This window comes from Lontra canadensis, unplaced genomic scaffold (assembly GCF_010015895.1).
Source record: "Lontra canadensis isolate GAN:19392208 unplaced genomic scaffold, GSC_riverotter_1.0 scaffold33, whole genome shotgun sequence".
Lineage (NCBI taxonomy): Eukaryota > Metazoa > Chordata > Mammalia > Carnivora > Mustelidae > Lontra > Lontra canadensis.
Window position 1 is genome coordinate 6,808,842 of NW_022631027.1, and position 255,911 is coordinate 7,064,752.

The 255,911-nt window shown below is 36.6% G+C and overlaps 3 protein-coding genes, 1 non-coding gene and 1 pseudogene across 10 annotated transcripts; 3 read left to right on the top strand and 2 right to left on the bottom strand.

Annotated features, from left to right (window-relative positions):
* Nucleotides 1–2,876: 2,876 nt before the first annotated feature.
* On the top strand, nucleotides 2,877–63,880 carry MTF2 (metal response element binding transcription factor 2). 5 transcript variants are annotated; one of them, XR_004383797.1, is made up of 16 exons: nucleotides 2,877–3,172; nucleotides 36,954–37,152; nucleotides 37,273–37,354; nucleotides 42,230–42,325; nucleotides 42,562–42,662; nucleotides 43,053–43,201; nucleotides 45,027–45,122; nucleotides 46,031–46,099; nucleotides 47,175–47,298; nucleotides 53,846–53,913; nucleotides 55,425–55,595; nucleotides 59,401–59,506; nucleotides 59,627–59,679; nucleotides 59,791–59,895; nucleotides 61,196–61,268; nucleotides 61,446–61,555. XR_004383797.1 is itself a non-coding variant. In XM_032867148.1 (15 exons), exons 1-15 carry the CDS (start codon nucleotides 3,168–3,170, stop codon nucleotides 61,801–61,803), a joined length of 1,782 nt encoding a protein of 593 aa, XP_032723039.1. In that variant the 5' UTR covers nucleotides 2,882–3,167; the 3' UTR covers nucleotides 61,804–63,880. The 5 variants fall into 5 exon arrangements, 4 of the variants coding, with proteins under 4 accessions (XP_032723040.1, XP_032723039.1, XP_032723042.1 ...); XM_032867148.1 differs by lacking the exon at nucleotides 61,196–61,268 and having other exon boundaries at nucleotides 2,882–3,172; nucleotides 61,446–63,880; XM_032867151.1 differs by lacking the exons at nucleotides 2,877–3,172; nucleotides 61,196–61,268 and having other exon boundaries at nucleotides 36,954–36,970; nucleotides 37,051–37,152; nucleotides 61,446–63,880.
* Nucleotides 63,881–79,508: 15,628 nt separating this feature from the next.
* Nucleotides 79,509–92,635, bottom strand: TMED5 (transmembrane p24 trafficking protein 5). Of its 2 annotated transcripts, XM_032867156.1 has the most exons (5): nucleotides 92,244–92,635; nucleotides 86,557–86,654; nucleotides 82,444–82,627; nucleotides 80,344–80,396; nucleotides 79,704–79,767 (listed from the first exon to the last, which is right to left on the bottom strand). In XM_032867156.1, exons 1-5 carry the CDS (start codon nucleotides 92,430–92,432, stop codon nucleotides 79,704–79,706), a joined length of 588 nt encoding a protein of 195 aa, XP_032723047.1. In that variant the 5' UTR covers nucleotides 92,433–92,635. The 2 variants fall into 2 exon arrangements, with proteins under 2 accessions (XP_032723046.1, XP_032723047.1); XM_032867155.1 differs by lacking the exon at nucleotides 80,344–80,396 and having other exon boundaries at nucleotides 79,509–79,765; nucleotides 92,244–92,626.
* A 49-nt stretch (nucleotides 92,636–92,684) lies between these two features.
* On the top strand, nucleotides 92,685–210,047 carry CCDC18 (coiled-coil domain containing 18). Of its 2 annotated transcripts, XM_032867154.1 has the most exons (30): nucleotides 92,685–93,042; nucleotides 93,968–94,141; nucleotides 95,244–95,422; nucleotides 95,910–96,084; nucleotides 98,721–98,879; nucleotides 103,599–103,705; nucleotides 105,312–105,440; nucleotides 113,904–114,000; nucleotides 116,656–116,777; nucleotides 118,349–118,640; nucleotides 121,286–121,410; nucleotides 122,237–122,397; nucleotides 129,801–130,024; nucleotides 130,873–130,983; nucleotides 131,477–131,608; nucleotides 139,161–139,295; nucleotides 139,676–139,753; nucleotides 145,240–145,356; nucleotides 151,077–151,244; nucleotides 154,388–154,530; nucleotides 158,970–159,133; nucleotides 159,564–159,777; nucleotides 168,168–168,267; nucleotides 172,668–172,784; nucleotides 173,783–173,926; nucleotides 175,708–175,911; nucleotides 179,878–180,015; nucleotides 183,691–183,891; nucleotides 199,888–200,355; nucleotides 209,932–210,047. In XM_032867154.1, the coding sequence occupies exons 3-30, from the start codon at nucleotides 95,289–95,291 to the stop codon at nucleotides 209,944–209,946; spliced, it is 4,374 nt and encodes a 1,457-aa protein (XP_032723045.1). In that variant the 5' UTR covers nucleotides 92,685–93,042; nucleotides 93,968–94,141; nucleotides 95,244–95,288; the 3' UTR covers nucleotides 209,947–210,047. The 2 variants fall into 2 exon arrangements, with proteins under 2 accessions (XP_032723045.1, XP_032723043.1); XM_032867152.1 differs by lacking the exon at nucleotides 209,932–210,047 and having other exon boundaries at nucleotides 129,804–130,024; nucleotides 199,888–200,572.
* LOC116873489 lies at nucleotides 199,298–199,447 on the top strand (annotated as a pseudogene).
* Nucleotides 210,048–222,196: 12,149 nt separating the features above from the next.
* On the bottom strand, nucleotides 222,197–222,299 carry LOC116873492. The gene has a single exon (XR_004383822.1). It is a non-coding gene; the product is annotated as a U6 spliceosomal RNA (small nuclear RNA).
* Nucleotides 222,300–255,911: the final 33,612 nt, after the last annotated feature.

Sequence of the window (255,911 nt, forward strand, 5' to 3'; positions counted from 1 at the left end):
TAAATAAGACAGACAATACCAAGTATTGATGAGGATATGGAGAAGTTGAAACCCTCATGCATTGCTTACATGTTATCTCAAAAAGTTAAACATAATATATCATACAACATAACAATTCCATTTCTAGGAGACTATCCAAGAAAAATAAAAACAAGTATCTACACAAAGACTTGTACACAAATTTTCACAGCAGCATTACTGATAATAGCCAAAAATTGGAAATAATTGAAATGTGCATCAACTGGTGAAAGGATAAAGCAAGATATATTACATTCATGCAATGGAATATTATTCAGCAATACAAAAGGAAGAACTACAGACATGTGGTATAGCAGTGATGGACCTCAAAACGTTGTGATGAGTAAAACAAGGCAGATCAATAGACTACATATTGTAGGAGTCCATTTATATAAAAAGACTAGAAAGACAAACCTGCGGAGATACATAACATTGTCTGGGATTGGGAATAAGAACAGTGATTGATTACAAGTGGGAAAAATGGATATTTTTTGGATGGTAGAAATGTTTTAAAACTTACTGTGCTGGTGGTTGCACAACTCTAGTTTCTGCTTATTGTCATCATTTAGGGACCTGAAGTACCAGATGTTCTATTTTAATACATGGTTCCATTATCACCACACAGAGGGAAAGGGAATGTGCCTCTGCCCCTTAAAGCTTTTCCTGGGAAATGATACACATCCCTCTCCTCCCATTTTATTGGTAAAAACGAGATACATGGCCATGACTACCTTCAAGGATGCAAGAAGTGTAATTGTACTGTGTCTGGAAGAGAGGAGAACCAGAACAGTCCTAACGAATATGATATAAATAAATAACAAGAGTAAATTGTACCATTTACTCTGACTGGAGTTATTTTGCTTTTATTTCTGAGACACTTGACACATTTCTTTTTGAAGTCCTACTCCAAGACTTTTGGCAGAAGTCTGGAAGATGGCAGAAGAGGATCCTAGGTTCACTTGTCCCACTGATACACCTAGATAATACCCACATCTATGTAAAGTCCTAATCTATTGCCTGTTGCTTAGTTGAAATTTCTAAGTCCCCAATTATGGGTACTCTTTATATTATACCGTGACTCCTTCAGTGACTTCGATACCCTGAGCACCTGGTTTCCTTAAATTAAATTGATGCTCTTTAGAAAAACGACAAGCTTTTTCTTTTTCTTTTTTTTTAAATAGGCATCATTGCTTCTGTAATGTATAAGGGATTAGAATACTTTCCTGTGGCTAAAGAGGCCAAAATTTAGACCAGTAAATGGGAAACACAAGAAAGCAGATTAATAGGGGCACCTGGGTGGCTCAGTGGGTTAAAGCCTCTGCCTTCGGCTCAGGTCATGATCCCAGGGTCCTGGGATCCAGCTCCGCATGGCGGGTGGGGGGGTGGGGGTGGGGGTTGTGTCTCTTCTCAGTGGGGAGTCTGCTTCCCTTCCTTTCTCTCTGACAGCCTCTCTGCCTACTTGTGATCTCTGTCAAATAAATAAATAAAAATCTTAAAAAAAAGGCAGATTATACATTTATAGATGGAAGAATTTTCTAATTACTAGGATTGATGAAATTGAAATGACTGTCTCTGAGCAACTGAACTACTGAAGACGTTTAAGTTGTGGCTTGATGACCCCTTGAGAGAAACACTGAGAACTTAGACCAAATGTTCTCCAGAACTTATGTTCTATGATTAGGCTTTGCTGCACAGCAAATATATCCATTTGTGTAATATCTTTATTCATTTGTGAACTGTATCTACTTTTTTTAAGTCAAAACTCTTCTCAACCAAAAGTGTTAAGGGGATGGAAGAGGAATTTATGAGAAACTACTTTATAATAGAATTCAGAGAAAGTGAAACTTGAAAGGTAGCAGATAGAGGCTGTATTAAGACAGATTTAAATTTGATTAGAATTATGAGAAGCAAAGGAGTGAAAAGTATGACTAAAATATTTAAAATGTTGAATGGTTTGGATAGAACAAATATTTATTTGCCAAATCCTGAGATTATGGGATGGAGAATCGTTTTTGAAATGTGAGTAAAGTGAGTTTAGGCCCAAGACGTACTTCTTCTGAGAGAAAAGAAACCTGTATTAACTTATCCTTGTATTAATTATCCCTGTTATATAATGAGACAAAAACATAATTTTAAAATTAAAAAAAATATTTTGACAAAATTATAAACAAAGGTGCTACTAGGAGGAGTTGGGTTGTAACTAAGCATGCCCTTCCAGCTTGTCACATGGACTTCCGGTCGGCAGCAGAATATTGGCAGGCTAAGGGTTTGCCCTAATATGAGAAAAGTTCTGTATTCCTAAAATAAATCACTTTGCACGGTATTATTCTCAGATTTCATCACAATTAGGAATGATTGCAAAGCAGGTACACAGAAGAACTTTCACTGTCAAGGAAAAAAAAAATTCCGAAAATCTTCTACGCAAGGCGCTCCTGATAAGGAATTTGGGACTGGACAATAATCGCAGAGCAAAATTTAATTCTGACATCCAGGGTCTCTTCGGTGAAGGAAATTCGAACAGCAGGCCTCCAGGTAAAGATAGAAGAAACGTGCTTTATCTAAGATAATGAAAGTAAGTCGGCAAGACCAGATATAGAGAGTACTGTCGCATTTTTCCGGAAATAAAAAATGCACAACGCAGACTGGACACGACACTTTCCTTTATAAGAGAAACAGCAGTAACACAGCATACGGACAGGAACGCAGCGATCACTATTGTGTTAGCACCGGCGGCGGAAGGACTTAGTCTCATCGCTACGTGAAAGAGTCCTTCTTTGTTCAGCCTCGGCCAGGGACGCAGAGCGCGGTGTTCTTCCGCGCTTGCTGCACAGTCCCCGCCCACTCGCTGCCCTGGAGAGCTGCCATTCGGCACCGGAGTCGCTCCGCGCTCCCAGAATGCACCGGCGGTCCGCGGGAAACCAAAATGGCGAAGGGCTGTAAAGAAGTGGGCTGTGTTTGAGGCCGGTGTAAGAAGGCTCACTCTACTCTCAACCCTCGTCCCCAGGACCTCGGTTTGCGCGTGTGCATGTGCGGGGTGCCCGGTGGGGCGGGTGCGCAGTAAGTGCTTGGACTCGCAGGGGAAGCGCCCAAGGGGACGTGATTGGTTGTTTTTTCCTGTATGAAGCGGTTGGCACCACTGAAGTGACCGAATGAGGTGAGAGACCTTGGCCTGGGAACCACGCTCTTCCGGAGGAGGTGGGGGCGGGGGGGGGGAGAAGGAAGAAAGGAAGCAAGTATAAAAGGGAAAGATGGAGGATCGAAGTGGGGGTGGGATCTCCAGTGTGTGTATGCGGGTTCCTTGCATTTATGTATATGTTGAAAAGGATGGATAGAATGGTGTGGTCATTTAGGTGTTGGATAAAATAGGGAGCGAGCAAGGCATTGGGGAAGTCGGTTGGAGGACCATGATGAAACGTTGAGACGGGGAAGCTATGTTTGGAGGGGCAGGAAGGAACCTGGGGGCGGGAGACGGTTGGAGGGGCAGGATGAACCTGGTGATGAGGGGGTGGGGAACCGAGGGGAGGAGCCGTTAGGAAATGCGGACTGAGGGAGACGTGGGGAGCTGAATGAAGGTGCTGCCTGGGACCTTAGGGGGCGCAAAGGGAAGTAGCAGCTTGGAACCGGAGGGTGGTGGAATTGTATGGAATTGGAGTAAGGGGCTGAGTAGAAGGGCAGGATGGGGTACGTGGGTAAGGGAAACACTAAGTTGAGCCTGGAAGCAAACCCTGAAAGCTTTAAAGGGGAGAAAGGGGAGGGAAAATGTGAGATGGGAGCGAGACACCTAGTATTTGGAGCGGACAATGAAATCTAACTCATCCCTCCTCGGATGTAGATATGTATTATTCATTTTTACAACTGAGGTAATTACGGTTCAAGGGATTTTAACTGATTTGCCAAGATTTTTTTAACATATTTTGGTAGTGCCAGAACTCAACTCTGTGTGTTTTACAATCTGGTGTCTTTGGTTGCTAGAATTTTTTTTTTTTTGGAAGCAACTAGAGGGAACAGATGGATTTATCGGGGTGATTTGACGAACAGAGAGGGTTCGTGAACAATGGAAAAGGGATATGGAATGTTATTCTATTCTTTAAAACATTTAACTTACGTTAAAGTTAGACCCATTTACAAATAAAAATATGCAGACCTAGGTAGGCCTGTGTATAACGTCAGAAAGTACCGTATGAGGTCAGTACAGAACTAGAAATATGTAAATAGTGCCTGATTTAATTTGACTTCAGATGCTGCTGTAGTAGTAACTTTCTTCTTAAGCATTGATTCCATGTGACCCTTCTGTATAGGTTGCTTACACGCTGGTTTCAATTTCCATGTTTTCATTTTCTCTTGAGAATTCCTTTTTTGTGTTTTGTTTTGGGCAGTAGATTGCAAAGACTGAATCTGAAGTATTTTATAAGGGTAAAGTAAAATGTACTTATATTCTTAAGTGACCTTTTCAAAGGCTTGAAAATGCTTTACATGGAGCCATTTTGACTAACAGCTTTAGGTGCCCAGTAATTTTGGCAGGGGAAGAGTTGATTTTAAATTTCTTAACATAGAACATTTCATTCTTGATATTTAGAATGTTATTGACACTCCAACCATTTGCAGTTATAGCTTGAGAGGGAATACAAGGTGAAATTGTTTTTGTTTTTTTAGGTTCCTAAATATAAAAGCATATTCGAAATCACATTTTAAGTTTGCTCACCTTCAGGTTTTTTTTAAGTGCTAAAAATATTCTAAAATATTTGAATTAAGAGTGCACCTGTTTCCTGATGCTGCATATTCATGTTAATGGCATTAACGGAAATCTATACCTACCTATCAGGATGAAATACACAATTTTAGAACTAGAAGTATAGAAATCATCCAGTTAAACTTTTTCCTGGATGAAACAAAATATATTTAGTGATGTTTTTAATTATGCTGGTTGCTGCAAAGCTCAGTTTGGAAAGGGATTTTATTCTGTGTATTTTGGCGTGGGTCATAAATTTTTTGATGTCATTGATTTATAAATACACCTTTCATTAGATCTTGACTGAAAAGGTAATTTGCTTTATTCTTATTTCAGCATAATCTTTATATCTGGCTTTAGGAAACTGGTGATATAGTAATAATCTATTTTAACAGATAGGGAAATTTGCCCCTGAAATGTTGTCATGGCCAATATCTGTAGCTGGGTGGTTCTGGAAGTAAAATTGAACTGCTGTTTTAGTCTGGACTTCCATGAATAATATTCTTTGGTTGATATTTTTATGCTTTGTTTTCCTTGTTTTTCAGGATTTGTTTATTGCAGTAAAATGCACTATAACAACCCTAAATTAGAATGTATAAATTTCTGTGTGGGTATTTTTTATGTATTGGTGTAGTGCTGTTCAGTAGAATTTTCTGCATTGATGGCAGTGTACTGTATCTCCTCTATCCACTCTGGTAGCCAAAGCCGCATGTGGATGTTGAATACTAGACATATAGCTGGTGTGACTGAGAACTGGATTTATAATTCAACTAATTAGAACTAAATTTTAAATGACCATATGTAGCTAGTGGCTGCTGTATTAGACAGCATAGTATTAGGGGTTATTGCATTTATTTATTAAGAATTGTCACATCTAGGGGTGCCTGTTTGGCTCAGTAGGTTACTCCTCTGCCTTTGGCTCAGGTCATGATCTCAGGGACCTGGGATCAAACACCACCCCCCCCCCCCACGGCCCCTGCCTGCATCTCTGTGTACTTGGTTATCTTTCTCTCTTTGTCATATTAATAAAAAAAAAAAAAAGTTGTCACATCTAATAATCATGGAAACCACAGCAACCCAAGGGTAAGGAACTATCTTGGAACTAAGGATTGAAATTCTCTTTGTACATTTTTAAGTAAAGTGTTCTTCATTTTTGCCTCACACCTAGTTTTCTGTCATATCTCTACAAAAGAATGAAGAAGGTAGCAACTTCTCTGATCTTTTATTTTTTTTTTTAAGATTTTATTTATTTACTTGCAAGTGAGCATGGTGGGGGGAAGATGTGATGGGGGGATGAGGGGGGAGATGTGACAGAGAGAGAGGGAGAAGCAGAGTCCCCACTGAGCGCAGAGCCCAACTCAGGGCTCCCTACCAGGACCCTGATCATGACCTAAGCCGAGTCAGAGGCTTAAATGACTGAGCCCTCCAGGTGCCCCTTCTCTGATCTTTTAATATATGATTCTGTTTCCTTTGTCAAACAACAACAGAAATCGATGTTAAGAAAGTTAGTTTACATTTTTTTTTTTTTAAGATTTTATTTGCTTATTTGACAGAGATCGCAAGTAGGCAAAGAGGCAGACAGAGAGAGAGAGGGGGAAGCAGGCTCCTTGCCAAGCAGAGAGCCCGATGTGGGGCTCAGTCCCAGGACCCTGAGATCATGACCTGAGCCAAAGGCAGAGGCTTAACCCACTGAGCCTACCCAGGCGCCCCTACATTGTTATTTTTAAAAAATTACTTGTTTTTTAAGTATATCAGTTAAACTTTTTATTAAGGAAAATTTAGAAGTCATGTACTAAGGGAACAGAATAGTATAAACATTTTTGTATCCATGCTTGTTTCATCTATATCTCTATGCACTCTCCACTCCTCTCTGTTGTTTTTGTTATTTTAAAAAGCTTTTTAAGGTAAAATTTACATATATTAACTGTATACTTTGTAAATAACTTTATTGAGGTAATTCATCTATCATTTATATATATATAACTCACTTGTTTGTACCCTTTTAAGGTACAATTTACTGATTTTTTTTTTTATATATTCACAGTTGTGCAACCAGCACCATTATCTAATTTCAGGACATTTTCATCAGCCCAAAATGAAAATCTAACCATTAGCAGTCACTTTTCCATTATTCCCTCCCACTACCCCTGGCAACCTCTAACCAATCTTCTGTGTTTATATTTTGCCTATCCTGGACATTTCATGTAAATGGAACCATATAATATGTGGCCTTTTGTGTCTGGCTTCTTTCACCTAGCATAATGTTTTCAGGTACATCCATGTTATAGCATGTATCATTCCTTTTTAAGGCCAAAATATGTTTCTTTGTATGGAATATATTTCATTTTGTTAATCTATTTATCAGTTGTTGGGCATTTGGTTGTTTCCACTTTTTGCAGTTAATAGTTTTTTATTTGCAGCGAATGTTCATTTACAGGATTTGTGTGGACATGTGGTTCATTTCTCTTGGGTACATACCTAGGAGTGGAATTGCTGGGTCAGGTGACACCTCTGTATTTAACATTTCAAGAAACTGCTGAACTGTTTTCCAAAGAGCCTACACCTTTTTGCAGTCTCACCAGCAGCTCTGAGGGTTCCAGTTTCTCTACATCCTTACCAGTACTTGTCTATCTTTTGGTTATAAGCATTCTAGTGGGTGTGCAGTTGTATCTCATTGTGGTTTTGGTTTGCATTATCCTGATGACTAATGATGCTGAGCACCTTTTCCATGTAGTTATTGGCCTTTTTTATACCTTTGGAGAATGGTCTATTCAGGTCCTTTGCCCATTTAAAAAATTGGATTATTTATGTTTTCATTGTTGAGTTGTAAGCATTGTTTATGTGGTTTGGATAGAAGTCCTTTATCAGATGTGTGGTTTGCAACTTTTTTTCTCCTGTTCTTCAAGTTCTTTCATTTGATGATGTCTTGTGATGCGCAGAAGGCTTTAATTTTGATGAAGTCTAATTTATCCTTTTTTTGGTTATGCTTTGCCTTTTTTTTTTTTTAAGGTTTTATTTTTTATTTGACAGAGAGAGCAAAAGCTGGGGGAGCACCAGGCAGAGGGGGAAGGAGAGGCAGGCTCCCTGCTGAGCAGGGAGCTGGATGTGGATGTGGGGCTTATGCTTTTGATGTTATATCTAAGAAAATGTTGCCTAACACAGGGTAACACAGATTTACTCCTATGTTTTTTTCTAAGAATTACATAATTTTAGGGGTGCCTGGGTGGCTCAGTTGGTTGAGTGTCTGCCTATGGCTGGGGTCATGATCCTGCCAGGATCTTGGGATTGAGCCCTGCATTGGGATCCCTGCTTAGTGGGGAGCCTGCTTTTCCCTCTGTTCTCTGCCTCTCCCTCCAATTTGTGTGCTCTCTCGCTCACTCTGTCTCTCAAATAAATAAAATATTTAAAAAAAGAATTATATAATTTTAGCTCTTAAATTTAATCTGTGCCCCATTTTTAGTTAATTTTTTTATTTTTTATTTTATTTATTTTTTTATAGATTTTATTTATTTATTTGACAGAGATCACAAGTAGGCAGAGAGGCAGGCAGAGAGAGAGGAAGGGAAGCAGGCTCCCTGCTGAGCAGAGATCTCGCCCGATGCGGAACTCGATCCCAGGACCCTGGGATCATGACCCGAGCCGAAGGCAGCGGCTCAACCCACTGAGCCACCCAGGCGCCCCTTTAGTTAATTTTTTAAAAAATATTTTATTTATTTATTTTATAGACAGATTACAAGCAGTCCGAGAGGCAGGCAGGGAGAGAGGAGGAAGCAGGCTCCCTGCTGAGCAGAGAGCCTGATGCGGGGCTCCATCCCAGGACCCTGAAACCATGACCTGAGCGGAAGGCAGAGGCTTTAACCCACTGAGCTACCCAGGCACCCCTTGAGTTAATTTTTATATGTGGTGTGAAGTAGGTGTCCAGCTTTCTTTTTTTTTTTTTTTAGGTGCAAATGCCAATTTCCCTGAACCATTTGTTAAAAAAGACTCTTCTTTCCCATTGTATTGTTTTGACAGTCTTTTCAAAGACCAGTTGAACATAAATGTAAGGATTTGTTTTCAGATTATGAATTTTATTCCACTTATATGTCCTTATGCTTGCATAATAATGTCTTGATTACTGTTACTTTGTATTAACTTTGAAATGGGAAAGTACAAGTCCTTTGATTTTCTTCTTTTTCAGTGTTATTTGGGTATTCTGGGTTTCTTGTTCTTCTATATGAATATTAGGAGCATTCTGTCAATTTTTGCAGAACAGGCGCAGCTGGGGTTTTGATAGATATTGTAATGAATCTGTAGATCGACTTGGGAAATAATTGCCATCTTAAGAATGTTAATATCCAGAAACATGGGATAATTTCTTTCCAATTATGTAGGTTTTATTTAATTGCTTTCTCTTTGTTGTGTAGTTTTCATTGTACAAACCTTTTTTTTTTTTTAAATTATTATTTATTTACAGACAGAGATCACAGTAGGCAGAGAGGCAGGTGGGGGGCGGGAGGGGGCTGAGAGGCAGGCTCCCCGCTGAGCAGAGAGCCCAATATGGAGCTCTATCCCAGGAGCCCCAAGCCTTACATTTTTTTGTCGTCAGATTTATTCCTAAGTATTTTGGGTTTTTTTGGTGCTATTGCAAATGAAACTTTTTCCTTAATTTCATTCAGATTATTCATTGGTAGCATGTAGAAATGCATTTGATTGTTGTATATTAATCTTGTATTCTGCAACTTTGCTGATCTGGTATCTAATAGGGTTTATGGTGTGTGTGGATTCTGAATCATTTTTTCAATTTTGTAGCGTAGCTTCCTCACAGTGTCAATTTGGTGTCGTCTTGAGTATTGGTGGCAGTATTTCTTAAGCAAATCTATATGAGAATTAAAGTAATTATATAAAAATTGGTGCTGGGCTGTACTGCAGATTTTTCATTAACTCAAACAGGTCTATTCTTGATTCTCAGTTTGGGAAACCAGCTGAACATGTCTGATTTACTGTGTACCGCACCTTCTCCCAAAACCATTTGGTGTCTGTATGGATAAAAGATGCCTCAGTATTTTCTTTAGTATTTCCTCCCCATTGGCTGTGAACACGAATTCTCTGTTTTGATGCTGATGCTCTTAGTGTATTCGTATGTATTGGCAATGAGGAGTACTTTACTCATGCTCCCTGGCTAGTTGGTGATTATTTCACCAGTTATAACACAGATCTACATTGCATAGAGTTAAAATGTGAAAATTATCCTTTAGTTAATGACTTCTCTGGGCAGTAGGACCAATAGTTGGAGTGGTTTAGATGAAGGAGTAATTAAAGCAGGTTTTCTATACTGAAGATTGAAAGTGCATGGGTTGGTAGCAGAAAGATCAGTTAGGGAAGTATATGGTAATAGTGCAGGCAAGAGCTGAGCTGATAATGACCTGAAATCCTGAAATAAGGTAGTGGTTGTAGGGATTTTTGAGAGGTGATCTTTAAGGAATACTTAGGACTTGGTGAATATTTGGAGGGTCAGGAAGAGGGAAGAATCAAATAATAGTTTTTAGATTAAGAACTCGTGAGACAGTAATGGCATTAACTTAGTAGAGGCATTAACTGGAGAAAGAGGAGGAATTTGAAGAAGAAGAAGAAGTCAGTTTTGTTAAGGTAAAGGTTCTGGGAGAATCCAGGTTGAGATGTCTGGTGGGAAATTGGCAGTAAGAGTCTGAAGCTTGTGAGACAGGATGGGGCTGGAGATGTAGAAGTTGTTAACAGATAAAAATTAAGTGAAGTAGGGTAGCATCCCCGGATTGAGTCCTAAATAGGCTCCCTGCTCATTGGGGAGTCTGCTTCTCCCTCTTCCCTGCTCATGGTCTGTCTCACTCTTATGCTCTCTCCCCGCCAAAAATAAATAATGTCTTTTTTAAAAAATTAAGTGAGGCATTAGGAGAACATTAAGACAAGCAGAACATGTAGGACAAAAGAAGGGAACCCTAGACCACTCCCAATGTTAAAGGGTTGGCAGGGGTGGAAGAGTCAGTATGGAGACATCAGAAAGGAGGCAGAAGAGTCACTTAATATAGGTAAAAAAATTCTTAGAAACCAAAGAAAGTGAATTTCAAGAAAAAGGTCATGACCATCAGTTATTACACAAAGATGGAGTATGGTGAGAACTGAAATTAGAGCATTGTCTGGTATTTGGTCATTTAGAGGTCTTTGATGTAATAGTTAAAAGTAATCAGGATAGTCAATTTGTAATGGATTAAGTGGAATGTATTTTTTTTAAATTTTTCAGCATAACAGTATTCATTATTTTTGCACCACACCCAGTGCTCCATGCAATCTGTGCCCTCTCCAATACCCACCACCTGGATCCCCCGACCTCCCACCCCCTGCCCCTTCAAAACCCTCAGATTGTTTTTCAGAGTCCATAGTGCCTCATGGTTCACCTCCCCTTCCAATTTCCCTCAACTCCCTTCTCCTCTCCATCTCCCTTTGTCCTCCATGCTATTTGTTATGCTCCACAAATAAGTGAAACCATATGATAATTGACTTTCTCTGCTTGACTTATTTCACTCAGCATAATCTCTTCCAGTCCTCGTCCATGTTGCTACAAAAATTGGGTATTCATCCTTTCTGATGGAGGCATAATACTCCATAGTGTATATGGACCACATCTTCCTTATCCATTCGTCCGTTGAAGGGCATCTTGGTTCTTTCCATAAACATTGGGGTACAGATGGCCCTTCTTTTCACTACATCTGTATCTTTGGGGTAAATACCCAGTAGTGCAATGGCAGGGTCACTGGGAAGCTCTATTTTTAATTTCTTGAGGAATCTTCACACTCTTCTCCAAAGTGGCTGCACCAACTTGCATTCCCACCAACAGTGTAAGAGGGTTCCCCTTTCTCCACATCCCCTCCAACACACGTTGTTTCCTGTCTTGCTAATTTGGGCCATTCTAACTGGTGTAAGGTGATATCTCAATGTGGTTTTAATTTGAATCTCCCTGATGGCTAGTGATGATGAACATTTTTTCAGGTGTCTGATAGCCATTTGTATGTCTTCGTTGGAGAAGTGTCTGTTCATATCTTCTGCCCATTTTTTGATATGATTGTCTGTTTTGTGTGTGTTGAGTTTCAGGAGTTCTTTATAGATCCTGGATACTGTACTGTCATTTGCAAATATTTCTCCCATTCCGTGGTTTGCCTCTTTGTTTTTTTGACTGTTTCCTTTGCTGTGCAGAAGCTTTTGATCTTGATGAAGTCCCAAAAGTTCATCTTCGCTTTTGTTTCCTTTGCCTTTGGAGACATATCTTGAAAGAAGTTGCTGTGGCTGATATCGAAGAGGTTACTGCCTATGTTCTCCTCCAGGATTCTGATGGATTCCTGTCTCACGTTGAGATCTTTTATCCATTTTGAGTTTATCTTTGTGTACAGTGTAAGAGAATGGTCGAGTTTCATTCTTCTGCATATAGCTGTCCAGTTTTCCCAGCACCATTTATTGAAGAGACTGTCTTTTTTCCAGTGTATATTTTTTCCTGTTTTGTCGAAGATTATTTGACCATAGAGTTGAGGGTCCATATCTGGGTTCTCTACTCTGCTCCACTGGTCTATGTGTCTGTTTTTATGCCAGTACCACGCTGTCTTGGTGATCACGGCTTTGTAGTAAAGCTTGAAATCAGGTAATGTGATGCCTCCAGTTTTATTTTTGTTTTTCAACATTTCCTTAGCGATTCGGGGTCTCTTCTGATTCAAGTGGAATGTATTTTTTAAATTTTATTGGTGAAAGAATGAGAAAAATGTAGGAATAATTTATAAGAACTGTTTTTGTTTTTAACTTGACTTTGGTTATGGCATATTTACATCATGCAAAATTAAGATTTAAAATAAAGCAGGTAATTGATAAAGTGAGATTACTCTCTAATACTGGAGAAAAGAGGTATGTCTTCTTTACAGAAGTGAATTAGGTATGTGCTTTTTTGGATAGGTTTAGGGGAAGAATAAGTTGAGGAATTTCATGTTTGTAGCTCTGTTTTCTCTGAAATAAACCTCTACCTTTGAGTGCAGAAGTTGCATGACCAATAGACTTTCCACCAAGTTCCTGTTCTTGAAGGTTTGTACGTAACAAAAGTGATTTTTTTTTAAAAGAAAATAATTTTTGTTGTGCATTAATAACTTTGCATGTATGTCTCAGTATAGCACCTAAGCTTTTTAAAAATACGTGTCAACTTTCTCCTGATTTCAAGTTCCCAGAGGCCAGGAGACCAGATCTTAATAATTTTGAACTTTCAGTTCTCTGAGGAGTGGCCAGCACATGTACCACTTAACTATTCCTGGGAGAGATTTTTCTTTTTTTTCCTTTAGAATTAGTTTTCTAATACCAAGGTGCTCTAAATATACAGGAACTAAATCAATTTTCATTGAGAAGAGAGTGTCATTCCCTCCTGTCCTCAACATTAATCTTTTATGAGTGCTTGAACCCCTCTGTTGACTTTCTGAGGACTTTTTGATAGTAATCCGTACAAATTCTCCATTCGTAGGTAGATAGCATTTTATGCACCTCTGGTTAAGAGCACTAACCTACTGGAAAACGGTCAGCAAAATTAAAGGGCAACCTTCGGAATGGAACAAGGTATTTGCAAATGACATATCTAATGAAGGGTTAGTATTCAAAATCTATAGAGAACTTACCGAACTCAATACCTAAAGAACAAATAATCCAGTTAAGAAATGGGCAGGAGACATAAATAGACATTTTTCCAAAGAAGGACTATGGATGGCTTACAGACACATGAAAAGATGCTCAACATCATTCATCATCTGGGAAATACAAATCAAAACTACAATGAAATACCACCTCACACCTGTCAGAATGGCTAAAATTAACACTGTAGGAAAAAACAGATGTTGGCAAGAGTGGAGAGAAAGGGGAACCCTCTTACACTCCTGGTGGGGATTCAAACTGATGCAGCCACTCTGGAATAGTATGGAGGTTCCTCAAAAAGCTAAAAATAGAACTACTTGAAGATCCAGCAAGTGCACTACTAGGTATTTACCCAGAGGATACAAAAACACTGATTTGAAGGGACACATGGACCCTGATGTTTATAGTAGCATCAATAATAGCCAAATTATGGAAAGAGCCCAAATGTCCATCAGCTGATGAATGGATAAAGAAGAGGTGGTGTTGTGTGTGTTTGTACACATATACACACGGACAATGGAATATTACTTAGCCATAAGGAAGAATGAAATCTTGCCATATGAAATGATGTGAATGGAGCTAGAGTGTTTTTTGTTAAGCAAAATAAGTCAGTCAGTGAAAGACAAATACCACATGATTTCACTCGTATGAGGAATTTAGGAAACAAAACAGATGAACATAGGAGAAAAAGAAATGAAAGAGGTGAACCATAAAACAGATTCTTAGCTATAGAGAACAAACTGAGGGTTGCTGGAGGGGAGGAAGATGGGGGGCACTTGCTGTGATGAGCACTCGGTGTTACTTGTACGTGATTAATCACTAAATTCTAGAAACTAATATACTGTTATGTTAACTAACTATAATTTAAATAAAAACTTGAAACAAAACAAACAAAAAAAGAGCATTTACCTGTTGCTGAAAATAGACTTATACTAAATTTCAAAACATTCTCATAATATAGTTTTGGATCCTAACAGCATTACCTGTTAAACATAAATTAACATCAACAAATATCTGTTGGTTTCCACTCTTGAATACTTGGTACTATATGCTATGGAGAATTCGTTTTCTTATTTGTTCAGCAAATATTATTGAGGACTTTCTATGTGGGACATTGTCTTAGATGCTAGAAATACATTGTTGAACAACATAGCCATTTACTCTGCCTTTGTGGGGTAAGCAGTATTTTGAAGGGGTCACACAAACCCACACACAGAACAAGTAAACACACAGCATCATCAGTTTCTTGTTTTTGCTAAAACTGTTTAACCTGACTTTAATCATGAGGAAGCAGTAAGACAAATCCAGAATGTGTACCATGTTACCATTCAGCTTAGAAGTCAGAAGACAGTTGGTTTAAAAAAATACCCTGTTAAAATGAAACAAGGATACAGTTTAGATTAAAGGAAAGAGAAGAGACATGACAAAATACATGTGTGAATTTTGACTGGATCCTAGATTTTGAAAAAAGCTTTAAAGAACATTTTTGTGTCAAATGGAGTATTTGGACTGTACATTAGGCAGTAATATTAATGTTAAATTTTCTGGGTTTGATAATAGTCTTGGGGCTGTATGGGACAAAGTTCATTCAGGGGTACATGCTGGTATTTATAGGTGAAGTGTCATGATGTCTGCAACTTTCAGATGAATCAGCAAAAAATGTGTGTGTGTATGGGATTGAGAGAATTGTGTAATATTAATTGGTGAATCTAGGTGAGTATATTGATGGTTACTTTTTTCTGATTATATTTGGCAATTTTCAAAATAAAGAGTGGAGAAAAATGTATTACAGGTTATAGTAAGGACTTTAAAGAACAAGAGTTCTCTCAACTATACAGAGAATACTGTAGAGTTCAGCTACTTTAAAAGAGTACTTAGAAGAATCAGCTATGCAAAGAATGCAGGAGTGGGGAAGGAAGTTTTGATAGTAGGCACGGTATCTTTGGATGTCTTGGGTGGGAAAGATCTTGGTTTTTTGAAGAATTGAAAAAAGTCCTGTATGGCTAGATCTTAAGATGCCAAGATATATTTCACATTAGCTACAAAACTTGTAATGCTGTATTTGTAGCCTTTTTAGCCTAGTAAATATCTTTTAAAAAATTCATTATGGAAAATTTATTTTTAATTAAAAATTTTAATTAAGTTTTTGTTTTAATTCCAGGATTGTTAACATACAGTATTATATTAGTTTCAGCTGTACAATAGAGTGAGTCAGTAATTTCATGTATCACCTAGTGCTCATCATGACAAGTGCACTCTTTAATCCCCATCACTTTTTTAATCCCCATCACCTATTTAACCTATCCTCCTACCCACCTCCCCTCTGGTAACCATCAGTTCTCTATAATTAAGAGTCTCTTTTCTTGGTTTGTCTCTCTTTCTCTCTTTTTTCCTTTGCTCATTTGTTTGTTTCTTAAATTTCACAATTGAGTGAAATCATATGGTATTTGTCTTTCTCTGACTGACTGACTTTGCTTAGTATTATACTTTCTAGCTCCATCCATGTCCAGCATAGTAAATATTTCAGAACGTTTTAGTTTTGTTGTTTGAACTATTTATAAAGTCCTTTTGTATTTATCTGCATGCGACTCTTACGTGCAGAGCTTTGGAAAAATAAACTGCAGACAGATGTCCTTGAGTTTTTGTGTCAAAATCAGGGGCAGCCAGCTATTTCTATCCTAGGAAACTTAACCGAGTTGAATCATCTCTAGAAATGACTTTCATTACTGGTAGACTTAAATTAGGCCAGTAAAAGCCTTGTGGCTAAATATACTATGGACAAGAGTCTTGATAATGGCAACGAATCTCATTTCACCAGTTGCTAAGTCTGACAATATTTTTGGCTTTGCCGTTGTTTTTTTATGACCAGTTCATAATTGGGATCCCAAATGACAAATACTGAGAATAGCTTTGTCTAAGAGACAGTGTGGCTTGCTAGAGTTTACCATATATTGAGTCAAGAGTTTGGGGTTGTAATCAGGCATTATCTGACATTTTTAGAACTTCAAGAGAGTGATTCTACTTCCGAGTTACATGTTTTGTTTTGGTTAAGGGGAATAATCTTCTCTCTTCCTATCTTCTGACTTTGTTATTAGGAGAAAATGAGATGTGAACACTCTTGAGAAAGTTAAACACTATGTTGTAAGGTGATGTTATTTTCAAGCACTTTTAATCTGTCTGCTCTGCTACCCAAGATCCAGTTCATACTTCTAGGAATTGGAACGTTAAACTCGGGCAGAGTTAGTGACCTGAAGTAAGGATACCTCAGTTTTATTATTTCTTCCTCCCTGATCTGAGGACCAAATTCTGCAGGATTATAATGAAAATTTTGCACTTTCCATTCAGTTCATTTTCTCCTAAATTGTTAATGTAGTTTCATACATGTATTTTAATCAACCTGACCGGTTGTAGATTTGAATATTAGCAGTTATCTGTGTTTTTATGTATATTATTGGCATTGTTGGTTTTGGTGTTTTAAATCTGTAGTTACCTGCTATCCATCACATATACAAGATAACTGGTCATCTCACAACTAATATATCATCAAGAATCTGCAAACTGATATCATTAGCTAGTTTTAAATTCTTATTGGGGAGACGTTTTGTTTTCTATTTGCACAAATAGTTCAAATGACTGTGGATTTTGTGTTGAATAGGCTTAACCAGTTATCTTTTTAATCCAGTACATTCCTGAAATCTGATACTGTCTCTGAGTGGTATTTCTGTGCCATTCTGATAATACTTGATATGTTATATCTAACAGTATCATTTGTAATTTTTTACAAGTTAAAATATTTTCTGAGATGCCTGGGTGGCTCGGTTGGTTAAGTGTATGCCTTTGGCTCAGGTCATGACCAAGGTCCTGGGATGGAGACCCATGGTGGGCTCCCTGCTCAGTGCGGAGTCTGTTTCTCTTTCCCCCTTTTCCCCTGACCCCTGCTCATGCTCTCTTGATCTCTCAAATAAATAAATAAAATCTTTTTAAAAAGTTACAGTCTTATATATTAAAAATTTTTGTGATCACAAAAATACTGTTTACTTGGTGCAAAAGTCTAAATATACAGAAGTGTTCTCTAAAGCTGAAATTTTATCATAGACTTTAAGGTATTTAGATATATTTTCTATAATTTCATGAAGAGAGCTAAAGCCACACTCATTGAAAGTGTAAACATCTTTGTCATTGCCTGACCTGTTAGGTGGCTAAACTGTTTTTAATTCTAGAGGTCTCAGGCTGAACTTGAGGTCTAAGTGGAGACTGCTGGATTGCCTCTACTTTTAGTTTCAATTTTCAAGTGAGATGAAATTAAGTACAATTTTTAAAAGACTTTTTGGCTTTTGATTTCTACATTTAAGTACATGAACAAATCTGGAGCTGTGTTTAGTAGAATATATGCATTCATAGGATTCATAGTAGAATATGTGCATTCATATTTGCTTGATGGATGGAGGACTTATTGACTGGTATATATATTGTTAAGTATAGGCTTTCACTGATTTATTCAAGAGATAATTATTAAGTACCTATTTTGTGGCAGACACTAAGAAAAGTTTTAGAGATCTAGTGATAAGCAAAATATTTTCTTTCAGTTGTAATTTGAAATGCAATCAAATGTACATGAAGTCATTTAAGTTATACATTTCTAAAATATTGTTTGATTCAGCTTTTAATATACTTGTTACACAGAAGATTCTGAACTAATCATCAGTGTATAGAAGGAAGAGAGTAGGTTTCTTAGATTATGAATGTTTATGGTTAGGTTATTTTTCCTTTAGTTTCAAAGATTTCTTTGTTTTTGTAGCAACAGCTTGTATTAATGTTCACATATTTCCCACCCCAAAACCTCCTTTGACATCCTTAATGAGCCAAAATTTTAGAAAATGTAAGCTAACTCATCCTATTAGTCTTTGCTTCTAAACCCTGTGGTCATAGGTGACTTTGGAATTGTTAACTTTGTTAAGCAGTTTATATTATTTATTTTACTTAACCGCTTAGGTACGTACTACTGCCTCCTTTTTTTTTTTTTTTTTAAAAGATTTTATTTATTTATTTGACAGAGATACAGCGAGAGAGGGAACACAAGCACGAGGAGTGGGAGAGGGAGAAGCAGCCTTCCTACCGAACTGGGAGCCTCATGCAGGGCTGGATCCCAGAATCCCAAGACCCTGGGATCATGACCTGAGCCGAAGGCAGATGCTTACCTGACTGAGCCACCCAGGCGCCCTTACTACTTCCTTTTTCTTAGTTTTCTTAGTGGTCGTTCCTTGTTTTGTTTTGTTTTTGAAATGATACTCTTTTCTCTGAATTATCTTGTATATTTCTGTGGTGACTTTTATCAGAGGATTTTTTTTGCCTGTTGTTCCAATAAGAGTTTTCCACAGATTCTCTGATTTGACTTTCATGAACCAAAACTGTCTTTGGCAGAGTGGAGATGTGTACTGACATAGGGTTACCAGCTTTTTATTTTGGAAAGTAAGAATGTTTTTAAAAACTACCATTTAACTACCTTTGTTTCACTAAAGAAAAGGTATTAAGAGTGTAAGAGGGATGTGCTCTCAAAATGCTGAACAGCTTAAGTGGATTAATTTAACTCAGTATATTGTCTTTGTTTTTCCTTATGTTGCTGTAGATTGACACAGATTTATGGACTTGATTAAATTTGAAAACCACTGCCATAAAACTGTAGTTTCTTGAGCTGATTGAGGGGGAGGTAGTGGGGAGTTCTTGTGGCCTAATGTTAGGGAAAAACTATAGTTTGTCTTAACATATCAAAGCTTCCCAGGTAGATATGTGAAAAAGCCCCCTAGTTTACTCAGTATTAGAGCGCCATTTCACTTAATAAGTAAATTTTTTTAAATTAAAATATTACTTTCTAAGAGTGTGAAACATCAAGCTCTAGTTATAAAATTCTAAAAAGATATGGGTTTTTTAATATGTTCCCTCTACATTTCTCAGAGGCACCAGCTTTTTAACTCTCAGCTGTTTCTTTGTATTTTTTGAGTTTTTTTTTTTTTAAGATTTTTGTTTATTTATTTGACAGAGAGATCACAAGAGATCACAGAGAGGCAGGCAGAGAGAGGGGGAAGCAGGCTCCCCACTGAGCTGAGAGCCCGATGCTCTATCCTAGGGCCCTGGGATCATGACCCAAGCTGAATGCAGAGGCTTAACCCACTGAGCCACCCAGGCACCCCTGTTTCTTTGTATTTTTAAGTAAGCATTGCATTGTTTGATTCATCAATTTTGGACTTTTTTTCAGTAATATTAGATGAGGAGTTTCTCTGATAGCCTCTTCAAGTCTTTTAATATGCTTATATAAAAAATTTCCTTTGTGTGATTATATAAACATTGATAAATTGATAGAATATTGATACGGCAAAATAATGGGTTAGGGTTAAATGAATTATTGCATGCAGAATTCTTAGAACAGTGCTAAACATTTCTTAGCTGTTTTTAGCTATTATTTCTGGGATTACATTTCTTCCACAACTGGATTTAAAATTTGCCTCATTAAAAAATAGAATGTGCTTAGTTTTCTTTGAACACTGAAATCTTCACACATCTTTCCACTGTTCTGTAAAATGTCTTGAGTGTGCTTTTCCACACTGTATATCTGTCCTGTAATTTATCAGTTACATTTATTTTTCTTAGAGATACTCTCTTGGAGCTCTTCTGGAATTCTTCTCTAATCTGGACTTGCTTTCTGGACTTAACTGCATAATTTAGTCTTGGGGTTTGACTTCACCCTGGGAATTCCTTTGTATCTCCCCTGTGTTGATTCCTTTGCATCTCATGTCTGCCTTTTTTTTTTTTTTTCTTTTAAGAGATTTTATTTATTTGGTGGGGGTGACGGAGAGCACAGAGGGAGAAGCAGACTCCCCACTGAGCAGAGAGCTCAACACAGGGCTCCATCCCAGGACCCCAAGATCATGACCTGAGCCGAAGGCAAATGTTTAACCAGCTGAGCCACCCAGGTGCCTCTCACGTCTGCCTTTTTGGTTTACTGCCTCTCTTTGATATCTTCTGTTAAGGCCCAAAGAGAGTGTGTTTGGGTGATAAATTTTCATAGACTTGTGATTCCGTAAGTTTGTACATTATGGTATATTTACCACAAGTGTAGCTACTGTCTGTCCCAATATATTGCAGTTACAATATCATTGACCGTAGTCCTTATGCTGTGCCTTTTATTCCCATGACTTATTTATTCCATAACTGGAAGCCTGTATCTCCTACTTCCCTTCACCCATTTTGCCCAGCCCCCACCCTTCCCCTCTGGCAACTATCAGTTTTTTCTCTGTATCAATAGGTCTGATTCTTTTTTTTTTTTTTTTCCCCCTTTTGGGGAGTAGGGAGAGGGAGAGAATCTTTAGCAGACTCCTTCTGAGCACAGAGCCAGATGTAGGGCTCAGTCTCAGGATCCTGAGATCATGAACTGAGCCAAAACCAAGAGTCAGATGTTTAACCAACTGAGCCACCCAGGTATCCTGGGAGAGAGAGAATTTTAAGCAGGCTTCACACCCAGCATGGAGCTGGAGGTGGGACTCAATCTCACACTGCTGAGATTATGACCTGAGCCCAAAATCAAGAGTCATAGGCTTAACCAACTGAGTCCCTTCCCTACTTTCTTCCATCCTTTTGTCCTCTTCCTCCTTCCCCTCTCCTCCACGTCCTTCCTCTCTTATGAGTAAAATCATACGGTATTTGTCTATTTCTGTCTGACTTATTTCATTTAGCAAAATGCCTGGAGATCCATGCATGTTGTCTCAGATGGCACAGTATTGACCTTTTTATGGCTGTGTAATATTCCTGTGTGTGTTTCACATTTTTATTGATTCATTTATTGATGGACATGGGTTGCTTCTGTACCTTGCTATTATAAATGATGCTGCAATGAACATAGGGACACATAAATCTTCGAATTAGTGTTTTCTTTGAGTAAATACTCAGTAGTGGAATTACTGGAGCATATGGTATTTCTATTTTTAATTTTTTGAGGAACAGCCATACTGTTTCCACAGTGGTGTACCAGTTTATGTTCCTACCAGTAGCTCATGGGGGCTCCTTTTCTCCACATTCTCCCCAGCAGTTGTTATTTCTTGTGTTGTTGGGTTTTTTTGTAAATAATTTTAGCCATTTTTAACAGATGTTAAGGTTGTATCTCATTGTGGTTTTGATTTGCATTTCCCTGATTAGGGATGTTGAGCATCCTTTAAAAATACATGTTTTAAATCTTTGTTACTCCCCCCCCCACATTTTTGGGGGGAGATTATTTGTGGAAGAAACCAGTCATTTTTTTTTTTTTTTAAGATTTTATCTATTTATTTGACAGACAGAGATCTACAAGTAGGCAGAGAGGCAGGGAGAGAGAGAGAGGAGGAAGCAGGCTCCCGCTGAGCAGAGATCCCGATGCAGGGCTCGATCCCAGAACCCTGAGATCATGACCTGAGCCGAAGGCAGAGGCTTTATTTAACCCACTGAGCCACCCAGGCTCCCCGAAACCAGTCATTTGACATATACATTTCCCAGCTTGGATTTTGCTGATTACATCCCCATTGTGCAATTGAATATCATTTCTCGCATTTTCTATAAATTGGTGGCTAGATGTAGAAGCTTATTCCAGATTGCTTGCTTTTTTTTTTTTTTTTTGGCACGACTACTTCATAGATGTGGTATGTTCTCCCAAGAAGCATTCAGTAGTTCTTCCTCTTGTGCTTTTAGAAGCCACTGGTACTCAATACCTAGATCCATTTATTCATTAGGTGTTGAAAAATGATTTTTTTAAAAGATTTCATTTATTTGACAGAGATCACAAGTAGGCAGAGAGGCAGGCAGAGAGAGAGAGAGAGAGAAGGAAGCAGGCTCTCCACTGCGAGCTCAATCCCAGGACCCTGGGATCATGACCTGAGCCAAAGGCAGAGGCTTTAACCCACTGAACCACCCAGGCGCCCCTGAAAAATGATTTTTAAAACTTGAATATATTTATAAAGAAAACTTTCCCCATTTTCAGTGGGCACTTCACCTATTCTCCTCTCTGTACTTTGTGTTTGTTTCCCTTGATTTGTCTTTTTTTTTTTTTTTAAGATTTTATTTATTTGTCAGAGAGAGAGGGAAAGAGAGCGAGCACAGGCAGACAGAATGGCAGGCAGAGGCAGAGAGAGAAGCAGGCTCCCCGCCGAGCAAGGAGCCCGATGTGGGACTCGATCCCAGGACGCTGGGATCATGACCTGAGCTGAAGGCAGCCGCTTAACCAACTGAGCCACCCAGGCGTCCCCCTTGATTTGTCTTTGAATGAATAAACTTTCCATCTCCTGATATGATATACAGATAGTACAAATAGAAGATATGACTAGGGATCCAACAGTCCTTTTATATAGACTTCCGCGTATTTCTCTATTCTTCGAGCTCACCTGACCTCTGTCTTTTCAGTCTGGTGCTGCCAATTCTTCAGTCTTTTGGGGTTCTGTGGGACAAATGGGTTGCTTCTTAACATTCTTTTCTGCTGGGTGCTTAAGTTTAATCTTCCCCATTTTACCAGTGTTTATTATTCTTTCAGCTGCATTCCATTTTCCTATATTGTGGTTTGGAGTTTCGTGTATACTTTAGTATGATTGAAGATGGAGTGTGTTTTTGTTTTTTTTTGTTTTGTTTTGTTTTGAGTATGTTTTTGTTTTAAGTTTTTCTTTTCTGTTTGTTTTAGCATGAGAAGGAACAGAGAATCTTCACTTTGCTCTTTTATTATAGTAAAGTTCTCATCCTGTTTCTCTTCTCATTTCTATCCAGGGCTTCAAATACCTTCACTATTTTCCTGACTTCAAGTCTTTACTTCCAAACCTGATTTTCTTTCTGAGCTGTGCATCTTTTTATCCAGCTACTTCCTAGATTTCCTGATTAGTCTCCCCCAGATATTTGCCAGTTTTATCAGTCTTTTCAGTAGACCAAGTTTTAGTGCCATTGGTTTTCTCTGTTGTATGCTTTTCTTTCATTGATGTTTTTTCCTTTTACTTCTCTCCTCCTGCCCCCTTCAACATGAGATGGATACTTAATTTATTAACTTTAATTCTTTTTTTTTTTCCTTTTCTTTCTTTTCCCCCTGGGATCTGTGCTCCAGGTTTTATATCCAACTGATGAGATAAAAATGACATCTAGGATTTTTCTTATTTCAATCCCTGGTGTGACCCTGTATTTATTACTACAGTGCCCCTTCCCCTTTTTTTTCATTTTTAAAATTGAGTTATAATTGACACATAACATTATTTAGTTTCAGGTATACAATATCGTGATTAGATATTTGTATAAATTGCAAAGTAATCACCACCATGAGTTTAGTTACCATCTTTCACCATACATAGTTAAAATATTTTTTCCCTTGTGATAGAGAACTTTTATGATTTATTCTTAGCAACTTTCAAGTATGCAGTACAGTATTACTAACTATAGTCACTATGGTGTACATTATATCCCTGTGACTTACTTATTTTATAAGTGTGTATTTTTTCTTTCACCCATTTAACCCATTCCTGTTCCTTGCCTCTGGCAACCACTACTCTGTTTTCTTTATGAGCTTTGGTTTTTTTATTGTAGTTTTATTAGATTCCACATATAGTTGAGATTATGTGGTATTTGTCTTTTTCTGTCTGACTTATTTTACCTGGTGTAATGCCCTCAAAGTCTATCCATGTAGTCACAGGTAGCAAGAATGTTGTTTTTTAATGGCTAAATAATATTCCAGTGTGTGTGTGTGTGTGTGTGTGTGTGTGTCTGCACACACACAAACACATTAAATTGTCTTTATCCATTTATCCATTGATGGACACCTAGGTTGTTTCTATGTCTTGGTTATTGTAAATAATGCTGCAGTGAACGTGGGGATATATGTATCTGTAGTTAGTGTTTCTGTTTTCTTTAGATGAATATTCAGAAGTGGAATTGCTGGATTGTATGGTATCTTTTTTTTTTTTTTAAGACTTTATTTATTTGGCAACAAAAGAATATCAGCAGTGGGGGAGTGCCAGCGGGAGAGGGAGAAGCAGCAGCATCCATCACCACCCCCCCGCCCCCGGCCCAGGTAGTCCAACAAGGGGCTTGATCCCAGGACCGTGGGATCATGACCTGAAGGCAGACGCTTAACCAACTGAGCCACCCAGGCGCTCCGTATGGTAGTTCTATTTTTAATTTTTTGAGGAACCTCCATACTGTTTTCCATAGTGGCTGCACCAATTTAAATTCCCAGCAGCAGTACACAAAATTTGCCTTTCTCCACATCCTTGCCAGTGCTTGTTACTTCTTGTCTTTTTGATAATAGCCATTTTGACAGGTGTAAGGTGGTATCTCATTGTGGTTTTGATTTGCATTTCTGATTATTAGCGATATCGAGCATCTTTTTATCTACCTGTTGGCTGTCTGTATATTGTTGGAGAAATGTCAGTTCAGATCTTCTCATTTCCTTTTTCTTGTTGTTTTGTTTTTATTTTTAAAGATCTTATTTATGTATTTTGAGAGAGAGAGAATGAGAGAGAGAGTGAGTGAGATGGGGGAAGGTCAGAGGAAGAAGCAGACTCTGCTGAGCAGGGAGCCTGATGTGGGACTCATTCCTGGACTCCAGGATCATGACCCGAGCCAAAGGCAGTTGCTTAATCAACTGAGCCACCCAGGCGCCCCTTTCTCCTCATTTCTTAATCAAGATCTTGTTTTTGTTGTTATTGAGTTGTATGAATTTTTAACATTTTTAAAAAAGATTTTATTTATTTGAGAGAGCAGAGCAAGAGAGAGGATGAGCTGGGGAGAAGGGCAGAGAGACAGTGAGAAGTCGGCTCCCTGCTGAGCAGAGAGCCCGAGGCGGGAGGCGGGCTCGATCCAGGATCCTAGGATCTTGGGAATCATGAATCTGCTGTTGTTTAACCTACTGAGCCATCCAGGCACCCCCATATTTTGGTTATTAACCCCTTATCAAGTACGTGATTTGAAAATATTTTCTCCCATTCAGTAGTTGCCTTTTCTTTTTGTTGATGGTTTCTTTTGCTGTGCAGAGCTTAGTTTTGATATAGTTCTACTTGTTTATTTTTGCTTTTGTTGCCTTTGCTTTTGGTGTCAAATCCAAAAAAATTGTCACTAAGAGTGATATCAAAGAGCTTACTTCCTATTTTTTCTTCTGGAAGTTTCATAGTTTCAGGTGTTATGTTCATATATTTAACCCATTTTTAAGTTAATTTTTGTGAATGGTAAAAGATAGTGGTCCAAATCCATTTTTTTTATGGGGCTCTCCAGTTTTTCCAGTACCATTTATTGAAGAGACTGTCTTTCCCCCATGATATATTCTTGATTCCTTTGTCTTAAATTAGTTGACCAAATATGTGTGGGTTTATTTCTGAGCTCTGTTCTGTTCATTGACATATGTGTCTCTTTTTTATACTAGTACTATACTGTTTTGATTACTATGGTTTTGTAATACAGTTTGAAGTCAGAAAGTGTAATGTCTCAAACTTTCTTCTTCTTTTTCTTTTCTTTTTATTTTTTTAAACTTTTTTTTTTTTTAAGATTTTATTCATCTGTTTGACAGAGATCACAAGTAGGCAGAGAGGCAGGTGGTGGGGGGTGGGGGGGTGGGAAGGAAGCAGGCTCCCTGCTGAGCAGAGAGCCGGATGTGGGGCTTGATCCCAGAACCCTGGGATCGAGACCTGAGCCAAAAGGCAGAGGCTTTAACCCACTGAGCCACCCAGGAGTTCCTGTTCTTTTTCTTAAGATTGCTTTGGCTGCTTGGGCTTTTTGTGGTTCCAAACATGTTTTAGGATTGTTCTTTTTATGTGAAAAATGCTATTGGAATTTTGGTAGGGGTTGTATTGAATGTGTATGTAGATTGCTTTGGGTAGTATGGATATTCTAACAGTATTCTTCTGGTCTATGTGTATGAACTGTCTTTATTTATTTCTGTCTTTTTCACTTGCCTTCATTGATGCCTTACAGTTTTTATAGTGTACAGGTATTTCACCTCTTTGATTAAATTTATTCCTGGGATTTTTTTTTGGGGGGGTGCAGTTGTAAAGAATTGTTAATTTTTCTTTCTGATAGTTTGTTGTTAGTGTATAGAAATACAGCAGATTTTCATATATTAACTTTGTATCCTGCACCTTTCCTGAATTCATTTATTAGTCCTAACAGTTTTTTGGTGGAGTCCTAGGGATTTTCTGTGTATAATATGTCATCTGCAAATGGTGCCATGTTTACTTCTTCCTTTCTAATTTTGATGCCATTTCTTTCTTTGGCCTAATTGCTGCAGTTATTGCTTCCAATACTGTGTTGAAGAAGATAGGTGAAAGACGGCATCCTTGTCTTGTTCCTGATCTCAGAGGAAAAGTTTTCTCTCTTTCATAGTGCTGAGTATGATGTTTGTCATATATGGTCTTTATTATGTTAAGGTAGGTGTGTTCCTTCTGTACTCACTTTGTGAGAGTTTTATTATAAATGTTGACTTTTGTCAAATGCTTTTTCTGCATCTGTTGTATTATATGATTTTGTCCCCTTTTTGTTACTGTGGTGTATCACATTGATTTTTGTGGCTGTTGAAGCATCCTGTATCTGTGGAATAAATCCCACATAATCTTGGTGTATGATTCTTTTAATGTATTATTGAATTCAGTTTACTAGTATTTTGTTAAGGAATGTTTTATCAGTGTTCATCAAGAATATTATCGTGTAATTTTCTTTGTTGTGACATCCCTGTCTGGTTTTAGTATCAGGGTAATACTGACCTTGTAAATGAGTTGGAAGTGTTGTCTTTTCTCTGTTTTTTTGGAAAAGTTTGAGATTTTTCTTTGAATGTAGGATTAACCAGTGAAGATGTCTGGTTTTGGACTTTTGTTTTTTGGCACTTTTTGGATTACTGATTTAATCTCCTTACTGGTTATTCGTATGTTTAGATTTTCTGTTTCTTCAGGATTCAGTTTTGGTAGGTTGTATATTTCTAGGCATTTATTTCTTTTAGGTTGTCCAGTTTATTGGTTTATAATTGTTTATAGTAATCCTCTGTATTTCTGTGGTGTCAGTTTTAATGTCTTCTTTTTTTGTTTCTGATTTTATTTTATGATTTTTATGGTGTTTTTTATTGACCTATAGTTGACACACAGTATAATAGTTTTGGGTATACAGCAGTGATTCCACAACTCTACATTATACTCTGCTCACCACAAGTGTAGCTGTCACTCACTGTATACTCCTATTATAATATCACTGACTGTATTCCCTATTCTGTACCTTTTATCTTTGTGGCTTATTCATTTCTTAGTAAATACCTCTACTCAAGTACCAGATTTTTCATCATCAATGCTGAGTGTTAGATGGGATAAATGGGAATATCATCAAACTACTTAGGGAAAGTATTTTCAACATCAAATTCTGTATCCAGGAAACAGTCCATTGTGAGTTTAGGACTAAGATAAGTTTAGATACATAAAGGCTCAGAATAAGCAATTCCAGGAAAAATAAAAAGTGAATAAGAAATGTTTGTTTAATGAGAGTGTGCCATTTAGTTTTGCAGTGATTAATATTTACAGTTTGGATTATTTAAAGCACATTATTGATTTGATGAAATTAGTTCAGTAAGATTGTAGAGGTGGGAGTTGTTATGATTATGATTTTTATAATAAGTCAGATGTGAAATAGATCAGTTAAAAAGAGAAATATAAGCACATGCACATTATTTAGAACTATGGAGGTGCCTCCCAGAATAAATAGCTGAAAAGAGTTGAGAAAGCATCAGCCTCTGGAGAGCAGTATTGAAATGTGGGAAGGGTTGGGTGGGCAGCGACTGCATTTTGTTTTTTAAACCTATCTATCTACTTGAAATTTTTTAAAAGTATGCATTGTTATGTTTTTATAATTTCTAAAACTAAGGATTAGAGTAGAGCCAGTCATTAAGCTGCCTACTTTATGATGTCTGTTCTCTTGGTCTGACCCTGGTCCCCTTTGATGTTCTACTTTCAAGGAACCCTCAACCAGAAAGAATTCTGCCAGCCCCAAGTTTCATTTTACTTGTACTTTCCTTAAGAGATAGAAGAGAGGGGCGCCTGGGTGGCTCAGTGGTTAAAGCCTCTGCCTTCGGCTCAGGTCATGATCTCAGTGTCCTGGGATCGAGTCCGCATCGGGCTCTCTGCTCAGCAGGGAGCCTGCCTCCTCCTCCTGTCTCTCTCTGCCTGCCTCTCTGCCTACTTGTGATCTGTCTGTCAAATAAATTAAAAAAAATCTTTAAAAAAAAAAAGGTTAAAATAGCAGCAGAATAGGTATTTTCTTCTCTATCATAGCAGTGCCTGTCATTTCCTGCGATTGCATACTCATTTGATTTTTTGGATTGGGGTGAGTTAGAGTGAGAGGAGTGCTCCTGTTGGGGAGGTGGGGTGGCAGTGCAAAGTGAGACTAGGTTTTCCTCCTTTTAGTTCCTTTGCTGCCAAGTGGAACTTCATGGGTTGAAGTGGCAGGGGTACTAGAGACATGGTTGTGGTGGATCAGTCATGGCTGATTGGGGAGGGAAACTCAGCAGCAGAGGGATGAAAGTTCCTACTGGGGTGATGAGTCCTATGTTGGGGAGTGGCATTTGGCTCTTTAGAGATTGCCTTTAATTAAATTACCAGAGCTACTACTGGTAATTTACTGATTAGTTATTGTGTTACCAATACATTCTGGGCACTATGCTAGGTTCTGGGGAAGGAGTGGTCCTATAAAATGGGACAGTCATTTCCCCCTCAGAATACAAAGTATTTGGGGAGTGGGGAGTAGATGAAGATAAGTAAGTAGGCAAATGGAACAGAGTGTTGGAAGTATGTTAGTGGGAGAACTAGCATATACCAAGAGAGCATCTAACCTCAAGTTGGTGGATGGGGTTGAATCAGGAAAGGAGCCTTAAGAAGGAAGGTCTAGCTGAGTCTTTCCTGTCAAAATCTTGGGCCCTGAAGATAGGGACCTTGACTCTCTTATTCACCAGGCCTAGAACAGATACTCATTAAATATTTATTGAAAGAAAAATAATTAACCTGAAAGTGAGTTGAATTTCTTCCTATTTCCTCTGCTACTTATTGAGAAATTAAACTATATCAAGTCCTTAACCCATGTTTTTTAATATTGGTCTCATAATAGTTCTCAGAGATTGTTGCAGACATGAAGTTAACAGTCTGTGGTCTCCCATATAATATTCAGATAGTTTTCTTGTTAGCTGGGGGATTAAATTGGGGAAGAAAAAAGACCACATACTATTTGAATTATGCATCTAATTCCCAAGTTCTTGAATTAGGGTCTTATTTATTGTGGGAGTAGTAAACTGAGAAAGTAGCTAGTTGAACTCCTGGTCTTCCATTTGGTTTCGAGGGAGGAAACTTTTTCCAGGCAATCTCTCTCAAGATGGACATCAGTAGCAGTGAAGAAAAAAGTTCTCTAAGTAGTAGTATTATGGATAGAATTGTATATAGATCAATAGATAGATAGAAGTATTCTTTATGTGTATGTTGTCGAATAGTTAAAGCGTTGTGACCATTCTGGAAATACGATTTGACTTCTGCTACTTTGTTAATCTGTATTGTATGGTATGAGGAGCTGATATAATTGAGTCAGATCTTATTAACAGAAAGAAGTACACTACAGCATCACAATTCTCTGGTCAGGACATGTCCAGTTTCCCCAGTTCTCAGTCAGATCTCCTACTCTCACTTACCAGTTGTCTTAATATACCCACTTGAAAATATTTAATATATGTCATGGTAAAATATTTGGTATTATATATGCATGTTTTCAGTTTGCATAAATGATAATTGTGTGATAAATTTCATTTTGCTTTCAACAACACATTTGCAGCATTTTTCCATGTTGTATGTATGTTCTGCTTCCAAGATCATAACAATATTCTTTTTTTTTCTGTTTAAAAAGCATCTTCCTTTTTTTAAAATTCAATTACCCAACATAGAGTATATCACTAGTTTCAGATGTAGAGTTCAATAGTTCATCAGCTGTCATAACAATATTCTGTATTTTCTAGTTATGCTTAAAGTTTTACATTTATTTTTGTCTTTAATCCATCTGTAATGCAGCTTTTTGTGAATTGTGAATTAAGAGTATAGCTTCTCCTCCATTTAAGTGAATCATTTTCCCCAATACTGTTTACTAAATAATAATGTCCTTTCTGTACTGATTTGTGGTGTTACTTTTATCATATATCTACTTCCCTTAAATGAAACTTTTGGAGATACCTATTCTGTTGTAATAATCTTATTGTCTGTTCCTTACCTGTACAGAACAGTTTTTCTCTGGAATATGTCACAGTATTTGGTAGGTTGAATCTTCCTCTCTTTGTTCTTTCTTTTAGAAGTAGACTTAACTATATGGATTTTTAGTTTAGTTTAGTTTTGTTTTATAAATTTAATAAAACGTTTGACCTCAAAAAATCCTGCTTCAATTAATTGGAACCGCCCTGTATTTATACACTAAAGATTATCTGCCAAATAGAGTGAAATTTAACTTTAACTCCATTTGGGAGAAGACACTGTTAACATCATGTAAAATGAAAAGGTATGGACTGGAGATTTAATGGGCGTTGGGAAGACCACGAGCACCCTACATAACCTAACAATGGCGATTAGGAGTACACAGTTTAAGAAAAGGGCATGCAAACCAACTCCTTTATTTGTTTTGGTTTTCCGTTTAAATTTTTTCTAGTATGGCTTCTTAAATAGGCAAGGCAGCCTGGATGCAAGATGAGAGATACTGAACACCAAGTACTAATCCCCCTATCAAAAAGTCTTTGTCATGGCACTTTTATAGTGTATGAGCTGGGAAAATTATTTCTAACGTGTAACAAAGTATTCTTATTCATAATATGTAAAGTGCTCTTAAGTCATTATGAAAAAGATGAACATTTTTTAAAAAAAAAGGCAGAGAATATCTTCTGTTTCCAGAAGACATACAAATTAACAAAGGAAAAAAACCTCTAATAATAATAGAACTGTAGATAGAAATGTACTGTGTGTGTGTATGTGTGTGTGTGTGTGTGTTGTCTGTCAAATAATAAAAGGGTAAATACTGCTGGTGAAGTATTGGGCCTTCAGGTGCTGTTCTGGTAGTGTCAGTGAAACTACTTTTTTAGAGATTCACTTGACATTGTCAGTTAAAATATATACATAATGTAGGTTGGGGAATGGGGTGTTGAAATAGTATTAGCTATGAAATGGTAATTGAAACTGGATGGTGAATACCTGATGGTTTTTTTATACTTGTTTAGTTTGCTTTTGCATGTTTTAATTTTCTACAGCAAAAAGGAAAAATGTATATATTTTTTGTTATAGTAATTATTCTTTATGAATTTATCTCATGTAGTACCAGGAATACTTAAAAAAAAATTAAATGGAAAAGGATGAGCTTTTTTTGGTTGTAATAGTAAAAGAATGGAAACATACTAAATGTTCCTCAGTTGGGTAGTAGTTGGAAAGTAGCTTTGCATTTGAAGAAAGGATTATCTTACATACTTTTGTTTTATACTTGTGTAGATGGATATTACATTGTCCAAGATACATTATTATATGAAGAAGTTAGAGAACAGTATATGTAATATTCCACTCTTTAAATTAAAACATTTTATGTGAATTATGTCTGTGTATGTGGTATATACAAAAGAAAAGTCAGGAGATTAACAGTTCTTTTGTGGAAGAAAGTATGATGGGGAATTTTCACTTTTCACTCTTTCTGTATTATTTTACTATCTTATGTTTACCTTTAATCAGAAGGGAAATAATAAATTCTAAAATTAGAAAAACTAATTTGGCTTCTAATAAAGGTCACATTCTAGAGAGGAGGGAAGTAATCAGTGACAGTAATGGGAGAAATTACCTTGGAAGGGGATAAATATACAGTGTTTATCTTGGTTATGTTTGAGTTATGCTATTACGGGTCATTTGCTTTATTTTTTGGTAAAGTTTCTTTGGACGGAAATTTTTAAAAGGATAATACTGTTTATAAATACCCATTAATGCAGTTTTATATATGATTTATATTCTTCATGTTTATGTGAATAAAGATTGGTATGTATTTGTTGTAGGTGAATTAGAGTCTATTGTTTATTCGGAACAAAACAGACTATTTGTACATGCAGTCATTTTTAGAATTAATTTCACTCTTTAAATATAGATTTTTCTTGAATTGAGCTTGAAGTTTATAAGTTCCATATAACCTTTCTGCCTTTTATGTATCATGCCCTATGCAGAGCATTGAGGATACAGCTGTGAATAAGAGTAAGACAGATGTCTGGGAGGTTGGGGGGAGGGATAGGATGGCTGGGTTATGGACATTGGGGAGGGTATGTGCTATGGTAAGTGCTGTGAATTGTGTAAGACCGATGATTCACAGACCTATACCCCTGAGGCAAATAATACATTGTATGTTAATTAAAAAAGAAAAAAGAGTAAGACAGACAATCCTGTTTTGGGTGAAGTGTTTGGGTGAGGGAATGGTATGTGTGTTGCTATGGGCTGAAGAGTAAATGGGAAAGACTATAGTAATAGAGTTAAGAGTGTATAAATTTCCTCCAAAGGTTTGGCTGTGAATGGGAGGAAAGAAATAGGAGTGGTGAAAGGGAGCAGGGAGCACGGAATTTTAGTTTTCTCTTTTTTCTCAAAGATCCTTACAACATTTTAAGAGAGTAAGATGGGAGGCTGTCATGAAAAAGAGAATTTGTTGAAGCAATAGCATAGCATACAAAACCAATCTAGGAATGTTTTCAGTTTTGATTTTTGTACATTTTCCAGTCTAGATTTGGAAGGTTCTAGTCAGTAGCCACCTTGGCATTCTGTTGAAGTCATTTTTCACCTATAATTAATTATGTTGCTTAGGTTTTGGTTAGTTTCTTTAAGGAACGCAAAATCCCTCAAGTGAAATTTATAGTTTTCCAGAAAGTGCTTGCTGATAGAATCATTTTAATGTTGTGATGAAGGCATTCTAAGAATGCATTCTAACCTTCTAAGAAGATTCTTAGAAAGAAGGTCCTTAGCCTGGCATTGAACACTCCTGTTGGTAAAGTTAATGGTAGATTCATTCTCCATTTTTACTTCTCTCTAGCACTCATCTTGTCAGACTTTTTTTTAAAAGATTTTATTTATTTATTTGACAGACAGAGATCATAAGCAGGCAGAGAGGCAGGCAGAGAGAGATAGAGAGGGGGAAGCAGGCTCCCCGCCGAGCAGAGGGCCGGACATGGGGCTCGATCCCAGGACCCTGGGACCATGACCTGAGCGGAAGGCAGAGGCTTTAACCCACTGAGCCACCCAGGCGCCCCTCTTGTCAGACTTTTAACCCCTGATCCTACTAAATGCCTTTTCATTACAGCTGTCCATGGCAGACACATTCCCTTTATTTAGATATATGGCAACATATGTTCTCCTAGAGCATGGTTCCCACAGTGTGATCCATGAATCCTTGTAGGAGTCTGAAAGGTCAGAATTATTTTCATAATACTTAGATGTTATTTGTCTTTCTCATTGTGTCGATGTCTGTACAGAGTGCATGAAAATGATGTTTGGTCAAACTGCTGTGCACCTTAGCATGAAACAAGGCAGTATTCTTCATTGTTGAGCACTCATAGTAAAAAAACAAACCAACCCAAACCCCACCAAAATGCATGCATATACAGAAAACCCTCTTTCATGTAAGAACATTCCTGATGAAACACTGAAAATTGTTTTTACCTAATTTTGAGTTCATATATTTTTAAAAATTTTTATTTTTTTATTTGAGGGAGAGAGCATGAGCAGGGGAGGGACAGAGGAAGACACAGCCTCCTGGGCAGGGAGCCTGGACAGTTGCTTAACTGACTGAGCCATCCAGGCGCCCCTGAGTTTTAATAATGTCATGTGTGATGAAATATTAAGTATAGATAGGATATTTGTCATTGTTTTTAGTAACAGCTTTTTCATGGAATACCTTTTTATTTTTAAGATTTTATTTATTTGACAGAGATCACAAGTAGAGAGAGAGGCAGGCAGAGAGAGAGAGAGGGAAGCAGGCTCCCCGCTGAGCAGAGAGCCCGATGCAGGACTCGATCCCAGGACCCTGAGATCACGACCTGAGCCGAAGGCAGCAGCTTAACCCACTGAGCCACCCAGGCGCCCAGAATACCATTTTTACTTGAAACAGTGACTAAGATGGGTGTTTGCCAGATCCTTGAAGTGACATACTTCACTTGCATTTACTTTCTTACTTACCATTTTTGGTTTTCTTCATTTGTTCCTATGGGTTGATGTAACTATCTGGTATCATTTCTTTACGTGAATACAATTTTGTTCCCACCACCTCCTTTGTGCTGTTATTACCAGATATGTTATAGGCCTTATAATTCAGTTATACACATATTGTTCCATATATTTGAGTTAGAAGAAGTATGCATTTATACTGTTTTTTTATAATTACTTAATTACCTTTATCACGGTGTGTGTGTGTGTGTGTGTGTGTTGATTTATATTTCTGTTGGCTTACTGGCTTTCAACCTTATTAAGAACTTCCTTTAGTATTTCTTGTAAGGTGGCTGTGCTAGCAACAAATTCTCTCAGTTTTGTTTATCCTAGATTAATTATTTTGCTTTCATTTTTGAATGGCAGTTTTGCTGGATAATAAGATTGACAGTTTTGCTGGGTATAACGTTGATAGTTTTTTCTTTTAGCACTTTGAGTGTAGGATCTTGCTGCCTTTTGGCCTTCATTGTTTCTGATGAGAAGTTAATCTTATTGGGGTTTCCTTGTACATAATGAGTTATTTTTCTTTCTTTCAGCATTTTTACTGTGGTATTTCTGGGTATAAGTCACTTTGACATTTGTCCTACTTGGAGTTTGTTGAGCTTCTTGGATGTGTAATTAATGGTTTTCAGCAACTTCGGAAAGATAATCAATCATTATTCCTTTGGATATCTTTAAAATGTAGTATGTCTTTCATTACTAGAGAGGAGGTGGGTGGGGGGATGGGTTAAATAGATGATAGGCATTAAGGAGGGCACTTTTTGTGAAGTGGTTATTATATGTATGTGATGAAGCACTAAATTCCACACCTGAACGTAACATTATACTGTATGTTAACTAACTAAAATTGGAATGTAAATAAAAACTTGAAGAGAAAAAAATGTAGTGTGTCTTTCAAACTGAAACTCTACTACCCCTTAAACACTAACTCTGCATACTGACCTCCTCCTGGCCCTAGGCAGCCACCATTCTGCCCTGTGTGTCTATGAGTTTGATACTCTGGTTATGTCATGTAAGTGGGATTATACAATATTTATTCTTTTATTGGTCTGGTTTCTTTTGCTTAGCCTAGTATCTTCAAGGTTTATTTATGTTGAAGCTCATGTTAGAATTTCCTAGAATTTGTGTATTCTTAGGTATTGAAATTAGGTAGTCCCAATTCCTAGGTATTGAAACAATTTTTTTTCTCCCCCACTTATTTTATTTTTACTTAACTTTTATACTATCTACTTTTGAATTATTGTCTGTCTAGTTTTATACATTCCTGTGTGTTTAATTAGTAAAGCATCTTAAGTTAAGAAAATGAAACCAAACAGTGCTTTGTTACCTTTGAGAAAAAGTTGGTGGTAGTTATGCTATGCTGTTTATGGAATTACTAATATATGAATAATAATATAATTTTGGAATACATAATTTTGGGGTCTTTTGCTTAAAAAATATAAATGTTGGGGCGCCTGGGTAGCTCAGTGGGTTAAGCCGCTGCCTTTGGCTCAGGTCATGATCTCAGGGTCCTGGGATCGAGTCCTGCATCGGGCTCTCTGCTCAGCGGGGAGCCTGCTTCCCTTTCTCTCTCTGCCTGCCTCTCTGTCTACTTGTGATCTCTCTGTGTCAAATAAGTAAATAAAATCTTTAAAAATATATATATAAATGTTGTTATACCTCTCATTTGAGTATGATTTTGTACAAATGGTGTTTCTAAATTTTATTAAACTCCTAGTCTTTATATTTTAGGGACTTGAGACACATTCCCATCAGTAAACGACTTAATTCAGTGGTGGTTCACTTAAGGAGGTCATGACTACTCTTCCAATGAGTTGAATATACTCAACTACCCCAAAGTCACTGGTTAGTGTGTTTTCACTATGTGTGGCATAATTATTTTTATTCTTTTTCATGTGCTTATGAAATTGTGCCATGTAACTTCTTTTTAGTTTATCTAAACCCAGTCATGAGATTTAAGGCATCCTTTGCTGATGACCATGGCTTACCCACTTCAGCTTAGAGCTGTTATTTTGATACTAGGTGCTGTGAATGTGTGATCTTAGAGTGGTTGCTGAATCCTTGTCTCAGTAAGGGTAGGCATTGAATGAATTTTGAGAACAACTATCATTTTCTTTAAAGTTACTTATTCCATAGAGTATTTGTGTTTTGAGGTACCTATTAAATTTTCTCCCAATTTAAGGTTTTTTTTTAATAAATCAAAATTTTTTATTAATATATAAAACATATCATTGGTGTATAAATAAGCTCTTTAAGTAAGTTAATCTTATATATTGTCTTTTATTCCTAATCAGAGACTCTACAGGGGCAGGTAATTCACTGGTCCACAAGCGGTCTCCTTTACGTCGAAACCAAAAGACCCCAACATCCTTGACCAAGCTGTCTTTACAGGATGGACATAAAGTCAAAAAGCCAGCATGTAAATTTGAAGAGGGTCAGGATGTCCTAGCTAGATGGTCAGATGGCTTGTTTTATCTTGGAACTATCAAAAAGGCAAGTTTTACCTTTATATGTCTTTTTTTTTTTTTTGCAGTAAATTTTTAATAATTCTGAGTTTAACTTAATGTTTTTAACTTACAAAAAAATCACCATAAATATTCCTCTATATTTCAGATAAACATATTGAAACAGAGCTGCTTCATCATATTTGAAGACAGTTCTAAATCCTGGGTTCTCTGGAAGGACATTCAAACAGGCAGGTGCTACTATTTCTCTTGAACATGATTTACACTAAAATTTGATTTTCTTTTTAGGCTGTCACTTTCTAGTGTTTTTTGTTGAGTACAGCATATTAAGGTAACTCAGAATCACTTTTGAGGATATGTGTTCTTCATAGTCCTCAAGGAGTTATAATCTGTTATAAACCCTAGAAGAACAGGAATTATTCTCAGTTAGAATAGAGGTAGACTAAAGAACAGATATGTCAGTGGTGTATATCTATGAACTATTTTTAGGGCCCATCTAATAATTTTGAAGAAAAATTTTTAACCACTAATATGAGTAACACTTTGGGCTTCAACTTAACTGTTACTTGCTTATATTAGTAAAAGTAATGTAGAGACCTAGTATTTATTGAGAACATACTATTTGCTGGATGATTTGGGGGATATTAGGACATATTAAACAGGTTTAGGATACTAGAAGTATTCATCAATAAGAATGATTTGAAATGACCATCTAATTAGGGGTTTTAAATTTGGATGGGAAAATGAGGCTTATTTGTGTGCAAGTAAAAGTGAATACAGGTATGCCTTGGTTTGGTTATAGGTATGTTTTTTATAATGCTTTCTCTTTTATTACTGTAATAATTTCTATGATTACTGTATACCCTTTGAATCTGCTAAATAAGGATGTTGTTCCCAGGTATTTTTCTTGTGAAAAGTGATTTATTAATTACGAGTACTAAAAATTTGAGTATTTTAGCTGCACACCAAAGCCCAACTTTTTTTTTTTTTAATTGAGTTAAGAGACCTGTGCTAAGACCTGTGTTTCATATCAAGGAGATACAAATTTTCTTTCTCTAAAGGGTGGATACTTTTCTAAAGTATTTGGTGATTGGGTTTTTAATTTGAATCCCCAGTGGAACTCTATGGTAGGTTACTACTGTGTTCTGTTTCTTGATTTCATTCTTAATTTTTTATTTCATTCTTAAATTTTTTTTATTTCTTGATTTCATTCTTAAATTTTTTAAAGAATAAGGAAGTTTTGGTTAAAGAATTAGAATGATCTAATTACCATGTGCATAGTTGGTAATTGGGGCTTAAGTGGGGAAGTTGATAGCTCTTACTTGATAGTAATATGTCTTTCAAGAGAAACTTCATAGTTCTTGGGATTGATCACTTTAAAGTTCTGAAATTATGTTTTAAATCTGAAATTGAGGAATCCGTGAGAAGAGGGATAGGAGAAAGATTAGGAGATCTCTAACAGTAGTTGTATTGAGCAGATCTTGTTACCCTGCATACAGAATTAATGTATGAATTATTATTAGTTTGTAAACATGGATCTTTCTTTGTGGTAGGACTGAAACATGTTACACTGCTTCTGTTCCCCTATTAGTTATGAGTCTCTTTCAACTTTTCAGGGTTCTTGCAGGTTATAGATATATTTGTTTCCTTCCCTCCCTCCTCCCTCTATCCATTTCTTCCTTTCAGACAGGAAGAAGAAAGCCTGTAGTACATATAGAAAGTTGTGGAAGTGTGGGCACTTGGGTGGCTCAGTTGGTTAAGCAACGCCTTTGGCTCAGGTCATGATCCTGGAGTCCTGGGATCGAGTCCCGGGATCGAGTCCCGGGATCGAGTCCCGCATCAGGCTCCCAGCCCCGAGGGTAGTCTGCTTCTCCCTCTGACCTTCTCCCCTCTCATGCTCTCTTTCACTTTATCTTTCTCTCTTTCTCTCTCTCTCAAATAAATAAATAAATTTTTTTTTTAAAGTTGTGAAAGTGAAGGGTACTGTCCAATGAGTGTTCTACCCAGTATATCAGTTTAGAGCTCTGTGATTGTTTTGGCTCACTGTCGTTTTTTATTGTCCTAGAACTGAAAAGAAAAAAGAATTGCTCCTTGGCTATTTAACTCTTTTTTTTCCCCCTTAAGATTTATTTATTTATTTATTTGAGAGAAAGAGTGAGTGTCGCATGCATGGGGGAAAGGGGCAGAGGAAAAGTGAGAGAGAAGCTCAAGTGGAGTCTGTACTGAGCACAGAGCCCTGTGCAGAACTCAGTTCCACTATCCTGAGATTATGACCTGAGTCAAAACCAAGAGTCCTAAACTTAACTGACTGCACCACTGTTTAACTCTTTCTAGCACCCAGAAAATAGCGCACATGTAGTTGGAGTTGCTTTAGAATGAGGAAGTGAAACTGAATACTGCATTATGGCAGATTTCAGTGTGGAGTGTAGCTTTAGTAATTTTCTTCCTATAAGAAGCCTGCTAATAATAGATATGTATCGTAATGACTTAATAAATTGGACTAATTTCGTCCATCTAATAAGATAATTTTTTAAAAAAGATTTTGTCAGAGAGAGCACAAAGAAGGGGGAGTGGCAGGCAGACGGAAAAGCAGGCTCTCCACTGAGCAGGAGCCCAATGTGGGACTTGATCCCAGGACTCTGAGTTCATGACCTGAGCCAAAGGCAGACGCTTAACTGACTGAGCTACCTAGGCGTCCCTAATAAGATTATTTTTAAAAGTTTATGTAAATAAGGAAAAATATAGAGAGAGTTATATTAGTAGTCAAAGAAATGTGCATCACAAAAGGGAGATAGGTTAAAACAAATACATTTAAAAGGATTTAAAAAAAATTTTTTTAAAGATTTTATTTATTTATTTGACAGAGATCACAAGTAGGTAGAGAAGCAGGTGGTGGGGGGGGGTGGGAAGCAGGCTCCCTGCTGAGCAGAGAGCCCTATGCGGGGCTTGATCTCAGGACCCTGAGATCATGACCTGAGCTGAGGGCAGAGGCTTTAACCCACTGAGCCACCCAGGCACCCCAAGGATTTTAAATTTTAACACCTAATATGGTTTCTGTGAAAATAGTTTTATTTTGGGTATTACTTTAACGGTTGCATTAATGTTTTATATTCTTTAATTGATACTGCACAGTCAGTTCTAGCAGTTTATTCAGAAGAAATAATTCAAAAGTGAAAATGCTAGTGGAAAACATTTACTGTAGTTTTATTTTAACAACAACAAAAACCTGATATGTATAAGATAAAACCTGGGGCCATTGGTCCTTTTTCAGGGAAATGCTGATTTGAAGTGAGAGGTGTCAGGCTCAGTGGGGTTTCTCTCCTGAACAGAGCCATAAACTCAGAACCTATGGAGGCTGTTTCCTTCCAAGGGTACAAGGAAGTAAACAAAGCCTGGGAGAGGTAGGGAGAGAGCAAGAGATCACAATAAACAAGGAAAGATGCAAAAAGTGAACAAACAGGGATGCCTGGGCGGCTCATGGTTAAGCCGATGCTTTTGACTCAGGTCATGATCCCAGGGTTCTGGGATTGAGTCCCGCCAGCATTGGGCTCCTTACTGGGCAGGGAGCCTGCTTCTCTCTTCTCCTCTGCCTGCCCACTCTGCCTGCTTGTATTCTCTCTCTCTCTCTGACAGATAAATATTTTTTTAAAAAGTGAACAAACAAAAAATTTGGTAACTTACATAAGAGTAGAGGTGTAATAAAGTAAATTTGGTTATTTCTACTGGATAGAATATTATGTAGCTGTTAGAAATTATAATTTTGGGGGCGCCTGGGTGGCTCAGTGGGTTAAGCCTCTGCCTTCAGCTCCTGGGAGTGAGCCCCACATCAGGCTCTCTGCTCAGCGGGGAACCTGCTTCCTCCTCTCTCTGCCTGCTGCTCTATCTACTTGTGATATTCTCTCTGTCAAATAAATAAATAAATAAATAAAACTAAAAAAAGGAAATTATAATTTTGAAAATAGCAGTGTGAGCGGTACTTTTGGTAGAAAAAATATTCTAAAATATTGATGAAAGGAAGGATCTCAGATTGGAGAGAATATGGACTCTGGCATATCTGGATTTGAATCCTAGCCTTGATACTTTCTGAGGATCCTTGGGTTAGTTACTTTATCTTTCTGAGCCACAGTTCCTCTATCTAATAATAAGATACCTATAGAACTAAGCAAAGTAATATATGTCAAGAGCTTAATGATACTTGGCTAACAGCACAGAATGGTATATTTTGATTGTTATTGGCATATGAATACACCATGTAGTTTAACTATGAAATTGAGGAGAAGAGAATATTGGAAATAATGATGTTAGAGTATTAAAATCATATTCTAAATTTTGTGGAATAAAATTGTTATTAGAATAAAAATGCCTAAAGAAGAAACAATTTACCTATTAAGGTAAAAATATAATTTTAATTTACCTATTAAGATAAAATTATTTTACCTATTATAATTAAGTATTATTATTAATTAATAAGTATTGATTTACCTATTAAGGTAAAAAAAAAAACTTTTGTGGCCTGAGATTTTGTTAGGATCCTTTATTAGACACCATATTTCCAGATTTCTGAAGCTTGAGATTAAATAATTGGAGTTCAGCTTCTTTCATGTCAGTCAGTAAATAAAAAGAAATGTGCTGAATCCAGAGAGAAAGAAGTCATTGACATATCTTCTTGGCCCTTTTTCTTTAGTCTCATGATGGTAGATGGTGTAGGGTGAGTGAATACATGTATATAGGTAGGTAGATGTGTATTCTGGAGAGTAATTCTAGTGTTTACAAAACATCGCATTTCCTTGTCCCCCAGGGGAGTATAAGTGTTAGAAGTGAATAAAGGATCTTGCCTGAGAGCAGGTAAAATTATGCCATCTGCTGTAAAAACAGGTTAAATTATCAATGTAGGTAGTTAGGTATGTTAAGTTAAAGGTGGGAGGGAAACATGTTGCATAGAGATAGCATTTTGTGGATAGTAATTTTGCCTTGAGAAGAAATCATTATGATTCAGTGAATAAACATTGCCAATACAGGCTACCCGCAGAGTCAAAAAGTAGTTTTGTTATATGAAATACTTCTTTATTATGACTGTCTTTTAATGTATATTTTAAATATTTTAGGAGCCACTGGAAGTGGGGAAATGGTCTGTACAATATGTCAAGAAGAGTATTCAGAAGCTCCCAATGAAATGGTTATATGTGATAAGTGTGGCCAAGGTAAACATTGATTTCTTTTAATCTTGTGGAAAAGTTTATTACATACTTAATGCTCCTGTTGAAGATTAATGATTAAAAGTATTTTATATCGATAACTTGAAGCTTTTATCATAAATTTATTCATCAATTGTAAATATATTAATGTAGGAGAAGAGTACTAAAAATGCCTTCTTGAAATTGTGTTGCCGTATTTATTAATAAAATAGAATTTGCTTTATGCTTTTTTTGATATTAAGGATATCATCAGTTGTGTCACACACCTCATATTGATTCCAGTGTGATTGATTCAGATGAAAAATGGCTCTGTCGACAGTGTGTTTTTGCAACAACAACAAAGGTATCTTTTAAGTGTTTTGGGCTAAAGCCCTAAATGGAGTTTGTAAGGCACTCTCAACGTAATGATTGTGTACATTGAAAGTTTATGTGACTGAAATGAGCAGTCAATGCTGGGTAGAAAGAGGTGAGGCTTATTGTTTGACTAATGGTGCTTAAGTGACTTACAGCTATCCTTGCACTTATTTTCTGATAGTGAGTGGTCTTGAAATTGGGGCAATAATTTGAAAGACAACAAAATAAATAAAGATTATTATTAGTCAAACAGTTTGTGTTGTGGTAAGAAATTTAGAATGGAAGTTTCTTCAGAAGTTTCAGAAGCATTTTATGTTAAGGAACTGTATTTAAGATTTTATTCTTCATTCGTTCAAATAACTTTTTACCTCTAATATAGAGGGGTGGTGCGCTTAAGAAAGGACCAAATGCCAAAGCATTGCAAGTCATGAAGCAGACATTGCCCTATAGTGTGGCAGACCTTGAATGGGATGCAGGTCATAAAACCAATGTCCAGCAATGTTATTGCTATTGTGGAGGCCCTGGAGAGTAAGTAAATAGTTATTTCATGCCCTTTACGTGATTTTTGTTTATATTATCTTTTTTATTTTTGTTATTGATTGTGATGTGGAAATGATAATGAATTGTAAATGCATGAAAGTGTCAATAAAGAAAATAAGTGAAAAAAAAAAAAGAAAATAAGTGGTGGTCAACTTATACCTCTAATTCCTCCTTTTTTTTTTTTTGTATAAGCTCATATTAAGCCAAGTTGTGCATCATGTATTTGTACTACATTTAAAAAAATGGTAGTGAATCATATTTTACTCTTTAATTGTAATTATTGGTTTCTTTTGTCCTTCTTCCTCTCAGACTCTGCTTCTCTTAAGACAAGTGCTATTTATTTTTTAAAGATTTTATTTATTTGAGAGAGAAAAAGTGAGAGCATGAGCTGGGGGAGGGGCAAAAGGAGAGGGACAAACGAGTGGGGAGCCAGACTCCAGGCTCAATCCAAGGACCCCGAGATCATGAACTGAGCCAAAATCAGACACTTAACCAACTGAGCCACTCAGGCATCCCAGCAAGTGTGCTGTTTAGGAGAATCCTGGGTTAGTCATTGTCATTAAATGTCATTAAGGGGCAGTCATTATCATTAACATAGTATCTGTTCAAATGCATTACAGGAAATGTCTGTAAAACTTTACCATGACTGGGACATAAGTTCTTGATGAAACATAAATAAATGAATGTATAGATGAATGAGTTTTTAGCTCTTCATTCTTCCTAATCTCTAATTCTTAATGGAATTTTTTATTTGTGACTTAACCTTTTTATAACAATTCTTAGTTTTTGGTCACCTGCAGATTTAAGAAACATTTGTCTAGTTTCTTTAATCACTTATAAAAAAGAGATACAGTGAATAAACATAGAGAATGATCTTTTCCTTTACTCATTTATACCTAGCATTTGGTTTAAAGTATTACTCAAAATAGGTGGAAGCCATCATAGACATTTTATGAAGTGGATCATTCATTATTCTTGAAGTCCCATGACCATGTGAACTGTGTTTGATACTGTTAGCCACTCTGACTTTAGTAGAGGACCTAGCTACGTATCTGGAACATAATTAGCATTTTTTAGTCTTTTGATGAATGACTAATAACCTTACTTAATATCAGTCTTCATTCCTTTGACTGTATATGGCTTATAGTGAATGGGGGACTGACTTTTTGAGCAAAATAATTATTGGAAGAAAAGGCATTATTTGGGTGGCCAGTAAGGATATTACATCAAAACCACATACCAGCTGAAAAGAGAGGATATCCCTAGATAGAGATTCAGTTTTAGCTTCTTCAGCTATCTGAAAAATAACAAAACCTGTCACAAAGCCTTTATATCTGGTAGAGTCTTTGATTAGATTTATAATTATGTTAACCAAATTTATATATAAAGGTGTTATTTTACATTGCTTTTCATTATACTGGAAAGGAATAATGGAAACACTGTGAAGATACAAAGCTGCCTGTGACTATTGGGTATATTGGGCAAACAGCTGTGCATGTCAGTAACCTCTGAACTAATCTCCCTTAGGAGATGTGGAGAGTCAGTGTGAAAAAAAAAAATCCTGGGTTTGTTCTTTGGCACAGATTCTTCACTAGTCTAGGAACCAGTCTTTATAAATTCTTGTGGATTAGAAAGGAGGGGTGGAATCACCAGTAGCCTTTTGGGAAAGAAAAATTTTCGTGTTAAATATAGCAGAAATGTTACGGTTAATCATGACTATATTTTGTATAATGCCACTAGATTTTGTTTTGCTTTGTTTTTAAAACTTTACCTGGAAAAGTAGTAATTTTAATCTTAACTTTTTTTCTTATAGCTGGTATTTAAAGATGTTACAATGCTGCAAATGTAAGCAGTGGTTTCATGAGGCTTGTGTGCAATGCCTGCAAAAGCCAATGCTATTTGGAGATAGGTAAGAAGGCCACTTGAACTTTACCAATTGATACTTTTTTTTTTTTTAGCTTTTATACTGTAGTTATGTTTACAGTTTCAGATTTCTAAATGTAATTACAAATAATTTGTGAAGGAGTCACTTTAGAGGGAAAATACTGAATGATAGACTTAAATTATGCACAGTTTTAAAATACACATAATTTTTGTGGTTTTAGGTGTTAATCCAGAATAGTTTTAAGTATTTGATCAGTGATTGTATTTGCCCCTATTGCCCCACAATACTCTAAACTATTCCCATTGGTACCTTCCTTTTAAAAACCTCAAAGGGATCCTGTGACAGAAAATTGGAAAAGGCTACAGAACCTTGATACAAAATTTACACCCTCCTCGATCTAAAGAATTAACAAAAGCAGACCCTAATCTGCTTTCTGGATTGGGAGAATTTGGAATAGCAGAGAGCTCTAGGAAGAAAAATAAAATAGCACTGAACTTGGCATAAAAAACCTGGGTTTAAATGTTGGCTTATGCTGCTTACTGTCTTTCAGAATTTAGGAAGAGCAGCTTATCTTCTTTTATGTTACCAGATTGTTTAAAGCATTGAGTATAACACTGTATATGGGGGCTGCCATCACAGTTCATGGTACACACAAGACATTAGTAAACTGTACCTGTGTATGAACCTATGTGTGAACTCTGAATGTCTAATGGGTTAAAGAAAAAATTGCTTTTGCCCCCCATATATGAACTATTTCATTATTTGTCGTTACTGAAAAACTTTAAATCACAGTGTCATAATTCAGATTATATTTTGCTTTGTGTATCGCTTATCTTTTGTAGGATATGTACTTGCTGAATATTAGCTTTAATTGTTGAATAATTTATGTATACCTTTGATTATTCAGTATGCAACTTCTCTTTTTTCCTTAGGTTTTATACATTTATTTGCTCTGTCTGCAGTTCTGGACCAGAATACCTCAAACGTCTACCATTACAGTGGTAAGTATGGACATTTCTGTTAAGGAATAATAAAGGGCCATATTCTTAAACCTACAGGATGAAATGTTTCTGAATATGTTAACTTGGTTTAAATAAAAATTTGCTTTTCTTTATGCCTGGCTTTCTTTTATTTATCCTTAAACCTGATGTCATTTCAGTAAAGATTATCTAGTTTTATTGCTGAAATAATAAGGCCATTTATTTTCTAATGCATAGAACGTAGCTTCACATACCTCTTAGATTTTCAAAATTCTTATTCATGTTTTTAATTCTTTTGGCCTTCAGAATAGCATACGGCAGAAGAGAGAGGTCTTATACGAAATATGCTGGTTTCTGCTTTAGTGTAATTCTTGGGTATGGGAAGTGTGATGAATTTTGGGAGATTTCTGATAAAATGCTTATAGTAAGTACTTAGAAATTTTTTTTAATTTTGTGTTTTTTTTTTTTTTAAAGATTTTATTTATTTATTTATTTGATAGAGAGGGAGAGAGACAGCAAGAGAAGGAATATAAGCAAGGGGAGTGGGAGAGGAAGAATTAGACTCCCTGCTGAGCAGGGGTCCTGATGTGAGGCTCCATCCCAAGACCCTGGGATCATGACCTGAGCCGAAAGCAGATGCTTAACTACTGAGCCACCCAGGTGCCCCAGTACTTAGAAATTTTTATTAAATGTTTTATGTATTTTAGGAAAAGATAAGATTTAACTCATGACTCAGATAAAGTCTGTTAAAATATGAGCTGTTCTATGGCTTATATATAAGTGAAATGTAGATATTTTTATTATGAGTTATTTTTTCTAATATAGTTACTTCCTCTTTGAATGCATCTTAAGAAATTACTCAAATTCCTTTTAGTTTATGTTTACTACTCAGTATAAGCAAGTATTTAATTAATGTTTTCCAATTATTTTCATATGTAATTTATTAACATTGTGATTATAACTTATGCTATTGACCCTCTGCTTACCTATATACTTCAGTTTGGATTTTTTAATTGCTGTTTTTATTTTTTAAAATGTGATTTCTTAATAACCAAAAACATTGCTTTTGTATATTGTGATTATTTTTGGATTCCAGGGTAGATATAGCACACCTATGCCTTTACAACCTAAGTGTTATTCACAAGAAGAAATACTTTGATTCTGAACTTGAGCTTATGACATACATTAATGAAAACTGGGATAGATTGCATCCTGGAGAGGTAGGTGGTCTTAGAGCTAACTTTATTAGCTACTTGATGTCAATTTTTGTTTTGTTTCTGTTAAAAAACAACTAAGATAAATGTATAAGTTATACATCTAAAATAAAATTTTAATTTTAGTTCAGGGAGAAGTAACTCTAATGATATCAGGGCCAGCCCTCTCTTCCTGTTTATTGCCTGTTGACTCAGGGAAAAATGTAGAAGGAGGAAGTAAATTATTTGATTTTCACATTTTCTGAAGTGAGAATCATTATAGTTAAGGATAGAAGGGAGGGAGAAATCCTTATTGAAATTCTTATTATTGTGTATCTTACTTATGTTTCCTCCTCCTGTTTTTCTAAGTTTCTATAGATTTAAGAGATACAACCAACACTCTTCCTTCCTCTCTTGTTGGTACTCCCTTGTATATAATCTTTGACTTCCAGGAATGGGGGGCACCCAGTAATAGTGTTAGAGCAATGTGTTAGGGAGTAAAGCTATTCTAGTTGGAGATTATCCCCCTCATGACATCTCATTTTGCTTTTCATTTGCAAAGTCTAACCACTTATGCTGGTTTACAGAGTCTTTAAAAAAAAAGCAATGTAAAAGTTAATGCATGTTCTTTGAAGATTTTGAAACCATAGACAAGCACAAAGAAGATACAAAGAAGAAAATAACTAAAGTAACTTTAGTAGTTAACCTGTTTTAAGGATTTATTTTGAATTATTAAAATCTAGATATTAACTACTCTTAGCTTAATGTTTTATTTTTTGTTTTGTTTTGTTTTTCGTTTAGAGAGGGTGGGAGTGCTGGGGTGGGGCAAAGGGAGAGGGAGAATCGTAAGCATGCTCCACACCCAGCATGGAGCCTGACCCTGGGGCTCTGTCTCACAAACCTGAGATCATAACCTGAAGAGTCAGATGCTTAAGGGGCTGAGCCACCCAGGCACCCCTAACTACTCTTAGCTTAAATAAAAAAATTTTTTTTTTTTAAAGATTTTATTTATTTGACAGAGAGATCACAAGTAGGCAGAGAGGCAGGCAAAGAGAGAGGAAGGGAAGCAGGCTCCCTGCTGAGCAGAGAGCCCGATGCGGGGCTCGATCCCAGGACCCTGAGATCATGACCTGAGCCGAAGGCAGCGGCCCAATCCACTGAGCCACCCAGGCGCCCCAAAAATTTTGTTTTATAATATGTGGAATCAGATGTGTGAATTTTAGTCGCACATTACTTTTGGAAGAGGTAAAAGTTGTGTAAACTAAAGTTTAGGAAGAATTTTTACTTTTGTAGCTTTTAGACATGGGGCAGTTTATAAATGGTTCATGTCAAATAAGACATCAGGGTGTTTTGAGTTGTTTTGGGGGTTTTATGGGGCATCGGGGAGAACATAATGCACATTTAAAAGCTAGTTTGTGGTAGGTCAGTTGTGCGAATTATAAAACAAACACTTGCAGGATACTTTGATTTTTTTAAGTAAAAGATATTATTAAAATTAATTGAGCTAAGATGTTTTGAGTGTTAGAAGTTGGAACACAACATTCTTTTCTGTTACATGTTTTTTCCAGATGAAATTTGAGAGAAAACCAGTGTCTTACAGAGTTGATAAATTTTAATAGTAAATGATTAGTAATAATAGTAATAGTAATGGTAATAGTAATAGTAATGATTAGTAATGAAAGAAAAAAGTAAGTATAAGGCACTAGTGGCTATATGGTTCATTATAGTCATCTTTAATATTTAATACTTTAATATATTCTTTTTAAAATGCTTTGTTTCTAACCATGGTTCCTTCAGCACTTCATATGCAGATACATCTCTATTCTTAGTACATTTTATGTTTCACATGATTAAATTCTGTAGTAATTACTTCGTGTAGACAGTGGGCACACATATAAAAACTCATGTTACTTTATTTCAAATGCTTTCTTTTATTAAAATGAAAAATGATACCTAGATTTTATTTAAGATGCTGAAAATAGAAAACAAAAATCACAATTAGACTATTAGTCTAGACAGTTAGTCTAAGTAATTAATTCAGTTTATGAATCTCAGGTATTTTAGTTCTAGCTATACTTCTGATACATATCAAAAAATTTATTAGTAGATACATGTTTTCATTTTCTGTAGCTTATGTGATGATGTCTTAGAAATAAGACATTCATTCAATTCAATTTCTTATTCTTTGCCAATATGGAAATTTTTTAAATTTAAAAAAGAACATTATACTCTAATAAAACTTTACAATGGAAAAGCTTACTTTTCTGGGGAGTGTTTCCATTTTTTGGAGCCATCAAGTATATTTTCAGAACAAGTGACTTTCTAATCATTTCCCTTTGCCTTTTCTCTGCATTAAAAAAAAAAAACAAACCAAAATATTCAGACTTAGTCATTCCATCCTCATACATTTAGAGATGAAAGTTCAGCTTTTAACTCTCTGTATTAATCTTTTATATCTTTATAATGTTATGATTGATTTTGAGAGTACGATTTTAATAATAAAAAGACCATAAAATTTATGCCTGCCTCAACATTTATTTGTAACATTATATGTAACTAATTTTCACTTAGTTTACTTTTAAATGTTTGCGATAATAGAAACGAAAATAATACAAATAGTGGATTATTCCAGATTATTAAAGTAGTGTATCTTTGGTTAATTGAAATTGAATTGCAAATTGAGTTTTGTCACTAATCCAGATTTAGTTTTACGAAACTTTCTTTTTGTTTATAAATACTTTTGTGTTAAAAAAATCTTTTTATAAGATAGGTTTAATTACTTAAAAAAATACGGGAAATACTGCATGTTAAGTGTATTGTCTTTTGAACACTGGTTCTTACTATAAATACTATCGATTATATGACATAGGCACTTGGTCTAGAAGGTTCTCCTCAGAATGAAACAAACAAACAAAAAAATGGTTGTGATTTAACTCTCTCTTAAATGTGGAGTTTTTTTCCTCCATGTGGGTAAAGGAAAAAAATCTTGTGATGACTTGAGAAGTTGATTGAGAGTTTTATGGCTTTTTGTTTAGGAATATATATGGACCCATTAGTCACAGGGAGGTACTTACATTTATTTTCTGAGCTGAATTAGGACTTAATTTAATATATGATAACACTGGCCAAAATTTCGTAGTATTTCTATATTATTTTGGAAGTCCTGTAAATACTTATTTCAATTTCTAATTACTTCGAGCAATCTTAATTGAATCAGTGGTATCCTTTTAGTGTTTTGTGCTTTTGTTTTTTGATATAGAGGAAATGTTATGACTTCTTTTATAACAAGAAGTTTCAAAAATATTTGAAGGCAAATTTACCATTTATGTATATTTCTTTTCTTTGTTGGTTATTTCAGGATTGAAGAGCAGCTGAAACTTTTAGAACATATTGGAACATAGTGATAGTTCTATATCCTGTTTTCTTATGTGATTTTTGTTTTCTTTTACATCTTTGAGACTTTGTGCCTTATATAGACTGAATGAGCTATTTGAGAAACTGTTGTTTTGTAATTTTTTTTTGAGATTGTAAAAATATATAATGCAACATTTGAGATCCAAATAAAGGTTGCTTAAGGGTTTTTGTTTAGAATGAGGAAATAACTGTTGTACCAGGTTGGTTTTGAGAGTTAAAAAGAAATATTCATACTTCAGAATCTACTTATTATTATTTGTCCTTAATTCCTAATGTGATCTGAAATCCTAGTTTTATAAGGGCAGCCTACTTTTCTGTTAATGGTAATCTTAAATTTCAGCCCCCAAAGATTCATAGCAGAGTAGTATATTGAGTGCTACCTTTTGAAGGATGTAGGGAGAAAGTCATAAACTTAAATGAAATACTATAGCAGATATGATGTTTTGGCTAGAGAAAAAAATGTATAATTGAGGTGGTATAATATTTTTAAATGAAAATTATAAGAAATATGATTAACAACAATACTTGAGGCTCTGAGTGTTTTGTATTAACATATAGCTGTATAGGTTGGCAAACAAATTACTTAACCCTGTTTTGCATACTTAAGCCTAGGCGGCATGGAATTCAATATTGGTAATTCAAAGGTATATTTTATTGAAAGGAAGAGCTATAACTATACCTGATAGCATTTACATCTATACAGAAATATACAACCCTGAGAGTCAAAGTATAATGTGAGATTAGTGTCTGTGGTGGGAGGAACGAAAATGGTTATTATGTTAGCAGTATTACAAACCTCATGATCAGATGGTAGATTTAGAATATGGTGCTGTTTTAATACAGATTATTTGATTTGAACTATAATGTCTGTACTTTGGGTCTTCAAAATGCACAAAGAGATTCCTTGGCCCCATAATGCAAGTTGAAATATATATAGTTCTATGGAAAGTAGTTTTGGAGTGCTGAAGGAACTTACAGATAAAATTTCTGAGAAACCATAGAGAGCAAGTACCAAAAGAAAGAGAGAGTTCATTGTGCTTTTTAAAAAGTAAGAGAGGAATAGATTTGAGAAATAGTTTTGTTGTTGATTGTCAGCAAGATTGTAGAGTACATTTTTCAAATGTGTGGTTTGTGAAGATTTAAAAAGCTACAAGGAAAAACACTATTTTATTAGAATAAATCATATTAAATACCCCCCCCCTTTTTATATGGTTAGCCACACTGGTAAGTCAAATGCTATAGGTATAGTATAAACATAGTGTAACTGAATTCCATATTAGATACTAAAATTCGAACTGGTTAAAATTAAAAGTAAAAAATGGATATGTAACCAGTTGGAATTATAGAAACAGAAGCTTTCAGTGGCTTGGAAATACTCTTGAGGGAGATTGTAATGAAGAGCCACAGGATTCTGTCTTTGTGTCTGTCTTTGTGTCTACCTCTAATTTTAAGAAGGATGACAGAATCAAGAGAAAAGGTTATCTCAAACACTGACCTGAAAACAAAACAAATTAACAATAGTTACAAATAAGTTCTGCTCTTAGGCTTAAATACACATCCAGCCAGTTCAGAAGAAGTAGTGGTTGATAGCGAATACTTGATTTGATCAGTTTATCTGATAAGATTTTAGAGTTCAGGTGAGGAGGTGGGGATGAGGAAGAGATGAAATTAGCCAATGTGGTTGCTAAAAACTTTCAACCTACTCTTAAACTTAGGCATCTTATACTTAGACATGATAGCTACTATCAAATATTTGAAGAACTGTCTTGTAAGAGAGGACTGGAAGAGTTCCAGGAGGGAAGATTTGTCCACCTGTGAAATGGGCTTCCTTAGTGGGTGCCTCATCAGCTTTCATCATTGCTAGTATTTAAACCAAGGTTGAATACCTATCAGTACTATAAAAGGGACTGCAGTGTTGATGGAACTTTGAATTACATGGACACTGAAAGTGTCCTTCAGGCTTTAATGTCTGTTGTGTTATTTCTTTTTTAATAGAAATTCTCTTTCATTGAACACTGCAGAAATTACAGTAGGAGGAAGTAATAGGGTATAGAGGCATGACCACGAGACTGTCCCATTTCTTTTCTTAATTCCTAAAATCACCCAGTGCATTAGCACAGTTTGGGCTGTTAGTGAATGTTGAATGAATGGACTTCTTGTCATTTGGGTTCAGAATTTTAGCTCTTTCACTAACCAGCCATTGAATTTGAGCATTTCATTTAACCTTTATAACTGTTAACTAATCTATAAAATAAAGAGAGTTGGAGTAGATGACTCTGTAAATCTCTTCTGCCTCTAACATTCTATCTGACAGATTTATTTACTCTTCTTACTTGAAGCAATTCTGAGCTTTGATAAATTGATAAAGACATACTGGTGGTACTCTTGGAAGTCAGCTATGATATTCTAGATTTATTTATTTTTTTAAGTTTTTGTGGTTTTAACTGAGAATGGTCCTTTTTTAAGAATTTAGAATTTTTTGCTATTGGGCCCTAGTCTTTAAACTTGGAAGAAGAGGCAGAAATGACTCTTGAGGAAACCCTTTTGAAACCAAAAAATACTTTCTAGAATTGAATAGATTTTAAAATGATTTTTGATGATAAAAAATTACTGAGACACTTTGAGTTTTAGGGCTGGCTAATGTCTGTAACTTTTCTGAAAACAACCCCTCCCCGCCAGTTTCACAGAATTTTTCAAAGTTATGGAGATTATTGGTAAATAAAATTTTGTTTTTATTACTTTTTATACTCCTCCCTAATAATATCTATTAGATCCAATATATGGTTGATATTAAAGTCATTCTAATGTATTATTTCCTCAGATTATGGAATTAAATTTAATAACTAACAAAATTCCATTCTTGTAACATTTTCCAGTTTATAGTTCTTTCAGCCATATCATTTGATTCACATAATTACTAGTGAAGTAATTAGGGGAGGATTTTTACTCCCCTTTTTATAGATAAGAAACAAACCTTAAGAGGTTAAATGGCTTTAGATCATGCAGCTAGTCAGTGAGGACCTGGAATTAGAATTTAGATCTTCTGACAGTATACTAGTCAGTACACTTTTCTTCTGCATCACATTGCCTCTGTCTAGCACCTGTATATTACTAATTGATGAAATTATAGTGCGTTAAATTGTTTCTTGATACTTCACAGCTGGCAGACACACCAAAATCTGAAAGATATGAGCATGTTCTGGAGGCATTAAATGATTACAAGACCATGTAAGTTGATTTATTTTGTGTATCCCTATGAGGGAGACATTTAGTAAGTATAAGGAATAATGGCATTGTTTAAGGTTTGTGGGATTGGTGTTTAGAACTAGTACAAACATTTTAAGCTTTTTAATGTCCTATTTTTTAGTCCGAGTAAACAGTGATTCTCAAGGGTTGGAGAAGGGAAAAGTAATCCTCTGGGAATGGTGATTGAGAGGCAGACATACCAATATCTTAGGAATTTGGCCTATTCAGTTGAAAAACATATTTAGTAATGACTTGTTTTTATAATGCAGTCTCCTGAAAATAAAATATTAGCTGGTGGGAAAATGTAAACGATAGTGGAAAATACTGTAGAGAATATTGGTTTTAAAATGATTATGAGATCTTCTATTTTAAGATTAGTTATTGTCAACAGTTACAGAAAAGTAGTACTAGTACTGAATTTTTGATAATTGGTTATTGTTTGATATATTCTTGTATGGGCTTTCCTTTTTTTTAAAAAAAATCTGCATTTTAAAAAACTTAAAAATTGCAATAGAAAAAAAATTTTTAAGTGTTCGTGCTGGCTGTAACCAACCATTGAGTTATTTTATAAAATTTTTGTTTCTAACAAGTTGCTTCTTTTGAACTGGACAGCATTCCCTCCTTAAAAATGTTGTAATACTAGTGCCTAGCTAGATATTTAGGCCAGTTAAAAAAGCCATAAAGTGCCTGAGCAGTTACTGTACTGGTAAAAAGTACTTTATGGGATGTGAATTCTGTAATCCAATTTAGGGTACCAGAAATACATCTATTCCTATTATGATAGAAATATTAGCTCCCATTTCTCAAACCTGCCTAACAGTGGAAGAATATTCCAAGCAATTTGGTGTGTGGTTCCTCAGGTTAGGCAGGGTCTAGTAGAACTAAGGTAGGTGAGGTGTTTTGGAGTAAGGAGCCTGAGGACTTTGGGAAACAGTTATGGAACACATTTTTCAGAGACCTAAACCCAGACGGAAATAACTTTTCCCTGCTCCATGTTATTTCCAATTCTGGATCTGACACACTGAAGACTCCTTTTATTTTTTGGACCTCATACTGGGTCCCCTTTTCCACTGCTAACAGCTGTTACTTTCTGACCGGCTTTCTCCCCTCACAGATCCACTCTGAAATAGAATTCTTTTCCTAAACCTTTCTTGAGATCTTTTAAACAGATGACACTGAAATACGGAAAAACACATTTTAGGACTAAAAAGACCATGCTTTATTCTTCTTCCTTTAAAAAGTTAGAAGTGGACATGTGCTCTTCTCCCTTCTGATCCTTTCCCTCCCTCCTTACTCCTCCATTGTATCCTACTGTGGAGTGGCTCTGGAGCAGATAAGAATCAAGGAAAGGAAAGCAAAGAGAAAGAACGAGTTTTGTAGTATTGGGTGGTCTTTCATGTATAAAGGCTTTACATCTGAAAGTTATGAGTTAGGGTCTGCCATGTATATGTGTTCAGTTTTTAAATTTTTAGTTAATTTTTTTAAAAATTTAGGTTTATGTCTGGGAAAGAAATAAAGAAGAAGAAGCATTTGTTTGGGTTGCGAATTCGTGTTCCTCCTGTGCCACCAAATGTGGCTTTCAAAGCAGAGAAAGAACCTGAAGGAACATCCCATGAATTTAAAATTAAAGGCAGAAAGGCATCCAAACCTATATCTGATTCAAGGTAAAAGTTGATCTGTGGCTTAGTTTTTCTCTTTAGCTTATTTGTAACTAAAAATGTGTTATTTAGTCTCATTAGTATATTTGAAAGTACAAGTGGTAGTTACCTTGATTTGTTTTCCTGTTTATAATTTCTTGCTTAGACAAGGTACAAAGAGTTAATTTAATTTAGATGTTTATTTATTTATTTTAGATCTTGGGCTTTCCAGGAATAAGTCCTGTTGATTTTGTTAGCAGACAGCTTAAGTACTGGCCTGTTTATTTGTTTGTTCATTTCTCATTCATCCATCCATCCATCCATCCATCCATTCATTCCATTTATCAAGCATCTTATTATGTAAGTGCTGGGGATATAATAACAAGACTGACTTTCTTTTTGCCCTGATGGTATTAATAGTATAGTGGGAAGGAAAGGTGATAAACAAAACAATTACAGGTCATGTTAGGCCATCTCGGACATAGCATATGGGTTTAGATTGTTCTGGGATGGATATAGGTAAAGCAGTCTACTTTTAAAGAAGGAAGCTTAAGGAGGGCTTATTTAAGATTATATTTAAGCTGAAATTCAAAGAATGAGACTAACCAAACAATGTGCAGAACAAAGGGAAGAGTACTGCAGGTGGTGGAAATAAAAAGTATGAAGGCTGTGAGGCATGTTCTAGGAACTCACAGACTAGTAGGGGATGAATGAGGGCTAGAGAGCAGCATCAGGTGTTGGAAAGTTTGGGTGGGGCTTGATCTTGTAGAGTCATGTAGGTCTCCTAAGGAGTTCAGGTTGTTTTTAATGATGGGGAGCTATTTAAAGATGTAAGCAGACTGAATTATCCTTTAAAAAGACATCTTTGTATGCTCTTTGGAGAATGGATAGGTATAAAGGTAAGAATAGAAGCAAAGGAAACAAAGACTGCTGCAGTTGTCTAGGTGAGAGATTGTCTGAGTAGTGCTATCAGTCAAATGGGGAGAAAATAGATTCACGATCTCTGTTGGAGGCAGAATTTATTGACTTTACTAATGAATTAAATTTATGAAAAAAATGGAGGAGTGAAGAAGTTATATAATGCTCAGATTTCTGGCTTGAGTAACTGGTGGGTGGTGAGGTCTGTTATCAAGCCCTGCAAGAGCAGATTTGGCAAGGTGAGTGAAGCATTCTTCTGTCTCATACTAATTGAATTTGAGATTTTTACAAGGGATATCTAAGTGATGATGATGTTAGATAGAGACCTCTGAGTCTGTAAGTCTCCTGACCTCAGGAGAGGTCAGGGCACATGATACAAATTTGGAAGCTGATTTATAAGGCCATGAAAATGATGAAATTACCTAGGAAACAATAGCTGGGATGGGGAGGGAGTTACTGTGGCCCAGAATAATACCCTGTTATCATCTGGAGATTTGGAAGAGGTGAAATAAACAAGAGAGACTAAAAAGAATGATCAATGAGATAGGAGGAAGCTGAGAAAATTTGGTGTCTTGAAAATCAAGAGAAAGGGAAGTGTTTCAAGAAAGATGAATGTATTAAACAGTATTGAATGCTGCTGTGAAGTGGATTTAAGACGAGAGAAAAATATTTATTGCCAAAGATAGTATTCTGTTATTAGTGACCTTAACAAAAACAGGGGTTTTTGTTTTGTTTTGTTTTGTTTTGGAGAGGTAAAAATAGAAGTCAGATTGAAGTGGGTTAAAGTATGATTGAATCCAGCACTGCTCAATTAACATGTCAAAACTGGGCTTTTTCTACTAATAAGGGGCATAGGCAGATTCAAAATAATGATGATAATAAAGGAAAAGTGGAAAATAGGAAATAACCTTTAAGAAATCTGAATGAGAAGGGAGAAAGTAGAAAGGGAGGGCATGTGTCAACAGCACTCCAAAGTAGTTTTATTGTGAAGAGAGGTAGACAAATGGAAGCTGAAGAGGGGAAGGAAGTACTCAAGTGATGGCTTTTTCATAGATGGAAAATTAATTGGAAGCTATCTTTATGTACTAGTAGGAATGATCCAGTGGAGAAGAGAGAGGGAAGGTAATTGAAGATATCATAAAGTCCTTGAGAAACTAAAAGGGAAGGAATTTAGAACATAAATGTGGTAATGGCTTTTGATAGGACTTACACCCTTTTGTTGAAATTGGGTGAAAATGGCTACAGATGCTAGTTCTGTTAGAGATTTAGAAGATGACTGAAGTTATTGCTTAGTAACTTCTATTTTCTCAAAGAAATACTGAGGTGTAAAGAATGGCTGAGAGGATTGTGCAGAGAGGGAAATTTAATGAGCAAATAAAAGGTATGAGACAGTCATCTTGGAGAGTAAGAAAAGGTAAATTACACAGTGTTTCATATCCATTTGAGTTTGTAATAAAGTAGATACTGCTTTCAAGTTTTTTTCCCCTAAAGGAAAGCATACTTATTCTTAGCACTTTCAGATTTTTATCATTAACCCTTTGCTATCAGTTGCCCATTTTATGAATTAGAAAAAAGGTTTACACAAATTTTCTCATTCCTATCATGATATTAATAAGATACTCCATCTATGTTAGCTATCAGGTTTTCATTTGATGCCACCAGGAAATGGTTCAGCTTTCTTTAAAGGCATTGTCTGTTCCTTCTGGGTCCTATGTATGCATTGCTACTTTTAATCTGAGAGCACTTTCTTTAGTCCAAGAGTCCTCTATAAATGTTATCTTTCAAAAAAAAAAACAATGTATACCCCCATCTACCTTATCCTTGAGAGTTTTGATTATAGTGCTAGTTAAGCTTTTTTCCTCTAGTTCCCCAACTTTCTCCTTCCTTTTACTTTCCCAGCTTTAGTTTGGTGTCCGGAGTAGTTGTTTTCTAGTTTTCTCCATTCACCTCTTTCTAGCCTATTATATAGTAGTATTCCTCCTTTTCCATGTTTTTTAATTAAATTTTCCTGGGTGACTTTCTTATAGCACTGAATTATTATTAGCCTGCTTGTATACACCTTCGTCAACTTCTAACTATGCTGCGAACCCCTTAGCACAGGGAAGGTCTTTGTATTCCTATTATCTGATACCCCTTTTCTATGGTAGATAATGTTTGTTGAATAAATGAAATAGATGTTCTGTATGTTGATATTTGTCCTTTCTTTTTTTCCCTTCTGTTAATTAGAGATGTCCTTGGCTATTGCTTTTTCCCCCTTCCTGTTGCTTGACATTTACTTTTATGTCTCAAAAATGGTTTTCTAGAGCTTTCTGATTGTGTCTTTTGAATGACTCCCTGCCTGATAGGATGAATTCCTTCCTCTATACTCTGCCACCCTGGGCTTCATTCTCTTTCTGACAAACATCATTCAAGGAGATAGATAGATAGATACTCATTTCTAAAGGCAACCTGTGTTTATAACTAAAATATTTTAATATAGATACTTCCTGGCTCCACGTGGGTAACTATTAAATTCATAATCACTTTTAGTAATAAATTCTTGAAAGATCTCCGAAATACCCACATAGTAACAACCTAAACTAAAAAATCTTCCATCCAGTATAGTAGTCTGCTTTTGTTTTTGCTTTTTAACTTTAAGATGCTATATATTTTTCAGAATTGTAGTAAAGAGAACACTTTTTCTTAAACCTTTCATACGTAAATATTTCTTAAGTCAAGAAATATATATTTAAATTGAAATGTATTATCTATGCTCTTGACTAAACTTGTAGATTCAACTTTAATTTTTTATATTACCATTAATAGAAAAATATATAAGTATAACCTAATTATTATGTAAGTAGGGTGTATATTATCCATTGTCTTTTTATTTTCTTTATGCAGAGATTAAATACATAATGGTTTTATGTTTCAGGGAAGTAAGCAATGGCATAGAAAAAAAAGGAAAGAAAAAATCTGTAGGTCGTCCACCTGGTCCATATACAAGAAAAATGATTCAGAAAACTGCTGAGCCACCTTTGGTAAGAGGATGTGTTAATATATGTTCTCAGAGAGGAAAGATGCTTGAAATTAACTGAAAAATGAGTATCTTTTCCAATTTCTTTAGAACCATGCTTTAAATGTTATTTTTTATTTTCCAGGATAAGGAATCAATTTCAGAGAATCCTACCTTGGATTTACCTTCTCCTATAGGGTAAATAGAAAGTTATTTTTTCCTATCCTAGGAATTTTCTTTTGGGGGAAAATGAGTATTTCTATTGTTATGTAATATAGTCGTTATACCATTTAAATTTTTTTGTCTCAGGAGAACTGAGGGAACTGCACATACATCCAATACCTCAGATGTGGATTTCACGGGTGCTTCCAGTGCAAAAGAAACTACCTCGTCTAGCATTTCCAGGCATTATGGGTAGATATTTTATATTCTTATTCCTTACTAATTTTCTTCTAGATAATCTTTTCTTTTTAATGATTAAATACATTCTTAGCATTCGAAAGTGATACAAGTATGCCTTTGAGTGTTTAAGAAGCAATCTATATGTAGATTCCTTAGGTTGTTAATATTTATCAGGTCATTTTCTGTGTACACAGAAAAGAGGTATACTGGTGTTTATAGGTTATGTTCTTTTCCCTGAGACCTTTTATACTTAAAATATTTAGGTATGCCTTGCTTTAGGAAGACTTTCCCTTTTTTTAATATCTGAATCAGACATGCAAATCCTTTTGTTACTAAAAAGATCTTAAACTCAGGATTTCTATCAGTAGCAGACTTCTCAAATATTTTAGTTAACCTGATTTTTTAGAAGGATACCTCTACTAAAGCATGATATGTCAGTTATGAGAAGATAGTTTACTTGGGGTCAGAACTATGAGCTTGCAAGTTTTTATACTTCCCTTAGTTTAATTTTTGTCCACAATTTAGAAATTGCTCATGTAAATCATACAAAATTCAGAGTATTAAAGAGCTTAAAATGTAACTTATTTTTTAATGAATTGTGTAGAATAATGTGAACTGTTTTGGCCTTTTACCCAAGCATTTTGCTAATCTTCCTTTGTACATTGTCTTATTTAATTCTTAAAACAATCTTTTGAGTTGTAAGTCCTGTTACTCCCATTTTAAAGATGAAGAAACTGAAACTTGAGAGAGTTTTAAGAAACAAGCCCAGACTAACATGTTTATTAACAAGCATAACAGAGCTGGGATGTTGAGTTGAGCAGTGTGATTGTAAAATATTTGAATTTAGCTTTTAGGCTATATTCTCCCCTTGTTACAAGGTTATAAAATCATTGAATTTCTGAGCCGAAAAAGACCTCAGAGATGATCTAGTTCTACCCCTTCACTTGATCTCTTCACAGAAGAGAAGACAGAGGATATGAGATTTGAATTTGGCCAATATCATAGAGCTAGATTCAGGGTACCCTGATTTCTAGTTTATGTTTATTCCAGTTCATTACATTACTTAACTAGCCCTAGAACTGGTAATAAGAGAACATTTATTCTAGTTCTACCATCTTTTTAAGCACATGGAACAATGTTGTATATAAAGTAGGTGCTTATTAAGTATTTACTGCATTGAATGAGTGAATGAACTGTCTTCTTTTTAATGATAAGACTGTTGACGATATCTGACTAATATGAATAGGCCTCTTCTTGGTAGGAATATGTCTCATTGGCCTCGTAATTAAAAACTTCCTCTGATTCTTTTAAGCTTAATAGTACATTGTTAAGGAAGAAAAGCTCTTCAAAGGTCAGCCCCAAGAAGGTGATGGAATCTAACGAAGGCGAGTGATAATCCATTTATAAAAATAGCATGTATTGTTTTGGTTTGGCTGATTTTTATGTCAGCAAGGGCATATACTTACAGTAGAGTGATAGAAAAAAATTCTGAGAATATATTGTTTGGGCAAGGTATGCTTTATAAACTCAGTAGACAGTTAATGACCTTTCTTGTTCCATAGATTATCTGACTCCAGAAAAAGAACTCGTACAGGAAGATCTTGGCCTGCTGCAATACCACATTTACGGAGGAGAAGGGGTCGTCTTCCAAGAAGAGCACTCCAGACTCAGAACTCAGAAATTGTAAAAGATGATGAAGGCAAAGAAGATTATCAATTTGATGAACTCAACACAGAGATTTTGAATAACTTAGCAGATCAGGAGTTGCAACTCAATCATCTAAAAAACTCCATTACCAGTTATTTTGGTGCTGCAGGTAGAATAGCATGTGGTGAAAAATACCGAGTATTGGCTCGTCGGGTGACACTTGATGGAAAGGTGCAGTATCTTGTGGAATGGGAAGGAGCAACTGCATCCTGACTGTAGGACTGAACATTATGTTCACTGCACTCTCATTTTCTGTAGGTACAGTTCAAAGCCCTAAAGGATAAAGGAGTCTGGCTTTTACTATCTTTCTTAAAAAAAAAAAAAAAAAAAGTCAAAAAAATTCACAAAAGGAGATGATACTAGCCTTAACATGTACCTGTCAATGTTATGGATATTGTCATAAAAAGATATCTTTTAAAAATCAGAACAGAGACTTAATTTTTTAAATCTTAAGATTTGTAGAATGTTTCTAGGATAGGATATTAAAAATGATTCAAATCCATGCATGGTGTTAGATAATTTTTCTAATTATTCCATTGAGTCAGTTTTTGTGATTAGTGGTTATCAGATCAAACAGATCATGTAGATAGATAGCACAAGTATTTGGAGAAACGTTGTCTGTTTTGTTGCCAAAATGTTGGAAAAAATTTATTTCAATACCTTTCAGATTTCATAAAGTGCAGTGTATATAATGCCTACTAAAAGACTGTAAAATATTGAAATTTTCTTTCAAGCAAAGTGTAAAAAATATATTGAGCCTGTAAATTGCTCTGTGACTAGACTTCATTGTCGTCTTAATATATTCTTTGCATGTGCATATATATACACAGGTGTGTATATATATGTGTGTGATTATGTGACCTATGCAATACAAATTATGGGAATGGGCAGCTTTGGAGTATATATCCCATAATTCTTTTTTCAGGAATAGTTGCAGTATTTACACAGCAGCATTTCTTCTCAGGCTTTTATTGGGTGCTGTTGCTTGCTATGTATGAAGAGAAATGTGTCAGACAAGTTTAAAGTTTAGTGTGTTCTGAAGAAGGGTGTGAACAACAGTGTTCATGGGCTTTTAGAATGCTTTTCACTTTCAGTCCTTGTAACTCAGCTGTTCAGTACCTAAAACCAATTCAAATAATATGAACATTATCTCCTACTAGAAGTAACGTATTCAAGTTTTCATGGCACATTTGATTGTAAATGTCTCTCAGTTTTAACAGTAAGTCTGTAGGAGTCCCGTGAAGATTCCTGAAATGTCTGTAGTAACTGTTAGTCTTGTTGAATAAGTGTAGTATGAACAAAGTATTTTATTGCACAGGGTTAACAAACAGTATGGTGCCTGACAAGGCTACTACTGTTTTATTACAACATTACCTCTTGTTTTTATAAAATGTACCAAGATTTAAATTGATAACTTTATTTTACATGTAAAAAACCAGTTTTTTTATCACCAGTGTTAGAGTTGTCTTCTGTTTCTTTTTGTTTTGTTTTGTTTGTTTGTTTTCTTTTTTAGCCAAAGAGTAAACAGAAGAATATTCTTATTTTGGTGGCTATTCATTTTACTCTTAAAAGTGATTGGTGGATTTTGCCTAAAAATTGGGGAATTTGCCGCCAAAATGAAAAATATGTAAAGTGTAGTGGTTACAGAGCGGTAAAAATGTGGGTTAGTACTTATTTATTCCATTGATTGATTATTTGACTGTTTATAAAGAAAGTTGCTTTATTTCTTTAAACATCTTCAAAAGATGACCTTTCCTTGTCACATTATAGCCAAAAGAAGCAGAGAACTTCGTTGTCCTGCATTTGGTTCCTGGTTGGCCAGGTATAAATGAGCTTTACAAAAGTGCAAATTAAAAACTGTCACTTCTGTTTACCTCCACCAAAACTTGATTTTCCCCTAGCTATTAATTTAAAGTTGCCTTTCCTGCAGCTGCAATATTTTGAATAACACACAGAGTTTGTGTTGATTTTGAATGTTTGTTTATATCTAGGGGTAATGGAAAATGTAAATCCCGTGTAACCTTATTCACTCCACCTGTATCATATTATTTCATTTTCCCCAAAGTCCTTTAATTCTAACTGAACACCAGCAGTATTTTAGTAACTCTTTCTTTAGTATACCTGGAAGATGATTTATTAAGCTGAACTGTCTTTAGACGTAATTATTGTGAATGTCTGTTTTATTTTATCATGGTGGTTCCACATGGCTCTGATGTTCAGTTTGTATTTTTGGAATTGCTTTACTTAGAATTAAAACAGACCAACATTAAATGTGTGTATTTTTTAAAGAGCTAATGAGTTTTGCTTCTGTATTTGCTTGAAAATACACACTGATGCAGTAGATGACTGCTTTAATTTAGCCAAGGAGCTGAGGATTTTCCAATTCCATTGTAAATATGTTCACATGAATTAATCTTTATAAAACTTGGCTCTCATTTTCCACTTGTCCCTCAAATCTTAATAATTATTGTATGTTCATCTAAAATGATCCTCTAAAAAATAATGTTTAGTCAGCTTGTACACTTCCTACGTGGAAGATAGTATATCTCCCTCTATCTTGTCCCCCAAATTCAAAAAAATTTGGACTTTTCAACTATTTTTTTCCTTTTTGCTTATATAGAAGGTGTCAGGTTCACATAAAAGGATTTTGGGTTTTTTTCCTTAAGAGCTTTGCCCCTAGACTATAGAAGGAAAAGATGTAAAAATAGTATGCCTTACTCTTTTTAATTACATTTTTATTCAAAACAAATACATTTTTATAAATATCCTGATAATAAATGATAAGTAAGGATTCTTATATGATCTGACTAGATCAGAATATGAGATTATCAGAGTTATTTTATAAATTCTCATGTAGGAGTGATGAAGTCCGATCTTGCCTAGTCATCTTTTGTTACTAAATATTTAACAAATGAGTGCTCACTGATGTGTGATTTGAGGGTACCTCTCCCCTTATATTGCAAGTTATGTCCAACTGTAAAAGTTTGGTTTCTATTGTGTATATATTCAGAAGATTTCTTTTACCAGCTTGGAGGTAAAACTAATTCTTCTGAACTACTTGGTTCAGTTTCTGCCAGGTACTATTAAGTTTTGGTTGGAGCATTCTCTGACTTGCATAGTTATAGCAGACCGTTTGTTATATAATGTGGTTCTAGAGTTGTTCGAATGAGGATATGATGGCAAAGGAAGACGGAACTTTGGGAAATAGTTTAAAAAAAAATGCCCTGTGTAATGTGGGTAAGTTTTCCTCTTTAAATTATTATATTTGAGTACTTCTACAAATATCCACTCCCAAAAGTCTCCTTTGGTTTCTTCTGTGGTAGTCATCTTCTTTCCTCAGGAAAATAAAAACTTGACGGTTAAGTGTAAAGTAAGAATTTTATCTGGCCATGGATTCTTTTCTGATTAGTAGCAGTTAAGAAACCAGATGTCAGACTGATAAAAGTTTAGATACAGGAGAATGAAAGCAAACTGATTGGCTCTCTGAATATCAACAAAGAGAATGGGAGTAAGTACAATATTTGTAATTTTTAAGTTACATCAGAATGTCTTGGAGCAATATCTAGATCAAAATATTATACTGTCTTTATGTTTAAAATCAGATTTATGACTTATGACTGCAAATAAACTAGCTCACTCTATTTTTCTCCCCTCACTTCTCCACAATAAAATCCCTCTTTGCTTGCTCCCCTTGCATTTTCTCTTTGTTAGAGATGATGAGTATTGAAACTGTATGCTTAGTAATAGTAATTCCTCACTTTTGCAGCATCTTCAAGGAATGTGATATCTTGTTCAAGAAAATTCCACTGGATTTAAACAAACAAATGAACAAAACCTACATAGATGATAAAATGTACTTACTGGAAAAAACAAAGACGTATCTTATTCAAAATCATTAGTCTAATATTTGTTCCTTGTATTTACCAAAAGATACAGTCTTTTATCTTTTTTCTTTCCATGCTTTCACAGTGAGGGTGATACAGTCTCAGAACAGACACAGATTGGTTCATGGGGGGCAGAAGGCAGAAAAAGTCTTAGATAATGGTTTGTGGCCCTCCGAAACTCAACTCTATGCAATGAAAATCTTATTCTTAGTATTTGATTACTTTCATTGAGTTTTCTTATATATCACAGGAGTAGCACTGACATTGAGTTCATGGAACAAAGTATATGCAAGATCTGAACTACAAAACTATGGAGATAACTTTTAAAATTTGGAGGGCTCTGTTCAATCTTGAAGTCACAGTGTGAGTGTAGTCTGCAATGCCTGTTAGCTTCTGCTCTCTCCCTTGTGGATGTTTATGTTTGATCCTTAGTGCTTTTGTGTGTGACCTAGGCTTGGGAATTTAAAAAAAACCTTACATTTGTTGCTGAGTTCTACCATGTTTATTCAACCCATCATTATGTTGAGTGCTGAAAAGAAATGTTGACAATATCTGAATGAATAATATCTAGCAGCTAATTAAAAGTAAGTTTGTCGTATTAAGCGGAAGTTAAAAGTAAGCTGACCTAAAACAGTTCTTTTAAAAATTTAATTTTTTTATGTTCTAAAATTCATTGTTTATGCACTAAAAACAGTTCTTTTAAGAAATCAAGTTTTTCAGATGTTTTGAAAGTCTTTTTAAAATTACATAATTATAGTGTTTCTATAAATTAGTAATTTGCATATGTACTTTTAGATCCATAACAATTTAAGTAAATAAATTACATTAAATTAAATAAATTATTCAAAATGGGGTTGTAAATTTAAGTTAATAGCATCTAGTATAAATTAGTGAAGGCTTATGATCAATATTGTTTTGGTCGTTAATTGACCTCGTACATATTTTATCTTTAATACTATTAGTGGAATGTAAGGGAATTTTGCCTATACAGAATTTGAGACGAAAACAAGATTTTATGGGGTGCCTAGGTGGCTCAGTTGCTTAAGCATCTGATTCAATTTCAGCTCAGGTCAGGATTTCAGGGTTATGACATCAAGCTTGAGATCGAGCCCTGTGTCGGGCTCTGCACTAAGTGTGGAGTCTCCTTGAGATTCTCTCTCCCTCTCTGCCTGCCCCCCGCCCCCGTGCTCACTTACACTCTCTCTCTCTCTCAAATAAGTTAAAATCTTTTTTTTTTTTTTTTAAAGATTTTATTTATTTATTTGACAGAGAGAGATCACAAGTAGATGGAGAGGCAGGCAGAAAGAGAGAGAGAGAGAGAGAGAGGGAAGCAGGCTCCCTGCTGAGCAGAGAGCCTGATGTGGGACTCAATCCCAGGACCCTGAGATCATGACCTGAGCCGAAGGCAACGGCTTAACCCACTGAGCCACCCAGGCGCCCCATAAGTTAAAATCTTAAAAACAAGATTTTGTGAGAATTTGGGTCGCCTTTGCAAAATATATAAAGCTGGCTTAGATATCTGTGAAGTTAAACTTTTCCTTGAGGATGAAGCATATTGAGGAGGGTTTTGGAAAAGAAGGTCTATTAGCTCATTTTAGATTTGTGGAGGCAGTTTGGTTCCTGTATTCTTTTATTACCAAATCTCCTCCAGAGTCCAAGAGCAGATCTAGAAGAGGTCTGCTTTTTCCTTTGTATTATAAATTTGCATAACCTGGCATTTTAGACTATGTTATTTTTATCTTTGGATTTAAGTTTCCAATGAAGAATTTTGTCATCAGAAACTAATTCTTGATACCTCTTTATAAGCTATAGTTCTTTAAGCAACTTTTTTTCTTTTTTAAGATATTTCTTTATTTGACACAGAGAGAGCACAAACGGGGAGAGGCAGGGAGAGCTGGCTGGATCCCAGGACCCTTGGGATCATGACCTGAGCCGAAGGCAGATGCTTAAACAAATGAGCCACCCAGGTGCCCCCTTTAAGCAATTTTAAGCCATTAAATGAGACCAGAAATATTTAAAATGCCATTTTATTGAAGATTCTTCTAGAAGTATTAAGTACTTCATGTGTTTAAAACACTGTCTTTAGCATGTTAACCTTTTCCTAATTACTGAGAGATTGTGAACATTTATTTTTTTTATGTTGCTATAGTATGGTGGTACTCTCAGTGGTCTGGATGTGGGTAGGGGAATCAGTCTTAGGCTAGGTGGTGCTTTTATATTATGCTTGTCTGCTTTACATCTATCTTCTGTGGCAGTGCCTGTATTAATAAACCACATTTATTCACAGTGCATTGAGTGGCTTTCTCCCACCTAGCTTCTAAACATTAATTTGCTGTAGAATGGAAAAAAAAATTAAGCAGGGTTTTCTGGAACAAAAAGATAACCCCATAAATAGAATTTTAAACTTCACTTTTACCCAAGTTCTGTTTTTTTTTTTTTTTCTTTAAATGAGTCTTCAAGAATGATTTCCTTTGAAAAATTAGCTGGCTTTTTTTTTTTTTTTTAAGATTTTATTCATTTATTTGACAGAGATCACAAGTAGGCAGAGAGGCAGGCAGAGAGAGGAGGAAGCAGGCTCCCTGCTGAGCAGAGAGCCCGATGTGGGGCTTGATTCCAGAACCCTGGGATCGAGACCTGAGCCAAAGGCAGAGGCTTTAACCCACTGAGCCACCCAGGTGTCCCAGTAGCTGGCTTTTTAAATAGTCATTACTCAAAAGAATTTCTCATTTTGTTTTACTTGCTTCCTATTTTATAATGTGCAAGTGGTTGAGATTTTTAGAAATCTGAAAGCTGAGTAGGTGAAATAAGACTGTAATGTAGTCTAGAGTAGGTTGATTCTTTTGTGCCTCTCTAATCGGTTTTCAGATTACCTTAAGATAGCAAAAACTTCTTGGAAAACATAGCACCATTGTTTTCTATTAACTAGTAAGTAGAATAAGATAAAAGCAAAATTGTAATACCAAAAAATATCATTATATGGGATGCCTGGGTGGATTAAGCCTCTGCCTTCGGCTCAGGTCATGGTCTCAGAATCATGGGATCAAGCCCCGTGTTGGGCTCTCTGCTTAGCAGGGAGTCTGCATCCCCCTTTCCCTCTGCCTGCTGCTTTGCCTACTTGTGATCTCTCTTTGTCAAATAAATAAAATCTTTAAAAAAAAAATCATTGGACCAGTTATAAATCCTCTCTTGGATTCTGGAAGAGATTTGGTGATAAACAGGAACATAGTAACCAAAACTGTACCTCCATGGCTCATAGTTGAGCCAGGTGGCTTTTCTTCTCCAGTAAGGTGTTAGATTCAATGGCTTATGCCATCTCTGCATTATGGAAAAGAACATAGTATCTTGTCTAATGTGGACTTGGCATATAGTAGCAAAATGACATGGGTTTATTACATGCACATACTTAATAGTCATAAGGTAGTTTTTAAAGCAAGAGAGAAGAGATGGCATTTCAATCAGCAATAATTAACTACTAATTTCCATGGCTTTATAGGTTAAATGAGTGCAAGAATTGATACTAGTAATTTAACTTTAGTACTTCACATGCTGAAATTGACTGCAGTTAAATGCCAAGCTTCAGAGGATTGTAATGTCTCAGAAAATAGTTGCTTTACCAAATTCATGTAAACTAATGTTTACCATATTTATTTTTTGTTTGTTTTTGGTGCAAAAAAGCATTTTTATTAAAGCATGAGGACAGGATCTGTGGACACAAAGACTAAATTTGGTTTGTTTTATAAACTTGGCTAAAGTCAGGAAAATGGGCAGAATTTTAAGTTACCTGTGCTTGTTTCTTTTTTTATGTTGAAGGTATAATTTAAAATGTTTCACTAGAACAAAACTCTTGATTTTTTAAAAAAATTATTTTTGAAATGATTTTCAAAAGTTTGAAAATATTTTAAAACTAAGTTTGTACTTAGAAAGTAGTACTTAATATAAAGGCTCATGCTCTTTAAAATAAAATTTACATTTATTTCAGGGCCCTTCCTAGACAAAATATATATATGCTGTCAACCATGTTGTTATAATAGATTTTATCTACTAATGGAAGATGCCAGTGTCTTAGATAAGCAAAATTAGCAAAATACACAGTCATACATATATTTGGAATCTGAGGGCTTTAGAGTTGGTTTAGGCTTGTAAAATTAATTTTGTATTCCTTAAGCACACTGACTTAAAAAAAGCAAAAGTAGGATAACTTAGAAACATGGCATAAGGGTTAAAAGGGAAGGGTTAAATTATTTTAATCGAGAATAAACAAAATATTGATCCATACTTAATACTAAATTAGGTCGAAAATATGAACCTTCACTACTAAGAACATTAAGATTTATATTGCAGTGAAAATACAATGATAAAATAGAACTTCATCTATTCGTCATGATTATTTGCTTTAGAAATAGCATGATTTTTTTTTTATTATAGCATTTATAACTTTCATTTTACAACTTTTAAAACTGTATCCTTAACACAGGACATTTTATATTGAGAGGTTGCACTGAACTCAGTTTAAGATAAGCCACTAATTTAGAAATAAAATTGATTTCATAAATTTAGGTAAAATACAGTTTTAGTAAAATAAAACTCGAATCTATTTCCTAAGACCCTTATTATTATTATCTTTGAAAATAAAAGCAAAGTTTATTTTTCTGAATGTTTAAAATGCTGTTCTACTCAGGTGTTACCAGTTTCCTAGGGCTTCCTTAACAATTTACCACAAACTTAGTAGCATAAAACAACAGCAGTTTATCTCTCACAGTTCTAGAGGCTAGAAGTCTGAAGTCAAGGTGGTGTCAAGGTTGATTCCTTCTGGTAGCAGCCAGCAATCCTAGGCTCTAGACACATCACTCCATTTCCTGCCTCCAATTTTATAGCTTTACCCTCTGTCAAATCTCTCTCTTCTTTATAAAGATAGCAGTCAATGAATTAAGGGCCCACCCTAAAGCCAGGATGATATCTCAAGATCCGTAACTTAATTATATCTGCAAAGATCCTATTTCTAAGGTCCATTCACAGGTATTTGAGTTAGGACTTGGACATTGGTTGGGGAAGGTGGAGGCCAAGTTCAACCCACTTCAGTATTATTACAGGATTTTTTTTTTTTTTTGGTATGTTTCAGTTCTGAAAAGTGTTTCAAACCATTTTTTTGCTGTTATTTATTCAAATGCAACAGTCATTCTTGGAATACCTTTAAGTTGCTGTGAAGACAGATGAAATATTAGGAGTCCTGGTCTGAATTCTTAAGGGGGCACAGACATAAATACAGCTAAATTTAAGTTGAAATGTGATAAGTACTATATTTGTCAAAGTTCCATAGGAACCTGGAGAGACATTAGAGAAAGACTGAACAGGATGTCATTTGGATTTGGCTTTGAAGGAGGATCAGCTTTTGAGTGGCAAAAATAGGATAGGATAAGAAACGGTATAAATAAGTTCAGAGATGGATGTTGGTTAAGGGGGAGTTTAAGAGGTGTAGAGAATGGCACAATTTGGGGAGGTCATAAACATGAGAATTAAACAACATTGGAAAACATTACTACAGGTATCCAAATAGGTGCTATATATATATCACCAGAGAAATGAGATTGTTTTGGACTGCAATATTTGTTAGGTTGTACCTTGAAGGGTGGGTTTACACGCTAAGGGAGAGAAAAGCTCGGTTCAAAAAGAAGGAGCAGAGTAAGAATAGGCCTGGAGTTGAGACTGAACATCTCACTTGGTATTTTGGTGTCTGCTGTATTCTGAGAGACTACTAGGAGGAAAATGCGAAAGAGTATCCGTTGGTGTTCTCTGCTGGGAAGATAAGAACGTGTATGTTCAGCTATTTTAAGGGGTCAGAGTGGAAAGAGGATTGAAGAAGGGAGAGGTTACTCTTTTCTGGGGGGCCTGGCTGTGGAGAACATTTGAGAGAAAGGAATTATTAGGGAAGACTTAATGAAGAAGTTTAAATTGGAACACAAATGATACAAACCTGTGGAGCGGAGGGGAACATAATAGGGCATTACAGAGTGCCTGAGGAGGAAGCCAGGTGATTAAGTCTACACAAAGGGGTTGGGATGTGATGTGGGCGAGTCTGGAAAAGATCAGGATTCTGATGGGCCTGCTGTGATGGGACTGCCATGCTATATAGTGTGTTGAGATTACTTTGGCACTGGTATGTAGGATCAGTTAGAGGGAAATGGTGAGTGCCAAACCTAGATTTACATGTAGCTAAATTTGAAGTAATAGAAGCAGAGGGAATGCTAGAAAAGAAGAATGATTAGGGAGCTAAGTTAACAGTACTTGATGACTGAGCAGGTAAGGGGTCTTCAAGTTTTGAGAACCTGGGAAGCTGGTGATACTAAATGGAACAGAAAAGGAGCAGCCCCACTTAGAGAACAGTAAAGAAGGAAGATAGCCTTGGTTGGAATAAAAAGTTCATGCTTGAAAGTAATACAAGCAGTAAAGAAGTGGATGGACTTAGGACCATGTTACTGGGCATTTCCCAGAAGCCTGTGTTCTTTATTATTAAAATTTTGCTCATCACCATTCATTAAACAAAGACCTAACACTTGAGTAAGTTTCTTCATGGTCGTGCTGTGGCAGGTCTGTAGAAAATTTTCAATAAAAAATAAGATTTCTGTCTTAGGGGCTATCATAGAGAAATAATTGGAGCAGATTTATGGTGTTAGCTCAACAAAAGCAAGTAATGCCTGTATTCATCATAGGAAACTTGTGATTTATTCTGAAGCAAAAGCACTTGGAGGCATTTCCAAGAAAATACTTTGTGGGGCTTTCTAGGTGGACACTGTTGTGGATTCAGAAGTCCATTTTGTGCTCCAAAGTGGTGTTTCATAAAAAGGTTGTAATAAAAATCATAATTGGAAATAATTTCTGAAAAGAATACTGAAAATAATGTGCAAATAGTTTGATTTTTAAAATGAATGAGGAAAAGACTGACCTGGAAAGAAAAAATGGTAATACTTAAAATATTTATAAACTTTCATAGTGATAGTAAAGTGTCAGGTGGTTTTCTTGGCTAACACTAAAAAACATTAAAATATTTCAAATAATTACTGAATCTGACTTCACTGAAAAATTACAGTATTTTGTCTTTGGTATTGAGAAGTATAAATTTAGGTTTAGAAAATGACAAGCATTTTGCTATAGCCCAGTAATAGGGAACCTTGAAAACTAAATAAATATTATAATTTACAAGTAATTCATCCCTTTTATAAGTAATTTGCAATAGTGTCCAATTCTGAATTTTCCTGTTACAGAAATTATTCTCACCTGGGGTGAAAAGTACTCCTTTTCCATATCTAAGCCTGACTTGGAGGAAATTGTGCTGATGTTTCTAACATACTGCTTTTCTGCCTAACTCCAAACTGTTTCTCAGCTGAGGCACCAAAAGGGAGAATTAGTGAAGCAATCCTAAAAGGATGAAGGTATGGTTTAGGAGAAAGGGTCATTGGATGTGGTAGATGAGAAAAACAAGGGAGGAAATCTTCTATCAACTTTTTTTTCCCCCTAAAAGGAAAAGCTTTAGTATTTTCTAACTATGATATAAAAATATTTTAGTAAAAAGTTCGTACAACACAAAACTCTGAAAATCTTCCATTCTGCAGTCCAGAGATAATGGTATAAAAATATACCCTTAGACTTGTAGATTTATTTATTTTTATTAAAGATCATGTTTTGAAACTTCACATTTCACTTAATAAACGGTGGGCCTTATCTTTGCACTAACAAGTAGTGTGTTTTAGGCCTTGTGCTGGGTGTGGTGGATAGAATAGACATAGAATCTCTACCTTCATAGTCTTGGAGAGGGTTTGTATACATTAACTTTGATACATTGTGGTCAGTGCTTTGAAACAGGTGTAGAGAGAGCACCTAAGAAGGATACAACCTGGGTTTGAGGGATCTGGCTAAATTCCTAGAGCCATGAATGACAAAGCTGACTTCGAAAAATGAGTGATGAGTTCTGAACACTAGTCTTTCTCCCCAGTTTCTGTTAAATCTTGAAGGGGAGAGTCTTTGCTTTTGTGTTCAAAGTACTAGACATAGTAATTTTTCTTCTAAAATATTAAATTTTGCCCTAGAATGTTGTGATAATTGCAACTTTTACTAGATGCTTTGAGGTTATAAAAGTATTGCATCTTGATCGTCCCTTGGGTGCCAAAAAGGAAATATTCTCCTTTGATAATATATGGGCCATTTGCATGTTATCTAAACTTTTCTTGGTTCCCTGTCTAAACAAACTGGTCTTTGTTCATCTTTTTTTTCCTTTGCTGTATGTCCAAGGGATAATGGAGTAGTATTTGCTAGCACATGTTTTTAAATTTATGTCCTTTGGGCATTTTTTACAGTGGCTTGTATTATATTTAATAAGTACTTCTCAGTCGTATCTGCCGTACTTCCATGATCCTTTACAGCAAAAAGAATGTTACTTTTATGGGTGAAGGAATCAATCATTCTGTGTTCAAGGTTCAAGATTTTCATTATATACCTATATACCCGGATTGTCCACTGAAAAGTCATTTAAAAAAAGTAAAGGATAGCTTCTCTCTTGAGATTCACTGAATGCTGGTTCTGCATCATTGGAAATAGATGTGGTTTTGCCATGACAGTGTTCTGATAACCATTTCATTTTAGTATAACCTCTGGACACTACCCATTTGGGTAGTGATACTTCATTATGATTTTATTTTTATTTTTTAAAAAAGATTTTATTTATTTGAGAGAGTGCATGAGTGTGCAGAGTGCACGGGAGCAAGGTGAAGGGCAGAGGGAGAAGCAGACTCCCAGCTGAGGGGTGCCCCGACAGGGGACTAGATCCCAGGCCTCTGGGATTATGACCTGAGCTGAAGGCAGACGTTTAACTGACTGAGCCACCCAGGCGCCCTTCTTTATGGTTTTAACTTGAATTTCCTTAATAGCTAATAATGTTGAACATCTTTTCACATGCTCCACATATTTATGTTTACCCATTTTATAAATGATTTTTCTGCTTTGAGAATTCTTTATGCAGTTCACCTGTGAACGACATGAGTTTGAACTGTACATGGTCAATTTTATAATCTAGTCCTTTTTTCAGATAGGTAGTTTGCATATATTTTCTCCTTTTTTTTTTAAGCTTGCTCTTTCCAAGCCCATAACAGCATGTTTGGTGGTGCAAAGGTTTTTTACTTCTGATGAGTTCTAGTTTATCAGTTTTTCTTTTTATGCATCAGGCATTTATTGTCAAGTGTGAAGATTTTGTCTAGCCCTAGTCCTCCTAGGTCCTGAAGATTTTTAATTTTTTAAAAGCTTTGCAGTTTTCTTATATTTAATTTTTAAACCTGTTTATTCCAATTGCTATAACACTATTTAAAAGATTGCCTTTTTTTTTCCCCTTTTCTTTTCAACGTTTTATTTGAGAGAGAAATGAGCAGTGGGGAGGGGCACAGGGAGAGAGGGAGGGAGAAGCAGATTCCCCACTGATCAGGGAGTCCAATGTGGGGGCTCGAGCCCAGAATCCCCAGAGATGACCTGAGCCAAAGGCAGACACTTAACGGACTTCACCACCCAGATGTCCCTAAGATGCTATCTTTTCTCTATTGCTTTTGCACTTAGGTAAAAAATCAGTTGGACTTGTTCAGTGTATTTCTGGAATCCCTGTTCCATTATATGTCTTTTCTTCCACCAGTATCACACAGTGTTGATTACTGTAAATTTTATTCTTTTTAAAAAGTGTCTTAGTCCTTTTGTCCTGTTCTTTGTCTTTTGCCTTTCCATACACATTTTAGAGTATGCTTGTATCAGTCTATAAGAAAATCTTGCTGGGGGTGCCTGGGTAGCTCAGTCATTTAAGCGTCCCACTCTGATTTTTGACTCAGGTCATGATCTCTCAGAGTCCTGAGATCAAGCCCTGCAGCAGCCTCTGTGCTCAGTGGGGAGTCTGCTTGGGATTCTCTCCCTCTCCTTCTGCCCTCTTTCTTTAAAATAAATCAGTCTTAGGGCGCCTGGATGGCTCAGTTGGTTAAGCGACTGCCTTCAGCTCAGGATATGATCCTGGAGTCTGGGGATCAAGTCCCACATGGAGGATCAAGTCCCACATCGGGCTCCCTGCTCAGGAGGGAGTCTGCTTCTCCCTCTGACCCCTCCCCCTTCTCATGCTCTCTCATTCTCTCTTTCTCTCAAATAAAATCTTTAAAATAAATCTTTTAAAAAATCTTTCTGGATTTTGGTAGGAATTATGTTAAATTTATAGATTTAGGAAGATTTGGCCTTCCATCCATGTTACATTAGTGGTACATTTCTCTACTTATTTGGATATTTAATCATTCACCAAATTTTATAATTTTCAGCATATAGATCTTATACATGTTTTGTTAGATTTACACCTAAGTATATCATTTTTGTTGGAGTGATTGTCAATGGTATTTTGGTTTTTGTTTCCAATTTGGTTTTGAGTATCAAGAACCCAGAAAAATGGAACTCTTAAATGTGTCTTTTTAAGCGTGGCCTTTTCTTTCAGCTTTCTCCTACAAATAGCATTACTAGTCCTTTTAGAATTGAAGGGTAGAAAGGTTAGGTTTATTAGTCCCTCCTCCCACCGGATATCCAATATAAAAATAAACCATCTGACATTTGATAATTATCACCACTTAAAAACTTCCAGGACTGGGGAGTAGTCTCTTTTTATATAGAAGGGAGTTCATCTCAATGATGGATAACTGATTCTCTGTTCATTTTGCTGTTGACTTATGGTCATTGAAGACCTCCAGATTTTTCCCTGCTTGCCATTTTCTTTCAGATAAAAGAGAGAAATTAAGTATAACATAGCTCTAGTTTTTAATGACACAAACCTTTCAGAAACCCAGACACCTGGAAGTGATTGGGAGTGCAGAAGCAGAAAGGTGCCTAAGGAATTCTGTCAGCTTATAGGGGAAGAGTGTGTTGTCTGGATGGTATGAAGGAAACAACCAATAACCAACCTCCACCAAGCATTGGACTCTCTTAAATGTGATTTTGACCAAATTTTAAGATGCTATCTAAAAATGTTTCTATAGACAAAGAAATAGGCTCAAAGGAATATTGATTTGCCAGTATTCCAAACTTTTGGAGGTGACCTTTGCCCTTTTTTTTCTTTCCTGCTTCTTTATTTTGCGCACCTAATAGTTACAATGCATGTTTGGGCAGCAGACGATTAAAACACATGTTAACAGAACTCCAGTGCAGGGTAGAAAGACAAACAGAAGTACAGAGAACTATGGGTTTTCAAATGTAGGGGAGAGCCACATATGGCTAAAATGAGATCAATGAAGGTTTTAAGGATTAGACAACATTTACAATAACTGGTTCATAAGATTTTCTTTGTAATTTTTATTATATTCAGAACGGTATTCACTGCTCTTTTAATATGGCTATTCACAACCATAAATCAATTTTAGAAACGTTGATTGTGTATTAAGATGAAGTTATTACATGCTGAATCTTTTAAAAGTTTAAGGTAAAGAATTACTTGGGGAGGCTTACAATTCTAGGTACTCAATTTTTGTTAATTTTAAGACATAATAACAATACTGAAGAAGAGTAAACATACTTAACATACAATTACATTTCAATTTATAATTTATTTCCATGCTACTTCAACCACTTAATTACCTTCTATACCTTGACATTCACTTACCTTCTAACCTTGACATTCACATGAAAGCATGGCACATCATTAATGACCCAAATGCAAATAAGAATAAACTCTAGGCTTTAAATATTGTATTTTTAAGAGTTTAACTAAAAACTGAAGAGAAACTCAGACATTAAGTGGTAAGTTGCTTAATTTTAATTTCAAAACTCAATATTGACATTTAAAAAACCATAAAGCAGATAAGCTATATGCCTTTAGAAATATTTAATTCTTTGCTAATTATACTTTTTTGGTTAATACAAGTAAAATCCTTCTTAAACCCACTCTTCATTTTGTGCCTATAAAAATAAAATTGTCCTCAATATTCCTAAGTTCTTTGTTTCCAGATAAGGCCATTATAAGATAAGACATTACACTGAATCATAGGTTTAAATCAGTGGCACAAATCATCATAGATAATTTAACAAATTCATTGTTAGACAAGGAATCAGTACAGTACAGTAACCAGCCAGAGGTAGAATTCTTAATCACAGTATTATAGAAAAGATGCAGTAGTTTCTATCTGTACTGTTTTATTAATTATAGTATGATAAGGTTGCTTCTCATTATAAGTTTAACAGAAGGGGGACAGGGAGGTTTCTTCATAAGTGATTGTTGGCCCTTATTTTGCATGTATTGTAGGCACTGCTCCTGGACACTTAAAACATTTTCTTTGCCAATTAAGGTAATCAATTATATATGGCATTTACCTCATTTTTAAAAAGCTTCATAGTAGGGATAGTTAACCTTTTTGTCCTCCCAAGGGTGTAAGAAGGAGGGAAATAAATCTCTTTTGTACCACTCTGACTGTAAATTAATAACCGAAACCATTCTCTCAAGATCATTGCTTATTAAGAATTCCAGCAGTAGTAATGTACAGAGATGTTCTATACTCAAATTTTTAAGTTGATTGTTTCTAACGCCTATTTGTCTTAATATTACAAATGGGTATAACCTAAAAATTCTATTTAATTAATGATGTATTTAAATTACTAGTATTTGAGTAATGCTCCACAGATTGCAATAAGCAAGGATGGCAGAGATTTACATAGTTATTCACATACTTACTTTAAATTTGGGATTCTGTGGGCTTTCAAATCCTTACTTGAATGTCAATAAATAAAGTGATCAGAAAGGTCATTTAATGAAAGTTATAACAATTGTATGTACCCAGTGCTAAACCTTACAGTAGAGTTTGTTTCATAAAATGTACCTGAATACTTATAAAAGACAATTCAAAACAGAATAAAACTGTAGAAAAATAAAACCCTAGCCAAGTATAGTTTCTTCAGTTATCTGGGATTTAGTCTCATGATTGATACTAGGATTGGGTCTTTATGATTAATCAATCAGATTCCAGATACTTAGAGTTTATTTAAGTGAACTTTTTTTAAAAAATATGTAAGTAAGGATTAGAAAAACAAATATTGAATAATTTATGATCTAAAATGGTTTGAATAAAGTGAACTTAATTTGATGAGATGTTCTCAAGCTTACCTAAATTCTTCTTGATTGTTGTTGATTTTGAGAACTCAGAAAAGGAGATATTTATTTAAGGCCTAGATTTTCAAGCAATATTTCCTTCACAACTGTTGATAATAATGTATTATCCAAGTCAGTAGTCATGTTAAAACTAACATAACACTGTTGATAGATAATATAAAAATAAAATTATTTTCCCTCACATTTAATTTCAAAATTCTAGATCTTAGTTAAGGACTAGACAAAATGTGTCCTTATGGAGACTGAGCAGCCTTTAGCTACTTCATTTCAAAGAGAAAATCTGTTCCAATTTTCATAATGACTGAGCATTTTTAAGAATTATCAAGATGTTGGCCTTTGGGGAATATAAGCTAAGTATATAATACTTTTGCTAATATTTAAATTCAAATATATTTGGTTATAAAAAAATCTCACAAATCTGTTTTTCACAGCTATGCTTCTGTTTACATTATAGGAGAGATAACACATTTAATTTTTAATTGCTACATTTACAAAGAAACTTCAATATACTGAAAACTTCTAATTTGTAATTGCCACATGTACAAAGAAACTTCTAGATAAGATAGTCTTTTAAAAACAATGTTTGGTGTTGCATTTAGCCCAAAAGTTCATTTATTTAAGTCACCTATGACATTTGCAAAATTTTTTCAAACTCAGGAAAATGCTGATTAATATGGCTTCATTCAATTACACCTACACTCTGAAATATTTCTGCTATACACTTAAGTACAAGTGAAGCAATAAGATTACTTGCACAGATGGAAGTGAAGACTCCTTTCACCTTAAAATTGTACTCGTTTCACACTTGTGGTAATGCCTGAAAACATTTTTTAAAGACTATTAATGGTCTTGATTAGAACAGTGTATTGCATTTCTCCGTCTTTTTTTTTTTTTTTTCAGTATTAAGTACTCTAAAGTTTTAAGTTCTACTTTTCCTCTTATCTTCAAATAGACTCTTTAGCATGTAAACTTGAATGGCTGACACTACCACCATTACCACTAAGTTAACCATAGACCAGAAATTGACTCTATCAAAGTTGCTTTCTTGTATGTTTCGATCACGAGCTTCAAATGCTCTAAGCAGAGTCTGGATATGACCACTTTTGCTTAGTCTGGCCTTGATACTGTTGATGGATTCCTGGAGATAAATAAAATAATTTTACTATAAAGGAATGCTCAGTAATTTTAAGTTATTTTAAACACGTGAGTCACAGTACCCTGACACTCATAGTAGTTTTAGATCCAAACAATTTTAATTAAGGGACAGGTACTACCTTAGCTTACCTAAAGATCTGTAAGTTTATGTAACAGTTCTCCTGATATCTTTAAATTATTGTTTACAGATAGTTACTTAACAGAGGAGCAAAGCTAATGCAAATTGAAAATAATATGAAAATATATTTCAGTAGCAAAGTGCCAAGAATTTTATATATATTATTTCTTAGCCCTCACAACCATAAGAAAAAGACTAGTTTAAAAAAAAACAAAAAGCCAGCTTTTAGATATCTTTATATAATACACAGTGTTTATAGTAGTTTCTTCGAATGTTAGTCTTGTCCAATTTAGCGTCTAGCAAAATACCCAATGTTTTCATCTCAGAAAATAATAGTGAAATTAGAAAACCTTCCAATTTTTTATATACGTATTATACATCCCAAAGTATTACTTTTTAATACAAAAATGTTCCAAGATTACATTTGTAAAACAAGCTTATCAAGATGCACTCTAAGTTGCACATCTTCTGAAAAACCTATTTTTATAGTAGGGTCCTGGTGAGGGAAGTGATTTAAAAACTATAAAAGGGCTTTATGAATGTAAGTTAAAATTAAGTTGAGATTTGAAATGATGTCAAAGTACAGCTGACCCTTGAACAACATGAGGGTTACAGAGACCACTGCCCTGCAGAGTTAAAAATCCACATAAAACCTTTGATTCCCGAAAACCTTTACCAATAGCATACTGTTGACCAGAAGCCTTACATAAACAGTCGACACATTTCCTGTTATATATATTATATACATTACATACTGTATTCCTACAATAAAGTAAGCTAGTGAAATGAAAATGTTACTAAGAGAATCATAAGAGAAAATACATTTGCTGAAAAAAATCTGTGCATAAGTAGACCTGCACAGTTCAACTGTGCATTGTGCAGGGCTCAATATACTTAGGGGAAAAATTAGAAAATACTATAACAGATTTTCCTGGATAGTCCTCTTGCTTAAAATCCTTATTTAAGCAAAAACTATACTCAAAATTTCAGACTTTCTGCTAAACCTACAAAATTACAAATGTAGTATTTATCATTTGTGCATTTCTGTAAAGCAAATTACCTAGTAATATAAATATTTTCTAGGAAAATAAGGAATTCAGATCCCCAAATAAAAAGATCATGCATAGTTCTTTTCAATATTACAGCAATGATAACCAAATACAAAATTATTTATCAAAGTTTGCTGTTATGATACAAATTTTTGGGAAATAAAGCTCCTGAAAGACATTTTTCTTTAAAAAAAAAAAAAAAAGGCCTGTTAGTATTTAATCCATATTTGAGTCTGAACTTGTCATTTTGTTTAACCATGTGAATGAATTAAATCTCTTGGGAATCCAGTGAAGTACTAATAAGATTTATAAGTACTAGTGTTTTAGTTTTGTTGGCAAAATAAATTTAAAATGGAAGAGTAAGTTAATATGATTGAAATTTAAAAGATCTATACATGGGAAATTATGTTGAGATAAAAAACTATCGTTGTAAAAATTTATACCTATCAAACTTAATCCTTTCAGTTTGCATTCATAGTAACACCAGTGGAAAAGGTAAGAAAATTAATATTCATTATGCGATACACTGTTTAAAAGCACTTAGACACACATCATTTCTTATTTCATCCTCACAACCCTATCCCCATTTTGCAGGGGAGGAAACCAAGGCTCTGAGGGCTCAATCACTAAGCAATCACACATACACGACCGGCTAATTTTCTGACTTCTTAAGCTAACTGATCTACACACAAGCATGTCTCTTCTGCTATTTGACAGCTGCTTTCCTAAAAAACCTCAAGTGATCAAAATATGTTATTTTTAAAAATCCAGGTTATAAGACTATTAGGGTTTACACAGTTTTAATTTGCAATGACCATGTTATTTCTCTTGCAGGAATTTCTACAATACAGCTATATAAGCTATTTATAAATATCACTCAGTAAATTCTATCATTTGATTATATCTACCTGTGGCTGAAGGGTAGTGACCTTTTCCCCCATCACCAGTACTATTAACAAATAGATTCTTACACATGCACATTTCATTATGCATGTAAATGGTAGAGAAATTCAAACAAAAAGGCCATATTCTAAAAGGTTTTACTCTTGAATGTAGTCCTAGTTTCCGGTAACTGCAGGGTCTGGTCTGAGTGATATAAACAGTGTTGCCAAATTAATCAATTAATAAGAAATTCCATGTTATAAAAATTATGCTGTGGGAAAAATGCCTATAACACCTTAAGTGTTTACAAATTGCTCAACTTTTTTCTCTGTGCAAGTATGCTATAGATCATTACATTTTTCTGTTTGTGAACACTAAGGGTGTTTATAGTTAAGAAGAGTCTGTTCAAATTCTAGTTTCCCCCTCTCTGGTTATGTGACAAACATTACTTCATCTCCCCTAAACCACAATTTCCTTTTTGGAAAGATGAAGATAAATAATCCTCATAGAGTTAAGTAAAGATTACATGAGATAATGCAGAGAAAATGCTTATTTCAGTGCCTATCACACAGATCTCTGGATAATTTTTATTTATTAAGAGACCATACTGACCAGGATGTCTTCCAGTTTCATGTCCAACATGTCTGTACCAGTAATATATTTCTTCCAGTCCTCTTGTTCTTGCTCCTGTTCTCCCATATTATCCAGGATTAATTCAAAGAAAATCACCTTCTCAGAAATGGTGCTGAATGTATTATCAAAGCAGAACATGTAGTCACCATCTTCAGTCTCTACCCTGTATTAAAAAAAGTACATGTGTTCAGTTATCTGTACTTCCTATTTGGGATCAAAGGAAAAACTACTATAGGTAAGAAATAACATAGTTTATAGTAGTAATTGGATAGTTTGCTGATAAAAAGACTTCCTTAGTATTGAAAGATTATTTAAAATATCTTGGGAAAGAGGCAACCTGGAAATATATATGGAAATATATATTTATTTTATATATATGGTTGTAACTTAGATGTGCTTGGCATTTACTCAGGAAGTTATGGTAAAAGATCTTGACCTAATTTTTGGAAAAGGATAGGATTAAAAACATAGATACATGATACCTCACAATGATCTTTAATATTTATATATTAGGAGTAATTTATCATGAGTTCAAGTCATATGCAAATATGACCACAAACCTCCCCTTTAATTGAGATTACTTTCTAAACTGACTTTTGTTTTCAAAAGTGATGGACTGTTCTAAATGCTTTCTTCCAGGCCTCCTACAGATTAAGAACATCTTTATAATAACATAGGTTCACAAAGATTAAGGATCAGTGGCCAACAAACGGAGATCTACTCCTAGTGGTATTAGCTTTCAGAATAAATACCACTCACAGCTAAGTTAAACTTGTACCTTGGTCTCATTAGCTTCACATTCAAAATAACTGGCCTACAACATCTGATGCTTTATCTCAATCTCCACTTCTTTTCTACCCCTATATCCAACTTAGTTAATTTAATCATAAGAGAGAAGTACTCAGCAATTTGACTGGATCTTAACATATATACTATAAATAAAAAATAGCCAATACTTATATACCCCTTTATAATTTATATACTATTTTAGTTCTTTTAATCCTTACCATCATATTTGCAAGTAGGCATAACTGACCTTTTCAAGGTAAGTAAAATAAGGTTCACATAAATTAAAATACTTGCCTATGATCACACAGCCTGTCATAGGCATAGATGAAGCTTGGTTTTCTGACTCTCATGTTAATTGATCTTTCTTTTCTATAGTACTGCTCAGAGCCTGTCTGCATTCCTTGCAATCTCCTCAGTCATGACAAACCTTTGTCTTGAGGATGTATTTACCTTTGGAAGAAGCTTGAAGAATATACTGGCGAATACAGTGGGGAACAATTTTAAAAGGAAAAAAAATGTTATGACTTTTGTGTAAAGTTCAATTTTAATCACTTTTAAATTTAACTCTTAATTTTGTTTAATTTTATTTAACTGAACTTTATTTAGCCATTCTTAACCCTGCACTGGATAAAAAGGAGAAGCTTTGTACTTACTCTTTTTACATGTAAAGTACAGATAAACAAACAGTACAAAAACTGGTTTTAAAATTTCATGGCTGGGTTATGAGACAGAAAAGTCTAGAAAGGTTGCATGGGGAGAAGAGTAAAAAAGAAGAAAGTTTGAGAAGCACTGACACATGGATGAACTTCAGCATGTGTATGGAAAAAAAACAGATGTTTTACTACTTCATAGTCCTTCCTATACTAATCTCTTTCTAAATCTGTGTTGACTTTTAGTAGGAAGGAACTTTAATACTATAAATGATACAAAATTTTATCCAAATAAAAACAGCAGAGTTAATTTTCCCTTTAAGTAGAAGCAGTAGTCCAGAACGGATAAATTCTCTTTAAGAGTTATAGTAATGTTAATTCAGTTGTCTAGAAAAATATAAACACACAAACACACAAACAGACTTCTCATTCCTGGAAGTGCCAGCCAATAGGTATTACTTAAGCTGTTTATAGTTCTGTTTGGAGACATTTTTACTAACCCTGCCTTCTGAAAAGACAGTATTTGTTTTAAGGATTTAAAAAAAAAATTTCAGTACCATAACAGAGATACTTTATAACCGGCCTTTAAAAAGTTAATATAGCTAAAGATAAAATTTTATTTATTTACTTATTTATTTTTAAGATTTTATTTATTTATTTGAAAGACAGAGATCACAAGTAGGCAGAGAGGCAGGCAGAGGGAGAGGAAGGGAAGCAGCTCCCTGCTGAGCAGAGAGCCCCGATGCGGTGCTTGATCCCAGGACCCTGGGATCATGACCTGAGCCAAAGGCAGAAGCTTTAACCCACTGAGCCACCCAGGTGCCCCGATAAAATTTTATTTAAATCTGATTTTTTAGAAAGTAGATTTGTAAATTGGGTGTAGTGATTAAGAGTGAGTTGGACAGCCTGGTTTTAAATCCTGGCTCTGCTGTTCACTAGCTGTGTAACTTTCATTAACCTAACTTTAGGGCTCTATGCCTCAATTTCTTTATTGATAACATGATAAATCATGTACCTCATAGGACTACGGAGAGAATAAAAAAATTAAAGTGCTTAGAACAGTAGCTTGGCACATTGAAAGAACTCAATAAATGTTAATGTTAACATTTACTCTTACAAACTAATTCTTTTATCCCCCACTGGTTTAATGAGAGGTAATTCTATGCAGGAAAGTAATAAGGTACCTTTTTCTGCTAACAGTTAATCTTAATTTATCTCTAAAGGAAAAGAGAAAATTGGAGGAAAAAAAATGACAAATTCTACAGATTTTCTAGATTCTGAAATTTAAAAATGAACTACATTTTTAGTTTCTGTTCATATAACTATCAAAGAGAAAGCAAAGTTCAAAATATATCAATCGAAACTGACTTTAAATCTGTTTCTCTATTTTACTTATTAATAATTTATACAAGTATTTTTTTCTGACCTGGCATGACATGGCAGAGGTAAAATGCCATTTTAAAAAGCACTTTAATAAAAGATAAGAAATTTAAAAACGTTTTAAATAGAAAAACCTTTAAAAATTAAAAAATATAAAAAATTTAAAAATTAAATAAAAATAAAGCACTCTGAAAAGAGTATCATAGTTGGGATATTTTCCTCCTTATTCATTCATACATGTATTTAGTATTTACTATCAATTACATGCCAAGTATGCTGGTTAACAAAGACCAGTAACTATAATAGCTAGTACTTACACAGTGCTATGTGCCAGAGATGTTCTAAGCATCATATGGTAGAAAGCAAAAATTCTGATCCATCCTGCTTCCTCCTCTTAATAAATGTGTATCCCTTCAAACTTACTTAACTTCTCTGAGCCTCCTTGTCTGTAAAATGGGAATTGAGGAATCAAATAATCTCTCTTGGTGGGTTGGAATGATTAATTTGAAGCATATAAAATGCAAAGCCTAGTTTATGGCAAATATTAGATTGTATTTGCTTTTCTTCTTCCTGTAAACTCACAGTTTAGTTTTAATGCAATAAGTAAACAAAGTGCTACAGTAAAATCATAGAATGAACAGGGAAACACACCACTGAGATACAAAAAAGAGAAGTGAGATTAAGAGAGTATATGTAGCCTTTTTTCAAACTCTAAACTTACAACAAGTTATTTTCTTTCTTTCTGGTTTCCTATGGTCATACCTTTTACTATCACATCTAATTATCTAAAAAGAATGAGGTTTGAGTGAGAAAAACCCCAATTTTTACATGCATACACATATAAAACATACACACAAAGATGTACTGTACTTATTTTTTTAAGAAAGGAAATAGTGGGCAAAGATGATATAGCCAGCAGCTCAAACTATAGGATACATACCTGGAATAGTAACTTAAGATGGAAATGTTGTGCTAGTCAGAAAGACAGGCTTTAAAATGCCCCAACAGACTGAATGTAATACCTAGTGCATACTCATGTTATTTAATCAAAGCAAAGAAAAAATTGGGGATCAATACAAAATGTCTAAAAAAAGAGAAAAAAGTCAATGAAAGACATTTTAGTTTATGATAGACCACTATCTAGGACTGTTTAAAATGTTCATATGGAATCATTTAATACTGATGTATGGATTAAAAGTGCTAAATTTCCCTGCCCTGCAGATAGTCCACTGGCATTACTTAGCCCAAGGAACTCAACTAAGAGATCACTTACGTGTGAACTCCATCTGATTTTCTTTGTTCGAAAACTAAGGTTCTTCCTTCTGGAGAGGCAAGATGGAAATCAATATCTAATCCTGCTCCATCTAAAACCTGTAAAAAAGCACAAAAGAACACACATTACAAATTCTGAAAATAAAAAATATATAAAGTAAATCACATGATGAAAGATTTTTTTTTTTAATGAAAAGATTTTCTTTCTAAACTTAGGTAAAGAAAGTCAACGATGCATGTAAGGCCTAGAAAGGAACACAAAGATCATCCAATGCAATTCCATTAATTTGGAGCTTTCTTACCAATTCTGTTGCCATCACCTAACTTTAGGCCTTATAACTATTACTGTAATAATCTTCCTAAAATGGTGCCTTGATTGAGAAGCCCTGTAGAGTGGAAGGAAACACAGAAGGGAGTTCAAATGGTAAACCTTTTTACTTAGGCAATTTAGAGCAAGCTATGTAACTTTCCTGAGTTTGTTTCCTCTTCAATAAAATAATAATTAGCTATTTCTTAACCCAGAACTCAAACCTTCCATGATCTGACTCCAGCTGACTTCTTCAGTGCATTCACTTATTATTCCCCCAATATGAACTGAATACTTCAAGTAGGCTATATGCTTACTAGTCAGTGAACAGAGTCTGTTCCTTTACAATCCCAAAATGATGATAATAGCTAACAATTACAGTGTATGCCACACACTGTTTTAAGTGCTTTATCTGGGTTAATTTCCTCACAGCAACTCTAAGAGATAGATCTTAACGTTCTCAGTAAAACAAAAGAACCAACAGCAGAACAAACGGGGGAAAAAAGAGGCAGAGAGAAACACTTTTCTCAAGGTAGATACAGTCAATGAAGGCAAGGTCAAAACTTGAACTCAGCAGTTTTTTTTCTGATAACTACTCTTTTTCTTATTTAACACTCCATTTTCTTTTTCTTGGTGGCTTTTTTTTTTTTTTAACATATAATGTATTATTTGCTTCAGGGATACAGGTCTGTGAATCATCAGTCTTACACAACTCACAGCACTCACCATAGCACATACCCTCCCCAATGTCCATCACCCAGCCACCCATCCCTCCCACTCCTCTCCCCTCCAGCAACCCTCAGTTTGTTTCCTGAGATTAAGAGTTGCTTATGGTTTGTCTCCCTCCAATGGAATGATATAAAAAAAAAATTACCTGTTCTTGTGCTCTACTTACTTATCAATAGAAGTAGTTTCAAATAGCTAGCTAAATACATAATTCTCTTTCATCTTCAAATCCCAATAAAATGAAGAAAATATATGATATAAATAACAACACTGGAAATCTAGGAAGACTGTTAACAGACATTAAGAGTAAGGAATTTCTGGAAGATAGTCCACTGAGCAAAGGATATGTACAGCTACCAATAGTTATCAATCTCAAAATTCTCACTGAAACAGACTAGGGAAACACATTTGTTGAAATCAATGCCCTCTTTTTCATGTTACTGGTTTTACTGCAAGGATTAAATTCTGAAAAAATAGTTAATATAAACAGAATTCAAATGTTTCTTCATATATATATATCCTCAGAGAAATTTAAGAATATGTAATCCATAAAAATGAGGTTACTGGTATGAAACAAGATAAAAAACGCTGTTGCCAAAATAAAGCCTTAACCAATGTAATGACAGCAGAATGAATATGGACAGAGACTAAACATCAGAGAACTGGAAGGAACCAAGGAATTCTCAGAACAAGGTTAAAAAAGTACAGGTGAAAAGTATGAGAAAAATGGTAAAACCCTTTGTGAAGGACCGAGCTAAAGATTTCAGATATCTAACAAGCATTTCAAAGAAGAGACTCAAGAGAAATGAGGAAATCATCAAATAAGAGAACAAAAATTCTTACTTCAAAAGATAAAAATCTTTAGACTGGAAGGTGCTAATAGATGTGAAAGATAAAATCCTACTGACTTTCCCAAAAGATTTAAAAAGAACAACCTAGAAACTTCTAGTGATAAGTAGTAGAGAATTGCAAAACAAGAATTGGGATTGGCATCAGAATTCTTACATATAATACTAGATGCAAAAAAACAATACAGCCATGCCTTCAATGATCCCAAGTAAAAGAAAATTATATTAAAGTGAAAGCAAAAAGTTTGTCCAAGGACTCAAAGCATTTTAAAAGAATTACTCAAAGGTATCCTCTAAAAAAAACAAAAAAGATATGTATTACATCAGAATGTAAGAGATCTAACAAAGGGGCTCCTGGGTGGCTCAGTCGTTAAGCGTCTGCCTTCAACTCAGGTCATGATCCCAGGGTCCTGGGATTGAGCCCCACATTGGGCTCCCGGCTCAGCAGAGCCTGCTTCTCCCTCCCACACTCCCCCTGCTTGTGTTCCCTCTCTTTCTGTGTCTCTCTCTGTCAAATAAATAAATAAAATCTTAAAATAAAAAAAAAAAAAGATCTAACAAAAAGATTTCAGTAAAACAGCGTTTAAAAGATACTATTGGTAGTGGCTGTCAGGCTTAATGAAATTGTTAAAAATAATAAGAACACAGAAGATAACTTAAAAATATATAAAACACAATTTTTAAAAAAGATTTTATTTATTTATTTGAGAAAGAGAAACAAAACACAAACAGGTGGAGGGGCAGAGGAAGGAAGAGAAGCAGGCTCTCTGCTGAGCTGGGAACCTGACGTGGGACTCGATCCCAGGACCCTGGGATCATGACCTGAGCTGAAGGCAGACACTTAACTGACTGAGCCACCCACGTGTCCCTATAAAACACAATTTTAAAACATAAAAATATTTATTTAAAAAACACCATAATCTGAAACTAAACTTCCCTATAATTTCACTAGAAGATGATGAGTGCCACTCTCCCTAGTCTATACTGTTATTGTAACAGTCTTTCAGCTCCTCAAAGTCTTTTTTCTGTCTTCTTCATCAACGCCAATTTAAATCACCCCCTTGTCCCTAATAAGACTGATTTTTCTACAGTTCTGAACTCTACTTCTGGAATGTCTTCTCTCAATTCCCAGATGCAATTAAGTCCACCTGTTAAACCTTCACATAACCTACCTTCATAGCACTTATTAGAGTTATAATTTTACATTTATTTGTAAAGTCTGATTACAGTCTTCTTCCATACTAGATTGTATGAGAACTTGGACTATATTTTTACTCACCATTATATCTGCAGCACTTGGCATAGTGCTCCAACAAATTAAGCACTTAGGAATGATTTTTAAAAAGTTGAATGATCTAGTTTATTCATAAGATTTATGTATTGACATTTAAAATTTTCAAGAACTTAATATAATGTGGGGCTTGTCAATTATTCTAAAAGTGTCCTAAATCTGAAAAGTAACAAATGTTAAACATTTTCAGTATGTCACAGTAACCCAAGGGCAATGTCTGGAATGTCTGTTCCCTGACATTTTAAAAACTAAGACAAAAAAGCAGTAGCTTGTTATTGGAAAATTAATCATGCAATTGGAAAATGCAAACAAAAAGTTGAAGATTATCTCTTACCCTACAAACCCCTCAACCTTGTCTAGGACTACAGACATTAAATCATTTTACTTCTTTCTTCGATCAAAACAATTAAGTTGTTTAGGGGGATTACTTCGGGGTATCAGTCCCTTTAAGAGTGACTAAAGATGCAGAGCATAAAGTTAAACCAAGCCAGCTGTATAACTCTAGAAACATAAATGTATTAAAATCAACATTCACTGCCTATTTACTAGTGTCAGGGATGGTCTATGAACACTTACTAATTCATTTTTTCAAATCAACTCTATGAGGTAATTACTATTATCTTTATTCTACAAGCAAGAGGTTAAGTGACTTGTTCCAATTACATAGGTAGTAAGTGACAGAGTTAGGATTTCAACCCACGCATTTTATCTCTACAGGTCTTATAATGCTAAGAGGTCAGTAGTTCATATACAATTCCCCCCTAATACTAACACCTGGATAAATATTAAGGACTTTTCAAATAATACAAATTGTTTCTTACATGGATTATTTCACAAACCCCCAGTTGGGTTTCCTTGCCTCAAATTTTGCTCTCTTTTTCCACATTGTACCCAGTGATGTATCTGGAAAACATTTCTGTTACCATGCTGCTTATATCTTCAATGGCCCTTGTAGAGAACAAGGGCAAAGCCACTCAGCATGGCACACGAGGCTAAGATTCATGATCCATGATCCAGCCTCCTGACCTCTCTAGTCTATTTTATTTCTACTCTCACCTTAGATTTTACAGTCTTTAGGTCTAATAAAAACTCAGTACTTGTAGTGTCCACATACTGCCCACCAACAAAACACACTATGCATTTTTGTAACTATTTGTGTTTTATTCCTTTTCCTGAAATGCCCCTCCTTCCTTGCATTCTTGTCTCACTTAAGCATCTTTCAGGATTCAAATTTATTTTCTCCAGGAATCCTTTTCTGAAACACCTGAGAAGTGGCTGTCCTCTAAGAGCACTTAACGATACTTTATTGAAATTAGCTGTTTATTAGCACAGTATCCCTTAAATAATTAGATCCTTAAAAAACAGATGCTTTTTTTTGTCCGTGTAATAGTTGGTCATCTTATCCACACTCCTCCCATCCTGGCCTCCCACCTGCCAATTACTGGCACATAGTAAATGAACTTTTGAACTACACTGGAAATCAATAAATGTTGCGTTCTAGCCCCAATTTTGCCTATTTATGACTTCAGACACTGCGCTATTGCTTTCCTTAAGTATCTATAAATAATTTAATTCTAAGTTTCCTTCCGATGAAAATTCTACATAACTCTATACACGACAGTAATTGTTGAAAAAATTCTTTGCATCAACTTAAAAAATCTTATTATAAATTAAGTAATCTGTGAAAAAATTAAAGGGGGAACCACACCAATGCATCCTGTTTTTTTTCTTAGTGCTACCCAGAAACATCAAAATTAGCTGTGTGGAACTAACAAGATTTCTTCTAAGAAATTACCCACTATCACAATGACTACATAAATTAAGGCAAATCCCTACATAATATTATGAAGACACTAAAAAGAAAACAATGATATGGGGGAAATGCCTACAATGATGAATTAAAAGTCATAAAGTTTTAATATACAATTAAATATTGCTTGATTTAAAAATATGTAACTGAGAAGGAAGGGTACCCCATTAAATACATCAAGAGCTCCTTTCAAAATATTCCAAAAGCGGATTTAGTGATAATCACAAGTTCACAATTCAAAAATCCTTAAATGAAGCAATGACAGGGAATATTTATAATGCCGGAATTGGGTGAGCGTGGTGGGGATAGCAAACCAAGTGTCATCATCTCCTCCAATGATGAAGGAGAACGTGTTATCAGTCCTGTATTGCGAAATTCCCAATACCGGAGCCTGTGCCGGTTAGCAAGGCGATGGGCGAATTATGAAACAAAAGGGAACATCACCAAGATCACCAGCGCTGGCCTCTTTCCAACTGGAGGAAAGGGGAGAGGGAGGATAGTCAATTCCAGGTCCCGCCTAACTTCTAGGTCCCCGGCCCCCGGAGAGCCAAGCCTCGCGCGCCTGCGCGGAGCGGGCCGGCTACCCCGGCGGCCCTCGCCTCTTCACCACCCCCGGGAGTCCACAAGAAGTTTCCAGGCGGGTGCGAGGCGAAAACGCGGTGTAGCTGGGATAAAGGAAGGAGGCTGGCTCACCCTCTGCACTTACTTGGTACTCAATCTCCAGCGAGGCCTTCAGGGGCATGGGCTGGTAGAAACACTCCTTCTGGCCGGCCGGAAGGGTAAACGTGAAGTCGCTGTCTAAGGAAGGCGTGAAGCCGGCCGCCCCCGGCAGCCGCACTGAGAAGAGAGTGGCCAGGAGGAGCACCGGGCAGGGTAGCCAGATCTTGTCGCCCATCCCTGCCGGGGCGATCTCGGGCGGAAGAGACGCAGGAGGTATGGGTTATTGGCACCTAGGCTCCGCTTTTCCTCCCTGGACTCCTTGGGCTGGCAGGGAAACCCCGCGCCGGAAGAAACCCCAGGTGGCTGCCGCGGCGGCGGCACAAGATCCCTCAGAGCGGGAAACGCCGGCCTCCGAAGGGTAGGGACCGAGGGGCGGGGCCACCAGTCCTTTTCCGCACCCTTCTGGGTGTCGGCCCCCTCAGGCCAGGCGTGAGCGCGCTCCGCCTCACACGCGGGCGGCAGGTTCCCCTGGCCTCCCCCACACCAATGGGAGTCTTTGGGGTAATTGTGGGAAATGTAGTTCCGGGCGAGCGGGCTTGGACGCGCTCGCAGACCACGAGTCCCGACAGGCCCCACCCCTTTGCGTCCCCACACGCAGAGCCTGCGCGGGGGGCGGGGCTGCGGCCGGGTAGGCGCATCCCCAACGGCTCCCGCGGCGGTTCGAAATCGGTGCAGTGGTGTTCCCTTGTTCCCCGCGTGGAGTGTTTGATGCTTACACGCCCCGAGCTCGGGAGAGGGTACGAGGCTTCCGAACGCGGACTAGAGCGCGGCGCGCGCGTTGTCAGGTGGGTCTATCTCCCAACTACGACTTGGGTGGTGAGTGACTGCTCCTTGGAGGGTGAAAACAGGCCTACCTGGGGGAGTTTTGTTCCTTTCCTCCCAGCACCCTCGGACGCGCTTCGCGTCTTCACCCTTGCTGCGGACGCTGCTCTGCAGGCTTTTATTTTACATGAGAAATCGGAGGAAGATGTCCTGTTTTAATCCGCTTCTTTCAGATGAACGTAGGATCAGTGCTGTCAAATTGAGAGTTCTTGGTAACTGGACCATACGCCATAAATCTATAACCCCCTTCCCAAATGAGGAATCTTTTTTCGACTACAGCCCATCCTTTACGTACAAGGTTTATAAAAAACACCTGTTTTTCAGTGTTGACAGGTGTGCGTGAGCATAGAGCTACCGACGCGTTATTAGGACCAGCAGAGGATCTGGTCAGGGCCTGTAGGTAGCATGATGCCCTTTTCCACGTATGTAAAGGCAGTTAAAATAGACTTTTATAACCTACTATAAGTTGAAGGGAAGAAAAGTCTTCATTTGAAAATAAATGGCTCAGAAGGAAAAAAAATTAAAAGCAAATTATTCATTGGTACTTAAGAAGTTTTAGGGAATTGTTACATTAAGATACATAGAAGAGGGGCGCCTGGGTGGTTCAGTGGGTTAAGCCTCTGCCTTGGGCTCAGGTCATGATCCCAGGGTCCTGGAATAGAGCCCCACATCGGGCTCTCTGCTCAGCAGGGAGCCTGCTTCCCCCTCTCTCTGCCTGCTGCTCTGCCTACTTGTGATCTCTGTCAAATAAATAAAATCTTAAAAAAAAAAAGATACATAGAAGACGTTGGATGTAAAACCTGATTTAGTTTAAACTTAATATCGAATGACATTTTGGAATTTATCCAGCTTGTCTGTACTACCCTTTTTTCCTTCACCATCCTATAGATGATGTTGAAAAGATAAAGCAGTATGGGGACCTGACCCATTGACTTTTGTATGGGAGAGTCTTCTCACTTAGGCAGAAGCAAATTTGTGCAAACGAAAGGGGAAAAAAGAAACATTTTCTCTGCTCTTACATAGCATCTCATTTAATTTCCTGACACAGTTTCTTCCAAAAAGGTGAGGGTTTTCTCTTTAATCTTCCTTCTTAACATCTGAGAAATTTTGTGTGGGGAATAAATTTGCTATTCTATTTTAGCTGGGTGAGGGGAGGGAAGAGCAATTCAGCAATCTTCATTTATTCACCGAACATACTGACCTTCTGTAAGTGCCTTACAGTCCTCAACATAATACATAAGACTCCTAACCTTTTGGAGCTTGAGATGTGGTCAGAATTCTAGAAGGGTGGTGAAAGAGAGGTGCTACAATGACAAAGGTAAATGGGATCTGAAAGAAGAATGTAATTTTAAGATGCAGAAAGATCTACAGTAGTAGAAATTTTAAAGCCTTAGTTTTTATTATATTAATATGTATTTTAATACATAATGATTGTATGTGTTAATTGTTAATAATAAAATGTGGCCTTTATCACGATTTTTATGGGTAAAGGTTATTTAGTAGAGAATTTCACAACTCTAGAGATACCAGTTGAAGAAAGAAAAACTTTTCTTCATGTATTTCTGAGTTAACTTGCCAAATGCGATTTTGATCTCTATGATTGTGATGCGAATGTGTGTGTTTTTTTAATTTCATAACCATTGTGAATGGGAGAAGGAGATAACCTTTATTTTGTAATAAATTGCCATTAAGAAAATATGAATGACTATAATGATGCCAATTTTGTCAGATTTCCAGGGATTGTAACTTGATTTTATAGGTTCAAACAGCTCATCTTGAAATTGATCTATGAGTTAGAAATTACAGTGTGATATAATTAAAAGGTCTTTGGATCCTGATGATTTAGGTTCAGATCTTGTTCCCACCATTTACAGTTTATGTGACCTTAAGCAAATTATTTTATTTACCTTATTTTTAGTTTGTTTTAACTTTAACATGGAATAATAACAGTGTTTAATGTGCACTATTGTTAGAAAGATTAAATGTGCTTAGGAAAGGGGAACTATTGAACTTTCTATTTCCTTGGCTTTACATTGCAGAGAAATTCATTGTTACTGGGTTTTTGTTTTGTTTTAAATTGCCATGAAAGATTGCACAACATTTGAGATAAATAGAAAAATAATGAGTTAAATTCTATTAATGTGAGAGTATTTTGACACCACAGATTCTTTCTGGCAAGGTACAAGAAATACACTTCTTTTTTTAAGAAATGGAATCTAGTTCATCAGAGTACTGTAATAAAGACAATGAAGAAGAAAGTTTGCTTGCAAATGTTGCTTCCTTAAGACATGAACTGAAGATAACAGAATGGAGTTTACAGAGTTTAGGGGAAGAGTTATCCAGGTATGTAAGTAAAATCACATATGCACTTCAGAATATGACTTTAATTTATGAATGTAAAATGTATGAAGTTCATTATTATATATTGTTTTAATAGAATAGGAAATAATCTATAATTTTTAATGTAATTCTTGGTTTAGGAAAGAGAATAGTGTTAGAGAAGTGTTTATACATTAAGTAAACACCTTTACTATATTAGGACTCAGAGTATAAAATATATGTTTTGGGCTTAATTAATCTTTTATTATTATGACTACTTTTTGAATCTTAAGTAATTCTAGCATAGAGTCTCTAAACTACACAGATTGTTTGTTAAAACTCATTACAATTTATTAAGAATTTTAGTTGAGACATTGCTCTAAGTTCATAACTGAATGTGATTTCCAGCACAATTTCAGGTGCTTTTCTTTCTGTTTTCTTATTTAATGTATAGAAATTTGGAGTGAATACTTAAATTAGGAACTAAAATGGATTTTTCTTTTTTCTCTAGTGTTAGTCCAAGTGAAAATTCCGATTATGCTTCTAATCTCTTAAGACCTGAAAAACTCATTCTGGAAGATCTTTCTCAGCCTAATCAGCTTGGACTTTTGAATCACATACCTTATAAAAAAGTTTGTAAAATGCCCACTGGCAGTACTGATTTTCCAAAAAAACCAAGAGATAAGGTTATTGTTTTTAGACCTGCCTACTTAAAAGTAACTTTAGTTTCAGACCTGTTTACTTAAAATACTTTTCCTTTGAGTTTTTTCTTTAAATGTCTGTTTATGTTTTCCATAGTCTTTTACCATTGTGCTTAAGACTCTTGAATTTAAATATTATGGTTCTTGTTGTGTCCTAACAAGAAAGTAGTTGCTTTGGTGTATTACTGTATTTTTAGACTTCTATATTTATTACCTTTTTGCAATTAAATCTTTTGTTTTCCCAAGTAAATGGTAACCCCTGTGATTTTTGGCACTATACATAATAGGAAATCAGTTATTTAGTAAGTGGTTAAAATGTATTTAGTATATTTAGCCTGGGTCATGTGCTATATGATAGCGTAGCTATCCCTTTAGCTATCCCTAAATTTTGTGGATGATCTTAGACATCTTTACTTGTCTGGAACTTTTTCCTTCTGTCTTTTTTTTTCAGTCCTATTACCTACCTCCTTGTGTTTACCTTTCTTCCTTACTCAACCCTTCAATCTCCCTTTCCAATCTCTTTTTCCTGTTCTCTATTATCTCACTGCCAGCACACACGCATACATATGGTTGCATATGCTATCATAATCTTCTTTCATAAAAATGTGCTCTTCCCACTTCAGAAAGCTAACAGTTGAGAGGTTTTCTTTTTGTAAGAAAGCTGCTTATGAAGCTTTGTGAGCCTGCAAGTTAGAAAATAAAGTCAAATTCCAAGTCTTCAAAGACTGTGTAATTCTGGGAAATTTGACCTATATTCTCAATAAAATTGCTGATCATTTTTGCTACATATATGCTTTAATTGAAATCATTGTGTTTTACCCTAAACAAAATAAAAAAACTAATGACAAATTGGAGGGGAAAATATTGGTAATGCCTATTAAAGACAGAGAGCTAATCTCTTTAACATGGAAAGAGCTTCTAGGAAGAAGATGAATAACCCAGTAGAAAAAGGAACAAAAGACATGTATGAAACAGGAAATTAAAATGATCTTCAAACAAATAAAAAGGTGTTCAGTCTCATTCATAATAAGAGAAATTCATAGTGAAACTATACTTAGGTACCAGTTCATACCTATCAGATATTTGACACTATATTTTGCTGGTAATATTAAGAGGAGATAGGCATTCTCATACATTGCTGGTAGCAGTGCGGAATGATACAGCCCTTTATGGAGGGGTATTTGGTAATGTTTCCCCAAATCACAAATGCTCTTACCCTTGACTTGAGAATCCCACTTGTAGAAAGGTACATGACAGGTATGCCTGCATAAGTACAAAAGGAGACTTTGTCATAACAGATTAGAAATACCTCAAGTGCCTATCACAGGGGATTGGTTGAATAAACATGCAGTGGAAACTGCAGCTCAGGTGGGGAGATGAAAGGAGTTTCTAACTATCTTGATTATGGAGAGATTGGCAGGATATATTAAAAAAATGCAAGGTACAGAATGACGTATATAGAATGCTAATTTTTGCATAACTCACTGTGAAGGTGGGTAATTTGTATTGCTTGCAGATGAAGGTGGAAACATGAGAAGACTGTTTAAGACCATAACTTAGCTTTCCTATATAGGCAGTTCCCCATTATTATTATTTTTTTTAGGATTTTATTTTTTACTTGAGATAGAGAAAGCACGAGTAGGGGGAGGGCAGACTCCCTGCTAATCAGGGAGCCCAGTGCAGGTCTCAATCCCAAGACCCTGAGATCGTGACCTGAGCCATAGGTAGACACTCAGTCACCCAAGCCACCTAGGTGCCTCAGTTCTCTAATGTTTTTTCTGTATGATTGGTGTTATACAAAATTTATAAATAAGAAACTTAAAGGGGTGTTTGGGTGGCTCTGTTAGTTAAGCATCTGACTTCCACTCAGGTCATGATCTCAGAGTCTTGGGATGGAGCCTCATGAGCCTCACGTTGAGCTCTGCTTCTCCCCCATCCCTCATTCTCTTCTTCTCCCACTGCTTGTGCTTGCTCTCTCCCCCTCTCTCACACTCAAATAATTAAAATCCTAAAAAAAAAAAAAAAACCCACTTGTTAAATGGTTACTTACCTACTAAAAATAGGAATGAGGCTTCTGTGTATACTTTTTATATAGTTTTGACTTTTGAAATGCATATTTTTTAAGAATTAAATCATGTCTTAAAAACCTCAACCCTCATGAAAATAAAAATTTATTATAAAATATATATTCAGATGTATAACAAAAATGTGTATAAAGAATTTATTATCCATTTTGTTGTTGGTCATTTGGATTCTTTCCATTTATTATCTCTTATGGACAAGGTAGGTATGAATAATTCTTATATTTTCAGGTGTAAAAGTTTTAGATTTATACCCAGGACTAATATTGCTGAGTGTTAGTGTCTTCAACTTTATTGGATAATACCAAGAACTTTCCCAAATTGTACCATTGTTTTTTAAGCTGTGCTTATTTATGTCCATATCCACCAGCCGTGGAGGAGAGAGCTGATTGTCCCACATAGCCTCACCAGCACTCACTAAACATCTGAACTCATTTTCTGAGTTACTTAGTCATTTTACTGACAGTTATTCATCATTTTCCATTACCTAAAAGGCTTAATGAAAGAATCCAAAATAGCTTGCTCTTTTTAATTTTTCAGATGTCTTTTTCATCTGCCCCCATGGACCAGGAGATCAGAAATCTTCGAGAGAAACTTAACAAACTCAGGCAACAGAATGCTTGTTTGGTCTCACAGAATCATTCTTTAATGACTAAAATGGAATCTGTCCACTTTGAATTAACACAGTCAAGAGCAAAAGTATGTTTTTTGAAGTGGTGACTATGGCAATGGAAAGTACTTTGAATCATTTTGATTTCGAATTGGAAAAATAGTCCATGTATTGCCTTAATGTGTTACATATAACAAATTTTATAATGATAATATAGGATCAACATGTTATGGAATCTAATTTACATGAGTTTAATATCTGCAAATGATTTAGGAGAAATTGTATACTGTGTGTATATAAGTCAGAGCTTCTTAAAATCTTAAGATTACCAATTTATGTGGTTTTCTTTTTATAGAGAAAATATAGCTTATTTATCTTCCTTTTTAGACTAATACATTCCCATTGTTGAAACTTTGAAAATAGAAAAGGGGAGAAAGATCACCCAGTTTCCACCAATGAGAAACTACTTTATTGGCTTATTACATAGTTGAATCGAGACTGTTCGAACAGTTTTCTTTTTTCCTGTGTTTTTTAACTTCGTGCATAGTCTGAGCATTTTCTTTTTTTAAGATTTTATTTATTTATTTGACATAGTGAGAGAGATCACAAGTCAGCAGAGAGAGAGGGGGAAGCAGGCTCCCTGCTGAGCAGAGAGCCCGATGCAAGTCTCAGTCCCATGACCCTGAGATCATGAACTGAGCCAAAGGCAGAGGCTTAAACTTCTGAGCCACCCAGGCAACCCTGAGCATTTTCTGATGGATAGTCCAAGCATTTTCTGATATATTTACTCGGCTTCTCCACTGACCATTTTTTTAATCGTAGCATTGTTTCCTTATGTGATTATGCCATAATTTAATTAATAACTCTCCTTTTACGTGGCTAATTTTTTTTTTTTAAGTAATCTCTACACCCAAAGTGGGACTTGACCTCATGACTCCAAGTTGAAGAGTTAGTTGCATGCTCTACAGACAGCCAGCCAGGCGCCCCGAATGGTTTCCTATTTTTGCTGTATGATTGTAATTATACAAAAAATTAGAAACCAAAATGTCCAATAATAGAGGGATGGTAAATTACAATATATCCATGTAAGGGATTGCTACAAAGCTTTTTTTTTTTTTTGAGGTTAAATAAATCAATTCTAAGATCCAAAGTTAATAATATATGAAAAGGCACCTAGAACCTGCATAAAGCATTCAAAAACCGTTACCTAAAATATTGAGTGGTAGAGGAACATTACAGAGCAACACACATAGGCAGGGTGATCCCAGTTTTGCTTTTTATTAAAAAGAGCAAATGTGTCTATATATGTTTGTATCTATGTATATAGGTATATATAACATATATAAGAATAGAAAGACTGCACTCCATATTGTTGATAATTTTGAGAGGGATTGGAATGTCTTGTCTCCGGTGAGGCTTTCACTATTTACTTTTATATTTGTATTGTTTTAAGTAGTAGGATTATGGGAGATCCTTATTTTTCTATTGTGTGTTTTATTTTTTCAATTTTTCAATTTAATTTTATTTTTACTTTTCAAAGATTTTTATTTATTTATTTGACAGAGAGATAGAGAGCACTGGTAGGCAGAGTGGCAGGCAGAGGGAGAGGGAAAAGCAGGCTGTCTGCCTAGCAGGGAGCCCAATGCGGGGTTCGATTCCAGGATCCTGGGATCAGGACCTGACCCCAAGGTAGACACTTACCTGACTGAGCCAGCCAGCTCTTCTGTATATTTTAAACAAAAAGTGCTATTGGAGATAATTCCAGCCTAAGAAGAAAAAAAAAATACTCCAATGAACAGGAAACATTTTCGTATTTGGGATTATTTCTAGGATAGAATTTTAGAATAACCAAATTACAGGGGAAATTTTTTTTCAAGATTTATTGTACTCTGCATTCAGTATTATACTGAGGTTGTTTTTTGTTTTTTTAACATTTTATTTTTTTGAGGGAAAGTATTTTGTTTTTCTTGATTTCTCACAAGGTTACCTTTCACTGTTTGTTTGCTATGTAATTTGTTCACCTTTTTTTTTTTTTTTAAAGATTTTATTTATTTATTTGACAGACAGAGATTACAAGTAGGCAGAGAGGCAGGCAGAGAGAGAGAGGCGGAAGCAGGCTGCCTGCTGAGCAGAGAGCCCAATGCTGGGCTTGATCCCAGAACCCTGGGATCATGACCTGAGCTGAAGGCAGAGGCTTTAACCCACTGAGCCACCCAGGCTCCCCTTGTTCACCTTTTTGGTTTATTAATTGTTTTAACTTTTCTACCAACTATAGATTTTTGCTTAAGTCATAGAAGCTTAATTATTTAAAGGCAAAGAGATATTAAGAGAATTTTACTAATAACTACCAAACCAAAACATAGCATTTTGTTCCTTTCTTTTAGTATGTAGACACACCAGTGGTTATTTATTGTATGTAGTAGTATAATTATTTATAATTGTAAATAATTTATAATTATTTATATTTTATTTTAAATATATAAATATATTTTATATTTTATATTTTATTTTATATTTTACTTACCATGTCAGCATTTTCTACATTGCCTAACAAAATATTTTTTAAGGAGACTCCCTTTCCTAGGGCAGGTCTAGGCTTTTGCTATTGCATATATACCACTTTTGGAAATCTTGGGCTGAAATTCCTCATTGTGTCAACCAGTATATTCATAATTTATCTTTCCCAATGTTTGTTACACTTTTGGAGCCAGGCATCCTGCTCCTCCAAGCTTATTGCCCCTCAGGCCTGCTGTCCGACTGCTCTCCTGAGACTTGCCTTTGATATTCTAGGTTGGATCTACTGTCCCTGGATCCTGGGTCGTCTTCTTTTCTTGGTTTAGTCTTTCTTTAAGTGGAACATATTTTTCTAGTAACCTCCCCTTGCATGTCTGAAATGTCCTAATTTCTCCCCTACATTTGATTTTAGGTTGGAAAATTATTTTGCCTCAGGATTTCTAGGACATTGCTTACTTGTATTCTATCTTCTGCTACTTCTCTGAAAAGTCCACTGCCATTGTGAATCAGTTTTCTTAGCATGTAATATTTTTCCATTTGTTTTTCCTCTTATGGTAGTTTTAAGTATATGTGCTGCTGAAGCGAGCACATTATGGTAGTTTTAAGGATCTTCCCTCTTTCCTTGGTGTTTCAAAATTTCAGAATGACATGTCTTTGAGTAGACCTTTTGTTTAGTGAGGACCCTTTCAGGCTAAAATCTTGTGTTCTTTTGTCCTGGAAATTTTTCTTAGGCAATCTCCTCAGTAATATTCTTCCCTCTGTTTTCTTCTGTTTTTCCTATTAGGTGATCACCTCTACTGGCCCTCTAACTCTTTCAACCTTATAATTCATTAAGTTTTTTTTTTCCTCATGTTTTCTATCTCCTTGTCTTCCTGTGATACATTTTTAAAAAAATATTTTATTTTTTTATTTGACAGACAGAGATCACAAGTAGGCAGAGAAGCAGGCAGAGAGAGAGGAGGAAGCAGGCTCCCCACTGAGCAGAGAGCCCAACGCGGGGCTCCATCCCAGGACCCTGGGATTATGACCTGAGCTGAAGGCAGAGGCTTTAACCCACTGAGCCCCCCAGGCGCCCCCTGTGATACTTCTTAAGACATTTCTCAAAACTATCATCCACCTGTGTTGAATCATATTTTAGCTGTCATATTTTTTCATTTTCCAGAGCTTTCCAATATTCTCTAATTCTTTGCTTTGTATTGAATAATATCCTGATGCATCCTCACTTAGCTTTCTGCAGATTTAATGGGGTGTGTGTGTGTGTGTGTGTGTGTGCACGCGCGCGCGCATACTTACCTTGCTTGCTGCCAGTTGCCTCTTTGTTTTGGCCTCTGACTTATATGTTAGAAATGTTTTTGCAGATGTTAGTGTTTTAGCTATTTATATTTAAGAGAAAGGCACTTAAATTCTGTTTAGAAGCTCTGTGTATGAAGGTGAATATATGTTGGTGATACCTGGGGAGATGGCTCTTTTGTAGGGAGATACCTTAGCTCTTTCATCCAGTGTCAGTATGTGAAGTCTTTTAGTTGGAGCTGTTGAATTTCTCCAGTAAAGAATCCTTTAATTTCCCACCTGTGGGATAGCCCTAAATCAGATGAAGTAAGTAGTTGGAAACTGACCATTTTATATTAATCAATTTGTTTATTTATAAATACTTCATCCCTGCTCATCATTCTACATAGTTTCCCAGAGTTCTAAACCTTTCCTGTTCAGTTTCTCCAGATAATAAATTTTCTCTCTCTTCCTGATAGGCCATCATTTGATTGTTGGTGTTTTAAGAATGGGAAAAGGAGTGTTGACTTACCGACAGAGATTTTGAGCTGTACTCCAGGTTTTCTTTCCTGGACCTATGCTTTTCTGTATTTTCTAGGTTTTCTCTAGTAAGCGTGTATTCTAAAATTACATCTTAAAATGTAAAAAGATTCAATAGGTATTTTTTTGTTTACTTTTTTATGACTTGATCTTTTTTATTTAATTTTCTGATTTATGTGAAATTTATCTTCTTGGATGTTGTTAGTAGAGATTCTCCACCCCCACCCCCCAAATAGCTAATCAGTTATCTTGGAATATTAAGTTGAAGATAATGGCAGGAACTTACATGCTGACACTGATTTGTGATGGTGATATGCTCATGTAAATGTTGATCACAAGAATAGATAGGGTGAGCTTCACATTGACCAATGATTAGGGAGTTATATTGGACACCCTCATCACACAGAAAAAGAAACAAAGGACCAATTAGATTAATTTATCTTCTGACATGAAGTGCTCTAAAAGTTATTTTGTTGTTGTTTTAGGTTTCTATGCTTGAATCTGTTCAACAACAGGCAGCTAATGTGCCAATCTTAGAAGAACAGATTATAAATTTAGAAGCAGAAGTTTCAGCCCAAGATAAAGTTTTGAGGTAAGTATACTTTTTATGGCTTTAAAATTTTTATTTCTTCTGCTTTTTGGTATATCTTGTGGAATCTGAACCCCAATAAATCTGTAGTGTCCTGTAGACTGTCTTAGAACTTAAGGAATCTGTTCTACAATCCATCATACCTCCTCTTGCCTCCAGGATGCGTGATGTTTAAGGGGACTAAAAAAAGACTAAATCTTAGCTGAGATGCTTACTTACATGCTTTTATTGAAAATGAACTCGTTCATTTCTTGCCTCACATAGTAGTACATACTGGTGCTTCAGTGGGAGGTCAAGAAATAAAATAGAAGGAATCAGGCACCTTATAATTTATCCCCTTCTTCTGCTTTGAATAAAATGAGAACTGTATGTGTACTAAATAGCCCATTACGTCATTTTGATGATTCTCAAAGTGTAGTTCTGGGACCAGCAATATTAGCATCTTCTAGGAACTTATTAAAATTGTAGGTCTCAGGGGCACCTGGCTGGTATAGTCAGTTGAGCATCCGACTCTTGGTTTGGCTCAAGGTCGTGATCTTGGTTGTTAGAGCCTTGTGTCAGAATTTCTGCTTGAGATTCTCTCTCCCTTTCCCCCATCTCCCTCTCTCTAGAATAAATAAATAAATTAATTAATTAATCTTTCTAAAAAATTGTGGATTTCAGGTTCTGTCTCAGATTTACTGAATTACAAATTCTAGGAGATGAGACCCAGCAATCTGTATTTGAATAAATCCTGCAGGTCATTCTCATGTACCCTAAAGTAATTTTTCATTACCATCAGAGTCTTGTAATTTCTTTGTATTACATGTTATTTTCATTTTATTCCTAGGTATTTTATATTTTTGGTTGTTGTGAGTTTGTTCATGTTCTGTTCATTGATGGTATATAGGAAGGCTGTTTCTTTTTGTATAATATAATTATTTTGTAATTAGAACTTTTTGTCATAATCTTTTATTCTAATAATTTATCATTTTGAGTCTCCTGGATTTTCCAGGCAGCTAATGATAGTTTCAGCAAAAGAAAGAAAATATTGTCTTTTCAAAATTTATACTTACTACTTTTCATTATTCTTTTTGTAACTGTTCGAGAAATCATTGGATATAATGGTGATAATAGTCATTCTTATCTAGTTTCTGAACTATATGGTTATGCTTCTAGTGTCTGACTATGAAATAGGATATAAGCTGTTATTTCAGATATATGTATTATTTCATTCCTTATAAAGATTCTTAGTAGACAGATGATGAATTTTGTCTATCTCTTATTAAATAATGGTTTCTCTTACCTCAGTGATTTAAAATGATAGAATTCCTAGTATTGAGCTATTCTTGCATACGTGGAATAATCTCTTTAATAGCCTTTAAAAATATCCTTTATTGGTACGTCTCGGTGGCTCAGTTAGTTGAGCATTGGGCTCTTGGTTTCTTCTCAGGTCATGACCTCATGGGTCGTGAGATGAACACCACCTCCACCCCATGTCTGGCTCTGCAGGGAGTCTGTGTGAAGGTTCTCTCCCTCTGCCCATCCCCCCACTTGCCCACACATGCATGCACACACTGTCTCTCAGTAAATAAATCTTTAAAAAATATATCTATCCTTTATTTAATAGGGAGGCTGAAGATAAATTAGAGCAGAGCCAGAAAATGGTGATTGAAAAGGAGCAGAGTTTGCAGAAGTCCCAAGAAGAATGTATAAAGTTAAAGGTGGACTTACTTGAACAAAGTAAACAAGGAAAGAGGTATGTGTTTTCAAAGCAAATTTTAAAACAAATTGTTTTTGTAGAAGGAAAAAGAATATATTACCTATTTAAAATCATAGCTAATTTTTTTTTTTTTTTTTAAGATTTTATCTATCTATTTGACACACAGAGAGAGATCACAAGTAGTCAGAGAAGCAGGCAGAGAGGGGGCGGGGGGTGGGAAGCAGGCTACCCTGCTGAGCAGAGAGCCTAGTTCGGGGCTCGATCCTAGCACCCTGAGATCATGACCTGAGCCGAAGGCAGAAGCTTAACCCACTGAGCCACCCAGGCGCCCCATAAAATCATAGCTAATTTTTAAAGTGAAAAAGTTTAAGTAACCTGGTGGTAGGATAATTTAATGTTCTTTTTGTCTATTAATTTTTTTTTTCATTTTCTATTAAAAATTTCATATTACTGGCATTCTGGATTGGGATTAGAAACCTGATAATGATAGTCAGTGTATTGATATTTACTTATTTCTGAAATTAAGTTTTATGACCTACATAAAATTCATGAGGAAGTGTAGTTGGGTCTTCCTTTAGGAATACATAAGTAATGCAGAAGTATTTATTTTATATAAAACACATTTTAAGATAAAGTTTTGTAAGTAGCCTTGACTAAGGAACCGTTAACTCTTAATGTCAATTAACTTGTAAACGAATAAAGATTTAAATTTTTTTAGTTTAATAATATTTTCTAATATCATTATATAATTTATAGCAGTTTTACACAGGGTAAAGTGATAATCTGCATTTTGATCTTCAAAAAAATTTTTATTTTCTTGGGGGCTCCTGGGTGGCTTAGCCACTTAGGCATCTGACTCTTGGTTTCAGGTCAGGTCATGATCTCAGGGTCATAAGATCAAGCCCTTTGTTCAGTTGCATGCTCAGGAGGGGCCTGCTTGAGATTCTCTCTATCCCTCTCCCTCTCTCCCTTCCCCACTCACATGCTTGCACACTCACTTTCTCTCAAATAAAAAACAATAATAAAATCTTTAAAAAGCTTTTTTTTCTTTTTTGAGTTTTTATTTAAATTCCGGTTAGTTAACATACAGTGTAATATTAGCTTCAGGTGTAGAATTTAGTGATTCATGACTTAAATACAATACCTATTGCTCATCACAAGTGCCCCACTAAATACCCATCACCTATTTAACCCATCACCTACCCACCTCCCCTCCATCAACCCTCAGTATGTTCTCTGTAGTTAAGAGTCTGTTTTATGGTTTGTCCCCCACCCATCCATGTTCACCTGTTTTGTTGCTTAAGTTCCACATATGAATGAAATCATATGGTATTTGTCTTTTTGTGACTGACTTATTTCGTCTGGAGTAATACTGTCTAACTCTGTCCACGTCATTGCAAGTGGCAAGATTTCATTCTTTTTGATGACTGAAGAATATTCCATTGTATATACATTCTGCATCTTCTTTATCCATTTATCAGTTGACGGACATTTGGGCTTTTCCCATTATTTGACTATTGTCGATAGTCAAAACATTGGGGTGCACGTATCTCTTCAAATCAGTATTTTTGTATCCTTTGGGTAAATAGTAGTGCAATTGCTGGATCATAGGAAAGTTCTATTTTTTAACTTCTTTTTTTATTTAAAGTAGACTCCATGCCTAGTGTGGAGCCCAGCATGGAGCTTGAATTCACAACCCTGAGATCAAGACTTGAGGTGAGATCATGACTCAGACGCTTAACTGACTGAGCCACCCAGGTGCCTCTATTTTTAACTTTTTGAGGTACCTGCATACTGTTTCCAGAGTGACTGCATCAGTTGGCAGGGTTGTGGAGAAAGGGGAACCCTCTAACACTGTTGGTGGGAATGCAAAAAATTTTTTATTTTCAAAAAAGGTATACCATGATAAAATAAGGTTTTGAAGAAAGTTTTTTTTTAAGAAAGTATTTTTTGAAAAGTTGTCATAAATAAGTTAAATATTTGTTTGCATGTGCATTTAAACTTCTAAAAACTACTTGAAATCTTTAAGTCATTTTTCATTAAAGTAAGCTTGGCAGAATATTTTCCTGCAGTATTTGGTTAGTATAGTTCAAGTTTCAGTATATATTTGGATGGCACTATTACTTTATGGAAATATTTAGGTTTTGGAGTCAACCAGATTTTATTTCTCAGTGGCTCTGTTATCTTGGGCAAACTGTCTGACCTTCTTGAGCTTTAGTTTGTTCATCTGTTAAATCAAGATGATAGTATATCTATGTGAGGATTAAATGAGAAAAAGAAATGTAAGGTGCCTCTTAATAAACACTAACAAATGTGGCTATTTTAAGTGTAAACTGTGGGTTAAACATTCTGAAATTAAGACATATTCAGATAAATTTTTACTTACTCAGATAAACATTTTGTATATGATTATTTGAAATAGTGAAATGATAATACACAAAGACTAGCTTCATAGTATAGCTAAGAAAAAGTACAGAGGAAGAATGACTGGTTATCTCTGTAAAACTTAAATAAGAGATAATTTTTACGGAAGGGTGTTGACTTTGTTTTCATACATTCTGGACAAGGCATGGAAGTATGAAAGCATCACTGCTGAGAACAGTAGGGAGTTTTTTGTACTTATAAATGGATAGATGTAGTAGGAAATGAGGCAAGGAATTGTTAGGCCAAAGTATTTATATTTTAATCTGGAGAGCACATATAGGCAATTGAGATTTTTAGGTAGAGATATGACATCTAAATTTTTGAGAGCTTTTTGAAACTCCATCCATCTAGAATGGATGTTGGCATTCTAAAATTGGAACCTTTGCAAAGATGGGAAGATTAATCATAATCATAATGGGTTAGAAAACTAGTGTAAAGGAAAAGATTGTTTAGCTTTATGCTGTTTATAAGAGACATACCCAAAATATAAGGACACAGAAAAATTGAAAGCAAAAGAATTAGAAGAAATATTTTAGGCAAATAGTCACTAAAACAAAGTAGATATAGCTATATTAATATCACACAAAATAGGTTTAAGTGCAACAAGCATTACTAGAGTTAAAATTACTCTTATAGGGGTGCCTGGGTGGCTCATTTGGTTAACTGTCTGACTCCTGATTTCTGTTCAGGTCATGATCTCATGGTTGTGAGATCCAGGCCTGTGTCAGGCTCTGTGCTGGGTGTGGAGCCTGCTTAAGATTCCCTCTCTCCCTCTGCTCCTCTCCCCGCCCCAGACCTCTCTCCTCCTCTCAAAAAACAAACAAACAAACAAACAAACAAAAAAGGCTCTTATATAATGTTTAAATAACCCTTAAGCAGAAGCCCTAAAGATTCTGAACTTGTGTGAATCTAATAGTAAAATTTCAAATAAAATGAACAAATCTGTAATCATACAGGGAACATTTTTACACATTTACTAGGAATTGTTGTTAGGTGAATAACAAGAAAGCTAGCAGTTGAAGAGTTCAATGACAATTAACAATCTTGATCTCATGTGTATATATGGAAACCTATACCCAACAGTTTGAAAATTCACATTCTTTTAAGCACTTCTAGAACATTTATAATCTCTCACCTCACTGTGCCAAAAGTATGAGTTTCGACAAACACCAGATTGAGTTTCGACAAACAGATTGATATGTTTTATGTATTGCCTTCTCAGACTGTTGTACAATGAAATTAGTATATAATCCCCCCAAATCATGTATGTTTGGAAATTTAAAGCCGGCCTTCTTGATACTTATGGAGCATTGAAGAAATTAGATAAAGATTAGAAAGCTCTTGATGAGGAGTGATATAAAAAAAAAAAATAATCACAGCTCTTGGGCTGCAGCCAAAGATACCCTTTTATTATTATTATTATTATTATTATTATTATTATTATTATTACGTTCAGTTAGCTAGCATATAGTACATTTGATGTAGTGGTCAATGTTTCATTAGTTGTGTATAACACACACACACCCAGTGCTCATCATCATACATGCCCTCCTTAATACCCATACTTTCCCTTCTATAACCCTCAGTTTGGTTCCTGGACCCAGAGTCTCTCATGGTTTGTCTCCCTCTCTGATTTCTTTCCATTCACTTTTCCCTCCCTTCCCTTATGATCCCCTGCACTATCCCTTATGTTCCACATATGAGTGAAATCATATGATAATTGTCTTTCTCTGCTTAACTTATTTCACTCAGCGTAATCCCCTCCAGTTCTATCCTTGTCGATGCAAATGATGGGTATTCAGCCTTTCTAATGGCTGAGTAATAGTCCGTTGTATATGTGAACCACATCTTCTTTATCCATTCGTCTGTTGAAGGGCATCTTGGCTCCCTCCACAGTTTGTCTATCGTGGACATTGCTGCTATGAACACTGGAGGTGCATGTACCCCTTCTTTTCACTATGTCCGTATAGCCAAATAAATTCTTAGAGGAAAATTTTTAGCCTCCTATGTGTATGTTAAATTAATATATGAGTGAGAATGAATGAGTTAAAACATCGAATTTATATAGTCAAAAAAAGGCAGTAGAAGAAAAAGCATCACAAGAAAAATAAAAATAAAAGTATTGAAATAATAAAAGATGAAATGGTGGAATAGAAAACAAGAAAACAATAGAATCACAAAAACCTAAATCTGGTTCTTTTCATAATGACCAAACCAATGGGTACCAGATAAGATTAATCAAGGAGACAAGGCACAAAAGCAATACTGGGGAGGTGAACTATGAGAGACTATGGACTCTGAAAAACAATCTGAGGGTTTTAAGGGGGTGGGGGGTGGGAGGTTGGGGGAACCAGGTGGTGGGTATTAGAGAGGGCATGGATTACATGGAGCACTGGGTGTGGTGCAAAAACAATGAATACTGTTACACTGAAAAGAAATTAAAAAAAGTAAAAAAGCAATACTGGGGTTGAAAAGGAACTTCTAAATTACAGATTTAGCTATGATTTAAGAAATAAGACCAAATACTATGAACCATTGTAGTATGATAAATATGAAAACTTAGACTGAATAAATGACTTTTTAATAAAATATAATTTAACAGAATTTAAGAATAAATTGAAAACGTGAATAGATATATAGCCATTACAGATATTGAATCAATAGTTAAAAATTTGCCTACAGGAAAGTAAACCAAAGAAAACAATGGTGATGACAAAAGGAAACAGGCCCATTATGGCCCACAATATCAAGTTTTGGCAAAGTTGTGGAGCACTTGGAATTCTGATATGCAGGTTATGCAGGGGGCCGTGGAGGGGAAGCATCAGGGTTTGTCAGGAGGCAGAGAGAGTTGGGAGAAAAATATGAGCAGGAGATGTTATTGTGGTGTCTGTGAGAAGGAGCAGTTAAGGCAGGGTCAGCAGGTTTAGGTTTGGTAGTATAAATAATCTCAATGGACTGAGTTTAAGACTGTCCTGAGTTGTCTAGTACCTGGTCCTGAGGTAATTAGGACAGAGGATTATTGGCCCTGAGTATAAGAGCCGAAGACTGGAGTGAGGAACCGGCTCTGGGTTGATTAGTTCGTTTATGAAAGGTAAACTTCCAGGTGAGTAATTTACTATCTTTAAGAATTGGCTAACCCTGGGAGGGCCAGTCTTCCTAGGATCTGTAAGGCCCCACGTATCAAAATGTCAGAATAGAAGGACATACTTAATCTGATAGAAAAAGTTATAAAATGTTACTGAAAATCTTAAGAAAGACCTAACTAATGAAGTATATATCAGAGATTGCTTTGGTAGCACATACTAAAATAAAACTATATATACTATTTTTTCTGGAAGGGAGCCTAATATAAAATTGTCAGTTTTTCCCAAAACAATTGATACATTCAATACAATTTCAATCAGTATCCCAAAAGATTTTTGGTAAACTGTATTGAACTGACCCTGAATATCATATGTAAGAACAAAGGTCTAAGAATAAGGGAGGCAATTTTGAAGCTCTAGACCAAAGTGGAGGACATGCCTGTAGATACCAGGACTTCTGAAGTTATATGAATTAAATTAATGTGTTGTTGGTATAGGAATACCCCTCCCCCCCCAAAAAAATTGATTGTATAGAACAGATCCTCTTTAGCAAACATACACACAAGGGAAACTTGCTATGTAACAGGTGGCATTACAAATCAGGGGAAAGATTCGAAGAATCAGTAAGTTAAGGTGCTGGACAGACTGACATTGTGTGTTTCATATGTGGTAGAGTGGAAAGAGTATAATGTCCCTTATGTAGTGTGCTCCCAAGAATGAACAGCCGGCATCTACTACTCATGAGGAGACAGGCAAGGCTAAGCAGATGTTTCGCAGCATGCATTCAATGATTACTGGATTTCTCACTTGGGACACATCAGCTGTCTTGAGAATGTGAGAGAACCCTGGTTTGATGTGTTTCTCCTCATGGTGAAGCACAAAGCTTGAGAAATAGTAGGTAGTTGTGAAAAGAGAGGGAAGTAGGATGAGAAAAACATGTAGTGATAATCTACTTCCAGATAGCTTGAGTGGCTGCTGCACATTTATGCCAGCTTTGGTCATAGGTCATTTTTAACTTTATACTTGGTCACATTAGGAAGTAAAAGAAGGTAGAATCATTGAATCCAGGGCTTCACAGTAAATACAGAATTGACCACCAGCTTCTGGCAGTTGAAGATCTCATCTTGTGTGACTCTTCAACGGTGTTGTCATTATAGACCTTTGAGTAACCTCTGTGTGTATGTGTGTGTGTGTGTGTGTTTGTGTGTGTGTGAAAGGTTTTTTTCTACTTATTAAACAGAGAATGCTCATATTTCTCTATATAAGAAAATATAAAATACTCGCATAGCATGAGTCTAAAATCATGTGGTTTTTTTGTGCACCTTATTTGACATTTAATTTTGTGTCAGTAGTCCGTGTACCCTGGTGGTTGAGAGCAAGGGCCCACCTGCTTCTTAGATTCATACATTGTGTTTACTACTTAATATGTGTGAGGGCGTGCCTTGAGCATACTGTTTAGTTTTTTTAGATACTAGTTACAGATAAAATAAGGATAATGTCCGATTGACAGAGTTGTGACCATTTGATTAGGTATATAAAGCAGCTAAAGCTCTCTGTGGCACATAATATATGTTCAATAAATTCAAACTATTATTGTAAAAAAATTGTCGGTGTCATGAAAGACTTAAAAAAATGCTGAGCTATTCTAGATTAAAGAAACTAAAGATAGAAAATAACTAAAAGCGGTATGTGATCCTAGATCAGAAGAAAAAAAAAGATCTATAAAGAACATTAGAATAACTGATAAAACTTACACATGAATTATATGTTAGATAATAGTATTGTAACAATTTTAAATTTTTTGAATTTGATAGTTGTGGTTATATGAGGCAATGTGTGTTTTCTTAGGATACATACTAAAGTATTTAAGGGTGAAGGTTACTTATTTCTCTAGAATGCAATTCACTACAAAAACATCTCAGGTGAGAGACAAAAGCGGTTGTGGCCAAATATCAAAAATTGGTTAATCTGCATTAAGGGGTACCTGTTTGAAATTTAAAAAACAAAAAGTTCATCAAATGTTGCTGGGAAAATTCTTTATTGATTTTTAATAATTAAATAAGATCCCTGCTTTGTGCCTGTAGGAGTGCTGTCATCCTGACTCTGTTTTAGGCCCTCCACCTTGTTCATGTTCACTGGATTACCTCTCTTGGGGCTACGTGTTCTGGGCCCCTTGAGATTAATATACATACCTTAGAAATGCCAGTCAAGGTAGGGATGGGGGCGGCTTGCTTTGGCCTCCCAGGAATCTGTTAGAAATAACATAGTCTTTCCCCTTTCGATGCACAGGTAGGCCACAAGACCTAATTAAAGGTTAGTTCTCAGGTACAAGCAAACCCTCTGATCTCACTGTGGTGACCCATTTCCTCCCCGCCATGCATCCCCTTGCTTTGTAAAATCTTTAGGCTAAGGCCTGGACTTTACAGAGAAGAGGTTTAGAAAATAGAAAAACTTTTGGGCGTGGGTATGATACTGACTATTTCAGCCCAGTAGTCTCAGTTCGATGTGAAAGGTATGAGGAAAGATCAGGGTTAACTAAGGCAGGGCTTTGTAGTGGTTGGATGTTGTTCAGATTTTTATATCTTTTAGATATGTCTTTTGAAAATACCTTTTTGAAAATTTACTTGCCCTTTGCAAAGGTCATAGGATTTATTGAGTATTTTTAATATACTAGACAGTGGACTGATTCTGTAATAACTGATCTTTGAGAATTTGTACAGCCTAAGCCACTTCCTGTAATCTTTTCCAGATAAAAAAAATTGCCAACACATAGGAATGTATGTATGTTTCAAAGTTAATGTATTTTATTTTTCATATTGATAATAGGAAACTTTTTAGTCTCTATTCATTTTGCGGTTTAAGCCTACTATTCTTTTTTAGTACTGCTCATTTCTAATTTTTCCTTACAATAAAATATAGGTTACTTTGGAGTTTCACTAGTCAAATGTATAACATTCTTTACTTTTATTAATCATCCCTTTTTAAATTTTAGAGCTGAACGACAAAGGAATGAAGCACTATATAATGCTGAAGAGTTAAGTAAAGCTTTCCAACATTATAAAGAAAAAGTGGCAGAAAAACTGGAAAAGGTAAGAAGCAGATGTGCCAATTCAGTGTTTTGTGTTACTGTCTATATCTAAATATAAAAGCAGACATAAATAGAATATGTTTACTTAGAATTAAAGCAGGGAATAATTTTTATGACCTCATAATAAAATTGTTGGAATAAAGAATTTAAAAATACTGGTTAAGGCTGGTGTTCATAATCTTCTTTTAATGAGCAAAAATCTTTTTTTATCCAAAGTGGGAAAAGAATGGAGACAAGGGGAAAAACAATACATAGAGAAAGGAAAAAAAAAAAATGCAGAGAAGGATGAGGTGAGTGAGCAGAAGTTGGAGCCGTAGATGTAGAAACAGAAAATTTGTTCCCATCCCCTTGATGGAAATGAAGGCAGAGTAGATTGTAGAGCCTTTAATTGGTCTCCCTGGACCTGCCACCCTGGGAGGGTCTGTCTTCTGCTTCTCAGAGGGAACATTCCTTGAACAGATTCTGCATAGTAGTATAGTGACTTTATTATATTCATTTAATATTTTCAAGTAATGCCACATGGATTATAAAACCTGTTTGGAGGAAGGCCACATGCTGAATATTCAGATGTTGAGCTCAGAAGGGAGGTCTGGTCAATAGATACTAATGTGAGAGACTTTCATTTTGATTTAATAATTGAAACAGAGGAAGTTAATGATTCTGTTCAAAGAAAGGTAGACAGAAGAAATATTAAAATTTTAATAAGGGGGTGTTTGGGTGGCTCAGTTGGTTAAGCATCTGCCTTCGGCTCAGGTCACGATCCCAGGATCTTGGCATCAAGCCCCACATCAGGCTCCTTGCTCAGTGGGGGGCCTGCTTCTCCCACTCCCTCTGACTGCTGTTCTGCCTACTTGTGCTTGCTCTCTCTCTCTCTCTGTCAAATAAATAAATAAAATCTTTAAAAAATAATTTAATAAGAGGGGTGCCCGGGTGGCTCAGTTGGTTAGCTCAGGTCATGATCTCAGGGTCCTGGGATGGAGCCCAGCATCAGGCTCCCCACTCTGCAGGGGGTCTGCTTCTTCCTCTACCCCCACCCTGCTTTTGTGCTCTCTCTTTACTCTCTTTCTTTCTCTTAAATGAATAAATAAAATCTTTTTAAAAAATAAAAATTTAATAAGGACAAATACCATATGATTTCACTTATATGTGGAATCTAAAAAAAATGAACAAAAAGCAATATCAGACCTATAAATAAAGAAAACAAACTGATGGTTCACAGAAAGGGAAGGAGGATGGGGGAGGGCAAAATGGCTATACCTGTAGAAGGTACAGGCTTCCAGTTAGGGAATGCATAAGTCACAGGGATGAAAGGTACAGTATAGGAAATAGAGTCAATGGTATTATAATAGTGTTGTGTGGTGTCAGATGGGAACTACACTTGTGGTGAGCATAGCATAATGCATAGAGTTGCAGAATCACTCTGTTGTACATCTGAAACTAATGTAACATTGTGTGTCAACTATATTTCTTTCTCTTTTTTTTTAAGATTTTATTTATTTATTTGACAGAGAGAAATCACAAGTAGGCAGAGAGACGGGGCGGGGGGCAGGCTCCCCACTGAGCAGAGACCCCGATGTGGGACTCGATCCCAGGACCCTGGGATCATGACCTGAGCCAAAGGCAGAGACCCAACCCACTGAGCCACCCAGGTGCCCAACTATATTTCAATGAAAAAAAATTTAAAAATCAGGATCTTATTAGGTACTGGTCTGAAGTGTAAATTAATCTGGTCACTGTTTTGAAAGCCTTGGAGAAGATCCCCATGGGAATGCAATAGCATAGAAGGGATTTTTTATAAGGTAATATGAAGGAGGTAGAATACTCACTGCTGGGGGAATATCCTCAGGGAGAGGGAGGACTTTATACAGGAAAGAGAGGAAAAACATAAGATGCTTTTTTACACTTCTCCTTAGGATTCTCAGTTTCAAACTCTGGTCAGCAGAGCCCTATAGTAACGTAGATGTAACAGAAAGTGGAGGCAGATCTCTTGAGTCCTCTTCTCCCACCACTCCAACCTGGGTGCTTGACTTTTTTTTTTTTTTTAAGATTTTATTTATGTCTTTGAGAGAGAGAGAGAAAGAGATTGAGAGAATGAGCAGTGGGGAAGGGCAAATGGAGAAGCAGATTCCCGCTGAGCAGGCAGCTGGATGTGGGGCTGGATCTCAGGATCCTGGGATCATGACCTGAACTAAAGGCAGATGCTTAACTGAGGCCACCCAGGCACCCCCTGGGCGCTTTACTTTTACCTGTTTTAGATTTGATTTCAGTGGGGGTATTCAGTGGCTAAAATTTCAAGAATTATTTCTCCGGAACATTTGCAGTATAGTTTGCCTTTACTAACTCGATGTAGCATCCCTACATGAGTTGCTTGCCTGTGGCCTGTGAGGCCAGAACACCTACTTTCAGATGGTAGTACCATTGCCCCTCTGTCACAGGCCTTAACCATTTCTGGACAGATGGTCGAGTCCCCCTCCCTGCCCTTTGTTATTGCTGAGGAAGTTTACTTTGCTCCTTTCACTACAAGACCAGGGCCTTAAACATGTGGAATATGAACTGTACTCTCATGTTTATTTCTGAAATCACTATTTTTTATTTTGGAACACCTAAAATTTATGACCACAGTAGTATGTCCACTTAAAATGAATTATTGTTTTAGGTTCAAGTTGAAGAAGAAATATTAGAGAAAAATCTAATTAGCTGTGAAAAAGAAAATAAAAGGCTACAGGAAAAGTGTGGTCTATATAAAAGTGACCTTGAAATTCTAAAAGAGAAATTAAGGTACAGTATCCTGTTGTGGAAAAAGGATTTTTGTGTGGAAATGAAAAAAGAACTGAAACATTATAGAACATTTGTATATTGTAATTATGGCCTTAAATTGCATAGAAAGATAGGTTCCGTGACTGAAATTGTTTTCTAGGTAACGTTAGGATTCCTTTTTTTTACTAAATAATTTTTTTAATATTTTTTTATAAACATACAATGTATTACTAGCCCCAAGGGTGCAGGTCTATGAATCACCAGGTTTACACACTTCACAGCACTCTCCATAGCACATACCCTCCCCAATGTCCATAACCCCACCACCTTCTCCCCCTCCCCGCCGCCCTGCAACCCTCAGTTTGTTTTGTGAGATTAAGAGTCTCTTATGGTTTGTCTCCCTCCTGATCCCATCTTGTTTCATTTATTCTTTTCCTACCCCCCAAACCCCCCACGTTACATCTCCACTTCCTCATATAAGGAAATCATATGATAGTTGTCTTTCTCCGATTGACTTATTTCGCTAAGCATAATACCCTCTAGTTCCACACACGTTGTCGCAAATGGCAAGATTTCATTTATTTTGATGGCTGTATAATATTCCATTGTATATATATATACCACATCTTCTTTATCCATTCATCTGTTGATGGACATCTAGGTTCTTTTCATAGTTTGTGTATTGTGGACATTGCTGCTATAAACATTCGGGTGCTAACGTTAGGATTCTTAACCGATAAAATATATTTATATTAATATACTTGTAAATACAGCGTAATATGATCAAGATATTTGTTTTGCATATATTTAGAGAAAATGAACACACACATACTGTCCTTGTGGTGTGATATTAGCTTGTTAGTAAAATATGTGTTCTTCAAATCATGATGAATTACTTAGTCCAGACTTCTCATTTCAGAGACATTAAAAATGTGAAATAGGAAACTATGAATGCATTGTGATGTATTTCAGTATTTAATTTTTTATTGTAGAATATTATTCTGCTGTATGGATGTACCACATTTTTATATCCATTAATCCATTCACCAACAGTTCTAAAGATTAGATTGTTCTAATGTTTGACATGTTTTTATAGGTGTATGTGGGTGTGTGTGGGTATATATATTTGAAAATAATACTGTTTAGTATTCAGTTAATGGTTGATTACTTTTCTTAGAGTTATGGCTAAGTTCATGATTTTTCCTTATATAATTTAAAACTTTCTTGATGTTGCAATATGTTGAATTAGGATTTTGGAGTTAGATCTCCTGTCTTACACTTTTCAAAAGGGAGCAGAAATGCTTTGAAGATAATGGAATTATCCTGCCCTCCTATTTACTGTGAGATACTGGCAAAGTTTCATAACCTTTCAATAGCTTGGTTTCCTTCTCTGTAAACAGAGAATGATAATAGTGCTGCCCACATAAAGTTGTGGGTGCCTGGCATGCAGAAAGTAGGCACTCAGTAAAGTGAGCTGGTGTTACTGTTCTAGAATTAAAGCTTTAAAATATTTTAAAAGTGAGATTAACTAAATATGACTACTGAAAATAGATGTATATTTTATTCTCATTTTTATGCTTGTTTCTTCATAGGCAGTTAAAAGAAGAAAATAACAATGGAAAAGAAAAATTAAGGCTCATGGCAGTGAAAAATTCAGAAGTTATGGCACAACTGACTGAGTCTAGGCAAAGTATTCTGAAGCTAGAGAGTGAATTAGAGGACAAAGAAGAAGTACTTAGAGAAAAATTTTCTCTAATGAATGAAAACCGAGAATTAAAGGTCCGTGTTGTAGCACAGAATGAGCGACTGGATTTGTGTCAACAAGAAATAGAAAGTTCAAGGGTGGAACTGAGAAGTTTGGAAAAAGTTATGTCCCAGTTGCCAGTAAGTATGGGTGAAAAAGAAAATTTTACTGAACTGCTTTATGAGAGGTCATCTTGTGGTTGCTTTATTAGTATAAATATATGTATGTCTGTATGTCTGTACGTATTTTTACATATCTGTACTTTCAATCATGAATTTCTTTTCTGTCTAATCCCTTTTCTTTTTCTGCACTTAACCTTTCTACTCTTCCACCCTGTCTTAGTCTCTGAGGTGCCATATGTAAGAGTGACACAGGATTTTTTTTTTTTTTTTGACAGAGAGCACAAGTAGGCATAGCAGCAGGCAGAGGGAGAGGGAGAAGCAGGCTCTCCACCGAGCAGGGAGCCTGACGTGGGGCTTCATCCCAGGACCCTGGGATTATGACCTGAGCTGAAGGCAGCGACTTAACTGATTGAGCCACCCAGGCATCCTGACACAGGATTTTTAAAAAATAGCTTCATTTAAGTAACATTGACATAGCATAGAATTCACTAATTTTAATTGTACCGTTCAGTTATTTTTAGTAACCTTGCAAGTTTTGGAACAATACCACGATCTAGTTTTCAAACATTTTTATCATCCCCAAAAGATCTTTGTGCTTATTTGTAATTAGTCCCTGTACCCACACCCACACCTAGGGAACCACTAATCTACTTTCTTGTCTCTAGAGATTTGTCTTTTCTGAGCATTTCATATAAATAAAATTATACAATATATGCTTTCTTGCATTCTAAAAATTTGGGGGGATCATCCATTGTGACACATATCAGTACTTCATTTCCTTTTATTGTTGAATATTAGTCCATTGTATGGATATACCACATTTTATTTATCTATTCACCATTAGATGGACATTTGGATTGCTTCCACTTTTGGACTATTAAGAACAATGCTACTGTGAACATTTGCATACAACTGGTTTTGTGGACATACTTTTCATTTCTTTTGAGTAGATAGTTACCTAGGAGTGGACTTTCTGTGTCATATGGTAAAGTTATGTTAAACTATTTTCCAGAGTAGCTGTACCATTTTAGGTTCTCACCAGGAATGTATGATTGTTCCTGTTTTTCTGCATCCTAGCCAACATCTTTTATTATCTGTCTTTTAGATTATAGCCATCTTAGTGGGTATAAAGTGGTATCACATTGTAGTTTTAATTTGCATTTTTCTAATGACTAATGATGTTGTGTGACTTTTCATGTACTTATTAGAATGCACAGAGCATTAAAATGTTTTTATGATAGCAGCTGACCACCATTTCTCTTTCAGTTATATATATGACCATATATATAAGTGAGATTAGGAAGAAAGTAAATATAACTGTATCAGAAACCCATTATTGTTACATGTATGATAAGGGTGAGATCAGGAAAAGAGCATAGATAAATATCTCATGGATGGTTTCAAATATATTTGAAGGGGTGGTAGACTCTTACCAGTTTTAAACTACCATGGAATTAATAAGCTGAAAGGGGCCTTAGAAATCGTTTGATTCAACACCTTCATTTTATTGCTGAAGAAATGTAGCACCAAGGAAGTAAGTAACTTTTACAACTAGCTGGTAGCAGAATTAAAACTAGAATGCATGATTCTTGGTTCCCAGACCTTTGCTATATCTGCTTTTCTAGGATCCTGATTTTTTGCTTAGGTTTTTAATGTACTGTTTACTTTTGAAATTTGACAGTAATTAGATGCAGATTGTATTCATTTTTAAAATTTTTAAAAAGATTTTATTTAAAAGGGAGAGAGAGAGAATAAATGGTGATAGGAGCAGAGGGGGAAGGAGAAGCAGGCTCCCTGCTAAGCAGGGAGCCCGATGCAAGTCTCCACCCCAGAACCCTGGGTTCATGACATGAGCTGAAGACAGATGCTTAACTGACTGAGCCACCCAGGAGCCCAATAGCATTCATTTTAAACTGATATTCTCATTTGACTCAATATCAAGAATTACTTTCTATGTGATTCTGAAGTTGGTGTGGTAATATATGTTTGATTCTGTGTTTCATGCAATGCTAGGAATAACATGGTTTGGAAATGTGAATTTTTTTCATTTCTAGGAAGCTTGGTTTGGTTATAATTTGAAGGTAGTAGTCATTAAGTGCTTATCTTACCCCCTTTCACAACTAATTAAAAAAATTCTCTATTGTTCAAACATACAGAAAAGCACATACCACTTGTTATATCTGAGTAATATATTGTGATATCCACTTCAGATTTTTTTAGAATAAAATTTTACAGATAAATAAAGCCTCTTTATGTACTGTGTTAGATCCCAGTCCTTTCAATCTGTCCTCAGAGGTAGGCACTATTCTGAGACTCATGTGTATCCTTCTTGTCTATATTTTAAATGTTGCCACATATGAATGCTCTAGAAAAACATATATTACTAATATATTTTTGGAAAATACTACATGTGCCTCTGTTGTTTTTCACTTAATGTTGTGTTATATGATGTCTCCAAATGATTTATATAACGCAGGTTTATTTTAACTCTTGTGGTTTTCCTGCTGTCTTAACATTTCATAATGTTATTTATACATTTATCCTGTTGATGGACCTTAGGTTATTTCTGTTAATTCACATAATTTTTAAAAATTGGAGTTCTGAATAATAAAACAATTACATCATCGATGTAAGTTTACATGTGTTTGTTTTTAAATTTGCAGTTAAAAAGAGAGATGTTTGGTTTTAAGTCATCTCTTTCTAAACACCAGATGAGTAGTTTCTCAAACAAGGAAGACAGTTACATTGGCTGCTGTGAGGCAAATAAAATGGTGATTTCAGAATTGAGGTATGGTTTTCAGATGCTGAAGTTGCAGCAAATACTGTGTTTTTTAAAAATTGGTAATTAATTTAATCTTTGAGAAGATGAAAAATGTACAGAAAAGTTCTGCAAGTATTATAACAAATATCTATGTTTCCACAACTAATAATTGATTCTTCCTAACATTCTGTGATTTTTTTTCCAAATGTGTTTAAGTAAAAAGTAAAAACATTATGGGATGTTCCTTCTCACTAGTCTCATTCTCCTCCTAAGTGTCCACCATCCTGAATTGTGTGTATATTCTTCAGTCCATTTTGTATATGTTTACATCCATACATGGAAAATATACTATGTGCTTATATTGTTTGTAATTTTGCTTTTTCACTCAGCATTATTTTTTAAATTCATAAATGTTGAGGTAGGTAGTTAGAGTGACTAATCAATGGGTGGATTAGTATGGTTAGTTTTAGTAGCTAACTATATAGGAGTCTATCCTATAACTGTATCACTATTTATTGATAGCTACCTTGTTTCTACTTTTCTTCCATTATAAACAGTGCTCCAAATTACATACATTTACATGTTTCCTTTTACAATATACCAGAGTTTCTCCAAAAGGGAAATTGCTGGGTCATGGTGTGTGTATATTTTTAGTTTTACTGGGTACTATCAAGTTTTTAAAATAGCTGAACCAGTTTAGATTCCAATCAATGGTATGTAAGAATTTCTACATCCTGCCCAATAGTTAACAAATACCAGAGTTTTAAAATTTTGCTAACTTGAGGTAAAAATAATATGAGATATTTATATAGGATCTTTCTAATAATTTTTGGTGTATTTTATTTTGTTCCAGGATTAAGCTTGCAATAAAGGAGGCAGAAATTCAAAAGCTTCAGGCAAACCTGGCTGCAAATCAGTTATCTAAGAGTCTTATTGCTTGTAATGACAAACAAGAAAGTGGCAAATTAAATAGTTTAGAGACAGAACCGGTAAAACTAGGAGGTAGTCAATTAGGTGAGTATATTAAATTGAATTTTTAAATTCTAGGTCTTTTTTTTTTTTAAGATTTTATTTATTTTGGGGGAGGGGGAAGCATAAGCATGAGCAGGGGGAGGGGCAGAGGGAGAATCAGGCTCCCCACTGAGCAGGGACCCTGGGATCATTACCTGAGGCAGACATTTAACTGACTGAACCACCGAGGTGCCCCTTAATTCTAAGTCTTTTATGATAATTTTTTAGAGAAATGGATTATCAAAAGTTTAGTTTCTATTATCGATAATCTATTAGTACTAGTTTGGGTTGGTCTGATCTCTCCTCATTCATGATTTTATCTATCTGAGGCCTTTCTCTCTCTCTTTTTTTTTTTTTTTTTTAAAGATTTTTTTATTTATTAATTTGAGAGAGACAGAGTGAGTGAAAGCATGAGCAGGGTAGGGGCAGAGGGAGAGCATGAAGCAGACTCCCCGCTAAGCAGGGAGCCTAACGCAGGGCTCAGCCCTAGGACCCCAACATCATGATCTGAGCCAAAGGCAGATGCTTAACTGACAGAACCACCCAGGTCCCCTTCTCTTTTCGTTTTGATAAATCTGACTCAGGGTTTATCAGTTTTATTCTTTCAAAGAACCAGTTCCTGGTTTCATTGATCTATTCTGGGTTTCTTTTTTTGTTTGTTTCTATATCATTTATTTCTGCTCTAATCTTTATTTCCCTTCTCCTGGCTGTAGGCTTTGTTTGTTGTTCTTTTTCTAGCTCCTTCCAGTGGCATTTAAAAAAAAATTTTTTTTAATTTCCATTATTTTTTTTAAGATTTTATTTATTTGAGAGAGAGAGATCACAAGTAGGCAGAGAGGCATGTAGAGAGGGGGAAGCAGGCTCCCCGCTGAGCAGAGAGCCCAGTTTGGGGCTCGATCTCAGGACCCTGAGATCATGACCTGAGCCGAAGACAGAGGCTTAACCCTCTGAGTCACACAGGTGCCCTGCCCTTTTTTTTTTTTTTTTAAATACAAAGATATATATATATATATATATTTTTTTTTTTTTTTTTTTTTATAAACATATATTTTTTTTTCCCCAGGGGTACAGGTCTGTGAATCGCCAGGTTTACACACTTCCCCACACTCATCATAGCACATACCCTCCCCAATGTCCATAATAACCCCATTATATATATATTTTTTTAAAGAGTTATTTATCTGAGCAATAAAGAGAGAGCACACACAAGCAGAGGGGAGGGGCAAAGAGAGAGGGAGAAGCAGATTCCCCACTGAGTAGGGATCCCCATGCAGGACTCAATCCCAGGACCCTGGGATCATGACCTGGGCTGAAGGCAGATGCTTTACTGACTGACCCACTCAGGCGCCCTCCAATGACATTTTTTATAGAACAGGAGAACGATCCTAAAATTTGTAGGGGACCACAAAAGACCCAATAGCCAAAGTAATTTTGAAAAAGTAAAACAAAGCTGGAGGCATCACATTTCCTAATTTCAAACTATATTACAAAGCTATAATATTTAAAACAGTGTGGTATTGACATTAAAAACAGACATAGATCAATGGAACAGCATAGAGACCACAAAACCTGTGCATAAGGAGTCAATTAATTTACAACAAAGGAGATAAGAACATTCGATAGGATAAGGATAACCTTTTCAATAAACACTGTCAGGAAAACTGAATAGCCAAATGCAAAAGAATGAAAGTAGATTACTATCTTACAGACAAAAATCAACTCAAAATGGATTATGGATGAATATAAAACCTGAAGCCGTAAAACTAGAAGAAAATGTAAGAAAAAAGCTCCCAGATACCAGTCTTGATGATGATTTTCTTTTGGACTTGAGACCAAAATCAAAAACAAGAAAGTAAAAATAAGTGGGACTATATCAAACTAAAAAGCTTCTCTCCAGCAAAAGAAAAGACAACCTATAAAGTGGGAGAAAGCATTTGTAAATCATATCTGATAAGGCGTTAATGTCCATACATAAAAATTCCTGCAACTCAATACAAAAAAAATTTGATTTAAAAAAATGGGCAGAGGCGGGGTACCTGGCTCAGTCATTTGAGTATCTGACTCTTGATTTCAACTCAGTCTTGATCTCAGGGTCGTGTAATTAAGCCCCGAGTTGGGTTCGGCACTCAGTGTAAAGTCCGCTTGTCCTCACCCTCTGCTCCTCCCCTAGCTCTCTCTCTCTCTCAGATAAATAAAATATTTTTTTTAACCAACTGAGCCACCCAGGCGTCCCTAAAATATTTTTTTTAAATGGGCAGAGGATCTACATAGACATTCTTCCAAAGAAGACATCCACATGGTAAACAAACACATGAAAAGATGCTCAACAGCACTAATCATCAGGGAAATGCAATCAAAGCCACAATGACATATCACCCCACATCTGTCAGAATGGCTATCATCAAAAAGGCAAGAAATAAACATTGGTGAGGATGTGAAAAAAAGGGAACCCTTGTGCCCTGTTGGTGATCACATAAATTGTACAGTTGCTTTGGAAAACAGTATGGAAGTTCCTCAAAAAATTAAAAATAGGACTACCATATGTTACAGTAATTCCAGTTCGGAGTATTTATCTGACATCTGAAATCACTATCTTTTTTTTATTATGTTCAGTTAGCCATCATACAATACATCATTAGTTTTTGATGTAGTGTTCAATGATTCATTAGTTGCATACAACATACAGTGCTCATCACAACACGTGCCCTCCTTAATACCCATCATCTGGTTACTCCATCCTGCCAACCCCCTGAAATCACTATCTTGAAAAGATGTCTGCACTCCTATACTATATATATGTATATAATGTACGCATACATGCTGAAATATTATTCAGCCATAAAAAAGACACCCTGCCACTTGTGACAACATGGATGAACCTTGAGGACATTAGGTTAAACAAGAAGTCAGGCAGAGAAAGACAAATACTGCATGATCTTGCTTATGTATGAAATGTCAAAACAACAAAACAAACTCATAGAGGACAAACTGGTGTTTGCCAGAGGCAGGACTTAGGGGTGGGGAAAATGGGTAAATGTGGTCAAAAGGTACAAACTTTCAGTTATAATATAAACAAGTCCTGGAGATGTAATATATAGCATGATGACTATAGTTACTAATACTGTATTAGATGTATAAAAATTGTTGGGAGAGAATATCTTTCTTTTTCTTTATTGTGTTAGGTTAGTCATTCGTTTTTGATGCAGTGTTCCAGGATTCATTGTTTATGTGGGAGAGAAGATCTTAAAAGCTGTCATCCCTCCCTAAAATTTGTAACTATATGTGATGATGTATATTAAATAGACTTATTGTAGTAATCATTTCAAAATACATACACATACCAAGTCATTATGTCATACACCTGAAACGAATATAGTGTTATATGTCAATTATATATCAATAAAAAATAGCTGGGATAATTATATTAATTTTGGACAGAGTTGAGGCTGACAGAATTAGAAGGATAAATTAACAAACCCACATATATATCTGAAGATTTCAAAAGTACTTTCTCAGTAATTGATAGAACAAGTACACAGAAAATCATTAAGAGGGGGCGCCTGGGTCCCTCGGTGGGTTGGGCCACTGCCTTCCGCTCAGGTCTTGATCTCAGGGTCCTGGGATCAAGTCCCGCATCAGGCTCTCTGCTCGGCAAGGAGACTGCTTCCCCCTCTCTCTGCCTGCTGCTCTGCCTACTTGTGATCTTTCTCTGTCAAATAAATAAATAAAATCTTAAAAAAAAAATCATTAAGAGGAAAGAAGACTTAAGTACTATAAAGAAGTTTAATATGATTGACATTCACTCTATACAGTAATCACCAGAATATACAATTTTCTCAAATGTATTTAAAATATGCATTAAGATACTCCATATGCTGGCTAATAAGTGAAGTCTCAAAACATTTTAAAAAACTGAAATTAAAAAAAAAAACTGAAATCAGTTTCATTCATACAACCTAGTGTCCACTACTAATAACAAAAAAATAGCCAGAAAATTCTAAATATTTGGAAATAAACACACACAAAAGATATTATAGGATATTTTGAAGTAAATAAAATGAAAATACAACATATAAAAATTAGTGTCAGCTATAGCATTGCCTAAAGATAATTTTATACCTTAAAACACTTAGATTAGAAAAGAAGAAATGTTTAAAATCAATAATCTAAGCTTTCACTGTAAGAAAAATTAAAGACAATTAAACCCGAAGGAAACTGAGAAAGGAGTACAAGGGATCCTGTGGGAATGTTTTTCTGGTTTTGGGGTTTTTTAAAAAATTAAAGTATAATTAACATAGCATGTTATGTTAGCTTCAGGTATACAATATAGTAATTCAACATTTGTATACATTACTCAGCATTCATCATGATAAGTGTACTCTTAATCCTTTTTATCTGTTTAACTCTTTCTCCACCCTCTGGCAACAACCAATTTGTTCTCCATATATGAGTGTATTTTTGTGTTTTTTTTCTTTGTTCATTTGTTTCTTAAATTCCACATGTGAGTGAAATCAAACAGTATTTGTCTTTCTCTGACTTATTTCAGTTAGCATTATATCCTCTAGGTCCATTTATGTAGCAAATGGCAAAATCTCATTTTTTATTTTTTGTGGCTGATACTACTTTTAAGGTTGATATTACTGAATGTAATGTTCCATTTTATACACGCCCACACCCTGTCTTCTTTATTCATTCATTTATCGGTGGACACTTAGGTTGCTTCCATATCTTGGCTATTGTAAATAATAATGGAATAAATATAGGGGTGCATATATCTTTTTGAGTTAGTGTTTTCATTTTCTTTGGGTATACACCCAGTAGTAAAATTACTAAATCATATAATAATTCTGCTTGTTTTTCTTTTAAATAATTTATTTATTTATTTGACAGACAGAGATCACAAGTAGGCAGAGAGGAAGCAGTAGGGGGCAGGCAGGCTCCCCGCTGAGCAGAGAGCCCACGATCCCAGGGCCCTGGGATCATGACCTGAGCCAAAGGCAGAGGCTTTAACCCACTGAGCCACCCAGGCACACCTCTGTTTTTGTTTTTTTAAGGAACTTCCATTTTGTTTTCCAAATGTGTTTTTTATTTTAGCTGTTCTGGCAGGTATGAGGTGATATCTTACTGAGGTTTTGATTTGCATTTCCCTGATACTTAGTGATGTTGAACACTTTCTCATATGTCTGTCTGTTGGCCATTTGTTTCTGATGGAAATGTTAGATGTCTTGATTGTGGTGATAGTTACAAAGATATAAGCCTATGAAAAAAACAAACATTTGACCAAGTCTATCGAACTTTTTATTTTAAATGGGTGCACTTTATTGTAAGTAAAATTTACATCAAATACCTTTTTATTTATTTAAATAATAATACTTTTGCCCCCTTGTCGGGGGGCAAAGGGAGAGGGAGAGAAAAACTGTCATCTTGGTGCTTGTTTGGTATTTATTTTAATGACCTTTATTCATCTTTCCTGCTTTCTTTTGGATCAGTTATATTTTAGTATTCCATTCTTGTCTCCACTATTGATTAGCTAACTATACCTCTTTATTTTCTTAATGGTTGCCCTAGTGGTTAACTTATGTATCTTTAACTTATCATGGTCTATCTTCAAGTATAATTGACTGGTGGCAGAAAAAATGACAGCAGAGAAAATTAGATAGCTAAGTGATTAGAGAGAATAGGGATGAGTAATGAGATTATTAGCAGAGTGCATGCTAGTTATTAGCGGTGTTAACAAATATGTTATAAATTTTCTTACATCAAAGAGTATAGAGCTAATGATAGATAGATAGCCTAAATTGTGAACTATTAGGAACACGGAGAATTGGTAGGAGGTGGCTGCTTAAGCAACCCTTGAAAGCATAATACATCTCTACACATTTCCATACCTATGTGTGTTTTCATGCCATATAGATTATGCATCTTTTTTTTTTTTTTAAGATTTTATTTATTTATTTATTCAACAGAGAGAAATCACAAGTAGGCAGAGAGGCAGGCAGATAGAGAGAGGAGGAAGCAGGCTCCCTACCAAGGAAAGAGCCCGATGCGGGGCTCGATCCCAGGACCCTGGGATCATGACCTGAGCTGAAGGCAGAGGCTTTAACCCTCTGAGCCACCCAGGCGCCCCTAGATTATGCATCTTTAAGGCACTCCTGAAAACTCAGTCACTTTTGGGTGGGAGTAGGTTTATATGTGTGTAGTGGAGAAAGGATGTGTTCGAACAACTATTTTTGCTAACCCTCAGTAGTTTCAGAAAGCATCACTGAATTCTTGTGAGCTAGTTTAGACTAGGAAGAATTCCGTTCTTCAGTTTTTGAACTTCCATCTGTATATAGTACATGAAAATACTCTTTTTTTTTTTTTTAAGATTTTATTTATTTATTTGACAGAGATCACAGGTAGGCAGAGAGGCAGACAGAGAGAGAGGAGGAAGCAGGCTCCCTGAGCAGGGAGCCTGATGCGGGGCTTGATCCCAGGACCTGGGATCATGATCTGAGCTGAAGGCAGAGGCTTTAACCCACTGAGCCACCCAGGCGCCCCCAAAATACTCTTTTTTTGAAAAAGATTATTTATTTATTTGAGAGTGAGAGAGAACATGAGAGAGAGAGAAAAAGCACAAGTAGGGGGAAGGGCAGAAGGGAAAGGGAGAAGCAGATTCCCTTGCTGAGCAGGGAGCCTGATTCAGGGCTCTGTCCCAGGACCCTGAGATCATGACCCGAGCAGGAGGCAGATGCTTAACCAACTGTGCCATCCAGGTGCCACTATATCAAAATATTCTTAATGATTCCAGGTTATCCAGAGAAATTTTATGGTCAACTTCAGTTTAAGGAAACAGCACAGCTTTTTTTTAAAATAATGATTTTTTAAAAACAATGTTTTCTATCAAAAAAGGGGGGGGGTACTTTTAGAGTGAGAGAAGGACTCTTTCTGTTATAAAGGAATAGTCTAGGAAAGTGAGTGATTCAGAAGAATTTATTCCTACTTTGTTATGTACTTAAATATAGAAAGTACCTTACTTACTATGTTCCTTCATTATATTTTCCTTAATGTATGTCTCATTCTCCATTCCCTTTAGTATTTTTTAGATGAGAAATTAAACTTTGTTTATGACTAAATCTTTCAACATTTAATAGGTTTTTATTTAAGCTTGTTTTTAAAAGATTTTTAAGATTTTTTTTTTAAAAGACTTTATTTGGGATAGAGCAAGAGCGAATGAGTGAGAGCACGCAAGGAGGGGTGGAGGGAGAAGCAGGCTATCCACCAAGCAGGGAGCCTGACACAGGGCTTGATCCCAGGACCTTGGAATCATGACCCAAGCCAAAGGCAGATGCTTAACAGACTGAGACACTCAGGCACCCCTATTCTTTAAGTTTTATACAGAACAATTTTCCTTCTATGTTTGTTAGCAGAAAGAATAAAAGACCAAAATCAATATACTGTGAATAAGCAGTATGAAAGAGAAAGACAAAGACTTGCTTCTGGAATAGAAGAACTACGTGCTAAGTTGACGCAAATAGAAGCTGAGAATTCTGATTTGAAGGTTAACATGGCCCACAGAACTAGTCAGTTTCAGCTGATACAAGAGGAGCTGCTGGAGAAAGCTTCAAACTCTAGCAAACTGGAAAGTGAAGTAAGCTTGAATTAGCTGTTTGTATGTACTAACTGTGGAGACAAGATAAAAGGTCCTGTAGAGTTGTGTCAAAGTTGGATGTGTAAGTCCAGATTTATACATCAGTTATAAAATCTTTTAAAATCATATTTGGAAACCTTTGGGTTTTAACCTATGTTAAAAGTAAGAAATTACTCTCTAGTGGCTAGCAGGTCTCAAATATGGTGGAACTTCTAATGTATGGCAGTCTATCATTTCTTCCAAGTATAAGTTAATATGGCTAATAAACATTCAACAAGTCAAGAATTTGGATTATGTAATTAGAGAAAAAGAGTGATAATAGATGATTTTGAATGTTAGCTAACAGCAGAATGAGCTGGGATGCCTGTTAAATGTGCAGATTTGGGATACTGTTCTAATGATTCTGGTTCAGTAGGTGTGGAATCATGCTCAGAAATCTCCATTTGTGAACAAGTGCATATGATTCTGATGCAGATATGTTTGGATTACATTTTGAAAATTGCATAATGCGTGTTTTGTGAGTATTTGATCTTCATTTCTATTGAGGACAGAGTAAGGATGCCTTCTTAGGTAATTATAGACCAGAACTACATGTGTATATGTTATATTCACACGTTAGACTGAAGCTGATGCTGTCTGTAGGAATACTTTTTTTGATAGGAGTACTTTTAAAATGTCTGATTTCTCATTTTAAAATCTTTACCCCACACTTAGGAAAAAGATGGAACAATCTCTTATATATCTGGTCTTCCCTTCACTATTTTTCTTCTAAATTGTCACTTACCTTTAAAAGTAATTTTTAAGAAATACTTATTTATTTATTTATTTTTATTTCAATATGTTTTCAGATGACAAAGAAATGTTCTCAACTTTTAACTCTCGAGAAACAGCTGGAAGAAAAAATAGTTGCTTATTCCTCTATTGCTGCAAAAAATGCAGAATTAGAACAGGAACTTATGGTAAAAATTACTGTTTGGCTACAAATTCACTGTGACTTTAAGGCACTTGATTTGTGACAGCATGCTTGTTTTAGTATCATTGTTGTACAGTATACCGAATAGGAAAGTATAAACTAGTAAATTTTTCTGATGATTCATTTTTTTGCTTCGTTATTTTTAAGTTTATAGGTTTATATGGCAAGTTGCTATCTGTAATTTCTCATTTTTATTATAGTAGAATTTTGAAGGAAATGGTATACTTCTTTGATACGCTTTTCAGTACTTTGAAATAGTTAAATCTTTTTATTTTGATAGTTTTTTTAAATAACTATTTTGTCTTTTCAGTAACTGTTTAAATATTTTTGAAGTTTTACATATTAACTGCTGTGATTCTTCAAAGAATAGAGTATGACAAATTTAATGCTTTACTTATGTACTTTTTTTTTTTACTTATGTACTTTTATGTAAAACTAGTTGTCAGTTATATTCTTTTAAAATGTATTTATATGTCTAGGAAAGGAATGAAAAGATAAGAAGTCTAGAAACCAATATCAATACAGAACATGAGAAAATTTGTTTAGCTTTTGAAAAGGCCAAGAAAATTCATCTTGAACAGCATAAAGAAATGGAAAAGCAGATTGAAAGAGTAAGATACTATGTTTTTCTTTTTTGTGGCTGGATAATACTCCATTGGGGTGGTTGTGTGTGTGTGTGTGTGTGTGTGTGTGTGTAAAAATCTGAGCTTGAAATATAGAGCAATAACATTACCCAGTCTGAGCAACAGAGAGAAAAAAAGATTTGGAAAAAGAACAGAGCCTAAGGGACATGTGGGATAGTATCAGAACGGCAACTCTATACTTATTAAATAATACCTCCCATTATCCCCTCCTCTATCGCCTAGCTACCATCATTCTACTTTCTTCTGTCCCCAGGATTTTGACTACCCTAAGTACCTCATGTAAGTGGAATCATACATTATTTGTCTTTTTGTGACTGGCTTAATTCACTTAGCATAACGTCCTCGAGGCTCATCCATGTTGTGGCATATTGCAGAATTTACTTCTTTTATAAGAATGAATAATATTCTGTTGTCTGTATATACCACATTTTGCTTATCAATTTATCTACCAATGGACACTGACTGCTCTGGCCAGAACTTTTAATATTATGGTGAATAGAAGTGAAAGGGGGCATCCTTGTTTTGTTCTTGATCTTAGAGGAAAAGCTTTTAGTTTTTCACCATTTTCAGTACAGTGTTAGCTGTAGGTTTTCCATATATGGCTTTTATTAGGTTAAGGTAGTTGTTTTTTATTCCCAGTTTGTTGAGTGTTTTTATCATGAAAGGGTGTTGAGTTTTGTCAACTTTTCTGCATCAGTTGAGATGATCATGTGTTTTTTCCTTCATTCTGTTTATATGGTGTATTACATTGATTTTTACAAGTGGAACCGCCCTTGCATTTCAGGAATAAATCCCACTTGATCATAGTGTATAATCCTTTTACCAGGCTGCTGAATTTGGATTATTAGTATTATATTGATTTTGGCATTAATGTTCATAAGGGATATTGATCTGTAGTTTTCCATTTGTGTCTGTGTCTGGTTTTAGTATCAGGTTAAATCTGGTCTCAGAATTAGTTAAAAAGTGTTCTCACTTTCTTAACTTTTTGGAAAAGTTTGAGAAAGATTGGTATTTTATATTTTTTTGACAGAGGGAGAAAGAGAGTGTGGAGGGATGTGGAGCAAGGGGCAGAGGGGCAGAGGGAGTGAATCTCAAGCAGACTCCATACTGAGCATAGAACCCAATGTGTTGCTTGATCCCATGAGATCATGACCTCAGCAGAAATCATTAGTCAGATGCTCAACTGGCCAAGTCACCCAGGTACCCCTGAACATTGGTATTTTTTTAAAATTTGTATTTATTTTTTAAAATTTCTTTGTTCCAGAATTCATTGTTTATGCACCACACACCCAATGCTCCATGCAATACGTGCCCTCCATAACACCCACCACCAGGCTCACCCTCCTCCCATCCCCTTCCCCTCCAAAACTCTCAGTTTGTCAGAGTCCAGCCTCTCATGGCTCATATGGTTCATCTCCCCCAAGTCACTTCTCCTCCCCATCTCCCCATGTCCTCCATGTTATTCCTTATGCTCCACAAATAAGCAAAACCATGTGATAGTTGACTCTCTCTGCTTGACTTATTTCACTCAGCATAATCTCTTCCAGTCCCATCCATGTTGATACAAAAGTTGGGTATTCATCCTTTCTGTTGGAGACATAATACTCCATTGTGTATATGGACCATATCTTCTTTGTCCATTCATCTGTTGAAGGGCATCTTGGTTCTTTCCACAGTTTGGTGACTGTGGCCATTGCTGCTATAAACAGTGGGATACAAATGGCTCTTCTTTTCACTACATCTGTATCTTTGGGGTAAATACCCAATAGTGCAATTGCAGGGTCATAGGGTAGCTCTATATTTAATTTCTTAAGGAATCTCCACACTGTTTTCCAAAGTAGCTGCACCAAATTGCATTCCCACCAGCAGTGGAAGAGGGTTCCCCTTTCTCCACATCCTCTCCAACACTTGTTGTTTACTGTCTTGTTAATTTTGGCCATTATAACTGGTGTAAGGTGGTATCTCAATGTAGTTTTGATTTGAATCTCGCTGGGCTAGTGATGATGAACGTTTTTTCATGTGTCTGTTAGGCATTTGTATTTCTTCTTTGGAGAAGTGTCTGTTAATGTCTTCTGCCCATTTTTTGATGTGATTATCTGTTTTGTGTATGTTGAGTTTGAGGACTTCTTTATAGACATTGGATATCAGCCCTTTGTCTGTACTGTGATTTGTGTATATCTTCTCCCATTCCATGGGTTGCCGCTTTGTTTTGTTGACTGTTTCCTTTGCTGTGCAGAAGCTTTTGATCATGATGAAGTCCCAAAAGTTCATTTTCGCTTTTGTTTTCTTTGCCTTGAGACATATCTTGAAAGAAGTTGTCATGTGGCTGAAGTTGAACATTGGTATTCTTTAAATGTTTGGTAGAATTCACTAGTGAATCTATCAGGTTCAAGGCTTTTCTTTGTTGGGAGATTTTGATTACTGATTGAACCTTTTATTAGTTTTATGTCATTATTCAGATGATCTATTTCTTCATTATATAGTCTTTGTAGGTTTTGATTTATAGGAATGTGTCCATTTCATTTAGATTATTCAGTTTGTGGGCATACAGTTATTCATAGTACTCCCTTATGACCTTTTTTGTTTCTGTGTAATTGGCAGTACTATTCCCACTTTCAATTCTGATTTTGATAATTTGCCTTCTCTGTTTTTTTAATCTACTCAGCTAAAGATTTATCAATTTTGTTTTGTTTTTTCTAAGAGCTAACTTTTCATTTCATTGATATACTTTGTTTTCTGTCCTCCATTTTGTTGATTTTTACTGTAATCTTTATTCTTTCCTTCCCTCAGCTGGCTTTGGGTTTGGTTTATTCTTCTTTTTCTAGTTCCTTATGTTTTGAAGTTAAATTATTGACTTGAGATCTTTTTTGTTTTTGAATGTAAGCATTTATAGCTGTAAATTACCCCTTAGCTCCACTTGGCTGTGTCTCTTAAGTTTTGGTAAGTGGTGTTTTTGTTTTCATTTGTCTCCTGATTATCTTCTAATTTCCCTTGTGAATTCTTTGATTCATTGGTTGTTTAAAAATCTTTTGTTTAATTAATGTCCCAATCTTGTGAATTTTTAAATTTTCCTTTCATTATTCATTTCTAATTTCATCTGGTTGTTGTTGGAGAAGATACTTTGAATGATATCTGTACTTCTAAATTTGTTGAAATTTCAATTTGTGGCCTAACGTGGTCTATCCTGCAAAATGTCCCCTTCACACTTGAGAAGAATGTGTATTCTGTTGTTGGGTAGAGTGTTCTGTATATGTCTGTTAGATCTAGTTGATTTATTATGTTAAGTCCTCTGTTTCCGTATTTATATTCTGTCTGGTCTTCTAATTATTATGAGTGGGGTATTGAAGTTTCCAACTATTTTTGTAGAACTGTCTATTTTTCCCTTCAGTTCTGTCAGTTTTTGCCTCATATATTTTGATGATCTGTCATTACATGAGTAAACTTTATAATTATTAAATCTTACTACTATTTTGAGCCTTCTAGTAAATAATGTCCTTCTTTGTCTTTTAAAACCTTTTTTGATATAAAGTGTCTTATCTGATATTTGTGTAGGTACTCCTGCTCTCTTTTGGTTACTTATTTGCATGGAATACACCCAATACTTTCACTTTCAACATGTTTGTGTCTTTGGATCTCAAGTGAATCTCTTATAGACAGCATATACAGTTGACCCTTGAACAACAAGAGTTTGAACTACATGGGTCCACTTATTTGTGGATTTTTTAAAGCAGTATTTTCTCTTATGATTTTATTGATATTTTTCCTCTGCTTATTTTATTCTAAGAATAGGATACATGTAAGATACAAAATATGTGTTAATCTGTTTATGTTATTGGTAAGGCTTTGGTCAACAGTAGGCTATTAAGTTTCTGTGGAGACAAAAGTTATACACTTACTTTCAACTGCACATGCAGTCAACCACCCTAACCTCTGCATTGTTCAAGGGACAACTATAGTTGAATCATGTGTTTTATCTTCTGTCAGTCTCTATCTTTTGATTGGAGAGTTTAATCCATTTATATTTAAGGTAAATACTGATAGAGACTGACTGACTTTTGTCATCATGCTGTTTGTTTTCTATAGGCCTTATAGCTCTTTGTCCCTCCTTTCCTACATTACTATCTCCTTTTGAATTTAGTTTGTTTTTTGTAGTGAAATTTTAAAATTATTTTCTCATTTCCATTCTCTTTTGTGAATATTGTATTGCTATCTGTGTGGTTGTCATGGGTATTACATTTATTTTATTTTATTTTATTTTTTGAAAGATTTTATTTATTTATTTTACCAGAGATCACCAATAGGCAGTGAGGCAGGCAGAGAGAGAGAGAGAGAGAGAGGCGGAACAGGCTCCCTACTAAGCAGAGAGCCCGATGCAGGGCTTGATCCCAGGACCCTGGGACCATGACCTGAGCCGAAGGCAGAGGCTTTAACCCACTGAGCCACCCAGGCGCCCCCCCACTTTTTTTTTTTAAAGAATGGGTATTACATTTAATATTCTAAAGTTTTATTATTCTAATTTGAATTTGTACCACACTAACTTCAGTAATATACAAAAATTGTTCCTTTTACAGCTCCATTTTCACTCCTTTCTAATGTTAATGTCACAAAATTATCTCTTTATACATTGTGTGCCCTAAAACATAAGCTAATAATTCATTCAAATGTATTAGTCTCTCAAATTATGTAGAAAAGAAGACTTGGAATTGAAACCAAATTTATACTAATAAATTACACTAACTGTTTTTTTCTTCATTAAATATATTAGGCTCTTAAGTCCTATAGAAAACAAAAAATGTAATTACAACCATTGTTAGAATAATACTAGATTTGTAATTATCCTTGCAGTTATCTTTATTGAGAGTTTTATTTCTCCATATGGCTTTGAGTTATTGTCTGGTGTCCTTTCATTTCACTTTGTAGATCTCCTTTGAGCATTTCTGGTAGGGCATATCTAGTGGCCAAAACCCCCTCAGCATTTATTTATCTGGGAATGTCTTAATTGCTGTCTCACTTTGGAAGGACAGTTTTGCCAGATAGTAGGATTCTTGGTGGACATTTCAACACATTGTCTTTTGGCTTCCAAAGTATCTGATGAGAATCTGCTTGTAATGTTATTGTGGATCCTTGTATGTGATTATTCACTTAACTCTTGATGATTTCAAGATTCTTTCTCTGTCTTTTGAAAGTTTTTTTTTTTAAAGATTTTATTTATTTATTTGACAGACAGAGAGCACAAGTAGGCAGAGAGGCAGGCACAGAGAGAGGAGGAAGCAGGCTCCCTGCTGAGCAGAGAGCCCAATGCGGGGCTCAATCCCAGTACCCTGGGATCATGACCTGAGCTGAAGGCAGAGGCTTAACCCACTGAGCCACCCAGGCGCCCCTGTCTTTAGAAAGTTTTCATTATAGTATGTCTTCATGCAGTTCCCTTTTGAGTTCATCTTTCTTGGAGTTGAGATTCTTGGATGTTTTTATCTGTGTCTTTCATTAAATTCAGAAATTTTCTTTCTTTCTTTTTTTTTTTTAAGTTTTTATTCAAGTAATTTCTACACCCAACATGAGACTCAAACTCATGATCCTGAGATCAAGAATTGCATGCTTTTCCAAATGAGCCAGCCAGGTGCCCCAAATTTAGACATTTTCAATCATTATTTCTTCAGATATTTTCAGTGTCCCTTTTTCCCTCTCCTCTCCTCCCATGATCTGCATTTTGGTCTACTAGATGGTGTCCAGGAGGTCCTTTAGGCTCTGTTCACTTTTCTTCCATTTTTATTGTTCTGTTCCTCTAATTTGTTATTTGATTATTTTTGTTTGACTGTTTTCAGAGTTCCTTAGTTTTGTTTGTTTGTTTTTTTAAAGATTTTATTTATTTATTTGACAGAGAGAGGTCACAAATAGGCAGAGAGGCAGGCAGAGAGAGAGGGGGAAGCAGGCTCCCTCCTGAGCAGAGAGCCAGATGTGGGGCTCGATCCCAGGACCCTGAGATCATGACCTGAGCCAAAGGCAGAGACTTAACCCACTGAGCCACCCAGGTGCCCATCAGAGTTCCTTAGTTTTAATACTTTCTAGTTAACCTTGTTCTTCCATATTTGTATTATATACTTATGTGAGTGTTATATATATCACATAATTTTTGCACTTTTGTATATAATATGCACACAAATGCATATACACATATCAGTAATTTCCTATTTTGTCTTCACAAAGGTATTTTGAAATTTTTTTTTTAGAGATTTTTATTTATTTGTCAGAAAGAGAGAGAGAAAGCACACACGTAGGCAGAGAGGCAGGCAGAGGTGGAGAGAGAGGCAGGCTCCCCGCCGAGCAAGGAGCCCCATGTGGGACTCGATCCCAGGAGCCCGGGATCATGACCTGAGCCGAAGGCAGAGGCTTAACCCACTGAGCCACCCAGGTGTCCCGGTATTTTGAAATTTTGATAACACCAGTTATTGTTGAAGTTGTGGGAGTGAGAATCTTATACATTTCTAATACAAGCATAAATTTTGATGCACTTTGAAGAGAAATACCTAAAGTAATTGGAAATGTGCTTATCCTACAGAAAGTCCACTTCTAGGTGATCTATTCTAAAGAAACTCTAATACATAAAGGGACATGCACACAGGATGTATTTAACATTGTTGTGATGGTGAAAAATAGAATATTAAACTGTTCTTGAGTAGAAGGGAAGACAAACTGTAGTTTGTTGTTACAATGGAATACTGTACTGTTAGAAAAAGCAATGAACTAGATCCACATATGGATACATGGATAACTATCCAGGGATGAATATCTAAAATAATATTGAGTAAAAAAATCAACTCACTAAAACTTGCATGTGTTTTGATATTGTCTGTGCAAAATTTCGAAATAGAAATATATTAACATATCATTCATAGACCTACATATATAGCAAACACAAAAAACATGTGTGAGAGACATGCCAGAGAATAATACAGACCATATCAGGATAGTACATTTGACCTTTGAACAACTTAAGGGTTAGGGGCACGGTCCTCCTACACAGTTGAAAATTCACATCTAACTTTTGACTCCCCGAAACTTAACAGCCTACTCATGACCAGAAGCCTTGGTGATAATAAGAGAGTTAGCTAATACATATTTCGTATTTTACATGTATTATATAGTGTATTCTTACCATAAAGTAAGTCAGAGAAAAGAAAATGTGATTTAAAAAATTGTAAGCAAGAGAAAAAATACATTTACAGCACTATACTGTAAAAAATCCTCATATAAGTGGACCTGTACGATTCAAACCTGTGCTGGTCAAGGGTCAGATCTATCGATGAGGGAGGAAGTCAGCTGTATTGATGAGAGATAAGACCTGGCTATGTGATTTCATTTCTTCTCTCAAGGGAGAGAAACTGAAGGAAATTTGGCACAATGCCAAAGTCTATTTAATTTCAGTTGTACTTAACTTAGGAGTATTCTTTTCTGTATATAACATGTTTCATGATTTTTAAAAAATTATATGAAAGTTAATAAATCGTGTTTTTATGTTTAGCTTGAATCTCAACTAGAGAAAAAAGACCAACAGTTTAAAGAACAAGAAAAGACTATGTCCATTTTGCAGCAAGATATAATATGTAAACAACATCATCTGGAATCGCTAGACAGACTCCTGACGGAAAGCAAAGGGGTAAAATCGTCTTTGTAAAAGTGCTGTTTATTGTATTTATTTATTCATTTTTTAATTTAGTCATTTGAAAGAGACAGAGATGGCAACAGAGAGCACAAGTAGGGAGAGAGTGGGAGAAGCAGACTCCCATTGAGCAGGGAGCCCAAGGCAGGGCTCGATCCAAGGACCCCAGGATCATCACCCAAGCCAAAGGCAGACATTTAATTGACTGAGCCAGCCAGGTGCCCCTGAAAATGCTGTTTAAACGCTGAAAATACTTATGTTTCTATAACCTACCTTTAATTCTAATTAAATCAGTTACTTAACAGCCCATTAGTAATGCTAAAATTAAAATATTTATACATGTACTCTATTTTTGCTACTAATCTGTGTGTTTTTAGGAGATGGAAAAGGAAAACATGAAGAAAGATGAAGCTTTGCGAACATTACAGAACCAAGTATCTGAAGAAACAATCAAGGCCAGTATGCTAAGTTTTTAAAACTTTTTTTTAATAGAGACATTCTGTAGCTTTTACACTTTTCTCTATAAGTTGCAAAAATTACTTGGATAAAAACTCACAAGTAAAGATTTTACCTGAGTCAGTGAACTTAGTTTCTGTGAGTATATTTTCTTCATTGTGAATTATAATCTTAATTATTTGATTGTTGATAATCTGTTTTGTGGATTATCTAACCTCTTTTTTTTTTTTTTTTTTTTTTACCTAAAGTAAGGCTTTTTTTTTAATAAAAAATTTTTTTTTTTTTTTAACTGTAGCTACTTATTAACATTACCAGTAAAGAATTAACAGAAGAAGTGAGGGGAGATGAATCTACAAGCAGTTGAGTTTTGCTTCTTTATACCAGTTCTGCTATAAGATTAATTAAGGGTAAAATCAGAATTTCCAGATAAAATACAGTTTCATGGCTACTCTGTCTTTATGGTTAAAAGAATGGGTTTGGGAGCTGAGTTGACTTGAGTTTCAGTTCTGATTTCAGAGTGCTTACTAGTTAACTTTAACCCTGGCTAGTTCATTTAAGTCTCTGAACTTTAAGTTTTTCATCAGTAAAATAGAGACAGTAATACTCTGGAGGAAGGTCAGTATGAGGAGGAGATGAAATGAGGTACCTATAATAGTTTAGCACATACTCAGTTACTCAAAGTTTAATTAGTACTTATTATATATTTGGTATTTCTCCTTTGCATTTTTAATGTTAAAAATAGGTCCGAACATGCTGTTATCAGCATGTTTATTCTGTCATATATGGCTTGAATATAAAGAATATTTTAAAAATCCAGTGTTATTTTTGCCTAGTACTCTGTTTTTAATCCATTTTGTTACCAAGTATGCCATTGTAAACACAATTATATGTTTATCCATAGCTTTCATATAATATTCTTCAAAACGTTTAACATTTAATGCCATGTCAGTTAATTTCCTCATGTAAAAATAACATCTAACATCATTAACATGAAAAAAATCATTATAAAAGTTATAGGCATGAAATAATTTCATTAAATAAATCTATATTGCCACTTACCTCCTGTTTTTTATTAAGCTGCCTAACACATCTAGTAGCTTATTTCCATATGTTAGTAACCAAATATTAAAATCGGTAAGAGAAGAAATTATGTTATTGGGTTTTATTCCCTTAATAGGAAGGTCTGATATTATTGGGGCAAATACCAAAATGAAGAAGAAACATAGAAACAACATTCCTATGACTCAAGCTATACCAAACTTAACATATAGGGTATTTGTACTAACAAAACTGAAGTTTGAAATCGAGTTTCTTCCTGATTATGTTATTACCACCTTTCTTTCTTGACTTTGGCTGTGCTCTCTACATACCTTTATTTGTTCTTTGCATAAAAAATTATGACTTTAAAAAATGAATTTTTAAAAAATAACCAGTCAAAGAATATATTCTTACAATTGGTAAGTTCTTAAAAAAATGCAGTCAATTTGGGGCGCCTGGGTGGCTCAGTGGGTTAAGCTGCTGCCTTCGGCTCAGGTCATGATCTCAGAGTCCTGGGATCGAGTCCCACATCGGGCTCTCTGCTTAGCGGGGAGCCTGCTTCCCTCTCTCTCTCTCTCTCTCTCTGCCTGCCTCTCTGTCTACTTGTGATCTCTCTCTGTCAAATAAATAAATAAAATCTTTAAAAAAAAATGCAGTCAATCCAACCATTAACAAAGGAAATACAAATATAATTAATGAAATCATAAAAATTCTGAATTTTCTATCTGCAGGAGAGTTGTAAGAATCAGTTTAAAGTTATATCACTTATGAAAGTATGACTAATGAAAACTAGAAGATTGATGAAAAATTTTGAACAGGAATAAGAAACCAGTAAATTAAAGCAATTACATTACGTGTGGTTAAATAGAATATTGAGAAGGTGCCTGTTAGATTTAGAGGTTTTTTTTACTTACTTTCTTTGGTTTTGTTTTGCTTTTATATTCCACTCTGGATTTTTTTCTTTTCCCAAAGAAAGTCATAAGTGGAAAACAACACCACCACCATAAAAGAACTTAGCTGCTTTTGTTGAAGATAGGTAGACTAGAGCCCATACCTGGTTACCCCCAGACTATACTCCTGAGGAAGTTCTTTGCTTCAAGAAGCAGTGTCTTTGTTTTAATTTCATTCACTTTTTGTCCATATATATACACATGTGTATTTATAGTTGGTTTGTATGAGGTGAATAATGCTTATCCATATGAGATTTAGACTCTCAAACTCCTTGTTCAAATAATAAATCCAACAGAGTAATGAGTGTTCTGGGTTTTATTATTTTTAAAATTGATTTATTAATTTTAATTAAATTTTATTTTTGAAAAATTCCAAACCTACAAAAAATTGGAAAGGATAGGACAGAGAACATTTGTGAGCCCTCTGCCTAGATTTACTGTCTGTTAAGCTCTAGCTACATTCATTTCATCTCTCCCCACACACGCCTACACACACGTACTCACTTGTGCACGCACCCACCCAATCTCATACTTATACATTTCCTTTTTGCCAGACCACCTGAGAGAAGATTGCAGATGTCATAAGACTTTACATCTTTAATATTTAAACCTGCATCTCCTGTGAACAGAAACTTCTCCTACATGACTATACCACTCTACACACCAGAGAAAGTAAAAATTAATTCAGTGACATCATTCAACATGCAGTACATACTGAAATTTTTCCAGTTATTTAAAATTGTTCTTTATAGCGTTACTACTTAAAAGTATGGTCTGTGGACTAGCAATATCAGCATCACCTAGAAACTTGTTTGGCTTGCAGAATTTTGGCTATACCCCAGACCTACCGAACAGAATTGGGATTAAGGTGAAGGAAGTGGGGGGCGCCTGGGTGGCTCAGTTGTTAAGCGTCTGCCTTCGGCTCAGGTCATGATTACCGGGATCCTGGGATCGAGCCTGCTCAGTGGGAAGTGTGCTTTTCCTTCTCCCACTCCCCCTGCTTGTCTTCCTTCTCTCTGTGTGTCTCTCTCTGTCAAATAATAAATAAAATCTTAAAAAAAAAAAAAAAGAGGTGAAGGAAGTAAATTGCTTCTGGTGTAAAATTTAGGGAGATGCTTACTGTTGGGGTTGTATAAGTGTAGCATTGTCATTTGGCATGGCCCTGAGAGTGAGTGCCTCCTTAAATTTTGAGCCCATATCTCCTGTCTTACCTCACCCTAATCCTTGCCCTTCTACTGAATTATTTCCATAGGGTGTCCAGCTGATTTGTATGCCCATTAAAACCTTGAGAAACACTACTTCAGCTTGTTCTTGTTCTTTTTCCAGAATGTTGCATTTGGCACTTTAGGTTTCCCTGAACTTACTCTTTCCTTCTGTTCTTCTTGATACTGAATCTTCTGAAAAGTCTGGGTCAACTAGAATACCACAATCTGCATCCCATCAGGAAGCACATGTCAGACTACCCCATTACTGGTATTGCCAATATTGGCACTTTATTTAAATCGATTACTGCCAGATCTCACCATGTGAATGGCACACTTTTTTCCTTTATAATTAATAAAATGTGTAGTGATTCTTTCAGGCCATGTGAATGTACTGCTCCTCCACAACCTATAACCTGTGGTTTTAACATCTAGTAATAAAGCTTGCCTGAATTAGTTTTTACCTTATTAATTATCAGGTGTGATATTCTGACCGTCACAGATTTTATTTTTTCCCTGTGTGTGGGAGATGATACAAGTACCAGTGCTCATTCTCATGGCTAAGAAAGAAAACTAAAGAATAAACCCCTCAGGGGGGCGCCTGGGTGGCTCAGTGGGTTAAAGCCTCTGTCTTTGGCTCAGGTCATGATCCCAGGGTCCTGGGATCGAGCCCCCCACTGGGTTCTCTGCTCAGTGGGGAGCCTGCTTCCCCTCACCCCTCTGCCTGCCTCTCTGCCTACTTGTGATCTCTGTCTGTCAAATAAATAAATAAAATCTTAAAAAATTAAAAAAAAAAAGAATAAACCCCTCAGGAATGAAAGAAATAAAGAAAACTCATAAGTATTTATACCTTTATAAAACAAATGTTAATTTAAAAATGATTACTAGGGTAACTATTAATAAGGATAATAATTAAAAATTACCAACTTTTTAGCTCTGGATGATTATATTCACAGGCTTATAGGGACAGGCTTCAAAAACTGTCTTTCAAGATTCTCTGTTTAGAAATAAGAGTCGTAAATATAATTTCATGATATAGAATGAATAGTGTCTGCAAGAGGGAGCATTTTTCTCTTTCTCTCATCTTGAGATTTCTTTTACACCTTCAAGATGACTTACGAGAATGCTACTGGATTAAGGGGGGAAAACCACCCCCGAGAAGTTCAGAATTACACTAAGAAAGAAGCAAGACAAACATCTTTTTGAGAGATAGGATATGGAACATGTGTGCAAATTGTGGCCCTTGAACTAATTTTTGTGAAAAAAAATTTGCTGAATGTGTGTTGCTCTTTGCTTATTTCCTATTTAATAGTAAGTTGGCATTAAGCATTTGCAGCTATGTGAACTCTTGAACCAGGTTAAAGTGCTGCGCTTTTCTGAAAATGTTTTCACTGATTCAAAGCAAATGCTGCCTCCTCAGTTTCTTTTTTTCCTAGCTACAAAAACATTTTCATTTTCTTTGTGACTTTAGCACATTCAGAATATTCACACCATAGCATTATTAGGACAGTACACTAGTTTGTACTCATTTTACTATTTTCTTGATCAAGGGAACTTAAGAAATTGGCTTAAATGTTGCTTACTATTTTAGGTAATTGTCTTAGGGCGTTTGGTCTACAGGTTCTTGTCAATTGGTCCCAGTCTGTCTTTCCAAACTAATCTCCCAAATACCCATCTCCTATAAATTAATACTCTTTGGGGTCCCTGGGTGGCTCAGTGGGTTAAAGCCTCTGCTTTGAGCTCAGGTCATGATCTCAGGGTCCTGGGATCAAGCCCCGCATCGGGCTCTCTGCTCAGCAGGGAGCCTGCTTCCTCCTCTCTCTCTGCCTGCCTCTTTGCCTATTTGTGATCTCTGTCTGTCAAATAAATAAATAAAATCTTTAAAATAAATAATTAATATTTTAAAAAAATTAATTAATATTCTTTGTACCCTAAACTGCCAACTTCACACCATTCCTTTTCACATTGTTTTGTCTCTGGACATACTCCCTCTTCCTGGAATGCCCTTCTTCGCTTGTTCATGTTCTGTTTATTCTTCAGGACTCCAGCCTCTGATTTCCAATAAAATTATAAAAATAAAAAATTAGTTTTCTAAGTTAGTTTTAGACTAATTAGTCTAAATTAGTTTTCTAAATAAATCTTTTCTGTAATAGCATTTCATATCCTGAGTTGGGCTGTGTATTCACTTTGAAGCAGTTAGGTAACATTAGGAGATAAACCTGTAAAATATTGAACATATAATAAGCACTCATTAGTATTAGTTGATTTTTCTTTTTTTGTTTTTCTCCTGCTTAGGTCAGACAACTAGATTCAGCACTGGAAATTTGTAAGGAAGAACTTGCCTTGCATTTGAATCAATTAGAAGGAAATAAGGAAAAGTTTGAAAAACAGCTGAAGAAGAAATCTGAAGAGGTAAATTAGTATTTTTGTGAAAAAAGCATATTTTCCACATGATTTCTTTTTGAGATATTATTTTTAAGATTCTTTAAAAGTATATCTCTTATCAGTAGCTAATAAAAAAAACCTTTCCATTAAAGGGAGCGTGGGTGGCTCAGTGGGTTAAATCTACTGCATTGGGCTCAGGTATTGATTCCACGGTCCTGGGATCAAGCCCTCCATTGGGCTCCCCGCTGAGCAGGGAGACTGCTTCTCCCTCTGTATAACCTCCATGAAGAATTCCTTTATTTTTTTGTAAGAATTTATAATATAAATTTTAAATAAATTGTGTTTTTAAAATTAAATATAAGCCTTAAACCTTAAATTCTTGTTTAGAAATAGTCCCCCAGGGGCGCCTGGGTGGCTCAGTGGGTTAAGCCTCTGCCTTCGGCTCAGGTCATGATCTCAGGGTCCTGGGATCGAGCCCCGCATCGGGCTCTCTGCTCAGCGGGGAGCCTGCTTCCCCCTCTTTCTCTGCCTGCCTCTCTGCCTACTTGTGATCTCTCTCTCTTTCAAATAAATACATAAAAAATTAAAAAAAAAAATAGTCCCCCCAAAATGTCCAGCAAAATTGACTTGAATGTATCAGAAAGTTCCAACCAGAAAAATAGAATCCTTTCTATTATCTTTAAAGTGGAGAGAATTTTATGCAGAGAATTAGATACACAGGTGCTTGAAGAGGGGAGAAGCAAACAAATCATGGTAAGATGACTCATATTATCATAAGCAAGGACCTACTACCATCATCAGGGATAGAGAAATATCAGGAAGAGATGCTATGATTATAGTACAGAAGCAGGATTGCCTAGTGGAGCGAGGTCCACAAAGGAATCTGTCTAACTGAAACTGAGGCTATCGAGGAGGAGAACTGCTCCCGGTCCCTCCCATTGGCTAAATCTTTCTATTACACTAAAGGGAATACCTGGAGCAGAGCAAATACCTGGAGCAGAGCAAAAGGAAGGCATGCATAGATCTAAAAGCAGATATGTAGTTGACTAACATTCCAGTCTTAGGTATATCACGTAATTATATAAGCTTAGAGATTCAAAAAGAAAAATCTTCATATTTTATTGGTTCTGTCTTCTTCCTTCCATGTCTCTCCATGAAGGCTATTATAGCATCTTTGTTTCTCTATTACAGTATATGGAATTTAAGTTACCTCAACTATGGATACTTTGACTTTTTAAGATAAAAATATTATTTTTATTTTACCTTGAACTTCTTCAAACATTACTTAAACATTTCTTTGCTAGCCTTCGCTATACTTGAGTGTAATGGACTTGGCAGAGATGGAATTTGGAGACAAGCAGTGTTTGTAACAAGATAGTTTGTTGAGCTTTAACACTTTGTGTTCTCAGAAACTGCCTCAGAGACTAGGGTGGATAGTAAGCATTAACCTAAAATAGAACTTAAAATTATTTCCAAAACAACTGGAAGTATAAACCTAGGCTCCAGGGGCACCTGGGTGGCTCAGTGGGTTAAGGCCTCTGCCTTCAACTCCGGTCTTGATCCCAGAGTTCTGGGATCCAGCCCCACATCAGGCTTTCTGCTCAGCAGGGAGCCTGCTTCCCCCCACCTCTCTCTCTGCCTGCCTCTCTGCTTACTTGTGATCTCTGTCCAAATAAATAAATAAATACATACATACACACACACACACACACACACACACACACCAACCAACCAACCAACCAACCTAGGCCCCAAACTGAATTAGAAATCAGAAGTAGTAGTCAGGTATGTACAACTATACTAAGGAATAAGTAAGTAAATTAGGAAGATTCGTACTTTTTATTGCTGCTGAATTATTATCTCAATGCATGTGTATTTGGCTTACTTAACAGGTTATCTTTCACTCTTGCACATATGTTGATAAGATACAGAGAAAAATCCAATTACTATTTATTTTGTTTTCTTAAGTACCACCCCCATACATTTATTTACTTTTGAGTTATTTGTCTTTAGAGCAAATTTTAATATCAGTGCTGGTAAATATAATTACAGTTGACCCTTGAACAACCCAGAGGTTAGGGTTGACCACCCCCTCCCCACCATGTACTTGAAAATCCCTATATAACCTTGGATTTCCCAAAAACTTAACTACGAATAGCCTACTGGTGATTAGACGTCTTAACATAACACAGATAATTAACACATATTTTCTATGTTATATGTATTATATACTGTTTTCTTACAATGAAGTGAGCTAGGGAAAAGAAAATGTGATTAAGAAAATCATAAGGGAGAGAAAATACATTTACAGTTCTGTACTATAAAAAATCTGCATGAGTAGACCTGTGTAGTTCAAACCCATATTGTTCAAGAGTCAGCTGTATTATCTTGGATCAGATGAGGTTTTCATCATTTATAGCTAGGTTTTAGAAAATTGGATTTGATTCATAGTGCATCCATTCTTTTAGTAATAGGTGATGTTATAAAGATGTTTTAAAATCTTTTAAATCAGTAAATATTTCCAAATTACGTACTAACTGAATAATTAGGTGACCCTAGAGCATACCGGTAAGACGTTATCCCGTTGTAAAAACTAAATGTTGATTATCTACAACAAAAAGCTAATAAATATTCCTCTGAAATTTTGCCTCAGGTAAATATTATTTTCCACATGTTGAAGTAAGTACATTTATGATTAAAATAATAGTAACTTTAGAGTTCTGAATCATTTTGAAAATATTTTAATTCCATATTAGAAAGCTTAAAAAAGTGATAAAAGTATGATGCAGAATTACATTGTTAACATGATAGGAGAAAATAAACACAAAATAGATGTAAATAACCCTAAACACTTTTTGCATAAAATCAATCATTTTATTGGTATTTTTATTCAAATTGATAGACTTAAATTTCAAGAAGTTGGCATCATATCAGTAACTTTTCTGGATTATATTTTACTTAATTTATTTATTTTAAAGATTTTATTTTTTATTGGAGAGAAAGAGAGCATACGAGCAGAGGGAAGGGCAGGTGGAGAGGGAAGGGTAGACTCCTCACTGAGCACGGAGCCTAACTCCGGGCTCAATCTTACGATCCACCTAAGCCAAAACCAAGAGTCGGACGCTCCACTGACTGGGGTACCCAGGCATCCCTGGGTTATATTTTATTTTTTGTAATAATTGTGAGAGTATTTTTCCTTTAGATATAATCTGGATAAAATTAATTGTCAAGTAGATTTTATAGTATAATTTCTAATTTCTTCTTAACCCTAATTATAAAATGATAAATCCCTTAGGAAATTATTCTCTGAACATAATAACTTAGTAGAGAATATAATGTAAAATCTATTTCTTATATTTTAAAGTCAAGTGGAAGTTAAAGGGTAGTACAATTAAATACCACTTTGAATATATGCAGGTTGATATTTTTAATTGAAAATATTTTTAATTGAAATTATTTTGCCAGTGACCAGGTTGCTGAAATAAATTTTTTATTGTTATTATGTGGTATGGTTTCCTGGTGTTTTGGCTAAGGCTTATCTTTTTTTTCTTCTGTTTCATCTTATCTTAATATTTTGACCATCTTTTTCTCTGACTATATAAATTATAAGACAGGATGTTCCAATAAAGAAAAAATAGTACTTGAACTTATCTTGCAGGCAAGTCAGTTCTGTATAAAATAAACTATTGTACTAAGTGTTATCTGCAGTTTTCTTGGGGGCTAGCAAGTAAAACAGAGAAAACAGGTGATACTGATACATGTTGGCACTAAACAAATTATTTTCATGTAGACAAAATTAAATAGATTGGCATTAAAAAAAGAACTATAATAATAGAATTAGAAATTGGTTAGTTGCCTAAGGTTCTCCAAGTATACAGTGTCAGCATATAATGAAAAAATGCAAAACTTAAGAGCTTCTCATCATGAGCAAAGAATATTTTGCTACTGGCTGTTCTTTTGCTACTTTCTCTTTACTGCTGACAGTGGTACTGACTGTTCAACTGCTGGATAATTAGAAAAAAGGACCAAATCAGAGTTATCTTCCACTATTTCTTAGCAGTTTAAAATTCCTTCCTTCTGGAATACTTATTGGGAAGGTATTTTTTGCTTTAAAGGAGTGGCTTTTATTTTCCTTCATATTAAAAATAGTTATTATGTAAGCAACAATAACATATTTTTTAAAGATTTACCTACAATCCACTTTCTTATACATAACTTTTCAGTTTTCTATTTGCCTGTATATTTTTATTTTATTTTATTTTATTTTTTTTAAAGATTTTATTTATTTGTCAGAGAGAGAGGGAGAGAGAGCGAGCACAGGCAGACAGAATGGCAGGCAGAGGCAGAGGGAGAAGCAGGCTCCCCACTGAGCAAGGAGCCCAATGTGGGACCCGATCCCAGGATGCCGGGATCATGACCCGAGCTGAAGGCAGCTGCTTAACCAACTGAGCCACCCAGGCGTCCCAAGCCTGTATATTTTTAATAATTATGTTAGTGAAATGTAATTCTGGGGGGCTTTTTCCACTTAATTTCATTTTGTAAAATGTTATATTTCCTACTGTCTTTTAAATTATGATTTTAGGGAACCTGGTTGGCTCATTTGGTTAAGCAACTGCCTTTGGCTCAGGTCACAATCCTGGAGTCCCGGGATCAAGTACCGCATCGGGCTCCCTGCTTGGTGGGGAGTCCGCTTCTCCCTCTGACCCTTCCCCCTCTTATGCTCTCTCTCTCTCATTCTCTCTCAAACAAATACATAAAATCTTTAAAAATAAATAAATAATTATTTTAAATGGTTGCATCATTTTAAATCAGATTGATGTATCATCATTTATTAAGCTTTCCCCTTTCTTTTGGGAGCACATAAAGAATATTATAAAATATATATTATATTATGCTGCATTATTACTATGATTTTTAAAATAATTTCTTTGGGCAGTTTTATTGGATTTGGATTACTAGGACAAAGGGAATTTTTTTCCTTCTTAATAGGTACTTCCAAATAATTGTAAAGGTATCTTAATAAAGCTGCTTTGGAGGCCAGCATATTCAAGTCCTAAATATTTGGCAAGAATGAATACACTTTCTTAGTTGATACTGTCATTCCTTTATATGTTTTTTGGAGGATGAATAATTACACACCTTACTGAGATTATTTTACAAACAGCAGTAGTAGCAATGATAATATAATAAATAGCACCTAACATGTGTGCAGTTTTTCGGCTATAGTGTATTCTCAGTAAGGAGAAAAGAGTCTTTATATAGAGTGTGGAGAAATCCATGGCTTCCTGGGGTCTCTCCCTTTTCTGGGTGGGGTTCAGATAAAAAATGTTCATTTCTATAGCAGTGAAATATGGCAATATGTGTGCGGTGTTTCTGCCCATAGAAGTCTGTTTATGACTCAAAGTTCAGGTTTTTTATTGTGGGTTGGTCCCCTAGGACAAGGATCAAAATTACAGACTCCCAGAAGGAAAGCATGATTCAGTGCCATAGCGAGGCAAGACAATCTCATCACTTAGGCAATGTTTCAAAAGCCACATTCCCAGACACCAGCCAGGAGTCAGCCTTATAAGCAGACCCTTCTAACATATACTCCCATCAGAAAAGTGAACCTGACCTTCCGTATAACAAACAATAGCCGTAAAAACAATCATTCAACGTGACAAGTGAAGATAATAAGGAAGACAGCTTTGACGTTATGACTTCTTATTTGAAATGTCATTTTAATGAGAAATGTATATATTTATTAGGTATACTGTTTACAGAAAGAACTAAAGATAAAAAATCACAGTCTTCAAGAGACTGCTGAGCAGAATGTTATTCTACAGCACACTCTTCAGCAACAGCAGCAAATGTTACAACAAGAGACAATTAGAAACGAAGAGCTAGAAGACATTCAAACTAAACTTGAAAAACAGGTATATCTTATTGGTCAAAATAGTTTCACTTGTATGAAATAGAAATTTTAATAATCAATAATAAATATTTTGTTATATTGCTGTTTACCTCACAGATTTCATGTTGTAAGAAATATTCTGTGTTAACATTGAAAAATGGGTGAAGTTGTATTTGTGTATATTCTAACCGGCACCTTGAATACCATGGGCACATTTTTGTCATCCGTAGAACTTAGTTATAATTTAGACTTCTTCATTCAACCATGTTTTTTGGATCAGGACTTGTGATAATCCCTAAACAAATGCTAAAGCAGTGCACTACAAGAAAAATCCCAGAGGAAACTACTGACTTCTAAAAATAACTTCTCACTCCAGTGAAATTAATTAAACTCTAGGAATTTAATACTAGAATTGAATCTTTTCTTTCATTCATTGCCAGTTCATATGAATTCTTCAGACAGATATTTCATATTTTTTGTGGTTTCTCTTTTTCAAACTTCACAAAAATGTGTGAATTAGAAAATGATAGTTCCCTGTAATCTCACAACACCTCACTCACCTTTTTGTCATTTGGATTGCTTTTTATTTACGTATTTTGAATTCATCCTCAGCCTCTCTAGTGGAACTAAAGAATCCCTCAATACATTCAAACATATCAAGTTTTCTTTTTTTTAGAGACAGCTGTTCTGCAGCTCTCCATCCCTTTTGTAAAAGTCTTCATCCAGAAGCATTTCTTCATCTCATCTGTGTTTGATTACCACTTCCTAAGTCCCCTGTTGTTGACTCTGGCTTATAGAATTGATTAAAATTCTTATTCCTTCTGAAGTTGTTTTCATTTCCATAATGATTTTATGGTTTCCATCCCTCTCTCTCTCTTTTTTTTTTTTCTCTCAAATCTACCAGTTCGTTTGTATTTTTCATTTGGTAAACTTTTTTTCTTCTTGATCTTTGTTTTAAGAGATTTTTGTATGTTCTTTAACTTCTTTGAGGGTCTAAAGAATTTTTTTTTAAATTTTTATTTATTTATTTGACAGAGATCACAAGTAGGCAGAGAGGCAGGCAGAGAGAGGGGAGGAAGCAGGCTCCCTGCGGAGCAGAGAGCCTGTTGCGGGGTTGATCCCAGGACCCTGGGATCATGACCTGAGCCGAAGGCAGAGGCTTTAACCCACTGAGCCACCCAGGCGCCCGAGGGTCTAAAGAATTTTATATCTAAACATTTCTGTAGTATTTGGAGTAAATTTTCCAGTATATACAATATTCTCTTTCTGCCTTTCATTCATGTTTCTCTATGTATAGATTCCATGTTAGATCCTTTTGGATTATTACTCTTTAGATTCTTTCTGCTTATGAGTGTGCTATTTAATAAAATGCAAAGTGGGTGGGTTTTGATGATTCCCTTTAGTTTTTACCTGGGTACTATTTTAATTTTATTCTTGGAATTTGAGTTAGAGGTGTGGATATTAATAACTTACAATCTGTATTCAGTTATTTAGTGAGAGGTCTTAGAAGAGCAGAAAGGAGGGACGCCTGGGTTGCTCAGTTGGTTAAGTGGCTGTCTTTGGCTCAGGTCATGATTCCAGCGTCCTGGGGTCAAGTCCCACATCAGGCTCCTTGCTCGGCAGGGAGCCTGCTTCTCCCTCTGCCTCTGCCTACCACTCTGCCTGCCTGTGCTCGTGCTCTCTCTCTCTATAACAAAAAATAAAATCTTTAAAAAAGCGGGGGGGCACCTGGTGGCTCAGTGGGTTGAGCCTCTGCCTTCGGCTCAGGTCATGATCTCAGGGTCCTGGGATCGAGCCCCGCGTCGGGCTCTCTGCTCGGCAGGGAGACTGCTTCCCCCTCTCTCTCTGCCTGCCTCTCTGTCTACTTGTGATTTCTCTCTCTGTCAAATAAATAAATAAAAATCTTAAAAAAAAAGAAAAGAAGAGCAGAAAGGATAACCAGAGTCATATAAATGTTCACTGAAAACATGGAGTGGCTGAGATTAACTAGGAAGAAAATACAGAGTGAGAGGTGGGAAGATTGACTTGGGCAGATGTCTGTGAGATGTGGTACATAGAAGCCAAAGTAACTATTTCATGAAATTAGGAATGATAATTGGTGTCTTGGGTTGCTGAAATCAATATCAAGTAAAATGAAGGTTGAGAAATGTCCACTAGGATGATCAACATAGAGGTCGTTAGTGACCTTGCTCAGTTTCTGTAGAATGGCTAACTTGCTTTGGGTGGAGGAATGAGTGAGAAGTGAGAAGATGATACAACAAGCATAGAAAACTGATAAACTGGGCTTTGACGAGGAGGAAAGAAAGGGTGGTGGTGGTAGTTGGAGACAGGTAGAGGTATGGGTAATTTTTTATGATGGGAATATCTTGAACATGTTTAAATGATAATATAAAGAAGCCAGAAGGAGAGAGGAGTGATTCAATAGTATGAATTCCTGAGAAAGTGGATAAGTTCCTCAGAAAATGAATTCAGAACACCAGTGAAGCAATTTGACTTATATAGGAGGAAAATACTTCTATCAATAGGAGCAAGTGAAAGTGGTAACCTTTGAGGGGCAGTTGGGAATTTAAAAATCCTTCACCTAATGAGCCAATTTGTGAAGAAGGAAAGCAACATAGTTTGCAAGCGAAGAAAACATTTCAAATGAAAAGGGGAACATTACCAGGGCACCTAGGTGGCTCAGTGGGTTAAAGCCTCTGCCTTCGGCTTGGGTCATGATCTCAGGGTCCTGGGATCGAGTTCCACATCAGGCTCTCTGCTCAGCGGGAGCCTGCTTCCCTTCCTCTCTCTCTTTCTCTGCCTGCCACTCTGCCTACTTGTGATCTCTGTCTGTCAAATAAATAAATAAATCTTTAAAAAAAAAAGAAGAAGAAGAAGAAAAGGGGAACATTACCATTATTTTGTTCAATTCTTATAAATCCTACTTTGGTGTTATGATGTGGCTACTTCTATAAATATGTATATGAATGAAATATCCTACACGAAGTTAAGTTTTGCTTTTTTTTTTTACTGAAACATTTGCTTCCTCGTCTGTACTTTGAGTTTTATAATACATCTTGAAATTGAATGATAGCCTAGACTACATAGTTATGTAAATATTTTTCTTCCAAAGAATATTATGATGTGACTGAACTTAAAATACCTAAAGAAAATTATATTTTCAAGGTGTCAAAACTGGAACAAGAACTTCAAAAACAAAGGGAAAGTTCAGCTGAAAAGTTGAGAAAAATGGAGGAGAAATGTGAAGCAGCTTCGCATGAAGCCGATTTAAAAAGGCAAAAAGTTATTGAGCTTACTGGTACTGCCAGGTAAAATGGATATGTTACTTTTTTTTTTTCTTCCTATTTTATTATCAGTAGTTACCTGAATTTCAATATCAGATAATGTTAAGTGAAGTATTTGCTTAAGGATCGAATTTCTTTACAGCCTGTGTTCTTAACATTTTGTTTGTACCTTTATATTTTTCTTTATGCCTTTTTTGTATTGTATTTTAATATTCTTTATCCTCCTATTATATTATAAGTTCCTTAAGGCCAAAATAATTTCTGGTTTATTTTTGGGTCCTCCCACAACAGTTAGCATAGTTCCCTATACCTCATAGGCACTAAGCAAGTGCTGTGTTATATTAAATTGTGAATAGTATTAAAAGTTTTAGGTAAAGATGTACTCATTGAAAACTTTCATGGTGTCTAATTGTTTATGGGAAAGAATAACTTAACAGAATACAGCAGTGGTTCTGAACCTTAACTGAACATTAAAATTACCTGAGAAGCTTTAAAAAGTACTGATGCCTTGGTCTCACCTCTAAGGATTCTGATTTAATTTTGCTAAGCCGGGCCCAGGAATCAATAGTTAATTGGTTAAGAAAGGGACCCATAGCTGAAAGCATGTCTCAGCTTCCCCAGACCCCTTATGCTTTGTCAGTAAGAGTTTACATAATTAATAATACACTCATATTCAAACCACCATGCTATCAACAGGAATCAAGAGTTAACTTGAACTAGGACCCTATGTCCCCAGGTTCCTTCTCTCCCACTGGCAGGAGTAAAGATCAGGCCTTGTGCATTGAGTAGCAACTTTCTTTTCTAGATATCAACTCTCTCAACTGGGTCAAGAAGATTGCCCTGTGTTTAAGACTTAAGATCACAGTTCTTCAGACCTTCTTTCTTCCACTGATTGGTGTCTCCCACACAACAGCCTCACCACCAGGGTCTGCTTGAATAGTTACATAATAACTTTATCCTTGCTAATGCTAGATGCCACAAGAAGCTGTGTATTTCCAGGTCAACAGTCATCTCTCATACTAATTCCCCAAACCTTACCACATACACTGTTTCCTTCTCAGCTTATCCCAACTTCTGGAGACCTCTACTTGTCCTCTGAAATTCACAGTCCATCCTGAAAGGCATTCTCTATATTCCCTACTTTTTTTCCCCTCTTGCTTTAACAGAAATTTTACTTTTCCCTAAGGACCTTGCTTCATGTCCTGCAGCCCTCTAAAGTTAAAACTTTTTTCTCTGGTCTTCAGACCATATCATTCCTCACTGTTGGTGACACCTACAGGCCACCTGATGTACTGTTGATTCCTCCAACACCACTCCAACACCATTATTCTTGAGGATTTCAATATGTTAGCTGATCCATCTGAGATGCTAGCTTCTCATTTAAAGATCCCTCTCCTGTAATGAACTTGAGCTCTATCATACCTCAGCCACTCACTCACATGATTTACTCTAGATCCTATCATTTTCAGTATCTCTGGTTTTTCTGTAATCTGAATATTTGGCATCTATACCTCTATTATCTCTTGATTTCCTTTAATACCCCCAAACTCAACAGTTCTTTGATCTCACCAGGACTTAATTCATCAGTTCCATCACTGTTTCATTCCCTGATGTCTTCTCCTTTCTTTACCCAGCTTAAATTCTAATCAGTCATTAAAATTAATGATTTGCATCTACTTGAAATTCTCTTATCTCTTTCTTTTTTCTACACAGCACTAAAAATCCAACTCACACTACTCTGTGCTTGCATCTTTAGAGAAGCTGGAGGAAAATATAAGCACACTGATCAGTCTTACCTTAAATTCATAATTTCATCCTTAAGGTCCCTTAAGGGACCTGCTGTCTGTCAATCACAACATTACTAACTTCTGTAGAGGACTCTTTTATAGTCATTTTCTTTCAAAACTCCTAACAACCACTCCCCAGTCTTTGCTGTCATTGATGATCTTGCTTTCTGTTTCAATGGGAAAATTGAAGCAATGCTTGTTACTTTTCTTATTCTCACTCTTTGACTTCTAGACAAAACCTTTCCTTGATTATAGCTAATAGGCACATTTAGGAGGAAAAGTAAGTCCCAAATACTAATAAGAAGCTTATGAGCAAAATGATTAAACTTCATAAGAAAGAAATGTCCTAGTTCCATGCTATCTTTTCCTCATGAAGCAGGGTTTTTTCATTTTCTCTGGTCCCACTATTGCTTCTTTCCCTTCTGGAACTACAATTTATAAAACTCTGTTTTTCTCTCTCAAAAGTTATAACAGTTAAAATATCTCCTTGGATCTGTTTTAGAACTAAAATATCTTCAGATAGAAAGAAAGGAAACTAACTTTTTGAAGCAGGTATTAAAAGGTGCTTCTGGTGCTACATGTAAATGTCACTTCATGTAAATGATCCTGACCCTGGTTTCTCAGTGCTGAGGCTCGTATAGCACTTTTATTTTACATTGGAAGAGGCCAGAGAGTCTGGACAGAGAGCCAGCCATCATATTCTTAAAGTTTAGTATTATGTTTGCATAACCCTTCCTTTGGCTTTATTTCCAATCTCAGAGTTGATTGCTCTCAATAACTCTGCAGTAAGACAGTGAAATATTTCTGGAAAAACTGGGTGTGTTTAAAGCCTGTTGTAAAATTTTGAAAGGGAAAAATTTTTGGTATTGGATTATTTATATAATAATTAAAATTTTCAAATCCATAAATATTTATTATACTAATGCCTCATTTACCTAGCATCAAGAAATAATGAGTAGGAGTGCCTGGGTGGCTCAGTGAGTTAAAGCCTCTGCCTTCGGCTCAGGTCGTGGTTCCAGGATCCTGGGATCGAGCCCCGCATCGGGCTCTCTGCTCAGCGGGGAGCCTGCTTCCTCCTCGCTCTCTCTGCCTGACTCTCCGCCTACTTGTGATCTCTCTCTGTCAAGTGAATAAATCTTAAAAAAAAAAATAATGAGTAGTTGCTGATAAATAAGAGTGGAATTTACCTTTACCAAGTACTGAAACTTTAAAACAAAACAAAAAACTCCTCTTGGCAGAAATTTTCTAAAATATATATTTTCTTGTTATTTTAAATTTTTCTGGTTGTCTGAGGATTATCATTACATACATCAGTTATTGTACCGTGCCGAAAAATACAGTAGCACCTCAACAAAATCTTGAAGAGTACAGAGCTCTGGTTTTTTACTAAATGTCTGTAGATTACTGTCCTTTTCAAGTTCTTCTATTTTTTTAATGTAATTTTCTCCCAATTCTTTTGCTGACAAGCTGTCATCTTTTGGTACTATATGCCAACCTCTTGCATTTATTATTTTCTAATTATGTTTTATATCTACTGTAATATAAGAAATTAATTAATCAAGCTAAAAAATCACTTACATGGAATTTTAGAAATGTAAAAGGGTAATTGGCACTTACCTAATAAGCTTCTTAGCTTTTTGGACTATGGACATATTTGAGGGTGTGATAAAAAGCTGTGGATTATTTTCTATACCTAGAACATATGTATACATAATTTTGCATATTGTTTCAGGAGTTTTATAGTTCTCCTCAAGTTCACTCATGGACATCAGATTAAAAACCTCTTGAACAAATCCACATTTGTCTAAATTGCATTTACAAAAGAAATGTTCCTACTTGGAAACTCAATTTACAAAATATCCAAGACATAAAGAACAACAACAAAAAAATGTTGATTCAAAGAGCGTCACTTCTACCCACCATTGAGGCTGACATTAGCACTTGTTTACTTAGTGAATATCACTTTGGAATTACCAACAAATGGGCTTAAAACTGTCTCTCACTATGTTGATTTGTCAATAGGTAGAAAATCTTCCATGTTGGAATAAGCTCAGGACTGACTGAAAGTTAGTAAACCTGATTCTCTCACTGTTAATAATTATTTGTCTTTTCCCAGACAACTCACTGACCTTCCAGTTTCCTCATCTCTAAAGCAAGAAAGTCGCACTAGTTGGGGAACCCCACTAGTCCCTTGTAAAGCTAAAAAGGATAACATAAATAATAAAGGTCTGAATAAAAATAACTCACTTGATTCTCCTATGAGTAGTATGGTCATTATGGTGAATATTTTGATTGGTTGGCTTCCTTTTCTGTGTTGCAGATAACAGAAATTCCAGATGAATGAGACACCTATCTATATATGGATACATACATACTCAGTATACAAAGCTTTTCGCAAGCTAACTGTAGTTAGATTGAAAAGAAGGCTAGCCTTGCTAAATATTACCAGGTAGTACAGTCATATTTAGTGGTACATAGTTGGTACAGAATTACAATCTTTCAGTTGGAGCATTTTTAATAATATGACTTAAGGATGACCCAAGATTCTGACTAGATGTTTTGCTGATATTTGCTCTTAAATAACTTACAGATTTTGTTTAGTCAGAGAAAAGTCAGTTGGCTTTTAGGTTTCCGAATTATCGTTTACTACTTGTTTTATTTTTTGCTTTTAACCAGGCAAGTAAAACTTGAGATGGATCAGTATAAAGAAGAACTCTCTAAAATGGAAAAAGAAATAATGTACCTAAAACGAGATGGAGAAAATAAAGCAATGCATCTCTCTCAGTTAGATATGATCTTAGAACAGACAAAGACAGAACTAGATAAGAAGACAAATTCTGGTAAGCAACAGGTTAGCTGAGCTTAGCTGCCTGTATATTTATATTTGAAAAGTGGAATAATGTGAGCATTTGTGTTAGTAGGGCCAGAAGGGACAATGAGTGGTCAGTATTTTGCCTCTTGTTGATGAATAAAATTGGATATTCTTAGTTATAATTTTTTTAAAATTTTATTTATTTATTTGACACACACACACAGAGAAATCACAAGTAGGCAGAGAGGCAGGCAGAGAGAGAGGGGGAAGCAAGCTCTCTGCTGAGCAAAGAACCCGATGCGGGACTCGATCCCAGGACCCTGAGATCATGACCTGAGCTGAAGGCAGAGGCTTAACCCACTGAGCCACCCAGGCGCCCTCTTAATTATAATTTTTTTACAAATTTTTAATAAAAATAGTTTTTATATAATTCTAAAATTATTGTTTCCTTTTAACAGTGAAGGAATTAGAAAAATTACAGCATAACACTGAAACTGAACTAACAGAAGCTTTGCAGAAACGGGAAGCATTAGAGTCTGAACTCCAAAATGCTCATGGAGAATTAAAAAGTACTTTAAGACAACTTCAGGAATTGAAAGATGTACTACAGAAGGCTCAATTATCATTAGAGGAAAAATATACTACTATAAAGGATCTCACAGCTGAACTTAGGTATGTTAAACAGTAAGAAATGATACCACAATTCTAGGTATTTCACTTTATTACTCTGACTCTTTGGGTCATACAATAAAGTTTGCTGTTTAATTCTAGATGTCTAAATTTCTCAGCTGCGTTTGGCTCACTGTTATTCATCCCAGGCAGCCTGTCCCATGCTCCTTCTAACTAATTCAGCCTTTCCTCATGACTAATATTTCCATCCTTGGTCTTTGGACCATTTTATTTTGACCCTCCCCTATATTATATCTTCAACAAAAAGGCCAGGAGAAAAGGGAACAGTATAAAATGAGGCCAGAGAAACAGGCAGGAACCCTGTCATGTAGGGCTTTGTATTCCCTGATAAGGAGCTTGGATTTTTTTTTTTTTAAGATTTTATTTATTTATTTGACAAAGAGAGATCACAAGTAGGCAGAGAGGCAGGCAGAGAGAGGGGGGGAGAAGCAGGCTCCCTGCTGAACAGAAAGCCCAGTGCAGGGCTTGATCCCAGGATCCTGAGATCATGAGATCATGACCTGAGCCAAAGGCAGAGGCTTAACCGACTGAGCCACCCAGGCACCCTGAAGCTTGGATTTTTTTGTTGATACTTAAAATTTAGTAAATTTTTCCTACTTTTTGACTTTGCTGTAACTGTCTTTTTGGCCTGAAATAATGATTGAATGGCTGACCTCTTGCCCTTCATATTACCTCTAAGGGCCCTTTTCTAACCACCTACTCGCAAGTAGCCACCCAGGCATTATCTCATCACTTTAAGACAACTTCAGGAATTGAGAGATGTACTAACATATTTAATGCTCTAACAGAGCACTTTATGTTTTTCCTTTTGTTTATTATTTATAGTCTGTCTCCTCTACTGGACCTATTAGTATGTATTCTCCATATGATGAAGAACATCTATCTTGTTGTGAGCCTAAATCAAGAGTTAGTCACTGAACTGTCTGAGCCACGCAGGCACCCCTAACTGTTGAGACTTTTAACAGAATAGTAAACGGTTCATTAAAGAAGTTCACAATCTGCTTTTTAAAATCAGTACCTTTGTTCAATATTGTTTATATTTAAGTCTGGAAAACCATATGAAGATTTTCAAGATGAACATTTTTAGCTTTTGTCGTATTGGAACATAGAGTTCCAAATTAAAATTCTTTGATTGCACTCTCTGATCTAAGTGGTAGTAGTCTTAAAGTTGTGTCATTTTTAGAATATAAAATAATAAATAAGGTTTTAGGAGAGATACAGCTTATAAAAAATGTTAGGCTTCAATACTTTGCTATATATGTAAGGCGTCATTTGAGTAAAATTCCCATGAGAAACACAGTGGTCATTTACTGAGCTGAGGATATCGAAGATACCAATTGTGAGATAAATGCCTCATTCAACTGTAATAAACTTAGAGCTGTTATACAGAAAAATTCTTACACTGATTCATTTTTTTTTAAACTTTTATTTTTGTTTGTTTTTTAAATTTTTTTTTTTTATAAACACATAATATATTTTTATCCCCAGGGGTACAGGTCTGTGAATCACCAGGTTTACACACTTCACAGCACTCACCATAGCATATACCCTCCCCAATGTCCATAACCCCACCTTCCCTCTCCCAACCCCCTCCCCCCATCAACCCTCAGTTTGTTTTGTGAGATTAAGAGTCATTTATGGTTTGTCTCCCTCCCAATCCCATCTTGTTTCATCTACTCTTCTCCTACCCCCTTATCCCCCCATGTTGCATCTCCTCTCCCTCATATCAGGGAGATCATATGATAGTTGTCTTTCTCCGCTTGACTTATTTCGCTAAGCATGATACCCTCTAGTTCCATCCACGTCGTCGCAAATGGCAAGATTTCATTTCTTTTGATGGCTGCATAGTATTCCATTGTGTATATATACCACATCTTCTTTATCCATTCGTCTGATGATGGACATCTAGGTTCTTTCCATAGTTTGGCTATTGTAGACATTGCTGCTATAAACATTCGGGTGCATGTGCCCCTTCTGATCACTAAGCTTGTATCTCTAGGGTAAATACCCAGCACTGCAATTGCTGGGTCATAGGGTAGTTCTATTTTCAACATTTTGAGGAACCTCCCTGCTGTTTTCCAGAGTGGTTGCACCAGCTTGCATTCCCACCAACCGTGTAGGAGGGTTCCCCTTTTTCTGCATCCTTGCCAGCATCTGTCATTTGCTGACTGGTTAATTTTAGCCATTCTGACTGGTGTGAGGTGATATCTCATTGTGGTTTTGATTTGTACTTCCCTGATGCCGAGTGATATGGAGCCCTTTTTCATGTGTCTGTTGGCCATCTGGATGTTTTCTTTGCAGAAATGTCTGTTCATGTCTTCTGCCATTTCTTGATTGGATTATTTGTTCTTTGGGTGTTGAGTTTGCTAAGTTCTTTATAGATTTTGGACACTAGCCCTTTATCTGATATGTCATTTGCAAATATTTTCTCCCGTTCTGTCAGTTGTCTTTTGGTTTTGCTAACTGTTTCCTTTGCTGTGCAAAAGCTTTTGATCTTGATAAAATCCCAATAGTTCATTTTTGCCCTTGCTTCCCTTGCCTTTGGCGATGTTCCTAGGAAGATGTTGCTGCGGCTGAGGTCGAAGAGGTTGCTGCCTGTGTTCTCCTCAAGGATTTTGATGGATTCCTTTCTCACATTGAAGTCCTTCATCCATTTTGAGTCTATTTTCGTGTGTGGTGTAAGGAAATGATCCAATTTCATTTTTCTGCATGTGGCTGTCCAATTTTCCCAACACCATTTGTTGAAGAGGCTGTCTTTTTTCCATTGGGCATTCTTTCCTGCTTTGTCAAAGATTAGTTGACCATAGAGTTGAGGGTCTATTTCTGGGCTCTCTATTCTGTTCCATTGATCTATGTGTCTGTTTTTGTGCCAGTACCATGCTGTCTCGATGATGACAGCTTTGTAATAGAGCTTGAAGTCTGGAATTGTGATGCCACCCACTTTGGCTTTCTTTTTCAATATTCCTTTGGCTATTCGAGGTCTTTTCTGGTTCCATATAAATTTTAGGATTATTTGTTCCATTTCTTTGAAAAAAAAAAATGGATGGTACTTTGATAGGAATTGCATTAAATGTGTAGATTGCTTTAGGTAGCATAGACATTTTCACAATATTTATTCTTCCAATCCAGGAGCATGGAACATTTTTCCATTTCTTTGTGCCTTCCTCAATTTCTTTCATGAGTACTTTATAGTTTTCTGTGTATAGATTCTTAGTCTCTTTGGTTAGGTTTATTCCTAGGTATCTTATAGTTTTGGGTGCAATTGTAAATGGGATGGACTCCTTAATTGCTCTTTCTTCTGTCTTGTTGTTGGTGTAGAGAAATGCAACTGATTTCTGTGCATTGATTTTATATCCTGACACTTTACTGAATTCCTGTACAAGTTCTAGCAGTTATGGAGTGGAGTCTTTTGGGTTTTCCACATATAGTATCATATCATCTGCGAAGAGTGATAGTTTGACTTCTTTGCCGATTTGAATTCCTTTAATTTCCTTTTGTTGTCTGATTGCTGAGGCTAGGACTTCTAGTACTATGTTGAATAGCAGTGGTGATAACGGACATCCCTGCCGTGTTCCTGACCTTAGCGGAAAAGCTTTCAGTTTTTCTCCATTCAGAATGATATTTGCGGTGGGTTTTTCATAGATGGCTTTGATAATATTGAGGTATGTGCCCTCTATCCCTACACTTTGAAGAGTTTTGATCAGGAAGGGATGCTGTACTTTGTCAAATGTTTTTTCAGCATCTATTGAGAGTATCATATGGTTCTTGTTCTTTCTTTTATTAATGTGTTGTATCACATTGATTGATTTGCAGATGTTGAACCAACCTTGCAGCCCTGGAATAAATTCCACTTGGTCGTGGTGAATAATCCTTTTAATGTACTGTTGAATCCTATTGGCTAGTATTTTGGTGAGAATTTTTGCATCTGTGTTCATCAAGGATATTGGTCTGTAGTTCTCTTTTTTGATGGGATCCTTGTCTGGTTTGGGGATCAAGGTGATGCTGGCCTCATAAAATGAGTTTGGAAGTTTTCCTTCCATTTCTATTTTTTGGAACAGTTTCAGGAGAATAGGAATTAGTTCTTCCTTAAATGTTTGGTATAATTCCCCCGGGAAGCCGTCTGGCCCTAAGCTTTTGTTTGTTTGGAGATTTTTGATGACTGTATCAATCTCCTTACTGGTTATGGGTCTGTTCAGGCTTTCTATTTCTTCCTGGTTCAGTTGTGGTACTTTATATGTCTCTAGGAATGCATCCATTTCTTCCAGATTGTCAAATTAGTTGGGGTAGAGTTGCTCATAGTATGTTCTTATAATTGTCTGTATTTCTTTGGTGTTCGTTGTGATCTCTCCTCTTTCATTCATGATTTTATTTATTTGGGTCCTTTCTCTTTTCTTTTTGATAAGTCTGGCCAGGGGGTTATCAATCTTATTAATTCTTTTGAAGTACCAGCTCCTAGTTTCATTGATTTGTTCTATTGTTTTTTTGGTTTCTATTTCATTGATTTCTGCTCTGATCTTTATGATTTCTCTTCTCCTGCTGGGTTTAGGTTTCTTTCTTGTTCTTTCTCCAGCTCCTTTAGGTGTAGGGTTAGGTTGTGTACCTGAGACCTTTCTTGTTTCTTGAGAAAGGCTTGTACTGCTATCTATTTTCCTCTCAGGACTGCCTTTGTTGTGTCCCACAGATTTTGAACCGTTGTGTTTTCATTATCATTTGTTTCCATGAATTTTTTCAATTCTTCTTTAATTTCCTGGTTGACCCATTCATTCTTTAGAAGGATGTTGTTTAGTCTCCATGTATTTGGGTTCTTTCCAAATTTTCTCTTGTGATTGAGTTCTAGCTTCAGAATATTGTGGTCTGAAAATATGCAGGGAATGATTCCAATCTTTTGATAATGGTTGAGACCTGATTTAGGACCGAGGATGTGATCTATTCTGGAGAATGTTCCAGGTGCATTAGAGAAGAATGTGTATTCTGTTGCTTTGGGATGAAATGTTCTGAATATAGCTGTGATGTCCATCTGGTCCAGTGTGTCATTTAAGGCCTTTATTTCCTTGTTGATCTTTTGCTTGGATGATCTGTTCATTTCCGTGAGGGGAGTGTTAAAGTCCCCTACTATTATTGTATTATTGTTGATGTGTTTCTTTGATTTTGTTATTAATTGGTTTATATAGTTGGCTGCTCGCACGTTAGGGGCATAGATATTTAAAATTGTTAGATCTTCTTGTTGGACAGATCCTTTGAGTATGATATAGTGTCCTTCCTCATCTCTTATTATAGTCTTTGGCTTAAAATCTAATTGATCTGATATAAGGATTGACACTCTTGCTTTCTTCTGATGTCCATTAGCATGGTAAATTCTTTTCCACCCTCTCAGTTTAAATCTGGAGGTGTCTTCGGGTTTAAAATGAGTTGCTTGTAGGCAACATATAGATGGGTTTTGTTTTTTTATCCATTCTGATACCCTTTGTTTTTTGATTGGGGCATTTAGCCCATTAACATTCAGGGTAACTATTGAGAGATATGAATTTAGTGCCATTGTATTGCCTGTAAGGTGACTGTTATTGTATATTGTCTCTGTTCCTTTCTGATCTACTACTTTTAGGGTCTCTCTTTGCTTAGAGGACCCCTTTCAATATTTCCTGTAGAGCTGGTTTGGTGTTTGCAAATTCTTTCAGTTTTTGTTTGTCCTGGAAGCTTTTAATCTCTCCTTCTATTTTCAATGATAGCCTAGCTGGATATAGTATTCTTGGCTGCATGTTTTTCTCGTTTAGTGCTCTGAATATATCATGCCAGCTCTTTCTGGCCTGCCAGGTCTCTGTGGATAAATCTGCTGCCAATCTAATATTTTTACCATTGTATGTTACAGGCTTCTTTTCCCGGGCTGCTTTCAGGATTTTCTCTTTGTCACTAAGACTTGTAGATTTTACTATTAGGTGACAGGGTGTGGACCTATTCTTATTGATTTTGAGGGGGGGAGGTTCTCTGAACGTCCTGGATTTTGATGCTTGTTCCCTTTGCCATATTGGGGAAATTCTCTCCAATAATTCTCTCCAATATACCTTCTGCTCCCCTTCTCTTTCTTCTTCTTCTGGAATCCCAATTATTCTAATGTTGTTTCGTCGTATGGTGTCACTTATCTCTCGAATTCTCCCCTCGTGGTCCAGTAGCTGTTTGTCCCTCTTTTGCTCAGCTTCTTTATTCTCTGTCATTTGGTCTTCTATATCGCTAATTCTTTCTTCTGCCTCATTTATCCTAGCAGTGAGCGCCTCCATTTTTGATTGCTTTTTTGATTTCAACTTGGTTAGATTTTAGTTCTTTTATTTCTCCAGAAAGGGCTTTTATATCTCCCGAGAGGGTTTCTCTAATATCTTCCATGCCTTTTTCGAGCCTGGCTAGAACCTTGAGAATCGTCATTCTGAACTCTAGATCTGACATATTACCAATGTCTGTATTGATTAGGTCCCTAGCCTTTGGTACTGCCTCTTGTTCTTTTTTTTGTGGTGAATTTTTCTGCCTTGTCATTTTGTCCAGATAAGAGTATATGAAGGAGCAAGTAAAATACTAAAAGGGTGGCAACAACCCCAGGAAAATATGCTTTAGCCAAATCAGAAGAGATCCCAAATCGTGAGGTGGGGAGAAAGGGGATAAAAAGAGGTTCAGAAAGAAAAAAGAAAGAAAGAAACAATTAAAAAAAGAAAACCAATAAAGAAAAAATATAAAAAAGAAAAAAAATATATATATATTAGATAAACTAGTTAAAAAACGTTAAAAAAGAAAAGGGTAAAAGTTTAAAAAATTTAGCAGAAGAAGAGAAAAAAAAATTGAAAAAGAAAAAAAAATTAACTGCAAGGGTAAAGAATCATGGGGAGAAAGCCATGAGTTCCGTGTTTTGCTTTTTCCTCTTCTGGAATTCCGCTGCTCTCCTTGGTATTGAAACTGCTCTCATTGGTAGGTGAACTTGGTCCTGGCTGGGTTTCTTGTTGATCTTCTGGCAGAGGGGCCTGTTGTAGTGATTCTCAAGTATCTTTGCCCCAGGCGGAGTTGCACCGCCCTTACCTGGGGCTGGGGTGAGTAATCAGCTCGGGTTTGCTTTTGGGAGCTTTTGTTCCCAGAGCGCTTTCCGTAGAGTTCCGGAGGACGGGAATGAAGATGGCGGCCTCCCAGTCTCCGGCCCGGAGGAGCCGAGAGCTCGGGGCCCCACTCCTAAGTGCGCCCTCAGAGAACAGCGCCCAATTACTCCCGTCTGCCTGGCCTCCCGCCGCGCTCCGAGCTGACCGAGCCTGCGACCGGTTCAAGGTAACCCCGAGCTTAGAGCTCACTGCTCGGCTCTGTCTCTGTAGCCGGCTTCCCCGTTCTAATACCTGTAAGCTCTGCGACACTCAGACACCCCCGATCCTTCTGTGACCCTGCAGGACCTGAGGCCACGCTGTCCCCGCGTGGGCTTCACCCCGGTTAAAACTCTGGAGCGATGTCCCTCAGTGGAACAGACTTTTAAAAGTCCTGATTTTGTGCTCCGTTTCTCCGCCGCTTGCCGGGAGCCGGCCCCTTCCCCCGAGGTCTATCTTCCCATCGCTTTGGATTCACTTCTCCGCCAGTCCTACCTTTCAGAAAGTGGTTGATTTTCTGTTTCTAGAATTGCTGTTCTTCTTCTCTTCGATCTCCCGTTGGATTTGTAGGTGTTTGCAATCTTTAGATAAGCTATCTAGCTGATCTCCCGCTACCTGAAGTAGTCTCAGCCTGCTACTTCTCCACCATCTTGACTCCTCCCCCCTAAACTTTTTTTTTAATTGGGTTATGTTAGTCATCATACAGTAGTACATCATTAGTTCTTGATGTAGTGTTCCATGATTGATTGTTTGCATATAATACACAGTGCTCCCTGGAGTGTCCTTCTTAATACCCATCACCAGGCTCACCCTCCCAGGACCCCCTCCCTTCTAAAACCCTCAGTTTGTTCCCAGAGTCCGCAGTTCATCTCCCACTCTGATTTCTCCCCCTTCATTTTTCCCTTACTTCTCCTAATATCTTCCATGCTATTCCTTATGTTCCACAAATAAGTGAAACAATATGATAATTGACTTTCTCTGATTCAGTTTTCTGTCTTAGGAGTACTTTAACATTTAGTTTAAATTGTCTACAGTAATAGTGTTTGAGTTAACTTTTACCTTTTGAGAATACTCTATTAAAATAACTATTGATACCAGTCATTTTCTTCATACAGTATTTCTTTAATTTGAGCCCTTTCAATCAGAAATAATTGCATATATTTTAATTACTTTTAACTTACAGGATGTTAACCCAATTGACTTAATTTTTTAAAACTATAATATTCCTACTATTTGCTTTGACCATTTTCCTTTGATAAATTGCAGAGAATGCAAGATGGAGAATGAAGATAAAAAGCAAGAACTCCTTGAAATGGATCAGGCACTTAAGGAGAGAAATTGGGAACTAAAGCAAAGAGCAGCCCAAGTTGGTTTTCTTAATTAAATTTAATGAAATTTTTGGTTACAGTACAATCACACAGGGTTTCAGAGGTCACCACTTTTTGGTAAAATGGACCTTTTTAAAACATATGTTTGTGTTCATTAATATTTTAAAAGTTAGTAGTATGTCATCTTTCTTCATCTTGCTATTTTTATAGCAAGTTGATTTTTGAGAATGAAGGTTAGCTTAGTATTTGAATCTTTTGATCTCTTACATTATTGCATATCATAAGACAATGGAATTAAAGGAGTTGTAACTCCTTTAATATTGTGTTTGTTGGAGGAGCAAAACTATTCAAAAGACATCTTTTTTAAAGACTTTATTTCTTTAGGTTTTAGGTTCACAGTGAAAGTGAGTAGAAGGTACAGAGATTTCCCAAATACACCTTGCTACCATAAATGCACAGCCTTCCCTATTATCAACATTCCCCACCCAAGTGGTACATTTGATAATAGTTGATGAACCTACACGTTATAATTATCCAGACTCCATAGTTTACATTACAGTTCACTCTTGGTGTGTACATTCTCTGGGTTTGGACAAATGTTTAATCACCCATATCCATCATTATGTTATAGTATCCAGGGTATTTTCACTGCCGTAAAATTTTTCTGTGCGCCACATAGCATCCTTCTTCCACTTCCCCCAGCCCTAGCAACCACTGATCTTTTTATTTTCTCCATCATTTTGCCTTTTCCAGAATGTCATATAGTTGAAATCATATAGTACATAGTCTTTTCATATTGGCTTCTTTCACTTAGTAATACTCATTTAAGTTTTCTCCACATCTTTTCATTGCTTCATAGCTCATTTCTTTTAGCACTGAATAATATTCCATTGTCTCAGTGTACTACGGTTTACTTAATCATTCACCTACCGAAGGGCATCTTGGTTGCTTCCAGGTTTTGACAATTAAGTGAATAAAGCTGCTATAAACATCCGTGTGCAGGTTTTTATGTGGATATAATTTTTTAAAATTTAATTTTTTTTCAGTGTTCCAAAATTCATTGTTTATGCACCACACCCAGTGCTCCACGCAATATGTGCCCTCCATAATACCCACCACCTCCATAATACTCACCCAACCTCCCATCCCCCTCCCCTCCCAAACCCTCAGTTTGTTTCTCAGTGTCCACAGTCTCCCGTGGTTTGTCTCCCCCTCCGATTTCCCCCCACTCACTTCTCCTCTCCATCTCCCCATGTCCTCCATGTTATTTATTCCTTATGCTCCACAAATAAGCAAAACCATATAATTGATTCTCTCTGCTTGGCTTATTTCACTCAGCATAATCTCTTCCAGTCCCATCCATGTTGATACAAAAGTTGGGTATTCATCCTTTCTGATGGAGACATAATACTCCATTGTGTATATAGACCATATCTTCTTTATCCATTCATCTGTTGAAGGGCATCTTGGTTCTTTCCAAAGTTTGGCAATTGTGGCCATTGTTGCTATGAACATTGGGGTACAAATGGCCCTTCTTTTCACTACATCTGTATCTTTGGGGTAAATACCCAATAGTGCAATTGCAGGGTCATAGGGAAGCTCTATTTTTAATTTCTTAAGGAATCTCCACACTGGTTTCCAAAGTGGCTGCACCAACTTGCATTCCCACCAACAGTGAAAGAGAGTTCCCGTTCCTTCACATCCTCTCCAACACATGTTATTTACTGTCTTGTTAATTTTGACCATTCTAACTGGTGTAAGGTGGTATCTAAATGTGGTTTTCAACTTCTTTTGGTAATTATCAAGGGGCGTGATTACTGGATCATATGGTAAGAGTATGTTTAATTTTGTAAGACTTTCCAAACTATGTTCCCAAGTGGCTTGTACCAATTTGCAATGAATGTGAATTCCTGTTGCTCCACATCTTGGCGAGCATTTGCTATTGTCAATGTTTTGGATTTTGGCCATTCTAATTAGTGTGTGGTGGTATCTCCTGGTTAATTTGAACTTCTCAGATGACATATGGGATGGAGGATATTTTCCAGTGCTTATTTTCTATCTGCACATCTTTTTTGGTGAGGTTCTGTTATAGTCTTTGGCTCATTTTTTAATTGAGTAATTTGTTTTCTTGTTGAATTTTAAGAGTTCTTTGTATATTTTGGATACAAGTCCTTTTTCAGGTGTGTCTTTTACATATATTTTCTTCTAGTTTGTGGCTTTTATTCACAATCTTTTGACATTGACTTTCACGGAAGTTTTTCATCTTAATGATGTCGAGCTTATTATTTATTTCATGAATTATGCCTTTGGCTTTGTATCTAAAAAGTCACCCAGAGTCATCCAAAGTTTATGTTATCTTCTATAAGTTTTATAGTTCGGCAAATTATATCTAGGTCTGTGATCCATTTTGAGTTAAGTTTTGTGAAGGGTGTGGTGTAGATTAGTTTTTTTTGCATGTTGTTGTCCACTTATTCCAGCATCATTTGTTGAAAAGACTATCTTTTCTGCATTGTATTGCCTTTGCTCCTTTGTCAAAGGTTAATTGACATATTTAGTTTCTGGATTCTCTTCTGTACAATTATCTGTTCATCTCTGTTTTTGCCAGTACCGCAGTCTGTTTACTGTAGCTCTTTTGTGTCTTTAAGTCAGGTAATGTCACTCTTCCAACTTTGTTCTTTAGTATCATGTTGGATAAGAATATCCAGTGTTTTGCCTCTCTATGTAAGCTTTAGAATCAGTTTGTCAATATCCACAAATTAACTTCCTGGAATTTTGATTGAATTGCCTTGAATATACGTATAGATTTAGTTGCAACTAACTAACTGACATCTTGAATCTTGACAATATTGAGTCTTCCTATCCATGAGCATGGACTAGCTCTCTATTTATTTAATTCTTTGATTTCTTTCACTGGAGTTTCGTAGTTTCTCTTTATAGATCTTGTATATATTTAGCTAGGTTTATACCTAAGTATTTGTTTTGGGGGGTGCTAATATAAATCATATTGTGTTTTTAATTTCAAATTCCTCTTACTTATTGCTGGTATATAGGAAGGTGACTAAATTTTGTGTACTTCTTGTATCCTGCAGTTATTGGTTCTAGGAATTATTATGTCAAATTTTTCGGATTTTCCACCTAGATGATTATGTTATCTATAAACAAATATAGTTTTGTATTCTTTCCTAAGATGTGTATCTTTTATTTCTTTTTCTTGTCTTACTGCTTTAGTGAGGACTGCTAGAACAGTGTTGAAAAGCAGCAGTAAGAGAGTATCCTTGCCTTGTATCCGATCATAGTGGGAACATTTGATTTTCTCACCATTAAGTATGATACTAGCTGTTGTTTTTCTATAGATATTCTTTATTAAGTTGAGCAAGTCCCCCCCTATTCCTTGTTTACTGAGAGTTTTTATTGTGAATGTGTGTTGAAATGTCTGTCTGGTTTGGTATTAGGTTAGTACTGGCCTCATAGAGTGAGTTAGAAAATATTTCCTCTGCTTCTGTCTTCAGAATCGGATTACAAGAATTGGTATAATTTCTTTCTTAGATGTTTGGTAGAATTTACCAGAGAGCCCATCTGGACCTGCTGCTTTCTCTTTGGGAAAGTATTACTAATTCCTTTAATAAATATAAGCTTATTTAGATTGTCTTTTCCTGTGTGAGTTTTGGAAGATTCTGTCTTGTAAGTAATTGGTCTCTTTCATCAGTTTTATTAAATTTGTGGTCAGAGAGTTGTTATAGTATTCCTTATTATCCTTTTAGCATCTTTGAGAGTTATAGTAATGTCTTCTCTTTCATTTCTGGTATTAGTAATTTGTGTCCTCTCTCTTTTTTTCTTAGTCTGGCTAGAGGCATACTGATTTTATTGATCTTTTCAAGAATCAGCCTTTGATTTTGTTGGTTTTCTCTGTTGATTTCCTAATTTTTTTAATTTCCTAATTTTAATTTTACTGATTTCTGCTTTAATTTTTATTATTTCTTTTCTTCTGCTTACTTTGGATTTAATTTCTTCTTCTTTCTCTAGTTTACCAAAGTGGAAGCTTTAATGATTGATTTCAGATCTTTCTTCTTTTCTAATATTTGCATTCAGTGCTGTACATTTTCTTCCAAACACTGCTTTTGCTGCATTCCACAATTTTTATTATGTTGCATTGTGTTTAGCAGCTTTTATTTAGCATGAATGAAGTCTAAATCATTTATTTGATATTTATGAATATAGTTGCATCTTTTCTTCAAGTTTCTATAATATATATGAGGCTTAAGATGCAGTATCAATAAGCAATGGATATTTTTTCTCATTTTGTAAAATAATCTGAGATGAGTTTATGTCTCAGTTATAGTTACTGTAGTTACTGTAAACAATTTTAAAACACATTCCAAGAACACAATTTTTAACATTAGAATTAAGTTGAGTAGTTTAATGTTACTTTGGTATTTAGGTTACACATTTGGATATGACTATTCGTGAACACAGGGGAGAAATGGAACAGAAAATAATTAAATTAGAAGGTACTCTGCAGAAATCAGAATTGGAACTTAAAGAATGCAACAAACAGGTAAATTATTTAAAATTACATGCTTTATATTGTTTTTAAAAATAACTCCTTAACTGTAAGCATCTACTTATTAACATAATATGGCTTTTTTATAGAACACATATAATAAAAATACTACATAATTTTAACCACCTTGTACATGTTACTTTAAATTCACTTTTCTCCTCTTAATTTTTCCCCAGTTTTATTGACATATAAGTGACAGAAATTGCATATATTTGAGGTATACAACATATTTTGATATACACTGTGAAGTAATTAACACAATCAAGCTAAATAGCATAGCCATCACCTCAGTTTTAATTATTTATTTTTGCTGAGAATGCTTAAGGTCTGTTCTCTCAGCAGATTTCAAGTATACAACACAGTATTACTAATTATAACCATACACTGTACATTAGATTTCCAGAATTTACTCATCCTATACAACAAAAACCTTATATGTTTTGACCAACATTTCCTCATTTTCCTCACTCCCTACCCCCTGATAATTACCCTCTTAACATTACTTTGAATGTAGTTTTTCTTGTCTCAGTGTGTCCACATGTTTATCATCATGTGTGCATGTTTGAATATGTATAAAACATCTCTGGAAGGATTTGTAAGTCTCTTAACTGTGGTTGCCTCTAAGGAAGGAACACAGTGGAAAGAGGACTTTGTTTTCACTAACTATATTTTTTACCTCTTGCACATATTACCTATAAAACTACTTGTGAGGTCGTGTAACATCTGTTGTTTTAATGTACTCTAATTATCCTTATACAAACGTGATTGAGACTTGATTTCTTATAGTATATTTTAGGTATATAGATAAGCATCTTATTAAGCATAAGAATTCTGATGTTAATGTCTAAGTTATGGTGATCTTAAGAAAAATATATTTTTATATTTTGCTGTTGTATATAAATATGTTTAAAGTTTGACTTATTTGGGTTGCAGTTATGATTAAAGAACTGTTTTTCCTTAGTTAAATTAATATTGCTCTGTTTAAAATTCAGATAGAAAGTTTGAATGAAAAATTACAAAATTCCAAAGAACAGCTTCGAGAAAAAGAGTTTATAATGCTACAAAATGAACAGGAGATAAGTCAACTGAAAAAAGAAAATGAACGAACACAACAAAAGATGAAAGAAATGGAAAGTGTAAGCAAAGTATTTTCTAAGGAACAGAATAATATTATCTGAAAAGTGGCATAAATCTTTGTTTTAAACTAGTTAGTTTTAAAATACAGAAACTGTGCCCTAATATTTTTAGGCTAATTATTTGTGTCAGATAATTATTGGGTTTCTTTGACCTTTCTAAATATTTTACTCTGATATTCCAGTTATCTTTATATTGCCTACAGACATTGGCATGGTATCTGTCATATAGTAAACCCACAATATGTGCTTACTTGGTCAGCAAATATTTATTGAGAGCCTGCTATGAAACAGAGCTGGAGATACAGATATTAATAACATATACTCATTTGTCTTGAGGAACTCCCTCCAGAGAATGAATGAACAGATATTGAAACCAAGTATATTGAGTTAGTTGCCAGATGAAATGTGATGTCTTTGTATTAACAGTTTACATGTGTGTTGACTGGTGAACCCATTCTACCCACCTGCCTTTTTAAAAAGTGAATTTGCTTCTGAGAGCTCTCATATATGTAACTTTTTTTGTTTTTAAATACTATACTCAACTTTAAAACTTCACATATAGCTCTTTATAATCAACTTTAAAACTTCGCATATAGCTCTTTATTGTTTGTCTGCTTCAGTAGGATTAAAATCCATAGAGGTAGCCACTTTGTCTCCTTTGTTCACTCTTAAGTCCTCAATACCTAAAACAGCACATATCACATAGTAAGCATGAATAAATATTCATTGAATTTATACATAAATTAAGCAGGGCCTTTGAGAACAAGTTTGGGCCCCAGGGAAAAGAAAATCATTATTGGTCCACTCATTTCATGTTCCCTAACAAAGGCTGACTAAAAATATTTACCTGAGATTTGTACTGATATGTAATACAGTTGGACCCAAGGTCCCCATTCCAGACGTCAGGGTCCTAATGATTTATAGTCATTTCTTTCCTTCTTATCAGCCCTAAAGTCAATTACCTACCTTCTAATCTCCCTCACCAAGCTAATTTAGAACTAACTTACTTTTCACTGATATTTTTTTCTCTAAGAAAACAATACTAGGGATTTAACTGAGTAGTAATGCAGAAATGTTTCAGAAGGAGTAGCAGTCCCAGTGGCAAATTTTACTTTGACAGAAAATAAGGTCATGACCTTAACCCAAACATGTGGATTAATGGTGGCTTTTGGTTATCCATGCCAGTGTATTCTCTATCTGTGAAATGGATAATCAGATATTAGCTTCTTTTGTCTCTTTATATTATTATATATTCTGCCATGTTATAGTCATAATGATAAAGGATTATACAGCTTGCATATTAGTTATGCAAAATACAGTTAGTCCCAGATTGATTACGGTACATTTTCTTATCATTTAAAAAGGAAGAAACATTGGCCATTCACAGACCTGTACCCCTGGGGCTAATAATACATTATATGTTAATAAAAAATTAAAAATTTTTTAAAAAGAGAAAACATTTTAACAGTTTCACAGTGGATGATGTATGTTAAATTTTTCTTTGAAGGTTTTATTTATTTGAGAGAAAGACAGATAGTGACAGAGATAGTGAGGGAGAGCACAAGCAGGGAGGAGAGGAAGAAGCAGGTTCCTACTGGGAGCCCGATAGAGGGCTCAACCCAGGATTGTGACCTGAGCCACCCAGGTGCTCCTTGTGTGTTAAAGTTTATAGAGATTGAGTTGGGTTGGGGAAATCACTTATTAAAAGAAAAATCAAAATAAGAAATAGGTTAATCTATATAACTTCATTTTGAAACCTACAAATATCTTGTATTTTTCAGGTTATGAAAGAACAGGAACAGTACATTGCAACTCAGTATAAGGAGGCCATAGATATGGAGCAAGAATTGAGGCTAACTCGGGAGCAGATGCAGAACTCCCATGCAGAATTGTTGGAGGCTCATCGTCAACAAGTCCAAGCACAGAGAGAGGTAGAAAGGCTCTCAAGTGAACTGGAGGAAATAAAGCAACTCTCTAAAGAAAAAGTAATCCCTATTTTAAATAATTTTACCTTACTAAAAAATCTTTTTAAAATTTTAGCATTTACTTTTTTAGATTATAGATTATATTAACTTTTACACACACTGACTGTACTTCATGCTACTGAATTTTACACTTAGAACTGGTTAAAATTGTAAATTTTATGTTATGTATATTTTGCTAAAGTTTTAAGAAGAAAAGTGTTATATTTAGTGTAGCCTAGTAATATAAATAAGAAGACCTTTGGAACTGAGTTTTGGCCAAACTCATTAGTTTTCAATAAATTGAGTTACAGAGTACTTTTGGATTTTCAAGTGAGTTAAGCTATCTTTTGGAAGAAAAAAAGCTAATCTTTCTTGAGTAAAATGTTTACATTTGTAGCTACTAAATTTATAACTGTTATGAAACCCGTAGTCCAGAACCCTTACTGAGAGAAAGTACTTTTAATAACAAGAACAATAATATAAATTCTATTTCCCCAAGATTTGGTAGAAGGTTAACAACTTTGCTTAAAAATACTAGATTGGGGGCGCCTGCGTGGCTCAGTGGTTAAAGCCTCTGCCTTCGGCTCAGGTCATGATCTCAGGGTCCTGGGATCGAGTCCCGCGTGGGGCTCTCTGCTCAGCGAGGAGCCTGCCTCCTCCTCCTCTCTCTCTGCCTGCCTCTCTGCCTACTTGTGATCTGTCTGTCAAATAAAAAAAAAAAAATCTTAAAAAAAAATACTAGATTGATATGCTTGGGTTAATTACTTAGACTTCTAGAAAAATGTATTTATTGGTGTTTCAGAAAAGTGCCTGTGAGTCCTCTGATTTTTATTATGGTTACTAATACATTATAGGAATTGCATTGAAGTATCTTTACATTTAATTTTGGTAAATTTAGTGCTTTTATTCACATACCTGGTTGGTTAGACTAATAAAGAATATATAAGGGGACATGCCTGGGTGGCTCAATTGGTTAAGTGTCTACCCTGGGCTCAGGTTGTGATCCCAGGGTCTTGGGATGGGGTCTTGGGATGGAGTCCTGTGTTGGGCTCCCTGCTCAGTGGGGAGTCATCTTCTCTCTCTGCCTCTGCTCCTCCCCCCACTCATCCTTGTGCACTCTCTCTAATATTTTTTTCTATTTTTTTTTTTAAAAGAATATATAAGGAATTTTTATTAGACTATGTTGGGCATTTGCAAGTCTCCTAGGGAAAGCTCCTAGGAAGCTGTCTATTTTTATCTCATCTCTATCCTTATCAGTAGTATCTAAGTATAGTATAATTGATTTTCTGTGGACACAATAAGCTCAATTAATCGAAAAAGTGAAAGTGAGGAATTATTTAAAGTGACAGTTTAACATGAAAAAACGCTCAACAGCACTCAGCATCAGGGAAATACAAATCAAAACCATAATGAGATACCACCTCACACCAGTCAGAATGGCTAAATTTAACAAGTCAGGAAATGACAGATACTGGCGAGGATGTGGAGAAAGGGGAACCTTTCTCATATACGGTTGGTGGGAATGTGAACTGGTGCAGCCATTCTGGAAAACAGTATGAAGATACCTCAAAAATTTGAAAATAGAGCTACCCTATGACCCAGCAATTACATTACTGAGTATTTACCCCAAAGATACAAATATAGTGATCCAGAGGGGCACCTACACCCCAATGTTTATAGCAGCAATGTCCACAATTTCCAAACTATGGAAAGAGCCCAGATGTTCATCAACAGATGAAAGGATAAAGAAGATGTATTTATATACAGTGGAATTCCACTCAACATCAAAAAAAATGAAATCTTGCCATTTGCAACAATATGGATGGAACTACAGGGTATTATGCTAACTAAGTGAAATAAATCAATCAGAGAAAGACAATTACCCTATGATCTCACTGATAAGTGGAATTTAAGAAACAAAACAGTGGATCTTAGCAAGAGAGAGGAAAAAATAAAACAAGAGGAAACCAGAGAGGGAGACAAACCATAAAAGACTCTTTATCATAGAAAACAAACTGAGGATTGCTGAAGGGGGTAGAGTTGAGGGGATGGGGTAACTGGGTGATAGACATTAAGGAAAGCATATGATGTAATGAGCACTGGATATTACATAAGACTGATGAATCACTGACCTCTACCTCTGAAACCAGTAATACATTATATGTCAATTAATTGAACTTAAATTAAAAATGGGGGGGAAAAGTACTTTATTTTCTAAGTTTCATTTAAATTCAAGCTAGTTTCAGATGTAGAATTTAGTGATTCAGCACTTACATACAACACCCAGTGCTCATCACAAGTGCCCTCCTTAATCCCCACCACCTCTTTACCCCATCCTTCCATCTATCCCTTCTCTGGTAACCATCAGTGGTCTATAGTTAAGCTTATATTTCTCGGGTTTCCTCTCTTTCCACGCAACCCAGGTTTGTTTATTTTGTTTCTTAAATTACACGTAAGTGAAGTCATATGGTATTTGTCTTTCTCTTTCTTATTTCACTTAGCATAATTCTCTCTAGCTCTATCCACATCATTGCAAATGGCAAGATTTGATTCTTTTTATGACTGCATAATATTCCATTATATCTTTATACTACATCTTTATCCATTATCAGTTGATGGACATTTGGGCTCTTTCCATAATTTGGCTATTGCAGATAATACTGATATAAACATCAGGGTGCATGTATCCCTTTGAATTAGTATTTTTATATCCTTTGGGTAAATATCAAGTAGTGCATTACTGGATCCTCAGGTAGTTCTATTTTTACCTTTTTGAGGAACCTCCACACTGTTTTCCAGAGTGGCTGCACCAGTTTGCATTCCCACCAATAGTGTAAGAGGATTCCCCTTTCTCTGCATCCTCACCGACACCTTTCTCTGGATCCTTGTTTCTTGTGTTATTTTTGGCCATTTTGAGGTAGTATCTCATTGTAGTTTTGATTTGTTAAAATGATAGTTTAAAATATTTCAGCTCAAAACTCTAAATATGTATTCATGGGTAAATCTTTTAATTTAGGACCAAATCTTGTTTTTGTGTGTGTGTGTGGGGGTAGGTTCTTTGATTAGAATTCCACCTAATATCTTTGCATTAACCATACTACTAGTCCCTCATCTATTGCAATTCTGGTTTCTTTAAAGTAGAGTAAAAATTAAAAGACATTTTAAAATCAGAGTATAACATCTCTTATATTTTACATGGGGTTTCCCACAGTATTTTACAACTATTTTGATTGCTTCTAATTGAGTAAAAAATGTTTGACTCATTCAGTAAGCTGTCTCAAGGCACATAACTAATTTTTCATATAAAAAATTTCTTTTTGCATGTATATTTCCTCAATGTTCATAAATAATGTATATTAGAATTGCATAATTATAATAACAAGCACAACTAGCATAAATAGGTTTGGATAAACACAACTGACTCTTTTTCTTTTTAAAGATTTTATTTATATATTTGAGAGAGAGAGTGAGAGAGAGAGCGCGAGCGCACACACACTCATTAGTGGGGGGGAAGGGCACAGTGGGAAGCAGACTCCCTGCTGAGTGGGAAGCCTGACCATGCAGAGCTCAATCCCAGGACCCTGGGATCACAGCCTGAGCCAAAGGCAGATGCTTAACTGATTGAGCCACGCAGGCACCCCACAACTGACTCTTGATAAGCAAACAGTGCATTTGGTGAATAAATAATGCACAGGCAAACCTTACAGTAGACTTATCTACTGAAGTTCAACATACCGTGGTTATTAGTTTGTTTTACAGAATGCATTTGTTAGTGAATTATTACATTGTGATAAACAGTATACTAATACAGTCCCATTTGTAGTCTCTTAAGTGTCTAGATTTTAAACTATACCATTTCATAAACTAATTTTGTGTATGAGCACTTACATAGTATTATAAAAGATTAAAATACTTCCATAAATCCACATGAGTGGTTTAGCTATAATAACCAAATAAACAAACTTTCCTTAATGTGTCATTTTTAAGGAAGCTCATGGACACCATTTAGCTGAAGAACTGGGGGCTTCTCAAGTACGTGAAGCTCATTTAGAAGCAAGAATGCAAGCAGAAATCAAGAAATTGTCAGCAGAAGTAGAATCTCTCAAAGAAGCTTATCATCTGGAGGTAAAGAAAAATGTAATTTGTTCCATAACTCCCTGCTACAGAAGTGGATTGAACTATCTAAACAAAACTATAAGTCTAGTTTCTAAGTGTTCATTATAGAATAATTCATTATGGTCTTCATTTCTGGTAGCTTAATATAATTCCACTTCATATCCAGTGAGTTCATGCACTGTGGGGTTAAGAGCTTAAAGTCTTGAGGTAGGTAGTCTAGTTCCAAATCTCAGCTTATCACCTGGCACTTATGTGACCTCGAGCAATTAACATCTCTGTCTAAAATGGGCAAAATAGTCATATGTACCTCATAGAACTGGATTAAATGAATTAAATGGATTCAATGAATATAGTTAAAGGTCTTAGGCCAGAGGCCGGCTCATCATCATCAGTTATAAATAGCACTTGCCAAAAGTAACGAGATATTTAATAAACAACATAAGTAGTTTCATGTGCCTATGAATCTACAATGCTTTGCACTTTCCAACATTTGTTCTGATAGTAAGTTAGAGAGGCAAAATTAGAACCTGATACTTTTTATCTACCTACTATGTCCTGAGCCTTTATAGAAATGAACAGTGTTATCAATTAGAATAGCACTTCTTGTCTTTTTAAAAACTATATCTAACAATATCTAAAATGTATTAGAACTAAATAAATTACTTATAGAGTTCTAATAAAGGCATTTTTCTATATGAAAAGGATTACAACTACATTCACAACTACTCCTTTCAAAGGAGTTTGGGACTATATTTGTGAGAGATTGGTAAGGATTGTAGTCACTGGTCACTATGTCTTGCTTCAATGTGTTTAGATTCAGATCTCTTTGAAAACATTGTGTCTGCCAAACAAAACATATTTGCAAGCTGAATCCAGTTAACAGGCTAAGAGATTTCAGTCTTTGGTCTTTAAAGACAAATGGAATGCTCTTGGATTCAACATAATTATTTAATAAGTAAATATTAGCTACTCAACCAAGTGACCATCAGTAATAACTAGTCCAGCTAGAGTGTTTACCAGCAAGTATCCTTTGCATTTTTATTATGTAATCTTTACTTTTATTTCTTTTTTTTTAAATCATTTTTAATTTATTTTCAGCATGACAGTATTCATTGTTTTTGCACCACACCCAGTGCTCCATGCAATCCGTGCCCTCTCTAATACCCACCACCTGGTTCCCCAACCTCCCACCCCCCCACCTCTTCAAACCCTTCAGATTGTTTTTCAGAGTCCATAGTCTCTCATTGTTCACCTTCCCTTCCAATTTCCCCCAACTCCCTTCTCCTAACTCCCCATGTCCTCCATGCTATTTGTTATGCTCCACAAATAAGTGAAACCATATGATAATTGACTCTCTCTGCTTGACTTATTTCACTCAGCATAATCTCTTCCAGTCCCGTCCATGTTGCTACAAAAGTTGGGTGTTCATCCTTTCTGATGGAGGCATAATACTCCATAGTGTATATGGACCACATCTTCCTTATCCATTCGTCCGTTGAAGGGCATCTTGGTTCTTTCCACAGTTTGGCAACCATGGCCATTGCTGCTATAAACATTGGGGTACAGATGGCCCTTCTTTTCACTACATCTGTATCTTTGGGGTAAATACCCAGTAGTGCAATGGCAGGGTCATAGGGAAGTTCTATTTTTAATTTCTTGAGGAATCTCCACACTGTTCTCCAAAGAGGCTGCACCAACTTGCATTCCCACCAACAGTATAAGAGGGTTCCCCTTTCTCCACATCCCCTCCAACACATGTTGTTTCCTGTCTTGCTAATTTTGGCCATTCTAAGTGGTGTAAGGTGATATCTCAATGTGGTTTTAATTTGAATCTCCCTGATGGCTAGTGATGATGAACATTTTTTCATGTGTCTGATAGCCATTTGTATGTCTACTTTTCTTATTATTCAATTTTTTTTTTGTTTTTTGCACTGTATTTATTTATTTATTTATTTTAAACATTTTTTATTTTTTCAGCGTAGCAGTATTCATTATTTTTGCACCAATTTTTTACTTTAAGTTTTTTAAGCGCTCTGAAATCATTTATAAGCAGGTAGTACATAAAATGAATTGTAAAAATAGGTTTTAATGTTGCTGTTTAATATTTGATAGTTTTATATGTATAATATAAAAATTTGTAATATGTTTTTATCCTCTTTGGTACTTGACAAAAATTTATTTTTAAAGCATGTATGTTGTTTGAATATAAAAATGAAGGAATAAATCATTAAAGTAACAGTAAAAAGGATTAATAATTTTTAACAGCATTTTAAAAATTATAGGCTTCAGAATTGTCAGAAAAGTCAATAATAATTGCAAAAGTCCTAATACTTTTTTCAAAGATTTTATTTATTTATTTTTATGAGAGAAAGAGCGTGAGCACACAAGCACAGGGAGGTGGCAGTCAGAGGGAGGGGGAGAGCAGACTCCCTGCTGAGCAGGGAGCATGATGCAGGACTTAATCCCAGGACCCTAGGATCATGACCTGAGCAGAAGGCAGAAGCTGAACCCATTGAGCCACCCAAGTGCCCCCCTATATTTTTGATAAGAAATAGATTTTTTTTTAAAGATTTTATTTATTTATTTGACAGAGAGAGATCACAAGTAGGCAGAGATGCAGGCAGAGAGAGCGAGGAGGAAGCAGGCCCCCCGCTGAGCAGACAGCCCGATGTGGGGCTCGATCCCAGGACCCTGAGATCACGACCCGAGCCGAAGGCAGAGGCTTTAACCCACTGAGCCACCCAGGCACCCCAAGAAATAGATTTTTTTTTAAAGTTTTTATTATGGAAAATTTTGAAAGAATGGTATAAATCCTCCTATATTTATTATTCAACTTTAATAATTGCCAACCTATTGGCCAATGTGATTTCATCTATAAGTATGCTGACAATTTCTTTTTAAAAGGGAATACTTTTGGGCGCCTGGGTGGCTCAGTTGGTTAAGTGGCTGCCTTAGGCTCAGGTCATGATCCCAGGGTCCTGGGATCAAGTCCCACATTGGGCTCCCTGCTCACTGGAAGGCCTACTTCTCCCTCTCCCTCTGCCTCCTGCTCTGCCTACTTGTACTCTCTCCCTGTCAAATAAATAAATCTTTAAAAAAGGGAGGGGGTGGAGAATACTTTTGAGAATGAAAAAGGATGTTGTTCTTAACTACACCAGAATGCCAAGCATAAAACCTGGTGAGTCTCAAGCAAACTGGGATGTATGATCACCACATCTCACTCACTTCCCTTCCCCCACATATCTATCTCTATTTGAAGCAAATCTCACACATCATTATTTCATCAGTAAACATTTCGGTAACTCTAAAAGATAAGTGCTATTTTAAAAACAACCACAATACTATCATCACACCTAAAAATTGAGAATAACTTGTGAATATTATCAAATACCCATCATTTGTTCACATTTTCCCAATTGTCACAAAAATGTCTATATAGGTAAAGTGGTTCAAATCAGAAACAAAAACAGCCCATTGTATGTGGCTAACTGTTCTTAGGTAAATTTAAGACCATAGGTTTCTTCTTCCCCTTTTTTCCTCTAATCAGTTATTTGTTGAGAAATCAGATGTTTGTACCTATAAACAGAATTTACTTTAATACAAATGGAAGTGAAAAGTATTAGAATATTTTCGAAACCAACTCCTATTTTTTTCCTTTTCTTTTTCAATTTTGGGGCTGTGTAGATGATGTCACATCAAGAGAACCATGCAAAGTGGAAGATATCTGCTGACTCTCAAAAGACTTCTGTTCAGCAACTAAATGAACAGTTAGAGAAGGCAAAACTGGAATTAGAAGAAGCACAGGACACTGTAAGCAATTTGCATCAACAAGTCCAAGATAGGAATGAAGTAATTGAAGCTACAAATGAAGCATTACTTATTAAAGTAAGTAAACATATAGAAGTACATAAAATACAAGTACATTTATGACTTGTTTTCCCTGTCCTTATAGTTTATAAAGGAAAATATGATCAAATGTTGACCAGTTTGAATAAAAAGCATTTTATTTAGAAGACATTGGGTGTGGGAATTATGAGTATGATGTATATCATATTACCCCAGGAGAAATAATTTTTAAGTTCAAACATAAAAAGTTTTAAATATATTTTTTTGGTAAGAAAATTTATCTGCTCTCTTAGCAAATTTCAGTTATATAATACCTGAATTACCAACTGTAGTCACCATGTTATACATTAGATCCTCAGACCTTATTCATCTTTTAGTTAAAAGGTTATACTGTTTCACTAACCTCTCACTATTTCCACCACTGCCTAGCAACCCCTGCTGTTTCATTATTATGTTATGTCACCATATAGTACATCATTAGTTTTTGATGTAGTGTTCAATGATTCATTGTTGTTTTTTTTTAAGTTATTTATTTATTTATTTGTTTGTTTATTTATTTATTTATTTATTTGACACACAGAGATCACAAGTAGGCAGAGAAGCAGGCAGAGAGAGAGGAGGAAGCAGGCTCCCTGCTGAGCAGAGAGCCCGATGCGGGGCTCAATCCCAGGACCCTGGGATCGTGACCTAAGCCAAAGGCAAAGGCTTTAACCCACTGAGCCACCCAGGCACCCCTATGATTCATTGTTTATGTATAACATCCAGTGCTCCGTGCAATATGTCCCCTGTTTAATACCCATCACCATAATCATCTGCTGTTTCTGAGTTTGATTCTCTCTCTCTCTTTTTTTGTAGACTCCACGTACAAGTGATACCATGAACTGTTTTTCTCTGTTTTATTTAATTTAGCATAATGCCCTCAAGGTCCATCCGTGTTGTCGCAAATAAGGTGTCCTTTCTCATAGCTGAATAATAGTCCACTGTGTGTATCTACATACCACATCTGTATCCATTCATCTGTTGATGAACACTTTGGTTGTTTGCTTAACTTGGCTGTGATGCTGCCATGAATGAACTTGGAAATACATGTCTCTTTGATATCCTGTATTAATTCCCTTTGTGTATGTACCCAAAACTGGTATTGTAGCATCATATGGTAGTTATAATTTTAATTTTTTCCAGAACCTTCATACTGTTTTTCACAGTGGCTGTCCCAATTTACATTCCCACCAACAGTGCACAAAGGTTCCCTTGTCTCCACACCCACACCAACACTTGTTATCTCTGGGTTTTTGGTGGTTGTTGGGTTTGTTTGTTTTTTTAATACTAGCCATTCTCACAAGTATGAGGTAGTATCTCATTATGGTTCTGATTTGCATTTCCCTGATGATGAGTGACATTGAGCACCTTTTCATGTACCTGTTGCCCGTCTATATGTCTTCTTCAGAAAAATATCTGTTCAGTTCCTCTGCCAACTTTTAATTGTATTTGGGTTTTGAGTTGTATGAATTCTTAATATATTTCAGATATTCACCCTTTATCAGATAGATGATTTGCAGATATTTTCTCCCTTTATGTAGGTTGTCTTTTCATTTTGATAGTTTACACTACGTTGCAGAGCTTTTTAGTTGAATATAGTCCCATTTGTTTATATCTGCTTTCATTGCCCTTGTTTTTGTGTCAGATCCAAAAAATTATTGCCAAACTTGATATCAAGTAGCTTCACCCATACTTTTTCTCCTAGGAAATTTATGGTTTAAGTGTTTCATCCATTTGGAGTTGATTTTTGTGTATGGTGTAAGATGGTGATGCAGTTTTTTCTTTTTGCATCTGACTGCAGTTTTCCCAGCACAACTTGTAGAGAAACTATACTTTTCCCATTGTGTATTCTTGGCTCCTTTGTCATAAGTTAATTTGCTGTATATGCATGGGCTTATTCCTGCACTCTCTGTTTTGTTCCATTGATCCGTGTATCCATTTAAATACCATTACCATACTTTTTTATTACTATAGCTTTGTAATATGGATTGAAATGAAGAAGTGTGATGCCTCCAGCTTTCTTCTTTTTTCTTAAGATTACTTTAGATATTTAGGTCTTTTCTGGTTCCATACAGATTTTAGGATTGTTCTGTTTCTTTGAAAAATGCCACTGGAATTTGGATGGGGATTGAACTGAATCTGTGAATTGCTTTGGGTAATACAGTGATTTCGTATCCTACAACTTTACTGAATTCATTTATTGTAACAAATTTTTGATGGATTTTTTAGTGTTTTCTATATATAATATCATGTTATCTGCAAATACAGCTGCTTTCCAATTTGAATACTTATTTCTTTTTTCTTTCCTTTTTTTCTTCCTCCCCCTTCGTTCCTTCCTTTTTTTCTGGAGGGAGAGAAAAGGGAGTGGGAAGGGCAGAAGGAAGGAGAGAAAATCCTAAGCAGGCTTCAGGCCCAGCATGGAGCCTGACACAGAGCTGTCTCACAACTCTGAGGTCATAACCTAAGCCAAAATCAACAGTCAGATGCTTAACCCTCTGAGCAACCCAGCCACCCCTTTTATTTCTTTTTCTTGACTAATTGCTCTGGGTAGAACTTCCAGTACTATGTTGAATAAAAGTGGCAAGAGTGTTCCTGGTCTTACAGGATGTTGAAATTTTTCACATGTTTTTTCTGCATTTGTTGAGATGATCATAAAATTTTTATCCTTTATTTTATTAATGTGGTGTATCACGCTGATTTTTTTTGCAGATGGTAAACCTAATCATCCTTATACATCTATGGAATTAATCCAACTTGATCATTATGTATTATCCTTCTAATGTATTACTGAATTCAGCTTTTCTTCAATTTTGTTGAGGAATTTTGCATCTATTTTCATTAAGGATACTGGCCTCTACTTTTCTTGAGGCTTCCCTGTCTAGTTAGGTATCAGGGTGACAGGCTCCTAAAATGAGTTTGGAAGGGTTTCCTTCTCTTCTGTTTTTTTTGGGAAAGCTTGAGGAGGGCTGGTATTAATTCTTCCTTAAAGTTTGGTAGAATTTGTAATGAAGTCATCTGGTCCTGGACTTTTGTTTCTTTGGAAGTTTTTGATTACTGATCTAATTTCCTTACTATTAATTGTTTTGTTCAGATATTCTGTTTTTTCATGATTGTCTTGGTAGATTTTGTGTTTCTAGTAATTTATCTGTTTCTTCTAGATTGTCCAGTTTGTTGGCATATAAGTCTTCATATCAATCTGAAATGATTCTTTGTATTTCTTTGGTAGCAGTTGAAATGTCTTCTCCTTCATTTCTGATTTTATTTATTTGGGCCCTTTTTCCCCTTGGTAAATCTGGCTAAATATTTGTGTATTTTTTTTTTTTAAGATTTTATTTTTTTGTTTGACGGAAAGATCACAAGTAGGCAGAGAGGCAGGCGGTAGGGTGGGGAAGCAGGTTCCCCGCTGAGCAGAGAGCCCGACGTGGGGCTTGATCCCACAACCCTCAGATCATGACCTGAGCTGAAGGCAGAGGCTTAACCCGCTGAGCCACCCAGGTGCCCCTTTATTTTATCTTTTTAAAAGAATATTATGCAGGGGCACCTGGGTGGCTCAGAGTTAAGCCTCTGCCTTCAGCTCAGGTCATGATCCCAGGGTCCTGGGATCGAGCCCCACATCAGGCTCTCTGCTCAGCAGGGAGCCTGCTTCCCCCTCTCTATGCCTACTTCTCTGCCTACCTGTGATCTCTTTCTCTCTGTCAAATAAGTAAATAAAATCTTAAAAAAAAAAAAAAAAGAATATTATGCAGCCATCAAAAAACCCTGAAATCTGGCAATTTGGAACTTGGATGGAACTAGAGAATACTAGGTTAAGCAAAGTAAGTCAATCAGAGAGGGACAATTATCATATGATCTCACTGATTTGAGGAATTTGAGAAATAAGACACAAGATCACAGGGGAAGGGAGGGGAAAATGAAACAAGACGAAACCAGAGTAGGAAATAAACCTTAAGAGACTCTTGGTCTCAGGAAACATACTGAGGGTTTCTGGAGTGGAAGGGAGTGGGAGGGATCGGGTGGCTGGGTGATGGACATTGGGGAGGGTATGTGCTATGGTGAGTGCTGTGAGTTGTGTAAGACTGATGATTCACAGACCTGTACCCCTGAAACAAATAATACATTATATGTTAATTAAAAAAAAAAAGCCCTCTGCTCAGTTTCACTGACCTTTTCTGTTGTCTTTTTAGTCTCTATTTCTGCTCTTATCTTTGTTATTTCCGCTTCTCCTAACTTTGGGTTTAGTTTGTTCTTTTTCTAGTTCCTTAAAGTGTGAAGTTAGGTTATTTGCAATCTTTCTTCTTTTCTAATGTAGGTGTTATCACTATGAACTTCCCTCTTAAAAATGTTTTTGCTATATCTCATAATTTTTGGTATTTTGTATTTCCATTCTCATTTGCCTTGAGATAATTTTTTTAAATTTCTTTAGCCTATTGGCTGTTCTTTAGCGTATTTTTTAATGCCCACATAATTGAGAACTGCCAGTTTTCTTCTAATTTATTTTTGGTTTTATACCATTGTGGTTGGAATATATTAATATTTCAGTCTCCTAAAATTTATTAAGACTTGTTCTGTGGCCTAACACTTGGTTTACCTTGGAGAATGTTCCTTGTATATTTGAGAAGAATGTGTACAGGCCTTATGCTATATGGAATGTTCTGCAAATGTCTGTTAAGTGCATTTGATCTGATGTGTGGTTCAAGTCCAATTTTTCCTTATTGATTTTTCTGCCTTGATCTACCCATTGATGAAAATGGGGTATTTAAGTCCCCTACCATTATCATATTTCTGTCTTTTTCTTCCCTCATGTCTGTTAATATTTGCTTTATATATTTATATATATTTATATATGTTTTTTGGCTCATAAATATTTATATAATGTACTCTTATTATTAGTTTGATCCCTTTGTCATTATATAATGACATTCTTTGTCTTAGAGTTTTGGCTTAAAGATTGTTTTTTCTGATGTAGGTATAGCTATACCAGTATTCATTTGATTTCCATTTATATGGAATATATTTTTTTATCTATATATATTATTTAAATGTTATTTTATTTTAAATTCCAATATAGTTAACATACAGTGTTTTGCTAGTTTTCCGTGTACGACATAGTGATTAGGCACTTCTGTACATCACCCCGTGCTCATTATGACAAGTGGTCTCCTTAATCCCCATCACCTATTTTCCCCATCCTCCCACCCACCTCCCATCTGGTAACCATCAGTTTGTTCTCTGTAGTTAAGGGTCTGTTTGTTGGTTTATCTATCTCTTTTTTTTTCCTTTGCTTGTTTAATATGTTTCTTAAATTCCACATATGAGTGAAATCATATAGGGTATTTGTCTTTGTCTAACTGACTTAATTCACTTAGCATTATACTCTCTAGCTCCATCTATGTCATTGCAAATGGTAAGATTTCACTTTTAATGGGTGAATAATATTCCATTGTATGTATATGCCATATCTTCTTTATTCAGTCATCTTTCAGTGGACACAGGCTGCTTCCATATCTTGGCTCTTATAAATAATGTTGCAATAAACATAAGGGTGCATGTATCCCTTTTAATTAGTGTTTTTATATTTTGGGGGTAAATGTCCACTAGTGCAGTTTATGGGTCATATAGTAACTCTATTTTTAGTTTTGTTTTGTTTTTTTTTTAATTTATTTATTTGAGAGAGAGAGAATGCATGAGAGGGGAGTGGTCAGAGGGACAAACAGACTCCCTGCTGAGCAGGGAGCCTGATGTGGGACTCGATTCCTGAACTCCAGGATCATGACCCAAGCCAAAGGCAGTTGCTTAACCAACTGTGCTACCCAGGCGCCCTATTTTTAGTTTTTTGAGGAACCTCCATACTGGTTTCCACAGTGGCTGCACCAGTTTTCATTCCTACCGACAATGCGAGAGGGTTCCTTTTTCTTTACATCTTTGCCAACACTTTGTGTTTCTTGAGTTGTTGATTTTTAGCCATTTACACAAGTGTGATATGATCTCATTGTGGTTTTGATTTGCATTTCCCTAAGGATTACTTACATTGAGCATCTTTCATTTTGTCTATTGGCCATCTATATGTCGTACTTGGAGAAATGTATGTTCATGTCTTCCTCCCATTTTTAAATTGGATTATTTGGTTTTTTGAAGTTGAGTTGTATAAGTTCTTTATATATTTTGGATACTAACCCTTTGTCAGATATGTCATTTATAATTATCTTCTCCCATTCCATTAGTTTTGTTGATTGTTTACTTTGCCATGCAGAAGTTTTTTTGTTTGTTTGTTTGTTAAGATTTTATTTACTTGAGAGAGAGACAGATTGAAAGAGAGACCAAGCTCGAGTCAGGGGGAAGGGAAGAGAGAGAGGGAGATGCAGGCTCCCTCTCAGGAGGGACATGGGGCTCCATCCCAGGACCCCCTGGGATCATGACCTGAACTGAAGGCAGATACTTAACTGACTGAGCCACCCATGCACCCGTGCAGAAGCTTTTTATTTTGATGAAGCCCCAATAGTTTATTTTTTCTTTTGTTTCCCTTACCTTAGAAGGCATATTTTAGAAAAATGTTGCTACAGCTGATGTCAGAGAAATTACTGCCTGTGCTCTGCTCTAGGGTTTTTATGGTTTCAGGTCTCATATTTAGGTCTTTAATCCATTTTGAGTTTATATTTGTGTATGGTGTAAAAAGTGGCCCAAATTCATTTTTTTGCATGCAGCTATCCAATTTTCCCAACAACATTTATTGAAGAGATGGTCTTTTTCCCATTGCATATTCTTTCCTCCTGTGTCAAAGATTAATTGATCATATAATTGTGGGTATATTTCTGGGCTCTCTGTTCTGTTCTCTGGATCTATGGGTCTGTTTTTGTGCCAGTACCATACTCTTTTGATTACTACGGCTTTGTTGGACATCTTGAAATCTGGGATTATGATACCTCCAGTTTTGTTCTTCTTTTTCAAGATTTCTTTGGCTATTCAGGGTCATTCATGGTTCCATACAAATTTTAGGATTATTTGTTATAGTTCAGTGAAAAATGCTGTTGGTACTTTGACAGGGATTGCATAAAATCTGTAGATGGCTTTGGGTAGTGTGGATATTTTTACAATATTTGTTCTTCCAATCCATGAGCATGGAATATATTTCCATTTCTTTGTGTAATTTTCAGTTTTTTTCATCAGTGTTTATAGTTTTCGGAGTATAGGTCTTTTACCTCCTTGGTTAAGTTTATTCCTAGGTATTTTATTACTTTTGGTACAATTGTAAATGGCACTGTTAATTTCTTCTTCTTAATTTCTCTTTCTGCTACTTCATTAGTAGTATATGGAAATGCAATGTATTTCTGAATATTGATTTTTGTATTGTGCAACCTTACTGAATTCATTTATCAATTCTAGTAGTTTTTTGGTGAAGTCTTTAGAGTTCTATGTATAGTATTGTGTCATCTACAAATAGTGATTATTCTTAATTTGGATGCATCTTATTCCTTGTCTGATTACTGTGGCTAGGACTTCTAATACTGTGTTGAATAAAAGTAGTGAGAGTGGACATTCTTGTCTTATTCCTGGTCTTAGGGGAAAAGCTCTGAGTTTTTCCCCATTGAGTATGGTGTTAGCTATAGATTTTTGACATATGGCCTTTATTATGTTGAGGTATGTTCCCTCTAAAAGTTTGTTGAGCGTTTCTGTCATGAATGGATGTTGTACTTTGTCAAATGCTTTTTCTGTGTCTAATGAAATGATCATATGGTTCTTATCCTTTCTAGTGTTGATGTGATGTATCACATTGACTGATTTATGAATAGCAAACCACATTTGCATCTCCAGAATGAATCCCACTTGATTGTGGTGAATGATTTTTTTAATGTATTGTTAGATTCAATTTACTAATATTTTATTGACAATTTTTAAAATTTAAATTCAGTTAGCCAACATATAGTACATCATTAGTTTCATACGTAGAGTTCAGTAATTCATCAGTTGCATTTAACACACAGTGCTTAACACATCACATGCCCTCCTTAATGCCCATCAATTACCCCAACCCCCGTCCACCTCCCCTCCAGCAACCTCGGTTTGTTTCTTATAGTTAAGAGCCTCTCATGGATTTTCTCCCTCTCTGATGACTTCCTATTCAGTTTTCCCTCCCTTCCTCTATAATTCTCTGCACTGTTTCTTAAATTCCACATATGAGTGCATCTGTGTTCATCAGTGATACTGGCCTGTAGTTCTTTTTTTTTATAGTGTCTTTGATTTTGGTATCAAGGTAATGCTGGACTCATAAGAGTTTGGAAGTTCTCCTTCCTCTTGTATCTCTTGGAATAGTTTGAGAAGAATAGGTATTAACTCTTTTTTAAATGTTTGGTAGAATTCACCAATCTGGTCCTGAACTTTTGCTTCTTGGGAGTTATTTGATTACTGAATCAATTTGATTGTTGGTAATTAGCATGTTCAAATTTTCTATTACTGAATGGGAAGAAATCAGAGAGGGAGACAAACCAGGAGACTCTTGACTTCAGGATGCAAACGAGGGTTACAGATAGGGAGGTGGATGGGGGAATGGGGTAACTGGATGATGGGCATTAAGGAGGGCACATGATGTGATGAGCATAGGGTGTTAAAACCCAACTAATGAATCATCGAACACTTTATCAAAAACTAATGAGGTACTATACGTTGGCTAATTGAATTTGAAAAAGATAAAATGAAAATTTTCTTTTTCTTGATTGTGTGTTTTTTTCTTTTAGTAGTTTGACTATATCATGCTATTATCTTCTGCCCTGCAAAGTTCCTGCTGAAAAATCAGCTAATAGCCTTATAGGGTCCCTTGTATGTACCTATTTTATTTTGCTGCTTTTTAAAATTCTCTCTTTAGCACTACTTTTTGCCATTTTAATTACTATTGTCTTGGTTTGGACCAATGGGGGTTGATTTTGGTGGGGATGGGGTCTGTGTGCCTCCTGGATCTAGGTATCTGTTTCCCTCCCCAGATTTAGGAAGTTTTAAGCCATTACTTCTTTATTTATTTTTTTTATTTTTTAAAAAATATTTTATTTGACAGAGAGAGATCACAAGTAGGCAGAGAGGCAGGCAGAGAGAGAGAGAGAGGGAAGCAGGCTCCCTGCTGAGCAGAGAACCCAATGCGGGACTCGATCCCAGGACCCTGAGATCATCACCTGAGCTGAAGGCAGAGGCTTTAACCCACTGAGCCACCCGGGTGTCCACCGTTACTACTTTAAATAAATTTTCTGCCCCCTCTTCTCTCTTCCTGGGATCCCTATAATGTGACTGTTACTACTCTTGATGGTGTTGTAGAGTTTCCTTAATCAATGGTTTTTTATTGTTCTTTTTTCTCTCCCTGTTAAGCTTGTTTTCCATTACTTTGTCTTACAGGTCCTTGATCTATTTCCTTTGGTCTACTATTTATTCCCTTTAATATATTTTTAATTTCAGTTATTCAGTTCTTCATCTCTGACTGGTTCTTTTTAATGTATTCTGTCTCTATTGAGGGTGTCAATGTGAGGTCCTCCACTCCTAAGTCTAGTGAGTATGTTGTTTAAGATTTTATTTATTTGTGGGTGGGGAGAGGCAGAGGGAGAAGCAGGCTCCCTGCTGAGCAAAGAGCCTGATGTGAGACTTGATCCCAGGACCCTGGGATCATGACCCAAGCCGAAGGTCAACGGAGCCACCCAGGCGTCCCCCAGTAAGTATCTTTATGTATGACTATTACTTTAAATTCTCCATCAGGCATATTATCTCTGTTTCATTAAGCTTTCTTGCTGTGATTTTGTCCTGTTCTTTCATTTGAGATAAATTCCTCTACCACTTCAGTTTGTCTTTCTGTATCTATTTCTATGTTAGGAAAGTCAGCTATGTCTTTTGATCTTGAAAGTCACAGCCTAATGAAGATGATGTTCTGTAGAGCCCTGCACTGCAATATCCCCTGTTCACCAGAACCTCGTGCTTCAGGGGTGTCTCTTAAGTGTGTCATATGTGCCCTACTATTGTGGCTAAGCTGCATTTACCTTCAGTCCAGTAGTCTCCAATGGCTTTCTTTGCCTGTTGTGGGCAGGATTTGGTCCCTGTTTTGGTAGTCAGCCAGTCTGGGGCTGCCTTGGGCTTGAGTTGAGTCAGACCAGGCATTTGCCAGATCTGCAGGGTGTTTTCTGTGTTGTTCCCCTGAGAAGCGTTTGTTAGTGGGCGAGGCCTGCAGTCAGACCAGATGTCTGCCTCCACCCCACTGTTGGGGCCAGAGTTGTACTGGTGTGTGTGGTTATCTTCCTTTCTTCCTGGTCAAGCAGTCCCTTTGGAGTGGTGTTGACCCTTGTCAGGGCTGCTTTTGCACTGCTAACTTGTGCTACCACTTTGGATGGACTCCTGTCAAGGGCAGGTCTGCAGGAGAACACAGCAGTGGGGTACACGGTGTTAGCAAGGTGTTTGCTAGTCTGCTTTGGGAAGGGACTTGGAGCCACTTTTGAATACTCTTGCCCAGGCTAGGTTGGATAGGGCGAGTCTGCAGGTGGACACGGGGCCAGGACACACTGTTAGCAAGCTAGGTGGAGAGTGTTTGTGCTGCACTGGTTCCTACAGGTGTCTGTTTTTCTAGGCTGGGAGGCAGGGGAGGGAAATGTGGAGCTCTTATGTTGGAGAAATCTCCCAAAGATCCCTGTCCCTCAAAACACACACACACACACACCACACACACACCCCACCCCACCCCCCTCCTTCCTTTTTACCCCAGGCAGTTTTTCAAACTGCTGCTTCTATGCTATACCTCCATGGCACTATTTGTCTCTCTTTCAGCATGGGGACTCTACCCTTCCAGCCCTCCCAGACCCCAGCCTGCTGATATTTAAAGTTTCAGGTGGTAAGCCCCACTGATTGTAAGAACTCATGGAGTTGGGTCCCTTGGGTTTTCAAAGCCTAATGTTAAAGGGATTTATCTTCCCATGGCAGGTCCCCAAGCCTAGAGTTCTGGCATGGAGTGTGCTCTTCTCCCTTCTCCATGCCCACAGTGCCCTTCACTCCTGCAGACAATCCCACTAGTCACTGTGGCTCCCAACTGCATCTCTCTCTTTCCTACCCTCTTCTATGGGGCCTCTTCTCTACACTTAGCAGTGGAGAGCCTGTTCTGCTAGTCTTCAGGTCATTTTCTGGATTAGTTACACTGATGTGTGTGTTATCTAATTGTATCCATAGGACAAAGTGAGCTTAGAATCCTCCTCCTTCATCTTCCTGGGAACTACCCCCATGTCTTTTAACTCTTTGTATTAGAGTTTTAGTGATTTACCCACCATAATTGGAACATTAGAGTGTTCTGAATTTAACTATATGTTTACCTTTACCAATGAGCTTGAAACTTTCATATGTTTTCCTGTTACTATTTAGCATTTAAAAAAATCAGCTTAAAGAATTCCTTTTAAAATTTAGTGTAAGGCCAGTCTAGTGGAGATGAATTCCTTCAGCTTTTCCTTGTCTGGAAAACTCTTTATCCTTTAATTCTGAAGGACAACTTTGCCAGGAAGAGTATTCTTGGTTGGCAGGCTTTTTTTTTTTCCATTCAGTATTTTTAATATGTCATGCCATTCTCTTCTTACCTACAGATTTTCTGTTGATTTTCTCATAAGGGTTTCCTTATACACAAGTAGTTTTTCTCTTGCTGCTTTTAAGACTCTCTGTCTTTGGTTTTTAACAATTATAAAGTGTTTCAGTTTAGATCTCTGGATTCATCATATCTGGAATTCACTAGACTTCCTGGATCTGGATGTCTGTTTCTTTTCTCAAGTTAAAAAAGCTTTGGGCCATTATTACTTTAAATAAACTTTGTGCTCCTGTCTCTCTTCTCCTTCTGGGACCCCTATAATGTGTATGTTGGTCCTCTTGATGGTGTCCCATTAGTCCCTTAAGCTGGTTTCACCCTTTTAAATTTTTTTTCTTTCTGCTCCTTTAATAGAATTCCACTACCCTTTGGGTCCTCTGATCCTTTCTTCTCTTGGATCTAGTCTGTTGTTGAACCTCTTTGTTGAATTCTCCAGTTCAGTTACTGTATTTTCACTCTGTGACTTCTTATGCTCTGTGATTTTTGGTACCTTCTTATATTTTCTGTCTCAATTGAAATTCTTACTTTGTTCATGCATTGTTCTCCTGACTTGGTAAACATCTTTATGATGTTATTTTGAATTCTTTATGAGGTAAATCACCTGTTATTGTCTCATGAAGGTCTGTTTTTTAGAGTTTCAGCTTATTTTTTTGCATGGAATATATTCCCCTGTTTCTTCATTTTTCTCAATTCTGTGTTGGTTTCAGCCACCTTTCCCAGTCTTGACAGAGTGGTATTGTGTAGGAGATATACCTTATTGATCATCCGGTTCTGAATTCCTTATTGTTTTTCAAACCTTTGTGATTGTTCAGCCTTCTTTGTTCTCGGTGGATCCCGGTAGTTGAGGGTGTGCCACGATTTGTCAGTATTCCAAAGGGGATGATGATCTCAGTCAGCACCTAGGTGCAGACTGTCTGAAGTCTAGACCCTTGGGTAACAGCCAGGAAAGGGTGTAGTTGGGATCCTTACAGGGAGAAACTGAGAGATGGGCTTTATTATTTGTTCCCTCAGTGCTGGGCTTACGTTTGTAGGCATGAGGGTGTGCTCCTCTGCCTACTAAAAACTGCTTAGTTTGCCACAGTCCTGCTGGACATATGAATGTAAACCCTGTTGGCTACAGAGTCATGTAGTCCAGAGGCCAGTCCCTTCGGCAACAGCTTCAAAAGCTTGAGTGCTAGATGAGTACAAGCTCCTTTCAAGAAGATACTGGAATTTTTTTTTTTTTTTTATACTGGAAATTTGAAGCAGACTCTAGGGAAAAAGGTGGAGGAGGTATCTGGTGCTCTAGAGGATCATAATCTCCTAGACATGTGCTAAATTAGAAAACTGACCCTCAGGCAGAAGCTTTTAAAGTACATAAATAAGACTCTTTCAGGGAAAGACAAAGAGGTGGACTATTTTTGCCAGCTGCTTCTGTGCTGACTCCTGGTAGATAGCCATACCACATTGTTGTGAGCCCGTTAAGAACTGTTTTTCTATTTGCTCTAGTCTTGTAGGTCTCATGAATAGATTTTTAGAGCTAGGTGTTTTAGTACACATCCCTGAAGTGGTAGTTTTAAAAGTTGGGGTGTTAGAGGTGGGGTCCATACACTTCACTCCTCAGGGAGAATCTGGGAGTGAAGTGTTTCACCCACAGAATGGCCCTTTTGTAGGTATTTTCTCATTAACCCAGTGTGTGGCTGTTGCTCAGCTGGCTTCTTTGAGAGGGAATTGCTCCATGACTAGGTGTAGATTCAGTGTGTCTTGGGAGGAATCACTTATGTCATCATCTTGGACTAGAACTTATTCAAATACAGACTTAATTATGTTTACGTTAGAAAGTTCCACCCTTGATGTACCTACAAGTAGGAGCATTTTTCATTAAACAAAATTCCTTTATATTAAAAAAAAATTTACTATACACTATTTTCCAAATAGCTCATTGCTGCTGAGTCAGCCCTATTGATTAAGGCAGTTTAGTGTAGAATTTGGAATTAATATCACTACTGCTGCATAGAGATAAAAAGTTTTAATATTAGTTCAAAACTGCCACTATGTATGAGATTTACATTGCTAGCTAAGACCTTACAAAAAATGTTCACTAACAGCTCTGAAGCAATAAATAATTTTATTACAAAATGGAAGTTATTAAAAAGCAAAAAAATTCAAATATTTTAGAAATATTTCTAGTTACTAAGCTGAGCACGCAAATTCCTTTTGTAACATACTTGTTATTCACAGTACTAAGGAAAGCTGAATATACATATTCTTTTTTTTTTAAGATTTTATTTTTAAGTAATCTCTCCAACCAACATGGGGCTCGAATTCACAACCCTGAGATCAATAATCACGTGCTCCACTGAGCCAGCCAGGCGCCCCTAGACATAATCTAAAATTATGTTTAGATTGAACAGTCTGGTTTTTTAGAGACATGAATATATCTAGTGTTCTGGAGATTTACAACAATTATATAAAATTATGTAACTTCACTATAAAAAATCGACTCAAAATTTAAAGATTCTGCATTGTATATCCTTTGTTATAGTTATCTCTGCTCACTTGTTAATTACTACTACTGAGATAAATAGAATTGGATTGCACTTAATTATTCAGAAGTTTTTGACAGTAATTCTCAAAGTCAATATTAACTGGCTCTAAAGTCTGAACCAAAGAATAGTTAAGGAGGATAGAAGGAAAAAAAAGCTAACAAGAGCAGAAGCTGGCATAACTATAACAATTAGAAGTAGCTATAAATAATGGACAACAATTCCATTGACAGCAGCAGTAAATGACAGAGAACAGAAACAGAAGTGAGGGAGAAGAAAGAACAGTGTTTGAGACAACTGATCTTTCCAGCTCACTTCCTGTAATACCCTCACAAATACCCTATCATTTGAGGTTAACCAGAGTAAAGGCAAAGCTTAGACCATTTTCTGAGAGCCCTAAGGATATTACTTTATTATATAATAGTGACCACAACAGTGGAATTCTCCAAGTCTTAATAAGTTGAATTATGTTTAACGTATTCAGTTATACTATATTTCATTATAAAAGCCAAGTGTTAAACTGAAAGTTACATGGACTCGATTTAGCTAAGATAGCACAATTCTCAATTATGGCTAGATAACTGTGGCTAGAGTTAAAAATTATTTCAACTGCACAGAACCCTGTATGTGTTAACTCTATAGCTACTTTATTGTGATTATCAGAATGTAAATACAAGATTTACTACAAAAGTTGGCACTCTAGCCACTTGTAAATAATGTTTACCTAGAGAAAGTAGTACTGAAATAAGCACGTTAAACTTTCATTTTGTAATGTATTCTGTGGTTATGACAGTTTTAGTAAGCAGAATATTTTTAGAAAGAATAGATACTATCAGATTAAAAGTGACCAATTTAGAAATGTATATTTTATGGATACCTATAAGAAACAGAAAATGTATTTGAACAGAAGACTACTAAACATTATTTAACTTAGGTCTCCTCTTCATTTTTTTAGGCTTTATGGTTTTTCAGTATACGCAGTCTCATTCTTGGATTCTCAAGTTGGGTCAGAGGATCCAAATGAAGGACATGGAAAAAATAGTAGAAATGAAAAGTTTAGGGGCACCCGGGTGGCTCAGTGGGCTGGGCCTCTGACTTGGGCTCAAGTCATGATCTCAGGGTCCTGGAATCGAGCCCTGCGTCAGGCTCTCTGCTCAGCAGAGAGCCTTCTGCCTGCCTCTCTGCCTTCTTGTGATCTCTCTGTCAAATAAATAAAACCTAAAAAAAAAAAAAGAAATGATAAGTTTAATATTTCATAAATCAATCCTTACTAAATCACTTTTTGAAAGGTTTTTCTTTGAGCTTTGCGCAGTGGCAGTATCGCAGCCAATGAGGTTTATCCGAGGTGCAATTATTGCTAATTGAAAGGTTTTTCTTTGAAAAATTTCTGGTATAATGAAGCTTTCTTGTAATGAAGACATGTGAAGCATAATAGTTAACATAAATTTATTTCCTATTAGAAATTTTAAAGGGAGTAGTTTTTTTAATGTATTTGTGTGTGTGTGTGTGTGTGTGTGTGTAAGATTAGCAAAATATAGTGTACCATTATACTTTTGAAGAGAAATTTTTAGATGTAAGATTTCAGTCTTAAATAGAAATTGATACTATTATCATTAGCACTTAAAATCGAAAAACCTTGGTATAAGGAAAATCGAGTTTTCATGGAATTCCTTAGCATAGTTTTAACATATTTCAAGTGAACATATGTAATTGTCTCAAAATGAAGGGTTTAAACAGAGCTTGGAAAAGTCTCATGGGTTGTTATAAAAGGAATATGTGTTCTGGGCAGAAGGTTGACTTAGAAAATCATGGACTCCCAGAAGACATCTAAGTAACTTTTTCATTTAACAAAAATGTCTAAACACCTACTATGTGCCTATTTTTCTATAGGAATCAGAATTAACCAGATTACAAGCCAAAATTTCTGGACGTGAAAGGGCAGAAGACCTCAAGTTTCTACCAGCCCTGCTTACATCTGCAGCAGAAATTATGCCGGACATTCAAGATCCAAAACTTGCTAAACATTCTCACACAGCTTTTATCAAGTATAGAAAGCTACGTCGCTCTATTAGTGCCAGCGACCTTAGTTTCAAGACACGTAGTGATGAAGATCTTTCTGAAGAATTACTACAGGACTTAAAAAAAATGCAGTTCGAACAGCCTGCAACATTAGAAGAAAGCCAGAAGGATCTGACTTATACCCAGTCAGACTCATTTAAACCTCTCACGTATGACCCAGAAGATGATAGTTCTGAGAGTAATGACTTCAGTACTCTCAGTGGAATGCTAAGATACATAAACAAGGAAGTGAGATTATTAAAAAAATCTTCTATGCAAACAGGTGCTGGTTTACCTCAGGTATGTAATGTCATACACTCGAAGTTATAATAATTTGTCTCCAGTGAATATCATTTTGTTATTTGTAGGAAAATCCATATATTTCAATGAAGCATGCTATTAAGTGATATACAAATATTGAAAGTTCAAAAAAATCCATTGTAAGTAGGTTTGAAAATTTAGCCTTGACTCTGCTCAGCGGGGAGCCTGCTTCCCCCTCTCTCTCTGCCTGCCTCTCTGCCTACTTGTGATCTCTGTCTGTCAAATAAATAAAATCTTCAAAAAAAAAAAAGAAAAAAAAAAAAAGAAAATTTAGCTTTGAAAATTAACTTTGATTAAAACAGCCTATACATTTAATTAAATATAATCTATATTTGATTAAAGAACTAAGTCTGCCTACTTTTAGGGAAGTATTTTGAACTCTAGAATAAAGTTGACCCTTGAATAATGCGGGGGTTAGAAGCACTGACCCCCTGCCTCCCTCTCCCACCCCAGTACAGCTGAAAATCCGTATATAACTTTTTTAAATTTACTTTTTTATTATGTTATGTTAATCACATCATACAGTGATTTTTCCCAAAACTTAACTAGTAATAGCCTGTTAACTAGAAGCCTTATGGGAAGCTAAGCAGTCAATTTAACACATGGTTTGTATGTTATATGTATTATATACCGTATTCTTATAATAAAGGAGGCTAGAGAAAAGAAAATGTTAAGAAAATCATATGAGAAAGTACATTTACAGTACCAGATATTATTGATACTGTAAGTTTATAAATCATCTGTTTACATTTTGTCAGTACGTATATCAATACTGTCTTATACCAAACACTGTAGATGTTATATACATAACACTAGATATCAAAAATGAAAAGGTAATGTAAAAAATAAATTCATATTTATTTACAGGTATAATAATTCATGCATTGAAAAGGAAGCAGTAGCAATATGAATGCTTTATGGTAGCTTAGCCTATACACTAATGGATGAATAATAAAACTTTTATGGCAAACAATATTCTAGTCATATTTATAATACAGCACTGGAAACAGTGTTATATTTTCTTAAAAATCACTTACTTGTGATGATGGGCTGTTGTGCACCTTCTTCATTTAATAGAGAGAAGGACACACTGTATGGTGTTATTCTTTGAAAGTGAAGTTATAAAATGGTAAAAAACATTATGAAGTTTATATTACCTATTACTCACCTTTAATCTATGTAAGGATAGTCTGTCCACTTCCATACAAATCTTGTACCTGATGTTCTATACAATCAGTACTTAGGTGATGATGACACAGAAATGTCTCACAGTTCTTGTCATACATTACTATGTTTTCACGTGAAAACACCCATACAAAAGATAAGGTAATTAACCATGCAGCATGATTATTTGTTAAATTAAAGTGGATTATCATAAAAGTCTTCATCTTTGTCTTCTCACTGAGTAGGCTGAGAAAGAAGAGGAGTTGATCTTGTTGTCTGAAGGGTGGCAGAGGCAGAAGGGGTAAGAAGTGGAAGGGGAGACAGGAGAGGCAGGTACATTTGGTGTAGCTTTATGGAATACATCACTATTTCTGTGTGATTTTTTTTTCTTTTTTTTTTTTTCTTTTGCATTTCTTTTTATACAATACCAATCCAACTTCCACCATTTGCTCAGTGATTTTCTTTTTCTTTTTTTTTTTTTTTTTTTGAAGATTTTTTATTTTTATTGATTTGAGAGAGAGACAGTGAGAGAGAGCATGAGCAAGGAGAAGGTCAGAGAGAGAAGCAGACTCCCCACGGAGCCGGGAGCCCGATGCGGGACTCGACCCCGGGACTCCAGGATCATGACCTGAGCTGAAGGCAGTCGTCCAACCAACTGAGCCACCCAGGCGTCCCTGCTCAGTGATTTTCTAATGGTGTTCCAGAACTGTCTGCTGCTGCTGCTTGGCTACCTTGATATTTTTTAGGCCAAACCCATCTCTAAAATTATCAAACCATTCTCTGTTGGCTTTAAATTCTCCAGCTTTAGACCCTTCACCTTTCATTTGCTCTAAGTTATTGTACAATGACTTTGCTTTTTCTTGAATTGTATTAGAGTCTTATAGGCATATGCCTTTCTTACAGCATTCATTTACTCTCATAAAAGTTGCATTTTCAACACAAGATAAAAAGTGCAAGGTTTTCATACCTGCCCGCCGATCTGTAGTGATGGCTTCACAAATTTCCCTTTTTTTTTCTTTTTTTTACAATGGTCCTTACACTGGATTCATTTTCCTCAAAATGGCGGGCAACCACAGCTGCATACCTCAATCTATGGTACATACCAAGCAATTCAGTTTTTTCTTGTAATGACACAACTCTTCTCTGCTTCTTGGGAGCACTTCCAACATCACCAGCAGCACTTCCTACGGGTCCCCTGATGTTTTTCAGAAGTTTATGGTATTGCACTAAACACCAAAAAAATATGTGAGAACTGCAAGAGGTCACTTTTTTATTGCGATACATAATTTTACTGGTGAGACGAACTGCGATTAATGTCACACAGTGTTTTAAGCAATACAGCATTTGAGCTCACCACGGTAGCAGCAGGTGGTGGCTGCAAGATTACTACAGTAGTACTGCATTTACTTTTGTGCAGTTATTTAATCTTGCATCTTTACATTTGTTTACATTTCCACTGCAGATGGCACCATATACAGTCTCTGTGTGTGTAAATTTTGATAAATCTTAACTTTTTATAATAAATTTGTATATATTTTATGCACTTATGACATACATTTTTCTTAATTTTTCAGTAGTTCTAGGCTGTGAGGGTCTTCTGTTTTTACAAATTGCTGCAAATCTCCAAAAAAAAAATTCCAATACATTTATTGAAAAAATTAGTATATAAGTGGACCTGTGCAGTTGAAACCTGTTATTCAAAGGTCAACCTATGTTATTCAAGGGTCAGCTGTACTGGAAAATGTTTTTGGAGTTCCAAAACTTGTTGTGTTTCTAGACTTCCTGGAAACCATTCTAGTAAAAAATTAAGGTGACCTTTGTTTTGTTCATAGACTTCCATAGCGGCAGAGTATCTCATTTACATGATTTTCTACTTGTTATTCCTTGAGCATATCATAAATAGGCAATTCTGTTCCTATTACACATACCTTACACTCAACATTTAAGATTTTCTTTATTTGAGAGAAGAGAGAGAAAGAGAGAACCTGTGTTCAGGAGCTGGCGGGGGTGGGGGGGGGGGGGGGGGGGGGGGAAGGGGGGTGGGGGAGGGGGGGGGGTGGTGGGCAGAGGCAGAGGGACAAGCAGACTCTGGGCTGAGTAGGGAGCCTGATGTAGCCCTTGATCCCAGAACTCCAAGATCATAACTTGAGCCAAAGGCAGACACTTAACCACCTGAGCTACCCAGGTGCCCCTCAATATTTTTTTAAAGCATTTAATCTATAATTTGCATGCAGAAATAAAGAATCCCTTCCAGAGAAATCCAGCTTTTTCCAGTGCTCATTTTTTTCATTTTCAAACATATCAAAATAGCACTGGTGGCCTAAAAAGTTTTTAAAGCATTTTTAGATGGGATCCAAGACAAAGACCTTCATTTTTCCACATTGAAAAGAGCTTAATTTACTACTTAAAAGCAAAACACTATTTAAGTAATATTCTTGTTAAATAAAATTTTCAAATGAAATTTCAAGTGGTAAACTAGGCAATTGTGTATAATGCCTGATAAAATCATATATAATACCTAAAAATTAGTTTTCATATAGCCTTTAAAACTAAGGTTGTATTTATTTTTATCACTTAATCAGCCATTTCATTATTTATTGAACATCTACTATACACCAGGCACTAGAATTATAGAAATAAACAGAAATGACAACGACCCTGTCCAAACAGAGTTTATGTTTTAGTGGGGAGATCATCAGTAAACAAATAAATAGACATATGCTCCAGTGCTAGATGGAAATATGTAAGAACATGCAATGTGATGGGGGTACTGTTTTAGACAGGGTGGTCAGGGAAGAGGTCTCAGAAGGTGACATTTGATCAGAGTCTTGTAGGAAGTCAGAAGTAAGCTATCCCAATATCTGAAGGAAGAGCATTGGAGGAAAGGGAACAATAGACACTGAAGTCCTGGGGTGGTGACCTGCCTGATAGGCGCAAAAAACAGCTAGAAGGTATTGCTGGTTTGGTATAAACAAGAAGGAAAGTAGTAGGAGATAAGAGATGATGCTAGTTGTTGGGTTTTAAGGTGGGGGTGCTCCAGCAGTGTTACCGCTCCTGTGAGAACTTTGGATTTTATTTGAAGTGGGATGGGAAGCCATTGGAAGGTCCTGCTTAGGGGAGTGACGTTTATCTGATTTATGTTTTTAAAGAATCATTCTGGCTCTTTTAGGAAGAATGGATGATAAAGGAGCAAGAGCAGAGACTATCCAGGAGGTTACTTGTAATAATCCCCACAGGAGATGATTTGGGGTAGGGAGGAGGACAGATGTGGAATTGTTGAGAATAGTTCCATTTCTGGATACATTTTGAAGACAGAGCCAACAGGATTTAATGTAGGTCTTGAGTGAAACAGTAGTTAAGGAAGACTCCAGAGATTTTGGCAAGAGTAACTGAGCTTTCACTCAGTTGGGGATACTAGGAGATGAGCAGATTTGGAAGCATGGAGAGTTCAAAAGATTGACTTTAGATAAATTAAATTTGAGATTTCTATTAGATGTCCAACTGTAGATGACAAACAAATGACTGGGTTAATGAGGCTGAAGTTATAAATTCAGGTATCAGCATATAGATGGTTGTCAAAGCCATAATGCTGGATTAAGTCCAGGGAATTAGTGGAGGTAGAAAAAGCAGCTCCCAAATTAAGCCTAAGTTAGTAAGGCTAAATTATTTTTAGCACTCAAGAATTTGAGGATCCAATAAAGCTGAGATTTAAACATAGACATAGAAAAAATAAGGAAAATGTAATATAGCACATGTTTCAGAAAAGATTAAATGTTGCTAAATAAAGTGAGGATTAATAATTGATATATTTGGCATTGTGCAAGCTGTTGGTGGCATTTATGAGAAAGGCTTTAGAGTAACAGGATAAAGCCAGCCTGGTTAGAGTGTGATCAGCAGAGAATAGGAGAAGAAAAGGAAACACCAAAAACAGGCAACTCTTTTGATGTAAAGAAATGAGGGAGATGGAATGTCAAGAGAGAGTTTTGTTTTGTTTTGTTTTTTTAGAATAAGAGATAAATAGCATTTTATTGGTTAGAGTGATCTGGTAGACAGGGAAACTGATAATTCAAGACAGAGAATAGGAGGTACAAAGTTCTTAAGGTAGGCTAAGAGAATATAGCAGAGAACTAGAACTGGCCTTTGATAAAAGAAGAGACAGTTCATGTAATGTAGTGGGAAGAAAGTCAATATATGGGTACAGAAACACATGGAGTAGATTTGGTGAGAAGGGAGCAATTTCTTTATCAAATGCCTTTATTTTCTTAGTGAAGTTTTTCTCAGTAACGTTAGGAACTGTGACAGGGTAAGATTCTAGAGGACTAAGAACAGGAAAGGTATGTAAAAATTATCTTGGAAAATGAGAATATATAAAAGGACTAGGGAAGTCTAGTAGGATTGCCAGACAGATAGTTCTGTTGGGTGAAATGGCCCTGCAAATACATCTGGCAACAGGCTCTCCCCAGCGTAGTGACAACCAAAAAGAACCAAATTTTCAGAATGTTCTCCAGGAGGGGAGTACTGCTTTCTTTGAGAACTTCTACTCTATTCCAATGGTCTTAGAGTCCTAGATGTGCAAGTCTATTTCTGGTAAACAAAACTTATTTTATGTAGGATAAACTTGATTAGTACAGTGACATATTGTAATCATGGTAATACATCACATTTACTATATGCCAGCCACTATTTTAAAGATTTTATTTTTAAAGATTTTATTGCCAGTCACTATTTTATTTATTTTAAAAAAGATTGTATTTATCTCACAGGCAGAGATCACAAGTAAGCAGAGAGACAGGCCGGGGGTGGGGGGGCTGGCTCCTTGTGGAGCAGAGAGGCTGATGCGGGGCTCAATCCCAGGACCCCAGGACCATGACCTGAGCCGAAGGCAGAGGCTTTAACCCACTGAGCCACCCAGGCGCTCACCAGCCACTATTTTAAATGCTTTACATAGGGGCACCTGGATGGCTTAGTTGGGTGTCTGACTTCGGCTCAGGTCCTGATCTTAGAGTCCTGGGAACAAGCCCTGCACTGGACTCCCTGTTCAATAAGGGGTCTGCTTCTCCCTCTCTCTCTGCCCCTCTCCCCACTTGTATGCTCTCTCTCTCTCTCTCAAATAAATGAATAAAATCTTTTAAAAATAAATAAATGTTTTACATAAATTGACTCATTTAATCTTTATTGATTGGTACTGTTACCAAATGGTTAATAGTTACCAAATGGTTCTTCTATTGTAGTGGGCACTATTACCTATTCTGTTATAATGGAAGCCCAGAGCCATATTAAAATATGCAAAATGTTATCTCCAGGTTTTATTTTTAGAAAATCCAGCCAAAGTTAAATTCTGTTCACATATAGTTTTGTTTATTGCTAGTCATATTCTGAGTTTTAATTGTATAAACCACAATTGCTACTCAACATTAATCTCACGTGGGCCTCATAGCTCATGACTCTCAACTGCATGACCTGTGTTCATCTTTGATAGAAGGGACTGGTTCTTTGGTTTGCTCAGAACTCCATTCACTACACCTTTGGGACCCATGCTGGGACTGATGCTTGACAAATGCTCATCTGTGGGTTTTATTCAACTTTTGGATGGTCACTACTTGTGTATTAAACCTTAATCTTAAGGGAAAGGTGACTGAAGACATCTTCTTAATACTTTCTCTTTAGGGGCTCCTTCCCCGCTAGTCCTAATAGATTAGGGGTGTGTTTTGTCTTTAATAGAAGGTGAGAAAATTCAGAGCAAGACTGCTACCATTTTTTTTTTAAAAGACTTTATTTGACACAGATAGATCACAAGTAGGCAGAGAGGCAGGAAGAGAGAGGGGGGGAAGCAGGCTCCCTGTGGAGCAGAGAGCCCGATGTGGGGCTCTGGGGCTCGATCCCAGGACTCTGGGAACATGACCTGAGCCGAAGGCATAGGCTTACCCACTGAGCCACCCAGGTGCCCAAGACTGCTACCATTGAAAGAAGCTTTGACTTCCTATAATTTTACTAACTAACTTGATGGTCATTTATATGTACATTGCATTAATAAATGTAAAAAAAAATGACATATAAAATTGGGTTGTAGAACCTTGATCTATAGGCCATGTCTGGTCCTTAGCTCATTTCACCCACATGAAAGTATGATATTACATTGGTCTCTGATTTAAAAGCAGAAATGTTGGGGCGCCTGGGTGGCTCAGTGGGTTAAGCCGCTGCCTTCGGCTCAGGTCATGATCTCAGGGTCCTGGGATCGAGTCCCACATCGGGCTCTCTGCTCAGCAGGGAGCCTGTTTCCCTCTCTCTCTCTCTCTGCCTGCCTCTCCATCTACTTGTGATCTCTCTCTGTCAAATAAATAAATAAAATCTTAAAAAAAAAAAAATTTTAAAAGCAGAAATGTTAAAACTTTTTTAAGCCAAGGAAAGTATTATCTAAATGAGATGTCATGAAGAAACCACCCAAATATGTCAATCAGATACAAAGATAATTTATCTGATTAAAGGTGGATTGTATCTGACCTTTATCCAGTTACTTAACCTGTTCACCTCTTTACATGTCTGCTTATGCAGACTCCAGAACAGCCCTGAATTAACCTTTAAGGAAAATAAACTTGAGTTTAGGGCGCCAAGGGAAGGGGAGCACTGGTTTTACTCTAGCTATAATGCTCTTAACCCTTTCACCACCACACCTAAGTGTAGTAGATTTTTTTGTAATTGTCTTTATCTGCCTTGTTGCAATTTAATGTGCACTGTTAATGTATCTTTTTCTTCGGTATAGTGAGTGACTCAGGTTTAAGTTTGATTTGAAGGCGTCCTCAAGATACTACATTGGTTTCTGATTTATGGTGTGAGTTTCACTTCTCTAGAGAGCAGAACAAGCTGGCATTTAAGTCATGCACTAATCTGTGTTAAGAATCCTTAAGCTCCTTATTTTAAGCAATGGTCAGGTGAGGGGGCATCATTGTTGGGTTGTGTTGAGGGTATTAGTTGGGCTTAATCCAGCCCTGCTCCAGAGTGTGCAGTTTTATATATTTTTTAAAGATTTTATTTATCTGAGAGAGAGAGAGAACAGGGGTGGGAAGGGAGGGCAGAGGGAGAAGCAGACTGCCTGCTGAGTAGAGAGCCTGATGTGGGACTCGATTCCAGGCCCCTGAGATCATGACCTGAGCTGAAGGCAGAGGCTTGACCCACTGAGCCACCCATGTGCCCCCACCAAGTGTGCAGTTTTAAAGTCCACTGATACAGCAGGAAAAAACTAGAAATTATTGTGTGAGAAGCACTTAATAAGTGTTAGCTCTTTTATTTGTGTTGTAGCCCAAATGATTTTCCTAACCGTTAACTCTGTTGCCAGTTCCATTAACAATAAAGCCGCTGACAAAAACTTCAGAAGTCACAAAAAATTATACATGCACAAAATTTTGAACACATTATCAAAGGAGTTCAGAGAAAGTTAAAAACTCCTGTTTTAGATTTGAATGGTGGAATACTGTGCTGTGAATTTGATTGATTAGCTAATTCACAGTTTATTAGGAAGTTACAAGAAGCATTATTTGTATCCATCTTATTTCCAAAAAGGAGAAATACTTAACAAATGTGGTCCATATGCCATGCAATAAGATGAAAAAATAAGAAGTGAGAAAGTCAGCTACTGAAAACAGAGCTGGAAAGAAACAAGGCAAAGAAAGACTATAGGTAATACCTAAGGACATGGTAACATTTTCAAATCCCTGACTTAAGTATGACAAAAGTATTTGACCTGTATTTTTAGAATCTCCTGGACCCGGGGCACCTGGATGGCTCCATGAGTTGAACGTCCAACTCTTGATTTCAGCTCAGTCGTGATCTTAGGGTTGTGAAATCAGGTCCTGCATCAGGCTCTGTGCAGGGCGCGTAGCCTGCTTGAGATTCTCTTTCCCCCACTCTCTCTTCCTCTACACCTCCCCCTGTTCTCTTTCTCTCCCTCTTAATAAAGAAAAATCTCCTGGGCCTTTTTTCTATATTTCTCTACTTCTCTATGTTGTGCTGTTTCTTTGTGCACACGGTTCTTCCTTGTCATTTCCCTTCCTGCTCTTACTTCTCTTCTTTTTCACTATTTTCAGGTGGCCCTTCATCTATCTTCCTTATTGTGCCCTCAGACCATGGTGTGACATCACTGTCTAAATATTTATGTCTTCTGTTTTTGTTTTTTATATCAATTTAGTTTGACTTTGCACTCCCTCCCATTGCCCCCCAACCAGAATTACTTGCTTTTTATATTCCATGTGGTCCATTATTGACTTTTTCTGACTCATATTTCTTAATTGAGTAAATACTTCCCACTCTTGCTTCAAGTTATGCTCCTGATTATTATAGTGGATATTAATGCTAAATTAATATTTCAAAAGCTAATCTTTTTTTTTTTTATTCCAGGGAGAAAATTTATAATTAAATGAAGATGTTGATGTGGAGAAAATGAGATTTTTGGTACTGTGTTTACTACATGTAGCTCATACTTCATAGAAGCTGTTATTTTATTGCTTTTGAATAAATTTTTATTTCAGTATATTTAAAGAAAGTTCTTCTAAACCTTATTCTGTTTGTGAAAGTTAATCCATTACTCATTTTTGGTTTAACTTGCTGCTTTGTTTTTTATCTAAAAATCACTGTTAAAATGCATAATAAGTACATGGACTAATTTATATTTTCAATTATTGTTCTAGTAATATGTTACTTTTAGAATGAGTAAGTAAGAATTTAGAAGTCATTCTGCCCCAGGTTCATAATTATACTAATAATGTCTGGCTTTTGTTGAGTGTCCATCACTATTCTAAGCACTTTATAGTAACTCATTAAATTAACATAACTTATTTTGTGTTAATTTAATGGAGCACAAGCAGGGGGGGCGACATGCAGAGGGAGAGGGAGAAGCAAGCTTCCTGCTGAGCAGGGACCCCCCCCCCCCAATGCAGGGCTTAATCCCAGGACCCTGAGATCATGACCTGAGCCAAAGGCAGATGTTTAACCAACGGAGCCACGCAGGTGCTCCTCACATAATCTGTTTTGTGAGGTATAAACTATTATTATTCCTGTTTTACAGGTGGAATTATTTACATAATGACACCAGTATGTGTTCCAAGAAACTGATTCGTTCTAAGTATCAGGAGATGGACCTTGGGTTAGGGGCACATTTATACATGGCTAGCTTTATAGTAGAATAAAAATACTGCAGCAAAATTAAGATGACATAGTTAAACCTTCAAATTTAAAAATCTCTCTAGGGTTCAAATTTGTTTGCTTTAGACTATATATTTAAAGCATATATAAATGTGTCCTTAGGAATTTTTCTAATATTTAAGCAGCAAAGCCATTAATGTTGACAGTACTATTTGAATAACAGTAATTCAGAATTTGTAATTACTTGTCAGGAGTAGAATAAAGTTTATCTTTTTACTGCTACTCACCAGTGACTTGACTGTAAGAGTTAAATTACTGATACAGTCTTCTTGGCCAACACCCTTTTTCCCTTTCCCCTGACCTTCTATCATGTGCCTTATGAGCTCTTGTCATGGACTAGTGAACATTACTTAGTCACACTGTACTTCTGACACCTTCATTAATTAAATTAAGAGCTGGACTCTTAATTTTGACAAACCTTAACCTCTTCCTTTTAGCTTCTGTTCTCTTCCTCTTGACAGGAATGTTAATATTTGTTATTCTTTTCAACTACCCCTTTTACTGCATCTCCTGTACTTTCAAGAGGTAACTTAACCACATACTTTATGGGAGATCTTCAGGTCCAATTTCCACCAGTTTCCTTCATCTTTCTAGACCTGCCTATGCCAGCATGCATTCATATTTTCTTCCCTCCCCTCTCATAAAGGCCTATTTCTCTGAAAGGCCAGTCCTTGTACTTGTACACTAAATTCCATTCTTTCCCTTTGATTCTTAGATTTTACTCTCTTAAATAACCCATGCCTTGTCCTTTATCTTTAATCCTATCCCTTTGGTTTCTCCCATTCCTATAAATATGTTCAAATCCCTTCCCTGGCCCAAACAACAAAAACTGAAACCCCACCTTTATAATACCTACTTCTCAAAAAATACTCTGTATCCTTATAGGGCATACTTATTTTGTTTGAACTTTCCCATATCCCATTGCATTTCATACATACTTGCAATAGGAATAGCCATGTTATACTCCAGTCCATTCACCTCTATCATCCCTGGCTACTGTGGATTAATTCAGGGTTAGACACTTAGGTTAAGGGCCAGAGTCTTGCCTTAGGAATTTTTTTTTAAAGATTTTATTTATTTATTTGACAGACAGAGATCACAAGTAGGTAGAGAGGCAGTCAGAGAAAGAGGGGGAAGCAGGCTCCCTGCTGAGCTGAGCAGAGAGCCCGATGCGGTGGTTTGATCCCAGGACTCCGAGATCATGACCTGAACTGAAGGCAGAGGCTTAACCCACTGAACCAACCAGGTGCCCCTTGTCTTAGGAATTTTAAAACTCAAACTGCAAACAAACTCCTCTATCTTTTTGCATGCTTGGACTGTAAAATGTTAAACTCCAGAGCTCTTGATAGCCATCTTTCCTACCATGTGGGCCAGAGCAGCAATGCAACTAGTCTGGAGAAAGAAGGAGAGAAAGTGAAACAAACCTACAGAGAAGAACAAGAAAAAGAATAGCTGAAGATCCTGGTTCCACATGCTTTTGAGACTCAGCCACATTATTGACCTTGCCTTCTGAAACATCACAATACTCTTATAGTAAGCCCTTTTACAAAGCTCGTTCGAATTAGATTTCTGTCACTTGCAAGCAAAAAAACACTAACCTATGCACTTTTTTATTTTTTGCCACCAAATTTCTTAGAAAAACCATTCTATATTCCCTATTTTACCCTACTTCCAACCCAATCCTTAACCTAATACAATCTTTTACCACTCTCTTGCCACACCCAGTGTCCTATTTTCACTCTTTGATTTTTGGTAGCATTTGACACTGTTTACCAGTTCTCCTTTGTTATCTCTTGACTTGACTCTAGAACATTGCTAGCCTTTCCTGATTCTCCTTTTAAAAACAAATAGCTAACCTTTACCTAACGCTGTGGGCCAGGCAGGTTTGTAAACTCTTTACAAGTATTACTGTATTTTAATGAGGAACAAGTAAGAGGAAGAGCCATAAGGAAATATCTTTCAAGGAAGTCATGCAGCACAGCACTGTAGTACCGTATGATATAGATGTAAAACAGTTTATTGAGGAAAAGTTTACGGAGTCAGTAGTAGGAGAAAACACACAATCCCACTCTTATCCTATAACTTTGGATAGTCTGCATGCACGGTGTCCAAAGTTCCAATGGAAAGAAACCCTGCCTCCATAATGTTCTACATATTTATTATTGAGGTGGGGTAGGAAATATCTGTGTAGCTATGTACTAATGGAAACTTCTTTGTAAATGAAGTAGCTGTGTTAGAGAGGGGGAACCTTTCTGTTCCTCTGTTGAGCTAACTCAAATTTGTTGATCCAGCTGTCTTCTTTACTAATAAAGTTTGAGAGGACAGGAGTTTGGGGGCTGAATGAGCCTCCAGAGCTATCACTATTGTCTGTCATTAGGCAAGTGCTAGTATTGTTCACTGTGCTTTACAGAAGAGAAAACAGACAAATGTTAAGTAATTTTTTTCGTGGTCATGTAGCTTTATAATAGCTGGGATTTGAACTGTCTCCAAAGTCCATGCTCTTAACCACTAAAGCCACATTGCCTCTCTATATTGCCTTTTACTTCTTTGAACATCCATTCTTAGTATTCTTATATGCCTACTCTAAAATATTGGGATTCCCTAGGTTTCTACCTTCGGTTTCTTACCTCTTCTAAAGGTATATGTTCTTCTTATATCATCTCATCCAGTCCTGTTGCTTCAGTAATAATCTTTATGGTAATAACTTTCAGATCTATATCTCCATATTTTCCTTGCAACAGATCTGTATTTTCAGTTGCCTACCCAGACAGTCCCTAGATGTCATATAGATTTATAAGAAAACTTAATATTTATTCAAAACTGAACTAATGGCATTTTCTCAAAATTTACTGTCCTGCTTCCCGTTTTCCTTTTACTTAGAGGTTTGCTTATTTTCCATCATCATTCACCCAGTTCTTGCCATCAAAGACCATAATCCAGTGGCTGTCAGGTCACTGTTTCCTCTTTATGCAAAACATAGAAATTACACTATTCTGTTTAAGCCATCTAGGCCTGTAAGATCTTGTTATAATGTATTTCATCTATGAAATCTTTCATTCCAGCATCCCTAGTCTCTGACAACAATCTCTTACCCTTTCATCTCTCTCATTCTTTAATCCCTGCTGATATTTTTCCGTATTATTAAGAATATATTTCCAGAGCACCTGGGTGACTCAGTTGGGCATCCAACTCTTGATTTCAGCTCAGGTCATGATCTCAGGGTCATGGGATTGAGCCCCAAGTCAGGGATCCATGCTCAGCAGGGAGTTTGCTTGAGATTCTCTCACTCTCCCTCTGCCCCTCCCCCAAATTGTGCCCTCTCCCTAATAGGTAAAAAAACAACATACTAGTGTTTAACATTTTTTTCTATCATATGGAATCCCATCATAGAGATAATTTACTAATGTAGTTAAGAATGTGGTCTTTGAGTAGGAACCTTTTACATACAGCCGTAATAGAATTATTGGTATTGGTCTTGCCCTCAGGTCCTACACGATTATAAAACCGAACAAAACATGCAAGGCAGTCCTTTTTAGGCATTGAAGAACAGGTGGCACAAGACTATAATCCTTAAAAGAAGGGAAACATTCAAGTTAACCCTATTGTTTGCCCAGGCCTCAGAATGGGCACTAACTTCTCCAGTTACAACTCTGGTACAGGGAAAGAAAGCCGAGTGGAGTGGTATTCATGCTGAGCTGAGGCAGATATCAGAGTTTGGAGTCGCTATGATGGCTAGAATTTGTGGAGCAGAATACCAGAGATGAGGAAGCTTTATACAGAGGGTAGGCACAGAAGACTGAGAGTTTCCCTCAAGTTGCTGCAAAGGGCAGGCTTTATATGTACAGGATGAAAACCTGCAAGACTAATAGAGAGTGGCTGCTATGAGGCCGAATGGAAATGAGGTACCGGAAATTGTACACTTCTAGGAACTGTTGGAGCTTCAGCTTGTCCACAGGGGAGGATACTTAGTGAACAACTTGGGCACATAAGGTCACACACTAGGTATAAGGACCAGGCCCCCGAATAAAGGCATACCACAGAACTAAATTAACTATGCCCATAACCTTTGGGTCAAAGTATGTATAAAAAGGGAATTTAGATATCATCTTTAATTGACTGATAATAAAGACACAAAAGTAAAAATTTGTGAAATACAGTTAATTACTTTGTAATTAATTTATAAATAATCTATAAAGAAAAGTTTAAAATCAGTGGTCTAAATTTCTACCTTAAGAAGCCAGAAGGGAAATAACAAATTAAACCTGAAGTACATAAGAAAAAGGGGGAAAAAATGAACAAAAATCAGTGATGCAGAAAATAGAGAAAATTAATACAGCTAAAAGTTGATTCACTGAAAATATTAATCAAATTATTTGATCTAGGATGGCTGATCAAGACAGAGAATACAAATAACCAATATTTAGAATGAAAGAGGCGCTGGCTATGACAAAAGATCCTACAGATATTTTTTAATATGATCAGGGAATACTAAGAACACCTGAAATTATGAAAATGGAGGAGCGGAAAATTCCCAGATTACTTTATCAGGGCACCGTAACAATGATACCAAACTTTACCAAGAATAGTACATAAAAAGATATCCCTTGTGAACATACACTGTAGGTCAGAAAACTATATCCTCAAGCCAAATGTGGCTCTCCTGTTCCTGTGTTTTAAAATAAAGTTTGAAGGGCACCTGGGTTGCTCAGTCCATTAAGTCACAGACTCTTGATTTCAGTTCAGGTCATGATCTCAGGGTCATGAGATAAAGCCCCACAATGGGCTCTGCACTTGGTGCAGAGTCTGCTTGAGATTCTCTCTCTCCTTTTCTCTTTGCTCCTCACCCTAATTGCGTTATCTTTCTCTCAAACAAAATAAATGAAGTCTTTAAAAAGAATAAGGTTTGATTTTCTGTTGTCTAGGACTGCTTTTGCATTATAGCAGCGGAACTGAATAGTTGTGACAATGACTATATGGCCACAAAGTCTAAAGTATCTACTATTTAGACTTTCAACAGAAAGTTTGTAAACCTCTGACACAGACACAGAAATTCTCAACAAAATATTAGCAAGCAAAATCCAGAGATATAAAAAGAAGTTTACATAATTACTAAATGACTCTTGGGGCACCTGGGTGGCTCAGTGGGTTAAGCCTCTGCCTTCAGCTCAAGTCATGACCTCAGGGTCCTGGGATTGAGCCCCTCATTGGGCTCTCTGCTCAGCGGGGAGCCTGCTTCCCCCTCTTTCTCTCTACCTGCCTCTCTGCCTACTTATGATCTCTGTCAAATAAATAAATAAAATCTTTTAAAAAATTACTAAATGACTCTTAAGCCAGTAAGTCTGGGTTGGCTTAATATTAAAAAATGTAATTCACAGAATAAGAGAAATAAAGGGAAGGAACCACAATTATATCAAAAGATGCAGAAAAAGCTTTTAACAAAATGCAAAACCCATATATGATAAAGACTCAACAAATTAAAGGATGAAGGAAATATCCTCACCCTGGTAAAGGAAATCTAAGGAGTTAAAAAAAAAAGGAGCCTCATTCTCTACCTCAGGTATCTTAAAATTAAGTCAGGGTAGATGACACACCTAAATGTAAAAGCTAAAACTATAAAGATTCTAGAAGAAACAAGAGAGTAACTTTATGACCATAGAATAAGTAGAGATGTCTTAGGATCCAAAATGGCACTAAGTATAAAAGGAAAAGCTAATAAACTGGACTTGATCAAAATTTGAAACTTATCTCAAAGTTACCATTAAGAAAATTAAAAGAGTACATTACAGAGTGACAGTTATTCATAAAGAACCTACTATAGATAGAAAGTAGAGTTCAGAGCTAAGATGGTGATATAGTAGGAGGGCCCTAGGCTTGCCTCGGGCCTCAAATACAGCTACGTAACTATCAAATCATTCTGAACACTCACGAAATCAGTCTGAGGACTGATAGAACAGACTGCATAACTAGAGGGAGAGAAGAGGCCACTTCAAGGAAGGTAGGAAGTGTTTGGGGAGAAACCAATTGTGGGTGCTGCAGAGGGGAATGAGCCCTAGTCACAGAGAAAGGCCGGGGGGCGGGGGGCAAACAGGGGAATGTTGGAGGAGAACACTTCCCCAAAGCCACTGGCTGGGAAAATGAGAAGGGCTGAGTTTTGTGAGTTTTGCAGCCAGCTGGGCTCAGGACTGGAGTTTGAGAGGTCCCTGGGCCTGGGATAGAGACTGGAGGATACAGCCCCTCTCCTGGAAGGGAAGCTGGCCAACACCCCCAGGGCAGACTGCACAATCTGAAGGGCATCTAAGGAGCACGGGAAGAAACTGTACGTTTTGGGGCACATCTGTGAGAGGGGGCATTGCCTCTCCAGGGACCAAAAAAACAGCAGGCACCATTTCCCTTCCCTGCCCCTTATAGGTCTAGACACACCTACCGAGGGCAGCTAACCAGGACCCTGGGTCTTTAGCCTGCTTGCTTCAAACCCCATGCCCCTGAGTTCTGACGAGACAGCCCCTCTGGAGCAAACCTGCAGCAGTGCCAGCATGGTGAAGCCCTTTCCCAGAGGACGGAAGTCCCCACCACACCAGGTCCCTGAGGTTTGGGATTTGGGATTTTTTTTTTTTTTTTAAGATTTTATTTATTTATTTATTTGACAGAGAGCACAAGTAGGCGGAAAGGCAGGCAGGGTGGTGGTGGGGGGGGGAGCAGGCTCCCCGCTGAGAAGAGAGCCCGACGTGGAGCTCGATCCCAGGACCCTGGGATCATGACCCAAGCCAAAAGCAGAGGCTTAACCCACAGAGCCACCCCGGGGACCCGAAGTTTGGGATTTTAAAAGTCAGCAAGCTTGGATGAGGTAGAGCCCAGGATGTGCAGTGCTGTGTCAGACAGGTAAGAAACCCAGAGACAACGCGACATCAGTGATCTGAAAAATGCCCATGAACACACAAGGGGAAATTATTCACTCCTCAGAAAGTGCTTCCCTGAGAGCAGTGAGCACGGACTCTCCTCCTCGGAGCAGGCTGGCACCATCCCCCTCCCCCACCCCTCAGCAGAACCAACTTCAGGAAGCAGCAGAGCACCAATACTCGCTGCCTAGCTTGCTCACACCAGGTCCCATCCTCCCCTGCACCACCCCCACCACCACCCCACTCTGCTGGTGTGGCTTTTTTTGGGCAAGCATGCATGAGGACCAGTGCAGTAGGCCCCTCCCCAAGAAGACCAGCACAAAAACCTGCACACACATGTCTATTGACCATAGAGTTCTATAAAACTTCAACTACAGTGGAAGCAGTATTAGGTCTCTTTCAACAAGCAGACCAGAGCACACCTAGTTACAACTTGCCACACTCTGGCCAAGGTCCAAACACTCCCCACTGCAGGCTGTTAGAAACTCTAGAGAGCACTGACCTGAGGCATAGAGCAGCTAAAACACAGCAGCAGAGGGCACACAGCATACCCCAAAGACACTTCCTAGAGTCCCAGGCCCTGGACAGTATATGACCTCTTCTTCATAAAGCCATTACTCTCAGGAGCAGGAAACCAAACAGGCTTTCCTAACACACAGAAGAAGACAGAGACTTACAATGCCAAGACAGAGGAATTCATCCCAAAAGAAAGAACAAGAGAAGGTCATAGCCAGGGATCTAACCAAAACAGATATACAGAATATTTAAAACAGTGACCATAAGGATACTAGGTGGGCTGCAGAAAAGCATGAAAGACCCTTACTACAGAGACTAAAAAAAATAAAAAACAACCAGACCAAAATGAAAAATGGATTAACTAAGATTCAAAGCCAGCTGAATGTAATGACTACAAGGACGAAATGACTCTTGTCTGAGGAAAGCATCAGCATCCTAGAGACGAAATGGAAAGCCAGAGCTTTGGCTGAAGGCGTTAACATGCTTCTAGTCTTCCAGCCCACTCCTACCTCTAGGTCCTGAGCCTGAACCTCGGCCTCCAGCCCAGCCGACCCTGCTGCACACCAGCTGCCTCACAGCCCACATCCTTCTATCCTGCCCACTTCTCCTGCCTAATGGGGTTTTCTGTAATTTGGAGTTTTTCCATAAACTGACCCTTATATTAGAGCCTTTAGGAGGTTTTTGTTAGAAACCAAGGATCTCCCTTCACCTCCGAACAGGTTTTTCCCTCAATTGCAACTGAATGTTTTACATACCTTTCCAGTTTACTCAAATTTGTGGATGGCTTCTCCCCCATTCCTTTTCTATATTCTTAGTCCTACGTTAACTTCACGTTCTCAGAAATGGTGAAATGTACACCAGTCCAATAAAATACAAAATAACAACAACAAAAAGGATGTAATGACAACAAGGATGGGAGAAGAACAGGAATATGTTTCAGGAATGTACTTAGAAGATAGAATTATGGAAAATAATGAAGCTGAAAAAAAAGAGAGAACAATTTGGATCACAAAAGTAGACTTAGGGAACTCAGTGACACTATCAAACATAGTAATATTAGTATCATAGGAGTCCCAGAAGAAGACTGGGAAAAAGGGGCAGAAGGTTTATTTGAAGAAATTATAGTTGAAAACTCCGTGACAGACATCCAAATCCAGGAAGCACAGAAAACTCCCATAAAAATCAGTAGCAGGCCAAAAACCAAGATATATTGCAGCTGAATTTGCAAATAAAGAAAAAATCCTAAAAGCAGCAAGACAAAAGAAGTCCCTACCTTACAAGGAAAACCAGTAAGGTTACCAGCAGATCTCTCCACGGAAACTTCTGGAAAGCCAGAACAATGGCATGATATATTCAATGCGCTGGATAGAATAGAATACTAGATAAAGAGAATACTCTATTCAGCAAGGCTATCATTCAGGATAGAAGAAGAGATGAAAAGTTTCCCAGACAAACAAAAACTAAAGGAATTCATGACCACTAAACCAGCCCTGCAAGAAATGTTAAAAGGATCTCTTTCAGTGGAAAGACCAAAAGTGACAAAGACCAGAAAGGAACAGGAAAAATCTCCAGAAACAATGACAGAACAAGTAATAAAATGGCACTAAGTACGTATCTATCAGTACTCTGAATGTAAATGGACTAAATATTCCAATCAAAAGACACAGGGTGTCAGAATGGATAAAAAACCAAGACCCAGGGGCGCCTGGGTGGCTCAGTGGATTAAAGCCTCTGCCTTCGGCTCGGGTCATGATCCCAGGGTCCTGGGATCGAGCCCCACATCAGGCTCTCTGCTCAGCGGGTAGCCTGCTTCCCCTCCTCTCTCTCTCTGCCTGCCTCTCTGCCTACTTGTGATCTCTGTCTGTCAAATCAATAAATAAAATCTTAAGAAGAAACAAAAACAAAAACCAAGACCCATCTAGATGCTGCCTACCAGAGACTCATTTGAGACCCAAAGACTTTTGCAGATTGAAGGTGAGGGGATGGAGAAACATTTATCATGTAAACGAACATCAAAAGAAAGCCAGGGTATTCATCCTTTCTGATGGCTGCATAATATTCCTTTGTATATATGGACCATACGAATCTTGGAACACTGAAAAAATAAAGTACAATAAAATAAAAAAAGAATACAAGATAGCATACATATAACAAAGAAAGAAAGAAACCCAGAGTAGCCATGCTTATATCAAACTTGATTTTAAACCATAGAATGTAACAAGAGATGAAGAAGGGGACTATATCACAATAAGGACTATTCAGCAAGATCTAATAGGGGGAAGAGTTAAGAGTTAAGTTAAGAGTTAAGAAGAGTTAAGGAGTAGGGGACACCACCATTTTCATCCCCCATCTGTGCTGAAAGCCTTTAGGGAACAAAATAATGCCACATAATGCAATCCAGAGCCACTACACTGAGCCCAGCCCCTGGCAAGGGAGGAGTATTTTCACAACTATAAAGGCACCTGAGAATCAGTGCAACAGGACCCTCCCCTAGAAGACCAACAAGAACAACTTGCTCAGACCAAGTTTCTGATAATAGAGGGCTGCACAGCTTCAGTTCTTGGGGAAAACAGTATATAGCATTTGTGGGGTCTTTTTCTTAATTTTAATTTTTATATATATATTATACATATTTTTCATTTTGGGTTTCCTTTCCTTGTATTTTACTGTAATTTTGTATGTATATAAGTTTTTCTTTCTTTCCTATTTTGGGATCTAGTTTCTTTTAACAAACAGACCAAAATACACACGGGATCTAGTTTATTGTTTTGTTCTGTTTTACTTGTTTGAATTTTTCTTATTCTGTTTTGTTTCTGTTTTCTTCTGGTTTGTTTTATTTATTTGTATTTTTCCAGTTTTGTTATTATTTTGTCATTTCTCTCTCTTTCTTCTGTTCTTTTCTGGGCATAATGACAGAGAAACTCACCCCAAAAGAGAGAACAGGAGAAGGTAGTCACTGCCAGGGATTTAATCAATATAGATATAAGATGTTGGAACTAGGATTCAAAACAAGAAGTATAAAGATATTAGCTGGGCTTAAAAAAAAAACAACAAAGAAGACACTAGAGAATACTTTACTGTAGAAATAAAAGAACTAAAAATCTAATCAGACTGAAATTAAAAATGCTATTACTAAGATGCAGTAAAAAATGGAGTCTCATCTAAAATAAACAAGGCTGAAGAGTCAGTGTTATAGAAGACAAAATGATGGAGAATAGGGAAGCTGAGATAAAGAGAGAAAAACTACTACTGGATGATGTAGGGAGACTTCTAGAAAACAGTAATACCATAAAGCAAAAGAATAACTGAATAAGAGGAGTTCCAGAGGATGAAGAGAGAGAAGGGGGCAGAAGGTTTAGTTGAATAAATTATAGCTGAGAACTTCCCTAATCTGGGGACAGAAACAGGCATTCAAGTGCAGGAGAACCCTCCTCGAAATCAATAAAAATAGGTCAACACCTTGACACATAAAAGTGAAGATTTAAAATTTCAGAGATGAGAAAATCCTGAAAGTACCTCGGGACAAGGGGCCCTTAACCTATATGGGGAGAAACATAAGGCTGGCAGCAGACCTGTCCATGGACACCTGGCAGGCAAGAAAGGATTGGCATGATATATTGAACGTGCTAAGTGGGGAAAATACGGAGCCAAGAATACTTTACTTAGCAAGGCTGTCATTCAGACTAGAAGGAGAGAGAAAAAGTTTCCAGGACAAACAAAAACTAAAGGAATTTGTGAACACTAAACCAGCCCTGCAAGAAATATTAAAGGGATCCTTTGAGCGAAGAGAGAGCCCAAAAGTAACACCAGACAGGAACAGAGACCATCTACAGAAACAATGACTTTACAGGTAATACAATGGCACTAAATTCTTATCTTTCAATAGTTACTCTGAAAGTAACTAGACTAAATCCTCCAATCAAAAGACATAAGGTATCAGATTGGGTTAAAAAAACAAAACAAAACAAAAACAATACCCATTGATATGCTGTCTGGAAGAGATTCACTTTATTTTAGTTTTTAAATTTTATTTATTTATTTGCTATAATAAAAATATGGAAAGCTTCGTGAATTTGCCTGTCATCCTTGCACAGGACCCATGCTAATCTTCTCTGTATTGTTCCAATTTTAGTATATGTGCTGCCTAAGCAAGAACAAAAGATTCATTTTAGACCCAAAGGCATCTCCAGATAGAAAGTGAGGGGGTGGAGAACAATTTACCATGCTAATGGGCATCAAAAGAAAAACAGAGTAGCAATCGTTATATCAGACAAAGTAGATTTTAAATCAAAGACTGTAACAAGAGATGAGGAAGGACAATATAATAAAAGTGTCTATTCGACAAGAAGATCTAACAATTATAAATATTTACCCCCTAACTTGAGAGCATCTAAATACATAAAACAATTAACAACAAAAATAAAGGAACTCATTGATAATAGTACAATAATAATAGGGGACTTTAACACCCCACTCATAGCAACGGACAGGTCATCTAAGCAGAAGATCAATAAGGAAACAAGTGCTTTGAATGACACACAGGACCAGATGAACCTCACAGATATATTCAGAACATTCCATCCTAAGGCAACAGAATACACAATCTTCTCAGGTGCACATGGAACATTATCCAGCATAGATCACATATTGGGTCACTGATCAGGTCTCAGCCAGTACCAAAAGACTGAGATTATGCATATTTTCAGACCACAATGCTTTAAAACTTGAACTCAATTACAGGAGAAAATTTGGAAGAAACACAAATACATGGAGGTTAAAGAGCATCATACTAAAGAATGAATGGGTCAACCAGGAAATTAAAGAAGAATTTTTCAAAATACATGGAAACAAATGAAAATGAAAACACAACCCTTCAGAACCTTTGGGATACAGTAAAGGCAGTCCTCCGGCACCTGGGTGGCTCAGTGGGTTAAATCCTCTGCCTTCGGCTCAGGTCATGATCCCAGGGTCCTAGGATCGAGCCCCGCATCAGGCTCTCCGCTCAGCAGGGATTCTGCTTCCTCCTCCTCTCTCTCTCTCTACTTGCCTCTCTGCCTACTTGTGATCTCTGTCTGTCAAATAAATAAATAAATAATCTTTTTTTTTTTAAAAAATGCAGTCCTAAGAGGGAAGTATATAGCAATACAAGCCTTTCTCAAGAAACAAGTCTCAAATACATAACCTAACCTTACATCTTAAGGGGTTAGAAAAATAATGGCAAATAAAGCATAAATCCAGCAGGAGAAGAGAAAAAAGATTAGAGCAGATATCAATGATACAGAACTCAAAAGAAGAGAACAGATCAATGAAACTAGAAGCTGGTTCTTTGAAAGAATTAGTAAGATCAATAAACCCCTAGCCAGACTTATAAAAGGAACAGAGAAAAGACCTAAATAAATAAAATCATGAAAGTGGAGAGACCACAACCAACACCAAAGAAATACAAACAATTAAAACAGAAAACAATTATAAGAATAAAACAATTATATGCCAACAATTTAGGCAATTTGGAAGAAATTGACGCATTCCTAGAAACATATAAACTAACAAAACTGAAACAGGAAGAAATAGAAAACATGAACAGACCCATAACCAGCAAAGAAATGGAAGCAGTAACCAAAAATCTCCCAAAATCAAGAGTCCAGGGCTGGAAGGCTTCCTAGGGGAATTCTACCAAACATTTAAAGAAGAATTAAAACCTATTCTTCTGAAGCTGTTTCAAACAATAGAAATGGAAGGGAAACTTCCAAATTCTTTCTATGAGGCCAGCATTACCTTGATCCAAAAACCAGACAGAGGCCCTAGCAGAAAGGAGAACTAGAGACCAATATCCCTGATGAACACGCATGCAAAAATTCTCAGCAAGATACTAGTCAATGGGATCCAAGAGTACGTTAAAAGGATTATTCACCACAACCAAGTGGGATTTATCCCTGGACTACAAGTGTGGTTCAACATCCTCAAATTAATCAATGTGAGACACTACATTAATAAAAGAAAGGACAAGAACTATAATGATCCTCTCAATAGATGCAGAAAAAGCATTTAACAAAATACAAGCATCCTTTCTCGATAAAAGCTCTGTAATTTATGGACAGAAGAAACATACCTAAATATCATAAAAACCATATAAAGAACCCACAGCAAATATTCTCAATGGGGGAAGAGCTGAGAGCTTTTCACCTAAGGTCAGCAATACAACAGGGATGTTCACTCTCACCACTGCTGTTCAACATAGTACTAGAAGTTGTAGCCTTAGCAATCAGACAGAATAATATAATATTTATCAGAAATAAAAGCCAGCTGAATCAGCAAAGAAGTCATCAAACTCTCACTCTTAGCAGATGACATGATACTCTATGTAGAAAACCCCAAAGACTTTACCCCAAACTGCTAGAACTCATACAGGAATTCAGCAAAGTGGCAGGATATAAAATCAATGCACTACAGAAATGCAATTATACATCTCAAATGTATAATTGCATCTCTATACACTAACAATGAGGCAGAAGAAAGAGAAATCAAGGAATTGATCCCATTTAAAATTGCACCAAAAACCATAAGATCCCTAGGAATAAACCTAACCGAAGAGGTAAAGGATCTGTACTCTGAAAACTCTAAAGTACTCATGAAAGAAATTGAGGAAGACACAAAGAAATGGAAACACGTTCCCTGCTCATGGACTAAAGAACAAATATTGTTAAAATGTCCATACTACCCGAAGCAATCTACACATTTAATACAATCCCTATCAAAATGCCAACAGCATTTTTCACAGAACAAACAATCCTAAAATGTGTATGGAACTACAAAAGGCCTTGAATAGCCAATGCAGCATTGAAAAAGAAAAACAAAGCAGGAGGTATCACCATTTCAGATTTCAAGTTATACTACACAAATCTGTAGTAATCAAAATGGTAAGGTACTGGCACACAAATAAACACACAGATCAATGGAACCAAACAGACAGCCCAGAAATAAATTCACAATTATATGGTCACTTAATCTCTGACAAAGGAGGCAAGTATATGCAATAGGAAAAACAACAAACAGTATTGGAAAAACTGGACAGCTACATGCACAAGAATGAAACTGGGCCCTTTTTAACACTATACACAAAAATAAACTCAAATGGATTAAAGGTCTAAAGATGAGACCTGAAACCATAAAAATCCTAGAGCAGAGCACAAGCAATAATTTCTCTGACATCAGCTGTATCAACATTTTTCTACATATGCCTCCTAAGGCAAGGGGAACAAAAGAAAAAATAAACTATTGGGACAACATCAAAATAAAAAGTTTCTTCACAGCAAAGGAAACAATCAACAAAACTAAAAGCCTACAGAATGGTAGAAGATATTTGCAAATGACGTATGTGATAAAGGGTTAGTATCCAAAATACATAAAGAACTTATCAAGCTCAACACCAAGAAACCAAATAGTTTAAAAATGGGCAGAAGTAAACAGACATTTCTCCAAAGACATACAGATGGTCAACAGACACATGAAAAGATAGATGCTCATCATCAGGGAAATGCAAATCAAAACTACAATGAGACATCACCTCACACCTGTCAGAATGGCTAAAATCAACATAAGAAACAACAGCTGTTGGCAAGGATGTGGAGAAAAAGGCATACTTTTGCACTGTTGGTGGGAGTGCAAACTGGTACAGTCACTGTGGAAACAGTATGGAGATCCCTCAAAAATGTAAAAATGGAACTACCCTATGACCCAGCAATGGCACTACTAGGTATTTACCCAAAGAAAACAAAAACAAATCCAAAGGGATACATGCACCCCTATGTTTATAGCAGCAGCATTTACAGTAGCCAAATTATGGAAGCAGCCCAGGTGTCCACTGTCAGATGAATGGATAAAGAAGATGTGGTGTATATACACAATGCCATACTATTCAGTCACAAAAAGAATGAAATCTTGCCATTTGCAACAATGCAGATGGAGCTAGAGCTATATATTCATATATGCTATGAAGTAAGTCAGAGAAAGACAAATACCACATGATTTCGTTCACATATGGATTTGAAGAAACAAAACAAATGAACAAAGGGAAAAAGAGAGACAAACCGAAAAGTTGACTCTTAATTATAGAAAACAAACTGATAGTTTTACCAGAAGGGAAGGATATGGGAAAAACAGGTGAAAAGGATTAAGAGTAGACTTAATCTTGAGGACATTGAGTGATGTACAGAATAGCTGAATTGCTATATTGTATGCCTGAAACAAATATAATGCTGTGTGTTATCTATACTGGAATTAAAATAAAGCAAAAATTCAAAATGGATTACAGACTTGAATGTAAGACCTGAAACCATAAAGCTCCCAGGAGAAAAAAGAGACAAACAAACAAAAAAAATAGGCTTTAAAAAATAAATTCCTTATGCAAGAAAAGTAAGGGGGAGTGCTTTTGGTAAAAGAAGGTAGGAGGAATGAGATGCATTTTTGTTGAGGAAACAAAGCCAATAATTTTGTCCTAAAGTGAAGCTGAGGCTGTTTACTTAAGGAGGAGAGACTTAGACAAACTCTATTTAGGAATATATTTTTTTAAGATTTTATTTATTTGACAGAGACACAGCGAGAGAGGGAACACAAGCAGCGGGAGAGGGAGAGGGAGAGGGAGAAGCAGGTCTCCTGATAAGCAACGATCCCGGTGAGGGGCTTAATCACAGGACCCTGGGATCATGAACTGAGCCAAAGCCAGACTCTTAACTGACCGAGCCACCCAGGTGCCCTGAAAAGGAATTTTTAAAAGGAATTTTAGGGATGCCTGGGTGGCTCAGTCAGTTAAATTATCTGCCTTAGGCTCAAGTCATGATCCCAGGATCCTGGGATTGAGCCCCTCATTACGCTCCCTGCTCCATGGGGAGCCTGCTTCTCCCCCTCCCTCTGGCTTCTGCTCCCCTCGGTTATACTCTCTAATAAATAAAAGCTTTAAAAATTTTTAAAAAGAAATTTTAATGTATGGTCAACCTGGCTAAAATTAAAATAAATTTATTAGAAGTGAGTTTTAATATCAAAGTAAGCTGGTACAAAATTAAAATTTGTCTTTTCTGTTAAAAATTTTCTTCGATTGATCATCTTTTAATAAGAAATTGTAAAGAAATGTTTTTCTTTACCTTTAATGGAATCTATCTAGAAAAACAAAGATTCTACATTTTATCTTTTGTTTTTTTAAGATTTTATTTTTAAGTGATATCTACATCCAATGTGAGGTTCAAACTCATAACCCCAAGATCAAGAGTTGCACGCTCTTCCAACTGAGCCAGCCAAGCAGCCCATATATTTTGTCTTTTTCAGGTCTTTGATTACTTAAGATACTTCTATTCAATATTAAAAGAGCTAAGGCTTCTTACAAGTGTTTAACTGTCTGTATTTATCTGTGAAGTTTTTAATTGCCACCTTGGTTAAACGGATTACCAAGTATTGTTTCATAATGATCTGTGATCCTATTTAATCAAATGCCCAAGTCTTTTTATATATTTCAAAAAACTTCCCAAAATCACATTCTAAACTCTTTAAAAAAAAAAAAAAGATTTTATTTATATATTTGAGAGAGAGAGAGAGAGCAGGAGCAGGGGGAAAGGGAGACTCAGACTCCCCACTGAGCTAGGAGGCTGACGTGAGACTTGAACCCTGGACTCCAGGATCATGACCTGACCCAAAGGCAGATGCTCAACCAAGTGAGCAATCCAGGCACCCCTGAAATGAAGTCTTTTGACCAGAACTAACCTTGAAATATTTAGCTGATTCCTGGAATATCTAAAAGGATTTGTTCTCATAAAAGAGATAATAAGTTAATTAAGTTTATTTGGCATATTAAGTTACATGGGAAGCATTGTGAAAAAAGTGATGCTAAATCTTCTTAGATTAAATTTGTAGAGATATATGTTATTAAAATATAAGTGTCCTAGAAATTATATGAAACTCCTAGAAATCTGATGTGTCTTGGTATGTTATCACTTTTAATTCTAGTTATTATCTTGAAGTGCTGTGTGTCACAGAAATAACCAAATTTCCTTATTAATTGCATTGTAACAAATGCTAATCAGATCTTTAGCCATAGGTATTCTTATGTCTTTTTGTCATTTATACACAGGTAATTGTTCTAATATTTTGGCAAGACTGCTTCATCATCAAGGAGATTCAGAGAAAAATCTCTGGCAAGTACTCCAAAATACAGGTCTCTGATAACTTAAAGATCATACCATTGAATTGTGTAAGAATTTACAGAACTCTGATGGAGAAACTGATGGCTTCATAAAACTACTAACAAAGATCAAGATCAACAAAAATTAATTATGTAGGACTGAATAAACTGAGGAGTATGGTTATAATTTGTAATACTTTTTGTTAGAAATTTTGCTGGTTTTTAATCTTTTGTTTTCCAGATGTAAGAAAACCTTTTCTCTTAAGCTATGATTTATAGGTTATAGCTAAGCAACCTAGATGAAATGGATGCATTCCTGGAAACCTAAACTTCCAAAACTGAAATAGGAAGAAATTGACAACCTGAATTGACCGGTATCTAGTAATGAGATTGAAGCAGTGATCAAAAACCTCCCAAAAAACAAGGGCCCAGGACCTGATGGATTCCCTGTAGAATTCTACCAAAATTCAAAGAAGAAATAATACCTATTCTCCTAAAGTTGTTTCAAAAATATATAAACAGAAGGAAAACTTCCAGACTCTTTTTATGAAGTCAGCATTACCCTGATCCCCAAACCAGGCAAAGACCCCACCAAAAAGAAGGATTTCAGACCAATATCCCTGATGAGCATGGATGCTAAGATTCTCAACAAGATCCTAGCTAAGAGGATCCAACAGTACATTAAAAACATTATCCACCATGACCAGGTGGGATTTATCCCTGGGATGCAAGGGTGGTTCAATATTCACAAATCAATCAATGTGACAGAACAAATCAATAAGAGAAGAGAGAAGAGCCACATGGTCCTCTCAATTGATGCAGAAAACACATTTGACAAGATACAGCATCCGTTCCTGATTAAAATGATTCGAAGTATAGGGGTAGAGGGAACATTCCTCAACTTCATAAAATCTATCTATGAAAAACCCAAAGCGAATATCATCCTCAATGGGGAAAAGCTGACAGCCTTCCCTTTGAGATCAGGAACACAAGGATGTCCGTTCTTGCCACTGTTGTTCAACATAGTACTAGAAGTCCTAGCAACAGCAATCAGACAACAAAAAGAAATAAAAGGTATTCAAACTGGCAATGAAGAAGTCAAGTTCTCTCTCTTTGCAGATGACATGATACTTTATATGGAAAACCCGAAAGACTCCACCCCCAAACTACTAGAACTCATACAGCAATTCAGTAATGTGGCAGGATACAAAGTCAATGTACAGAAATCAGTTGCTTTCTTATACACTAACAATGAAAATATAGAAGGGGGAATTAGAGAATTGATTCCATTTACTATAACACCAAGAACCATAAGATACCTGGGAATAAACCCAACCAAAGAGGTAAAGGATCTGTATTCGAGGAACTACAGAACACTCATGAAAGAAATTGAAGAAGACACAAAAAGATGGAAGACCATTCCATGCTTATGGATTGGAAGAATAAGCTATGACGACATCTTGGGAAGCAGAACTGAATAATTTATCTTTTTTTTCCCTATCCAATCCCTCCAGAATTTGGAAATTCTCAGTGAGTTTTCTTATGCTTTCATGGTCGTATATTTGCATAATTTCAATAAGAATCTGTTCTCCTTATAACAGGACACAATTGGAAACACTGGTTATATAACAAGGCTTTGACTGGAATATCCTATTTGAGAGAGACATGCATAGATTCAGATATGACCAGACAGCTTTTAGGAGCTAAGGTTGACTTTTGGAGCCAATAAGCATCTTGGAAATATCAGCTTGATACTTTGCTTACAGGGTTCCTAGCATCCTTGCTGGGTGAGCACATCACTTCCTAGAAGGATCAAGAACCTCATGATAGTCTGAGAACCTCAAAACGATAAGAAGTAACCCAAATCTATAGCTTTTGCAGGTGAAGTCTGATGGCTAGTATTTGGCTTGGCTTCTAAACTATGAAAGGCTGTTAAAAGTCCAATCTGAGATTGTTTATGAAAAGTTCCAGCAAAGCAAATTTGAAAGAGTCTGTATGACAAGTCACTATTCTTGCTGCACTGATGTAAATAATCAAGACAATTTTATTGAATTAGACTTCAAATTAGTCTTACTGTGGTTATCACTGATAGAAATTGGGGTAACTATGGAGAGAAAAATGTTTCAGTTGAAACTATTATATATACTTCTGCACGTTAGATTCTAGTTCTGTTCATTATTTTTGAGGTTCCATTTTCTATAAACTAGACTAGATCTTGAATTCTTCTGGTTTCCTCCAATGTCTAGCTACAATATCCAAACTAACATTCCCCTTTGTTTTATTTGAAACTGAAAACCAATAAATGCCCTTTTTTCCTGAGGCTACAATAGCCCTTATATAGATAATCTTCCTGTCTGTTGCTGTGCGGGCAGGCCACTCAAAATGTCAAGAGTATTTAAAGCTTCAGGAAAATTTATCAGATTACCACTGCCTGACCTCACTCCACCTAAGATGCTTCAATCCTGACATCTAGAAATCTTCTCAGCTGGTTACCTTTGCAACTGGCACATAATTTGTTCCAGTCATTAACCATTATTTTTCCTTATTTCCATAGAAATGCCTCTTATTTAATTCTGGTATTGCACCATAGCCCTAACTTTGGGAACACACCCGCATCACTGCCTCCTGAAATGAGTTTAACTGAAACTGACTCATTTTCAGAACTAAAAATCTACCAGCTTAGTTTTTTAGGACTTGGAACTTCTGAGGAAGTTGCAAAGGAGGAAAGTGTAGGGGCCCGGGGCAGGCCACCCCAAAAGGTGCCACTTGGGCATATTGATTATTTTGAATTAAAATCATTAAAGAAACAGCCAGTGCTTGAAGAACACTCTGACCCTCCTTCGTCCATGAAACGTACCTTCCGTGGCTCTACCAGGAGGCAGAAGGGCAAAGAAAAGGAATCCAGGGCCAAGAAGTTTGCATAAACAAGCCTGGCTCTTTTTACTAATTTATTACCCCAGCCCAAATCCTGTTTAGGATTTCTTACTAACTGAAGCTCCTGAACAAAAGAACACAATTGTCCTGTTAACTTCTCACAGGGATGTATCTCTTTGTCTAAAATGCGTAAAAGCTTTGGTCATTCTTTGGGTCTCCATGTCATTGTTGGGTCCCCGTGCATATGTAATAAAACATAATAGGTTTTGTCCACCTATTAATCTGTTTTATGTCAATTCAATTTTTAGATCAGCTAGACAAAAACTTAAAGGGTAGAAAAATATCTTCTTGGAAACCCGTCATCGAGCCTCCCAGTAATTACTCAATAAAGGGTACCCCAGCCATCTCTCCTGGCCCCACCCTAGCAAAACAGTCTAGATTCCTCCAGGCTTGCCTGCAGGAAGAATGTGTGCTTTTATGTAGTTGGGACTTAGATTTAGGCACATGTCATGGATCCCAAAAACCTGCTCTTGACACCTGGACTCTTCTGACACATGCACGGTTCCAGGCCCCTCGACCTGGACCTGTGCAGCTTGTGCAGGCACAGTATGCCCCTCCGTCAGCTGCCCTTGAGCACTTGGGGCCCTCCAGGCCTAGAGAGCTCTGGCTGGTCCCCAACACCTGTGTACCCTCCAGAATGAAAGAAGCCCACCTCCAAATATTGCAGCTTTAAACAGGAGATAATCAGTCTCTAATTGGACTGCCTGATGGGGTCCTGGGGTTCTCCAGTAATCAAGGCTCCCAGGAGATCCTAAGAGGATACAGGTATGGGGCCATCTTCCTGACCCCACCCCAGCAAGGCAGTCCGGTTTCCTCCAGATCTGCCTTCACGGGAATATGTGCATTTGTGTAGGTTAGAGCTGGGAATTAGGCAGATGCCAGTTACCCCACAATAGCCCTCCCCAGTAACAAGGCTTCTCCCAACAATGTATGAACTTCATCAACGTGCTTCTGTAAGAAAACATATATTGAACACTGTTGGGAAAGGCAGGAAGACAATAGCAAATATGCCCCAGTCACTAAACCAACCAAAATTACTCAAGAATTGGTTTAGGGGTAGTATGGATTATATGTTAACTTCTTTGGATCCCTGAAGACCCACTGAAGACTTAGTCTGGACAAATCTTAAAAGGAAGATAACTTAAAATGTTGTCCTGATCACTTAATCCAGTAAGTTATAGCCTGTATTTAAAAAAAAGTAAAGAAGTGGAGAGCTGGCTGGCTCAGTGGAGCTTATGACTCTTGATCTCAGGGTCATGAGTTCAAGCCTCACACTGAGGGTAGAGTTGAATTTAAAAAAGAAGCAACAAAGGAAAACATTCTAGTGCTCTTATTAGGTGCATTAAGTAATAGATGCTGTTAGGATGAAAGGAAAAGTACTAGAACAAAAAGTGCCTGCGTGGCTCAGTTGGTTAAGCATTTTCCTTCGGCTCAGGTCATGATTGCATGGTCCTGGGGATTGAGCCCTGCATCCAGCTCCTTGCTCAGTGGAGAGTCTATTTCTCCCTCTCCCTCTGCCCCTCCACTCATGCTCTCACTTTCTCTAATAAATAAATTAAAACAAAACAAAACAAACAAACAAACAAAACAAGTGATCTTCAGGGGCACCTGGGTGGCTCAGTCGTTAAGCCTCTGCCTTTGGCTCAGGTCATGATCCCAGGGTCCTGGAATGGAGCTCTGCATTGGGCTCCCTGCTCAGCGGGAAGCCTGCTTCTCCCTCTCCCTCTGTCCCTGCTTGTGTTTCTCTCCTGCTGTGTCTCTCTCTGTCAAATAAATTTTTAAAAATCTTTAAAAAAAAAAAAGGTGATCTCCAGAGTAGGAGGAAACCTACTCTAGGAAACTAGAGCCTTTTGCTCTTAAAGACAACAGTCCATACACTGAGGAGGAGGATTTTTTTAAATCCTTTTGGCCCTGGTAACTTTAACTTACTATATTTGAGGACCATGAAAATACACAAAACTACAATCAGAGTCACTGGAGGGGGAGCTTATTCCAGACAAGAAATGGCAAAAATTAGAATGGAATTCCAAGAGACTGATTTGGACCAAAAAAACCCAGTGGCTATTAGTAGTCCAAAGTAGGACTAACCTGGTCCTCACAGGAATAGAGGCTGCATAACTTGGACCCATTACACAGATGCTAAATTTAATCAACATCTTAGAGCATCTGGAGAAAATAGTACTAATTTACAAAGATCATTGTTTGACAGGAGAGTAGCAACCTGGAGGTTAAGATGACTTATACCTAATATGGCCCTAAGATGTCCCTTAAGACATCTCCATGGAAAATATCTGGGGAAGCTACTAATGTGATAATGAAATTAGGACTATTAGCTATGACTTATGTTAGGGGATAGACACCCTCATCATTACATGCAAAAGTGACAGAACAAATAAAAAGGTCCTTTTTCCATTTGCAATGACTTGGATGGGGCTAGAGTATTTTGCTAAGTGAAATAAGTCAGAGAAAAAGAAATACTGAAGGATTTCACTCACGTGGAATTTAAAAACAAAAGAGCAAAGGCAGGAAAAAAGAAGAGAGAGGCAAACCTAGAAACGGACCCTTAACTATAGAGAACAAACTGATGGTTACCAGAAGGGAGGTTGGTGGGAGAACGGATTAAAGAGGTGACAGGGACTGAGAAGTGCACGTGTGGTGAGCACCAGCTATTGTGTGGAAGTGTTGAATCACTGCATTGTACACCTGAGACTAATACTACACTGTTAACTGGAGTTTACGAAAAACTTAAATAGAAAGGTCATTCTTAAAGCTATACCCCACAGAACAGAACAACGTTATTAACAGTTATTTGCAGTTGCCAGAAACACAGGAAACTGACTGACTTGATAAGAACAGCTGAGGAACTAAGATAAAGGCTATAATTTTAACACTCACATATATGGATAGAACAGAACTTTACTTAATATAAATGGGCCTAATCAAAATGGACCATAAAAGCCTAAACCCACAAGGCTCTACTAGCCACCTTAACTATTTAGACCACTACACTGTAAAACAAATTATAAAAATAGAAACCCCAGAAACGGGTGCCTGGGTAGCTCAGTTGGCTGAGCGTCCAACTCTTGATTTTGGCTCAGGTCATGATCTCAGGGTCTTGGATCGAGCCTCTGCATTGGGCTTCATGCCTTTCCCTTGGTCCCTCCCTTGGCCTCTCTCTGTCTCTAGGAAATAAATAAAATCTTTTTAAAAAGATAGAGAAAACCCAGAAACTACTTACAGTGGCAAAGAAACAGAAATAAAGAACCTTTTAGAGTAAATAGACCTATCAATAGAAACCCATATGTACACCCACTAACTCAGTATAAGTAATAGAATAACTTCATTATAAACCAACTGCCCCTATGTTACACTAACTATAGAAACCCTCTTGTATATAAAGATACATATACCACTCTGTTTTTAGATACAGGGTCCCAAGTAAAAATGATTACAAGGATAGTCTAGTAATTTAGAAAACTTTAACAATAAAAAGGGACTAATGAAGGATTTGGAGAAAAATCAACCCAAGGGATGTGAATGCATAGACTGGTGATAGACCACTCATTAAGGCTAAAGGTTTCTATAAATCAATCAACCAATCACTTTGGGGCTGCCTGAGTGGTTTGGCCAGTTAAGCATCCAATTCTTGATTTCAGCTCAGGTCTTGATCCCAGGGTCTGAGTTCAAGCCCCAAGTTCAGTTCCACATTGGGCATGGAGTCTACTTTAAAAAAATAAGTAAAAATATGGCCTATTTTTCACAGGTCTCAATTTAGAAAATATGCTTGGAATGGATGTCACAGGACATTTTCAAATTAAGGGAAAAATTCAGGAACTCCTAAAGGAACTAATTATTGCCTACTATTTCACCATATAATAACTCAATCCACCCTTAAAAACACAGGTTATAGGAATTTAAACAAAACTCCCCCCAAATTGAGGGAGCACTCCCAGATACAGGTGCTATCATAAACAGTATCACCACTGGACCCAGAACTCATTACACAGTGACAGACTTACCTGACATGTTCTTTGCTATTCTAGTCGATGAGGAAAGTCAAACCAAGATTGCCGGTACTTGAGAAGGCAGGCAATATAAGTTTACTAGATTACCACAAGGATAACTTAGCAGACTAGTAATAGCCCACAACACTCTAACACAAGACATACAGGCTGTTCATGAAAATTCAACATACACACAAACCAGTATTTCCTTTATTAATGATACTCCTATTTCTGGTGATAACTTGGAAGAACAAACTAGCATCAAAAGTTGAATTAACTGAATTCTTTACACTCAGAGGATGGACAACCAACCCAAGTAAGGTCCAAACACTCCACACTACTACAGAATTTTTAGGCATAATTTGGTCCTCTGAAGGCAGATAAATACCAGACCAAGTCATAAACCAAACAGATTGCATACCAACTCCTATCACAAAAAAGCAGATCAGAAACTGATAGGACTGCATGTATATTGGAAACAAACATATCACATACGGGGATATATTAAAACACATTTATAAAATAGCTAAGAAGATAAGGGAATTTAGATGGGCAGAGACTCAAGAGGCAGCCTTTACTTATTTGAAAAAATGTCACAACATCTAGTACATTGTCATCAAATAATGAGGACTCCAAATATAAACTACATTTAGATTATCTAAATTCACAAGGGTTTGCAACATGTTATTATGGACTGAACCATTGCAGAATCCCAAATTTTACCCAATTGGATTTTGGACTAAGAATTTCTCATGGTCGAGAACAGATACCAACCAACTGAAAGGCTCACTTGTGCAGTCTCTGAGGTCCTACAAAATACAGAGCCACTAGTAGAAAATAAAGTAATTATACTTAAAATCCAATAGCCTATTCTGGAGTAGGTAAAGCATACTCAGACCAACAGAGAAAGGAACTACTCCAGCCCAAAAAGTCCTAACATGCAACTGGTATATTTCCAAGCAAGACATATGGATGGAGAATCAACTCTCTGCATTAACTAAGGAGATCTCAGCAATGTCAATGGTGAACTTTACAGAACTTCCAAAGAATGAGCCTCTCCAAACTTGAACAGTTGGGCAATGGGGACCATCCTGGTTTACAGCACTCAACAACGCATGGCTTACAGATGAATCAGCCTCCATGATGCCATCTGGAATATGCTGGCAGACTGGTCTTGATGCCTTCTGGAATATGCTGGCAGACTGGTTAATCTAACTAATGATGGTCTAATCCTGACAGAATCAGGCTCAGGAGAAGCAGCACAATAAGCTGAACCAAGAGCCATAAAATTGACGATGAACAACCAGCTAAGAAAAATCAGAATGAGCTCTATGTTTTCTTAGACTCATGCGCAACAGCTAATGGAGTAGCTCTTTCATCAGGAACATGGCAGGAAAGTGACTGGAAAGTCAGAAATATGAACATTCAGGATAAGGGCATGTGGCAGAAAATATCACTGGCTGATCTATCCATATTCATCACACGGGTCTCTGCCCATCAGAAGGATAACTCTGAAGTGATCAAATAACCAGGTAGACAAACTCACCAAGAAAACTAATGAGGCAAAGATCCCTAAAATTTATCTTAGAATAAAATGATTCACAGGCTAATAAGGAAATCAATTCAAATCATAACTATAAGCAAACAAGAAAGAGAGTGGAACATAAAATCTGAATACCGAGATATGCCAATTGACAGGTCAGATCACCAAACGCTTGCACACAGCACTAGAACATGGTTAGAAAAAAGAAACATACAGATACCTGCCAAATTTCAATCAAGATATATGAGAATTGCTGAAAGTGTAAAGCTTGGAGGCCATTGATGAATACTTGAGGTAAGATCAAACCTGACAGACCCTTCCGAATTACACAGATTGAATACATAGGATCCTTGCCTGTACCATAGAATAAAGCATATGCATGCCACTGTACCATGTGGTCAGGAATAGGATCACCCTATCTTTGCATGATAAAAAATCCACCATCAGAGTGTTAGAAATCTGGATTGCTTGTCATCCTACAATTAGCTTAGGGGACCCACTTCACAGGAAAGCTAATACAAGAATGGGCTAAGGAGCAAGACATAATGTGGAACTTCCATGAGCCCTACAACTCAATCATCTCTGATTCAACTTAAAGGTATAATGGGTTTCTCAAGCAAAAATTAGGTTGCTTACTAACAAACTATATATGAAAGCTTAGACTAAAACAATCTGGGAGGTGTCAAGATTTCTAAACTGTAGATACACAGGGGCACCTGGGTCACTTAGTTGGTTAAGCCTCTGCCTTCGGCTCAGGTCATGATCTCAGGGTCCTGGGATGGAACCCCGCATCGGGCTCTCTGCTCAGCGGAGAGCCTGCTTCTGCCTGCCTCTCTGCCTTTGTGATTTCTCTCTCTCTGTCAAATAAATAAATAAAATCTTTAAAAAAAATAAACTGTAGATACACAAAGAATGGGAAAATTCCTATTAATATTGTAGGCACCAAGAGAGATCAGAATTAGCACTAGCAACACCCCAGAATCTAAGTTAAAAGGAAAAGTGTTAATTTAAAGACATAGCGATGTATGTAGTACTGCAAAAATTATTGTACCTGCTACTAATGAAACCTCCTGGGTAACTGAAGGAAAGGACCCATTACATCAAATTTTTAAAAATAACATAATGCCTCGGGGCACCTGGGTGGCTCAGTGGGTTAAGCCTCTGCCTTTGGCCCAGGTCATGATCTCAGGGTCCTGGAATCGAGCCCCACATCTGGCTCTCTGTTCAGTGGGGAGCCTGCTTCCCTTCCTCTCTCTCTGCCTGCCTCTCTGCCTACTTGTGATTTCTGTCAAATAAATGAATAAAATATTTAAAAAAAAATAACATAATGCCTCTGTAGAAATTTCAGGCCTGAAGAATATCTTTTATTCTGTCAACACTAGATGCCTAATGTTTATCCTAGCATGGTGCAGGGTGATGATGCTCGAGGCAATATTGGGGATAATGGCCATGAAAACCACAGATTTCCTTGAGTAGCAAGAACAACAAAAAATTAAAAATGCATAGGACACTATCTTTATTTTGCAGGAATGAATGTGGTATGCATCTTTGGCCATATCAAAGTTACTAAATGGGTCAGTGCTGCGTGGCACCAGCTGGCCATATTATATTGCCTATTGCGTTCTACTGACTGGCACTCTCACTGTTGCTCTGGATACTCCTCTGATAGCACCAGCAATGGTTGTGCCACCATTCCAAATTGGAATGACAGCTTTTGGTCCAGACCCAATTCCATGGTCTGTGACATCCTCCACTTCCTCCGTGGATCACCCTGCTGGTCACCTTATTGCAACTTAGCATCCCAGCATCACGGAGCCGAACATCCTGGCTCCATCTTTTGCTATCAGCATGATCTAGGTTTCCCATGACTGGGAAACCTTCAATCAATGGAGAAACAGAACACTTAGAGAAGCCGATGAAGCTGTGGAAACCTTCCACTTCAATCTCTGTAAGAACCAATGAGGATCCTGAACAACCCTATTAGATGCTGATTTGGAGGATGAAAATTGGTCTGAACTTCTAACTGGCTCTTGGTATTACAACCCAGAGCGTATGGTGACCCAGGTACCAACTTTTGTACTTTTCCCTTATCTTATTGAATTGAGTGCAGTGTTGAATACAAAGCAGACTCTCTAAAAGTAACCACACTTTAATTCCTAATTTACTCTATGCACTAGCATTTCATTGTATGAGAGAAGCTGCTGGATATGCAAAATGGGCAACTATACCTTGTAATATAAATAAGCAAAAAAAAAAGATTATTTACTACACTCCAACTTAATCCATGTTCACTTATTAGAAAATTAACAACAGATCTATGGATATTATGTCCAGTCATTAAAAGAGGGACAACTTGTAAGATGGATGGTGGGCACATAGAAAACAGCATATCACACATATCAGTATCCGTGGTGATATACATCAGGCTTCTGCCTCCCACTACAGATTTCTACCCAAGAATCTAGGATCTTCTGATAATAAAACCTCTCATGCTCATATTAGAACCTAAAATAGTAGCCTATACTTTGCCATTTAATACACAGCACTTTCAAGCCAGATATAGATCCCCTAATTGTGTTCAGTTTTATCCACCTTCATTTGTGCCAAATTTACAACTTATGCCAAAAACAGATTTGCTAAAGAAAGAAGATGCTTGTTGGACTGGAAGGAGGCCTAATTGGAGGATAAAAGGCAGTTACTTTTTCTTATTCCAAACTGATGAAATTTAAAAAAAAAAATTTAAACCAAACAATCACAATTTCACATGTATGCCATGGCAGCTTTGTCGTGGTTGTGTACACAGACGGAGAACATTAGCAATATATTACAGAATGTCAATTAATTTCATAAGGATGTAAATAGAGCAATGAAAATTTGGTTGGAGGGAATGCTAGAAATAATAAAATACTAAGGAAAGACGTAAAAGATGTTTCTTTGCCTGTAGATCATCAATTGTTGCCGTTAGGATTGGTTGATGTGTGGAATACTCTTGGAACGGCGATACTCTCAATCGCTTCTCGGCCTTTGGCTAAGATCAAGTGTAGAACAGCAATGTTCTCTGGGCGCCTGGGTGGCTCTGTTGGTTAAGCATCTGCCATTAGGTCAGGTGCTGATCTTGGCATCCTGGGATCAAGCCCTGCATCAGGCTCCTTGCTCAGTAGGGAGTCTGCTTCTCCCTCTGCCTCTGCTTGTGATTTCACTCTCTCTCAGATAAATAAAGCCTTTTTTAAAAACCCAAAAAACAAACAAACAATCAAAAAAAAACAGCAATAGTCTCAGGACAGTAGTGAGATAACAGCCCAAACATCAGTCAAGTAGGTGCCACACATCCTAACAGCTGTGCTTCTTTGAGCCACTGTGAAATTAGAATATTGGCATTTCTAGGAGGAGCATGACAATGGTTACTACACTTGTGTAGTTTCCCAACATTAAAACTCAAAGTGAAGCTTACAGGCCCAGAAATCCTCCTTATGATACAAGGAAAACATGTACCTAAGGATATGTTGATGGAATTGAACCAAAATGGCTTTATTACTGCTAGACTTGTGGCTATGCCTACAGTATGAGTGCCTATGACTCTGGCCTTATTGCCTGCTCAACCAGTTAATACAGGAAATTGGACCATGAGAGCATGGGCTAAGCTAACCTCTCTCACTTGGTCCCAGGACCCTGGAGTCAAGGGAAAAATAAGGAATGCAGCATGATGGGATGTGTAAAACTAGAACAGATAATGAATGCGACAATAGGAGGAAATAGAAGGAAAAGGATATTATTTGAGCTCAACAGAAGATGAAGGAACTATTAAAATAACCAGAGAAATGTTTCACACTGAACTGCCTAAAATTGATCTAATAAATGTAAATTATGCATTAGAAAACTTAAGTTAGGAAACATTTGGAAGATGTGACTAATAAAGTCAAAATAATTTGCAGGAATTAAAAAGAGAACAAAAACAAAATAAATAATAAATCCTAAAATAATGGCAGCCTTGAATTCTGATGTTATGGCAACTGAATTTGATAGTGTTACGTAGGCCATACCCCATGGAGCTTCATAAAAAATATCTTTACCTGGAGGGGCACCTGGCTGGCTCAGCTGGTGGAGCATGTGACTCTTGATCTCAGGTTGTGAGTTCAAGCCCCACACTGGGTGTAGAGGTTACTTAAAAAAAAAGAAATAAAATCTTGAAAAAAGATTTTTACTTGGAAACATAATTGTCAGAGAAGTTACACCTAGTGGTTTAAGAAGCTTAACTTTTGGGGCACCTGGGTGGCTCAGTCATTAAGGGTCTGCCATCAGCTCAGGTCACCATCCAGGGTCCTGGGACCAAGTTCCGCATTGGGCTCCCTGCTTGGTGGGAGCCTGCTTCTCCCTCTCTCACTCCCTCTGCTTGTGTGTTCCCTCTCTTGCTGTCTCTCTCTGTCAATGAAACAAATTAAATAAATAAATAAAATCTTTTTTAAAAAAAGAAGCTTAACTTTTGGCCATTTTGTGATTGATATGATACCATGTTTTGGTACCATTCTTTGTGATCCTTATTTTGGTAATACTAGAAGTGTGGTTGCTTAAACTGGTCATTAAACTATGGTGTAAAAGAACGTGTGTCAAAGGAAAAATACTTGCAAAATATGATCAAGTGTTGTGATTAAGATTGTTAAGTGACGTAGAATCACAACGTGGGTTGATATTTCCCTGAATTTATGTTTGTACAGAGCATTAGGCCCTTAGTATTTTTTTTAATATTTATTTGAGAGAGAAGGAGGAGAAGGGAGAAGGGGAGAGAGAGGGAGAGAGCACATGCAGGAGGGCAGAGAGAGAGAGGAAGAGAGAAGCTCAAACAGACTCCAGGATGAGCACAGATCCCAAAATGGGCTCCATGTGGGGCTTGACCCCAGGACCTTGAGCTCATGAAGCAAGTGGAAACCAAAAGTTGAGGGCTCAACCAAATGCACCACCCAGGTACCCCATTAGGCCCTTAGTATTAATTAGAGTGAGAGTGATTTGAAATCACAAGATGGATTTTTGTGTATTCATTTGAAAGGCTTTCAAATCCACTTGCTTATGGTAAAGACACAAAAAGGTGGGTTTTTTTTAGTAGTGAAGTTGTTTTGATATAAGAATAAATTAAGTGGTATCAAGTTGGCACTATCTCATCTGTTCTCACCCTTAAGAACTCAGTAGCTCAGCAGTGAAGGGCCCTGCTGGGGGCTTATCACTAAACAAGGACCAACCATGGCAAGGGGACATTTTGACTATAAATACAGAGATTTTTGTAATTACTACACAAAAGTATTCTGTCTGGACAAGGCTACTCTTTGTTGATCTGAAAGAGCTTTCCAAGCCCTTGGGACAATTAGCTCTGGCCAGGGTAAAGGTGACTCTTACTGGCAGTGGCCCTCTGCCTAGCAAGCCCAGCATCCTCCTGCCTCAGCACCAAGGGACTTGGACTTGGTGCTGGCAAGTAGCTAAGCAGTCTCACCCAAGAACCAGCTCCTTTAATGAGGAAGAATGGCAACTAAATTAGAGCTTCATTCCTTTCATCTCCCCTTGACCCGAGCAAGAGTATGATTAACAACTTCGGTTTGGAGTATGCGATTTCTGTATTGGTAAATTAAAAGTCATTACCCCATATGCTAATGGCCTGTGAAATTCACACCATGAATTAGTGTTAACTCCGTTGCTGGCAAAGACAAGAATCAGTCTGAACAGGATTTGCCTCCCGAAACAAAGCAGAGTTGGGGTAATACGTACATTTGTGTAGGTAGGGCATGGAATTAGGCAGCCGCCAGCTACCCCCAAAAGCCGGCTTCTGTGACCTGGCCTCTCCCTAAGCTGCCCTGTCTCAGGTCCCTGCTTCCCTTGACCTGTGCCCACCCTGCAGTTCTGCTGGGTTCAGGCCAGTCTCCAAACCCTGCAGAGCCTCTGGGGTGGAAAATACCCGCTCACCGGAAGTCTTCCTGAGGCAACAGCTTTAAACTGGTGACCGACCAGTTTGACAGAACGCTTGGACCAGCTGCCTGATGCCATCCGCGACTTCTCTAGTGATCAAGATACCCAGGTGTCCCACACTACCCACCCTTGCAGGGCAGTCTGGATTCCCCCAGTTCTGTGTTCAGGGGGAAAATGTGCCTTTGTGTAGGTTAAAGCTTAGAATTAGGCAGATGGCAGGTCCCCTCAGTGGCCTCCTCCTGTCAGCCAACCTCCCTTGACAGTGTCAGGTGTCAGGCCCCGGCTCCCCTGACCTGTGCTGCTCAGGCATGGGCAGTACCCACACTGTCAGCTGGCCTAGGGCTGTAGGGCCCCATCCAGGCCCACAGAGCTCTGGCAATACCCCAACCACGTAATGGCTTCAGGGTGCAGAGAGCCTACACCCTGAAAATATTTCTGAGGCTCCATTTTAAACTGGGGGCTATCAGTCCCCATTTGGACTGGATGCCTGATGGCGTCCTGGGCTTCCCAATAATCAAGGCTCCCAGGTGTCTCTCAGTAAAGCATACCCCAGCAGATGCCCAGAAATGGTCTTCACAATGAAGTCCAGACTCCGGAAGCCTTACCTTCAGGGAGAATATGTGCACTGGTGTTGTTTAGGGCTTGGAATTAGGCAGATGAATTGTACCCTCCACAGCCCATTTCCATGACTTGGCCTCTCCAGACACTTGCCCTATTCCAGGTCCCTGGGTCCTGGCCTGTGCACAGCCTGCCCTCCGAGGGCAGCCCAGGCCCTCCTGGCTGGTGGAGTTCGGTTTGGCTCCACACCACCCGCATATCCTCCAGGGTGGAGGGAAACTGCCCCAACTAAATCTTTCTGAGGCAGCAGCTTTACAGAGGAGTCAGTCGGTTCTCATTTGATGGGTTGCCTGATGGCATCCCAGGCTTACCAGTAATCAAGGCTCCCCCGCATCTCTTCGTGAAGGTTACCAGGCAGCCAGCCAGACTCCATCTTGACAAGGCAGTCCTGTCTCCTCCAGCTTCGACTCCAGGAGAAATATTTGCATTTGAAGGTTAGGTAGATGCATTATATCCCCAATAGCTCACTGTCGTGCTCTGACCTCTCCATACACTTACCCAGTTCCAGGTCCTCCGCTACTCGGGGCTGGGCGGCTTGCGCATGCGCAGTACGAATCCCCCGTCCCACCTTGGGCAGCTGGGACCTCCTAGCGCGTGGAGCCGCGTCATCAAGAAATTCAGGTGTTTCCAATTCCTGACTACCCAGGCTATTAGGCCTGGCCCCACCCTCGCAAGGCAGTCCAATTTCCTCCAGCTCTGCCTTTAGGGGGAAGATAAGCATTGTGTAGATTAAGGTTTGGAATTAGGCAAACGCCAGGTACCCCCAACAGTTTGCTCCCCCCACCAGGCTTCTCAGGACACTTCCTGCAACAGGTCTCTGGCCAACCTGACCTATGTCGCACATGCGCAGTAGAAATGAATCAGCTGGTCTTGGGCAGGTGGGCCTATCACCAACCACCTGGATCCTGACAGGAAGCAACTTTAAACTGGCCACAGCCATGGGGCGCCTGAGTGGCTCAGTGGGTTAAGGCCTCTGCCTTCGGCTCAGGTCATGATCCCAGGGTCCTGGAATCGAGCTCCGCATCCCGCTCTCTGCTCGGCGGGGAGACTGTTTCCTCCTCTCTCTCTGCCTGTCTCTCTGCCTATTTGTGATCTCTGAGTGTCAAATAAATAAATAAAATCTTAATAAAGTAAAAATAAACTGACCACAGCCAGTCCCCATTTTTACCCATGGCATTATGGGTCCCCAGGCTTCTACCATTTTAACCTAATAACCAAATCAGCTAAATGTTTAGTGATTTAAATTTATTTCTAAACTATATTTGTGTTGTCTGGCCACAAATCCATTTACTTCATTAAATTTCGATATCTTCATATATTGTGATTCATTTGAAAAGTTAATAGCCTCAGCATTTTACAACAGTCACTCTGTGCAGTTAGGAAGACAGAAGCTTTTATTTCACATCATTTTCCCTTGAACTGAGAGCTCAATAAGCTATTTCCTCATGTTGAAATAAATGGTATTTAATGAGAATGCAGACCAAATTCTGTCACTAAAGAAGTGTGCATCTGTAATGAGCCCAGTCAAACAATATTTGATATATCTAAATTCTAGCTCAATCAAAGAATTTTGACAAGCTCTTAGGATTCATTTTGACTTATTCTGTATGACCCTGATCAGCATGCTTATTTATTTGCCTGGATTTTTAAAAAGATTTTATTTACTTATTTGACACAGAGAGAGAGAGAGAGATCACAAGTAGGCAGAGAGGCAGGCAGAGAAAAAGGGGGAAGCAGGCTCCCTGCTGAGCAGAGAGCCCGCTGTGGGGCTCAATCCCAGGACCCTGGGATCATGACCTGAGCCGAAGGCAGAGGCTTAACCCCCTGAGCCACCCAGGCACCCCTGTTTGCCTGTTTTTGAATGGCATTTATTCTGCTTGTTGAATTCATTGCCCAATGGCTGGTTTGTAAAAAGTACAGTCTACTGGACTTCTCTGCCCCATTTGATACTATCCATTACCACGGTTTCACGGTCCTTCCTCTCTGATCTTCTCAAATGCCACTGTCTGAGGTCCTCCTAACTCTGATCATTCTTCTTATCTTGGGCTCTCTCACTGCCTTAGCTGTTGTGATTTCTCTTGGGACTCCTTCTTTTCTCTCTGGTGTGCTTATCTGATGTCCTCAACCATTCTTATTGCTTCATTCATAGATATTAACTCTCAAATCTGTTTCTTTTCTTTTTTGTTTTTAAAGATTTTATTTATTTGTCAGGGAGAGAGAGGGAGAGAGAACGACAACAGGCAGACAGAATGGCAGGCAGAGGCAGAGGCAGAGGGAGAAGCAGGCTCCCCGCCGAGCAAGGAGCCCGATGTGGGACTCGATCCCAGGACGCTGGGATCATGACCTGAGCCGAAGGCAGCCGCTTAACCAACTGAGCCACCCAGGCGTCCCTCAAATCTGTTTCTTAAACACCAACCTTAACCTTGAATTCCAGACTTGTATTTTTAACTGTATTTTGGACACCTCTATGTGGCCATACAAAATATATTTTTTTCATTATCATTTATTACCCACCTGAATACACAAAACAATGGTCCTTTTCCTAGATTCCTGTTCTTTGTGCATGGTATTGCCATCCATCCTTTTTCCCAAGCTGGAAATCTCAGTTATTCTCAATTACTCCCTCTTTTTCCCCTCTCATGTTCAGTTAGTAATTCTGAATATTCTCTTTCAGAAAAATCTTCAGTCTAGCCCATCTTTTCCATTCTCTGCCTTTGCCCTAGTTTAGGCTTACATCATCTTTCACTTGGACTATCCAAAGAGCCTCAGAATTGGTCTCCTTTTGGTACAGAGAACTCCCATCAAAATAAACAAAAGCAGGCTAACACCAAGATATATTCTAATTAAATTTGCAAAATGTAGCAATAAAGAAAAAATTTCCTAAAAGTAGCAAGACAAAAGAAGTTCCTAACTTACAAGGGAAGACCAATAAGGTTAGCAGCAGATCTCTCCCCAGAAACTTTTGGCAAGCCAGAAGGCAGTGGCATGATATATTCAATGTGCTGGATAGAACAGAATACTAGATAGAACAGAGAGAATAGAATACTCTATCCAGTAATACTATCATTCAGAATAGAAGGAGAGATAAAGAGTTTCCCAAACAAAAACTAAATGGGTTCATGACCACAAACCAGCCATGCAAGAAATATTAAAAGGACATTGTGAGTAGAAAGGAAAGACAAAGACTAGAAAGGAACAGAGAAAATCTCCAGAAACAATGACAGAACAATAAAATGGCACTAAATACATATCTATCAATAATTACTCTGAATGTAAAGGGACTAAATGCTCCAATCAAAAAACATAGAGTGTCAGAATGGATTAAAAAAAAAAAAAACAACCAAGACCCATCTACATGCTGCCTACAAGAGACTCATTTTAGACCTAAAGACACCTGCAGATTGAAAGTGAGGAGATGGAGAAATATTTATCATGTAAAGGGACATCAAAAGAAAGACAGAGGAACCATGTTTATATCAAACTCAATTTTAAACCAAAGAATGTACCAAAAGATGAAGAAGGGCACTATATCATAACAAAGGGGTCTATCCAACAGGAAGATCTAACAATTGTAAATATTTATGCTCCCAACATGGGAGCACCTAAATATATAAAACAATTAAAAACAAACATAAAGGAATTCATTGATAATAATATAGTAATGGTAGGGGACTTTAAGACCCCACTTACAGCAATGGACCGATCATCTAAGCAGAAAATCAACAAGGAAACAATGACTTTAATGACACGCTGGGCTGGATGGGCTTAACAGATGTGTTTAGAACATTACATCTTAGTGCAGCAGAATACATATTCTTTTCAAGTGCATATGAAACATTCTCCGGAACAGATCATATACTAGGTCACAAGTCAGGCCTCAACAAGAACCAAAAGACTAAAATTCCACAATGCTATGAAACTGGAAGTCAACCACAAGAAAAAATTTGGAAAGACCAAAAATACATGGAGGTTAAAGAACACACTATTAAACAATGAATGAGTCAACCAGGAAATCACAGAAGAAATTAAAAAAATGAAAACAAATGGAAATGAAAACACAATGGTCCAAAACCTTTGGGGTGAAAGAAAAGTGGTCCTAGAGGGAAGTATATTGCAGTACAGGCCTTCCTCAAGGAGCAAGATAATTCTCAAATAAACAACCTAACCTTGCACCTAAAGGAGATAGAAAAGAACAACAAAGCCTAAAGCCTCCAGAAGAAGGGAAATAATAATGATTAGAGCAGAAATAATGGATATAGAAACTAAAAAAAAAAAAAAAAAATAGAACAGAACAATGAAACCAGTTTCATAGCATTGAAACCAGGAGTTTGTTCTTTAAAAAAATTAATAAAATTGATAAATCCCTAGCCAGATTTCTATCAAAAGAAAAGAGAAAAAGGGCACCTGTCTGGCTCGGTTGTTAAAGCCTGAGGCTCTCGATCTTAAACCCCATAGTGGTGTAGAGACTACTTACATAAATAAGTAAGTCTTTAAGAAAAAAAAGAAAAGAGAAAGGATCCAATAAATAAAATCACAAATGAGAGGGGAGAAATAACAACGAACACCACAGAAATACACACAATTATAAGAGAAAATTATGAAAAACTATATGCCAACAAATTGGATGACCTGGAAGAAATGGATAAATTCCTAGAAACATACAAATGACTAAAACTGAATCAGGAAGAAAGAGAAAACTTGAACAGACTGATAACCAGCAAAGAAACTGAATCAGTAATAAAAAATCTCCCAACAAACAAAAGTCCAGGGTCAGATGGCTTCCCAGGGGAATTCTACCAATTGTTTAAATGAGAGTTAATACCTATTCTTCTCAAACTATTCCAAAAAAAAGGCCAGCAATCCCCTGATACTAAAACCAAATAAAAGCTCCACTAAAAAAGGGAACTACAGGCCAACATCCCTGAGGAACATGAATGCAAAAGTTCTCAATAAAATACTAGCAAATCAAATCCAACAGTACATTAAATGAATCATTCACCATGATCAAATGGGATTTATTCCACAGATGCAAGGGTGATTTGATATTCACAAATCAATCAATGTGATGCACCATATTAATAAAAGATGCAGATCTTTATGATCATTTCAATAGATGCAGAAGAAGCATTTGACAAAGTGAAACATCCATTTATGATAAAAACAAAACCCTCAACAAACTACATTTAGAGAGAACATACCTCAGTATTATAGAGGCCATATATGAAAAACTCTCAGCTAATATTTCCTCAATGGGGGAAAAACCGAGATCATTTCCTCTATGATCAGGAACAAGACAAGGATGCCCACTCTCACCACTGTTGTCCAACATAGTACTGGAAGTCCTAGCTTCAGCCAATCAGACAACAAAAAGAAATGAAAAGCATCCAAATTGGCAAGGAAGAATCAAACTTTCACTATCTGTAGATGACATGATACTGTATATAGAAAACCCAAAAGAGTCCACCCAAAAGCTGCTAGAACTGACATATGAATTCAGTAGAGTCATAGGATATAAAATCAATGTACGGAAGTCCGTTGCATTTCTATGCAGTAATAACGAGCAGCAGAAAGAGAAATTAAGGAACGATCTCACTTACAATTATACCAGAAACCCTAAGACACATAGGAATAAATCTAACCAAAAAGGTAAAAGATTGGTACTCTAAAAACTACAGAACACTGATGAAAGAAATTGGAGATGACACAAAGAAATAGAAAAACATTCCATGTTCATGGATTGGAAGAACAAATATTATTAAAATGTCTTTACCACCCAAAGCAATCTATACATTTAATGCAATTCCTATCAAAATACCAATAGCATTTTCCACAGACATAGAACAAACAATCCTAATATTTGTTTGGAACCATGAAAGACCCTGATGTAGCCAAGCAACATTGAAAAAGAAAAGCAAAGCTGGCAGCATCAATTTCTGGGCTTCAAGCTCTATTAGAAAGCTATAATCATCAAGACAGTATGATACTGGCACAGAAATAGAGATATACATTAATGGAACAGAATAGAAAACCCAGAAATGGATCCACAACTCTATGGTCCACTAATTTTCAACAAAGCAGAAAAGAATACTCAGTGGGAAAAAACCACAGTTTCTTCAACAAATGGTGTTGGGAAAACTGGACAGTGACATGCAGAAGAATGAAACTGGACCGGTTTCTTACACCCTACACAAAAATAAGTTCAAAATAGATGAAAGACCTAAATGTGAGACAGGAAACCATCAAAATCCTAGAGGAAAACATAAGCAGTAACCTCTTCGGACATGTGCCATAGCAACTTCTTCTACATACGTCTCCTGAGGCAAGGGAAACATAAACAAAAACAAACTACTGGGACTTCATCAAAATTAAAAGGTTCTGCCAGTGAAGGAAACACTCAACAAAACTAAAAGGAAACCTATGGAATTGGAGATATTCGCGAATGACATATCTGATAAACGGTTAGTATCTAAAACTATGAAGAACTTATTAAACTCAACACCCAAACACAAGAAACAACAGGTGTTGGCAGGGATGCAAAGAAAAGGGAACCCTCTTGCACTGTTAGTGGGAATGTAAACTGGTGCATCCACTCAGGAAAACAGGATGGAGGTTCTTCAAAAAGTTAAAAATAGAACTACCCTTTGATTCATTAGTTTCATTTACCAGAGGATACAAAAATACCAATTCAAAGGGATACATGTGTCCCAGTGTTTATACCAGCATTATCGACAATAGCCAAATTACGTAAAAAGCCCAAATGTCCGTTGCCTGATGAATGGGTAAAGAAGATGTGGTATACCTACCTATACAATGGAATATTACTCAGACATAATAAAAGAATGAAATCTTGTCATTTGCAATGACATAGATGGATTGAGAGTATTCTGCTAAGCAAAACAAGTCAGTCAGAGAAAGACAAGTACCATAGGATTTAACTCATATATGGAATTTAAGAAACAAAAGAAATAAACATAGGGGGAAGAAAAGAGAGGAAAACAAAGAAACAGGCTCTTAATTATAGAGAACAAACGGATGGTTACCAGAGGGGAGACGAGTGGGGTGATCAGTTAAATGGGTGATGGGGATTAAGCAGGGCACTTGTGAAGAGCACTGGGTGTTGTATGGAAGTGCTGAATCACTAAATTCTACCTCTGAAACTAAATTTATACTGTATGTTAACTAACTGGAATTTAAATAAAAACTTGAAAAGAAAAACAGAACTGGCCTCCTTCCTTAAACCCCCTGATTGGGTCCATCCTCTTCAATGCCAACAGGATAATTTGTCAGTGAAAGACTTTTGTCAATACCACAGCTTGCTTTTGCCTATCAAGTAATGCCCAAAGTACTTGCAAGCTACTTATCACATGTTTACCTCATACTGTTACAGCCGTATCAAACATCCAGTCTTTGTTGGTCACTGAAAACATAAAGAATCAAAATGAAGATTTTTTTTCTATCATGTTTAACACTGGATTAAGCTGCAGATTCACACAAAAAACTTGTATCAAGGTCTGCAGAGAACAACCTTAGGACAAATAAAAGGATAGTCTTTACATACAAACTATAAGGAAACGAATTTTAATTGAGTAATGCTTTTACAAGTACATTCATTAATATTTAAATAGTAATTAATAGCATTATATTGACCCATTTGCAGAGTTAAATTCCCTTGTGCAAATTCTCTAGAGTTGGATGGAGATATTGGCAAATGGATAGAAGAAAGCTTTCCTTGATGGAATAATTGCTGTTGTCTCTTTGACTGCCCTTTTATTTTGTCAAAGACAGCTTCTTTTTTGTTTGTTTTGTTGTTGTTAAGAAAGCTTATTTTTAATTATGTAACAGACAAATATTGTATTTTCCCAATTAAAAATTTTAGCTTTGCTGCCAGAGAACACTGCGGGGGGTGTGATACCCTCTATATCAGGACATTAAAACCCGAGTAGTTTCCCCCACCCTAAAAAATATCAGTTATTTTTTCCACAAAGTTCTTTCTCTCTGAAGTGCAATTTAGGATCCGCAGGCAGGGAATCTAAGTAGCCACTAGGGGGCGCCACTCACTTACACAATGACTGAGTAAGGGTTCCTCGCCTTCCCTCTTCTGAACTATTTCTAGATCGGAAAAGCCAAGTGTGCTTAGTAAAAGCCTTAGTAAATAGTTTGTGTTCTCTCTCCCTTCTGATTTATTGTGATATATATATACATATAAAACCGGAGATAGCTATGGCCGCACCGTATTTCTCCCTATCATAAAAATAGCTTCATTACAGGGGCGCCTGGGTGGCTCAGTGGTTACGCCTCTGCCTTCAGCTCAGGTCATGATCTTAGGGTCCTGAAATCGAGCTCTGCATCGGGCTCTCTGCTCGGCGGGGAGCCAGCTTCCTCCTCTCTCTCTGCCTGCCTTTCTGCCTACTTGTGATCTCTCTCTGCCAAATAAATAAATAAAATCTTTTTAAAAAATAGCTTCACTATAGGGCAAAAGGACCAGATCAGAGTTAAATTTCTTTCGCAACTTTTGTTTCCTTGCCCTCCTTGCTGTGTTTTGAAATTGGCTGTGAAGTTTATTATACTTTTTTGTTGTATTTTCTGTTGTACTTTTATTGAGTGTCTGTAATTATATTAACTGACTTTACAGTGGTTGGATTTCTCTTTTCCTTCCTTTCTGTTTCTGTTTTGTTATCTTCCCTTATATATTCCCATTTCCCCCTCTATTTCTTTCTTTTTTTTTTTTTTCAAATATTTGACTCCTAAAAGTGATGTTACAAGAAATGGGGAAGGATGCTATACAAAACTAAGTAAGAGTAAGTAAGAAAAGCCTAACATAGAAGCGAGGATCTGCTTGCTTGCTCCAAACTCCCCTGGGGCTGGTCTTCCACAGCAGGTGTGGGTGAACGTGGTGCTTCATCAGCCAGATAGAAAAGACATGTCTCTGAGTCTTTCTAGAAGAGGAAAGTCAGCAAGATGCATGGTTCTGGAGCATCTGGGAATGTAGTTCACAATAACGTGCAGTGTTAGCCGAACAAGACTAAGGCTGTTACTACTGTACAGAAAAGATCAGAGTCTGTAAACTCAAGTAATTATAAGAGTTGCCATATTGGTGAGAGCAAAAATCCATTTAGCTCATTTTTCATTCTTGAAACAATGTCACAAAGGAAGTTTTGTGGGAATGTATAGTCGCATATTGTAACCTCCTTAAAATGTCTCTAAAGCATCTGTTTGTCTTTATAGTCAATCCACTACAGTTCTTCATCTGTGTAATATTTAAATTCTTTTGGCGGCTCCTCTATCTCACCCTGTAAATCCTTTTGAGATCACAAGCTCCTGATGTTTATAGTCACTCATTTATTTTAAAAAAGGCATCATTTTGCACTTACATTGTCCGGGTACCATTTGAGGTATGTCCTGAGAATACAAAGATAAAGAGACAGAATCCCCTTACCCTTGAAAAGGTCAGCATAGTGGGGAAAGTGGCCTTGTACATAAATCGTCAAGTAGTATCTTGTCTTAACTACCTCTTGCAAGGATGCCTCCTTCCTCTAGTATTCTAGAATTTATTGAATATTCTTTCTTTTCTGGTTCTTACCTTCAGTCACTCTCCGCACATTTTTTCAGTGCCTACAATGTGCCAGGCACTGGGCTAGGATGAAACTACAAATATGACACATTGCTCCTGACTCTCCATGTTGTTTATGTCACATCTCCCATGTCCTCAAACCTCCAGTACTTCCTCTTCCCTCACTCTCAACTGGTGATCTCACTTTACACTTTGTTGAAGGAATAGAAGCCAACAGGCAAGAATTACTTCATCTTCTCACCATCTAGTCTACAACACATCTAACTCTGAGTACATGTACTCTCTTCACAAGGAAGAAGTATACCCTCTGCTCTCTAGGGTTCTAGATCTCATGCCTGCCAAGCTTTACTCTGGCCATTATCTGCCCTTTTCTGTGTCATGCCTTAAGTGTTGTTTGTAAGTAAACTCTCTCTAGGGTTCAAACCTTTGCCAGTTTCTGCCCCGACTTTCAGCATCCCTTTCACTTACCAGCCATTGTTGGTACTTGGTCTCTTCTTCCTCACTTCTCTGCCTCTGTTCAACCCACTGTAATTAGACATCCATTGAATTTGCTGAAATGACCTTTAAATCAAATCTGTCACCAGTGATTCAACCTTGTCCAATACAATGTCAATTTTCAGTCTTGTTTAATTTTTTAAAAAGATTTTATTTATTTATTTGACAGAGAGAGAGATCACAAGTAGGCAGAGAGGCAGGCAGAGAGAGAGAGATGGGGAAGCAGGCTCCCCGCTGAACAGAGAGCCCGATGTGGGACTCAATCCCAGCACCCTGGGATCATGACCTGAGCAGAAGGCAGAGGCTTTAACCCACTGAGCCACCCAGATGCCCCTAGTATTGTTTAATTTGACCACACTGCAGGATTTGGCAGAGAAGGCCATTTCCTTCTCCTTAGAACACATTCCATTGTTGGCTTCCATTGTTGTGTGCTCTCAATTGTCCTCCTGCATCACTGGAATTGCTTCTGGGCCACCTTTTCCTTTACTCTGCCCCTAAATATTAGGCATCCTAGGTCTCTCTTGTAGGACCTCTTTTCTTCTGCAATTGAAGTCACTTCTCACTTCATAGGTGACTATACCTGATCTTGTTGCTTAAATACAATCTATATGCTGATGAATTACAAAATAATGTATTTAACTCTGATCTCTCCCCAGATCTACACACTTGAATATTTAATTGCCTTCTCTACTTGTATCCCTTAGTGATTCTCAAATGTAACAAGACAAAAGTAGAATGTTTTCGTATACCCAGACTTCTCCAGCTTGGGTAAAACATCCCTCGTCACCCAGTTCTTCCTTTTGCCACCCCATTGGACCCATCAGAGTCCTGTCAGCCCTCCAGCAAACTGGAACCTAAGCACACTTCTGCTCACCACCATACCTGCTATGACCTTTGCCCAATCCACCCTCACCTCTGGTCTGGATGGCAGCAGTGACCATCCGAACATTATGCTTACCTTCTCATCCACCACTAAAGAAGCCAGGGAGACTTTTAAAAAGAAAATCACATGACTGCCCTCCCTAAAACCCTGATGATTTCTCTTGCTGTTAGAATAAACTTGCAGCTCCTGTCCAAGCCTCTGAGACCTGCATAGCTTTCTGGCCTCATCTGCTACCACTCTCCTCCTCTTTAATGTACTCTGAGCACACGGGCCAGCTTGACAGCCCTCATTGAATACCAAACACATTTCTGCCTTAGGATTTGCTCTTACTGTTCCCTATGCTAGAAATAATCCTCCCATGGATCTCTCCCCCAGCCAGACTCCCACCCATCATTCACTTCCCAGAGCTGCTTCATCAAATGTTGGCCCCTCAGATCCCTCACCACTCCGCCCAAAGTGTTCTCCCATCCACTGCCCACCCCTGAAGTCATCCTATACCCCATTACCCTGTTTTACTTTTTCAGAAGACCTACTATCATCTGAAGGTATTTACTTGTTCACGTTTTTTGGTCTCTCTCCTCGCTAGAATGTTAAGGCAAAGGGCATGGCCATTGTGCATCTTACTCAGCCCTGCGCCGCCAGTGTCTGGTGCAGAGAGATGTTTATTTATTAAATAAATGATATATTGAATGAATAGATGAATGAATGGATGGAAGAATGAATGAATGAATAATAGGAAGAGAGGAAAGACAAGATAATAACAATCCGCAGTAGTATAAACTGGTATAAACTGTGACAGAGATAACCAACCAAGGAAATGGTCCGGGAAGATAAGCAGCTCTCCAATTGCTGGATACTTCTGTATACTTTGAAGATGTAGGATTACATTTTTATCATTCAGATCTTGAATATTTAAAAATAATTAAACCAAACACTTTTCATATAAGAAATCTCACTTTCACCCCTTTCACTTTTCAGTTCCAGGTGGTTCTTAAGGCTTATGTCTGATTTCTTACTTACTTTCTTTCTTTTTTTAAATTTTATTGTTTTTTCATTGTTCCAAGATTCATTGTTTATGCACTCACACCCAATGCAATATGTGCCCTCCTTAATACCCACCACCAGGCTCACCCATTCCCCCCAGCCCCCTCCGTTCCAAAACCTTCAGTTTGTTTCTCAGAGTTCACAGTCTCTCATGGTTCGTCTCCCCCTCCATTTCTCACTTTCTTTTCGGGCTTACACAACATGTTCTTTGTGAAAACAATAGCAAATTAACAGAATAGAATAGTCATCATATTTTTAAGATGTTATAATTAAATGATATATTGGACTTTGCTAAAAGCAGGACAATTGCTTTCAAGACTTCTGTGAAATACTCTATATCTAATCAAAATTAATAGGTGTATTTGAAATAAACTATCAAAAAGTGTCTTACATTACGATCTTTAGGTCTTTATTTCTTGCACTTTTTTGTTGAGTTTGAACTGACATACAGCATTTTATTACTTTCAGCAATACAACATAATGATCAGATAATTGTATATATTATGAAATAATCACCACAATATCTAGTCAACACCCATCACCACACATAGTTAC

Bases quoted from the DNA above. Each gene is read 5' to 3' on its own strand.
- MTF2 (XM_032867148.1), top strand. The intron at 37,153-37,272 runs GCAAGTTTTACC...TCTATATTTCAG, and splicing joins ATCTTGGAACTATCAAAAAG to ATAAACATATTGAAACAGAG. The intron at 59,507-59,626 runs GTAAGAGGATGT...TTTATTTTCCAG, and splicing joins AAACTGCTGAGCCACCTTTG to GATAAGGAATCAATTTCAGA.
- TMED5 (XM_032867155.1), bottom strand. From the start codon at position 92,432: ATGGGCGACAAGATCTGGCTACCCTGCCCGGTGCTCCTCCTGGCCACT. The intron at 86,655-92,243 runs GTAAGTGCAGAG...GCTTTTTTACAG, and splicing joins CGCTGGAGATTGAGTACCAA to GTTTTAGATGGAGCAGGATT. The intron at 79,766-82,443 runs GTCAGTATGGTC...ATTTATCTCCAG, and splicing joins TGAAACTGGAAGACATCCTG to GAATCCATCAACAGTATCAA.
- CCDC18 (XM_032867152.1), top strand. From the start codon at position 95,289: ATGGAATCTAGTTCATCAGAGTACTGTAATAAAGACAATGAAGAAGAA. The intron at 121,411-122,236 runs GTATGGTTTTCA...ATTTTGTTCCAG, and splicing joins ATGGTGATTTCAGAATTGAG to GATTAAGCTTGCAATAAAGG. The intron at 130,025-130,872 runs GTAAGCTTGAAT...ATATGTTTTCAG, and splicing joins CTAGCAAACTGGAAAGTGAA to ATGACAAAGAAATGTTCTCA.